General features: G+C 43.0%; 1 protein-coding gene across 1 annotated transcript; it reads right to left on the bottom strand.

Annotated features, from left to right (window-relative positions):
• Positions 1-60,175: 60,175 nt before the first annotated feature.
• PRKCH (protein kinase C eta) lies at positions 60,176-279,317 on the bottom strand. Its single transcript, XM_069465036.1, has 14 exons — positions 278,394-279,317; positions 216,671-216,734; positions 171,686-171,836; positions 168,992-169,026; positions 165,770-165,858; positions 164,118-164,247; positions 161,406-161,533; positions 157,817-157,960; positions 157,493-157,666; positions 131,782-131,936; positions 90,228-90,366; positions 89,364-89,552; positions 62,983-63,126; positions 60,176-61,479 (listed from the first exon to the last, which is right to left on the bottom strand). Exons 1-14 carry the CDS (start codon positions 278,754-278,756, stop codon positions 61,333-61,335), a joined length of 2,052 nt encoding a protein of 683 aa, XP_069321137.1. The 5' UTR covers positions 278,757-279,317; the 3' UTR covers positions 60,176-61,332.
• Between the last annotated feature and the right edge of the window lie 9,041 nt (positions 279,318-288,358).

Raw genomic sequence — 288,358 nt, 5'->3', positions numbered from 1 at the left:
CTAATTTTTCTATTTTTAACAGAGACAGGGTCTTGCCCCTGCTCAGGCTGGTCTCAAACTCCTGAGCTCAAGCAATCCTCCCACCTTGGCCTCCCAAAGTGCTAGGATTACAGGTGTGAGGCACTGCGTCTGGCCTGTTTTTTTTTTTTTTAATAATTATTTTATTATTAATGTACATACTACATAACTGAGGTCAAAATTCATATTTGATCAGTCCATTCTAACAAAATAAACAGTTTTTATTTGTCTTAGTTTAGGTTCTCTCAGGTTCACAGTGTTTTTCAACTATAAAAATATATATATTATTACCTCTCCCCCCCAGGAGCTTTTTTAGATATTTTTTCCTAAATTAGCCCCCAGGGATTTTTAGTCCCTCAGATACACTGTAAATTTGTGTACTGTATGTATGTCTGTGTTTTATATATAAAAAGTGATTTTTTTTGCCCCCTATGTAATCAATTTTAGCCCCTTGGGGAGTATATACCCCTGTTGAGAATGTATGTCCCAGAAGCAAAACAAGACAAGGCAGTAGTCTACTTAGGTGATACAGAGAACAAGGATAGGGGAGTGGGAAAGTGAGACGGAAGGAAAGGAGACCAAGACAGAGGGAATCAGAGCAAGTTGCCGCCCACCATGGGCAGCTGGAGCTCAGCCTCACAGGGGTGGGCTGGGAACCAGGGTGGACCACCCGCCTCCGGGACATCTTGCCTAAGGGGCCAAGGAGATGTGCAGCCATTTGCATCAGGTTAAGGATTAACCTTGGTTAAGGATTGCTCCCAGGAGGATATTCATTCTCTTGTCATTTTATTTTGTCCTTGCTTGGGCAGAATGGGCTATGGAGGACAGAAAGCCCTCAGGCAGAGTCATGGGACCTGGCAGCAGCCCGAGGTGTTAGTTCAGGGTACAAAAATGATAAGTGCTGGGAGACATGGGCGGAGATGGGGCACCAACATTTGCCACATTATTTTTTTATATTTCCTTTTATTGCATGTTGCCATGATATGCTATTTTTATATAGCTGTAACCACAACTATTGGAGAAATGATTCTGTACTGTGCTCTTTTCACTTGAAGCATTGATACAGTTTTCATAATTATAACTTTTAAAGGCTGCATAATTTCACCGCATATGCATATACCATAATTCCCATAACCATTTCCTCATTGCTAAACATTTAGTTTATTTCCATTTTTCCTGCTATTATAAATAAATTGCTAGAAAAAAATTGGAAGGCACAAAAACACAGCAAAGTGTTAACAGCAGTTATCTTTAAGTGATAGAATTATAGGCATTTTTTCCTATTTTCCTATAATTGCTTTCATAACAGGAAAAGTAACAGTTTTATGCACCAATTTGGCTAGGCTAAATAGTACCCAGTTCAATCAAATACTAATCTAGGTGTTGCTGCGAAGGTATTCTAAAGATATGATTAACATCTACAATCAGCTAAATTTGTATGTGAAGATTATCCTTGATAATGTGGGTGGGCTTGATCCAATCATTTGGAAGGCCTTAAGATCAGAACTGAGGTCTACTTGAAGAAGAAGAAATTCTGCCTTTGACGACAGTCTCAGATCCTGCCGGAGTTTCTAGCCTGTCTTTCCTGTTGGTCTGCTCTATGAATTTTGGACTTGCCTAGCCAGCTTCCACAGCCAAATAAGCCAATTCCTTGCAATAAATCTCTTTATATATATTCTCCAGTGGAACTCTTAATGATCCAACAACTTCTCAATGCTTCCTTCCCCCCAAGACACTGCAAAGAACATCTTAAAGCATACAGATGTTTTTTCTCTTAGTTTGTACTTTTTTTCTCTCCAGGATTAAGACTTCTGGATGTGGCATAAACAAATTTAATTAATGTGCACATTCTTTATTACGAACCCCAAACAACTGGTATAGTGAACCCAGGGCCAAATTAAAGGGTGAGCCAGATGGGCATGTAATGAGGTGTCAATCTAAAACAGGTCTTGAAACATCTCAGAAAAACGGAAGATGGAGAAAATTGTGTTCGACAGACGCCATCTCAGGGAGAGTACTGTGTGTGGTTAGAAGGGATAATTTAGTAAATTGCGTAGGTTGGGGCAATAAGACTTCCAAAAAAAAAAAAAAAAAAGCTGGTGATTTCTAAACTGCCCAACTGCCCGAATGCCCTCTAAAAGTGGTAGATCCAGTTAACTGTAGGAATTTTTGCTGGGTGAAGTGTGCCAGCCTGGGACCAAAGCTGAACTGCAAGGGACGACCAAGGAGAGGCAAAGCTCTGCTCCAATGGTCAACTTACCCCCATGAAGCCCTTTGACTCCCCGCCAAGAAAATTTACACAAATATGTAAACTAATGTCTGTTGAATGGAGTGATAAAATATGAATCTGCGTGGCTTGCCCACTTACCTAGGCCATCCCTTATGGACCTCAAGTTGATACTTGAATGAAGTTTATCAACCACATGCATATACATTTAGTGCCTTGCAACAGTAAGGGGCAAATCTTAAGACATTGTTAGGGTTTGGAGTAGAGAGAGTTTGCCTAATGGTGGGGAGAGGAAGAGCCTGAATCCCAGAAGGTCCCATAAAAAGTGTGAGGTTTCAAGAGTTGTTTTCTATTTATTCAAGCAATATATTTTGAGTATGAGGCATTATACTAAGTGCTACGGGGTAGAGAAGTGAGAGAAACAGTATGGTCTCTCCCCCTGATGGAGTCTGGGGGAAAGACAGCAGTAATTGCATAGCGATTACATACATGATTACTAAGTCGTAAGTATAGGGAAGGGAACACATGCGGCCATGAGGACATAGCATAGAATGAACAGACTGAGAAGAGTCAGGATGGTAGAGGCAGCTTTAGCAGAAGCAGGTGTTTGGGTGGAACTGATGATGAAGCCGCCTTTCCTAGGCTGCATCTGAGTTCCTGAAGTAGTGGGGGATGGGGGGTGAGAGGGGCAGGTGGGGGTGTGTGTAGGGGGGTGTGTATGTGTTGGGAGTGGGAGAGAAGGGCAGATAGGAGCTACATTGAGGAAGCTGGCACTTGTGGCTGTTCATCTTGGTATTTAGAAAAACCATATAATCACCTCTTAGCAAAATAGCAGAAGGAAGACACACCAAATAACACAAAATATGAGTAGCTTTTGAGTGCCCCAAACAGTCTTTGGTCCTCAGAAGGTGCTTACTGAAGACTAAGTGAGGGAAAAACTGCCCAGGTGTGGCACTATCTGCCAGACGCTGCATTAAAGTGCTTTACCCAAGATTTTTTACTTAATCTTCCCCTGATAATGTCACTATCCCAATAGAAATACGAGGAAACCCCAGTGGAGAGATTTGCAAGAACTGGCTCCAGGTCATAGAACCTAACACAAAAGCTAGATGTTTGCCATAGTTATACTTGGTATAAGAATGGAACCAGAAAGGATCATTTTGGAAATGAGTAGAGTTTGAATTCTTATCCTGTGGTATTTGGTAAAATTAAAGGTTTATCTGCAGATTTCAGATGAGCTTCCCATTCCTTTGATCCAAAGGCATTCAGAGCAGAGCAAACAACTAACAGAAATAAATACTTGGATGAGACATTTTCAACTTGGCTTTCAGACTTTTGTTGACAAGTTACCTTCTGTTTCTTTGTTATTTCTAATTTTCTTTTTTTTTTTTTTTGCCTTAACCACAACTCTTACTAAAGGCTTTTACATTGGTTTTTTTCCCCCTGTTAATTTATTTTAAATGGAATAAGCTCTATGAAAATTTCTCTAATCAAAGAGTTCCTTTGGTTATTGTCTTGTTGGATCTACGAAGGTCTGGCCAGGGTGCTCAAGGACGGGTTGGTGTATGAGACATGCTTTGACAAGTGAAAAGATATGCTTGACATTTCCAGTAGGGCAATGGTACTATGTTTTTAGGACTCTTGTTTGCCTACAGTACAGCTTCAGAATTCATCCTCAAAGCACTCTTCTGAATTAGGAATACCAGTAAGTGGCTGGGCGCAGTGGCTCACACCTGTAATCTCAGCACTTTGGAAGGCCAAGGCAGGAGGATCACTTGAGGCCAGGAGTTTGAGACAAGCCTAGCAACAGAGTGAGACCCCTGTCTCTACAAATGGTAATAAAAAACAAAAGGAATACATAGTAAGGGCTACTGGCTGCAAATAACACACACCAACTCTGGTTAACTAAGGCAGAGAAGAAATTCACTAGAAGGATATCTGTGAGCTTAAAGAGTCACCATCAAGCCCAGAGAAGCAGGCTTGACAAATAAACAGAAACCAAGGTGGCCAGACTTACAGCAAAAATCACAGTACAGAAAGGGTCTAATTAAACATCTCTGCTTCTGGGCACCAGTTACCAGTCCTGCCACCCTCACCACTCCCACAAGAATGGATTCCAAAATATCCTCGCATCTCTGAGTCACCGGCTCCAGATTCAAAATTCCAGGTGGAATTCTGCTAGTACCTGGTGGGCCAAGCCTAAGTCAACTGCCACTGCTCGAGCTGCTGCAGCTCAAAGAGAGTAACCATACGTATTTCTCTGGCTTCTAGAGTAGTAGGTACAGCCAGGAATAGGGTGAGGCACAAAAACTGAAGGAGGCACTCACTCTTGGGGTCTTTAGTTGTTAAACAATGAACAACTTTCATAAAGAATAAATTTTAACTTTAAAGCTATTCCAATTCAGTAAAATATTTCACGTGTGAACTAAAATTTGCACACAACAAACAAAAATATAACACCAGGCAGTTTGCAATCTGTTTCATTGTTTGAAATTTTAAACACAAATTAAAAACTCCTCGTGGTTGAATAGAACTGCAATAACTCACGTTTTGTTTCTTCTTCTAGGTAATTTCTGTGCTGTCCTTGCTTATTTCAAATCCATTTAAATGCAGGGATGTGTGGCGTCCCAGAGAGTGGAGACAAAATGCCCCAAAGGAGCTTGGATGATTCCCACCTGTTACCAACTTACTTTCAACAGGAACACCTACGGCTGAGTCCACCTGTGTCAGGGGCAATAGCAACCGCAGCAATTGATTAGAGCTTGCCAAGAAGGCTATTTTATCACTGACACCGTTTAAATTGTCGGCACTTGATGAAAATAAGCAACAGACTGACTTGGAATCAGTTTTATTACTGTTTTTAAATCCTTACCCCTTTATTGCCTGCACCTACTTGCTCCCATCGCCCTGCCCTTTGTATGTCACTGCATGGATCATTTTAGGGGAAGGTGGTAATAGGTATTGACCCAAGGATACCACACTGGCGACACAGCAAAGGGAAGGACCCCTGATATTACCTGTCCAAAAGATCAATAAAGACAAAACCGGGTGGCTTCCTAGGGGTGCCTTAGCTCTGGCTCTTTGTTATGCCAAAGCCCAGTGTTCATGGACCAGCAGGAAGGTTGTGTGCCCAGGGCTGTGTGGCCCAGTTAGCTGTCCCCAGCTCTGCCCTGGCCAGCTGCCTCAGAAATGAATGTCTTTGGCCATACTGGCAGCAGGGGCGGGAAAGTCATCAGTTCAGTTCACATGCATTGCTCCTGTGAGAAAGACAAGAAAAAATACACAGTCTGCCCATGACGTGTCCTCATCTCTGAAAGACGGGGCACTACTGATTAAAATCGGATTCCCATCCTAAACACACATCTTCCGCTAATTAGGCACATTAGCTTTGTGCAAGGTCAGGTGTAAAATAACTTTCATTTCACTCATTTCAGAAGACAGGGCTGCTGAGGGCAAGAGGATATGCCCCACATAACAAGAGCTATTGTTCAGTTCTTCGGGAAGGCATGCACTGTGCAAGGCAGTGGGATTTTCACAGCTGGACTCACCCCAAAAAGGTAATTTTATAAATAGTGTTCTTGCTTTTTACCTTTTCAACGTCATTAGAAAATACAAGATTTACCTAACCCTACCTAACCCCAACCCCCAGACGAACAGACATAACGAATTCCCAGACACATAGACTTGGCAATGACTGCTTCATCCCTGAAAGGTTGCTTTGCACTAAGCGCTTCTGACACTAATGTTCATGCTTAAGCAAACACATTACGGAGACAGAAGAATGGCTCTGTCAGCCTTCCCCGGCCACGCAGCACAATGGGAGCTGCAGCTGCCCTGGGTCTCATTAAAACAGGGGCAGGGAGAAACAGTCCTGGAGACACACGTGGGGAGCCTCAGCTTCCCAGCCCCTTGCTTACAGCTCACACGCAATCAGCATCAGACAGCCGACTTCAAGAAGTTCCTAAGGAGAAGGAGAAAACTTTACTAGTTATTATTAATAAGCCTGAAATATTTGTGTCTCAGGATTCTCTGCCATTGTTTTTCTCTTTTGTTCTTTGCTGTTTGCATGAAAATACTCAACATTTGTAAAAAAAGGGCTGTTGCAGAATCAGATGATTTCTAGAGAGAGCTATATTTGGGACCATTTCTTAATCTTTTCCACCTTAGCTGGTTCCGTGGAGGGTCTGTGTTCACATTAGCATTTCTGTCTGGGGCTATGAATTATACTGTCAAAAGGAGTTTCAAACTGGGTTTGTTACCTGGATACCCACAAATATGCATGGTCTGTTTGTATAAATCTGAAAAACCTTCCTTGTCCTTAGGAAACCAGGCCATCCTGCATATTAGGAAGGGGACAGTGAATCCAGGCTTCCGTTGGTGCTCTGGGCTCTGGTTCGGGGAACAGTGCCTGGATAAATAACAGCAGAAAGAGCCCAGAGTCCATTCTTGACTGGGGTGGTTGTATTCCATTCACAAGGAGGTAGACTCCTCTGGCAGGGGTGAGCATGCCATCAGACATCCCTAAAGGCAAGCTTAAGAGCACGTACGTCCCATCTGCCTACAATCATAGCCGTCACTATTAAAAATCTCCTCCACATGGTGCACAAAACAGTCCAGCTGTTAAAGCATAGGCCAGAAGCGGGGGCCAAGGGCAAAGCAGACGCTGGAGGGATGACAGAATTCTGGGGCTCAAATGCTGGACCATCTGCACCCAGAAAGAGCCCCCCAGATCTGCTGAGAGTTGGTTCAGCCGTTCTTCTCTCGTCAGGTCAGACTCAAGCACTTGCATCTGACCACTTCCCCCACGTGGCATTCTCACTCTTTTCATATCCCACCTCCCCCAAACCCACAGCCCAACCTGGGGAAGCCCACGGTGAGTCAGGGTGATCACAGCAAACTCAGGCCCCTGGAGGCACCATGCCCAGCAGCGTCCTCATGAAGAAGCCGCCCCTGGTGGCTTCCTGTCCACAGATGCACTCCCCAGACAGCATTGTCAATTTCCATCACCCAAACCCCTCCGGGCCAAGCCCACTGAGACTGGCTCACACAAAAGGGAGGGGAAGAAAGACAGCGGATGCTGACAGGGCCAGCTGTGCGAGCATCATTTCTTTGCTCCTGGTGCTGGGCAGATGTGCTATTGCCATCGCCCCTGCTACTCATTTCCTATCACTCTCCTGGCAGCTCGATTCTGCCTAGCGCAAGGTGTCTCGTAATGTGGCCCCTGTCCACTTACAGGAGCATTATCTGTAGAGTGCATGTTTAAAAGGCAGGTTCAGAATCTCTGGGGGGAGACCCACACATCTGTTCTTTTAATGCATATCTCAGATGATTCTCATGCACATAAAAATTTGAGAGCCCCTGGAGCTTTTGGCCACTAGTCATATGTATTTATATTTTATTTTATTTGGGCTTCAAGAGAATGGAATAGAGTAAAGCACTCAGTGCATGCACTAGTGTCATCAGCAGGATTTGGTGATCCATCCATTTTGCTATATGTAAATCTCCTTTACTACTGGCTTGACTAGTGGCCAATCTTGTTTATGTTTACTTTTAACTACAGCATTGTTTTATGAACAAACTCCAGGTTGTTTCCAAGACCTTGCACACACACACACACACACACACAGAGACACACGCCGTGATGAACACCCTTTCCGTGTATTCTTATGACCTGCACCTTAGTGTTTCTCTGGGCACATGCTCAGGGCCAAGACTGCATCCTGGATCTCTCTAGGGACTGACACATTGCTCTTCAGAATGGCTTCACTTGTTTCCACCCCACTAACAGTGTGTCTTTGCTATACTTGATATTATCTAACTTTCTGTAAAGCACTATCTCGTTGATGTTTTCATTTGCATCTCTCTGATTGCTAATAATGTTGAGCATCTCTTCATATACTGACTGGCCATTCAGAGGTGTCCCCTTAAATATTTTGCCTATTTTCCTGTTGTTTTCCCTGCCTTTTTCTTACTGTTTGCAGATTTCCTAGATCTAGATCTTTTGGTTTGGGATGTTAAGAACATCTTCTTCCAGTCCATCACCTACCAGTTGACCTTGGCTGTGGTATTTTTTGTTGGAATAAACCGTTAATTTTGTTTTGTAGACAAATTCATTGCTTTTTCCCCCTCCTTATGGTTTGTACTTTTTGGGTTGTCTTTAAGAAATAAGCCTCCACTTGAAAGTCACAGAGACAGTCATACATATTTTTTCCCATTACTGTAAAGTTTTACATTTAACATTTGGACTTTTAATTCATTTGGGGTTTCTTTTTAGATTATCTGAGGTGGAGCTGAATGGAGTCAATTTTCCCAACACTATCTGCTTGTTAATCTATTGCTTCCCCAGTGACTGGCAATGCGTCTTCCATCAAATACCAACTTCTTATCTACAGCTAGGTCTATTTCTGGGTTCTCTATTCTGTTCCTTTGGTCAACTTGACTTTATTTTTCCTTTTATTAATCATGATTTTGTGATGTACCTTAATATCTACCAAGGCAAATCTCCTTTTTTGCTTACCTTTTTAAAAATTAACTATTTGTGGATATTTATTCTTCTATATGAATTTTAAAATTGGTTTGTCAAAGTCCCAAAAATTGGGTGTGGCCATTTTACTGAACTTGCATTGGATCTATAGTTTGGGAAGAATTAATATACTTACAATGTTAAACTGTCCCACATAATCAATGTACCACTCCGTTTATGCAGGTTTATGTCCATTATTGGAATTAAAATTTTCTACAAAAAATGTCATATGCATTATTATTAGATCATTTCCTAGATAATTAAGAAATTTAAATTTTCCTTTCCCAATTCCTGTGGATCTCTCCATTGCTGACTATTTGCTTGGACTTTCCCTCCACCCTGAGTCTTGTTTTCCCCTTGAGTTTTTGTAGTCTTTTGGGTTTTTCTTGGCTTCAGCCCTCACTATTCTGTGTCTTCATCTCTGAGTCTTCATCCTACTCCCCTGACCTGCAGCTACCTGGTCCCCGGGTGTGACTATTTGGATCTTCTCTGTTCAGAGTGCTTGAGAGATGTCACCTAAAGGCATATGTGACATTAGCCCAGGATGTTAATGAGGCTTATGTCTGAGAATAGACTATAACTTATACGAGGGTAAAAATAGAACCACTGACCTGCTGACCCAGCTTTATTTAGGTCATGCAGGTGAAATTGGATTTGTTCCAAAATGTATCAGTTAGAAAAGAAATGTAGCTCCTGGAGATATTAAACGCAAATAACAGTAGCCTAAATAGTAAAGGCATTTATGATCTCACATAACAGGAAGCCTGGGGGTATAGTTCCAGGGTTGGTACAACAGCTCAATATCATTTTGGCCTTTCTTTAGTCTTTCCCTCATGGTTGCAAGATGGTTGCCATGGTTCCAAAATAACATCCTCATTTTACAAAATTTAGAAAGTGAGGGGTTGGGGAGAAAAGGCTGAAGAGAGCTCTCCTTATATTCTTTTCCTCCATCAAGGACAAAAATCTTTCCCAGAAGCCCTAGGAAGACTTTTCTTTCTAGCTAATTAGCCAGACAATATGGCATAACTACTCTGATCCATTGCTAGTGATGGGAATGGGATTACCATGATTCATTTAGACCAATTCATGATTTAGCCCCTGGGCTGGACATTTTGCCAACCAAACAAAATCAATATTCTGATAGCAAAGAACACACATGGAATGGTGTTGGGTAGAAAACCAACAAAAGTTCCTGGTGTGGATGGGAAGAGATTTGAAGCAAGATCATCTGTGTACTTAAATTTTAGGGCCTGGAAATTTGGGGATTCTCATTTATTTATTTAGCAGATTTTTTTTTTTTTTTTTTTTTTTTTTTTTTTTTTTGAGACAGGGTCTCATCTCACTCCGTTTCCCCAGCTAGAGTGAAGTGGCGTCATCATAGGTCACCGAAACCTTGAACTCCTGGGCTCAAGCGATCCTCCTGCCTCAGCCTTCTGAGTAGCTGGGACTACAGGCGTGTACCACCACGCCCAGCTAATTTTTCTATTTTTTGTAGAGACGGGGTCTCATTCTTGCTTAGGCTGGCCTCAAACTCCTGACCTCGAGCGGTCCTCCCGCCTTGGCCTCTCAAAGTGCTAGGATTATAGGGGTGAGCCACCGTGCCCGACCTTTATTTAGCAGTGTTGATTGAGCTAGGCACTGGGGACACAATGATGAGCAAAACTGAACAGGATCCCCACCACCACGAAGATTGCAATGTTGTACGGGAGAAAACATTAAATGAATGTTCCCACAAAAAAATTTAAAGTTACCCATTTAGTGACGTGTTATAACGGAAAAGAACAGGGAACTAGGGAAGTGTATAATGAGAGCCCCTGTCCTGAAGCAGTGATAATTCCTTATATCCCAGTAAGGGGCCAAGGAGGTTGGTGGCCCAGCAGAAACACAAAGCTGCCATGAAAGGGAGGGGGTCTATAGAACTAGAGGCAAGTGGCTGCAGCTCTGGAATCCAGTCCATTGAGCCCAGAGAGCCAGATGGGACCAAGTGCACATCCTGCTTCCCAGCCCTAGGGGCCAACTTGTCCAGATACTCCCCAGCAGAGATGAGAAAGGCTCCAGGGGACACTGGATGGGTTTAAGGGCCCTGTCTCTCCTCCGCTGCTGCAAGGTCATGGCTGACAGACCTTTCCTTATACACCTAGACGGCATCTTTGAGGAAAGAAGCAAAGGTCATCTTTAAGACTTAACATTTCTCTCCAAAGAACTTACATCCCTAAAGAAATATTCAGGGTATTACATCAGTTTGAAATGGGTGGATTGGGCAGAAATTAAGGTTCTTTCCACATTACTCAGTAGATGGAGTTTATGAGGGAAACGAGAGCAGATAACTAAAACTTAAATATATTTTCATTGCAACCGAACGTTGTGTGAGCATATTTGACTTCCTCAAAATAACCTTACAAGGAAAGTACTATTATTGACTCTGCACAAAGATAAACTTAGGCACATTAAAATTTTAAAGAGTCTGTTTGAACAGACAGCGACTCACAAATCGGGCAGCTCCAGGCTGCAGCCGTTTGGGGCTCCACCGAAGGGGCGCAAAGGGAAGGCATTTTTACAGGGTGAATGCAGAAGCAAGGCTAAGAAAATATTTGGTTACAATGAGGCAATAGCTTTATTCAGATCATTCCAGGGAAAAGTCCCCAGTTAGAGGTCAGTTGGCAGTTTCTGCTTGGTTGAGCTAGTTTCACTTTACCTTTACGCTGAGTTGGGTTTCAGTTTGCTTATATAGGAACCCAAGGTGCTGGAGCCGCCTCAACTTAATGGTCTCCCAATTGATTATTTTAACAACTCTATTTTATAGAGGAGGAAATTGAGGCTCAAATGAGATAAGTAACTTATCCAAGGTCACAAAGTTTACAAGTGGTTGATCTTGAATTTGAACCCAATGTGACTTTAAAATCTCCATGTTTTTAACCACTGCAAGATGTTACTTTACACAGTGGTATGTGTAGTAATAAGTACAGACATACTTTCAGGATTGTGTGGAGGAGGAAAAAATGATTTCTAGAAAGAGAGGACCAAAGAAAGCTTCCTGGAAGAGGTAGTCCATCTTTTCATCAATGTTGTTCATGTTTTGCTCTCTAACACATATTGGTAGTTAATTGTCAGTGCTTGTCAACTTCAACATCTGGATCACCTGTTTGTTTCTACTGTCTTCTTTCCCTTGTTTTTTCAGTTATGTGAACCTGTATTTTGGGGTACCTAGTAAATTTTAATTGCATACCAGACATTATCTATACAAAGTTATAGAGACTTCAGATATCTTCTCTCCGAGAGGGTATACCTTCCCCTCCTGGTGTACAGGCAGAATGGTGGCTCATCATGCTAATCCAATTAGTGATCTGCTGAGTCAAGGTCAAATTATAGCTCTTGTAAATCTCAGTCTTCCCCTGGTTCATCTCTGACCTCCTGGATTTTCAACAAAGGTCCTATTGTATTCTGCAAGACCCCTCCCCCAGCCAGTACTAAACTCTAATCTTAGTCTCACAAGACGGCTGAAAAACTGCACTCTGCTTTGCAGAGACAAGGTTTTTACTTGCATTTAAAACCCCCTGCTCTGAAGAACTGCGGTGTTTAGCAAAAGTCCTCAGGTGAAAACAGGCTGTATTTCTTGAGGCGCTCTCAAGTCTTTCACCAGAGCTTTCCCAGCCCTCACGAGCAGTCCTCTGCCAGACTGTGCACTGCCTCTTGCCCTGGGACTCTCAAAGGCTCTGGGGGTGAAGGTGGCTGCAGGTGCCAGCGCGCTCTTCTCAAGTTCCTCCCTCGCCCGTGCCTTAGCCCTTCCAGTTGTCCTGGCCTCAGCAGCTCTCAGCTTCCTTCAAGGAGATAATTTCTGTGTTTTATTTGGCTTTTCTAATTATTTTAGTTGGGGGTCCTGGTCTGCTGAGAGCAAATCCATCCACCCAGAAGAGGAAGCAATTGAGCTGGGAAGGGTGGATGGACTTGAATATGGCAAGTGACCTGTTCTAAGGAGCAGAAGTGATCTCCCTGTCACCAAATCCAATTTTTTTCCCTTATCCTCAGCCTGGATGATCTTTCTATGTCATTTGGCTTCAGGCTCTCCATTCTTCATCTTTTTTTCTTCCAGTCCTCCTTTAGTTTCCCCTGCACTTCCTCCTTCACGCTTTGCTCTGTCGGAGTAATATGAGATTCAGCCTCCATCCCTCTTCCACACATTCCTCCTTGTGACTCTGCACTGCTGGCTGTCAGCAGCCACCCCTGTATGGATAATCCTGGCTCTGAGGCTAAGAGTCAAGACACTCCAGTCTCACGCTGACAGCAGTTATGTTTGCTCACCTGGATGGCAGCAATTTGCAATCTCTTCCTGAAGAGAAAGAAGAGGCACAAAGGATCCTACAAGTGGGGATGATATCTTCCAGGGAATGCAGAAATGCTGACGCTAAGAATGTGAGGGAGGCTTAGAGGCAGCACTGGCCTGCAGAGTATTACATTTTAAAAGCAAACAAGAGAGAGAAGTAAAGGGAAGAAAATTATGAAAATGTGATTCTCCAGTGATTGTAAGAGACCTACATATACTCATCATAAGGTGTGTAAAGATTTTGAAGACAATTGTTAAAGGGGAAAAGTTTTATAAATTATAACATGTGAATACTTTAAAATATAGATATTATAAAGGTAGTATTTCAAATGAGTAAGGAAAAGAAAGATTATTTAGTAAATAGTGTTCGGGTTAATTGGTTAGCCATCTGGGAAAAATAAAATCTTATCCAAACCTAAAACTTTAAACCAAGATAAATTTTAGATAAATCATGTTTAATAGTAAAAAGTAAACCATAAATCTGTAAAGACGAAGTCATAAGATATACATTTTTTTTACAATCTTAGACCAGGAAAATCCTACTGAAAACACAGAAGACATAAAATAAAAGGATTTTTAAAATACCAATAGGAAAGTTAAAAGACAAAAAACAAACTGGGGAAAACACGCAACTAAAATCACAGATAAATGGCTAATTATCCTACTGCATACAGAACTCTTACAAATCAATAAGAAAAAGACGAATAATATACTAGGCAAAAAGGACTAAGGGTATGAACGCTTATAGGACAGAAATACAAATTGCCCTTAAATATATGAATAGATTCTTAATCTCACTCATAATATGAGCAATACAAATTAAAACTAGACTGAGATACCACATTCACCTACCATATTAATAAAGGTTAAAAAAAGGTCGCTAACACACTATATTAGCAAAGGTGTGAGGAAATAGGCACTTTCTACATTACTGAGAGGGCTTTTAGCAATTTCTGTCAAAATTAAAAATGTAGCCAGCGTTGCCCATTCTAGGACATTATTCTTGATATAAATTTGCTGATATGTGAAGTAATATATTAATTGCAGCATTGTTTGTGACAGCAAAATTTGGAACAACATAAATTTCCATCTATAAAGGAACTGATTAATTCAGGTATGCTTTATTCATACAATAGAGTATGATGCAGTTGTAACAAAGAATAAGGTAGTTCTTTATATATGAATGCAGAACACTCTGAAGATGTATTGTTAAGTAAAAATACCAAGATGCAGAACAGTGTGTGTAGTATGCTACCCTTCCTGGAAAAAGAATATCAGTGTGTACATACATATTTTAATACATCTACTATAACTCTGGGTGAGTATATAAGAAACTAGAACTTGATTTTCCCTAAAATGGGGAACTTGGTCATTGAGAGCAATGGGTGTGTGTCAGGGGAGAGTTCCCATTATATATCCTTTCGTACATCTGAATTTTAAACCATATGACTACATTTTCTAATAGAATAAATTAAACTACAAAACATCTTTAGGAAACGAAACCTATTTTTAAAGCGTCAGTGTCCTCAAATGGAAGGCTGTTTGCTAGAGAATAAAGATAAGAGAGAACTTCGATGGCTTTTAAAGAACATAGTTTGAGAGTTTTCCCAATAGAGAAAACAAAACACAAACACATGCATAGCCCTGCTCAGATTATCAGTGTTTCCCTCTGTGCCTTAGCTATAAAAAGCTTTTCTCCTTTGCTTCACTCACAGAGCCACACATTTCCTGCCTCTCAGCTGTCTGTGCTTGCTAATGTCTGACCTAAACGACCTTTACAGAGCCAACCAGGGTGAGAGTAACACTACTGAAAAATGTCCGAAACTTCCCTTTGAAAGCTCAACACTGCGCGTAAGCTGCTGCTACTGAATGCACGTGTGTACTTATGTGCTCGCTATTTAGTGTGTCTGTGCTGTTTCCTTTTTATGAGTTTTCTGAGGACTCAGTCGGTGAACATCAAAGGGCTCCTGTACATATAACTCCCCTCTCAAATTGGTGCTTATTTTCCCCAAAGTTGTTAGATCCTGGAGATCTGGAACAAAGAGGATCGTCCTTGTATTAATTCTGCTTTTGCTGTCTTTGATAAACCCTCACCATGACCATCTTCAGCCAGCATGGTTTTAGGGTATAAGGGTATAGGATTCTAGCCTCAGCTCTCCACTAGTTAGCTTTGGGTCTCGTCTTGGTTCTAGTCTCAGTTCTGTACTGCTAGCTGTGTTAACATTAAACAAGTCAATTAATATTTCTAATACTCTTCTGTAAAGTTCCCTAATTAGACTAGAAAGTCTTTAGGTTTTTCCCTGAAACTCTAGAATCCAGGGAAAAATTCTGTCCTCTACCACACCTCTAAAGTAAATAAATTGGCTTTTTTCTTTCCATTAAAAATGGCAGCCATTATTCTTTTAATAAAAGCTGAGGAGTCTATGGAATAAGAACTTTCAATTTGCATAGTTAAAGTAATAGATAGTTCTAAAATATTAACGTACATGTCTACAGGACTTCAGAAAACCACAAAAAGGCAAGTGACAGAAGAGATCAAGTATCTGTAAAAATTTAGAGTATGGTTGAAAGGCAAGTAGCTAACAGAGGAAAACTATCAAACAGAAAATTAGAGAAATAAACTCATAGCACATAATTGCCCCTTTGAAGAGAAAACTCACAGCACAACTGCCCTTTGTTCTGTTTGATTAAACACCTGGGGCTCAACATCTTCAAGCCTAACTTGTTATCTCTAAGAGTTTCCTTTTTACAGCCTTGAAGAGCCCTAAGCAGACAACAGGGGTGCGAACTCCCAACTCCAGCTCTCAGCCTCAGTTCCTGCCAAAACCAGATTCCAAGGACGTTGACAAACTTGGCCTCACAGAGAAAAGAAAAAAAAAAATCAAAAAGCACACATGGCCGGGCGCGGTGGCTCACGCCTGTAATCCTAGCACTCTGGGAGGCCTAGGCGGGTGGATCGCTCAAGGTCAGGAGTTCGAGACCAACCTGAGCAAGAGTGAGACCCCCATCTCTACTAAAAATAGAAAGAAATTATATGGACAACTAAAATATATATATACAAAAAATTAGCTGGGCATGGTGGTGCATGCCTGTAGTCCCAGCTACTCGGGAGGCTGAGGCAGTAGGATCGCTTAAGCTCAGGAGTTTGAGGTTGCTGTGAGCTAGACTGACGCCACGGCACTCACTCTAGCCTGGGCAACAAAGCGAGACTCTGTCTCAAAAAAAAAAAAAAAAAAAAAAAAAAGTAGGAAAGGAAAAAAACAAAAGGTATTTGAGTGGAGAAGAGAGGAGAGAAATAAAAACATTTGAGTTGGTCTTGACGTAAGGGGGCAAACTGAAAAAAAAAAAAAAAAGCACACATAGCAGTTTCATAGCCATTTTTGCTATCAATTGGCTGCAATCGCTTTTTTTCTCTTTCCCCCCAGATAAAAATCCCAAACCACCTATCCTCCACACTGACACTTTCCTTTCCTTCTTTCCTGTCATGCCATTCCCCCCCCTTTGGGAAGTAAAATAAACTTTCTTTCCTACTCCTGGTGTGAGAATTCTTTCTCCAACCCGTGCCGTGAGCTCCGCGTCAGTCCCCATCCTAGCAATGGTAAAGACGGTATTTCAAATCAATAGAATATGGACTATCTGGTCCAAATGTTAATGGAACAACTCATTAACAAGTTAGGGGAAAAAGTTAGATACCCTGTCTCATGTCACACATCAAATCAATTCCGGATGGCTTAAAAATATGTATGTAAAAAACAAAAAAATGATAGAAAAAGCACAGGTAAAAAATGTATAATTTTGGAATTAGGAATACCTTTCTAAGTATGATTCAATAATAGGAAACTATAGGGAAATTAATGAATATTGACCACTTAAAACAAAACTTTTACATGTCTAAACTACATACTCAAAGTTATGAAAAACTGAAAAAAGAATTCACAACATATATGACAGCTAAGGGTTAATATTTTTGAATTATGAAGTCCTCTTAGAAATCAACAAAGAGGTAAAATGCAGTTAAAACATGGTCAGACAAGTTCCACTAAAAAAGGAGAGATGCAAGCGGCCAAACGAACATGAAAAATATTTCACCTCACTAGAAAAAAATGAAATGCCAATTAAAATAAAAATGAAAATACCTTTTAACCTATAAAATTGCAAAAGTTAAAAAGAATGGTAATAACTAGTATTGAAGAGGGTGTGAGATAATAGATATTTTCATACACTTTAAAAGGAATTCAAATTGATTCAAACTTTCTAGAGGGCAATTTGGCAAATTGACAAATTTTTAAATGTGCACACTCACAATTTAAATGTTCACATCTAAGAATTTACCCTAAGGAAATAGCAGGACAAATGCACAAAAACGCCTGTACAAGAATGTTCTTTAGTGTGTCATTTATTCTAACCAACCATTGGCAAACCTAAATATTTGTTACAGGGGAAAATAAAGCTATGCAATAATTTAAAAAGATGAACAGAGATGTCCTCAGCATATTAAGTGAGGCAAGAGATTATGTAATGGAATATACAGTACTATCAGATATAAATATATTTTCTACATTTGTATTTAAAAAATATGAACATCAAATTTTAATAACTATAATTTCTGGATGTTTTGAATAACATTACTTTCTTGCTTATTTGTATTTTCTGATTATTCAAAAATAATGAGCATTTATTATTTTTATCAAGAAAATAAAACCATAACCCTCCTTCCAAAACTCACGAATGATCCTCAGGGATGAAAAGAAAACAATTGCAGATGAATGATGCAAATATTTCCATGACATGGTTTTTGTTACCATAGCAAAGTGAACATAGGAGTAATGTTTAAGACTAAACATCTGTGTCTGTCAAATGTCTCGGCAAGATTTGCTTCCTCTATTGCAGATGGAAAGCTGAATTTTCCAGCGACCCTCCCATAAAGTCGCCACTTCACCAGGTGGGTTCCAGCAATAATATTTTGAACAAGATCTGTCACGGTCTTTGGTCTCCATTTTCCATAGAGGAAAGACGTCTAAGGCAGAAGCAACCTACAGTGGTCAATCTCACTCCCTTTATCCTCTCAACCCTAATTCCCTCCCTTTCTTCCTTTACTTTTCTTTCTTCTTTTTCTCTTTTTTTTTTTTTTTTTTGTCCCTCCCCTGTTCTTCTCTCTCTCCCTTTCCTCCTTCTCAGTCCTTCTCTGATCAGACATTACCTGAGAATTTTCTGGACACCAAGCATTGTGCTGGGTCCTGACAGCAACTTTGGATCACCATGGGAGGATGGGAATGAGGACTTTTCAAGGCAAAATTGTCCAGGGATTTGGGGATTTACTTTACTTAATACTGAAATACTCGGATTGATACTGTTATTATGTTAGTAGTTTAAAATATTCTGAATTTATAAAATTTCCCACATCATGTGCAGTACTTTTCAAAAGTACACACTTACAGCACACATTACAAACCTGTTTCAAAACATGAAGCAAATATGTTCTTTTATAAAGATATAAGCATTAAACACAGTATTATGCTATGACTAATTAGCAAATTAACAATATCACATTTTAAAAAGCACTCACAAAATGCTTAATTAAATTTGAAAAAAACTATCAGTGAAATACCAGACTAGCAATATTATTTGATTTTTTTTAAAGACTGCAATTTTTAAAAGCAAAGTGCTTCAATGATATCATTGTTGAATTGCCAGTGTATTTTTATGCAAATTTTCAGCGGTTGAAAATATTCTTTCCAACTCTGTGCTAGTAAGTGAACAATGAGGAGATAATATAGATTAAATTATTTCCCTGGGACTCATTCACCCTCAAATTATGTGATTTCTTGCTTTATACCTGAGGAGTTGTGGGGATTCTCAGGAGCTGTGTAGTGTGTGTGTTGTGGGTGGTGTGTGTGTAGTGTATGGTGAGTATGTGTGGGTGGGGTGCACATGGTATATATGTGAATGTGGGTCCGTGTGTATCTGCATGTGGCATGTGTGTATTAACGTGTGTGCTGTGGCTGTGTGGTATATGTGCATATGTGTGGTATATGTGCATATGTGTGGTATATGCTGAGGGATCTGTGTATGTGTTTGTATGTGGCGTGTGTGGTGCGTGGGTGTGGATAACCGTGTGTGGTCTACATGCACAGGCGAGACGTGTGGTGTGTGTGTATCTTGGGTGGAATGCTGGCCAAGTTCTCGAATCCCGGGGTCTGACTCTGAATATCGCTATTTCTCCGCCTAATCTCAGCTGTGATCAGAAGGCTGAGTTTGGTGCTTACACAAGCAGGGCCGAACTGCCATGAGACCAGTAATACTAGCTTGGTAGGCCCAGGACTGATAGAGTGTCAGCCTCCAAGTCACACCTGCAGCTGCAGAAGACGGCTGGACACTTGCCTGACTGGAGAGAGGCCTGCGGGAGACTCCGGGCAGCCCACGGGGCGCCGGCAGACCAGGCCGGAAGGTGCCTCGGAGCATCCAGACCAGCGCTTGGCAACCTGAGGACTTTGCATTTTAGTAGGTAATAAAATCAATTTTCTTGATTTCAAAGACCTTTTTTGAAAAATGGAATGGAATACAATAGAAATAGAAACAAATAGAAATAGAATAGAATAGAATGAAAACAGTGTACAGGGTACTAGTGAGAATAACTTCTTGAAACTTTTAAGTGTGTGTATGTGTGTGTGTGCTGGGTTATGACATAAGATGAATTTGTTGTTACTGGTTGTGGCCACTGTACATATTTATTTTACAGGGAGAAAACAGAGGGTATCTGAGGTAAAGTGCTCTGCCTTCTAAGGTCGCAGTGAGTTAGCGACACGAACAGTCTTTCCATTACAGCACATGCGCTAAGAGCCAATAGTGAGTCACCACAAAAAGACCAGAATAATGACTTCTGTCTTCCTTGAGTGGAAAATAGCACTTGTAGTCTTTTTTTTTTTTAATATTATTTGCTTCTCAAAATATTCAAACTTCCTGCAATTTCCAATGGAGAGAATTGGACAAATTGACTGATATTTAAAGTCTCCTTCGATTTTGAAAATTCTAGAGTTCTAGGACTTTAAGGCGGTCAGAGAGAGAGAATGTAGGTGATTCAGTTGTGGTCTGTGGGAAGAACCATTTTTATCTAGAAACGGTGAACATGAGTTCAAGGCTTCCTCCGTCACTGCGCGCCCTGGGGCAAGTCATGGGGCAACTTCCCACTGTGACGACGCTCTGCGTCACAGCTACTTTGTGGGAGTCCAGTGTGCTCGTGTGTGTGATCCTGGGAAGGCACAAGAGTGACCTCCTACAGTACCTGGTCTGGTCTCTGCACCCCATTTAGAGCCAGTCTTCACAGGGCCAGGTATGGACACTTAAGGCCAACCCGGGCACCCTTAATTTACCTACACAGGGGGACTTAATGTGCTTCTTACTCAGGTGAGAATTACATTGACCAATTATTATGCACTTAAGGGTTTTTCAGGTTATAAACATGCAATGATAGTATTCTTCTAGGAACATTAAAATCAACAAAAAAACCTTGGACTGGGTAGAACATTCTGTCCTGACTTTGTCAGCCACTGGCTGCCCACATAATGACCCTTGTAGCCAGAACTCTCCTGCCCATCTCTCCAGTCTATATCTTGACCACTGTCCCCAACACTCTGGGTCCAGACACACTGGCCTTCTCTGAGATCTTCAGACATTACATTCATTGTCTTTGCCTTTGCACATGCTGTTCCCTCAGCCCAGAGAGCTCTTCCCTCCTCCACTTCCCTCTAAATACACTTACTCAAAGTTCAGATTTCAGCTAAATTGTCACTTTTTAGAGGCCAAGTTCCAGGCCCCATGGCAAGCTTCCGTAGCACCATGAACCTTGCCTTTGAGGAGTTCCAGTTATAATTTTACTTGCATTTGTGGATGGCTTGATTTATATTCATCTCATCAACTAGACAATAAGCCCCATGAGGGCAGAGAGTTTCCTGTCTTTACTTCCCGCTGTGTCCCCAGCACCAAGGCCAGTGTCTAGCACATAGTTCAGTGCTCAGAAACAGTATGCTGGATAACTTAATATATCCTTGGGTCTATAGCTCATACTCAGAAGGCATGTACTTCCTGTCCATTTATAATCAAGGGCTATGCATATGGCTATACAGTAGGTGCTGAATAAATGAGGCAGTGCTTGAGCAGCTTATCTGAATGTCTTAAATATGAGCAAAGATGATTCTTCCAGAAAAGGCTGGCCTCAACCTGAGCCTCTTCATTACAGGAAGATTCTGTATTAACAACAGGCATATATATATATATATATATATATATGCACATTATATATGGTATATTCTGCATTTTTCTGAATAACCAGACATTTTAGATGCTGCAGGTTCTTCCTGTTGCCCTTTGACTCCTTAGTAGCTGAGGGGAGAGGGAATGGGAGAGGCCCCCTTCCTCATTTCGTTTCTCCCTTTCATTTCTCACCCACACAGCACCCCTGCCTACGATATCTGATTTTAACCCCCGATACTATCGTAAGAAGATGGCATTTTCCAAAATTTACACACGATGAAACTCAAAGACTTTAAGTTACTCGTCCAAGGATGCACAGAAAGTATTTTTAAGAGCAGAACTCAAACCCAACTCTTTCAATTTCAGTGTTTCATATCAACACAGTGTTTCATATTAACACCTTTGGTACCATGTTTGACAGGCTTCATAATACATCATAATTATTATAATTATATTTATATTTATAATTTAAATAAATTATAAACTTATATTTTATGGTACTTCTTTTTTTTCCACATATGCTACATTAATTCATGTGATACAATAACTTCCTGAGGTAGGTGGGGCAAGTATTCATCTCAGTTTTACAGCTGGGAAAGCAAACCCCCGTTGGCTAGAGGACACGTGTAATTGGTAGAATGGCTTGAGACCAATTTCAGTTCTTTGCTGTCCACGTGGCCACATGTGGTAGACAGAATAATGGTTTCCCAAAGATGTCCAATTCCTAATCCCCCAAACCTGTCAATATGTTAATTAACATGGTAAAAGGGACTTTGCAGATGTGATTAATTTCAGAACTTTGAGACAGGGAGATTATCCTGGACTGTCTGGCTGGGCTCAGTGTAACCACATGTGTTCTTATGAGAGGGACGCAGGTGGGTCAGAGGCAGAGAATGAGACATGATGATGGAAACAAGGGTCACAGTCAGAGAGAGAAAGATGAGAAGATGCTTGTGCGGCCACCTTTGAGGGAGGAGGAAGGGTACACAGGCCAAAGAATGCAGGTGGCCCCTAGGAGCTGGGAAAGGCAAGGAAACAGACACTTCCAGTAACCTCTAGAAGGAGCAAAGCCCTGCGGACATGTTGATACTCAATTTCTGACTTCCAGAACTATAAGATAAATTTGTGCTGCTTTAAGCTGCCAAGTGGTGGTCATTTGTTACAATAGCGATAGGAAACTATTAATAATATACTTCTCTAAACGATGATTGGCCTCAGCAGGCAAGGAGCAAACCAGATGACTTCTAGTGTATCCAAATCCCCAGGGCTGGAGGGGAGGGCCAGGGCAGGCCAGGGACAGGCCTTAGGTTGCTAAGAGAGGTCAGCATGCTGCCAGCCTCTACTGTCTCATAGGGAGATGTGGGCTCTGCTGCTCTTCTAGCTAAAATCTGCCTGTGGCCCCCAAGTCCCTGACACCGCTGCCTCTCTGACCTCGTCCTAGCCCACCTCTCCCTCACCCACCACACTGCAGGTGTACTCGCCTTTCTCCTATTGCTAGTCTCCCGGGAATCTCACATGGCACCTTTTCATCACCTCCTGGGAGAGCATTTACTAGACCATCTCCCCAAATTGCCCCCCAATCATTCTCTAGTCTGACAATGATTTTAATTTTCTTTATAACACCGACCACCACCTGTGACTATATTGCTCCCTCATGTTGTCTGTGACCCTCACTGAAATGTACACTCCCGGAGAACTCCCCGGCTCCCAGCTCTTCCCAAGGGCCTGAGCACGTTGGCCATTCAGGAAATATTTGTTGAACGGATGGACAGACTGGAGGCAGCCTTAAAACTGGAGCACTTGGTTTCCCCCAGCGTCGTCTTGGGCCCTCTAAGAGAAGTTTCTGCTTAGACCATGAATGCTGAGAACCCTCAGATTCATTTCCCTGCAGGGTTCCTGGCTGCTTTCAGACACAGGCCTGGGTTCTTACTGAGAAAGGGAAAAGCAGCCTCTGGGAGCCTGCACCTAGCCTGGCACTCACGTCTGGGCCATGGCGTGCTCCTGCTGAACATAAATATTTCCATATGACACCAACATCAGACGGGGCCACTCTGACAGTGATGGAGCGAAAGAAAAACCAGCCCATCCCATAACCATGCCTGGCCCAGACAAAACTCAGAACATCATCCAAACCACAAAAATGACCAAAGATGCCCCTTTCCTCCCTAATATGAGTGACTTCTATTTCTTTACTGATTCCACCTTTAGCCTCATCTCATTCATCCTGCCTTCTAGGTAAGAATTATTAAGATCCCCAATCATATAACTACCTCTGCTTCCTGACAACATCCGATTCAGAGCAGTGTCCCACTTCCCTGAACACTCCCCAGTGTCTCCTAACCCAAGCCCAAATCCTATAGTAAGTCCTTGATCACATCCTCTTCCTGAGATGTCCCAGGGCTCCGCATGGCATGTGTAATCTCTCCTCGCAACTAGTCAAGAAGTTCCACATTGTGCGACACCAGGTGACCCAGGTGGTCTCTGGCTGGGGAGCACTGACATGATGGACCAGAAGGGAGGCCCAGCTCTTTTGCCAGCGCAGAGGGAGAAATTCTAGTTGGGCCAACGGGTCACCTAGAAAATCCTGAACTGCTTTGCCAGTGAGACAGTGATACTGGATGCACACTGGGTGCATAAGACCCAGCTTGCACAAGCCAGGGGCTGGTCAGGTTCCCGGTGGAGCTGCTTCCTTCCAGGCATGTGGCAGGGAGGGGCCCAGCAGGTGCAGCTGTGGCCTGCCTGTGCTGGCCTCAGGGATGCCCCTGCCCGAGGCAGCCTGCTCTGCACTGCCAGTCTGTCCAAGTCGGTCTCCTTGACACAGGTTCAAAAGCCTCCTCCCACTTCCACTCTTGTGCCTGCCCCATTTCCCAAGCTGCTTCTGTTTCACCTCGAACTCTTCCTCCTGCCTGAAGAGCGGCCCCTCCCGGCCCCTCCACCCCACACCCACAGCCTGCACCTTTGTCACAGGCCTGTGTGTCTGTGCCCACTGGGCTCTGGCCTCGGGGCGTCCTTCCCCTTCTCAAAGCCCTGCTTGATGATTAACTCACATTTTCCCCAAAGTCTCCTCAGTTTCGCCCCGTTGGCTGCCCAAGCTACAGCAGCTGCTCTCACCGTTTACCAAGGGAGCTCCAGCGACAGTAGCTGACGGGGTTGATTTATGGGGTTTGGCTGTGGTGGGAGTGGGGCTCACGTCCAGTTCATCTCCGCAGCTAGAGCCTAATCTCCCCCAGGCAGAGTTTTCGCTTTTAACCACTTCCTCCCCAGTCCCCAGAAGCCGAGTCAGGAATAACAAGTGCTCACACCCCAGAGGCTCCCATGCTCTACACCAGGCCAGTCAAGAGACTGTTTCCTGCGGGCTGTGGGCTGATACCTGCTCCTCAGGCCATCCCCCCACCCCACCCCAGGGCAGCCGTCAGGAAAGTGCCAGAGGGAGCCACTTTCAGGGATTCTGGAAGCACGTCCACTATCCCGACAGGCCCAAGTTGTTTGTTCGTGAGCTTCATGGCTTTGTATCCATAAAACATTGATCCTAGGATATTCTTCTCTCTAGATCTGGACATCGCCAAGCCGGTCTGACTACTCCAGGGCCCAGCTCACTCAGTCAGGGTGAGAGTTAATCTCTGATGTCCTTCTCATCAACCATCTCTGGTAAACACCGATGACTCTGCCGCGCAAGGTCAAACTTACGTTCAAACATATTTTTTTTAAGAAAAGGTAGGCATTGGGATAAAGGGTGCTCTGCCGCCTTAAATATTAATACAACAAGGTTAATCCAAATGCACAGATATGGGAAAAGTCCAAGGATGGTAAGTTGAAAAAAGCAAAGTTTGCAAAATAAATGCACATACCATGAGCTCATTCTTATAATCCTATGTTTATATGATTTTTATGTATAGAAAGAGTTAAAAGAATATTTACCAAACTGTTCTATAGCAGGAATCATGACAGGACTTTCAATATTTGACCTTCCTAAACTGTTTCAATTATTCACAAAGTTATATTTGTTATTTTTGTAATCAGTAAAAAATAGTTTTTTAAAACACAGGGATTTGAGATAGCAACTCTTACTTGCATGCCATTTAGTTATGTTTTTAATGTCTCCTACCAAAAAATTCACAATTTTGCTTCAGCATTTAAAACATACTACTTAATTAAATGAGGCTTTATGTATATCTTCTTTGTTTAAATTTTTATGTCATTTGCAATTTATTCTTTTCTTTTTTTTATATCTCAAAGCACTTCAGATTTCTCACGAGCTTCATACTGACGCCAGCCTGGGGATTTCTAAACCCCGCAGAAAAGCAGTTCCTTGGGGAAATGGTTGAGGGGCAGTTATTCGTCGTATTCATTCCACACACATTATTGAGCGCTACTGAATACCAGGCTGTGTGCTTGAAGCCAGGGCCAAACAGTTGACCAAAAGGGGATCCCAATTTTAAGGAAACACTTGGGCCATGTGGGTGCCTGGAGCCCCAGGCACGGCCCAGCAGTGCAGGGCAGTGAGGAAGAACCGGGGTTAAGGAGTCAGACTGCTCAGTTTAGATCCCAGGTCTGCTACCAGCCTCGGGGGCTTAGGCCAGTTAGGGATTGGGTCGGATGCTAATAACAATAGCCAGAAATAACACTGGCTTAAGTAGGATAGTTTATTTTTCTTTCAGTTAAACAAACAAGTCTGGAGGTAGGCTTTCTAAGGCTGCTACAGCAAGTCATGGTCACCAGGGACCCAGGCTCCCTCCGTCTTTCCACGTCCCTCTGCCCCACCATGGTTAGCTTGTGGCTTCCTTTTCTCAAGGTCACAGGCTGGTGCTGGAGCCTTAGCTGTCTGTCTGCATGTCCAGCAAGAAGCAGGAAGAAGGGGAAAGAGAGAGCAAGACAAACTCCTATACCCTTTTTGAGAAGTTTCTTTGGCAGTCTGACCCAATGACCTTTGCCTCCACGTTACGGGCCATCGCTGACTGCAAGGGAGACTTTTAGCCACCTCACCAGGTAAAGTCAGGGTGCTCTTCATAAGTCAGAAAGTGGCTTTTAGGTACTGCGTGGGCAACCAGCTGTCCCTGCCCCGGGGCGATAATATTGCCCACCTCACCAAGTACTAGGGGATTAAATAAGACTCAAATGTCACCTCTCCTTTGAAGCCTTCCTCAGGTAAAGTTAGTCATTTTTTGCTTGGAGAATCTAATAACACATTTTTCACACCTAAATCCTAACAACTGGTGGGGGGTTATTATCATTTTACACGACTGTCACCCTCACTGGACTTTGAGGACAAGGGCAAGGCCTTACTCACCTTTGTGCCAGGAGTACCGGAACACTGTAGATGCTCAATCTTTGTTGAGTAAGTGAATTTCTCTCTCTTCCTTTCTTTATGTTACTTCCTGAACTATTTTACTTCCAAATACAAATCCCTTCAGGCCCTAAGCCTTCATCTTTGAAAAGTCACCTTCAGGCTCTGAGTCTTATCAGTCTTGAGACAGAGTGAAAAGAGCAGATGGGACTGGCCTCAAATATCTGCTTTGTCCCTTCTCTGCTGTGTGACCTTAGAAAAATTGCTTCGCCCCTCTGAACTTTAGTTTCTTTCTCTGGGAAGTGGGAATAATATCGGAGACCGTGTGTGTGTGTGTGTGTGTGTGTGTGTGTGAGTGTGAGATAAAAGGACTAAATAAGTGTGTTCAGCATGTACCTGGCATGGACTAGCTCTCAGTAAACATCAGTGTCCTTAGTATTGTTTTCTAGTGATCCTTTCCCTCCTACCCTAATAGAGCTCAGGCAAGTGAAAAATTTAGCTCACACTTTTTGAGCTCTTACTATGTGCCAGGTCCTCTTCTTCACTTCGTCCTCACAATAACCCTGAGGTAGGTGCCACTGTAATGGCCCATCCTACAGATGAGGATACCAAGGCTCAGGAACCCACCCTCCCAGAGGAGAGAGGCAGAGCTATAGTAGTCTGGCCACAGAGATGGTGCTTCTAACTGCTACACCACACTGCTTTTCACGTTGCACTTGGCAACCTTTAGTTTCAGCATGTCCTCCATCACAGCTTTCGCTGTCTAGTCACTGACAATTTCTGTGGGTGTCCCAGAGCCCACATCACTCTAGGGACAGGCCAGGAGGATGCTGGGTCGGTGTACCCACGGGGATGGTTTTCTGAGCTTACGCGTCCCCGCAGAACCCCGTCAGCTGCTTACCTCCCAGAGAACATCATGCAAAGTTTAGTTTCAGAGTCTGAGAACAGCTGTGACCTCAGACCAGTTGTCATTATAGGTAAGAGGCACCCGTACCTCATGAGAATCCAGCGTCTGAAAAATTCAAACTTATTTTTAAAAAAAATCAATGTGAGTATGGGAGGATGTTGTACATTACATAAAGATAATTCACTTTATAAAGTGGGGTTACCGTGGGCTTCCTTTATTTAGCAATCTTTCCCTGTGCACTTAAAGTGATTTAATTTTTTAACAATTTCATTTATATGAAATTTTACAGGGATCCATCTATTAAGCCAAGTGAGATACACTCATAAAATTTCATGATCTTCATAGTGCAAGAAAGTTGCTGCAAACCCTGCCTAAACTGATTCTTTCCTTTGTATTTTTCTCTTCCAAATTTTCCTCTGAGGAAGAACTTTTGGAATCCTATTATACATAGGAAGAACATTACTGAAAATCATTCAATTATCACAATAGAATGAAGTTAATTTTAGCTGTGCCGGGAACTTCCACCAGTAACTACCAGCCTTTTTCGGCACTGGAAAAGTACAAACAAAGTTTCTTTTCCTAGTATTTTAAAACTTGCAGAGATCTGGGAATCAGCAGTTAAGGGTCTGGCCATCAGCCAGGGGCAGAACGCTAATGACATCATGGAACTCAGAGGCCAGTGAAGGAAAAGACCGTTTAGGGAGTTGGCCTCCCAAGCGAGGCTGGCTTTGGCTGTTCCCGGACACGTCGTCCCAGTGGATTAATGAGGTGCCTTTCTGACCAGGCTGCCAGTGATGGAGCATAAAATCATTGGCAAGAACCGGCAGAAGGCAAGAGGGAGGAGGGAAAGCAGGGTGAGAGTCTATAAAGCCTTGGAGAGAAAAGTGAAACCTATACTTTCATTACATTTTGTAGAAATTTAAAACCATGCTTAATATGAAACAGAATTGATAGGATGCCAGGGACTAGAAGTTACTCAAACATCACCAGCCTGAACTGAAAAAGAACGAGGAACCCAAGCATTTTTAAATTTTTGTGAGTGGCCTTCTAGAGGAAACTGAAGCCTGCTGAAGTTTACATTTCAGGAAAACCTGGCCTGGTGAAGCCCATCCTGACTCACACTTAGGACCCGGGGCTTGTGCTCATTGCTGGGAAATGTTGACATTTCCTTCTAAAGCAACAAAATGCTGAGAAGAGACTCAGGACTGCTCAGAAATCCCCCGTAAGCTCTTCTACACAATCCTGCACCTACCTACGTCTTTAAACAGGGCCTGACTAGGGCAAGGCTGGGCAAGTGTATGGGGTGCGAGGTTGAGAAAGGCACTCACGCTCAGGGTGAGTGAGCACCGTCTTAAATCTGGTGCCCTGTGCACCCGCCTGGCCTCACTCTCCTCCCTGCTCTGCCTTTCCAACTCCCCATTCAGTAACTCCCCATTTCTAAGTCAATTGGTTTGGGACGGGCATTTTTAAAAGCTACACATTAGAATCCTAATGTGTAGCCAGGATGGAGAATCACTGCTTTAAATGAACAAGGCTTGGTGGTAAATTGAAAGAATCCAACTGAAAGTCAAGAATTAACCTTGACTTTATCTTTTTCTAGTGTGTTCACTGGGGGGCGGGGGAGGGAGGGAAATGCTTATCAAATTCATTGTGGTTCAGTCTATTTGCTGTAAGTCACGAAGGGTCTTTGTATAGGGTTGCCAGATAAAATATAGGACACCCAGTTGAACAGAATTTCAGGTAAACAACCCATCAGACTTATCTGAAATTCAAATTGAACTGGGCATCCTGTATTTTTGTTTGCTAAATCTGGCCTTCCTAGTCCTGCATAACATGTCCAAGCACGTGGACATGATTGTGGAGGGCAGCATTTCCTAGCTTGTGTTACAGAACTACAGTTGCAGTGCATACAGTATGTACTATACCAAGAAAGTAGTCCATCGTCGAGTAAGTTTGGCAAACATTGGGTGAAATGAAACAAAATTAACCAGATTTTTTGACTGCAAAACTTCTTAGAGTCTTTAATATGCAAATGTGCAGTGATCCCTCAAGTTGGAGGCTTGTGGAGTTTCCCAACTTACATAACCGGGGAGACATGTTACAGAACGAATGTTCCAGCAAAGTTACTATGGAAAACACTACTGGGAGAGGAGGGTGGTATTGAAGGGTTTTAAACAGGCAAGTGACAAGATCAGACTAGCGACGGAGGTAGATAATTCCACGTTTAGAAGTACCAATTTGAGAGGGACAAGACTGGAAGCACAGAGCCCAGACAGAAGACTGTATTATTTTGATAGGGCTGCCATAACACAGTCCCACAGACTGGGTAGCTTAAACAACAGAAATTTATTTTCTCACAATTCTGGAGGCTAGAAGTCTGAGATCAGCGTGTCAGCAGGGTTGGTTTCACTTTGAGGCCTCTTTCCTAGGTTTGTGCATGGCTGTCTTTTCCTCGTCTTCACTGAGTCTTCCCTCTGTGTGCATCTGTGTGCTAATCTCCTCTCCTTGTGAGGCTATCAGTGACTGGATTAAAGCCCAGCCACATGACCTCATTTAACCTTAAGTACCTCTTTAAAGGCCTTATCTCCAAATATAGTCATATTCTGAGGTATGGGAGGTTGCTGAGAGGATATAATTTAGCCCATAACAGAGGCTATTACAATAATCTTACTGAAAGATGATGAGGTTGTGAATTAAGGCAGTGGGAATGCAGAGAAAGGATTAATTCCTAGAAATATTAAAGAGGCAGAACTGGAAGGACAGGGAAATTGATTAGACATGGTGAAGGAGCAAAAGCAAGGCATAGTTTCTAGCACAGAGTAGCACTCAAATTTTTTATTTCCATCTCTTTACTGTTTCCTGAGTCTAGAATAGAGTCTTCCGAGTAACACAAATTCATACACACAATGCAGTACTGGATTGAATTCATTTCTGAGACAGAAGCATGAACAACACAGTTATTAAATATTTCCTATTTATTTCCCAACATGTCCACTAGTTTTTGTACTGGGATGATTGACTCATCTCTCTACACTCTTGGAAAGAGATATTGACCATTATGGGAATGCTTGGCTTCCCTGTGCCAGATTCATTCTGCTCCAGTGGGTGGAGTTCTGGTGGTTTCCAAGGAGAACAAAGGCTTGGCGAGAAGTCTCTGACTTGGAAGCAATGGCTTAGACAGGCCTGGCTCCCTGGCGGGTAGGGCATGGTGGTTCTCCAGAACTTTAAAGGCACATTGAAGACCAGCTCTAGTCCCTGTCTTCACTCTAAGAATTTTTAGCCAGAATAGCCAATAACTTTTGGAGATGGAAATCCTAATCACAGTTTGCTAGTACTAAAAAAAACACTCGGTGGTTTAGACAAATGAAAAAGTGACCGTAAGACATTTTGTGTAGCAGCTTTCAGTTTTGCAGAATCGATGAAACAAGCTAACTACACAAGAAGAAACTTTTGGGATTGGCGGAGTTGGTACTGCAGATCCACAGGCCAACGAACCCTCCAAGCACCAGCCTATGGGCTCTTTCTGGCTTCATTTGGCCTGGGTGCTGAGAACGTCAACAACTGGATGGCCGTGGTATGAAGGGGGTATCTTGGTAATACCCTGAAAATCTGCCCAGACTACCACAAGCTAGGACCCATCTTTGCTGAAGTGGGCAAAATTCTTGTTGATACAGGTCTTCTTCCAGTTAAAGGCAATAAATTCTTTTTGGTTTAACTAGGAAAAAAAAAAAATAGTTGGGAGAACTTGGAGTCTTTTCCCTTTTGTCTCCTTAGGATTGATGTATTGCTCAGCCTTTTGGCCTCTCCAACAATTAAATAAGGATGTTGGCCAAAGTGCAACCACTGCCTATAAGCTTTGTCTCTTTTGAGATTTTAATCTTCCATGGCTTCTTCCTCTCAGCCTGCACTGGAAGTCTACCTATTTCAAAGATTTTTCCCTTGACCGGGTATCTCATAGCACTTAATATTCTGCCTTGTTGTAGAGCTGGAGGCTTGCCTGAACTCCCTATTCAAGTAATAGATCCTTGAAAGGTAGGATTTCCTCTGTGACTCTCCCATGGCACCCAGCACATACCTTGATCATGGCAGGCAGCACAGAACAGGTTCAGAAGCTGATGCAGACAGAGCCTCCGCTCCAGCTGGACCTGGTCTTAAAAACTACTTCTTGTACATACAATGCTCAAAAAGCTACTGATGTGCTTTATTTAGAGTTGACATCTTTTCTCCTTATATCTAATTTAAATTCATCCCACAACAACTTAAGTCCATTTCATACTCCACTTATAGTACATTGTTTGCAAAACATGTCTATTTGCAATGTGGCTTTCTAACTCCTCCCATCAAAGATATTTCTGCACCCCTTGAATGTGGGCTGCCCATGTGGTCTGCTTTGATCAATAAATCATAGCAGAAGTGATGTTGTGCCAGGCCCAAGCCTAGGCCTTAAGAGGCCTTGTAAGTTTCTTAGCTGACCGTAGCTGACCTGTAGCTGACCATGGATGCCTGAAAGAGCCCAGAAGACCAGAAGAATGTACAGCTGATCCACCCTAAATCGCTGATTTGCAGAATTGTGACTACATAAATGGTTGCTCTTTTAAGCCACTAAGTTTGGGGGTTGTTTGTTCTGCAGCAATAATTAACTAACACACCATCCAAGATATTCAGAAGTTTGAAGAATGTAAGAAACCCCCATTCACTCAATGTGGCTTCTCAAATTTATGCTTTAATGCAATTTTTGTGCTCCAAACGCATAGTAATAAGAGATAAAATAGAAAACAGTAACGGCACAGCCAGTTTGTGGATAAATATCTCTATGAACCAGAAACCTGCTGTGCTCCAAGGCTGAAAGCAGGGAGGAGTCTGTGGAAGCCTGGTCCCTGCAAAGGAAGGGGAATTAAAGAGTTCCACCTGAGGCAGAGTCGGAAATTACTGCATGAAGCCGAAGGTTGGTGAGAGTGGACTGCAGCCCCACTTTGGCCAGCTCAGGAAAGGAGGCTTAGAAATAATTGTCAAGTATTATCACTATAGTCAGGCATTCTCCCCTACCTCCCTCCTGATTTTGCTAAAACCAAAGGTCCGTTTTCAGTCCTCATTTTACTGAGCAGAATTTGATAGAGTTGATCTCTCAAACTTTCTTTTTTTCTGTGTGAGGTTCTAATATTTTCCTGATTTCCCTCCTACCTCATCTGCCACTTTTCTCAGTTTCCTTTTTAATGATTCTTCCTCTCCTACCCAAACTCTTAATGATGGAGAACACTTGGATTCAGTTCCTCGTCATGTTCTTTATCCATATTCACTCTTTGGTGAGCTTATCCATGCTCGTGGCTTTAAATATCACCTGCTTCCTAATTACTTCCAATTTAAACCTCTAGCTCAGACCTCTCTCCAAACTCCAAGCTTTTAATTTTTTTTTTTAAAAGAGCAAGATACAAAACAAATATGCAGAAATTAAGTAATATTGTGTGAATATGAAAATAAACAATTTGAAATCTTTGTAATAAAAATTATAGCAATTTAAATTAAAAATTCAATAGATAGAATAAACTCTAGACTGAGAACAATTATATGGGGAATTAATGAATTGGAAAGTAGTACTGAGGCATTTATCCTTACATAGCCAAAGATAGAGATGAAAAAATATGAAAAAAGACAAGGAACAATTTGAATAGCTACAATACATGTCAAATAGGATTTCTAAAGAAGAAAGCAAGGAGAAGCATAATTTGAAGAGAAAAGTCCTTAGACAAGGAGCACTCTGGGTGCTTGAGTTGAAAAAATAAAGAAAACTCACACCTACCAGACACGCTGAAATAAAACTGCAGGACATCACCATTAAAGAAAAGAGCTGAGAAATCTCCAGAGAGGAAATATATGTTATATTAATTACAAAGAAGTCACAATTGCACTGACAGCAGATTTCTTATCACAGAGTTGGAAACTCCACTACAAGAAATATCATAGGATATTATTTACTAAGAAGAAAAATAAGCTTAAGGCATGAAATATAAGAAATAATGATAAATACAGAAATTGATGACATTTAGCTGTAAATTTAATTAATTATTGACCATAAGAACAGACCGATTGACCACATGTTTAGTAACTTTTTTTTTGTATTTAAAAGAGGGTAAAATTAAAGCACTACACAGCAATAATAAGATAGGAGGAAAGGAGTGTCATCCTTCAATCTCCATGAGGCATATGCAATATTAAGAGAAGGGTAGAAATTCTGAATAACTATGGCCTTTGTTAGACAAGTTTATGACTAAGTATATATGTTAAAAAAATTAAAAGGAAGCACTGAAATCAAATAAATTTATATTTATTAAAATACTACATATGGAAACTTTATTAATGCATGAAAGGCAGAAGAGGAGAAATTTACAAAGAAAAAAATTATGGTAAGGAGAAAACCCAAAATAAGAAGGCAGAATTTCAAATATATTATGACACATACAAATGGATTATATTTATCTACTAAAAGTGGTTATCAAAGTGGATTTATTTTTTTAAAAAATCCAGCTATGTGCTTCTTATTGGAGACACAATTAAAAGAAAACCAAAGAGAAAGCTTGAATGTAAAGGAATAAAAAAAGATGCCATGTAAATAATAATAAAAAGGAACCTGGTATAGCAATATTTATATCAGATGAAATAGAATTTAAGGCAAAAAGCACTACATAATAACAAATCAAACAATGTACCAAGACATAGCATTCGTGAACTTGTATACACCTAGCAGCATAACTCTGAAAACCACAAAGCCAAAGCTGAGAGAATTATAAAGGGAAATCAACAAATCTACAATCATAGTGTAGATTAGTAAGATCAAGTAAAATGAAAGTTTAGCAAGAACAGAAAAGGTTTGAACACAAACAAATCTACTAGATAATATAGAAAAAAGTCTCTATGCCCAACAGTAGATTCAAATACATATTTACATAATCTTACCTATTAAAATCACAAAGGAAGTCTCAACAAGAGTGAAAGGATCATCACACAGACCATTGTTCTTTGATTACAGTGCAACTAAATTTGAATTCGACAATGAAAAGAAGTTAAAAACAGTAATAATTACAACATACGTTTGGAAACTAGTAAAACAACCTTCTAAATAACTCATGGATTAAAGAGGAATTCACAATGAAAATGATAAAATATTTAGTAGTAAATGACAATGAAAGTACCTCATATCACAACCTGTGAAAGCTGGTCCCAAAAAATAAAACATGCTGTTAAGGATATTTTGCGGATAACTGACAAAATTTGAGCAAGGTCTGTGGATTAGATAGTAGTCTTATATTAAATATCCTGATTTTGATAATTACACATTGTAGTGAGAGAATGTCTTTGTTCTTAGAAAATACATACTAAAATATTAAGGGATAAAGGCATATGATGCATGAAACTTATTCTCAAATGGATCTGCTGATGATGAAGAGAATGATGAAGATGACGATGATGATATCCAGGGAGAAATAAAACAAATGGGGCAAAATGTTAACCCAGAAATGGAGAATCTGGGTAAAGGGTATACAGGAGCTTTTTACATTATTTTTGTAATTTTGGGGGAGTTTGAAATTATTTAAAAATAAAAAGTTTTAAAAAAGCTGTAAGATGCAGCTAAAGCTAAAAGACTTTATTTAAAAATCTAAATAGATCTGTCTTTTACAAGGATAAGACTTGCAAGATTTAATTTCTCTTCCAAAGGTTCTCCATTTCACTGATTGGATAAAACAAAATCTGTTGCTTGAGAAAACTGCATGTTCTGCAAGTTAGCAAAGTTGACCTTGATACCTGTTGTATATGAAACAGCATCTCATGGTCGCCAGCACCATCCATTAGGAATTGCCTTGTGGATAAACACAGGCCAGTGACTAAACACTGAAGTCACATAATTGTGCTAAATAAATGAACCAAAAAGACAACTTGTGCCACATTCCAACTAGGTCATAAAACCATATTTAAGGAGCTTCTGTCCTGGGATTTCTCTAAGCCTATTATAATGCTTTGTTTTGACTTCTCTCTCCATGTGCCATAATTCAAAACAGAGAAACCCAATCTCCTTTTAAATGTTTCTTGAGAAATCTGCCTCTTGACTTCAGAAGAGTGCTGAAGTGTCAACACATTACTGAGAGATTGTTTCCAGACTTGCAGCATTATGTAGAAAGGCCCCATAATAGAGGGCAGGAGCAGAAGGACGGTGGAACACAATGGGATGTGGAGGAGGAAGAGGCAGAGTGGAGGGAGCAGTAGAGAAATGAATGAAGAGACAGAGGATCGACATGTGGTTTTGAAAAGAGCTCTAAGGATAGGTTCTGAAAAATCTACTAGCCCCTACATGTTCAGATCTCTCTGTTGCCAGATAAACCTTCTGGTGAATAAGGAGCAAGTTTTAGATTGGGGGCCTCAGAAGGGTCATAGGGTGAGAAGGAACTGCTGGAGGTAGAAGAGGAGACCACAGATTCTACATGTGTGATGTTCCTGCAATCTCAGTAGGCCATGATGAGTGGGACGGGGTAGGCCAGGTGGATTGTTTGAGGACCTTACACGTTTTGCAGCAGATTCACTGTGGGGGCCTCCTCTGGGAAACCACCCTCACCAGCCCATCAAAGTCACAATCTTGGTCCCTTGTTACTTGGCAAAGACATAGCAACCTTTGTGTCAATGGCGCTCACAGCATATTGACAGCCAGAAGGAGACTAGCAAATTATGCCATTTCTAGGAGCCAGCATAGTTTAAGTTTTTTTTGTATTTTTTTTTTGAGACAGAGTCTCGCTTTGTTGCCCAGGCTAGAGTGAGTGCCGTGGCATCAGCCTAGCTCACAGCAACCTCAAACTCCTGGGCTTAAGCAATCCTACTGCCTCAGCCTCCCGAGTAGCTGGGACCACAGGCATGCGCCACCATGCCCGGCTAATTTTTTCTATATATATTTTAGTTGGCCAGATAATTTCTTTCTATTTTTTTAGTAGAGACGGGGTCTCACTCTTGCTCAGGCTGGTCTCGAACTCCTGACCTTGAGCGATCCACCTGCCTCAGCCTCCCAGAGTGCTAGGATTACAGGCGTGAGCCACCTCGCCTGGCCTAGTTTAAGTTTTTAATGAATATTCCAGCTCTTCATTTTATGTCAGCCTATTTTAATTAAAATCACTTCTGAAGGCAGAATGTAGGACCAATCCTAGAAGCACACGTTTCATCACTGGCAAGTAGAGAGGCTCAGGAGCTACCATGTGCCTGTACTCTCTCGGGAGAAGGCCATGTGATGAGGGTTCCAGCCCTGGTTCCTATTTCACCTTCCCAAACCTCTATCACCACCTTTTCCTACAGAAAACCTTTCCAGACTAGATGGATCAAATGGAGAATTCTCAATCTCCCAGACGTCGGTGTGATTACCTCTTTCTAACCACTCTGCCCCCACAGTTATTAGCTATGAAGTAAAAAGAAGATAAATCTGGACTGGATAAATTAAGTATCTCCTACAAGCGATCAGTGAGGGCTCTGGTGAAATTTCTTGGGCAACAGAGTATTAGTGCTGGAAGATAAGCTCAAACTTTATAAAGATGCCAAAAATGCTAAATCATCATCATCATCATCATCATCTAATGATAATAGCAAAGCCCATCTTTATTCCTCCCACCCCACAAAGGGTTTCACTGAACACCATTTGAAAACCTCCAATTTAGAAAAATGAGGCCCAGAGAAATGAAGAGCCATGCCCCAGGCACACCAGCTAGTTGGTGACAGCCCTGTAACCACAGCCCTTTCCCCCATAGAAGCATTTACTCATTGTCTGGAAGTCACTGCATCATGAAAAAAGAATGGCAGGGTCTGGTTTCTGCCCCCAGTAATTTTCAGAGTAAGAAAGACGCTGTCAGAGTCAGTACACACATAAAAATGGTTTTTCAAGCCCTGTAAAAATTGGCAGCCAGGCTAAAACTCAGGAGAATGTATCTGAATATACAACAGACTATGCCTCCAGGAATTGGTGCTGACTTCTCCCCCATCCGCAGCGTGAGGCACAGGCTGCAGAGACGGGACAAGAAAGCAAACACAAGGCAGAGATGCAGTGTGTGTGTTCTTAGGAACCCATGGATGGATCCCACAACAGCACCAGCTTCTCCACTCTGGATAAGACTTAAATTCTGCCTGCCATCACAGAAGTGCTGATTTTGGCTTGAATTTTGTTTGTTTGTTTTTTTCCGGGGAGAATAAAGAGTAGACAAACACTATTTCACATAATAACATGGTTATCCTTTTATACTATTTTTAAACTTTGCATGGTTCACCCACGTACTGCACATCAAACATGTTTCCCAATAACTCTGTGAGAGCATAAGAGTAGTATTATCCTTTTTCTACCAACAAGGAAAGTGAGGATAGAGCGGTCAAGCAGTTTGACGAAGGCCAGTCCATCAGTTGGTGACACGTGGGATGATGAGTCAGTGACTGAGGGAGAAGCATGCCACATTGTTCCCATCAGACTCTAAACTGGATTCAGCTTCTGCATTTTGGTGGACATGTCCTTAGACCCAAACAGAGAGACAGTTCTAACTTGGAGGAACAGAACAGAGAAGACATTGCAATGGTACATGGGTCAGGAAGAAAACTGCTCAGCGAGGTGACTATAGTAAATAATAATGTGTATTTCAAAGTTGCCGAATGAATGGATTTAAAATGTTTTCACTACAAAGAAATAAGTGAAGTGATGATATGTTAATTAGTCTGATATGATCATTCTATGATACACACTTCTATCAGAACATCACATGGTCCTCCATAAATATATACAACTATTTGTCAGTTGAAAATAATATAAAATATTAAAAACCACAGAAAGATGATTATGGACATCATGGAATTGCTTTTGAATTGTGTGTTCTTCAGAATTGTTTATGGATCATTTATATCCAAACATAGATTCACATTTGGTGGATAAGTTCTGGCACCATAGATTTACATTTGGAACCTCTTTGCTGCTTGAAACTACCCTTTCTTATGAAGAATTTTAAGGCCATTTATGTCACCCCTGAAGTAAGGCTTAACAAGGTTTCAAATGGAGAGTGGACGTTGAAAGGAAAGATTCGTGGGAGTGCCAGAGTGAGCCCTGGGAATGAGAGGACTAATTTGGCAGCTGTCAGGACAGATCAGCTCACAGAGTGAGAAGTGGGTTGAAGGAAGGAGCTCCGTCTGCAAGGACGAAGCTGGGCATGTAGGTCCAATTTTTCAAGCTGCTTCTCTTCCAGGGAGCCACCCATAAAACCCCACATGCCTTGCCACCTCATCTGATGAAATTACAATGCTACCTCCGGCACAAGAGTCATTTCTCATTTCCATTGCATTACTGGGGCCTGAGACACCCAGGCTCAGAAGTTCTTAAATAACACTGGTTTTTCAGCAGCCTGTCTGAGCACTCCTGGAATTCCTTTAAAATGCAGAAGGATGAGTAACCCTGGCTCTCATTTCTGCACAGAGGGCTGAGGAAAGGCCCAGGTACAATCTGCCAAGGGTGCAAAATTTGTAAAGCAAATCAAGCGAATAAGCCATTACTTTTCAGATCAAAACCTGTTGAGGATTAAGGTATCTTTCCGGCAACCCGGGGGTTGTTCCTGTGCCTGTTTCAACTGTACCAGTAGCTTCAGGAAATAGCCAGGTGGAGCAGCCCGCAAGAAAGCGAGCATCCATCATCTGCAGAGGATGTTCACAGCTAAGGAAGAACCAAACTTGGCTGAAGATTCTTTTCAAGTAAGGAATCATTTCCCACTCAAAGAGAGTTTTTGACCACCCCAGAAGGTGATCCTGGGAACCTCTGAATCATAGAATAAACACGAATATCAACTCCAGTGTTGCGGGAACACAGAACACTTTCTTTTTTTGAGTAACCCATATTAGAAGCCCCTGACGACATTCCTGAGTAGTGCATCTGCCTTGTGTTTAGGAAATTGGAGAGCCACCCTTGATACGGCAGCTGGCTAGCCCATTGACTTTGGGTTAATCATTTAATTTGGGATTGGCAATTCATAGTCAAAACCATGATTACTGGGATCTAAGAGAAGCGAGCCTGCCTGGGCATGGGGACCCATGGGTTGTAATTTTAAGGATTTATACCTTGGGAGTGGAGGCAAAGTGCTGATGGAAATAAAACAACCCAGATTCAAATGCCTGAACAGTGAATTTCACCAGGGCCCCTACACCTTCCAACAAGCCCTCTGGGATTTTCAGGGGGCCTGGGAGGCATAATCCACTTTGGCTCAGAGGTATAAAAGCAGGACTTGGGTGGTTTGTTAGACTACACAATGGGAGAGTTGAAAGAGACCTGAGTAATGATGTTCCTGCTCATCACTGTCTCATCAGAGCAACCTTCTGGACACATAAATTTAATGTTCTTATCCTCTGCTTAAAATGGATTTCCACTGTCCCAGAATAAAAGCTAAGGTCCCCAACACTGTTTATATAATCCCATGGAATCCAGCCCCTGCCTATCTCTTTACAGCCTTGCTTCCCTCATTCCCTTTATTCCAGCCACAAGGACTTTATTCCAGTTCCTCCCATGAACTAGCTCTTTGTATCTCAAGCACTCCTTTACCCCCTTTACTTTTTAATTTCCAATCCTCTTTCAATGCTCAGCTCAAATGTCACTTCCTCCGAGAAGCCCTCCCTGTCTTCCCCTCCCCACCTCCACTGGATCAGATACAGCCTCTTGTAATATTCTCACAGAACATCCTATTCTTTTCCTTCAGAGCCTTTATCACAGATGATAATTATATACTTACTTTTACTTATTGGATTAATTCCAGTCTCTCCCACCAGATTATATGCAGTGTCTATTTCACTTGCCATTGTATCTCTAATGCCTGGCACGCAGCACACACAAATTACTGGTGAATTAATGAATGGTCTCAGTGATCCTGCAAGGATGAAGGTGATGTAAAGTGGTAGATAGCAGCTTTACTCTACAAATCCAGAACACTGCTCTGACTCAAACCTGCAGGCCCTATTGTCAGTGGTCACTGACATGCCAGCTAGCCAAACAACTGCTTTTGGAGAGGCATTAGTACTGGTGAACAAAACAAATGCATTCTTCGCATAAGTTTTAGTTCAGAACATTGGGGGAATTTGAGAAGAGATGAGCCCCCAGCCTGTCTTGGTTTCTTTTTTTAAGAATAGATGATGGTTTGAACATATCCCACCACCTGCCCCATCTCTGCCCATTGCTGGGTATTGCACAGGGAAAACCAAGGGAGTCTGTGAGGGGTTCTGGCCCAACAGTGGGATCCAACATAAGCAGATACTTAAGCAATATGCTGACGGTGGGGTTTTGTCTCCTCAGTGCACTAGAGACAAAACCCTCTGCTTTTAAAAACATCATTTGTCTAGAGCCACGAATGTCCCAGAGTCAATAGTCCTAACCCTTTCTCAGTCTGCCTGAGAGGTCCTGGGTTTCACAGGGACGTGCCAAGAACCTGCCACTGAGAGACTACTGTCCAGGTCAACCCAGCTGACATCAGTCAAGCACCTGTAGTGTATAGTAGGAGGCTGAGAGATAACAGGAGATGTAGAACATAGAAGGCACCTATCTGTGTAGACAGACAAGAATATAGCAATTGGAGAATAATTCCAGGGTTACACAAAGAGTGGTGTGATGATATGATACCAGCGATCCCCAACCTTTTTGGCACCAAGGACCGTTCTCACGGAAGACAATTTTTCAAAGGACTGGGGAGGGGAGGGGGATGGTTTTGGGATGATTCAAGCGCATTACATTTATTGAGCACTGTATTTCTATTATTATTACATTGTAATATATATAATGAAATAATTATACAAGTTAGCATAGGTTGGGGACTCCTGTGGTAGACTGTTGCTGAGCAGTGAATTTCCTCTGCGTTAAGAATGAGATCCCTATGGATCTTTCAGGAAGTCTTCCTAGAGAAGAAAAGTTTGAGCTTATAGGAAAAAAAATGTGGACCAAGAGAGCTCAGCTGTGAGTAGCAGAGCCCACAATAAGTGGCTGCTGGGACCTGAGAGTGTTAGAGGAGTTGTGATTTGGATGCCTCTAATTAACCATTTGAGGAAAATTGTAGCATCTAAAATAAACTGCCCAACAGCTAGGTGATGGGGGTAAAGTTTTATTCTTTTCAACTGAATGTTGATACGCTATGCAGCCTCAGCGTCTCTCTGATTCTCTCACTAATCCAGGATTCCAAGTATTATAATAATCACTCTGTTCCACCGGCTGAATCTAGCCCCCCCCCCCAATCTTGTAAAATTTTGCTTACACTTGTCTTTTCTGAATCAATCTCCATGGAAACACAAGTCCCACTGAATTTTAAGCACCTGTGTCCACTTAGCTACTGTTCACCTAGGTAAAGATGCAAGAATAAAAGGCACAAGGCACACATACCACAGCAGCAATTACTTCCCACAAGGAATCAGAGATTGGAAGTGAAACTAAAATATCTTTGACTGTAATAGCATCTCTTTTAGGGCAAGCCATTTCCCCAGGGAGAATTTGCAGCTCTGAGCAAAGGCAGAACACTAAAACATCAAGGATGACTTTCTAAGGCTGCCAACAGAGCCGCTGACACCTTGAAGTTAGTCTGCTTTTGACCCCTTTAAAAGCCAGGACAGCAACAAAGTGCCCACACTCCATTTTCTACAAGCTGGCCAAGCATCTCTTTTCCTAAACCACAAAACCCTCAGCATTTGTAGAAAACGGGCAGGAAGGGATGTCCAGGGAGATCAGGCCCTTGTCCCAGCAGGCATCACTCCAGCCTGTTTTCCTGAATGGTTTTCTGCACTTTTCCATCATTCCCCATCTGTCCCACTCTGGAAGTAACTAGTCTGTGCTCTCCTCACCTCCAGTGGTTTCTGCTCCTTCATTTCCAAAGGCAAGTGAAAATACTGCTGTAAATGTGGGCAACTCCAGGGACCTATCCTCCTGCCATTTCCCCTAGAGCATTTGATAGTTAGACCTTGGGACTGACTCCAAGGTCAGAGAAACTTGCTGAAGCTAAAGCCCAACTGGATTCTATTCAGGAGGCGGTCTCTTGTCATTTTCATCTCCAGATAGAAGACCTCTGTCTCCCCAGAAGGTAAAATAACAGAAAAGAAGTAGCCCAAGGTGGGTGACTCTGCAAACAGGTGGGCGAGGTCTCTGGTTGAATGAGGGGGTGTCTGTGGGTAATGAGTCCTGCTGTGAGCATGGCCATCATCTCCTGCAAGCAGGGCTTGGAGGAATTTGGTCTACCTGTTGTGGTTTTCTCAGCGGGGAGAAAGGGGTGACTGGGACTCTAATGATCATTATCAGCAAATTTTGGATTAGGCCTCTCAAACTTTAACATGTACATAGATCCTCTTGCAATTATGTTAAAATGCGGGTCTCCTTTCAATAGGTCTGGGGCAGAGCTTGCATACCTATCAAGCTTCTGGTGATGTTGATGCCTCTGGTCCCATTCACATTTTGAGTAGCAAGATGTTAGGTTTCTATGTCCTGCCTTCCTATCCCCAGCTGGGCTTTGTCATTTTATCAAAACATGTGGTAGGAGTGAGAGTCCTTACTGGCTTCCTGAATTATCCATTGTTAGAGCTGTTTCTTGCAGGTACATTTAAGAGGCCCCTTCTTGCAGTTCTCATTTGCAAGGAGATGCCTTGGGCAAACAAGACGCTATGCAAAAACTGCTTGGGTGCTTTCTGTCTGCAGCCAGGAGGCAACTGGCTGATGTTGGAGTGGGACGGTTTATGTGACAGTGATGAGACTGTGCTGATTCCGAAACACACTGAAGAGTCTGATGGGAGCACTTGGCTGCAGCAGCTTCGCCTCCCATTTTTGTCCCCCAGGCTCGTGGGGAGGATGAGGAAGAAGCTGAGAGAGAAGTAGCAGGCAGAATGGGGGGTGCTATTTTTCACTTGCTCTGCTACAAGGACGTCCCATGCCTTTTACAGATATTCATAGGACAATTTCCCTCTTGAGAGGGCCCAGGTGTGGGGGATGGTGGGGAGGGTGGTTGAAGGGAGAAAAGACAGAAGAGGTAGTGCTCATCTGAGGACTAGAAGGTAGGGGAAACCCCGAAGGCCTGTCTCAGCCTACAAGAAAGAGGAGGAGTCGGACCAGATTGCCAATGTTAAACCAGGGGTCTGTTGGTTAAACCCGTAAATCTCTGCACTTGTTAGCAGCGTTTGGCCGCGTGTTAATTTTTTCTAGGGCGAGAGCCCCTAGATTGCAACGGACTCTCACAGGATTACAAAGGGCCAATCAGCACCATTTTCCATCAGGATCATCTGCAAGTCTCTCCCAGAGTGCATATGTGGAGCGCTAGGCTTCCAGAAGCAGCAGACATCAAGTTCAGGCCACGGGATTCGAGCGGACAGGGCAGCCACTTGGAATCATTTTCTAGCAGAGGCGGAAGGGGCTGGACCATAAGCAGCCCCATTTTATGGAGGAGAAGCCGAGCTGTGCTCAATTCAAATGATTTCTCCTAAACTTAGAAGTTGAGCCCGGACTAGAACTCAATCTTCCTGACACACAGAGTGTAGGTCTGCACTGGGGAAAAGCCCCTTAGGACTGGCAGTTGCCTGCAAAGAACAAGACATTTGCGGCCAGAGCGCCAGGAGCCCAGCTGGTTATTTCTAGCTTGCTGAATGTCAAAAATCCAGGCCGCTTCTCACAGCAGCCTCCACTTGTCAGACCAAATCAACGCATCAGCGCGTCAAGCAGGGGACTCGGCTGCCCCCGGCACCGCCTCGCGGCGCACGCCCTGTCGCTCCCGCCCCGCGGTGCACCTGACCCTGTCCCCGCGAACCAGCCCGAGCTCCGCCCACGCGCCCCGGGGTCGCCCCTAAACGCAATCTGTAGCCGTCGCCCGCGGCGGGCTGCCTAGGCTTTGTCACAGTGTTGGCGCCAGCTCTGCAAGCCCCCCTTGGCCGAGTGTGAGCACGAGAGCTGGTCTCCCACGCCAGCCTCTGACCTCAGAGACAGATTGGGCATGACGTGCTGGCTTCTCTCTGGTCTTTTCTGGAATTTCCCACCTTCACGTACTTTTCTCCTTAACACAACCCGATCCCCAGTTCCTCTCTAGGAGGATTCCAAATCGATGGGCTTGTGTCTCTGCAGAATCCAATTTTACAGGGACAAAAGCAAACCTTGGTCCTGTTGGTTTCTTGTCCCAACTTCCGTTCATTCAACAAATATTGGAGCACTTACTGGCTAGGCCTTGGGCACAACGGACTGATCTCGACCCTCAGGGAGCTGACCCCGGGGGAAGAGAAGCTGATGTTTGTAGACTGTAATTTGGTGGTTGCCTAGGAGTTTTTAGATGAGAGGGCGGCGTGGGGCTGGGAGTGAGCATTGCAGGCAGAGGGTGGTGAGAGAGAACAAGGCAGGTTGTGGGCCGTGGGAGAAGGAAGGGTGGCCGCTGCACACAGATGAGGGCGGGTAGCCTGTGATGGGCTGAGGAGGAAGCAGGAAGGAACATCCTGAGCCAGAGAAAGGAGTGTAGACTTTATCTTGTGGACAGTGCAGGGCTTTGGAGGGTTTAAACAGGGAAGTGACTGATCATATTTGCTTTCTTAGGTGGGACCGGAGACCAAACTCCTGTAAGTCCCAACACAGGGGCAGCCCCAATGATTAAACATAGTAGCAATTCAAGGGCAGGAGCCATGTTCTTCCTCTTGGCTCAAATAACCCAGTTTTCTTGTCACCTTCTCCCCCACCCTACTGCCTTATTGCTATTCCTGGCCCCACTGTGACTGGTTTGGCCTTCTGCATCCGCTGGCCCTTGCCTAGCCCTTAGGCGAGATGCTAGGTTGCCTGTACTCCCAATCCCCCCACCTCCCACCCCTACTCCCATTTTCAATCATTCGTTTGCTCCACTCAATAAAGATTTATTAAGTGGTTGCTGGGTGTGAGGTGTTGAGTTAGTCACTGGGGGATACAGAATGGAAGATTCACATGTTTCCTGATCTCAAAGTGCTTAGAATTTGTCCAGTGGTTCCCAAACTTGCCCATGCATCAGAATCATCTGTAAAGTTTTAAAAAATACAGCCAGCTGAGCTTCACCTCAGGCTGACTGAATCAGAATGTTTGGGGTAGGTTCCAGGAAGCCGTATTATTAAAACCCTCCTCCAGGTAATTTTGCTGAGCGGTCAGAGCCTCTGATCCTTGGAGGAATGCTGAACTGGAATTTCTCCGGTAACTTTTTCTCTGCATGGTTAATGGGGAGAACAAACCCAGCCCCTGGCTCCCAGCCACAAGACAGAAGTCACCAGAGAGAAAGACAGGGACAAGCTCCATGCAGCTGGGCTGTAAGCCTGGGACCTGCTCACTTGCCTTCAAAGGAGCAGAGGGGCAGATGGAACAGGTGAAGGGAAGGGTGGAGTAGAGTGTATTGGGATGGCAGGGTGGGCTGTGCCTGCCTGGTGTGAAAGTATCTCTTTCTCTACCTAAATTATATAAATTGTCCAGTTAGAAAGCAGGAGATCAGCTCTCTGGCTTGTTGAAACAAATACTCCTCCTTTCTCAGCCACTACGGTTGAGCAGGGATGATTGTGTCGGGCAGTTTCAAATGGTGGCCATGATGAATAAAAACAGAAAATCACCAAACATGTTATATATAAACCCATAAATCTCCACCAGTTAAGTCTGAGTACTGGGGCGAACTGAAGCAAGAGGGTTTCAGAGGGGGATAGTTCGCTGTCCCCAGAAATAGCTCCTCCACATGCCTATGGCCACCCTCTGAGTGACCCCAGGAAGCAATGGTTCTATTGGATCATGCCTGGAATCTCATGGGTCATCGTGGAGTTTGAGAGGATTAAATTTCCAGTTCCAGTTAACTTTATGTCTCTTGATAAGGACTGTTCCCAGAATTCTGTTAAGTATTTATTTGTTGACAGCTAAATATGAACCAGCTACTGTGAAGCCTCAAACAGAAATGTCTTTACAATCTACCTGGGAAGACAGGACACAGTTATGTGTCGAAGCAAATTGACACAAGACTTAGATATTTCCAGGCAACACTAGAAGAAATGGTTTTGTGGCTACTGAGGTTTGTATCCTGGAAGCTTATCTAAGCAGCATGTATTTGAGAGCAAAGTACTGTGATGACACACAGCCTTTGTCCTCAAGAAGTTTATAACCTGATAGAAAAGAAAGGACATATAAGTATAAAATATAATAGAAATAGTACAGGCTAGGACATGTGAATGATTTGGTGTCAGCTTTAGCATTAATAGGATTTGTACAACTTTTTTTCTCACAGCTCTGGACAACTTTCAGGAAGAAAGTTCTGGTCTGTAGCAATTAATACATGGTTATCTTCAGAAAAGGGGTACGGACAGTGCCACTTAACAGTAACAGAGTCTTATGTGTCAATAATGTGAGCTCCTGATGGGAGTTTGTACTTCGTCCTCTCCATGATTTCCCAGAGATAGCCATGGATTGAGATGGCAGGATCCAAGAGATTTGAGCCTAGACATTTGGATGGAAAGTGATTTCCACCTGGAGAAAGTCCCTTTGTCTCTTGCAGAGGCAGGTGCCCTGATACTTGCCTGGAAGCTGGAGGAGGTGGCCCAGAAGAGGCAGGTGGGAAAAGAGGCCACATAGTGTCTCCCTGGAAGGGGAAGGAGTCCGGCTTCTGGTTAGAAACCTGTGTGTGATTTTTCGTGCCTGACCGCAGGCAATGACAAAGGCTTTGCCTGGCAGGCTCATGAGGCAAGCTGCCCTCCCCGCCCCAGACCTGGGGCACAGCCAGTGCGTGGCAGTCTCTGGAAGGAGCTGCAATCAAGGTCTCAGGCCCTTCTGGCTGGTCCATGCTTATCACATATTTACACTTCTGTCCCCTGAGTCTTCATTCCTAGGTCTTTTTATCTGAGGCCTTGGGCAGAGCCCTTCTTGGGTGGGGCAAGGAAAGAGGAGGAAACCCTGAAGACATTTGGCCCCACTCTGACTCAGCACCCAGTACTTCCACCCCAGAGCCCCCCCCTCCCCCTGACCTAGACCCCAAGGTCCATAAAACTGCCAGAGCCTTTTGTTAGGGCTCCCTCAACAGTGAGACGACCCCACACGTCCACTGGGCCAGCTGACCCCGGACCCCTGTGCATTCCATGGCAGAAAATGGAACGGGGGAGTCGGTGCTTTCTCTGTTTTCAGACACTTGCTTACACGGTTGCAGTAAGTGACGAGAGGCTTAACTCTTTCGTTTTGGACTTGTTGCCTTAATTGGCTGCGCTGACACCTGGCAGCTTGGCTCTCCCTCTCCCAGTTCAGCTGAGGTCCTGGCAGAGGGACTCTGCCTTCAACCTGCTGGGGGCAAACACTCCTAGGAGTGGCCTCATTTCTGTTTGGAGGCCATGGCTTCTTCCACATGTGTTTCCATTTCATTTCTAGATTCTGACATATCTCTTTCTTTCTCGCTCTTTCTCTGTCACACACACAGTAACTGACTGAGGACCAGGAGAAGCACAGCGTTGCCAATGGGGCTGGGCAGACAGTCAGCAAGACGGAGAAGAATAAGGAGGCAGGTGCTGGCTGGCCCAGACTTATGGATGTGAGAACTACCCAAGCTCAGAGGAACCAAGAGTCACCCAACTAGAACCCAGGTCCTGACCCTTGGGTTCAAGCTCTGATCATTGCTAGGCTGCCTCCTCGAATCTTCTTTCTACTTTCCTGGGACAGTTTCTATACAGAGCTGTGCCTCTGGGGGCCCAGGAGTGCACGAAGCCCTTGTGAGTCAGTACGTCCGGGAGCCTGAAGCCTGACTGGGGGCAGAGAGGGCAGCAGGGGTGCCCAGACTTGAGCATGCATTAGAATCTCCTGGAGGGCCGGTTAAAACACAGATTTGCTGTCCCCTCAGCGTTTCTGATTCAGTAGGCTTAGGTGGGGTCTGAGAATTTGTAGTTCTGACACTTTCCAGGTGTGGCTGATGGGAACTACTGGACTAGACTATAAACACCCAAAAAGCAACAGAGAGAGAAGGAACGGAAACTGAGCAAAGGCAGGTGGGAAGACGGACAGGGGTGAGGGTAACATGGTTTATTAGGGCAGGAAATGAACTCCAGGGGCTGGTCCTTGGGAGCTTCTCCTCTTCCTTCTACCTTCATCTACCCTGATCTTGGACTTTTCTAGAAGATGCACAGTAGCATATAAATGCCCCTCTGCTGGGGGCTCTGGCCAACAGATGAAGCCCAAACCATCGCTTGTAGGCAGTTCCTGAGAGCTGGGTCCTCTCCCAACACCTTCCTCTAGGCTTCCCTATTCAGACTGCTGTGGGCTGCATAGCTGCCTGCCTTCCATGGGACCTGGGGGCTCCTGTCCTCAAGGCCTTGAGGACAGAGAGTCTTGGAGGGTGGTTGTAGTAATTTCACCCACTTCTGTCTTGCTTCCTCTGTGTACTCACTCAGGCCCTGGAAGGCCAAGTACAGGGACACCCAAAGAGAGCAAAGGGAGGGGGTGCATTGCAACAGGATGGGGGCAGGGTAAAAACGCCAAGTTCACATTCATTGACTCAGCTCATCTTTCAAGGCCCTGGTTCTTCTGAGTCATCCATGAGCATGGACTTGCTTTTACAGTCATTAGGGCTGTATGTGGGTCACTGAGGTCTAAACTGGTATTTAAATGTAACAGCATAGAGGTGAGTCAGATGTACACAGAGAAAAAGGGAGAGCAAGAGAGAGAAGAAAGAAGTTTAGCTCTCTCAAGTGAGGGTGAAAACCTAGGAGCTAATCTGAAACGACCCACCTCTCCAAATCCACTTACTGTTTAACTGGCTCCAAGTGGCTATCGGATAATTGAGACACACATGCTACGTCCACTAGCCCAAAGCTGCTCCAGAGTAGCAGTAACCTCGGGAGGAGGCCAGAGGATGGCCAGTGAAGAGGCAGAAAGCAGCAACTCTCACTAGGGTGGAGGCAGCTGGAGCTAGGGCCCCACAGTCTTTTCCCAAGACTTTTCCCACTGCTTAGTGACCCATGGAGGCCACCCCTTGACCTTAAGTACAAATGGCCCTCATGCCCAAACAGCAGCCGACCACAGAGCCAACCAACAACTTTCTGAGAGCTTCTCAGACCCTGGCTGGCTTTGCAGGTAAGAGACTGACATCATGTTAAAGCAAATGCAAACTATGCCATCCAGTGTGTAGAGATTTCTACCTAGGTTTATTTTTGTGAACTCCAGACAAGACACTTCGAAACTGTGCATGATTTTCTACATCTATAGTAGTCTATGGTTTGTGTATTAAAAAAAAAAAAAAAGCCTGAGTCTGGGGCCTAAAGGTCTCTGATCTCATCCCTGTCCTCCACCCTGGGGATGGGTGGCATAGAGAATCTGCTGTCCCCCCTCCCCCCACCCCGTTGCCCCCCGCTTCAGTCCCTCCTGGGAGAACTCGTATGTGGCTGGTGGTATTTCTCTCCCTGGAGAGGAGGTGGGTGAGGCCCTGGACATGCTTCCTGAAGCCACAAGGAAAGAGAAGGCTGCTGATTCACAACCAGCTGCTTCCTGGAACTGCAGCGCCAGGCTGGCAGCTGAATGGTATTTTTCCAAGGTGATCCAGACCTGTTACAACATTCCTGTCAGACCTTCCTGTAAGTCAAACCAGAAAATTACCCAAACCACACATTCCCGAGCAGTCAGGCACAAGATTCCAGACACGATGTTTCCAACATGCCTTAACATCCCCCTTCGAACCTGGGTCCAGTCATCCCCACAGCCTCTGTACTTCCTTAGCCGTGGCCGTGCATTTGTCCGCTGGCCACGGAGTCATGTGGAAGCCGACGTGTGGCTCCAAGTCAGCTGGGAAGTGCAGGCCTGACCTGACTTCCCTGATGGGATGGTCAGCTGAGAAAGGCGTGGAGCCTTAAGCTTGTTTTGTCCCTGCATGTCACAAAGACATTTTCTCTGGTCCTGCCCAGCTCTCCAGCTGATCTGAGACGGAAAGCTACCATGTCCCATGCTGAGTCAGTCTTGGCTGGTTTGGGAGTGCCCCTGCTTGCCCCTCGCATTTGGTTCTCTCCTTCACATTCCAGAGACATAAAGGAGCTCCCACCTCTGCTGCCTCTGAAGTATAGTGGCTTTCATGTGGCATGGACATTCTCATGGGTGGCAGTGCCCTGGGGATGTGCAGAGAGGGGTAAGGAGACATTCAGGATTTTTCATGTTCTGCCTCTGAGATGGATTATGATAGGAAACACACAAAAAAATAACAACCCTCGGTTCCACTTTCTTCATCTCTTCTGGCAAGTGGGAAGCTAATGAGGGTGCGGGTGTCTGGGGAATAACACAGATGGAGCTAAGAAGTAGGGGGCTGTGCTGAGAAGCAGCGACTAAACTTCAGCCTCCTCTGGGATGAACTGCAAAGAGCTTCTTCCCTCCTTCCCTGACTGATGGCTTATGGCGCCTTTAGATGGGACATGCTGACCACTCTTAACCCACTCCTAAACCAAATTCTTTAGTTTAAATATTCTTCAACTACAAATAATTACAATTTGTATTGAGAAGTAAGAGTTTACAAGATGTATCCTTTCATATCCTCATCAGTCTTGGGAGTTGAGTATTATTATTGCCATTTAATAGATGAAGCCCAACAGATCAGGTGGGCTTAACAGCCAGCCCAGGAGGAATGCATAGTCAAGTTTCAAATCCACGTCTCCTGACTCCAAAGTCCATTTTCTTCAGAATCCACAGTCTATACTCAGCAAATGCTGTTGACAGGCTCTTGGAAACCAGGAGACAGCTCTGAGCCTCAGGAAGTAAGTTGCTAGAATCCCAGTTAGGGTCCCAACATTCTAAGAAGATAGAGACCAGGGAGAAGTTTGCTGTGTCTGTGGCTCTGTCGCAAGGTTTGTCTACAGTAAGCTCATGGTGGTCCTGCCAGGGCTTAGCCCACTGCCGTAACAGGAGGTGCAGAACGAACAGGACCGTCCTCTTCAGTGAGGACTGTTGGCCATGTCTTACCCTCTGGGATAAGTTGCAGAAGCTTTCTTAGCTCTCTCGTTCCCATTCTTTATTATAGAACCATTTTTTCAAAGCTTAATCCATTTCTTTTTTTCAAATGGTTGCAGGTCTTACCTCGAAGAATAACTATTTTTAATGCCTCTGGTTTTCCTCACTGAGTTCTTCACCCCAAGATTGTCCAGTAGCTAAAAATGGAGACTGAACCAACACTGCTGCTTACCTGGTAAACAGCCCCCTTCCTTTTCCACCCCTTCCCACACGCCCAGAACCCTGACCTTGCTCTCCATCCTTGTCTTTCAGGGAGAATGAACCCCTCTCCAGCCCTAGGGGGCCAAGTCATAATTTGTCTAAGACTTAGACTCTAAACCACTGGTTCTATATTCTGACTGCATGTAGGAACCATCTGGAAAGCTTTACAAATCCCACCAGCGTCAACGGGGTCTCCAGGGCACCCTCAAGAGCTGTGGCCTGACTCCCATGTCCCTTGTCAAGTGATCGGTGTTAGGTGTGGTCATGTGATGCTAAACGGGCCAATGGGATGCGAAGCTGGGAAGCTTCTGGGAAGATTTTCCACATTAAAAAAAAAAGCCGTAATTCAGGGGTGTTCTGTTTTTCTGTCCCTGGAAGTTGGTGTGTATATGTGCCCCAAGGGAAAGAGCTTAGTTTAGTAAGTGATCTGTGGACATTATCTCATTTGATGCTCACACTACGCTCTAAGGTAATGAATATTTTGATTTTCATTATTATCCCCATTTTATAGGCAAGGAAACTAAGGTTCACAGAAGCTTCATTATCCCCCTTCCCCCAATGACAACAGCTAGTAGAGCAGAGCCAGGGGGAACTTGGTTCTGCCTGACTACAAAGACCATGATTTTCTCACTATTTCCCTATTCCCAGGGTTGTGCTGGTGAGCTGTCTAAAAATAATAATAAAAGCCCTGATTCTTAGCACTTGCCAATTTCCATGGTGTAAGTATTCCCACGACAACCAATTTTAAGCTACCACTGTGAGTTCGCTGAACACTAACTGGGGAAGAGATGTGCGCAATTGGCTCAAACGAGCCAGTGTGAGCCAGCTCCAGCAAACCACTAGAAAATAGGGCAAGTGCTCACATCCAGCCTTTGCTACTAAAACACGTTTTCCTCCAACTCCCCCAACAGAGCTTTCTCTGAACACACATCTCTCTCCAGAACAGATCCTTACACTGGAATGCTGCACTGTCAGGAAGAATGCTTAGCTCTTGTTCCTAGAAGGCAGAATATGCATGATGAGGGAGAAACCAAGAGGGGTGAACTCCAGAGGTTTCCTAATGCTTCCAGGATGCTAATGAAGCAAACAGGAATCTCCGAGGACTATTTATCATTCTGCACGGTGGCGGGCCAAGAGACCCTTTGCCATTTGTTTGATCTTTTTGCCATCTGAGCTGCTGTGCATTTTGTACACACTTGCTGAGCCCCCTCCCAATGCTGAGCACAGATTCATGACTCTGTGGTACAGTGAAAGCAGCAGGGGCCTGGGCATGTGGCCAGGGGAAACATTACAGTGGGCCAACTCCAGGCCTGCCCCAGTGGGCCCCCTGGGGTAGGCAGCACAATGAGAGTGTGCTTGCTAAGCCCATTCCAGATCCGGCTACGCTAGCCTCTCAGGGTTGGAAGAGACCTCTGTCCATCATCCCCACCCAGGGTTGTAGACTGAAGATGTCCAGTGATGGTGAACTCCTTCCCTCCAAAAGAAGTCTATCACACATTTGGGGACCTCGGTGAAAAAGTCCATTTTTGCACTAAAACAAATTCCGTGACCTCGGTTGCATCCTGACATGCTCCTAATTCTAACCCTGGGGGCCACTTATTATCAGACTAGTCTGTCTGCACATTGCAGGCACATTAGTCTGAATAGACTAGGTCATGCTGCAAGGACAAGCAATGGCCACTATCTCAGCAGCACTAAACAACGGTAATAAAAATAACAATTATTTCTTGCTCATTCAAAATGTCCATTAAGGGTTGTCCGGGGACTCTGCTCATGTTAATCACTCAGGGACCCAGGCTGTCAGAGCTCAGCTGCCTTCTCTTATCATTGCCATTCACTGGAGGAAAATGAGTTTCTCATCAGCACTGAAATGTTCTGGCCTGCTGGTATTGTACACCATTCTGCTCTTAACTTGATGGCTAGAACTATTCACGTTGCTTCACTTGTCAGTGACAAGGCCCCAAAGTAGCTCTTACTATGTGCTCAGGAGGCAGAGAGCTGGAAATATTTGGAGAGCAGAATCAGTGACCGCCGCATTAGCTTTTCATCTATTTGAAGGTGGTTTTGGTGTCTGCCTGCCTCTTCTCCCAAGGCTAACTCCCAGTTACCTCCTCACTTGCTGTGCTGTGATTCTTGCTCTCTCCATCCATCTGTTCTCTCTCCTCTAAACATGATCAAGCTTCCTCTGTCTCCGTGGTGATGTCTAGGGCGGAGTTTAGTTTTCTAAGCATAATCTAACCACAGCAAAGCTCAGTGGAGCTCACCCTTCCCCTCGTCCGAGATACCACATTGTCACCCTGGAGTGTAAGAGAGCATTTTTATTTTTTTGGCAGCCACAGCACCCTGTTGTATATTCACTAGACTCTAAGTGCCAGGATGTGGGGACTAGGACAGTCTTGCTCATTGTTACATCCCTATTACTTGGAAATAGTTCTGAGAAATCCTAATAAATATTTGTTGGATGACCATATTGAATTTATTCTCTTTGATTCTGCCTAATTTTCTACTCATGCTGTTGAGACCTATTATTAATACTTCCATCTTGTCCTGATATATAATAATTAGCTTTTTCAGACCCAAGTACAGGTTCTGTTAATTTCTTAAATTTGTTCCAGCACAGAGCTGTGAAAGAGTATCATCTTTGGAGTTGAAAAGTGTGTGTTTGACACCCATGTCTGATTGTATCATTGAAGAACACCTATGTCTTAAGCACGTACAACATGCCAGGTGCCATGGATACAGTTATGAGGAAGACAGACCACAGGGCTGCCTTACTATTAAGTTAATTTGGGTAAACAATACAACATCTCTAGATTGGAATGGAAATTCCACAAATGCAGGGATTTCTTTCTTTTTTTTTTTTTTTTTTCAGTTTAGTTTTTCCAGCAACCAAAACATGCCTGGAATATGGTAGGTGATCAATAAATATAAATGAAGTGAGTGAATGACGTGAATCTCTAAATTCGTTTGTTATTTTGTATAGAATCTCCAGAGAGGGCATGTGCAGTCTGAAAACAAAGTAGCACTTTGTCCCATTGTTTTATTTGTGTGTAGTCATGATGTTGAAGGTTTGAAATCTCAAATAAGATTAAAGGGAGATTTGGAATTTATCTATTAATCTAAGGGGAGCAGAGGTTACCGAAGGTTGCAGAACCACTATTCCAGATTGATACTAATCTATTAATCATCACATTTTGGGTACCATTGTTTCTTGACTCCAGCTTGGCCACAAGGAAATGAGGTGAGGTTTTGTCACGTATGCTGAAGTTCAGCTATGGAAAAGCTATCACCTATTCTTGATCAACCAGTCTAGGAACCATCAAAGAAGAAAACGAGAGTGGACTTTCAGGACTTGTTCTTTATGAACCAAACCCCCGCACAGTCCTAGTGATCAGCACCACTGCCAGTGCACAGAAATTCCTCCTTTCATTCTGTTCTGAAATTTTGCCTATATGCATCTGAATGCTTTCTATAAATCTATCTACCTTGGGCTATATAATTCATTTTATCAATGAGTATTTACTATTTTCATCTTGGAAATCATCCTCTTTTAGAAAAACACAGAGCAGAGTTGAGGAATCCTGCTTTCTTCTTCATCCACAAGTACTGATAGGTGGCTAGAAGTGGGCTTAGATTTCTTACGATCTCCTTGTGCTCATTTTAAATTTAGAAAGCTTTTTCTTTTCCATGTATGAACAAGCATGAGAAATGTGAAAGGCAACCAGGTGTGAGATATTGTTGAGTATGTGGCTTTAGGGACAAGTGATCTGTGTGAGCCTATGGGGAAACTGGGGGTTGAGGGAGCACACAGAGAGGATGTGTAGGTGGGATAGGGCGTGAAGGTTGCACAGAGATGAACACGGAAATTTGGGTGATAGAGGTTTTGTATATGGTGGGAATAGTGTGGAGTTGGCAACTACCCATGGGAGCCCCTTGACCATATCCCTCTGCCCAAGTTTAGCCAAGGGAGTAAGTGCAAGGCTGGAAGAATCTGAGAGGTCATCTAGGTTATTTCTGGCACTTTCAGGTCAAATGACTACTAAACTATCCCTGGTTTCTAATTTGAAATGTCTCCAAAGAAGATTCCTGTCTCACCCTCTGCAGCCTACTTGAATATTTGACCACACTCGGTGCCTACACAGTCTTCACTTTGTCTAGCCTAGATTCTTCTAGCTGTGGTCCAAGCCCTTAGAAGAATGACACCTCTGTGGGGTAAAAACTGCCTTGGTGGCATGCAAAAGACAGCCCTGGGTGATCTGGAAAGGCTATTGCATCGGGACAGAGGTGCTGTGGCCCAGTTTCCAGTAAGAATACACAGGACTATGGAGACTCTTGTTTTACTAGAAATTCTCTTCCAAGATACCAAGATACCTTAATCTAGGAAGAAAGCTCTTGGTTCTATTATTGGCTTCAAACTCTCAGGCATGGCAGGACTTATTGAACACCTTGAGTTCTTTCTCCTCTGAACCGGTCCACCAATAAGTTGCGTGTCCAGAGGGTGCCCAGCAGGCACTGATGCTGGGATGTGGTCTCTGTGTTATTTGATCAGAAGTCAATTAAAAGTATCTTTGTATTAAATCTGGCAGGACATATCAATTTCTGAATGGATGGAGAGAAAAGCCATTTAGGAAAATCATAAATATTTTTGGCCTCTATTTTAGGGTGAGCAGCAGAGTTTCAAATTTAAGACTGATCCCGTATTCCAGTCAGAGCAGGATGGACTCAAAACCTCCTAGAAGTGTTTGAAAGATCTCCCCAAGAAGGCTCTGCAGCCTCCTCTGCAGCAGTTAGAAAAGTGAAATCCCTCCAACTTGGAGCATCTGTATCCGATGGGACGGGCAGCATGGGTGTCCCACTCTGTCCATTTTCTGGTGCACATCACAAGCCACCTTCCCTTAGTCCTCTGTCGAAGAGCTGACAGTAATAGCAGCTAACATCGACTGAGCAGTTCTATGTCCCAGCCCTGTGGCAAAAGCTTGACATATACCATCACTGTTAATCCCCACAGTATTAATAGAAGGCAGGCAGGAGCTATTCTCACTCCCATTTCACAAATGAGGAAGGTGAACGTGGGGAAATGACTACCTTTCCTCAAGAACACACAGTGAGTGAGGATTCAGCAGACAGGTCTGCCCTCTACCCGAGTCAATGCTCTTAACCCATGTGGCATGTCACCTCCCAGACCGTGTGGGCAGGGTAGGGCAGGGTTGCTCTCTTAGGCAGCCTGTGCCAGGGCAAGAGCTGACAGAGGTTGATGCCAAACATGCAGAAATACGTGAAAAAGGTGGCTGCCACTGTAGGGCTCTAAAAGAGCCTATGCAATAAATATGCAAATCAAAATTTTATGTCATCTTAGTAGTTGGAAAACTGGCTATATAGCATTTTGGCTCTGCAAATCAAGTGATGGGGGAGAGAGAGCACAGAATCAACTTAGCTCATTGGGGAATGAAGAGAGAGGAAGCAGGAGGAGGAGGGAAAGAACAAGTGACCAGGGAGCGGACCTGGGGGGAGTGGGGCGGGGACAGGATGAAGCTGAGGGTGGCCCCTTAGCCTTGGTTCTAATTCAACACAGGAACAAAGGGAGACGGCAAAACTCTGTTTACAGCTGCTTGCTGGCCCGCTCTGTCCAACCTGCAACTCAGAGCAGAGGAACATGTGACCACAGGGCTCATTCCCAATGCAAATGTCTACGGTTGTGTCAGAGCCTTATCTTCAGATGACGTAAAATGAGAAGTTACAGGACCCAGTGTGACCCTGAGCCAGGGGCAATCGCTATGGGCTGTCTAGTCGTTTTAAGTCAACATTACCAGATTAAGCAACCAGGATGACCAAGCCTAGGAAAAAAGAGGACATAAAGCTTTATGATGTTGGCCCGTGAAATGCTCAAGGCCAAATCCGAGGCTGGAATATTTTCAGGGCAACGTGCACCCAATTAAGATCAAAACCTGACAAATGGGATGTTTTTATTTTTGGTCTGGTCTTTGCTACCAAGCTCCCTCAGCTCTGTATCTGTAAACATGCAGCTGCCAAGGTAGGCTCCAGGCTGCACGAGCCAGCAGGCAGGGTGGCGAGGAGTTACTGAAGCATGAAGAAGCTCTTCTGTGAGGGGAGAAAGGACTGGAAACTCCACCAAGCCTCAGAAGTTACCGTAGGGGTTCAGATGGAGTTCACAGGATTCAGCGAGACCCAGACTGTTTCCTCTTTTTCTTCCTCAGGGAGGTCTAAGTCCCAGTTGCATCACCCCGGCCTGCCCCAGTTCCTTTAAGAACTGGGGTCAGGCGCTCCAGGCCCTTCGTATGCAAATCACAGCCTCACTGCTGGTAAATCATTCTACCGAGGGGAAGAGGGGACGGCTAATGCTGTCCTCCCCTGTTGGCAGTTCATCTTGGGCTTCCTGCCAACCCCAATTTACACCTTTTTTATTGTTCTCAAAAACTCACATAAGTAGAAAAAATAAAATTGGCTTTAAGAGAAGAAACTTACTGAATTGGGCTAAAAGTAGGGACCCTGGAGTTAAACCACCTGAGCCAAATCCTGGCCCTACAGCTTTAGTTGTGTGACTTTGAACAGGTTATGACATAATCTCTTTGTGCTTCAGTTTCTCCCATCTGTACAAAGATGGGAGTACCCGTGGGGTATTGAGTAAGTACATACATTAAACGTATTTGGAATAAGGTCTCTCATATGAGAAACACGCGAAAAAGATTAAACATTAAGTGAAAACATCTTTTGCAGTCAAAGGCTGATCCACATCTCAAAGCAAATGCTTGAAGTTACTCTCCTTTCAAATACTCAAGCCCACGAATCTAATTTCGTTAGGTCCGTGTGGGATAGCTGGGAGAGTGGGGACCCACGGGTGTGGGGTGAGGACAGGCAGGGATGGGGAGTGGGAGGATACGGATGACACGGCCCGAGGATGGCTCCAAACTCCTCACCCGAGAGGCAAGATGATCCTGAGGGCATGGAGGGGCCTGGTGTGACCTTCATGCTGCCCACTGAGCTCAGGGAACCTGGCAGCCCCAGCAGACTCAGCCCTGCTGACTGAGTGGCCTGCTGCCCGCTCTAGGAAGCCTGGGCAAGGTAGCCTTGTGATCCCTCAGAAGGGGATGCAAGGTCTAGAAGAACCGAAGAAAGATGTGAAGTAGAAGTCTAACCAGGAATTGGAGACTCTTGGAGTTTTAGGTAAGTATCTGGGATATCCTCTCTCTCTTCATATATAAAGGTGGGATGAGGAAGTTCCAGAAATCCCATGGTAGCAGAATCCTTAGCTGTTGGATAATAACCTGTCTGATAGGTCTGGAATGATCTCAAAAGAATGGACTTAACCCAAACTGGGGGGCCCAGGTAGTGGGCTTGAGAAAAGATTGTGAAGTGGGAGGGAAGCTGCCAAGTGGTTTATTCCACAGATTCATCAAAGAGAATGTTTTGGACCCTTTGCATGGCTGATGAATTTTGTTAACAAAACAGGAGACATGCTTTATTTTCCATGGTTCTTTACCATGAGTAAACCATACCAAGAAGCTAATCAACCCCACAGAGCAATAGAAGCCGGAGCTGCACAGTAGCTATGAAAGCCAAAAAAGTCCCAAAGTCAAAATGATCCCTCCCTTTCCCAGAAGCCTGTTGGATCAGAACATCAAAGATTTAGACTCTAGACCTGGATCCACTCCTGACCAAGTTTGAAACGTATGGATAAACCAACCAGCTCAACTTCTCTAAGCCTCTCTTTTCTTCTCATTTGTAAAATATACCTTGGTGTTCACACTGTCAGTAGTGGAAATAGTGGGGGAATGACCTGCCTATCTCACAAGGATGCCATGAAGATGGAGTGAAATTATGTAGGCGCGAGTGCCCATGAACTGCTAAGTGCTACGTGCATTTAAAGGGAAGCTCCTAGTTTCTCTATTCATTCAAAAGTAATTTTTTTTTACCTTGGAATGCAAAGAAAGAACCTAGGACAGAGAAGAGATTGTCAGTACTAGCCAGATTCTCCTCAGCTGCTCTGCAATTCCCTAGTCCCATCTGTAGTTAGAGGAAAGAAAGCCACGTTTTAGTCAATGTGAGAAGCGATTCGTGTCTCTCTCAAGAGAGGTAGTCACGCAGTGAGCACCTCCCCCGTCTCGCTCTTCCCTTGGGAGGCCACATTTTCCAGATGGCATAGTTATGAGATGGAGGAGGGCTGCTGCATTCATACTCTACATTATCTGAATGAGAAATAAACACTGAGATTTCAAGGGCTGATCTGTCGCAGCTAAGCTTTTCTGACTCAGAACAGAAGTTTTGGTTAGTAAGAGGCCACATCCATTTCAGGGAATCACAGAGGCTTATCAACCTCTCCAATCAGGAATTTGCTTTAGGCCAAGGGTTCTGTCCATTCTGCTCAGAGCTTTTATTTTGACTGGAAATCTACTCTCAAGTGGGGAGGGAACAAATCCTTCTAGACAAAAAAATTTCCTTTTGCTACAAAATGCGTTTATTTCCACCCAGACAAAATTCTCTGACTGCATATACGGGTACATATAAGGTCTGCCTTTGATATACATCCTGTGTACAAGATCCATTTCTCATTATTAAAGTGTGTATGAAACATCTTTGCCTCTTAAAACATAACTTAAATAAACTGCTAATGTGTAAGCCATAAATGTGGTCCCTGACGCGCGTGGCCTGCAGTTCTTCTTCGCCGATGAGCCCAGAGTGATAGAGACATGATCAGATCCCCCGGGTCGGCAGGCAGCAAGCACCTGCAGCTCACCTGCTGCTCAGCTGCTGATTGTGCTGCTGTGGCGGTGACCTTTCTATGAAAAAAGAGTTACGTGTAGACAAAGAAATGTGACATATGCAATGTGGAGAGGCATTTCACAGAATGCAAACACTATTCAGGTCAATTAGTAGACTCCAGAATGAATGAAAGCTTCATGAATGTAAATCTAGTGTCTACAATACTGGGTATTGTGGCCCCTTTTCCTGGAAACTCAATAAATATCTATTAAAGAAAGTAAGGATAACAGAATAGGCTGTGGCAGTTGTCTTGGTGCCCAACATCTGTTTTCAAGGTTAGGCTTTAAGTTGTGGTTTTAGGAATACCATTTTTTTGTTTCTTCAGCATAAATCTCCTATTTGGAAAGCCACTTATTTCCTTTAATAGACCTTTAAATTCTTCATTGGCATTTAGAGGCTTCTTACAGACAGCCGGTATTAGGGTTTCATTGGCTTAAAGAAGAGCGCAGCGAGGTCCACAGAAAGTCTTGATCTGTCTCTCGAAGTAAAAAGCCTGTTTGGCTCAGAATTTCTAGGATCTAGTTTATTCTTCATGCCTTCACTTGTTTTGGCTCCTGTTACTATCCCAAGCCTGACACAGCCACAGAAACACATAGGTTGAGCAGTACAATTCCTCATAAAATGTCCTTTCAGTATCAACTATTTCCAATATCATGGATCCCTTTGAAATAGTTGATCTCTTGAAGTTCCATCCTTCACAGAGTTCTCTACTTGCTCCTTGGAGGTAAGGCTCTTGTTCTAAGGCTGATGCTGGGGAGTTCCCACGAAGGAAATTCCTGGAAAAACCTCTATTCCCTTTTGCGTCTCCTGCCATCTCTCTCATTCCCCACGAGGCTATGGTTGCAATTCTGGAGACACATAGGAAAAGTTTCTAAACTCATCCTGGTTAATCATAGGAAGATGTCCCTCATCAATTGGAGTTAAAATTGGCTCTTCCTTTATGAAGTCAGGGTCAAAATTACTGACATCTTCTCGGGATTTCTGCCAAAAAAGGAAACAAGGGTCAGATTTTATGCACTTAAGGCTTACTCGTCTGGCATGGGACTTGGCCCATTCCGATGAACTCAGAGAACCGCTCTGTAGCTCGTTCAGTAGCATTATTTACAGTTATGGTCATTATGATTAAACAGTGCTTTACAGCAATTCTACTGCATTGTGTATTATTACGGCATTTGGCAACCACCAATTCACTAATCCCATGAAAATCTTGCTGAGCAGGCCAGCCTCGCTGGGAGGCTAAGGAATTAATTTGGCCACCCAAACCAGCTGGCTTGCTCACCCTTTGTTCTCACTTCACTGAGGCGGCACTTCCAACAGGGCTCGCCGAGAGATGCACAGCTCATATTTGTCAACAGAGGCTGTGGAAGGTCACACTTGTCCCACCTGTTTGTACACAGTTCTATATGCTTGAAGAGATGTTCCTGAAAGACTTTTTGGAACTGCTGAGCTTAGGGAACAACTGCCAGTCAATTTACTCACTCGGTGCATTATGCTCTGGGGGACCAGCTGTGCGTTGGGACTCCAGGCTCCAGCCTCTGAAGGCAATGCTGTCCCTAATCCCAGGGGAGCTGGCGGGGGTATGCCCATTGAAGAAAATGGCTTTGCCGCTGGGTGCCTGGTGTCCAGCAGCCTAGCAGACTGTTACTGATTAAGCTCGCTGTAGGTCTGAAGAAGTTTTATACCTTTATAACTGAATGCTGGAAAGATCATTTCTACCAGCATTAGACCTTTCACTTCTCTTACCTGACTCAATGATATTTCTCTCTCCGCCTCTGGACCACCTCTCTTCCCCGTAACTCTGGATCTTTCGCAAGCCCGGCTCCTCTGCCTTCCCGCTGCAGAGCTCCTGACCCATGGAAGAGCGAGAGCTCTGCTCTCAGACCATAAGCTGGACCACCCGTGGGAATGCCACGGTACCCAGCTGCACGGCGTGGACAGGAGCCCTTGGTGCTCCCTGAATTTCTCCAGTCAAAGGGAGCCTGGCCTGAGCTCTGTGCCCAAGCAGCTAGACAGTCCCAGGCTCCCCAAGCTAAGGAGCCAGGCTGAGTGAAGGAAGCAACATCTCACGGCCTCTCTGCTTTCTTGGGGCCTTGGGAAAGTCACAAAAGGTGCCCTGACTGAGGAGCACGAGGAAATTGGCTGGGAACAATGACACTTTCAATTAGCCAAGTTCTTTTGAGGAAACCTGGAAAGTTTCAGGCCTCTTAGACCCTATGCGATTTCAATTTAGGTTAAGGGAGGATGGAGCCAGGGCAAGTGAGAGGTGAAAACTTTGGGAGAAGTAACTGGGGCACACGGAGAGATGTTGTCTCGGGGGCAAGGAGCTCAGCCTCCCCCTCCAGGCGAGGCCACCCTATATAGTGTCAGGCTGAACTTCCAGTCTGTCACTCCACAGGGGCCATCTGGCTGTCTGGTGGACTCAGGTGGAACACTGTGACATCTGAAGAAAGAGGAAAGTCTACTATAATGGCCTCTGACACTTACGATTCTGGGTCTGAAAGGTGGCTCTAGTTGGCGGTGGTTCAGCTGGGCCCAGTCGATTTCTTTAAAGAAAGGATGTCTCAAGATAGCATGTTCTCCTCCCTGGGTCAGGCTGCCCAACCGCATGGTGGGGTTCTTGGTCATGAACTGAGAGAAACGGGGGGATGGGGAGAGAGAGAGTGAGTCAATCATTCATTCACACACACACACAGCAAGCATGTCATAAGACGGCAGGCAGCAGGTCTGGCAGAGGAGCTGTGTGAGGCTTTCTGGCTGATCTTGCTTAACTAGCTGGGTTTTCCATCACAGGCAGCACAGTCAGTATGAATCATGCCTTAAAGGCGCAAGTGCTGGTGTAGATTTATGGCCTTCCCCACTTCCATTTCAGACATGGCCACTAAAAGAAAGCAGAAGGGTCCAGTTTTCTTTTCTGTAAATATCATGTATTTTTCTTTCCTCTTTAAAGAAAAGCAGCTCTTTGTGAAATAGTGTGCCTTTCTCCAACACTGCAGTTGTAGACAGCAGGCATCTTATGAATGGGGCTACTTTCAGAAACAGCTGTGCCATTTTTCTGAGAGACCTGACCCGCTGGCCAGGACTCCTGCGCTGACAAGACCACAGAGAGAAGAGTGAGAGTCGTTATTTTTGAAGATCTGTGGGAAGATGCAGCAAGGGTGAAAAACTAAAAAGTTCTGTGTTCCCGATCTAGAAAAAACAAAGGTGGCTACTTTTTTTAGGCAGCAAAGATATCATAGTTCTAGAAGGAAAGTTTTTCCTTCAAGACCCCTCCCCATTGTTTTGAAATAGGTTTAATGACTGAGATTCCATTGCTACATAGACCAAAAACCAAAATGAGCATTGCCACACATTCAAGCAATGTGTATATATAAATCCTCTGTATTTATATCAGTTGGTAGAATTCCTTGGTGCTGAGCTCCTATTGAAATGTTTTGGGCTAAATCTGCTTTCACAAAATAGCCAGTAAAGGTGTTTTGATTGCTTCTTAAACGAGGACAAGTACAGGATAATCCACTTTTCATGGCCAGAATGTGGTTCTCAATTTCTAAGACACTTAAGCTAATTTCCCATTTCAAAAGAAAATTGCCTTGGAAGCAAAAGCTTTGGTTTTGTTTTTATTTAAATCAAGTCATCTTTAAACAGACATATGACAATTTAGGACAGCCCCCAAGCATCCCTTTCCAAGTTTGATTTGTAAACATAAAACAAAAGCAATGCTGTCTCATAGAAATGGCTTTGGAGCTCAGTTTACAGAGCAAAAGAAAAGAAAATCTTGTTGAAGGTGCAGGCATGAAAAGGCAGCGTTTGGAGGTGCCCACTCTGCCACGCCAGATGGCCAAAGCTGTAAAGCCTCCAGTGTTGGTTCAAATGAAAATGATCATGTTGAAGGAGGAGGCTGCAGAAGTTCCTAAGCAATCTGACAGGATACACCTTGTAAAATGCTTTTAAAAAAGCTTCAAAGGGGAACTAATAAAAAATGAAGACACTGACAGGGTTTAATGGCTTCTCCTCTGTCCTAGTGACAAGGATTAAAGGCCACAGGTGGTGCTGGGATGGAGGAGGGACTCAAGAATAAAAGAAGCATTCAGGGCTACAGAGGCCCAGTCAGAGCAGTTACCACTTGAGGCACTGACAGTGGTCAACGTGAATTTAGGAAATGCATATCTTGCAGATAACTCAGTTGTGCAAGAGCTAGGAGTTCACACTGCCTGGGTTCCCCCTGGATAAAGCTGTACAACTCAGGAAGGAAGGGAAAAATACTTACAAAAAAGAAATGAGTAGATTCTCTCCTTAGAAAGTCAATGAGATACAATTCCTGATGGAAAAGCAGTTCCTATTCTAAGAGCTACTTAACAAAAATCAATGCTGCAAAATGCTCCTGAGCAGGAGACAAGAATGGCAGAGCAAGCCCAGATGGCTTGTGGGAAATTCCCAGGCCTGCCAATGATGTGCACGGAGGACATCGTGTAAATGTGTGGGTATGGCTTGTTCTTCTGGGCAAGAGGAACAGTGCAGGACTCTACATGCCGGGGTGGCAGAAGCCCCAGTGTCCCAGAGACTTTGCCCATTCTTCCCTGCCCCGGCACTGAATCCAAGCTTCCGTGGGACACTGTGGAAAAGGCCTTGCCTGAGGACAAGATGACCGAATCACAGCTGTTCCTCCTCTAAAAACTGCATCCCTGGAACTGGGGACAGGCAGAATAATAACCCTTCCTCTAGCTTGACACTTTCTCTTGGGGTCCTGACAAATCCTTTTGAATAAGCAAGCGGTTTTGTTTTGATTTTTAGTATCTTGGCTTGAGCCCTTCAGCATCCATCCTCTGCTTAAACATAAACCTCAGTTCAATTCACAAAATTCACAGGGTGTCTACTGGGTGTAAGGCAGTGCCCTAGGCTTCATGGGAATATGCAGATGACAAAGAGAGTGCCCCGCTGGCCAGGAGCTAATCAGGAGAAGGGGGAAGAGGCACCCAAACTCTGTGAGACACAGCTGGACGACATGAGCTCAGAAGAGGCACCAGCCGAACAGCACTGGGGCTGGTGGTGAGAAGGCAAGTGACAGTCTCCCGGAAGAGGTGGCATTTGATGGGAGAAGGATGAATAAAGTTAATGCAGGCATGAAGGAAGACACAGTCGTGTCCGAGGACACAGCCAGCACAACGTTCAGAGGCACACAAGCGCCCGGCGCGTCGGAAGAGGAGCATATTGCCTGGCACAGCTGGCACGCGAGGCAGCCAGAAGGATCCGTCAGAGGCGCGGGAAGAGGTGAGTGGCCAGAGCTGCCCTGAGATTCAGCCACAGTGTGATGCATGAATCTCAAATGGAGAGGTAAGGGGTGGGGGTGGGGGAACCAGTGATGAGGCTAAGACGGTAGCTGAGAAGACAGAAGTTCAGAAACGAGGGGAGTTTCTAGTTAACGGGAGGGAAGGGTTGGAAGCAAGTGCCAGAGGGCTGTGGAAGAAGAATGAGAATAAACACAATCCACCAACTTCCTGGAGCAGGTGAAGGGGAGAGTCCAAGATCATGGGGTCCTCCCCAGCTGGCTGGTGGAGCAGTGGTGCTGAGAAACAGGAACGGACAAAAGAGGAGCAAGAGATTATTATTTGCAGTATTAGCATTAATAGCAGTAGCAGTAGTAGTTATATTTTTGTCAGGGAATAAAGTAAAACCACTATTACTCCCTTAAAAGCTTGTAGTCTACCAAATCTGGGTGGTTGATGAGCCCAGCCTTGCACTTGAGGTGTGCAGGTACCCACATGGAGCTGATTAGCTGTATAAATCTGAGGTGCAGGTCATGGGAGAGATCTAACTCAGAGACATTGACACGGGGTGAGAGCTGCAGCTGCGGGGGCAGGCTAGATTGTGGGGGTGGGAAGGAGGGGGAGAGAGGGGGGGAGACAGAGAGAAAGAGAGAAAGAGAGGGAGAGAGAGACTAGAACTGAGACTAGCCCCAGGTCTCAGACATACTTTATTTAGTCCACACCGTATGCTTTAAAATAATTTCAATTCCTTGTCAAACATTTAAAAGCTAGGAAATGTCACATCACATCAAAGTCAGGTTTTCCAACTTCTCTTGGAAAATGGGATATTCTGGAACCCTGGGCCTGCACTGGAGTTGGGCAGTGGCCGCTGCTTTGATGGGGAGTCCGACCCCCAGGAGGCCACATGCCCTGTGCACCCCAACAGCTGGCTGGTGTGACTCAGTGACTTTCACAGCTCCCGACCCCCGGCGTAGCAAGATAAGGCCGGGGAAGGGGGGCAGCTGGCAGAGCTCATGAGGAAGCCAGAGGAGGACGAATACCATGAAACAGTAACCAGGACAGGACCCATTCCAAAGGGTGGGGGAAAGGGTGATGCTAAGAGGGTGGAAGTTTTACATGGGGGGGGGGTAGGTTGTGACCCCCTCTATGCCACCCCCCTCCAAAGATGCAGAGATAGGAAGCCAAAGGAACACAGCCTTTCACGGCACACATTGGTGCAGGTGTGTAGAGCTGGAGGCAGAAGGGGCTTGTCACCCTCAGCTGGGCACAACACTGTCCCTAAATACCCTGTTCCTCCTACTGTGAACTGGGACAGCATGATTCTTGTGCAGGAAACTTCCTCCATTTGCTTATGTCTCTTATGGGACCCAAATGCCAAAGAAGTTAACAACAATGTTGTTTAGAGCAATCCCTTTCATCTGTGTCTAAGGTCATACTTAAAACTTGCCTCACCTCAACTGACCTCCTCCCTGACTGGTGCAAAAGGGGAAGTCGGCCAAAAAGGAAAATATTGTGACTTCATGAAAGATTCTGGACACATTTGCTAAAGGAAGCAGAAAGTTTTCTAGGGCCAATAAAAGCACTTAATGAGCTGCAGAGAGTGAGTGAGGGGCCAGTGTGGAAAATCTGATTCTACCCCAAATGTAAGTCTCAAACTAACTGAAGAGCAGGGGAAGGAGAAAGGTCAAGAGCTCACAGCCTCACTTTGTGTCCCTCTTCCTTCTGTGGCCCTCATTAGAGTGGAATTTAACCAGAGGATACTAAAGGAATCAGAGGCACACCTGGCCCTGAGAATGAGAAACCTAAGTTTCTTCCAGGAGCCAGAGGAGGTAAGACTCCAGGGAAAATCCCCAGCCATGCTCCCTCCAGAGGGTAGCTCTAAGGGGGGTGTGAGAGATTTAGGCCAGGTTTGTGTGAAGATGTCCTGGGAACCTCCTGAAAAGCAGGTGAGGACATATAAAGGATCTAGGATCCTCTCTGACATGGAGGACTCAGAGGTTAACTGGTCGGGCTCCGCAGTTTGACTACCTGTGTTTGTATGCTAGTTCAACCACTGAGGAGCTGTGTGACCTTGGACAAATTTCTTAACTTCTCTGGGCCTCGGATTCCTCAACTATAAAATGAAGATTTTCCTGTAGTTCATAAGGTTATGATGAGTAAATGAGATAATGAATGTAAAGTGCCAGGCACAAAGAAAGCCCTCAGACAATGATAGTGTTAGCTGAGTATCTTGTTAAAACACGTGTAGGGCCATTCTGTTCTACGTATCGGCAGGGGCTGGAACTGAAAGCCTCCGAACTCTGAGGTCAGCCTTTGGGCGAGAGTTGGCTCTGCCTGTAACTCTACTTTGTAGCCAGGAAAGATAAACCAAGACCTGTTCTGCTTTCACAGTCCTGGGCTTTAACAATGGGGTGGCAGGAATGGTCTTTGGAAAACAGTTTTTCAAGACAATCTTAAAAGAAGAACACAAGTACTACTCAGGTTTTAATGTGCAATTGTGTCTGTGTCAACAACAGAATGGAGACACTGACTGCAGGAAGATGGGCGCCGTGGAGCAACTGCTTTGTAAATCTGGCATCAGGTACGGGACTAATCGTGTCTGGTGGACTCCGATACACTTGAGGCAGCTTTGGCTGATTTTTGAGTTGTCGGATATTCCAGATGATGGAGTTTAAACTAATCCTGTGTAATTATGAGCCCTGAGATAACAGGATCCAAATGTACTTTGAAACTCATTAAAATGAAAGCAATGGCTGAAAGTATTTTTTCTTCTTTCAAAATCTGTCTGATTTCATAGGAAGAGGACTAGTTACATAAACAGAGCAATCAGTCTAATAAGATTTTCTTCCAGGAGCCGGAGAATACTGCATTTTCTACCTAATAGTTGGACTTGGCTGCTGAGCATACAGAATGACCTTCTCCTTTCATTCAATTTCAGGCTTGAAACACAGGGCAGAGGGAGCAGGCAGCTAGGGCTGGCAAGCCAGAGGGAAGGAAACCAGGGAGCCTCAATATTGCAGGGAGACCCTCCTAAATGGGAAGAGGACACTCCGAGCTTGGCTCTAAAGAGAGTCCTGGGGATGGAGGGCAGAGCAAGCATAAAGGACACAGAACAGAGTGTGGCCCGTGGCCATGATGGCCAGCCTTGCCGAGGGTGCAGAGCCTAATGGGGAAGACAAGCAGCACAGCACGTGTGTGTGCTGCAGGCATGTACGTCTGTCTGCCGCTGCTGGCACAGGTAGCGTCTGACCCAGTTATGAAGACCAGTCACCAACCTTCTCCTCTCACACTCCCCTGCTGGCTGCACTGGGGAAGCCCGACCTGTGCCAGCAGCACCCCTGGCTCAGGGCAGTGGTAACGGGGGACAGGCTGGGCATGTGAGCCAGCTGGTGGGGCAGCACGGGAGGGGAGAGACAGCAGAAGGCACAGGCAGACATTTAAACTTAAGGTGAGGCTGACGACGATCCACTGGGGGTGGGATGGGGCTTGGCAGGGTAGAAAGGGGACACAGGGATTTTCTGAATCGCTCTGGGGAAACAAACTGTAATCTTCCCACGCACTGTTCTCATGTGGGATGGTGCTGCTCTGGAGTACTGCACAGGCCAGGAGAAGGGGAGTTGCTCTGGCTTGCTCAGATTGGGTCTGCATGGAATTCACTAGGCAGGGCTGGAACTAATAACCTGCACACTCACGGCAATGGACCTCCCTGCCAGGTATCCAGACTGGTGTGGGAAGGGGCAGCTGCAGGAGTGGAGCAAGTGGAGAAAAGAACGGTACAGTTTTTATAAACGTTATAGACTAGCAAGTGGCAGCCATCACTACTGTACATGTATGTTACATGTGCTTGTGTTGTACCAGGAACTGAAATTGTTTCAAATTCATTATACATAATTCTTACAGCAACTGTAATTATTATTCCCATTTTACAGATTAGGAAACTGAGGAATAGACGCATCTATAACCTGCCCAAGGCTACACAGTTTGGGAATGTGGAGCTGGGGTTTGAACTCAGGCCTGACACTAGAAGTCCTTGCTTTGGTCACTATGCTAAGCTTCCTTGAGGCTAACCTATCTTCTCATTTGGATTCTGGATTAAAGATCAGTGTGGACAGTACTTGGACTGACAGGTTAGGAGGAATCCTGGTGTGACACTCAGGACTTCACCTGGGTGAGAGTCCACAGCACTCTGTGTGTTGACTGACATTGCACTTCCTCTGCTGGCTCATGTCACGCTCTGCTTCCTCTGATTCTACAGAGGGAGAGTGGCTGAGAAGTGCGTGCAGGGCAGGCGTACGAGAAGGGAGAGGAAAGTCCCAGACTTGGAAAGAACCCGAGGCGTCCTTCAGCCTGACCACCTGGTTTTACCTCCAACAACTGAGGCTCCTGACGTTGGAGAAGAAAAGATAAGACACCATTAACATTTTCAAATACCTGAAAAGCTGTCGGCCAGAGAGGGATGAGGCAGCTCCAAATGGGAGAAATAATAAGTCCAGGGAGTAGAAGTTAAAAGAGATGTATAAGGTATATCATAAAAAAAACCTGTTTTGTTTTCATTGTTCTTTACTATCAAGTGATGGAAGGGGCTTTCTAGGGAGGAACAGGACTGTCTTGGCAAGAACACTTGAAGCAAAACCTGACTGACCTGTTTGGGTCAGCTGGGTGGTGACACCAGTGTCCTCCACAGTCTATGCCCATGACAAGAGTCTATAATCTTATCCTTTCTTTCTTCTCTTTTCAGATTTATTATTAAATCTCTAGGAGAAAAAAGCTGACCTTTTGAAGATGACTACACCTCCCTCAGCCACAGACGCCATATTCTCCTTGGGCCTGAAATGGACTTTTCCTTATGAAAAATAAAATGATATAAAACTTGCTCACACTGATCTCCCTGAGCCAGTTATAGTGAAGGAGCGGGCGTGTGAGTGTGTGCGTATGTTCAGAAACACCAGTGGGCCGGTGCCTTAACTGACCTACATCAGAATATCCTGTGAGATGTCTCCAGACACACGCCACCCAGTGTACTCCATATCCCCCTCATGACACTCAGTACAGTAAATGCCCTGTGGTGTTCCAATTCCTGCAGCAGGGCAGGAACAGTGCTAAAACCCCGCAGCTAAAATCCATAGCGGGTTTGCTGGCTGCATTTTCCACCCTGTCTGTGATTGGAATCCAGAAGCCTTTTCATAGGCATATGCTCAATTCCTTCTCGATGCTCCCAACATTCTGCTTTGCCTGTGTTTTATAACCGTTATTGCTTCCCATGAATCCCAAGCCATCTCAGTGGCTTCATGCAGGTCATGTGATAATGTTGGTTAAAAATAGGTAAAGGTCACAGGCAAGTCTCATAGACAGAAACCCAAGGTCAAGCACTTGTACCAATGCCAATGTTGTCAGCCAGTGTGCTTTTATTCCTGGCAAACCAGCCCAAGCAGCTCTGACTGATGGGGCAGATTTCATTACTCTCCAATGATTTCCAATTAAAGGAAAAGGAAGGTCCACCCACTGCTGCTACCCCACGTGCCCAAGCTACACAAACTACTTGTTTCCAGGTATTATCCCCTAAATGTAGCTATTGAAGAGAAGTGAGGGCTAAAGACTATCCAGAGGCACATTATACAATGTCCTTTATTTCCTTCTGAAGAAACCCCAAGTCAATACCCTTCTTTATGTTGGACACACGTTATCTTTGGTATACAAACCAAACCTAACGCTCAACCTTTAAAAGTTATTAATCTTCAATAGTTTGTAAGAACAAACAAAAAACAAAGTATACCACTTCTATTCACAAGAGAGTTTTTTCTAACTCAAAACAAAAAAGGTTTGCTGACCCACAGACATTGGTTAGCAAATCTCCACATAGGAAAAGTTTCCATGCTCACTTTACAAAAAGCTTTGCCATCTTTATCCTTTTTGCTGAGTTGGGGATTAAAGAGACGTATGGTATTAGTACTGCATTAAAAACAAGAAAAAAAATCCTTCACACTGCTACCTACAAATAAAATGTTAGGACCTCCTTTGTTAGGAAATTTAAAATCTAATGAGGGGGAAGGAAGTTGAGAACAATAACTTTGATTATATAATTAAAAAAAAACTCAAAATACAAAGTCTTTGGGAAGATCAGTGATTTTCTGTTTTCTGCAGACACCAGCCTTGATCTGTGAGTAAACGGTTCATTTCTGAAAGGTGTTAACCACACTAGGGGTTTCAGTCAGGGGCTTGTGGGGCAGCTCCATTTCCTCATATGGGAATTCCAGTCCCAGCAAAGCACTGCCAGGCTGCATGCTAACCACCCCTCTTATTAAAGGATCTTTTGATAACTTTCTTTTGGACTTCCCCCATAGCAGTATTTGAAAAACTGGCTCCAATGATCTGGAGTTGGAGCCTCTGCATTGCTCTGGTCCCATTTTTTCCTCCTCTTCCTCAGCCTTCTCCTGGCTGACCACTTTTTGGCCACTCCCTTGAGCATTCCAACTGGGGGAGCAGGGATATGGAGAGGTGACAGTCAATGCCCCTCGAATCAGCTGCCTGGTGATAGACGTGGGGCACACACCCAGCTAAAATAGGGTCTCTGCATTAACTGTGCCCCCTCCTCCGTGCGCAGAGGCAGGCAGGGCGCCTGCAGACAATGCGCGGATGATGCAATCGATGGGCTGGATGACAGACAAACCCACACGCGTACACATACTTCAATTTCTGTAAAGCTGAGAAACAAAAGCACTTTATGATCTCCTTCTGATGCCAAGTTTACGATGCCTCCAGAACCGACAAGAGTGACTCAGGAAAATCCACCAAACCCCTTTCAGCACTTACTTAACCCAGCTACCTGTGTGAGCGCAGAGACAGGGGTGTTGACTTCACCTGAGTCAGCACTGAGCCACGTGATTTCTTGCTGGAAGATGATTCAGCAAAGGAGCACTGACCTCTGAGACAGGGCTGTGGACCCTAGGACCTCCCTGCGCCTTTCTGGGCCTCCACAAGGGCAAAACTCAGGGAACCTCCGAAGCCCTAAGCAAATTATGTATTTTCTTTGGTCTCATGATTATCAGCATTTTGGGATAATTTAGTGCCAGCCTAAAAAACTTGGTAACGTGGTGACAATAGAACATATGCAGCATTTATTACCAAACCAAGTTGAAAAAAATGTAAAAAATAACTGCATTTAAGGTCAGCAATCTGGAAAGCCTATAACTATTCTTTACACAAATGTGTGTATCTTCATGTATCTTTTTTGTGTTAACTTCTGAGGATATTGCCGGTCCTGATAATCTATTCCCTGAGAGCTGGGGGTGGGGCTGTCTGCTCCTGGAGCATGCACCTGTGAGTATTTAAATATTGAAAGAGAGGATAAGACAAAAGGGGAAACAAGGAAAATGGGTCTTTTTTGGGTGCACACAATGGTTATTTTTAGTTGTCAGGATCATTGGTTAATGATTTGGGAATGTTTTAAGTAGAAGTCCTGGGCTAAGAGCTGCACGTGTGCTCTAACTACCCCTCTGTCCACTGACTCTGTGCTCCACGGGAAATGTTCTTGCAAGCAAGTCCTTTCTTTGTCCTTTACCTATGTCTGTATGAAATTTTTGGATAGCCACACACAACTCAAAAGTCCATAATCAATCAAAACGAGTCCATAATCATGGCGGTGGCAGCGGTGGAGAGGGGGATGGCAAAGGTGACGATGGGAAGGGCCAGTGCAGGACAGTGGTATTAGATCAGGGGTCAGAGGATCCGGGAGACTACTCTGCCAACCACGCACTCTCAGAGGAATGCTAGTGAAGGACACCCCCCCTGCCCAATTCAGGGGCTCAGTGACACCATCACACCAGATGAAGCCCTGAGGTCTTTAACATCTATACCTCTACGGTACATTATATAAATGGGTGTCTGAACAGTTTCCACAGATACAGATAATAATACCTGCCATTTTAAAAGGTAAGAGGGAATTCAAAAAGCTTTTTATTTTGAAAGAAAAAAGAAGACAACCAAAATATCCAGTAGACACTAATTTGAGGAACAGTTCCAAGCATATATTCAAACAAGAAAGATCATTAGAAAATCTCTGGAAGCCATGTAAGGATGGCCCACCACAGCGAGATGGCGGCGAGAGGGGTGGGAAAGGCTGGTCTGGAGATCTTGCCTCTTTCTGCCTCTCTGGTGGGAAAGAGAAGACCCAGCCCGTCAGAAAAGGACCCCACAGGGTCCCAAGGCAGCAGCTTGGGGCAGTGTTCACCAATGAGGACTCTCTTCTTCTCTGATCCCTTTTGTTAAAAATGCTTCTTTGGGGTACTCTTAGCTACTGACTTGGGGGTTGAAGGACATTTCTAGAGGAGGCATAGAAACTTTTCAGGGATGCTGAAGAAGTAACTGTGCTAAAAAACACTGGTTAATTTTGTATGTAGCACAAAAATGATCAGAGTGATGTAGACGGCCAGTCCAGGAACTGGAGACTCTTACTTGGACTCAAAAGAGGTAGCTGGGATCCATGGAGAAACTCGTATGTGGATCACATCATTTGCTCTTTCCATATGTTTGTATTGTAAACGTTCATGAAAGTGGAGTTCACTTTTTCTACACAGGCTAGAAATGTTTCTTCCTACACACATGCTGAGCTTGTATAAGATATCCATTCACATGTTGGCTTGTAAAATTTTTCTACTGTGGACATTTTAGAGAGGATTGTTAAATGGACCCTATGCACCCACCACTCAGCCTTGACAGTTACTGACACATGGCCAGTCTTGTTTCATTTGTTCCCTCTCCCAACTCCTGGATTATTTGGAAAGAAATCCCAGCAACCATTTCATTGGCGGATACTTCAGTCTGTTGGTCTACTCTTTATACAATAGCCAGCGCAATTTTTAAACATGAAATAGTGATTTTATGGCTCATGTTTGCTTGAAATCCTTCAAGGACTTACCCTGGCACTTCAGATAAAGTCCAAACTCCTTTCAGTGACCTATGCTGTCTTTCTGGCTCTTGCCGCTTCTTCAGCCTCATCTCCACCCGCCACTGCCTCACCCTTTTGCTCACAACACCCCAGCCAACCCGCCATGGAGTTAGTTAAATGGACCTCTCCTTACGCAAGACCTTTACATACTTCCAAGCCTAATTTCCCTTCAGCCTTTATTCTCACCTTAAATGACATCTCTTCTGCATAGCCTCCTTTAATGGCCCAGAGCAGTCTCTGCCTGTTCCATGCTTTCAAAGCACCTTGGACTTTCTTCTTATTAAATGGTAAATATATAGTTATTGTATAATTGCTTCTTTTAAACCTCTTTCTCCTTCCCCACCCCAACTAGACTATAAATTCCACAAGGGCAGGGATCCTGTCTGCCCTCCTCATGACTGGATGCTTGCACAATACCAGAATGTAGCAGAACCTATGCCTGCCATGCCTACACGCATTGATATAAGCCTGTTACATGAACATATGGGTCAATATCTATTAATATTTGGCTATTTATATACCACCCATGTGTCTTTGGTTAAAATTAAAAGCTCTTGGAGAAAGAAAATACAATTCTCTCAGGAATAAAAATCTACCATAGCCTCGTGTACAATTAAGCACTTCTTAATCCTGATGATGTTGCTGAAGTGTTCAAGGAGAGGATCAGGAAAATAACATCTCCAAGTGTGTTGTAAAATTACTACTCATAAGTTAACAACACTAATAACTTACTCTTGTATTGTGCATTCCACTTTGAAAGTGCTTTCATCTACAATGCCTTATTTGAAGTAGGTACTGTAGGTGTTACCATCACAGTGCTACAAAGGTAAAGACTAAAAATGAGCGGCAGAAGTGGAATGAGGTCTTGTGTACTCTAAGATTAGTGTGTGCTCTTTCCATTCTAACGTGAAGTCCCTTCACCTCTCTGGGCCGCAGTTTCCTCATCTGTAAAGCAGGGATTTAGACAAGATGTTTCTAAGGACTTCCAGCCCTGTAATTCTGTGTTTATGTTACTAATAATCAAAAAAGCTCTATGAAATTAAAGGCAGACAAGTGATTACAGTTTAAAACGTAGCACTCAAGACCTCCCTACTGTTTTTAGAACTATGCAAGGCACCATCCCAATGGATTCAACCATCCAACATTAGGAACTCTAGTGATCACCAAGCTCCCAGAATGCCTGATGATAGGTTGTCACAGAATTCTGGGTAAAGGGCTCAAGTCTGTATGAGTTAAGGAAGACAGTTTGCCTTTATGTGGCATTGTGCAACAAAATGAAAGCTTGTTCAGAATCCTTCAAAATGTCTCATCTTACCTAACTTCTGACATGATTCATTTCCTAAGCCTTAGCTTATCTGACCTAGGAATGTTACTCCCACCTAGCCAGCACTACTCAAAAGTTACTGCAAGCATCGGTTTCTTTTCTTTTTAAAATTGTTATGAGTACAAAACAGTTGTATATCTTTTTTTTTCTTTTGAGACAGCGTCTTGCTTTGTCGCCGGGGCTAGAGTGCAGGGCCTCCATCACAGCTCACTGCAAACTCAAACGCTGGGGCTCAAGTGATTCTCCTGCCTCAGCTTCACAGGCAGCTGGGACTACAGGCGCATGGCACCACAGCTGGCTAACTTTTCTATTTTTTGTGGAGATGGGGTCTAGCTCTTGCTCACGCTGGTTTTGAACTCCTGGCCTCAAGCAATCCTCCAGACTCAGCCTCTCAGAATGCTAGGATTATAGGCGTCAGCTACCATGCCTGGCCCATAATAGCTGTATATCTTAATAGGGTACATATGATGCTTTGATACAGGCATACAATGTGAATTAATCAAATCAGAGTAATTAGGGTATCCATCACCTCAAGCATTTAACATTTGTGTTAGGAACATTCCAATTCCACTCTTTTAGTTATTTTAAAGTGTACCCTACCTCAGTGTTGATTATATTCATTCACTTTGTTGTGTAATCAAATAATGTTCATTCTACATAATTTTCTAACTATATTTTTGTACCCATAACCATCCCCAATTTATGCCCACCTCCCCACTACCCTTCCCAGCCTCTGGTAACCAGTATTCTACTTTCTGTCTCCATGAGATCAATTGTTTTTAATATTCAGCTCCCACATATGAGTGAGAACATATGAGATTTGTCTTTCTGTGCTTGGCTTATTTCACTTAACATAATGTTCTCCAGTTTCAGTTTCTTTGTTGTTGCAAATGGAAGGGTTTTATTCTTTTTGTGGCCGTATAATATTTCATTGTATATCACAATTTCTTTACCCATTCACCATTGACGGACACATAGGTTGATTCCATGTCTTGGCTATTGTGAATGCTGCTGCAATAAACATGGGAGCACAATTCAATATACTGAATTCCCATACTTTGGAAATATACCCAGCAGTGGGATTGCTGGATCACATAGTAGTTCTATTTTTAGTTTTTTGGGGAACCTCCATATTGTTCTCTATACTCGTTGTGCTAATTTACATTCCCACCAACAGTATATGAGGGTTCCCCTTTCTCCACATCCTTGCCAGCATTTTTTTTTTTTTAATAAAAGCCATTTTAGCAGGGCGGTAAGATGATATCTCGTTGTAGTTTTGATCTTCATTTCTCTGATGACTAATGATGTTAGGCATTTTTTCATATATCTGTTGGCCATCTGTGTATATCTTCTTTTTAAACAACTATGCAAGCTTGGAATATGTCTTCTTTTGAGAAATGTCTATTCAGATACTTTGCCTATTTTTAAATTGGATTATTTGATTTTTTTCCTATTGAGTTGTTGAAGTTCCTTGAATATTCTATTTCTTAATCACTTCTCAGATGCGTAGCTTGCAAATATTTTCTCCCATTCCATGGATTGTCTCTTCACTTTGTTGATTATTTCCTTTTCTGTGCAGAAGATTTTTAGCTGTGTGATCTCATTTATCCAATTTTGCTTTTGTTGCCTGTGCTTTGGGGGTATTACTCAAGAAGTCCTTGCCCAGACCAATGTCCTGAAGCATTTCCCCAATGTTTTCTTTTAGTAGTTTCATAGTTTCAGGTCTTAGATTTAAGTCTTTAATCCCTTTTGTGTTCATTTTTTATATGGTGAGACATAAGGGTCTAGTTTCATTCCTCTGCATATGGATATCCAGTTTTCTCAGCACCATTTATTGAAGAGACTGTCCTTTCTCCACTGTATGTTCCTGGCACCTTTGTCAAAGACAAGTTCACTACAGATGTATGGATTTATTTCTGGGTTCTCTGTTATGTTCTATTGGTCTATGTGTCTATTTTTATGCTAGTGCCATGCTGTTTTCATTACTACAGATCTGTGGTATAATGTGAAGTCAGGTAATGCGATTCCTCCAGTGCTGTTCTTTTTGCTCAGGATGGCTTTGTCTATTCTAGGTCTTTTGTGGTTCCATATAAATTTTAGGATTATTTTATCTGTTTCTGTGAAGAATGTCATGGGTATTTTGATGGGGGTTGCATTGAATCTGTAGATTACTTTTGGTAGTATGGACATTTTAACAATATTGATTCTTCTAATCCAGGAGCATGGAATATCTTTCTATTTGTTTGTGTCTTCTTCAACTTCTTTCACCAATGTTTTATTAGTTTTCATTATAGAGATCTTTCATTTCTTTGGTTAAGTTTATTACTTGGTATTTTATTTGTAGCTATTGTAAATGGGATACTTTTCTGGTTTCTTTTTCAAATTGTTTGCTGTTGGCATATAGAAATGCTACTGATTTTTTATGTTGATTTTGTATCCCGCAACTTTACTAACTTTGTTTATCAGTTCTAATACTTTTTGGGTGGAGTTTTTGGGTTTCTCTAGATATAAGATCATATCCTCTGCAAACGAGGATAATTTGACTTCTTCCTTTCCCACTTAGAAGCCTATTAATTTCTTTCTCTTGTCTGATTGCTCTAGTTAGAACTTCCAATACTATGTTGAATAATAATGGTGAGAGTGGGCATCCTTGTCTTGTTCCAGATCTTAGAGGAAAGGCTTTCAATTTTTCCCCATTCAGTATGATACTAGCTATGGGTCTGTCATATATGGGTTTTACTATGTTGAGGTAAGTTCCTTCTACACCCAGCTTTTTGAGAGTTTTTATCATGAACGGATGTTGAATTTTATTGAATGCTTTTTCAGCATCAATTGAAATGATCATGTGGTTTTTGTCCTTCATTCTGTTGATATGATGTATCACATTGATTGATTTGCATATGTTGAACCATCCTTACATCCCTGGGATGAATCCTACTTGATCATGATAAATAATCTTTTGAATGTGTTGTTGAATTTAGTTTGCTAGTATTCTGTTGAGGATTTTTTCATCTATCTTCATTAGTAATATTGGCCTATAGTTTTCTTTTTTTGTTGTGTCTTTGTTTGGTTTTGTCATCAGGGTGATACAGGCCTCATAGAATAAGTTTGGGAGTATCCCTTCCTCTTTGATTTTTTTTGGAATAGTTTAGGTAGGATTGCTGTTAGTTCTTTGAATGCTTGGTAGAATTCAGCAGTGAATCCACTGGGTTTCAGGCTTTTCTTTGATGGGAAACTTTTTATTACTGCTTCTATCTAGTTACTTATTATTGGTTTATTCAGGTTTTGGATTTCTTCTTGGTTCAATCTTGGTAGGTTGCACGTATCTAGGAATTTATCCATTTCTTCTAGGTTTGCCAATTTATTGGCATATAGTTGCTCATAGTAGTCCCTAATGATCCTTTGGATTTCTGCAGTATCAGTTGTAATGTCTCCTTTTTCATCTCTGATTTTATTTATTTAGCTCTTCTCTCTTTTTATCTTAGTCTAACTAAAAGGGTATCTATTTTGTTTATCTTTTCAAAAAACTTTTTGTTTCATTGAGCTTTTATATTGTTTTTTTTGGTTTTAATTTCATTTATTTCTGCTCTGATCTTTATTCTTTTCTTCTCCTAATTTTAGATTTGTTTTGTTCTTATTGAGATGAACCATTGGGTTATTTATTTGAAGCTTTTCTACCTTTTCTACCTTATTGCTATAAACTTTCCTCTTATTATTGCTTTTACTGTATCCCATAGGTTGTTTTTGTTTTTGTTTTTTGAGACAGAGTTTCACTGTGTTGCCTGGGCTGGAGTGCAGTGGCATCCTCATAATTTACTGTAACCTCAAACTCCTGGGCTCAAGCAATCCTCCTGCCTCAGCCTCCCAAGTAGCTGGGACTACAGGCATGCACCACACCTGGCTAATTTTTCTATTTTTTTGTAGAAACAGGGTCTCTCTCTTGCTCAGGCTGGTTTGGAACTCCTGACTTCAAGCAATCCTCCTGCCTTGGCCTCCCAGAGTGCTAGGATTACAGGTGTAAGCCCCACACCTGGCCTACCATAGGTTTTGTGGTGGTTTTTTTTTTTTTTTTTTTTGAGATGGAGTCTCACTCTGGTGCCTGGGCTAGAGTGCCATGGCATCAGCCTAGCTCACAGCAACCTCAAACTCCTGGGCTCAAGCAATCCTCCTGCCTCAGCCTCCCAAGTAGCTGGGACTACAGGCATGCGCCACCATGCCTGGATAATTTTTCTATATATATTTTTAGCTGTCTGTATAATTTCTTTCTATTTTTAGTAGAGACGGGGTCTCGCTCTTGCTCAGGCTGGTCTCAAACTCCTGAGCTCAAACAATCCGCCTGCCTCGGCCTCCCAGAGTGCTAGATTTACAGGCCTATAGGTTTTGATATGTTGTGTTTTCAGTTTCATTTACTTCTAGAAATTTTTAAATTTCCTTCTTAATCTCTTCATTGACTCACTGGTCATTTGGGAACTTACTGTTTAATTTCCATGCATTTGTATATTTTCCAATGTTTCTCTTGTTATTGGTTCCTAGTTTTATTCCAGGTGGACAGAGAAAATACTTGGCATGATTTCAATTTTTTTTTTTTTTTCAATTTTTTGAGACTTGTTTTGTGGCCTAACAAATGGTCTATCCCTGAGAATGATCCATGAGCTGAGGAGAATAATGTGTACTCTGCAGCTGTTGGGAGAAACGTTCTGTAAATATCTATTAGGTTCATTTGGTTTACAGTGCAGACTAATACAACATTTTATTGTTGATTTTCTGTCTGGGTGATCTGTCCAATGCTCAGAGTGGAGTGTTGAGGTCTCCAACAGCACCGGAGTCTCTCTCTCTTTTTAGCTCTGATCATATTTGCTTTATATATCTGGGTGCTCCATGTTGGGTACATATATATTTAGAATTGTTATTAATACAGCCTTGTGCTGAACTGACTCCTTTATCATTATATAATGACCTTATCTATTTTTATAGTTTTTGTCTTGAAATCTATGTTACCTCATAGAAATATAGCTACTTCTGCTCTTTTTTCATTTCTATTTACTTAGACTATCTCTTTCCATCACTTTATTTTCAGTCTATGTGTGTTTTTGTATGTGACGTGTGTTTTTTGCAGACAACATATAGCTGGTTCTTGTTTTTTTAAAATCCATTCATGTACTCTGGGTCTTCTGATTGGAGAGTTTAGTCTATTCACATTCAACGTTGTTATCAATAAGTAAGGATTTACTACTGCAATGTTTATATTTGATTTCTAGTTGTTTTGTGGTCCTTTCTTCCTCTTTTCCTCCCCCTCTCCCTCCCTTACTGTCTTCCTTTATTAAAAGTGAGATTTTATCTGGTAGTGAGTTTTAACTTCTTACTTTTAATTTTTTGTGTATCTGTTGCAGATTTTTTTTTAAAATTTTTAATATTTTTTTTAGCTGTCCATATAATTTCTTTCTATTTTTAGTAGAGACTGGGGTCTCACTCTTGCTCAGGCTGGTCTCGAACTCCTGAGCTCAAACAATCCACCTGCCTCAGCCTCTCAGAGTGCTAGGATTACAGGCGTGAGCCACCACGCCCGGCCAGTTGTAGATTTTTTGATTTGAGGTTGCCAGAAGGCTTACAGAAACCATCTTATAACCAATTATTTTAAACATATGACAACTCTGCTTACAAACAAAGAGAAATCTAACAAAAATTCTACTCTTTAACTCCACCCCCTCCACTTTTTAACTTGTTTCCATCAATATCTTTTTATATTATCTCTCAAAACGTTGCTTGTTATTTTTGATAGGTTTGTGTTTTAGTCTTCCTACTCAAGATGTAAGTGGTTTATACACTGCAATAACAGCAACAGGGTACTCTGTATTTGTGTCCTTACTGTAACCAATGAGTTGTGTACCTTCAGAAGAGTTCTTATTATTCATCAATGTCCTTTTCTTTCAGATTGAAGAACGCCTTTTAGCATTTCTTGTATGACAGGTCTGGTGTTGATGAAATCCCACAGCTTTTGTTCATCTGGGAAAGTCTTTAGTTCTCCTTCATGTTTGAAGGACATTTTTACAGGATATAATATTCTAGGGTTAAGGTTCTTTCTTTTAACACTTTGACTATGTCATGCCACTCTCTCTTGGCCTGTAAGGTTTCCACTGAGAAGTCTGCTGCCAGATGTATGAGAACTCCTTTAAATATTTTTTTCTCTTTTCTTGCTTCCTTTAGGACCTTTATCTGTGACTTCTTGGAGCTTTATTATTAAATGTCTCAAGGTAGCTCTGTTTGGGTGAAATCTTCCTGGTGTTCTCTGACCCTCATATCTGAATATTGATCTCTTTCTCTAAGTCTGGAAAGTTCTCCGTTATTATTTCTTTGAATAAACTTTCTACCCCAATCTCTACCTCCTCTTTAAAACCAATAACTCTTAGATTTGCTCTTTTAAGGCTATTTTCAAGATCTTGTAGGCATGTTTCATTCTTATTTATTCTTTTTTCTATTCTGTGTATTTTCAAATAGCCTGTCCTCAAGCTCATGAATTCTTTCTTCTGTTTGGTTAATTCTGCTGTTTAGAGACTCTGATGCAAATCTCAGTTTTTCAACTGAATCCTTAAGTTCTAGAATTTCTGCTTGATGTTTAAAAAATATTTTCAGTCTGTTTGCTAAATTTGTCTGATAGACTTCTGAATTTCTTCTCTGTGTTGTCTTGAAGTTCACTGAGCTTCTTTAGGACGGCTATTTTGAATTCTTTGTCTGAAAGGTCACCTATCTCTAACACTCTGGGATTGGTCACTGGTACCTTATTTAGTCTGTTTGGTGATGTCATGTTTTCCTGTATGTTCTTGATACTTGTGGATGTCTGTCAATGTCTGGGCATTGAAGAGTTAGGTATTTTTTTAAATCTTTGCAGTCTGGGCTTGTTTGAACTCTTCTTTCCTGAGAAGACTTTCCAGATATTCAAAGGAAATTGAATGTTGTGATCTAAGTCTTTGGTCAGCCATAGCAGCACTGGGGGTGCCCCAAGCCCAATAATGCTGTGAATCTTGGAGACTCCTGGGGGTACCTCCTTGGTGAGCTTGGGTAAGACACAAGAGAATTCCCTGGATTACCAGTAAAATTTCTCACTCTCTTCCCTCACTCTCTGTGCTGGCCTGCTGGAGTTGGGGGAAGAGTGACATGGGCCTTTCCTCACAGCCACCAGAGGCAGGTCACCCCTGAAACCAGCTGAGTCTCCCCAAAGCCAGTTGTGACTGTTGCCTGGCGACCTCTGATGTTGACTCAAAGTCCAAGGGCTCTTCAGTCAGCAGGTGGTGAATCCTGCCAGGACTGTGTCCTCCTCTTCAGGGCAGCTTCCTTCTGGCCCAGGGTGGGTCCATAAATGCCATCCAGGAACTAAGGCCTGAAGTCAGGGGCTTGGTGCTTTATTTTACTGTGGCTGAGCTGGTACCCAAGTTGCAAAACAAGGTCCTCTGAGCTCTTCCTTTTCCTTAAGTGGAAGACTTTCCCTGAGCTGTACTGCCTGTAGTTGGGGGAGGGGTGACACAGGCACTGGCTTGGTCGCAGCTGCTGGTGTCTCACTGGGTCATGTGTACTCCAAGTCCACTGTCTCCGAGCTGGCACAGGCACAAGAATTGCCCAAGGACTGCAGCCCTTGTGGCCTGACTCCCTAACGAATTTAGTCCAGGCCCCAGGCTGCTCTTTGTCAGCCGGTGGTGGGGCTGGCCGGAACTTAGGCTGGTCAAAATGCTCCCTGCTGGGCACCAGCAAGATTCTGCCCTGTGCTGTGCTCCCCTGTGCCAGGGCGGCCCTGAGTTTCAATTCAAAGCTCCACAATCACTTCACTCTCCCTTCCCTGGGCACACGTTCTTTCTCCACTTGGGTGCTGGTGGGGCACTGCCAGGGAGGGCAGGGGTGGCATAGGCAATGCAAGTCTGTCTTTTCTGCCCTCTTTAGTGCCTCTTTCTTTGATATAATGTTAAAACCAGGTGCCATGATTGCTCACCTGATTTCTGATTCTTCTGAAAGTGCTTGCTTCCGTGGATAGTTGTTGAATTAGGTGTCTGTGCAGAGGGACGATCACTGCAGGTTTCTATTTGGGGTCATCTTGCTCTGCCCCCACTCACCCCCCATCAGTCTCTGAGTACATCACATTATATAAACACTGGTCTATTTCACTGGAAGTAAAATCAGTACACATAATTTGGATTTAGATGTTTCTACAACCTGAAGCCTTTCCTTCTTGGCTTTCCTACTGAATCCTCTTCCACTGCCCCAGGTCCCACCCCATCCTCCACCCTCTCTTTACTCTCCACCCTCTCCCCTAGTCAACATCTCCTCCCATGGTTCACAGCAATAACCTCCAAGCCTCCCTCTATCATGGGTTACAGACCCACATGATCAACTGCCAAGTATATACCACTTTCTGATTGTCTCCCTGGACCATCAAAGCAAATGCCATAAACTCATCTTTCACTGTTCCCCTCTGAACCTAACACTCCAATGGTATAGAAGTAGGAACTGCAGTTCTTGGAACATGTATGCTACTTGCTGCCTCTGAGGCTTTGCACAAATTATTTCCTCTGCCTAGAATACCCTTATTCCTCTTGTCTACCCCACTGAACCCGTATGTATCCCTTAGCACCCATTTTAAATGCCTCTTCCTTCATCTTGTCCTTATGTCACATTCCCTGTCCTTGCCCCCCAAAGAAAGAAACCCTCAGAAAAATCATTCCTCCATGGCAGTGTGCTCAGTATTCATGTTCTCATTCCTACTAGTCTGTAAGCAGCAGCAGAAGGCCGTGTCCTTTCATCTTGCATTCCCGGCCCTCAGCACAGGCCAAGCAAAGGAAGACACCTGACAAGTATTTACTGAGCTGAATTGAACATGGATTCTGATTTCCTAAGATATTGGCTTCTCCTTCCAGAGTTACAGGCCCTCTTCTCAGGTCAGCAGAATAATAATTACTTCTGACATATGACATTATTCAAATGCACAATATTTAAATAACACAACAATTATTACCATAAACATTATACCTTACTTTACTGAAAGTTAAATAGGTGAGAGAGTCATGCTATGTGGGCAGTAAACACAGCACCCTGGTAGCTTCCTCCTGTGGCTAATGTTCCAGGGAAAAGAATGACATCAGGGAATAATTTGGATGCTAGAAACGTGGAGCTCCAAGGGTAAAAACACACTCATTAATGGAAAGTAGGAAAAAAAATGGGGACTGGCCAGATGTAATCCATCTTAGAACCTTGGACTATAAGTCAGGAAAATTTGGAATCTGATCCCATGTTATTCCCACCCCGCTTTTTTTTATTGTGGCAAAACATATATAAGATTTATCATTTTAACCATTTGCAGTGTACAGTACAGGGGCATAAGTGCATTCACACTGTACAACCATCACCCTATCCATTTCTAGAAACTTTTCATCTTCCAAAATTGAAACTCCATACCCACTGAACACTAACTTTCCCTTCCCACCTTCCCTCAGCCCCTGGTGACTACCAGTCTACTTTCCGTCTCTATAAATCGATCACTTTAAGTACCTCATGTAAGTGAAATCATATGTTTGTCCTTTTGTGTCTGGCTTATTTCACTTAGCATAATGCCTTCAAGGTTCATCCATGTTGTGACATGTGTCAGAATTTACTTGCTTTTTAAGGCTGAGTAATATTCCATCCTGTGTATTACCACATTTTATTTATCCACCTGTTGACGGACACTTGGGCTGCCTCCACCTTTTGGCTATTGTGAATGATGCTGCTGTGAACAGTGGTTACAAATATCTGCGTCAGTTCCTGCTTTCAATTTTGGGGGGCATATATCCAGAAGTAGAAGTGCTAGATAATGCGGTAATTCTATGTTTAATTTTTTGAAGGCCTGCCCACCATACCGTCTTCTACAGAGGCTGTATCATTTTACACGCTCTTCAGCAATGCACAAAGGTTCCAACATATTTGTTAAAGTAATATGCTGCATGGCCTTCCATGAGTCACAATTTCTCTGTGCCTTATAGTTTCATCATCTATAAAATGAGGGGGCTGGAATGAACAATCTCAAGTTTTATTCTAGTAATAAAAGAACTATATTGGCCTAATTAAATCAAGTTGCAATTAGAGCCAGAAAGCAGTCTGAATGTGTTGTGTTGCCTGACTTGGTATCTTGAACCCTCCTCCTAATATGACAAAGTAATAATTTTTCAGAGACAAAGAGTCTCACTGGTAATGGTGGAGGACACTTCCTGAACACGCACCCTGCGCCGAGCATTGCTCCAAACATCCCACACGCTCTCATTCCATCCATATAGTAGCCCGTGGGGTGAGTACCCAAACTGCACAGGAGAGGAAACTGAGGCATGGCAGAATTATGCCACTTGCCCAAGGTCCACAGCCAGTGAGTGTAGGAGCCAAGATGTGTCCTCGGACAGCTCTGCTCAGGAGGCAGTTTCCGAAGCAGCCCAACTCTGTGTTTCCCTTTCCCTCCTCAGTGTTTCTCCTGGGTCTTCAGTGCTCTGAACTGTTTTCCTTCTTTTCCTCGATCACACTTTCATTTACAGGTTTCAGCCCTCTGCAAACACTAGCTGAATGTCCTTCCTCATCTACAGCATTTAAACTTCCTGTTTTTAGGCAAGGAGGCTGAAATTGTACGAAACTGTACCAGAAATCCTCTCGGCAAATTTTTTTTTAGTAATTTTATCTGACAACTTTCAAATGTTTTCCAGAAAGTTACTTTGAAGGCACATTCCTCGAAGGAGGAAGAAACAGGTGCTTATTGTGTGCCCAGGAAGTGTGTCTGTAATATTTAATTTAATCCTGACAATAGCCCTATGGCGTGGCTCTTTTCCCCTCTATTTTACAAGCAAGGACACTGAGGTTCAGAGGGCATAGTGGCTCCCCAAGGTCACCCTGCTGGATGGTAACAGGGCTGGGAGGCAGACCTGGCGCTGGGAGCCCAGAGCCTCGGCTCCCGGCTGTGGGGAAGACACCCCAGAGAGCACGTGGAGTGCCATTTAGGAAAATGAGTGCTAGATAAATGACACGTAATGAACCAAATGGCGCAGCTGGCATCAGAAAGGAGCTGAAATAAAGGGAAGTGAGGGATTCGCGGCTTCCCAGAAGTGAGCCCATGAGGAGAGGGAACAACTGAGTCTCCACTGCAGATGACACTCTCTTTAGGCACCACACGCTGTTTTCTCTCAGAGCAACGATCATGGGGAATATTACTGGGTAACATGTGCTTGTTACCAAAAATACTTGTATTTGCATAAAAGATAAAGCTTAAAGTAATTGAGTTTATCTGGTTAGGATTTAACAGTCTTAATAATTCTATATGAATCTTAACCTTGCTTAGTACCTGTCCTAGGCTCTACAAAGGCTGGCTGAGGGAGTGATACCTAGCCTCAGATTTAGTTGGAAAGAACTCTCTCAGGAAGACTCTGAAACAATGAGGTTGAGGACTTCTAAAAATATGAAGGGAAAAATTAAGAGAAGCAGATGTTAGTGACGTCCACCCCAAATAGTGATGTGGCCTCTTAGGATTTCTGCTAGACCTAGATTCGAAAGGTATGAGGGATGTTTCAGAGAAACACTGATCTGGATTGTTAATCCTCAAATAGAGAACACTAAAGTTTCCTGAGGCATAGACTGACTTTTGATTCCTACCCTTCATGGTTATCAAGCATAGCAAGCTTTATATACCAAGGCTATAAACGCACATTTCTTAATGGCTTAAATTAGCATTTTCATTCGAATTACGAACTCTGGGATCTTTCCTCTAAATACGAAAAATGCTAAATCAGCTACAGTAATTGGACTGACTAGGTGTGCCGTGAAAAACCATTGGTATGATGATGGTGGCTGTTGCAGGCCATGGGGGCTGGCATGTCTTGCCAATCACAGAGCCAGATTCCAGGTCAGGGAAGTGGGAAAGGCATCAGTCTGTGTCAGCCCATGTTTGCAGCACGCTGAGACTGTGTTACCATAGTTTACCTTATCAAGGTTGGCTGGGCCAACATAGGAGAGTACATTTCCCTTCAGGAAGTTAAGAGACTTCATGGCACAAATCCACAAAGACAGGCCCTTTTCCATGCTGTTTTACTCATAAAACTACAAAAGCCACATTCTTGGTTTCCCCAGTCTAAAATTCCTACTACATATACAAATGAATTGTTGTTATGAAAACATGCTAGATAGGAGACGTTTGGTAGACCCCCAAAGCACTCTGCTGTTATTTCCAGATGAGATTAGTGCTTTCTCAATTTCAGGAGGGTGCTGCCACCTGAGCTTCAGAATCAAACTATAAATCATGTATGAGTCACTTTGGCAATATTTGCCTGAGAAGGATTCCTGTGATTATTTCTCTTTTAGTGATGTGGAGAATTCTCGGGGACAGTCACGCCTTCGGCTCCAGTACACAGTGGCCCACATACAAACTGTTCTTGAAATGGCACTGATTATGAGGCCGGAGATTTCTAAAGAGGGAATTCTGTCAACAAGATATCTCATATTTCCCAAATTTAGCTTTTTCTCTCAAATTATTGAAAGACTATAACCTGAGGAAAGTAATTCTTATCCCATTGATACTACCCAACAGAAAATGGGTTGCTCTGATTCCCTACTTGAAGAATAGATCTTTTGTCTTTTATCCCTTTTGCAAATAGTAGGTGAAAATACACGATTTTTGAACTCAACTAATGTGGTTACAGAACTGACCCAAATTACATATACTTTATTTTCAACATAAAGGTGTCAAATCCATTTTTCTTCCTCACTTCAAAGTAAGGCATCCAGCAACTAAGCACACGAAAAAAGACTTTCTTAACATAATACATTACCACATTGCACCTGAAGCCTGGGCTTGGCACCTGGCTTACATAAGGGTAAGATGGAGGCAAAAAGAGATCTACAGAGGTTTGGAAAATCTCCCTTCTTCTCTCCGGGCACTAAGGGAAAGGCCCCTTCATCCTGCTCTTTGGACGTTGCCAACAGAAACACATGATGTCACAGCAGACTGGGAATGGTGTTCACTTGAGACAACAACCTGGTGTGGCCTGAATGCGTGAAGGGGGAGCATTACTGCACCTACACTAAAGTCATGAGTGCTAGAAATACTTGATATTTGGCAAACAAAGCCATCAAAGGCCATTGCAATTAGGCCAGAAATATGGATAACTATTGCATAAGAGAGAAAAACGGCCTGAGAGGACTCTGGTTCTTTGATTCTTTAGAGTAGAACACAAATTTTAGTTAGAGCTGGTGGCTCACTGGTGGGAGGTATTAAAAAAAAGACACGAGAAGCACACAGAGCAAGCTGGTTTGCTGGTCAGGAGCTGGCCGGACAAGCCACACTTACAGATTTTAGGATCCCTGTGGCATCTTCATGGAGCCAGGTCGGGTAGACCACTTCATCATTCAGTATGGCCTCAAAGAGGTCATCTTCATTCTCCGCCTCAAAGGGTGCGTGACCGCAGAGCATCTCATAGAGCAACACGCCCATCGCCCACCAGTCTACTGCAGGCCCGTACAGCATCTCCTGGAGGATCTGTGCAAAGCGGGCAGTGTGAGAAGGGCTTCGCAATCTGATCAACAAATGTGTTCTTCAAGACTAACTAGGGAGAGTGATGGATTAGGAAATATCAAAGTAAAAAAATGAAGCCTCCCAGGCTGGCATGCATATTTCATTCCATCTCTGTAGAGTGGTTTTCCCTGTGGTCAACTCAGTGACACCTTCTCGTCTAGGTGAGCCAATACTTATGGTCTGCCCAGGCCAAGGTGAGGACATGTGCAGATCCGAAACAGAAGGAGCTCTGGAAATATATCAGTGTAGAAGGAAGAGGACAATGGGTTCACTCACTCACTCAAGATTCAAGAGCTTTTCTTTAGTTCTGCTAAATGAGGCTGGGATTAAATCACCGAGCAAAGACAAAGAGGAAAATCAATTAAATAGCCATGAGCAGAGCACACTTTGTCTTCATTTAGGGCTAGAGCCTAAAGCAGCTGCAAAGTTTACAAAAACATTTTTAATTCAAATTCTTTTTTAGAGGGACCTAGGACATTTTCAGTTGTTATTCACCCAATGAACCATAGATGAGTCTGGAGGTGTCAGCTTTTAATGCTGCCCAAAAAGCTGCAGTACACAAAAGCAGCTGGTGGCATTTCTGGTCAGGGTCATGGGACAGCTCAGATTTCAGAAGCCGCACCAAGCAGCTGCACTCACCTCTGGAGCAATATAGTCGGGCGTGCCACAGAACGTGGCCGTGGTGACTCCATTACAAATCCCCTCCTTGCACATTCCGAAGTCCGCCAGTTTACAGTGACCCTCGTGGTCCAACAGCACATTGTCCAGTTTCAGATCTCTGAAAGAAACAAGAGCAGCATGGGATAGAGCAGCTGGGCCCCAAACCATCCACCTGGAACTTGCTCGCCGGACAGGTGCTCGGACCACAGTGTGGCCACGTGTGGCTGTGTGAGCTTCTTGCATGTACTTCAAAAGGAACAAACTTCTCCAGGCTATCTGGATAAACATTTAGATCAAGTCCCAGTACTTGCCTCATGGTCCCTAGATGATGGGTCCACACGAATGTACTAATCACATATAAAAACACAGGCTTCCCTGTAGAAACTTAGGGCAGAATGTGACTTTTCCACGCCTTCTACTTACCTTATACCCAAAAGGAATCCACCCAGCCACCCCCTCCCCTACTCGAGCATCCATCTCTGCCTATTAGAGTTCACTGAGTGGACATCCACGGAGCAAGTGGCCGCTATGTGCCAGAATGGTGACAGGCAGCAAGAGCACAGATGACCTTTGTCTATAAGGAACTCACAGTACAGTGAGGAGACAAATATTTGCTAGACTCTAAGTTCCATGAAGGTAGATCAGGTTGATTTGGTTCACAATTATGCCTGGCATAGTGTACTCAAGAAATACTTGTTTTACACACACACACACACACACACACACACGGGGTGGGGGAGAAAACACACCACCTGCTGTATAATCCAAGTGGCGTGATGGACATATGAACCAAGCTCTGCGAGAGAAACATAAGAGGGAACAATTAATTCCTTTCAGTGGGAGGAGAGCGGGACAGCCTCACAGCAGAAGCAGAAATCGAGCCGGGTCTGGAAGTATGAGTCAGAGTCTCACAGGCAGGGAAGGGGGGTGTGAGGCGTGGGCAGGCGGCGGATGGAGCAGGTGCCGGGAGCAGGCACGGGGCACGGCTGTGCAGGTGGGCTTGGAGGGCCCCAGGTGGTGGCGTGACGCTGGGTCGGGGAGCACGGGAGCGCTGGGCTAGGGCCATGAAACACCTCAGGGCTCGAGAGCAAAGCTACGTCCTTCAAACTGTGAAGGGTCTGGAATGCGACACTAAGGAATTTTGATATTAGGCAAAAAGGACCCATTGAAGCTTCGGGAGTAACAGATTCTGGCTGAATGAGAAAAGATCAGCTAAGTGCAGCTGAGATGGCCCAGGGAAGAGACCTGAACCAGGACATGACAAAAGGAATGGAAAATAAGGGGTCCGTGAGGGGAAGGCAAGCTCTGGTGAAAGCAAAATCAGTAATAAGTCTTGCTAACCACTCAGAGGCGGACCAGAGAGAAGCCACAGAAATGGTGACTCCTGGGTTTCTGTCTTAGATCCAGTGGGTTCGTGGGGATGTTAACCAGGAAAGGGAGGAACAGGAGTGAGGACAGGGTTGTTTGCCTGTGCCCCAGGTACACAAGAGGCCTCGTAGATGAGGGGGAGCCCGGGACAAAGGCATTCCCCACCCCTCTCTCAGTTCCTAAGAGCAGAATCTGCTTGAGGGAAGTGAATTTTCAGCAGCGGAACTACTTGGTAAAAAGCCCTTACTGTAGGAAGGAACATGGTTGCATGTGGATAAAACTGTCTGCAAACAGAAGGCAGTGTTTTCCTAAAACAAGCCCCGGCCCCCAGAACAGGATTCTGGCACCTGGTTCTCCCGTCACCAGCCACATCCCAGGCACTGTTACAGAGGCAGGACGGTAACTATGGCAGGCTGGGAAAGTTCCACAGGCCGACACCATCGCCAGCCCCCCAGCCGAGAGAGGGCATGAGCAGCAGATCGGTCTATGGGGCGAGACGTTCATGCTTTGTTCTTTAAAGGAATGGCGTGTTCAGAGGCAAACCACACGGGGCTTATCAGTGAGGAGGAGGCTATGCGTTAAATGGGGCACGTGGGTGACCTGGAGATCTGAGGTTAATTGCCAGTGTGTGGTCGCCCTGGCTTTGGGCCGCCTTGTGTCCCCCTAGTGTCCCCTCACTGTGGCTGGAGCAGACTGTTCTGGAGCTTCACATTCACAGCGGGCTGTGTCGGGCACTCATGGTTCTGTTTTCCTAGCCCCGGTCTGAGAGTACAAAGACTGCCGGCCTGCACTGCCCCAGGGAAAAGGCTGGTCTCTGTCCAGCCCGGATCACATTGCGGCCTTGGAGGAGGCAGGTGATGACAGAACTGGCGCGACTGGTTCCCACACTGCGTCCTGTGAGCTGATACAGCCCGGCCATGCAGGTCTTACAGACAGTGGTCACTGGAAATCGCCCAGGAATGGAAACGAAGTCCTGTTTTCCAGGAATCCCTGATAAGTGTGGTTAAGGCGGCAGAGCTCTCTTGGCCGGGATCAATGGGGACACAGACGGACCTTCTCTCTGCTCTTCTGCTCCTGGCAGCAGCCTCCCTGGGTGTCGGCGGTGTGAGGCAAAGCCGTGCTGACCACCTGTGCATCCACTTCAGCAAAGCGAGGCTCCTCAGCCTGCAACCCAAACCTGCCCTGGCCCCCAAATCAGCACCCGCTTCTCCACGTAGAATCCTACTTCCCACGCGAGCAGCTGTTTTCAGTGGGCTGATCTGTAGAAGCTGTGTCCTCCTTGCCCCAGCACAAACACACAAGAAATTTAACCCACGTGAAGTGGGAATCACAGGAGCGTGGGGCGGGGGCAGAATTGAGGGTGACAGGGGTCATGTCCCGTGAGGGAGGCCACTGCCAGGAGCACAGGCTCTCCCAGTCATTCTTCCACATGCGGTTTCTGACTCAGGAGGCCCATCAGGCCTGGCCACCCGGCTCCTCTGGGCCCGACGGCACACATGCGCGAGGTGGCTGGCTGAGGCTAGACACGCTAGTCTGCAGCCCCAGGAGAGAGCAAGGCCGTGGGGGAAGGAACCCAGTTTCATCGACACTGTGTCCTAGCTCAGCGGGCCAGGCCCGTGTGGACCTGAGCCCAGGGCACCCTCCCTCACATTTCCAAACAAAGTGACTAAATTTCTGAATTCTTCTGAAGCCGTTATGCCTGCTGAGGTCTCAGAAAGGATCTTGTTGGGCACCAGAAACAAGTGCTAACACAAACCCGCAACGGTCTCAAGCGCTGACTTATAATTGCTCAAGAGCGTGTGACTAACGTCCAGCTAAGAGGTCTGACTGCTTGTTACTCAGCTGCTGTCACGGGCAGCAGCGATTGCACAGGGAGAGGAAAGTGCTTGGCAATCAGTTCTGTCAGTCACCAATCACAAACCAGCCCCTCTGCACAGGGCAGTCCTGCACGCAGCTCTCAGAAGACACACCTGGGCAGCGCCGGGGATGCGACTGTCCTGGTCATAGGGTGCTCAAGGCCACAAGGGCAGGTGAGACACCTTAATCCTGATTTTCAGTCTAATTTTAGGCATTCTCAGAACTGTACGAGCCCTGAGGGAAACACCACAGCTGGTTCCAAACCAGGTGCCATCTACTAGGACAGAACTCTCAAAGTGGGATCCCAAGAGGGTTCTATTATCCCAGGCCACTGGTTCTGCCCTGAGTCCAAATATCTCATACCTCCACTGTGAAGTCTGTCCTGATGTCCCCAGACATGTCAACTCTGTCCCTAGAGTGCCCAGTTCACGCCTCTATGATGGCACACCCTGCACGACATTCCAGCAGGCTCTGTCTGTGCACCTGTTTTCCCCCTCAGCAGGGGCTGAGCCTTGTTCCTTCCTCGCTCTAGTGTGGTCCTGGCAGAAGGTGCTCCCCAAAGAGATAAATAGAAGCATTTCAGAGGGACACCAGTGGAGCTGCCCTGGCCAATCCAGAGCCTATTTTATTTTTAGGGGAAGGAAGGAAGTTTCATAAACCTTACTGGGACCTTTGGCCCAAAGTAATCAGAGTGATAAAAAGCCATGTGCTTTACCCCTTAGGGATAGATTCTATAGGGAAAGGAGGATGATGCTGATTTAGGAGGGGTAGTGATAAAGCAAAGACAATTAAGCAGGACACCATCCCTGTGCTGGCTTCCATCCAAATGCAAGTGCAGAACATGGATAGGGTTGGTCAAACAGATCCAAAAGTTACAGAGCCATTTATGGTGACAGTCAGTTTCCACTCTAAGGGTAAATCATGTCTTTATTTAACAACAACAATAACAACCAAAAACCAAGAAAAGTCACCCTAAGACTCCTGACTTCAGTGTGAAATATGGAGAGGTCAGTTTTTAGCTTTGGAGTTCCTTAGCCTCTTTTGCCAACATGTAACTCAGCAGCTAAACTTAACAAGGCCACACAGTGAAGAATACAAGTTCATACAGGGCAGAGGCTCAGATCCCAGGATGCCAAAAACACAATTACCAGCTCACCATCCATTAGCTCATTGAGCACCGGTATTTAACAGCTATAGCTTTTGTCATGCAAGCATAGAAGGGCAGAAAGAGTTATTTTATCCTCTCTGCTTGTCTGAAAGGTACATTGTTCTTGCTGGGTAATCAGGGTTACTTAAAATGCCCACAGTAGTTTCAGAGACAATTCCCAAGTGGTTAAAAACAAAGGAGATTCAGAAATTGGATTTATTTTGCTTCTGCCACGAGCTATCCTGAGAGTAATAAAACAGAATGGCATGAATCTTACTGCTTAGATCACCAGAATCAGTTACCCCTCTAAAGAAATAAAGGAAAGCCAGTTGAGAGCTGGCCCCTTGAATAAGAATAAACTTAAGAGACTAGTCACATTCATTAATATTTTTGACATATTTTTCAACTTTTTATCATGGAAAATTTCAAACACAGACAAAAGCACAGAGAATAATACAACTCTCATACTGTTCACACAGCATCAGCCATCAATGTGTGCTCAATCTTGTTTCTTCTATACATCTATTTGCTCCCTGCCTGATCCATCTATCTTCAGATTATTTTGAAGCAAACCCAAGACATGAAATCATCTCATCTATAAATATTTTAGTATCTGAATCTAAAAGACAATGATTCTTTAATAAAGTACAACTTTGATATCAGTTATCAAAAAAATATATACAGTCAATTTTTAGTATACTGCTTTTTGTCTGTTGCTCTTTTGGGGGTATGTGTATGTCCAGAAAACCTGAAAAAAAAAAGGTTTTATGGATAAGAAGAATAATGTCATCAGTGGCTAACATATATTGAATGTTCATCAAATGCTAAATGCTTTATTCATATTATCTTATTTTATCCTCAAAATAATCCTATGAAGTAGGCTCTACCCGAAGATCGTATCTAGCAAGGAGTAAAGTCAAGATTCAACTCAGTTCTGCTCACCTCCAAGGCCTGGGCTCATAACCTACTAAACCAGGCACAATCCCTTCCATGTAGTGGTGTCACTGGACGATATCCTGGTGGACTCGTTTCCTACAAGGATTTGACTAATAAAACAAGAACCATCTTAAAGAATCAATAAAAATCCTGAGATAGCACTATGACAGAGGGATGTTTTATGCATATTACTATGAAATGCATGATCAAAATTCTGCAAAGAAACCTTTTTTTTTTTTTGGCTTTGGTTCTTAGCTTGTGCATGAAGAAATAATTCAATAGATTTTACACAATCTTTAAGGATACGGGGAAAACAGGCATGCATAGCAAGTTACCTCCTAAGTGGTCAGATATTCAGAAAATTTGCTGCCTTCTAAGGAGGAAAAGCTGGCATGTGGGCAAACGTTAAGAGGTAGCATTTGCCAAGAGAATAAATTTGGATTATGATCTTGATTTCAAAACAAAACCATTTAGGTCTGGCTTGTGTTTTGAGTGTCTGGCTTTATACTTAAAATTTTTCCAGAGCAATGCTGATTGTGTTAAATTGGTAAAAGAATTTTGAAAAGTCACTAAAATAGCGAAAGCCTAAAATTTGGTTTCATGGAGAGTTAGATAGTAGTGCCATTCGTGTATCACCTGACACAATATATTTATCCCTTCACCCACCCAACAAATCTCTGAGTATCATCCATGAGTCGGGCAATATGCAAGGGGCTCAGGACACAACTGTAACCAAAGGGAGCACCATCCCTACCGTCAAGGAGATTAATTTCTGGTGGGAGAGGCAGACAGATCATTACACAACTAAATTTACGATTATGAACTGTGATGACTGCAATGAAGAGAAAACATGGGAATACATAATCGGCTGGCTGGACCTAGCCCTGAGGGAAGATTTCCCAGGAAAGTGACATTTGCGCTGATCTGTGAAGATCACTGGCCAAGTGAAGAGAGAGAAAGATGGGGAAGTGGGGTGAGGAGGAGAACTCCAGGCAGAAGGAACAGAGCTGAGGGGGAGGACAGGGCTATGAAGGAGGTAGGAGATGGCAGGGCCAGATGAGGCAGGGTCCAGCGAGGATTTCGGTCTTTGGCCTAAGAGAAAAGAGAAACCATAGGAAAATCTTACAGAGGAGAGGAAGGGCATTAGATTTGACAACAAGACTCCAGTTAGACATGGAGAATAGATTGGAGGGGTTAAGAGTAGACACGTGGGAAGCTACCAGAGTATCCAGAAGATGAGTGATGGTGGCCCACATTAGGGGGAGGGCAGTAGGGTAAAGAGAACTGGATGGATAGAGAACTATGGGGGAAAATAATGGAATTTCGTAATTGAAAGGTACAGAAGATAAAGGGAAAAAGGGATCAACAGGTTCTGGATCGTAGAATTTATTTTGGACATATTGAGCTACTTTTCAGATTCAAGTAGAGATGTTTAATAGGCAGCTGGAGACATATGGCTGGAAGTCAAAGGAAAGGCTGGGCCAGAGCTATAAATTTCAGAGTCATTACCTGGGCATGGATGAGTTCACCTGGGGAGAGGCAATGAAATAAGGAGAGGACCTGGGACTGAGCCTTGGGAGGAAGGTCTCCTGAGGATAAGATCCTCGGTCTTTTTACACCGAGACTGCAAACACCAGTGATAAATTATCCTGAGTTGGGTGGCAGAGCTGAGTGCCCAGGAGAGTGGGACCAAATCGTCCGCCTCTGTGTGGGCCAACTATAGTCCTGTTAAGGTTTTAAAATTCTACAAAACATCAACCTTGTACATTTAAAATCATCCAATGGATTCATTCTCGGTTAAATTCTCAATCTCTTCTATGGGCTGTGATGCTCTTGTAAGTGTAAACTTAAATATCGTATTTTACGAAAGAGGTTTGTTGCTGCATCATACATCAACAAAATTTGGAGACAAGCTAAATTATGTATTAACAGTGGAATGGCTAAATAAATTATGGTTTTTCTACAATAGAATTTTATGAAAACTACCAAAATTTTATGAAGGACTAAAAATGTAAGGAAATGTTTATAACAGAATTTTTATGTCTTTTGAAAAAGATTTCTTTTCTCATTATAAGACTAATATTTTCATTATATAAAATTCAATCATTCCTGAAAAAATTTTAGAGAAGATGATGATAGATTCATAGTCTTATAATCTTTTCTTTTCAATGCTACGTTAACACAATATTATAGTAACTTATTTTTCTCACTTAAGAAATGTCTTGGACATATTTATACATCCTATATATCTGGTTCATTCTCTGTAATGGTTACATAAAATCCCATTATAAAAATGTACCATAATTTAATCAGTTCCTCTCCATGAACATTGAGGTTGTTTCTAATTTTTCGCAACTTCAAACAATGGAATAATGAACACTATATGCACACTTGTAGGAGTGTTCACTTAGCATAAATTTTTTAGAAGTGGAAATTCTGTGTCAGAGGGCATAAATGTTTGAAATTTAAATAGACATGGAGAAACCATCCTCCAAAAAGGTTGCACCAATTTATACTCCCACCTATTGAGAGTATGGATGTGTCTATTTTTCTGGCTTCCTTATTCAGACAGACATAATCATCCTCATAATCCTCCCCAATCTGCTACTCAAAAATGATGTCATTGTTTCACCTTCATTTTCTGATTACTAAAGAGATTAAGCTTTAAGCAAAATATATGTTTAAAGGCCATTTGTATTTTTTCTTGCCTATTCACATTTTACCCATTTTAAAACTTGAGTTGTTTACCTTTTTGATTATTTTTAAAAAGTTCATTACATGTTATGAGTAGCAATAATTTATTACATTGGTTGTAATTATTATTGCCTAGTTTGTTCTTAAGTTTTGTTTAGGTAACTTTCATATTTTTATATCATCAAATCTATTAACCTATCAATCTTTCCTTTATAGCTTCTAAGTTTCATGACTTGTTTATAGGCTGATAAATATCACAAGAGAAAGAACAGGATACAAAAACTTGTATTTTCAATATTCTCCTAATGTTGTAATAATTGCTAGGGAGAGGGATAAGGGGAAGGAAGACAGGAGGGAAAAGGAGAGGATGGAAAAGAAAAAAGTCTATTTCTGGATGACATGTTTATGAGTGATTTTTATTTCTGTTTTGGATTTTCTAAATTTCTTATAGGAATCATGTATTACTTTTATAACCAGAAAAAAAAGTCATTAAAATATATGTTTACATGTGCTGGTTTAATCTTTTTCTTTGGTTTCTGTACCATTTAAGGCCGCAATTCCCAAGGATGATGTGTAGGGAAAACGACCCCCTGGTCAGAACGGAAAGGATATCTTTTTGAACCCAGGCTGCAAGGGAATGCTGAAAAAATCATCTTACTTGCTTAGAGAAACTACACATTTGTGGACTCAGAATTCTGAACCTGCTGCCACAAGCTCATTTTTCACCACTGAAATTAAAGTGTCTACTGTATACATAATTGTTGTGGACGGCATTTATATTTCCAGTAGCCCCACTATGTGTCCCTGCTGTCTGAATGAACTTAAGTATTAGGCAACAATGAGGCCTGTGCTAGAAGCAGCACCGTTCCTCATTGCTAAATGAGGTCCCCGTGCCGTTTCTCCTCACAAAGAGACACTTTATCTGGTGTTTGTGAGGCTGATGTATTGGAACATCCGCTGAAGAGCAAGTATATAAGATATGAACAGTCATCATCATGAGGCTGAATGCAAAGTAACTCATTTTATAATGAATGAAGTCAGTTAAACAATTTCCAACCCAGACAGTGTTACCAGGGTTCCTGTGAGGCTCTTGGCCCCCTGCCCCCTCATACTTTCTCCCAACAGCTACTCAGGATGAGATGTGATGAAACTGAACCCTGCGTAAGTCTGGTTATCTGACCCCCTTTAAAATGGGGCCAGGGACTCACCAACGAATCCCCACAGACCACATGTGGGTCTCCACCCAGTTCTGAATGCGTGATGCCTTTGACATGCGGCATGTTCCCACCTTCACCACTGTGTATACACACAACCAACTTCACCTGAGCAAAGGGACTGAGAGATTTCCCTTCACCTTGTCTCACCGTAGGAAACAATGTGCAAAGAAAACATTCTGGACTCTGGACAAATACAGAAGGAAAGGAGTTTGATTAACATCCACGGTATACATATCATACATCTCCTAAGGACCATCAAACAAATGAGCCATCCAGCTGACAGTTGAGCCTTATAATTTCTTTTTTATTCTATGCCCCCCACCACTATCCCCCCAGAAGGGCCAAAATTCCCTGGCTGCAGCATGAATTGATTTAGTAGCTCCTACAGTACTTTTATTTTATGGTTGCCAAGAAAACCTCTCTCACTGACTCTCCTTGCCAAAATCCTTCTTACACGATACCTGGCAGTGGTCAGCTTACAGATGCACTCGGCAACAAAAAGCAGGGAGGCCGGAGGACTTCGGAAAAAGACACCAGGAGATGACAGATCCTCAGTGTCTTTACTGGCTACTGGGCTTTGCTCCGGTAACACAGATGGGATGCTGGGGCCAACAGTGCACTTGGACCTGACAGTCCAGGGAGGATAAAGTGATCAACAAGCCAAATCTCTTCCCCAGTGCAGACAGCCAAGTGCAGCTGACCCAAAGAAACCACCTGCTGTGGCGGCTTTGCTCGCTGGCCGAAGAAGCCAACAAGAAAGTGGAGGTTTTCTCACGGCTAGTCACTCAAGGACAAGAGTACAAGCAGGATGGAAGAGCCATGGGGGACTCTGAGAGCCTGTGAGCTAGGAACAGGACAGGTGTGAAGGACCCCCTTGCTGGTGGGCTGCCTGCAGGGCATGAGCATGAAGATGACAGGAAGAACGATTTCTGTCAGGAGGAATCAGAACTTGGTTCCCTCTTTAGCGATAAGACCTTCATCACAACGAGGGGTGGCTGTGGAGTGGAGTGGGGACAGACAGGGGCAGCTGGGTCCTACTTGGTTATGTTGGACATGTGACACCAATACACCACAGGTTCACAGAGCGAAACTACCGAACACCGGAGGGGACACAGTGCTGAGAAAGTGCCAGCCATGACCAGCACTGCCACTGCTGCTGTGAAGTGCGTGAACGCTGTGGCTCTCACCCTCAGGGCAAACCAGATACTGGAGCCGTCAATACAGATGCGCAGAGTGAAGGGTAACGAGACATCTTTGCCTGTCGACCCACGCTTCAAGGTCAGACCTGGAACGTTCCTCATATCATCTCTAGAATACGATCACGGCCTGGACACATGACAGCAACGTGCATTTGAATCCCTTATCAGGGAACTTTACTGATTTCCTACTAATGCAGAGCTCAGACCTCTCTAACAAAAAAACAGGGCTGTCCCCACCAGAGGAACACAGATCCTGTTAGCACTGAGGCCCGTTCCCTGAAGACATTCGATTGACAGAAAATAGTAATGTCCTTGCTTTGCCTGGCTTAGAACCTCTCTTTGGCTTGGGAAAAATAAGCAGTGAAAGTCACAGCCATTTGCTGTCCAGGCATGAGGCCTGGCACACAGTGTGAACAGGGACATGAGGACCGTTGGGAAGGGGGATGAGGAAAGCTTTACAACAGGAAGGACCAGCCTCAAGAGGGGATGTGCAGGCTGCTTTTGGCAATTGGCTAAACACAAACCTTTCACCAGCATTAGTCATGTCTTATGTAATATCGGAGGGGAGGGGAAGGGAGGGGAGGGGTGGGGAGGGGAGGGGGGGCAGCCTTTGACCTGGATCAGATCTGTGGCCATTCAGCAGGTCTCATCTGGTTACCTGCTATCCCCATCAAAGATTAAACCTGAGCCATCTAAACAAAATCTCTGAAAAACCCAAGCAGATACTTGCAGTTCAGAACCACTCCCAGGCCCTTGGAACTAAATGCACACCTCACATTTCACTTCGGGATTGTAGTCAGTATTGCCTTGTTCTCTAATTATGTTTTGCACGAAAAGCCTAGCTTCTCCCAACTGGATTACAAACTCCAAGGCCAGGCCTGGAAAATTCCTCATATCATCTCTATAATACGATCCAGGCTGGACACATGACAGCAACACATACCTAAGTCCCTTTTCAGGGAACTTTACTGATTTCCTGCTAATGCTGAGATCATATCATAGCAAAACATGCAAAAGACATCACATTTTCCCCCAAGAAATTCCCTTTGGAATTCTGTTACTTCCTGAACACTCACTCTGTCCTCAGCACTTGGTTTTGCAATCAAAGGGCCCAGTTTTTCCCAAAAAGTTAGTTAGTTGTTCATTCTTTAAATATTTGAGTACTTATTTATGAAGTCCAAAGAATGTCTCCAATTTTATGTCATATTATTCTTAATAAAATTAATCCATTAAATGTATGAGTCATCATAACTTCTTAAGATCTTAAAAGTAAACAGAATTCACAAATCAGAGCAAAATTTATTTTTTAGCTAATGTGTCTTTAGTGTAGAAAGTATCATCATACCTGTTAGCAACAGTGGCACAGGAAGGGATGTTTTGAGAGATGACTAACATACTTCTTGTCTGAACGCTGAACTCATCTTGACCAATAAAAAATGGCTTTTTCAGTTTAGTCAATTTCTGAAGACCTCAATTTCTCTGTTAAAACACCAAGGTCGCAAGGTGATAATAGATCTTAATCTAAATAGTCACTAACTCTGGATTTCATTCCATAAGTAACCTGTCCAGCAAAATTATATGTCCATATATACATCAGAGCTGCAATTAAAGACCTTTCACAAATATAAGGTTTAATATAACAATGAGAATGGGGCATATTTTATGTTTGCCAGGAAACTGGAGTCCACACTGGTGACCTTATCTAGTAACAAATCCAGAGTGACTGATCATGGAGACAGCAAATCCAGACGTATGGCCGAAAGTGGAGTCTGGGCTCCATAGACAGACAAGCCAAGGGCAACTTCCCAACTATGCTCTGATGGAGCAAAAAGCTCCTGTGGGCGCCCCAATCTGCTCCCTTCTCCCACCCCCAATGACCCTGGGGTGGTCACTCAACAACTTCTGTCTGTCGGATGTTAACAGGCAGCATAGAGTGAGCTTGAGGGCACAGATTCTGGAGCCAGACTGGCCGAGTTTTAGTCGTGGCCTGTTATTTACTAGCTGTGTGATCTGGGGCAAGTTACTTAACCGCTCTATGCCTGTTTTTGCATCAACAAATGTAGATAACAACAGTTCCCATCTCATAGCAATTATGAGTTATTTAGTGTGAATTGCTTAGAATAGTGCCCGGAACACACTAAGTGCTATCAGATGGCCTCGCCATTATTTCTTCATCAACAAAAAACCAGATAACATCTGCATGACTTACTGCCATGATTTTTATAAAAATCAAAATTGATAAAGAGTAAAAACAAACTTTGTAAATTCTGTATAACTATCGTAAGCTTCTGAGTTTGGGGCAGGCAGGCCGGCCTATTATTAAGTGACACATCTGGCTTATAAATGCTGTCTGGGTAACAGAGCCAGGAGCCAAAGTGGGTTGGTCACATATTATCCTGCTCTGGCACCAGTGCCTCTGGCAATGAGCAAAATGTCTCCAGAACGAGTTAACCCCCTTCGGCCACACCCCCTTTGTCTGCTTCATCATCTTTGCTAAGACCAAATTCTGAAGCATTAAGATATAGGAATTAAGACCTCTGTTCGGTACCAGCAGCACAGATCGGTACAAAGAGAAAAGGCTGGTTTAAGTTGAGGTTTGCCTAGTTTCATCCCGGACTCTCAAATGCCAGTGAGTTCACTACAGCCGGCTCATTCTTTTAGGCAGAGTAAATTGAAGGAGGATGTGGGAAGTCACTGAATCATGTGGCTACTCATAACCCTCCTGTGGCTGAAGAACTTTATTTCCATTCTAGAGAACTAAAATTCTCTAGAAATAAAACACAAATTTCCCAGGAAGTGAAGCAGTATCTGTATTTCATAATACAATCAAATAAAATTCACTTGTATAGGGCAGTCCTCATTCTCCATCTTCCCCCTGCCTGATTATTTAGGACACAGACCCAATAGCTGGCTTGATACGCTCAGTGGTGTGATAAAACCCAGACCTTGCAAGGCCACCTGCAGATGCTTTTTCCATTTTTCACTGTTATAAACAACGCTGTGATGAATGAAGGTACTTCTCAACATGTCCAAATCTATTAGTGTTCTCTATCCTGTGTTTTCACAAGTAAGCAATCACCTCCACGGACCACATTCACATTTAAGGATTTCTATCGGTGCCCTGCACTGGTGTTTGCCTTCCTTTATCACAGGAAGTCATGGGGATCAAAGGAGCAGGGAGGTGGAGAACACAGATCCTCAAATCCTGTCTTGGGCTATTATTATATGACTCTTATTTCCCCAGCTAAAATGCAATCTCCATGAGGAGAGGTGTCTTATTGTTTTGATTTCTGTATTTTTATATTTTGGGATTCCCTTTGGGGCCTAACACAGTGCTTTGCACATAGTAGGCCCCTAATAACGGCTGGTAATCTGAACGGCAATTCCCCTCTCAATTGGTTTGGTTCTGAGACCCCAGTGAGGCTGGCACAGGGAAGACACTGTGGGAGACTATTAGGAAGCTGGGTGGATCCTGGTTTGTGCTGGGACCGTCGCATCTGTGACCTCTGGAGCCAACATGAAGGTGCCACTGCCTGCTGAGGCCCTCTGTGTTAGGGTTGATCTAACACCGGGACAGCACCCCAGGAACATCTGTGGCCCTGAACATGCTCTCAAGGCCACCCCAGTCCAGACACCAATCCTTCAAGACCAGTCTAGAAACAAAGCAGTATCAAAAGATACCGTAAAGGAAAATATGCCCTGGTGACTGCCTGTTCGTGTTTGGCTCATAGGCGAGAACCACCTTTGTTCCCATAAAAGAAAGGTGTTAAACATTCCACTGACCGCTTCAACAGGATTTACATGCATTTGGCTACTACAGGACACAGTGAACTCTGGAATGGCTTCTGTCATTAAGACAGTGACCATGAGCAGAGAGCACAGAGGGATCAGCCAGGCTGGTGTCTTGGTGCACCCTGTGCTTTCTGACGGACACAGGCCCTTCCCTTTCTTCAGAGGCAGCGAGGGTAGGGAGGGTGTTGGGGGGAGGGATTGGCATGCTGGAATGCTAGTATTATCTGGTTCAGTCAAGGGGCAAGAAAACTTGTCCTTGGCCAGAAGGCAGGGTGTCTGGCCTCATCTGTGTCACCTCTCTGGGCCTCAGTTTCTGCATCTGTAAAATGATGGGATGGGATGGGATGACATCCCCTCCCCATTTCTTAATTCCAGTCAATCACTGTATCTTCACACATGTCCTTCTCTGCCTGGGGCAGTAGTACTTAAAGTGTGGTCTGCAAACTAGTACTGACCTGCAGCACGGTAAGTAGAAAAACTGAGCGTGTTTAGAAACGTTTATAACTACTCCAGAGTAATTTTATGTCTGTTGAATCTAACAATAAAAATTTGGGCTTCTATTTTACATATCTTTTGACATTTCATTTTTCTAGTAATTTACTTTTATTATATTTTATAAAAGTATTGGTCCTAAATGGATTAGAAAACATTGGTCTACTACCACAGACAGTTGGAGGAGCTCTGGTTAGTACCTTTCTTCCTCTTTCCCTCCTGGGTTGACTATTTCACTCTCAGCTGAAGCTTCTCTGTCTCCAAAACCTTCTGCATCCCTTCCTAGGCCAAGTTTGGTGTCTCTCCTCTGTGCTCCAATGGTGTTTGCTGCGTACTTCTAGAGACAGCATTTCTCGCACTGACTGCAATTGCTGGGCTCCCTGTGGGTCTTTCCCATGCTCGTTTCAGTTCTCTAACCCCAGAACAAGATGCCTGGCACAGTGCTGAATAGCCAGTTAAGCACTGATGGAACTGAACAAGCTCTGGGTTTCTTACTCTGAACTTTGGTTGCATTCCCTTTATTCACACACCCCTTGAATACAAAATCCTTTTGCCTTTGTAGCTCCCTCCAATACCTAGGTAGTGTTCAGTGCTGAGGGAAGGAGGAAACAATGGTAAAAACTGTTTTCTGCATTTTATATATCACCAACCCCATTGTACTGTTCCTTCGCCAGCTCTCAATAGGGTCCTACGGTTGCTATAAGAAAATTGGGCTTGTAGGTACAACAACCAGTGACTAATGTGTATGCCTGGTGATTAACCATCCTTACAACAGTGTGGTTTTATAAATCAGACAAGAAAAATCACTCCTGTACATCTTGCATAAAATTGAAAGGTCAGACCAGGAAGAAAAGGACTAATGAAATTTGTTAAATCCTCATCAAGTTGAAAAGCTCATTTAATGTTTTGGGCTGTTTTTTTTTTTTTTTTTTAAAGGTTTTCATGGAAAACTCCAAAGCCAGAAGGGATGGAATATTAAACAGGAAACAATTTAAAAGCTCAAAAAATCTTTAAGCCCAAATCAAAGAACACTATTCCCATCATATGGAACTAATTTCTTTTTGAAAGTCAATAAATCAAAAATTTCACCAGGAATCGGCTGGTTTCCTCTGCATTTTCCATAGAAGGGAGTTTGGGAACACAGTTCGAGAACCTCAGCCTCTTGGGTTCAACTTCTGGATTTTTCCCTCCGAGGTCATGGAAAACTTTTCTCCCCCTCTCTCTGCTTCAGAGCCTTGTTTGTTTTTTTGTTTTTTTTTTAAGAGGCCATGCGATCACCTGGCTGTTTTCAGGATGTAATGTATAAAATCCCATCCCAAGAGCTCCCTTAAGGCTTCTGACCCACAGAGTCAGAGGGCCTATGCTCACTTAAGGTTTGAAAAAAACAAGCCAGCCCCAGAGTCAGGACAAGTGATATTTTTTCCCTGTAGAAAAGGGACTCTATTCATCATTCAAGTTAAGAAGCAGACAATCAACTGATGAAAAAAAGTTACCAACATCCAAGATCGAAAAAAGAAATGAATTATTTTGAAAGCAGAACATTTTGACTGTCTGATCTACTTAATGTACAAGCAATAGAGTTCCATCCACTCAGATAAACCACAGTTTCACTCTGAGTTTTACGGCCTTTCCACGCAATGTTAGAGCCTGTATCCCAATGACACAAAAGTGAACTTGGAATTTTTGATCTGGGTTGCACGACACACTCCTGGTCAGAAAGGTGTTGCTCTCTCTCCTCCTGTAACTTTCCACTGATGCAAACGAGGTCACAAGTGCCAGGAAGCAGCAACGACAAGTCTGCGTGGGCAGAGAACCATGTGCCAAGGTGGGGCACATGCTTTCTCTTCTGCAACATTTATACATCTTATTGGCACATGTCCGTGGAGCCTGTGAGCCTTTGTAGTTTGTGCCACAAAGGAGCCAAGACAGCCTCCGAGCTACTGTTCTGGGGATGTCTTTTCTTTCTGACGTGGTTCAGGAGGCAAGACGCTTCCTCCAAGCTGCCAGGCCCTCAGAGATCAGAACTCAGGGCCATCCCAGATGGTCTGGTGGTGCTGGGTAGGGAGTTGCCCCAGCCTGACTCCTGGCTGGTCAGAGCCAGGTGTGACAAGGTGAGTGACCTACGGGGGTTCCCTTTCCTTGGGACAGGGAACATGACCTACCCTCCTGGGAGCCCCCAAGGCAGGCTCTGGAGTGGGCACCTATTCGCCCTGGAAGACAGTCACCTGCCTGGCACTGGTTCTCAGGAGCAGAGCCACAGACTTGATAGTTCTACATCTTAACCAAATGGAGACAGTTAACTACCCCATTTGCTTGTGTCAAGGAAAATTCACCAGGCATGCAAAAAGGGAGAAGATACCAGAGCTGAGTCATTACACCAAAGCAAGATGAGAGTTCACTGTGTGATGGATGACTCTGTCTTCAGGCAAATTCAAGGCAACTAACCACAAGCCTACTTAAGTCTCTCGCCACTCCTAAGTGTCTCCTTTGTAGGCTCCTCCTCCCCGCCCTCCCTTAAAGGGTAGGTGATTCCCCAAGGTTCTGTTCTTGGCTCTTGCCTAGGTTTACTTCCAGCATTGCTGCTAGACCATATGGCGCCTTTGTGCAAATTAGGAAAAGGCGCCCCTTTCTCAAGACATGTAACTGCCACTTGCCAGAAAATTCACAGTCATTACACAAATCTACGACGATGACGGTGATGCAGTGGCCCTCCCTAGGGCCGTTGAGAGTGCGATCCGCCCAGTTGTGCACAGTTGTCCTGCCCGGTTCTCCACCTGTGTCACTGAATCCCCTGGGTCCAAGTATTCCCCTACACAGATGGCTCCCAAATCCAAATTATCCGGACACCTCTCTCTCCAGAGACCCAGACCTGCATTTCTAACTGCTTTTCCGGGTATAACTCCTAGGGGTGTTTCAATCCTGCAAACACAAGACGACGAAAAGTAAAATTTACCCAACTGCTGTCTTCACTCTTTAGGGTTCTCCTTCACTGGAAATCGTGGGATCACCTTTAACCTACTCCCTGGTCCTCGCACCACCCCTCTGCAGCATCCTCTTGGCCTTTCCTCTGCTGTATCCCCCCCACTCTTCTTTTCCTTTCTCTTCCCACCGTCATTGGCTTGTTTCAAGCTGTGACTGTGTCTCGCCTGAGATGACAAGACGCCCTACTTGCACTCCTGGCTTCCAGGTTCGCTCCTCTGCACGCCGCCGATGCACTACATTTATTTCCTGTTTGTCTCTTTCTCAAAAGCCTCTGACGGCTGCCACTGACAGGCAAATAACGCCCAAACTTCCTAGCCTGACGTTCAAAGCCTTCCAAGGTTCTCACCCCAACCTACCTCAACTGCCACCTCGGCCCTGCCCCTTTCCAGACTTTGGTCCCCGGGCCACACTGATTCCTCACGACCCCTTGGCACAGGATGCTTTTCTGCCTCCATGCCTCTGTCCCTATTGTTCTGTCTACCTGGCATGGATTCCCTAATTCACTGTCAACTGGAAACTTACACATCCTTGAGGCAGGCGCAGATGCCACCTTTTCTCTAGAGCTCTCCAGCCCTCTCCATCAGCATTAGTAGCTGCCTCTTCTGTGCTCTCTGCACTCTGTCTGCATCTTACTTTGGGCACATATGGTACCAGGTCTTCTATTGCCAAATTACGTGTGTTTGGAACCCCCAACAGACTTAATCCTGAGGGCAAGGATCCTCTTTTATTTTCTTTTGATCTTCAGGGGCAAGCACAGTACAAAGCAGGCACCCAGGACCCGTTGAACGTGGAAACTGAACGGTGGAGAAGTCTCCTCCCCGGTCAAACAAACCTCATGGATGACTTAACGACGGCCGGCTGAGCCCGCATGCTTTTACAGCACCAGCCAAGCAAGGGCAAAGCAGGGCACTGCAGTCTGCCAGGCAGGGGGTGAAGGGCACTGTCCAAACAAAAAGAAGTTATTTATAAAACAAACATATTTATGCCACAACTCACAACCTGCATTAAACATAATTCCTGAAACCATAAGCTCTGGTACCTTGGATGGAGGTTAGCAAAATCCAGAGGCCTCTTTCTGGAGCTCATTTCTGCCTCTGTGTAGCTCTCCAGACCCTGGACTGGCCCAGACCCCCCAGGCAAGGCTAATAATGCATTGCAGGAATCTGAACATTAATCAGAAGAATGTTCACCTTGGGGAAGGCGAGAATATGAGTAAGAATCAAGTGAGGACAAATGGGATCCCATTAGTAATGCTGTGTTGAGAGAATAACAACAACAAAAAAGCTTCACTCTAAATTCTGACTGAGTAAAATATTAATAGTGTCTTCAAGCTTCACCCTTCAAGATACATTTACAGAGAAAAGAAAGCCAGCAAATAAAGAACATGTACAACACAGGGCCTCATCTGCAAGATAGACTCAACCACCTTAGCAGCATTTTTCAGCTTTATCCCGTGTAATACGGAGACCTCCAAACCCACTCTTATCTGAGACTGGATTCCCCAGTTCTGGAAAAGAAATGACCAAGAGCACAAAGCTGCCGAGATGGTACTTGGGTGGGGCAGACTGACTTTGCTTTCCTGACACAGGGGAAAATGCTGGTGCCTGCAGATCCCGCTGTATTTACACACCCGCCTCCTGCAGATGACTGACCAGAACCTCAAAAGGGGAAGCATTTGCAAATCCAGCTGGTCACACATTTTACCAACCATCTAGGCTTTGTCTTGTTTCCTTCTCGCTGTCACCAGGATGACCTTAATGACACTGTTAACCAAGCCACTCTCTATCACTATGCCTAGAGAGGAAAAAATTCCTCCATTGCTAAAGAGGAACACAACTCCAACTTCTGCACGGCCTTGATTCTAAGGTCTGGGCCTGCTCCCTCCCTTGTAATGCTCCTGAAACAGGGATGTTCCTTAAAACTGATGACCAAAAAACAACTTGCCACCCGCCAGTACTATTGTTTTCATCAAATGAATAATCATGGGCTTTGTGATCTGTGGTTTTTTGGAATCAAGGAAATACAGTAACTTTCAATATTTATTCTCCATGTCGATTGCTATGGGAAAGGTTGGGGGACCAAAAGAAAGGAGGGTTTTTTGGTTGTTGTTGTTAACTGCTTTATTTATGTATAATTAACAAAAAGCTGTAGTTATTTAGTGTCTACAACTTGCTGTGGTTGGAGCTAAGTATAGATCTGTGAAATCATCACTACAATCCATGCAATACACTTGTCCATTACCTTCAAAGATTTCCTCCTGTCTCCTTTGGTTTTTTCCCTTTGTGGTAAGAGCACTTAGCCTAAGATGTACTCTTTTAGCAAAATTTGAAATATACAATACAGTATTGTTAATCACAGGTCCTATGGTGTACAATAGGTTTCCAGAAGTTATTCATCTTGCATAACTAAAACTTTATACCCCTTGATCAACACCTTCCCATTTCCCCCTCCTATACCCTCTGGCAACTACCATTCTATCCTCTACTTCTATGAGTTTGACTATTTTATTTTTTGTTTTGAGACAGAACTGTCTCACTCTGTCATCTGGGCTAGAGCACAGTGGCACAATCATAACTCACTGCAACCTCAAACTCCTGGGCTCAAGTGATCCTCCCGGCTCAGCTTCTTAAGTAGCTAGAACTACAGGCACACACCACGATGTCCAGCTAATATATAAATATATATATATATTTTTTAGAGATGGGGGTCTCACTACATTGCCCAGGCTGGACTCGAACTCCTGGCCTCAACTGATCCTTCTGCCTCAGTCTCCCAAAGTGCTAGGATCACAGGCATGAGCCACTGTGCCCAGTCCAAGTTTGACTATTTTAGAGTCCATATATTGGTGAGATCATGCAGTGTATTTGTCTTTCTGTGTCTGGCTTATTTCACTTAGCATAATGTCCTCCAGGCCCTTCCACATTGTCTTGAATGACATGATTTCCTTCTTTTATAAGGCTGGATAATATCACATAGCAAATTTTCTTTATCCATTTGTCTCTTGATGGACATTTAGGTTGTTTCTATGTCTAGGCTATTGTGAATAATGCCGCAATGAACATGGGAGTGCAGATATCCCTTCAAGATCCAGATTCCAATTCCTGTAGAACAGAACCAGAAGTGGGATTTCTGGATCATATGATACTCCTACTTTTAATTTCTTGAGGAATTGTCATATTGTTTTGTTTAGTGGCTGCACCAATTTATATTTCTACCAACAGTACATAAGGGTTCCCTTTTTTCCACGTCCTCACCAAATCTTGTTGTCTTTTGGTCTTTGGATAAACATCCTAATAGTTGTGAGATGGTATCTCATTGTGCTTTTGATTTACACTTCCCTGATGATTACTGATGTTAAGCACATTTTCATATACCTGTTGGCCATTTGTATGTCTTTGGAGAAATGTCTATTCAGGTCCTTTACTTGCTCATTTTATTTTAATTAGGCTACTTGTTTTTTTGCTATTCAGTTGTGGGAGTTCCTTATATATTTTAGATATTAACCCCTTATCAGATATATGATCTGCAAATATTTTCTCCCATTCTGTAGGTTGCCTTTTCATTTTGTTGACTGTTTCCTATGCAGAAGCTTTTCAGTTTGATACACTCCCTCCCACTGGTTTATTTCTGCTTTTGTCGCCTGTGCCTTTGGCATTTTAGGGAAGAAGATTTTAACAGGAAAATTTAGAGCTTAGACAGATGCATTCACCTTCAAAGAAAACAGTCTTTGGTAATTCCATTTGAAGATACTGGTGCTTTAGAAGAGGCTTCACAGAAGGCCACTGCCTGTAGGAACTTTCTTACTATATTAAGAGCAAACTATCATCTTTCATTAAATGCCTGTTTGGGAAGAGCCACTCTGTGACCAGAGGGAAGAAGAGGCAGCCAGGTTCTCCCTACGTAGGCTTTCTTTCCTCTCTTCTTTTTAGTCTGAGAATAAGGAGGAGGCCTCTTTTATCCTTCATGGAAGTCTGAAGAGAAGTTTTCTGGGAGAGTGGCAGGGGCAGGGGTTGGCTAAAGAAGAAAGGAAGATGAGTTTCCCCAGGGCGTTCATGCAAGAGTCCAGGGAGTGCAAACTTGGTTCAGGAGGGTCAGCACTGCTGCTAGAAGGAGCCCACAGCCCTGGACTGGCTTGGGCAGTGACACCATCTACCCCGCCCCCCTCCATCCCATCAGGGCTGGGACACTGCCACAGCCCCAGCTATCTGAGGCTTGGGGCGGTGGCATGATGAAGTTCCTCCGGCTCACACTGGAGGACGACAGCAGTGTGCAGAAATTCCATGATGAAAGACAATATTCCTGACATTTCTCCCAGCACTCAGACTTTCCAGTGGATTTCCTTGAGCACAGTATTTCTGTCATCCAAACTGCAGAGGAATACTCAATGTTTCCTAAGTGAGGTGGGAAAACTCACTGTGGTTGTAAAATTCTAATACTGCCCTCTTTTTCTCTGAGAGACCCACACGTCCACGTCCTACTGAAGTGTAGGACTGAACCAGGCCTGGCAGGCACTGAGGTAGTGCTAAGGGACACCCAGGAACTTCAGAGGAAGTGATTTAGCGGCCAGAACCAAATGTAACCTATGAACACTTCCTGCTGGTCTGGTCCTGGGCTCCACATCTTTCTTAACTGAACTTTACTGGAACAGACAAGTGAGTCCTAGCTTGGTCAGAACCACGTGACTGGGGTGTTGCTATCAGCCCCTTGACCCTAAAGGTATTTGAGTTTGAGACTCCAGAAAAAATAATGCTATGGACTGAATGTTTATGTACTCCTAAAATTCATATGCTGAAACATAACCCCCAGTGTGATATTTGGAGGTAGGGGCCTTTGGGAGGTCATTAGGTCATGAGGGTGGGGCCCTCGTGAATGGGATTAGTGCCCTTATAAAAGAGGCCCCAGAGAGCTGCTTCGCTGCTTTTACCATCTGAGGACTCAGAGAGAAGACACCAGGACACAGGCCCTCACCAGACACCAAACCTGCTGGCACTGACTTTGGACTTTCCAGCCTCTAGGTAGATGAGAAATAAATTTCTGCTGTTTACAAGCCACCCAGTCTATGGTATATTCTGTTATAGTAGCCCAAGAACTATAAAATATTTTAGACATTTAACAGTAACAGGAGTGGAGACGGAGGTGTCTGTCTCTCTTCATTTTCCTCAGCTCTATGAAGTAGAACTACAAATGAAAAACTCACTTATTTCCTTCCAAGTAAGTTTCATAACTGGTAATTACATTTACTTGTTTATAGGCTTACATTAGAATACATGCTTCCTGTAGTCAATGAGTGGGCCTATCTTAGGCACCATTATGTCCCCAGGTACAAAGTAGGTCTCCATGAATATTTGTTGAATGAATAAATGAATGACTGGATAGATGGATAAAAAAATGAATATGGACCCATAAAGTTATGATTACAGACAAATTTATACCTCATGTAAATATATTAAAGACTTATAAAGGACATAAAATGTGGGATGTAGAGGAAAGGCAATTTCCTCCATTGTGTCTTTGAAACCAAAGTAGAGACTGATGATGAAAAAAATATCTATAAATGGTTTAATAACTAATTTCCAGTTCATGGACTCGGGGAGAATAGTCCATGAAAGGACTGGGGGAATTCCTCTCCTACACAGGATCCCTCTCAACTTATAAAAACACCCTTTTTTCCTGCAGTTCTATCACTGCACAGAGAAAAGGAGAATGCAGACAACTCTTTGTAAGATGATCGTGCAATGTACTGTCCAAAATGGGACTCTAGGAGAGTACAAGGAACTGTCAGGGGATCACAGGAGCAAACTGGGACTTCTCTGCGCCAATGACGATACAAGTTCTGACCTACCTCCTCGCCAGGTAAGTTCATCTAAGCTTATTCAAGGTTAAAGTGATTTCTAAAATAATTCTTCTGTTGAAAGTGTTCTTTATCAAATTCTTCTCATCTTGAACTCTGATGAGTTTTTATCTTGAGAATTAATTCTTACACCAAGTAAATTATCTTGAGCTGCTCCAGTAAATTTTCAGTTCTAGAATCAATTCTTAAAATCACAAAATGTAACACAGGTCACTCTTCCTGGATAATAACATCAAGTGAGATATTGTGAAAATACTCTGCCATGGTAAGACCTCGACTCTACCTCTTTCTCTTTATGAAAACAGAATATAAACATATTTAATAGCTGCAGCAAATGGAACAAAGCATAGCGGCCCCTGAGACGTACTTCAGAGGAAAAGCGCTTTGTAACAGATTCACTACCTTTGGTCGTGCCACAGCACAAAGATTATACTCAGCTTTCCTGGCCATAAAAAAATTCAGTTTTTCCCATTCTTGCTGCCAAAGCTGAAATTGCCAAGAAATGCTGGGAACCTGGCCTGTGATTATACACACTTCATATTTTACATTCTGAAACCCCAAGGAATACGCTGCAGAGAACAGAGTCCTGTTTCTCAAATGGCAGTTGAACAGATACAGCACTCAAGCTCCGTCGAGCATGGCCGAGTATTTGCATAGGCAGAACCAGACAAAGACCTCACAGAGCCTTCCAGTCTGTGGGCACCTTCCTGGCACAGCGGGCAGACCTCAGCTAACTTCTCTCACTTATTTCTGCTTTGTTATTTTTTAACCTTCTGAATTACTCAACCAGATTCTTACAGGAAAAAAAAAAAAAATCACCAGTACACACATAAATCAGTCACAAGGAAACTCAGTTACAGCCTCTGACGGGTTTGAACCTGTCTGTTCGCAGATGGGAAAACAAAACTTCAGTGTTCTTTCTGCCAAAATTGTATCCGCCTGCTTATGCAGCAATGTAATGGGCAGTCCCACAGCATTCAGATTTCGGGGTTGCCTTTGTTAAAATCTTCCTCCCCAGCTCTGTCAGTTCATTTCACCACCATAGTGTATTTTTTTTCAATTCCATCCAGTGTGTAGGAGTTTAAAAAAAAAAAAAAAAAAAGCTCTGCTTCCCTTCTTCTCCATCCTTCACCCCGTCCCTTCTTTCCTTCCTCCCCTTCCTTCCTTCAAGAATCAACACAAGAGCCACGGGCGGGTCCCTCAGGAAGGGCTCATCATGGCCTTCCTCTAAAGGGTGAACTCCATGACTCAGTGTCACCTGCTGTCTTCTACTGCTCAACTCCATTTCTTTGTCAGAGGGGTGTTAAAATCCTCACTGGGTGAACTTGGGAGGTTGCAAGCTTCTCACTGCTTGGATTAAACCAAGATTTAGTACCCCCCTCCTGCTTCCTTTGCAGGATTTGGGGTTGGTGGTGCTGTTCTTAGAGGACAGGAGCTCACTTTGGATTGTTTCGCCCTTGCCAGTAGTTGGTGCAATGCCTATACAGAAAGGAGTTTGAAAAGTCACTGGTGAATGAGTGAGCCATTTCTGCGAGGCAGAGGACACTACACGACCACGTGGAAGTATGTGCTTCTGCTATTTAGTCTAGTGGTAAATAATGGCTGACACAACTGCTCTACATGTAGTGCTGGAAAGAAATCTCTCTTTGTAGCTATGTGACCACAACAAACTTTTAAAAGTCTGTTGCATGCTCTGAAAAAACACGCAGAGTTTCTCCAAAGAGATAGCTGAATTCTTTACAGGGCTTGAACCCTCACCCACAGATCCTTCCAAGAAGAGAAAAAGTGGCTGAACTACTACCTTGATTTAAGGGTTTAGATCTTATCTCTCTAAAGACTTAGGAAAAAATCTCTGTTCTTCAAGTATATACCACCAGTTGTTTTTCAGCAGGAAACACACTCTAACACAGAGCTTGCGTATACACAGACCATTTCTGGAAGAACATACAAGGACATGCTTTGAGGAAAAGGAATTGGGAGGCAGGGGATAGGAGTACGAAGAAGATTTAGCGTTCACTGTCATCATTTTAGAACAGCTAAAGACTGCTCTTTTTTTATGTGCATACATTAACTTATATTTTAACATTAAATTAAAATGACATTGCTTTTTTGCCAACGAATGATACCGTGCTTCTGCCCAACTTCCTATCACTTATCACTTCCTATCACCGGGCCAGGGTTGGCTCTGTTGCTAGAAATAAAACAGAAATGAAGAAGTAAGAAATATCGCTTTTCTCTGTGCCAGAAATTGAGGGACACCAAATGAAAATGAATAAGAAAAGCTCAAGATGCAAACTCTCCTGTAGCCATGACAGATAATGAAAGGAGAGGTATGAGTCTCTGGGGTTTTAACGACGCACTCCCCGTCCTCCCCGCCTGCCCTGCCTACTGCCTCTCACGCCTTGCTGGCTGATTTCCCTTTTACCACCCATCCCCCACTCCTTTGGCTTCTTTTTTTTTTTTTTTTTCTAATTATTTCAAAATATTAAGGGGGCACAAATGTTTCTGATGAACGGCTTGAGTCAGGGCTGTTAGTGTTCACTGTCCCTGTTAGGTGGGTTTTTGCCCCTCCCCTCCTTCCCCTTCCACTGCTTGATTTCTCACGACTTTGACTTCTCTCTGTGCACTTGTATCTCTGTGAAGAATTTATCCTTGAAAACCACAAAAGTAACACACTCTCATCATAATCAGTGAGACAATATAAAAATACATAATGAAAAATTAATAACCATTCACCCCATTCCAAACTGTTTTGTTTCTCTTCTTCTACCACTTTCTCCGTGCAAATATCTATGTACAGATGGCTTTTGCTACTGTTTTTGTTTTTTAATGGGATTAAAATGAACACACATACTACTCTTTAACTTCATTTTTCATTTCTTTAGCAGAGACTAACCACCCAGGTCAATAAATGTAGAGCTAACTCATTCTCTCAATAGCTGCATTATATTCTATGGTATGAGTGTACCATAATTCATTCTACCATTTCCTTATTGGATCTGTCCATCTCTTAAATGGACTCATTGTTGAAGTTTCTTCCCTGGATCACTTTTCTTCTTAATAACTGATAATGTGTATAGAGTATTAACTGATGCCAGATGCTGGGAAAAACAAGCCACGTGAATTAATTCTCAAAATAACTCCATGAAACAGGTAGTACTGTTATCCCCAGGTTGTAGATGAGGAAACCAAGACTTAAAGAAACGAAGAGTTTATCTAATATCACAGCCTTATTTCATGCTGTCCCATGCAATAAACCTACAGTACACGGCCTGGCATTTCCAACCTTGAGATGGATCATTTGACTAGGAGTGCCACAGGTACCTCTAATTCAATGTGATCAAAAGTGACTTCCTGGTCTCCCCATCCCCACACCTATGTCCATCCTGTACTCCACCTTTGGCAATTCACCCTTCAGAAAGTCACTGACTGACCTGAGTGGAAAACATCTACCTTTTCAGAGCGGACTGTGCACAGAAACCCCTGGTTCTGGAACATATGGCTACTTTCTGTGTTTTCATGTGCACACTGAGGCTAAAGCTATACTCACAAAAGTATGCAGGGATTAAATTCCTCTAAGATCACACAAAAGAAAACTTTGAACACCCTATTCTGAGATCATCACACCAATACTTAACTTCCCACCATGCTTGCTACCCTATACTCAGCATCAACAATATGCAATTAAAGACTAAATCTTACCCAGGACAGGCAGCATGAGCTAAAAGCACAACTCGTGCTAGTTTAGTTAACCAACTACAAGTTAAGATAGTTCTGACTTTATAAGAGAAGAATGTGACAAATCAACTGGATATTGACCCAGCTACCTAGAGTGAATACTGACATGATAGCTTATGATTGCTCAGAAATCGGCCATCATGAAGAGACAGCCAGAATGAGCAATATCCGGCTAATGGCACTTCCTGCTTTGACAGATGAACTAGGTTGGGAGACCCAGATTGCCTTCAAAAATCTGCATGGCTTTCTTGTAAAACATTTGCATTTTTTTTTTCAGTCTATCCCTTATGGGTGGTTCAGAACCAGCAAATGGAAGGCTACTGAAAAACACTGAGTCAACACAAAGGTGAAATTTCCAATAGTCATAGAAACCTAAAAGTGGAAGACATAAGTTCCTTTTTGCATGAAGGTGTCTGAGTATAGAAGAAATGACTCTTCAGAAGATGTTAGATATTCATGTTTTGAAAGAGGAGGGGTATACTACGTTAAACTCCCTTCCAACCATGAGATTCTAGAATTTTATCAGTGGACAAAGTAAATTTTGATGCAAGTGTCAAGAATGGTGTAGAACAGTGACTCTGCAGGGGAAAGAGCAGGTCTGGATGGGTACACTGGAGGTTGGAGAAGCAGTACCAGGGGAGGAAAGAGATAGAAAAGGCCAGGCAGTCAAACTGCCACCTTCCTATTGTTGCACCACCCACACACGTCTGGAACCAGATCTCCCCCCAACGACTTTATTCTCCAGGGTGTGGGGCATCGTGCCCGGCAGGTTTCACTAAATCCTCTTTGCAACTGAACCAAGACATTCATCATATACGATCATTTTTGCCAAACAGTAACAGGGCACTTGCACCAATTTATATTTCCACTTAGGAAGTTTACAGAAAAGGAAAATTCATTTGCAAGACAAACGGAAAGATTTCACTTTCAGACACACACTGCAGACTAGTTATCAAAAGGTAAACTATACTGCTGCATTCCATTCAGCTATTTATCCTGCCAGGTTCAAGTACTTGGATCCAGAAGGACTTGGTCTCAACACACCTGACAAACACAGCTCCAAGACTAACATACATGGCTTAGTAAGTCAAAAGAATGATAACACCTTGGACTAATCCTCTACTGTTCTCTCGTGCCAGTCTACTGTGTGCTCAATTCCAGCAGGTTCTGATTTCCTTAGGACTGAAATCATTTTCAGGTAGATTGTGCACTATCAAACTAAAATAGCTGCAAAGCACCTTGCTTAACGTAACAGACATTTTATAAAACTGAATATATGTATGAATGAATGACTGTTATGGACTGTTTGTATACCACCAAAATTCATATGTTGGATCACTAAGCCCTAATGTGATGGAATTTGGAGGTGGAGCCCTTGGGAGATAATTAGAAGTCAGATGAGGTCATGAAGCTGGGGCCCTCGTGATAACATTTGTGACCTTACAAGAAAAGACATCAGGGAGTTGGTGCTTTTCTCTTTCTCTGCCCCCACCATATGAGGACACAGCAAGAAGGCAGCCACCTGCAAGCCAGGAAGAGAGCCCACATGAGAAACCACATCAGTCAGCACCTAGGTCTTGGACTTCCCAGCCTCCGGAGCTGTCAGACATGAATTTCTGTTTAAGGCACCTAGTCTGTGGTGTTTGTTAGGGCAGCCTGAGCAAACTTTGGGATTTCTGTAGAACTGGGATTCAGACAGGGAATGCTCACAGCCTCAAGGTCAAGGCTTTACAGAACTTAACTGGTACAGCAGCAGGTTGCCTATTTGCGACATCAGCACGTCAAAAAACACCACATCACATATGATACCCCTTTCTAAAACAGCATTTTTAATGATCAAAAAAGATAACATTTGTTCAATACAGGACGTTTGAAAGGCATTACAAAGAAAATAAAAACCACCTATACCATCTCAGATCCGCAGATACCCACTGTTGTGCTGCTATTTATCCTCCTGGAACTATTTTCCCTGAGAGGATGGGGTCTTCTTTTTCGGTGGTTTCTTCTGACCACAACCACCATTAAACTCATACATGGTCAACTGAAAGATCCTCAACCTCTTGGTTTTTTGGGGTGTGACATTCAGCTGACCGTTCAGGGCAACGGACTTTCCGTCTAAGCACCGTGGCTCATTTTGTCCATAACCTCGAAAAGAAGCCTTGGCACTGGCGAACACTGCTGTGACTTACTCAAAGCCTCGACTGGCCACATTTTGGTACTTCCCCAAGACTGAGCTGGTTCCTCCAACCTCAGCTGAGATCCCTAGAGCTTTTCAGAGCCTGAAAAAAATAGTCGATAGTGCGCAAACTGGTAGCTTCAAACAGCTCACAGTTAAGGAAGCCGTGCTGAATGGTTTGGTGGCCACTGAGGGTGTGGATGTGGTTTTATATGGGAGAGATCATAGGCAAGCACGGTATCATTGGCTATAACGTTTGAAGACCAATCTTCAACATCTGATTACATCTGACTTGTTATTTGAGTGTTCTTGGACCATGTGTGATCAGACTGCTAGCTGAATAAAATAAGATGTATAAAAAAAAATCTATCCTCTTACACTGACAAGGATACATTAGCTCTATATTGCTACTGTCTTCTCTGCTGAGAAGCAATTCCACTTTGAGGACTCTCTAGAGTTTCAACTTGGACATCCATAGCCTATAATACCAATACAGAATCACAGGTTGCCTGTGGAGTGGTTGAGGATTAGCTGAAAGGGGCACCAGGAAATTTTCTGGGATGATGGAAATATTCTATATATTATTTGGAGTATCGATTACATGGTGTGTACACATGTCAAAATTTATCAAATTGTGTACTTAAGATCTATGAGGGGAAGAACTGGAAAGATAACACCAATACCATTGTTTTTTTTTTTTTTTTTTTTTGGAGACAGAGTCTCACTCTTTTGCCCAAGCTAGAGTGCTGTGGCGTCAGCCCAGCTCACAGCAACCTCAAACTCCTGGGCTCAAGCAATCCTTCTGCCTCAGCCTCCCAAGTAGCTGGGACTATAGGCATGCGCCACCATGCCCGGCTAACTTTTTCTATATAGTTTTAGTTGTCCAGATAATTTATTTCTATTTATAGTAGAGACAGGGTCTTGCTCTTGCTCAGGCTGGTCTCGAACTCCTGACCTTGAGCGATCCTCCTGCCTCGGCCTCGCAGAGTGCTAGGATTACAGGTGTGAGCCACTGCGCCCGGCAAATACCACTGTTAGAATATGTTTTTTGATGCTTTTTCTGAGAGTGGTAGCAGACAGAATGTTCAAAAGTGAACATTACTGAGTATGTAGTACATACCAAGCCCTGGGCTAAAGGCTTTACATCCCCTCCCCCCAATTTAATTCTAACAAATACCCTCAGGTGTGCATTGCTAGTATCTCCATTTTATCAATGAAGAAACTGAGGCTTAGAGAGGGTAAGTAATTTGCTCAGGATCCCACAAATGGAAGAGGCAGAACCAAGGCTGGAAACAGGTTCATTCAACTCTGGAGCCCTGGCTCTTAGTCACAATACCTGCCTTAAAGTCGTACGAGTGTGCCTTTTAACTCAGCAGTAATACCTCCAGGAGTCTTTCTAGGGAAAGAATCAAAGACTGATCCAAATAGATAGGTATAAGGATATAAACACATAAATAATAGTAAATCAACTTAAATGTACTACAACTTAAGTAGGTTCATATGACAGACCACTCTTCATCATTTAATGTTAGGTTCAAAAGACAATGTAAACGCTTTCATGAAAACGGTCATGGATTATTATGTGAAAAAAATTAGGTTAAATATATACATATATGACCTCACTTGTTTTCCTTTTTAAAGTAAATATTGTATATTAAAAGACTTTAAGGAAATATATCTAAAGAAAAATGGTTACCTTTCAGTGGTAAGATTATAGCTTATTTCATTTTTACTTTTAATACTTTAAATTTCAAAAATCACTATGTGTTACATTTGTAACTACAGAACCAAAAATAAATTTTATTTTAAAATTAAGAAAACACAGTGAAAAACCATTGCCCTCATAATGAATATATACTGAAATGAAGACTATATATACACACTTTTATGAGCAGAATATTTTTGCATAGCTTACTTTGAAGACACAGCCCCTTAATAACTTTAGGGTGTTACTAATGTAGAGATGGGGTAGAAGAATCACGGCAGAGTCCATCCCTGCTTCTCAAAACCCAACTAGTATATGGCTCATTTTTAATGAACATTTGAGGAAACACTAAGTCTTTTCCTATGCAATACCTTCACTTGAGACTACAATTACACATCTTTATAATGGGTGAAAGAATTATTTCTATCATCAAAATAAAAATCTAAAACTTTAAAATTATTGAAGAATTTGAACTATAATTTAAAAAACACTACTATGGATACACAACATTTCTTTCACTAAATCAGAGAAAATTCTCAGCAGACTTTCATTTATTAGAAAAAACAAATACTACCTTGAATTCTAAGAAAAGCATAGGTTTAGACCCGTATAAGCTGATAACTGGGCTGCTCTTCCCGAGCTGAGCATCATCTCACTATGTGGTCGTGAGGAGTAGATGGGTTAATACAGAGGAGCTTAGAATAGAGCCTGGCTTGTAGAAGATGCTCAATAAATGGTGGTGACCATAATATAGTCTCAGACGTGATCTGTCATCTTAAAATAGAAAGAACACTTAAGAACATCTGCCATTCCTGTCCCTGTCCTAGGTGCTGGGATTAGACAGCCACGGTCCCTGCCCTCAGAAGGCAGCCCATATGCTGAGGGGCACAGCCCATAAAAAGCACTAAGGGAAGGGTATTATAGGTTGCCCTAGGAGCAGAGGAAGGGCACCTTACCTAGATGGAGTTTGGAGGGCAGGAGAGTCAGGAAACGTTTCTCAGAGGAGGTGACAACTGAGCCGAGACTGCAAGGATTAGTAGCAGGAAACTTGGCAAAGAGAGGGGGAAAGCATTCTAGGCAAAGGGAAATGTGTGTGTAAGGGCCTGTAGGGTGAGGGAACTCAGCACCTGCATGGATTTGAAGGATATCACCGAGGTGGACTGCAGAGTTCCACCATATAAATGTTCAATACACGTGGCTAGTATTCTATATGGCAGAATCCAAGCAAGAGGGCTTGGGTCATCTCCCCCCAGGCTCGCCCAGTCCACCCTGCTCCAGCCCACTGGTAGCTTTGCTGCTCCTGGACCATGCTGTGCACGTTCCCTCCCAAAGGGTTGGCCTGGAATGCTCTTTGCCCAGACATTCACATGGAGCTGCCTCCTCCCATTCTTAGGTCTCTGCTCATCTGCTCAAATGGCCCTTATCAGAGAAGCCTTTCTTAATTCTCTATGTAAAAAAGTAAACCTTTGTTCCTAAGTTTTATCTTAGTTTTACTAAGCTTTTTATTGATAAAACTTATCACCCCAACATGCAATATATTTACTTTTTCTGTTTGTCTGACTACTTGTACCAGAATTTAAGCAACCTAAAGGTAGGAGTTTTTGTCTGTTTTATTTCCTGTATTTTCCCAGAGCTTAGCACAGTGCTATGGTACACAGTAGGTGATCAACAAATATTTATTAAAGGAAAGAACAAACACCCCAAGCTTGAGGCAGGGCCTGTCTTGATTCTCCTTTTACTCTGCAGGAGCCTGACATTAAAGCTTTGCATTTGATAGGCATTTCATAACCATTTCTTGAACTGTACAATTCAATCACTTTTTACATATGGCAGTCTTCATCTAAGGCATAAAGATCAAATAACTGTATTTTTATTGCTTAGGAAATAAACCCAACATTGTCTGTAATTATAATGAAGCAGTAAGTTGCTTGGTCAGTTTGGTGGGAAAAAGAGAAAAACTGGTGGTCTGATTTCATTACCCAGTGAAATCCATTAACATATTTATCAATTAGTTCCAAATAACCACAGCCTTCATTGATGAAAAGGCCAAACGCTGATGAGCTAGGCCAAGATCAGTGTTCTGATTTAATATGTCAAGTACAGAAAAACAATCAGAGTGTTCCAGAGCTTAAGTTTCTTTCTGCTATTAAGTTAAATCCTGTAAGAAACTGCATTACTGGGATTACACCCCCAGGATATTCACTCCACTAATGGTCTGAAAAAGTTCGTGAATCTTCTCTCAAATTAACCACCAAAAATTTGCTTCAATACTAGAAGAGGTAAACAAACTCAAAACGAGTTCAACTGCTTCTCCCAAACATTAGAGACTCGAAATTTAAGCAAAATGCAAGCATGTATGTCCCATATGCTCCAGGGCTTCCTAAGAAAATCATCTTCAGTGTTTATGATAAGTACATAGTATGTTAATCACATAAAATTTCAAAATATTGTTGAAATACAGAGAAAATGATTTGGTTTGAAAGAGTTTAAATTTACATAAACTTAAGCTCTTTCAAATTTCAAATTTACTTTACCATAAAGATACTGGTCTTCAAAGGGTTGATTTTTACAAGCTAAAACTCCAATTTCTGTGATGAAATTCCTTATTACTGAGGCAGTGGTCTTGAGGATAATTTCAGCCTAAGCCTACGCTACAAAGAAAACCCTAAACAGCTGGTAGCATGCATGCAAAGAATAATCTCTTAGGTTGACATTGACACAGCACGTTTCAAAGAGCTTTCACACTTTCACTTCCATGTGATTTGGGCTTGACCAACACCCTACAGGAAAGCTATGTCAATGGCAACCCCCATTGTACAGAGGGACAAACAGGACCAGAGTATTCAGCAACCTACCCACATCCCCAGAACCAGAGCTGGGTCTAGCTTCTGAAAACCATGCCCAGCATTCTTTCAACAGAAAGAATATATGCTGCCTCACAAATTTATTTCAAAATAAGTGATCTTTTTCTACTCTTTTATTATATTTTTAATGGACTTGTACTTTGGGGATACTTACTCTAAATGATGTGGTGTATTGATTTTTTTTTTTAACCCTGGAGCCAAATTTAGGCAGATTTCTAATGGGGCTTGGTTCCTCAGGGTTCTGTCCTTGACTCACTGTTCCGTTTTAAGACATTCTTATCGGGTGATCTCATCCATTCTCATGATCTGAACTAACAGCCATGTCCTGACGATGTCCAAATATTTACTTCTAGCTCATGCTCTTCACTGGGCTTCAGACTCACATGCACCTGCCTATCGAGCATCTCCACTGGAATGTGTCTCAGGTACCTGACATACAACATATCTGAAACTCCTCATCTTCCTCTTCTGCCTAGACCACTTCCTGGGCTCATTCTCTCCCCTGTTAGTGGTACCACCATCCATTTAACCTTCTAGCTAAACACCTGGGAATGACTCCTGATTTCTTTTTCAAACCTGGACCCACTCAATCACTAAGTCCTGTCTGTTCTACTTGTTAATATCTCCTAAACCTATGCCTTTCTCTTCAGCCCAGCCATCACTGTCTCAGTCCAGGTCCTCATCATCTTCTTACCTGCAACACTGCAACTGCCTCCAATTGAACCTCCCTGCCCTGGCCACTGCCCACCATGCACATGTCCCCAATAAATGTGAACTCCAAATCCACTCATGTCATGAGACCTGCTGAAGATTCTTCCAAGATTCTCCTTTATCTACTACATAAAACCCAAACTCCCTGGCATGGAATTTGTGTCTGATACTGTGAGTTTCCTATTTAAATAACTATTCTTCCCCTTATTAATAATGAGAGTCTGATTTCTAGCTGGAACATGGCCACTTGTAAAACCGTATTTCCTAGTCTTCACTGCAGCTAGGTGCAGTCGTGTGACCAAGTTCTGGCCAATTCATTCCATGGCCAAAATTGTGTAGAATTTCAGGAAGCCCCTCAAAAGGAAGAGTGCCCTCCTGTCCTTCTTATTGCCTAGAACAGGAATACAGGGATGATTCCTGGAGCTTCAGCAAACATTTTAGACCAGGAGGTGACCCTGAAGATGGCAGAACAGAAAACACAGAAATTTGGGTCCCAGATGACTCCATGGAGCTTCCACAGCAGAGCTGGACCACCTACCTCCAGGCTTTTTATATGAGAGAGATAAATATTTCTATCTGATTAGAGCCACTGCCATTTTTACATTTCCTGTGATAGGCAATGGTGCCAAATCCTAAGTGACACAGAATTCAAACATTGCAAGAACAATACGCCCTTCACAGCTTCCTTTCTGCTATCCCTCTAGCCTCTTCTTCCACCATACCTCAAATTTTAGGCTCTCTAGTCTACCAAAATGCTTGCAGTTTTCCATTCTACCCACACATTCACCACAACCTTTCATACTTCTCTGCTTTGCGCAAACTTGCCCCCCCCCATCTAAACACCCTCCTGATCTTTGTTCACCTTTTAACTTTTCACACTCAGCTCAGGCATCACTTCTTCCAGGAAGCTGCCTGAACACCCATCTTAGTTAGGCTAAGTGGCCATCCTCACGTTCCAAAAATACCCCGGGCATACTCCAATTCTGGAATCCATCTGCCATTGCTTGTTTACAGACCATCTCTCTTCCCGCACAGAAAAAGCCTGGAAGGGCAGACAGCCCATCTACTCCTTTTGTATCTATACCTCTGAACATAATGCCCGGTACAAAGTGGCAGCTCAGTCATTATGTTTTGATCTCAACCGGATTTCCCCCACTGAAATGGAGCAAATGTTGCTGAATGCCTCCAAATGTCTTGATTAGCTCTTCATGTCAGCAGTACCATGAAGATTGAAACAAAATTTTCTAATTGTATTTTTAGTTTTCTGGAGATGGAAAACAAATTGCAGATCAGCCACTCTAAGAGAACATCCACTATGAGAAGCAATTTACTGTTTGGATGTTTCAGACCTGAATTCCCTCATCTGTAAAAGGGAACTTGGCACTAGATGATCTTTGAGTTCTCATCTGGCTCTAATATTTTATAACTCCATTGTTGAGTATAAACACAAAGACCTAGACACAAGGAACACACTGTCAATGGATGGCTCCTCCAGGGATTGGCAATGTGACCAGCCTTACCTAACTTTTAAATAAATTATTTACAAGGAGTGTCTAATACAATCTTGAAGTCATCAGCTGACGGAAGCCTCTAGGATAATGAAATGCCAACTGTGGGAATAAATGCCTCCTAACTCCAGCCACAATGGCCTTCTTTAAAAGCCTTTGAAATTGTCATGCTTCCTCCTGCTACTGGGCAGCTGCACTTGCTGTTCCTTCTGTCTTGAATGCTCCTTACTTCTCTCTTCACTGTGGCCTCAGCTCAAGGGTCACTTTCTTAGGAAAATATTTCATCTTCTCCTAACCAGACCAAACCACTCTATTCAAGGTTCTCATTCATTGCATTGCATTTTGTTTCTTCATAGCACTGATCACAGTTGCAATTTTATATTAGTATGATCATTTGATTGATATCTTTCTGCCTCACTAGACCATACCCTGAACCAGGGAGCATTTTAGTTTTGCTCATTGTTGTACCCATATCCTTGGCAGACAGCTGACGTGCAATAAATACTTGTTAAATGATCTCTGAAGGCTGTGCAAGGGTGCAGAAAGGTGGCCAATGAGTTTCACTGTGGGAAAGGGGAAGCCTACATTAGGGGGAAATGTCAAGCTCCTATAATAAGCTGGAAAGATCAGAGCTCTCCCTCACAACCCTGTAAAACGATCTTAGGAGTCAGGGATGGCAGACCCTTTCTGGTGACAGTGGAAGAGTAGTCACTGAATGAGGCCACCATTTGGCAGAACAAGGCATGACCATCTATGAGAGATGACTAAAAGTTCAGAGTTCAATATTAGTTCTGGGTGAGAGCTTGCAGCCAAAATCTGCTGTGAAAGCTAGTAATGTATTGAGAATTCCCGTGGTCGGCACATCCTGAACAAACAAGGACTATAAAAATAACAAATGACAATCTATAGCTGTCTTTGCAGAAAGCAGATCAAGAAAGTGTCGACCTACTTCTTAGAGCAGAAGGAATGATGCCATCATGTGACAAAGGGAAAACAGAGCTGTTAAATTTGACTTTCATCTTTATCTAAAAAGAAGGTTTTTCTCACTAGAATGAGCAGAATAAATATAAATATGGAACTGAATTCCAGTATAAGTGAGGTAAGAGTAAGAATCCAAAATTCCAGGCTCAAATGAAAGGTATCTGGGGACTCTGAAAGTCTGCTGATGAGAAATACTGAGGAGTAAGAGAGGTTCCAGAAGAAGGGAATCAGAGAGCTGTTGCCACAGTTTTCCGGAAGGAGAGAACCGCAGAGACCACTGACTCAGGCACGTAATATCCATCACTGACCCAAAACACAAACTGATTTGGAAACACATCACTTGCGAATTCTCAGCTGAGCACAGCTTTGCTTGGAAGCCATGCTCACGGAGGAGACCGCTCACCAAGCAAAGGTTCGCCCAGCTAAGTTCAGGTGCACGGGCATCTGGAGTCAGCGAAGCGCCTGCGACCACCCACGATATCCTGGAGAAACAAGAGTTAGATGATGGTAGAGACTGTTCTATTCACACAGACCCAACAACTGTGTTCAGAGACCAGCTTAACAGAGCTTATCCCAGAGGGAGATTGCTAGTCTTCCCAAATTCTGATTTACAAAAAAAAAAAGTAAACTTAAGTAGAGATTTTTCTCTCAATTTGAGGAGAAATCAAAGGTGATCCTCTTTAAAAGTTAATGTGCTTTTCTTGTAAATCTGTAGTTGGATTTAAAAAAGAAAGAAGAAAGAAAGAAAGAAATGTGCTACATAAGCATCGGGGTAGAAGACTGCACGTCAGACCCGGCAGGCAGCCTCTGTGGGGCAAGAGCTTCCTTCCTCTATGGGCCAGGTCCACATCTGGATAATGGGATCACGAAATACCACAGGAAGTGCTCGGAGCTTTAAGAGAAAACGCCAATTGCCACATACCCAGCATGCCAAGAACTGCACAAGGTATAAAGTGGTCAGCCTCATGCGTTGGAAACTGGGTGTTGAAAGAAAAGTGCTGTGTGTTCAAGTGTAACATGGTAAGGAGGAACTGAAATTTAAGCTGTGCCCTTCTATAAACTCTTCCTCACCCAACGTATTTCAGATATAATATTCCATGCTCTCGTCAAAAACAGCACATCCAACGTGTGCTGGCTGGCTTTAGGAGTTTGGGGTTGGAATTGTCAATGATGGCTGAATTCCCCTTCAATACAGTTTATGAAACACAATGGAAAATGGTGCCTGTCATGCTGGTCAATGGGATGTATGCCCCTTTGTTTCCCTAAGTTTTCTGTAGGGCTTGACTCTGGAAAAAAGTCAATGCCATGTGTAAATTATTCATGAGCACTGTCTGGGCTCCCAGTCCGCCAGCAAGCCCCAGACAAACGGATGAATAGTCTTTTTCCCCCTTGGCAAAGCCGACTCAATGACTGCCTACTTCCCAGCCTACTCTTCCTGGCTTCTGGGCCATGGCAGGTTCCAGACCTTCCAACCAAAGGCAAAGGGGTAGGCCCTTCTGGCTGACTCTCCCAGGAACTGGGTTCTGCTCCTCCACGAAATACAAGTGAGTGTGTCTGAGAATCAGGGTCACAACACAAGCTGAAAAGCTCGTACATGAAACTGGCCTGTGTCCTCTCACACAGGCAGTCAGCTGAGAGAGAGAAGGAATTCCTATCAGAGGGGGGAGGCTATGGCACTACCTTCTAAAGTCCTCTTTGACAGCGACTGGCAGATGGTACCACCTCTGTAACTTACTGGAAAAAGAACCCTCCCCCACCAAAAATAAAAATTCAAAATAAATAACAACTCTATAGATAGGTCAGAGGCATCTTCTGGGGAGATCATTTTAGCTCTGATAAGGCTGTCCCGGGACATGTATGATAAACGAGGCTGTCTGATGCTCCCAAGTTTCTCACTAGGCTCCTGTATCAAAGCCACACCCTCTGTGACCCAAATGTGCCCTTTACTACGTGTGAATTCCAAGGACTTGGCTTTCAAAGGCTTATCCTTAAGACTCTGCTCCCAGCCAGTACACTGAATGGAATTAAATTATCCTGTGAAATAAATCCACAGGATAAAAATAGCATTTGAATCTATCCTAATTAAATGTGCTCCCTTCAAAGTCAACCATATCAGTTAGACCCTGAATATGGGACTCAAGCCCAAGAGTAAATTAAAATCAATGCTCAGAATTGAATCACAGATACCATGCATTAAAATAAAACTTCTCAAGATGTGGGTTGACATTGCTTCACCAGAGACTACATTAGGTTCCAGTGTCCATCCACCATGTTTTAAGACAAATGGAACACCCAGACCAAGAGGTAGTAACATCTGACACAAGAAAACAAACTTGCTGCCTTGCATCAATACTGATAGCTGCAGCTGGGTGCAGTGGCCCACACCTGTAATCCCACACTTTGGGAGGCTGAGGCAGGAGGATTGCTTGAGGCCAGGAGTTTGAGAACAGCCTGGGCAACAGGGTGAGACCCCACCTCAACAAAAAATTAAAAAAAAAAAATTATACAGGTGTGGTGGCACAGGCCCATAGTCCCAGCTATTTTGGAGGCTGAGATGGGAAGATTGCTTGAGCCCAGGAATTTGAGGCTGCAGTGAGATATGATTGTGCCACCGCACTCCAGCCTGGATGACAGAGTGAGAGCTTGTCACAAACAAACAAAACCTTAAAGCCTCTAAACATTCAAGAAAACTTGAGTTTAGACCATACTGCTTTCCCCCTGCTGCCTGATTTTCATGAATTAAAGTTGTCCTATCACTGAAAGGGGAACAAGAAGCCAAGAATCTCCACAGGAGAGACTTGAAGACGTACAGTACCGTACCACCACGGGGAAGGACTCTTAACTCCCCTCACCATCAGAGATGGGACCAGCAACCTCCATAAATCATACACTGGGCAGAAAGCAGAGAGAGGAAAAGTTCTGTGATAGAGCCACCAGGGGAACACCACAGCCTGGGCAAGAAAGCCCCAAACACAGGCTGCCTAAAGCAACCTGTGGCAGCCCCGGGACTTAAGAATGAGCGGAAATTCTAGATCACCTTCAAGCAGGTGACTCCTGCTGCCGTTCTCCAGGCCTGGCAACCAGCTCTGCACCCCTTCTCTGCTGCACAGGGTCTTGGGTCTACAAGAAAAGGGCTGCGTCTAGTTGAGGCTTTGGGACTCTGCACTGAGAATTAATTAGAAGACATTTCCACAGAGTGCTTGTTCTACCTTATTTGCTTTCCCACTTCTTTCTGGCATCGTCTACTGGTCCTACTGCATTCTTTATGGTCTCACTACTTGCTCTCTTCTTATTTTGACACCCAGGGTATTTAAGAATATTCACTGTTTTTAAAGCTCTCTCATACTTTAATAATGATGTTAATACTGTCATGAGTTCACAAAAAGAATAAGCATGAACAAGGCTAATAAATAGCAAATTTCAATCATTAAATTCTTTCCTTTGGCATTCATGCTCCTCATATAAAAGAGTTTTTCTCAAAGGAAAGCAACAATTGCATCTCAACAGGAAAAAGAGTCTATAAGGCAACTAGGTTCTAATGTGATTTAAAGAGTAGGAGGACACTGACAATAGGGACAAAAGGAAAATTTAAGAGTAAAAATTGTCTAACATGCACTCATATATCTCTCACCCTCCCAACATTCTCTCTGACTACAGTTTCATTTGCTATCCACTGAGTTCTGAGATCTAACACCATCAACCAGATTTTGAGCCCATCCAAAGTATGGTATATCATGATCAAAAGATTGTGTGTCACGAAATGGAATCAAATAATAAATATTTGGGAGGGGGCTACAAATGACAAGTATCAGGCAGGACACTGTTCATTGGCAGTTCACCTCTTAGCTTCTGACAGGGGAACAATACCCCATTCTGACCAGGATTCTTATTACAGAAACTTAGGGCAACAGTTATCCACATTCTTCAGGTGAGGTGGTGTGGATTCTTAAAACTGAATGGATCCATGATCAACTGATTCACTTCAAATGTTAAAATGGGAAAAAGAGAACAACGAGGTGTTTAGCGCCTTGGAGGGCTTGGCTATAATCGGCCCTTAGCAAACGATGGTTAGACCAATTCATGAGTAGTCTTTTCAAGTCTCTGAGGTCCATTTTATGGATACTAAATAGGGCACGTTTTAGTTTAGAGGCAGCGTTTATCACTACGTTGTTCATTTATCCTAATGGACACATCGAACTTTTGTGTATTTAATTCTAAAAAGATTTCAATTGATTATCATGAGAGGTGGAAATGGATTAAGCCAGGAGAGGGGGCAGGGGAATTAGGAGAGAAGGTACCAGCCACCAAAACTCACCTGTAGATGATTCCTTTCTCATGGAGGAACATGAGCGCGGAAATGATTTCTGCGGCGTAGAAACGAGCTCGTGCTTCATCAAAACGACGGGACTTCTGAATGTGGAACATCAAGTCGCCTCCGTTTACAAACTCCATCACAAAAAACAGGCGATCCTGGATAAAAGCACAAGAGAGGCTCCAATGTGGTGTAGCAATTAGCCTAGAGTTCAATCAGCGACGTATTACCAGGGCTGTGGTCTGGAGAGGAGAGACTGTCAAATGGAGATATTCAGCAAAACATCCCAACAAGAGGTCAGGGGGCAGCAGGATGGGGCTGGTGGGATCAGATCCCTCTGGAAGAGTAGCACCTGGATCTCCTGTAGGTAATTCTGCACAACCTTGAATTCCTACATGAAATCAAAAGTAGAGACGGCATCAGAAGCCTGTGGTTCTAGTTCTAGCTCTGCACCTGGAAGGCCAGGGAACTGGCGAGAGGAATGTAAATCAAAAGGTAAAATGCCTTCTAACAGGTGCTTTCATCCTCACAAGTGGGCAGAGCATGATCGCAGAAAAACCCTTTAGACAAGTCAGCCAAACAGAAGTCGAAGGGCAGCTTCAGAGTGGCCTCCACATTGGAAATTCCATCCAGCCTATCAGAATTACAACTCCGAACCCGGAACACAGAAATGAGTGGGACGCCACTCCACCTGAAGGGACCCCTAACCCAGCAGGTGACATGCAGTGTAATAAGCAGTAGGCAAGTGGCGTGAATAGAGTGCTGTGGAAATTAAGACTGCTTAATGAAAGGAATGTGTAAGTCTTCATTACAAAGTGATACCTTTAAGATACACAGTGTAAAATACTTTGTTTCAAGAACCTTAAAGATCAAGGGGTTTCCTCACTCCCACTAACATTTATGAAGTCCCTCAATGGTTGATAGTCAGTACTGAATTAGGTGCTGGGGACCTGACAGAAAGAAAACAGAGCAGACACAGCCTCTCCCCATGCAGAGTCTGGTGTGAGAAACACATTGCTTTAAAAGACAAATCAGGCTGGACACGGTGGCTCACGCCTGTAATTCTAGCACTCTGGGAGGCTGAGGCGGGAGGATCGCTTGAGGTCAGGAGTTCGAGACCAGCCTGAGCAAGAGCGAGATCCCCGTCTCTACTAAAAATAGAAAGAAATTATCTGGCCAACTAAAAATATATATAGAAAAAATTAGCTGGGCATGGTGGCGCATGCCTGTAGTCCCAGCTACTCGGGAGGCTGAGGCAGGAGGATCGCTTGAACCCAGGAGTTTGAGGTTGCTGTGAGCTAGGCTGACACCAGAGCACTCACTCTAGCCCAGGCAACAAAGTGAGACTCTGTCTCAAAAAATAAATAAATAAAAATAAAAAATAAAAAAAATCACATGAACAAGCAAATCTACAAATTCTGATAAGCTGTGAAGGAAAAGCAGAGGAAGCGTAGTATCTGCTCACAAGCCTGGGGGTCGAGAGGTCTCGGAGCGGGTGAAACGTGAGCCCAGGCTGCAAGAGGACTGTGTCCACACAGGGCCAGGGACATCCTTCGTGGGGGCTGGAGGTCACTTTGTGAGGAAATTGGTATTTTACCAAAGGATGTGGATACACAGAGCCCATCTGTACTTGGGGTTTTAAGTGCCACCGACTTTGCCCAGAGGGTTTCCACACAGTGGCAGCTGAACCCGGGCCGAGCACCACGCCTGCGCCTGCTCAGCTCCCACCGCGTCACTGGTGTCATTAAGCAGATCCCTATCGTGAGACAGCTCAACTTAGGACCTCCTAGTCCCTATTTTAAGTAATACCTTAATTAGAAGGAAAAAAAATCCCCCATATCTATTAGACATCTCTCTCTGCTGACGAGAAGCAAGAATGTAAGAGTGAAGAGGGACCGGCAAGATTCACAAAAACAAAAGCCGCCACCACCACAGCTCTTCAGGTTGGCCGACATACGCCACCAGGAAAGCTTCGTAAACCCGGCAAGCCATCTGACTAAGCTGCTGGCCTCCACCCGAGGGTGACTGACACGGGGAGAGGCAGAACTGGGTGGGACGAGCTTGGATGAGCAATGGCTGTCCTGTATTTTCTAAATGGGAAGGACCCAGATGGATTAGCAGGTTAGCAACCACGTGGGGTAGAGAAGTGTGTGCAAGAGACGCCTCAAAAAGCCCCAAATGCAAAGTAAGTTTTTATGCTGATGCTGTGTCCAGTGGAGAGGCAGCCACGGCAGGGAGGGGGTGAGGAAGACTAAGGTGGTAAAAGCCACGATGAACCAGCGCTCGGCAAGGTCAGTCTTATGCATTTGTGTTAACCACACTACTCCCCTTCTTCATGCGTCTCACTGGCAGTCACACAAATTCCAATGGCCCTGAACACCTGATTACTGGAACTGGGTCAGTAGGTAAGTGGCCATTCCTTAGGCTGCTGTAAGTTAGTGCACTTGGCAAGAGCTTCTAAGGCAGCTGGCATCAAAAGGATAAGGGTGTTCCCCAGGAAACTTCATCCATTTCTAGCTCTCTCATTCATACACACACACACACACACACACACTCCCATATTCAACATCTAAAAAGCCAGATCGTGGGCTAAACTCCAGATCTCAGGGGAGAAAATACTGCCCCCCAGTCTTGCTCCGTCTCTCCCATCTCGGCCCCTCGCACAGCCCTGGAGGCAGATTCTCAGATAACACACAGCCCCCCACCCCCTGGGCTGCACAGCAAGGGGAGCCTGAGCTTTAGAACTGCAAAAAGATGGCTTCTGCTGTACTTTGCTTCTTTCCAGTAAGTATCATGTCTAACCTCCTGTCTGGCACCACCCAGAACACAGAGTTCAACTCACAGCCCTCGGGCGACAAGTAACTCTTGGAGATACAACAAGGACTTAATAAAAAGTAATGGCCCATCCTACCAAAGACCTCAAATGATGTCACCAGGTAGAAAACACAAACATGTTTATCCACGAGCAGAATGTTTTTGCTGTGAGGAAACCCTCTGTTTCCCTGTACTTCTGTCCACTCTATTTTAAAATTTCTGCTGCAGAGGCAGGTAAAGATTTGGCAGCAATTTCCCCAAGATGACTTTTGCAGAGAAGGAGATAAATGACAAAAATCTCCAGCGTTTAGAAAAGAAGATCCATTCATCCTTAGCTGGGGGGGCAGGGAGTGAGTGAGGAGCCACCATCAGAAATGAAATTGCAATAAGCGTGTCCTCAGGTCCCTTTGGCAAGTGTGCAATAAACAGTAGCTGCTGCCGAAGCTACAGATGCCAGTGGCTCTAATGAAGATATTTCCAGTTTTAAAAAAGGCCATAAATGTGAATGTGTAGAATAAGTTCAGCTGTAGCCAAAAATGCAGATATACACAGAAAGAACAAAAAAATATCTTCAGCATGACAGAAGCCAGCTCTTCGTTGTGAGATCTGGGAAGACATTTATGTCTTCTTTATACTTTTTAGTATCTCTCCAGGTTTCTATGATGAGTGTGTACTACTCTTATCACTAGAAGCAAACTAAAGTCACATGTCCTTCTCCCATATTTTTCTTATTTTCATCTGAAAGGTGGGAGATTGGACATTGGAAACATGCAGTTGTGAGGCTGAGAGAGCAGTTATTCAGGCAATGGGAGTTGGAAAGCAGAGATGGAAAGAGGGCCCTTCTTATCTTTGCTACCCATTATTAAGGAACACTGATAAGCAGCTTCTCCCCTAAGGGCCTTTCTGCTGCCTGACCTAACCAGGCCATCAGGCTTTTTGGAATGACATCCAAAACAAGAATCAGTTGGCTCTGGTTTGGGTCCCGGGGGTCTGAGTTCTGGTACATAGGCTTTAGAGCATCTACTGCAGCTTTCAGAGATCTTTTAAGCTTCCTTTAAGGTTCACAACAAAAATAAATGTTTACTAAATACACATAGTATGCCAGGGCCCTGGGCAGGGACCAAATCTCCTAAAACAAATGAGAGCTCACAGCTGTTCTCAGGAAGCTCACAGACACATAGCACACGTCACCCAGTGTTCTAAGTGCACTGGAGGAATACAGGCGGCGTACGACGACGTACAAGTATAGATGATGCCATGGGGACGTCGAGCATGGCGCCTGGGCAGCCTGGAGGCGGGGGTGGGATCTGAGGAAGCTTCTAAGAGGACCTGATTCCCCAGCCTTGAAGGATGCAGACCCATAAGCAGGCTAGAGTGGGGATAGAGAGGGCAGGAGCCAGGGCGCATGTCGGCTATCAGGAGAGGAAGACGGGCTGTCACGTGCTGGGGTTGCTGAGTGTGAGGCTTCGCTGTAATCCAACTGCTGTTTTCACAATCAAGTGTCTGTAGAAAAAGCAAAAGGCTTTTTCTTAGAGGTGCTTTGTTGTACCCCATCTGAGGTCAACCACAACTGAGAACTGCAGGGCCTCATATCCTAGTAATAAACACGGCCACTCACCTCCTGGTCTCTATCAGAATTATGAGCCCAGTGCCTGGGGCAAAACAGGTGGCAGCTCCGGGGCTTGGCTTGAAAAAGACTCCAGGAAATGTTGGAACATGTCACATATAATAAAATATCAGCTATGAAAACAAATCATACCAGAGGAATTTAAACTCCTTTGGAATTAATTCCATCAACCTGCAGAAACCTTCCATATTCAGGGAATGTCCTCTGCAAAGCAGAGACCTTATGTGAAGTTTTGAAAGGAGGCAGAAGATAAGCTCTCACCTACCACTCTGCTCTCCATCTGTGCTATTTAAAAACTAGTATCAGTGATTACTTGACAGACGCTAACTCACGCTTCACAAACTCAACTAGATGAAGCGTATTTTGGGAAGCCTGCATTTAGGGAGGTGCTGCATGAAGGATTACGGTTGCCGCTGAGTCACTCCTGGGGCAGGGAGGGGTTTCCAAATCCCACCCGAGGCAGAGATGGTTGTTTCTGTATTTAAACCTATACCTATAGCCATTTCAGTTTTTCTAAAGTTCAATTTCCTAGAAACTGAGCCTGCAAATCTGCACAGCTTTACCTGAGGCTTTGGCTCCTCTGAGGTAAACTCTACCCTGATCTGTGTGGTAGGAAACCTAAGGTCCAGGAGATAGGTTTAACCTCAGTTCTCAAACCAAGTGGCTTAGCTTTGTCTAAACCTTGCTCCGCTCTTTTGTCCCTGCCCCAGCCAACCACGAATGCAAGTCATTAACATGGGGCGATGAACACCTGGGGGAATAAAAGCAACTCAGAAATCCCTTTGTCCCACGCCCAGTGTGAGTTACAGGTGCTTGGTAATAATAGGATTCCTGTTGTCACTTGCTCTGCTTCCATTAACCCGCTGAAGCCCGGGCCAACTCTCTGTTCCTGCTCTTAGTTCAGAATCGTCACTTCTCCAGGCCCAAGAGGAGGCTGTGAGTATAACTAGTCTGCATTCCCTACAGCCCTCCATTAAAAATTGTTCTTTAGGAGTTAAAACCGTGTGCAGAAACAAGGAAGTAGGAATTAGGGAGCTGAGGCTGCCTTTGTGGCTTGAACTTGTGAAACGCCTTGCTATGACAGAGTGGCGAATGCCTGGATGGATGGTTGGATGGATGGACAGACAGACGGATAGATGAGGGAGAAGAATGAAACCGAAGCACAGAGTGAGGCAGAGACAAGAGATCAGGGAAGATGAATGAGCCAAGAAGGAAACTACCAGGGCTCCTAATGTCTTTCCTGTTTTGGATCCTCTGATAGTCCTGGCCAATTCCTGCCCTTGGGTTTTGTGAGACACCACTTGCACCTCCAATCTTTATGTTTAGTTCTCTTTTTTACATTTACTTTTTAATTTCAGAATATTATGGGGGTACAAACACTTTGGTTACATATAATGCCTTTGCACTGCCCGAGTCAGAGCTACAAGCGTGCCCATCTCCCAGACAGTGTGCCCCATACCAATCAGGTGTGAATTTACCCATCCTCTCCTGCCCCTTCCCACCTGCCCAACAGCCAGTGAATGTCACTTCCCATATGTGCACATTAGTGTTGATCAATTAGTACCAATTTAATGGTGAGTCCATGTGGTGTTTATTTTTCCATTCTTGTGATACTTCACCTAGAAGAAGGGGCTCCAGCTCCACCCAGGTTGTTACAAAACATGCTAGATCATCATTTTTTATGGCTGAGTAGTACTTCATGGTAAACATATACCACATTTTATTAATCCACTCATGTACTGATGGGCACTTGGGATGTTTCCACATCTTTGCAATTGTGAATTGTGCTATTAATATAAACATTCCAGTGTAGATGTCTTTTTTATAGAATGTCTTTTTTTCCTTTGGGTTGATACCCAGTAAAGGGATTGCTAGATCAAATGGTAGTTCTACTTTTAGTTCTTTGAGGTATCTCCATATTACTTTCTACAGAGGTTATACTAATTTGCAATCCCACCAGCAGTGTATGAGTGTTCCTATCTCTCTGTGCCAACATTTGTTTTGGGATTTTTTGATAAAAGCCAATCTCATTAGAGTTAAGTGATATCTCATTGTGGTTTTGATTTCATTTCCCTGATGATTAGCGATGTTGAGCAATTTTTCATACGTTTGTTGGCCATTAGTCTGTCTTCTTTTGAAAAGTTTCTGTTCATGTCCTTTGCTACCTTTTTAATGGGGTTGTTTGATTTTTTTCTTATTGATTTTCCTAAGTTCTATATAGATTCTAGTTATCAGCCCTTTATAGGATGTAGTTCTTTTTTTTTTTTTTTTTTTTTTTTACATAGATAAGTTTTCTGTTGCTACCAGGACAATTTTAACTAAAACGCATGCCAATTTTTAAGGGGCAAGAAGTTTCCTGATTTATAAATCTTGGATAATATTAATAACACCCATAACTACAGGGATCGTGTAAGCATTAAGCCAGAAACAAACTGCCTCGCACAGTGCAGGCCCAGAAAAGAATCTCAACCAATAGAAGCTATTGGTATAACTACATCGCACAAAAAGGAGACCTTGTGCCCAGTGCCAGAGTCCCTGGTACTACACTAAGAGGAAGGCCAGTGTAGTGGTGATGACTGAACTCACACATTTGTGAAGATTAGATGATATAAGCTAAGTTTCAAGTGATGTCTGGCATACAGTGAGTGCTCAAAAAATGTTAGCAACTGTTATAATTATTATCCTCATCCCCATTAGCACATCTACTGCAGCTTCAGCCACTGTGGCCGTCTGCTCCCGGGGCTCTGGACGGCCAGCTGCAGGGCAGACACGAAGGCCCCTCAGCTGCAGCTGCAGCAGATGTGGTAGGAGTGAGCTGCGTGCCGTGGGTCCAGAGGTGGCGCCTCCCTCATGGCCCTCCCAGACTCAGGTAGGTGTGCATGAGAGTGCACACCACACACGCGCGCGCGTGCACACACACACACACGTGAACAAGAACTAAACAGCAGCCGAAACAGCAGCTGCAGCAGTTCCTTCGACCCTCAGTGTGGGACAGAAATCTGGAGGGTCCAAGGAATGGGAAGGACTCAGCCGAGCTGCTGGGGCACAGGGACATTTCCTGATGCCATAAGTTAATGGCCTTAACCTCATAAAGACCTTTCTTCCTGGGAAATTCTTGCTAAGCAAGGGGTTACAGAACTAAATGTGATAACCAAAACATATTAACCAAGGCTTCAGTTCCAGTAAGTTTTCTAATTTTCTAATACTCAATGATAATTCATATTCTCTATGTTAAAGCCTTTGTAATTATAATTACTAATATTGCAAAACAAATGTCCTTCTCTATGGACTGAAAACATATTACAGTAAGCAAGAATTTCTATACTATCTCTTCTCTCCTTCTATAAAGTTGATTCATTCTTATAACCAGAGTGAGAAAGATTTTTCAGTGTTTAAAATGGGAATGTCGAGCCTGAGCAACATAGCAAGACCCTATCTCTACAAAAATATTGAAAAATTAGCCAGGTGTGGTGACACATGCCTGTAGTGCCAGCTACTCAGGAGGCTGAGGCAAGAGGATCCCTTGAGCCCAGGAGTTGAAGGTTGCAGTGAGCTATGATCATGCCACTGCACTCTAGCCAGGGCAACAGAGCTCAAAAAACCAAAACAAAAACAAAGAACAAAAAATAAAAAAGCAAGAATCTATAGTCCCTATGACCTAAAGATATAAATCTCATTTGACGATGTATCATTTTGGAAATCAAGGCAGAGGAAACTGTCACGATATTACAGTGAGCGTGCAGATTACATTTTGGAAATAATGCAAAAAATAGAAATAACACTAAAAGTTATGAATAATTTAGTTATTGCTTTAAGGCAATGTTAAGTGGGGAGCCACATTTGTACTTACTTGCCCAAATTCTAAGAATTGTTGCAGAATATTTCTACATGAACAAAAACCCGCCCTGTATCAAAAGCCGCAGAGTGCTGCTGACAGCTGTAGGCAAGGAGAGCGACATCTCCCGTACCAGACAGCACCGTGTTGAACTTTTCCTAAGTGCCACAGCTTCATTATTTTTCTCAGCCAAAGTCATCTAAAAGGTAAAGAGGTAGTTCAAATCAACAGGAAACAGTTACTGACGTCAAAGAGGTCACAGTGGAAAAGCACCCTCATGAGGAAATCTGATTGCACCATGTTTGAACTGGAAACAACTTGAATTTAACCACATTAAGAAAGATTACAAAACCTTCACGGAAGAAACAATGAGAGGGAGTCTAATAGCTTCATTTTTTTTTTCACTTATCATTTTGCACAGCCCATAAGATGTCAGAAGTTAATCCAATCACCCAGCAACCCCCCCCCCCCCCCCCCCCCGTCAGGCCCACAGGCAAGATACCTCCTGTCTGAGCTCAGACACTAGTCTTTGGGAAGGTGAAATATGTCTTCAATATAACAAATTCTGAGGGACTTGCATTTCAAACCTGGAGGGACACACAGCTCTTTTCAGAGATCAAGTGTTTTCCTGGTAATCTGGACATGTTAGAACCATCTCTCATAATGAAAGGTGACAGGGCTTACTGGCATATATACCAGACTAGGGAAACAAAAATGAGATCTCGCTTGCAGTTTAACATACTTTGAAACATCCAGGCCAGGATGTTCTTTAAAGCATAAATAAGCGGTAAACACACGGTCAGGGATATGGCAAAGTCAGAGCACACGTCCTCCCTTTCTGATGGGGCCTCCTTGGCATGTCTCGTCCACACACATCTTGCCTGGTATCCCTGTGCGGGGCTGTACAGGCTTTGTGCACTTGGTCTTGTTTTCCATGGAGGACCCAAGACCTTGGAAGGCAGCGCCCAGATGCTAAGTGATGTATCTTTAACAGCATCAAGCACAGTGCCTGGACCACAGTGGGGGTTAATGAATGCTTAGGCAACTAACATAGCAGGAGGCCATTTTTGTTTTCTGATAAAATTTAAATTAGAACTCTAGAAAAGCTGGAACAAACTTCCAAGATTAGTTTTACTCAACCATTTTATGTAAGTAAAGTGCAAAGAACTGAAAGGCCTTGTCCATAGTTTAAAAAGTTTACGGAAGAGTTAAGTAAGAGAATCAGGTGTGCTGATGCCACATTTCCTCTGACAAAGTTTTCGTTTTTCTGTTTATAAAAGTAATTACCTGTCCATAGTGCAAATGTAATTACAAAGTAAATACATGGAAAATTGAGAGGAAAATAAAGAAAATGAAAATAAAATCACCCATAATCCTGACGTCTAGAGATAGAAGTCTAAATGCAAAGAGAAACAACTTCCAAACAACCGGAGATTTTAGGGTGAATAAGAAATTCACAAGGTAATTTTAACTAGATTTCATTTCCCCCTTATGTCTTAATTATACTTAACATTCTATAGCATGTTTAAAGAAATAAAAAGAAGAAAATGAAATTTAAATCCTTCTGTTTTTAAATTATATTACGTATTTCCTGGTATAATTAGTTATCAAGACCATGGCTTTTTAACAGTTGCATACTATTCCTGATGCCATTTCTATTATGTCCTACAATTAGCTGGACTTCTAATTAAGTTAATGAAAATAAGAGGACATGGTATTAGTAGTATAGTCTCTATACCATGATAAAGATCATATTTATTAGCGTGGTGAAGCAGGCATCTCTGGGTGTAGCTGATTGCTAACCAGGCATAGTGTTTTAATTTTAATCGGCTAATCATTAAGACATCACTACCTTTGGAGCACCCCCTAGTGGTTGAGAGGAGTTGTGAATATCTCCTGATCAAAAATATCAAAATACATTAAAGCTTCAATTCACAAAGAAGATACCTTGGATGATTATTAACTTTAAAAAAAAAAATGTTTAGTCACTTCACAAAAGCATCCACAAAAGGATTTCTTTAAGATGTTATTTCACATAGTGAGATCTCTTTTTAAAGATTTTGGTTTAATTACCAAATAAGAGTAGGTCTACCAAAGATATGTATAGACTTAGCTTGTATAGGGCTATAGAATAAAGAGGACAAATACCATTTCACTTATTTAGATCAATTTTCATGACAGAGATTCCTAAACTCTGCCAGCTTTTAAAACAGTCAAGATGTCATCTCTCCCTCTCATCTGTGTATGAATTAGACATTTTTGCGTTATGGGAGATTTGTAGTTATAGTTGTCTGATTAGACATTTTGCCCAGCTAGCGAAGTAGAGAATATGGCCAAGCATATCCCACATCCGCCTCGAGGTGATGCCTGGGGATGCATTGGCTGAGAGTCTGTTTCAGTGGTGATGAACTGGGTGAAGTGTCCTTTGGAATATGCATCCCACATGCGATTGTGAGTTTGGTTTCACCATTTCAGCCATGATGAGCTCTTCTCTGGCCCTCTGGCTGGGGAACAAGATCTGTTCAAGAAAACGACTCACCCACAATCTCATCCCAAACCATTTTTGCAATCTGGGCTAAATATTGATCTCCACTGTCCATTGAGGAAGATGCAGATCTTATTCTAAAGGTATGGAGATTAACACATTAACTGCCATGTGAGTTGTATTTAACTCACAATAGTTTTGAGCCCAGGGCCTCGTGAAGCAAAACTTGGGCAAAACCCTGCAGTTGGTTTGTGAAAATCTTACTTGTTGATGTTCTTATTATTACAACTAATATTGACAAATTAATTATAAAAGCATGGATTAAATGAATAGAAGTCAATAAATTTCATTTTTCATTAAATTAGAAAGGATCATTTTTGATGTTTTTATTCTATTTTCATAATAAAACACCATGACCCCAAAGAAAAAAATTCTTTTTCTAGTGTGGCAGTCAACATGTCAAAGCAAAAGATGCATAGCTCTAACAAGATGAGGGGTAGTCAGAGACAGATGAAAAGGTCTACACAAGGGAGAAGACATTGTGTTAACTTTGTAAGGAAGCTTTGGTTGGCTAAATGGAGTTCAGATGGGCATTTAAAACCCCAAAGATAAGAGCAAATACAAAGATGGCGACACCAACAACCTCATGCTGGATCCAACATGTAGCTTTGAGTCTTCTGGTGGACTGACTTCATCTCAGCACTTGATTTCTCCTCCTATGAAACCATTTCCTTCTGATTCTTCTTCTGTTTCTCCCACCCTTCTCTACCCCTACTTAGAATTCCTTCTTCAGCTCTCCTCTCTTATCCCTCTATAAACACCTACTGAAAGATTTTGTGTTATAGTTTCCACTATAGCAAAAGGACACTGACAACACTGAAATCTAATCTTCCATCTGAACAGCAAAGCACCTGCCAAGCAATCGTCTTTCCACCGAATTTCCCCCAAACTGAACTCACTACATTCTATTCTCCTCAAGCTTCCAATTGGGCAGAACCTTGGCCACTCCTCCTAAAAAGTCTTATTGCATCTACCTCCTTAGTGTTTCCTTGACTCCACTCCCAAGGTCGCGGCCTTGGGGCAGGCAGGTCAAGAGGTCAGCGGCTCAGCATCCTTGCCAGACCTGCCACTGCTAGTGTCCCATAGAGAGCCACCAGACAGCCTTCTAAAACGCAACTCTTACGTTGCTCCCTGACTTAAAAGCTTCTGCTGGTTCCTTTCACCTGCACAATGAAGTCTAAGCTCCTTGCAAAGGACATCAGACCCATTTATGACTCTGCTGCTTCATCATCCCCTCCTCTCCAATTTCCTCTCTTATAATCCTGCCTCAGCTAGACATTTGGGGTTTCCTGTGAATATCATGCAATTTTAGGCCTCTGTGCCTTGCCACTGCTGTTAACCTCTGCCTGGGAGGCTGCCCCCCTCCTGTAACTGCAGGGCTCCTATTCATCCTCCAAACACAGCTTGGACAGCGCCCCCTCTGGGAAGCCCTTCCAATCTCCTCAAGGATCAGTTATGATCTCCTCTCTACCACATGGTGTCAGGATGACTTTTGACTATAAGCAATTAAACGGCAGGTCCACATTTTGTTCTTTCTTATGTCTTTAGCCCCTGGCACATAATGTGTGCTTCACAAACAGTTATGGACCTGAATTATAATAAAAAGGCAAGATAGGTACAATGTTACCATTCAAAATAAAATAACCAATGTCTCTGGTGGCTAGGGTCTACTTTCAATATTTAGAGGCTAATCAGTTCTGAAGATAGCACTTCAGGTATCTGTATTTTAAGTTGAAATGACATTTCCATGTAAGGAAAACAAAAGAAAAAAGGCCAGCCAGTTGCTCTCCCCCAAAGCACATTCATAATGCTACCAGCTCGTTTTTCCCCACTGGTTGGGAAATATTTCTTAAAGTCCTGATTGTCCCCGTTTGTAAAATCCAACCATATGTACCCCACACAGGATGGAAGCCCTGACTCACAGGCACCCCTCTAAGTTCTGGGTGGAGAGGATGGTTTTCATAAAATGCCACTGACTCGAAGCCTTGGTGGTAAAGTGAAAGTATGATTATTAAATGCCAAACAAAAGCTGCAGTTTTTCTACTGCTGCTTTTTCACATAACCCATTTTAAAAATATGCTCAGTGAGCTAATCTTTTGCTCCCTGCTAGGTGCCCCCAGGCTCTGATAATTCTGCCTTATCGAGCAGCGGGCTTCGCTGCCCAGAACTGCCAGCGGCCTGCTAGCCTTTGCTCACATTAAACAGACCCTGCGGGCTTCCGCTGTCCCTGCCAGCTCAGGGGCCCTGTCCCCACAAGTGCCACAGTGTAGCCACTGACAGCTGTAATGAACCCTCAACAGAAACTCTGCCTTTCTACAAACTCAGGGAAAAAAATGATAACGTTTACGTTTTTATAAAGAAGGTTTGACACACATTGCTTTGGCCCCCATAAAAAGAAAAGTGATCTTCTAGCCCCTGAGACGTCTTATATCTAGGACAGATCACCTGACAGTCACATAAGGCCACGATTTTCAGCCAGGGGAGATTCCTCTCCTCAGGGAACTTTGCCCAATGTCTGCAGACATTTTTGGTTGTCATAACTGGGGAGGTGCTACTAGTGTTTAGTGAGCTGAGGCCAGGGATGCTGTTAACATCCTACAATGCATAGGACAGTCCCCCATAACAAAGGATTATTCAGCCCCAATGTTAGTAGTGGGCAAACGATATGGCACTATGCAAATAAGTGAATTTTTTTATGCAAAAGGTAAAAATTCACCAGCCACTAGATTATTAAAACTATCTGGACTGCTGGTGAGGGTCAAGGTGGTGGGGTAAGGCTCCGAGCAATGTGGAAGGGCCCTTTCTGCTGCAGATCTGTCCTGGAGCCCAACTAAGGACAAATCAAGTGAATGAGCAGGTCCTACGGGTTTCCAGAAGAGAAGCTTTACAGTCTTCAGGGCAATTCTGCCATATTTGCTCCCCATTTTTCTTGGTTATGTCCAACTCATCTTGAACAGCTGTTCACCATCGGCAGCCATTAATGCAGAAGGTCTGGGTTTGTTACAGGCACAGGCTAGGTCCTCTTCACGTTCCATCAGAGAACACCAAGGCATTGGTGGCCCAGTGATCCCTGGGGAGTGAGGAGCCTCAGAAGGACAAGGAAGCAGATAGAAGCGCTTCCCAGGCATGGGCCACTGCACAGAAATGGGAAAATGTACGTGAAGAGGAGGGGAGGAGTTTGGCTGGAAGGGCTCTCCTCTTTTGTTTTGGTTGGGAATCATATATTACATCATTTTAATGTTTAACATGTCACAGACCACAAGAATGGAATTAAGAGACTCTGGGAAGAGTTCCAAGATTCCCTTCACAACACTTAAGTGATAAATCACAACAGACCAGAAGTGGGCAGGAGTGAGCTCTTTTGCTGTGCAAATATACTAAGAATTGGAAGCCTCCCATGGAAACGAAACAGGAACTCCGTGGGTGGCCCCAGAGAAAAGACAGGGCAAGCCAAAGCCCTCCTGCAGAAAGGGGAGGGTCTGCTGGTTCCACTGAGCAGAGGTACTAGCTTGCAGGGAGGACGGGAAAAGGAACCTTGCAAAGAAGGAATACAGTCAGTGTTGATGGAGCATGGGTTAGTAAGAGGGTGGGGACAGGAGGCCGACAGGGTGAGCTCGCAGCCTGAGCCAGGGCTGCTGGTGCACAGTCCACTCTACCCCGCGGGATGGGGAAGATGGGGCAAATGGCAATGGTCGAGCAAAAGCAGCACGCTGGGGCTGCCGGTCTTCCTGTGCTGCCTCCTGTTTTGCCCCTTCAACTCCTATGGCGATACAGAACCCACCACCAACCAGAGACAGCACCAAGGGCTTGAGCTACCCCTCTCCTGATAATCTCTACCAAGTCCCAAATTCACTACATCCTACATAAAAACAAGGGAGCACATGATATGCAAATGCAGCTTTAAGACCAGCCACCACGGACTCTTCCAAGCAGATGGCTACCCCAAGCCCGTCCTAAATGACAATCCAGGAACTGCCACTGGGACCAGACCACCACGGAGGGTCACCAGCTGAGTCTACGTTAGGAACAGCCTGTTCACAGGCTTCAGGGCCATAAGTCCCCCACGAGAACATCAGCTTCATGAGGGTGGAGATTCGTCTCTGTTTTGTTCACTGCCGTGTCTCAGTCTGCCTGGTTGGGGGGACTCCCTGTGCCCCCAGTTGCTAACTCTACACTGACAGGGCTGTTCTGGTCATGATATGCCCTGGATTATTCTGGGCCAAGAGATGGACACAGCTGGGTTCTTACTAGTGATGAAATAATTATGGAAAACTCAAGTATTTCAAAACTAGAACATATTATAGGCTATGATGTTACGTATTACAAGTATACTGCATGATTCTGTCTCCTGGGAAGGGTGGACCCAATTCAGCCACTCGCAGGTGTAGCTTAAGGTCCTGCGAGGACTTTCCAGTCAGTCACAGCGGAGTCAACCCAACTTCCCAGGGAGCCACCTGCAGGCCACTCCCGAGGTGCCTCTTAAAGCTGTTAGTTGGTTTTTCGGCTTATAGCCACTCCGGTTGCACTTCCGAGGAAATACTGGCACACAGGTGAGAGCTCCCCCCAGAACCCGGGGTTCATTTGTCCCTGCCTTTCCTTGTGTAGTGTAAGAACTGCACTTACAACATGCTGTCTACTGTACACTGCGATTTCACGTGTATTAATCTTTTCTTCTCAACTAGACTGAGGTTTAAAACAACTATTTCTTTTGCACGGCGCTCAGTGTGATCCTGGACTGACTGATTTTTCACTAAACTCTGTGGCAGAAAGCCCAACTCATTCTCATTCCTGGAGCCAGTGTCGGCACTTGGTGTTTCAACAACGAGGCCAGAGTGCCTATAGCTTGGCAGGCTCTAAGGCTCCCCAGTCGTGGTCAGGGGAAACCATACCAAGCAATCACCACCCCAAGAGCTTTCAGTCATCACGAAACACAGGGGCAAAGTTGGATGCTGGCTGAATCCTGGTTATGTGAAAGGAAATTACACCCCACTCCACAAACTATCTTACCAAACGCGGAGGTGGCAGTCTACTCAATCTCTAGGTCGTCAATGATAGCGACAGCTAGTAACAACAAGGCCAGTTATAACTGAACAATCTCAATCTGAAAAACAAGCCAAGTGTTTCAAACCCTTTTGTCCCACCAAAAATCTTGGCAGTCCTATCCAAACAGACAGAGCCAAAGGAACAGCTTGAACTTTGGGTTCTCTTATTTCCCATTCATTTTCATGGCCAGAAAGTCAGAAAGCCTGTTAGCCTGAGAGGACAAAGCAAAGGTCTCAATACTGTCCCCCAAATTCAGATCCTGGAGATGGCCAACGCACATTTTGTCCCCAGAGGATCTGCAGCTGAGAAGGAGGTGGGTCAAACATGTGCTTGCCCCAGAGAGTCAGATCCAGCCTGTGAATATATATCCACAATTGATAACCTAAAAGAAAGATGGAACACCATTAATAAGGTGGGGACATGCAGAGATGGGAAACACCATGTTCTGGCTCATTTTCTATTTTGATCAGAGCCAAGGGCAAACTACAGCAAATGACCCATAGCAGACTAAGTTGTATTTGTAGCAGTCATTGCTCAGGGAAAAGAGAAAACCTAGTTCTAAACAGATAAGAGAATATCCTTAGGGATTTCATAAAAGGCCAAAAACTACACATTGTGAAAAACTGCCTTTATTCCTGTCTAATGACACTATTCTTCTCAGCTGTACATACTGCAGAGAGAAAAAACTTCTATTTATGATATAATGGGAATGGCAAATACATCATTGAGTGGGACGACCTGGTCTTCAAGAATTCTTGTGTTGGCTCTTCCTTGCTGTGTGATCTGGGGCAAGTTGTTTAACCTCTCTGGACCTCAGTTTCCAGACCTTTAAAATGAGGACAATAGTATCTATACTTTCCTGGAGTGTTTGGGTATTAACTAAGATATTATGTTCAACATATATTTATGGAATGTCAGTGTGCAGCTTTATAGACATTGGTAATGAACAGAAGCACCCAGAACATACACCAGGGTCTCAAGGAACTGCTCTTTCCTTCTTCGTCCCTCCCTTCTACGAAGCTGGCACCATTCAGGCTCCAAGCATCAACCAGGTCTCCTGATCTCTGCAGAGAGAAAAGTCTTCCAGCTTGTGGGCTGCATTTCCCCTTCCCCCATCTAATCGGCAGTCACGAGGCCTCCTCCCCTCGCCCTGGATGTCAGAGCAGCTCAGAGCACGGCCGGCAATGCTGCCGCTCGCTCGGGGCCAGTGTGCTCCTCCTCCCCCATCCGGCCGCTGGCAGCAGCTCGGCAGACAAACGGGCAGCGCCGCCAGATGCTCAGCGCGCACGCGGGAGAGGCGAGGGGAGCCCAAGGGGGCTGGGGGCGCCTGGGCCGACGGGGCTGGCTGCGGCCTCCCACGTCCCCCACCCCGCCCACCGTGCCCGATCCAGCCCGAGAGGCATCGCCCAGAGGTGCTGCTCCCAACAGGTCTGAGAGGGAAGACCCCAGATTTAGGCGGAGGTGGAAAAACTAAAAGGCAGGAGACTTTGTTACAGACAAGTGGGCTGTTAGCTGGGCCAGAACGAGAACTCGGAGCTCTTGACGGCAGGTTCCAGCGCAGTCACCCGCCTCAGCTGGTTAATTCTGAAAGATGAATTCCAGGGCCGCATGACTGCCCTGCTGCCTGTGTCCTCTGTCCCCTGCCTCCCCACCCCATACACACTGTTCTTTGCGAATATTTAATGTCACGGTAATGGAGAAAATAACAGAGAAAACAATGTTCCCTTGTACTCATGTTGCCAGGCGATTTTCCTCGCGTATTTGAAGGAGACTGAAAGCATTTGACACCGGCGTGTGCACTGACGGCATTTATTTCACAGGATTCCAAGACACTCTGACCTTCAGAAATAGGATTTCTGCTTTGTTGGCCAACTTTGAGGAGTGGCTTCTTATGGAAAGCTACGGCCCTGCCTGGAACTCCACCCTTGCGGGCTGACACCACGAGGACACCCATCAGGAGCCCGGATGTCCTGGGAAGACAGGGATGGGTGGAGGTGACAGCACAGGGCCTCCGTCCCTGCAAGGGGGATCTGAGCAGTCTGCCGCCCACCTGAAGGCAGCAGATTCTGACTCAAACTTCAGCCATTCCCAAAAGAATGAGGCGCTACCTCGGCTCAGCTCACTGGCCTGGGCCCGGGTCCTGCTGGCAAGAGGCAGGTTTGGGGCACTGGGCACAGTGTGTCTTGTGTTTTCCAAACGGAAACCTCTGCTTCAATAAACTGGGTCTCTGAACAAAGACTGAAGCATCTGACCAATATTTACTTTGCCACTCCCCCTTCCTGCTACTGCCCCGTCTTGTGTCTTTGTTCCCCTCTTTCTCTCTCCCCTCTCTCTCTAGGAGGAGAACCAAAGTGGAGGCCCCTGGGAGCTGGGGGACAGGAGACCTGAATTCCAGGCCATAAATGCCAAGAGGCTCAGCTGCTGACACCACTGTCACTGATTAAGATAAAAGGAGCGTGAAGTGAATCTAGCCTGAAAAGAGTCAGAGAGGCAGCATTTACTAGGGCTGCACCCCAGGTCCTGAGACACCAAGGGCCCTCCCTGACTTAATAATAGCTTATTCCTCCCATCCCTGTTGTTAAAGAAATATAATCATATTATTAAATTTGGTAAACAGAACGAAGGAAAAAAAAAACTCATACTGCTACTACCTTAGTTCCTGAGAGTATGTTGGCATAATTTCCTGCCAGTCTTTTTTTGGGGGGGGGGGCGGGTAGGAGGCAGGTTTGCCAATTCACTGTATTGGGCAGAACCTGATATGGATACATACTGCTATCATCAAAAATTCTGTATTATTTCCTAGGCTCTAACTTCTAGTTTAATCATTTTCTGTGTTAGATTTTGGGCAAATGACTTAATTTCTCAGAGTTTTACTTCACCACTTGACAAAATGAAGATAATAATTGTACCTATCTTATAAGGCTGTTATAAGAATTGTATGCAATAAAAAATACATATTAGGTGTTCACAACTGTGTCTGACATACTTTAACTCTTTAATATACTCCTTACTGGCCGAAAACTCTTTAATAACCCTTTACTGGCTGAAAATCCTCATCAAATAGTATATTATTTAAATATACTCCTATTGCTGAATGCTGAAGTTGTTTCTAATATATTCCTATTCTAAATAGTGCAAAAGCCAAAGCAATCTTGACCAAAAATAACAAAACTGGTGGCATCACTATACCTGATTTCAAAATGTACTACAAAGTGATAGTAATTAAAACAGTATAGTTCTGGCACAAAAACAGACACATAGACCAATGGAATAGAACATAGAGCTCAGAAATAAATATACACATTTATAATCAATTGATTTTTGACAAAGATGCCAAGAGCACATAATGGAGAAAGGACAATCTCTTCAGTAAATGGTGTTGAGAAAAGTAGGTATCCACATGTCGAAGAATGAAATTAGACCCTCATCTCACACCAGATAAAAAAATCACCTCAAAATGGATTAAAGACATAAAGGTAATACCTGAAACTGTAAAACTACTAGAAAAAAACTTAGGAGAAAAGCTCTATGACATTTCAGCAATGATTTTTTTTTAATACTGTAATTATTGAATATAGTCTCTGTTGTGCTATCTAACTATCTTTTTTTGATATGACCTCCAAAGAACAGGCAACAAAAGCAAAAATAGATAAATGAAATTATATCAAACTAAAAAGCTTCTGCACAACAAAGGAAACTATCAAAACAGTGAAGAGAAAAACCTATGGAATGGGAAAAAATATTTGCAAACCATACATCTGGATAAGGTTTTAATATCCAAAATATATAAGAAACTCAAACTACTCAGTAGTAAGAAAACAAATAACCCAACTTAAAAATGGTCAAAGGACCTGAACATACATTTCTCAAAAAAAGACATACAAACGGCCAACAGATATAGGAAAAAAACACTCAACACCACTAATCATCAGAGAAATGCAAATTAAAACCACAATGAAATTTCACCTTACACCTGTCAGAATGACTATTATCACAAAGATGAAAGATAACAAGTGTTGATGAGGTTGTAGTAAAAGAGAACTCTTGCACACTGTTAATGGGAATGTAAACTAGTACAGCCATTTTGGAACAGTATGGATGTTCCTCAAAAAATTAAAAATATAACTACCATATGATTGAGCAACTCCAACAGAAATGAAATCAGTACGTTGAAGAGGTATCTGTACTCTCATGATCATTGCATCATTGTTCACAATAGCCAAGATATAGAATCAACCTAAGTACTCATCAATGGATGAATGGACAAAGAAAATGTGGAACATATACATAATAGAATACTATTCAGCCTTAAAAACAAAAAGGAAATCCTGTCATTTGCAACATGGATGAACCTGGAGAACATTATGTTATGTGAAATAAGCCAGGCACAGAAAGACAAATACTGCATGATCTCACTCATATGTGGAATCTAAAAAAGTTGAACTCGTAAAAGCAGAGCGTAGAATGGTGGCTAGCAGAGGCTGGAGGGGAGGGGGAGAAGATTAAAGAGATGTTGGTCAAAAAAATAAGTATAAATAAATAAATAATGCACTAAAAATTAAACGTCTTTATGCACAGCATTTATGTTATTCTTTTTTTTTCCACTTATAGTCCCTCAACAGAATATGTTATTCTTTATATTATTTTCATAGGCTAGATCATAAGAAATAAAATCAACAGATCCAAGAGCATGAACGTTTTTATAAATTTTGATACAGATTATCAAATTATTCACAAACTATTAGGATTTGCAATGCTATCAGAAATGTATGAGAATGCCATTTAACTATATACTTGGGAGCAATTTTTATGACAAAAATCAGGGGGAACAATTTATAGGGTTCATAAACCTACATAGCAAACTTGATAAATTAACTAATATTTGAAATTTGCTTATTGTTTTCTGTTTGCCAAGAACAAAAGGAGCTCCAAAATTCCTACTTTTTGAGTATTTACTATCCCCTCCATGTGGGGGTTTATGATGGCCACTGGAAGCCCCAGGACATGTTTCTTTGGTGTGGGGAGGAAGGGGCTCAGCACCACAGTGAATTTACTCACTTTTGAGCAGTGCTGCTCAGTGTATAAAGTATTCTGCAGTCTTTTATTTGACTCTCACAGAGATCCTGTTTTCATTTCAATGATGAGAATTTTAAGGCTCAAAGGAATTTTAGGACTGGCTCACACCATCTAGATGGAGGAAAACAAAGCTAAAACAAAACTCAGGGCATTTGTTCCCAAGGGCAATGCTGTGTCCCTATCAGCAGGTTGGAGGGAGCCCAGGACAAAGAGAGGTGGCTAAGAAGATGCTGAAGCAACTACCTAAATGTGGAGCATGACAACATAAGGACTGATGGGCCAGAGTCAGCCCCACCTAAACTTGAACCTTGTCTCCCTCCAGCGCTTACAGTCTCAGGAGTCCTCAGCTAGCTACTGCCTTGCTCTGGTCTTCAGAGAGAGCGATTCCATGGGGCTGGATGTGAGGGAAGCCCCATTTCTTCAGGGGCCTTCACACCGAACTCACTTCACAGACAGCAGGGGAGTGACTCCAACACCTCACCTCGGCTCACTCCTAAATTCTTTAGGGGAGACTGTTACAGCTCAGCCCTACACACTCATTGGTATCTCATTTGAGAGGTCGTGGCCTGCAAACTGGGTAGCTAAAAAGTAGTAACATCTGCTGTAATTTTCCATAGCAACTAACATTTTCTGTTCTTCAGGGTTAATTTTACAACGATACATGGGGATAGTCACTGAGGATTTGTGACAGAGGAATGCACAGTGAGCAATGCTATGCACATTGTGGGGTGTGATACCTTACAAACTTGAAACTAGGCATAAACTACAGCAAAATGAAACTTGTATGCCTCTATCTCAGCACGAGAAAAACTCACTTGATTTTTTTAAGTTGGTTCCCACCACTTCATTTATCGTTGAGACCTAAAGCAGGGGAAAATTCCCTTTATCATTTGCTTTGCATGTATCCACTACAATACACACATTTAAACCCTAATGGCAGTTTCCAAGTGTTTCATTTCTCTGGTAGAGAAATAATAGTAACTTTGCAGTAACGACTGCCACCTTGTGGCCAAACATAAAACTTTCACTAGGAAAAGATTTTCACGAATGAAGGCTTCAGCTGCCAAACACTGGGAAGACCATGTGGCCACTAAAATTTTTGGTGTATTGTACAATTTACATATTGTTCTGGAAAATTACGTTATTATATGGTATATTCACTGGGCTCTCAATCTGTTAAAAGTTAATTTTTTGTCCTCTACCACAACACAATCTAATTGCTGATGAGACCTTTGCTTATGTAGAATCACAGGAATTTAAAAGTTAATTTTTTGTCCTCTACCACAACACAATCTAATTGCTGATGAGACCTTTGCTTATGTAGAATCACAGGAATTTCCTTTTATAGGAGAAATTTCCCTGGACTTGGTACAAGATACTTCTCTATTTGCTTCATCAGTAGCAACTTGGAATGACAGCTGCTGCACGCCCAGATAGGCCTCACTAAATATGATACCAGTCTTGACTCAAAGGTTACCAGCTGGTTAAGGTTATCTGACCTAATGTCATAGGAAACCATCCGATCTTTGGCTCAGGCCAAGGAAGGCAATCTGAGCAGTAACCTGGCTTGCTATTTGACTCATGGTGTTCACGGTGGTATTGATATTTAGGAGGCTGGAGCTTGAAACCCAGGTGGGCAACCAGTATCCTCTCAAGCCCTGAGCTGTAACCCCACTCCTCTCCCAAGGAAACAGCTGGATGAGGGGGTGAGGGCAGGGCAAGGGCTTTACGTTGGCAAAGTGTAGGGGAAAGGGCAGGAAATAGTTTCAAGGCTGCTGCAGGCAGCAGTGTAGGATAGGAAGAACCAGAGCTCCAGGGGAACCAAGGCCCCGCAGATGGAAAGCAGAGAATCGGGGCAAGGCGGCAGGGCTCCACGGCTGTCAGGACCCCCTGGGGATGGATAAGGAGGAAGGGTAGTCACAAACAGTCCAGACCATGAGGGGAAGGCAGGAGGAATGCAGAGAGAGAGGCCCTAGGAGTCACTGGCTGCCTCCCCAGTTCCCTCCGATATGCACGGGCAGTGTGGGAGTCCACACTGTGCACCTCTTCAACACACCCTCCTGTCTCCCGGCCTCAGTCTTCCCTGCTCCGCCCATCCCCCAGGCTGCCACGTGTGCTTCCCAACACAGATCTGAACACAAACACGAGAATGCTCAGCTTCTCTCACAGTCGGGGAAATGCAAATTCGAACTTCAAAGATAGCATTTTTAAATCTTACAGATTATTGAAATGATAGATAGCATGCCATGATAATAGCGTGGAGGAAACACGCCTCCTCACTGAAGCTTTGGGAGTGTGGATGGAGAAAACGTGGCACGGCCAGTGGTTAAGAGCCTGCTTGGACTCCGCAGTCAGACTGCCTGGCTTCAAAACCTGCTCTGACACTTCGGAGCTAACCTTCTTTGTGCCTCAGTTTTCTCATCTGTAAAATGGGGTGATGATTAACAGGACTTACTTCATAGGGGTATAGTAAGGATTAAATGAGGTAACAAACACAAAGCACTTAGAACAATGCCTGGCATACAGGCAATAAAATATTAGCTATCTTTAAACACAATAGGGGTGAGGGGCAATTGGACTCAATCAAAATGTGAAATGCACACAGTCTTTGACCAAGCAATACTACTTCTAATAATGTATCATATAGAAATACCAGCGCAAGCAGACAAAGATAAAAGTACAAGGGGACTCACTACAACACTGACTGAAATAAAAGACTAGGTACACTAAATATGTAACAATAGAGAACAAGTTAAATTTATTGTGGCATGTTCTTAAAATGGAAAACTATGAAGCTATTAAAAATGAGGCATCTAAGTGTGCACAAATATGAAACACTTCCCAAGATATGCTATTATGTTAATTTTTTAATAAGATATAGAATCATGGGCAAAGTACCCTTACCATTGTTTTTTAAGATAAATATGTATGCATATATATGGTGTGTAAAAAAATTCTCTGAAAGGTTACAAACGAAATTAGTAATAACTATTTCTTTCAGAGAAAGGATATGGATATTTGGAGGATGCTTATATTATCTATTACAAAAAATTAGTTTTTTATAGTCAAAAAATGCAATCTGATATGTCACTCCTCTGCTTCAATTTCTTCCATGACTTTCCATTGCTCTTAGGACTAAAATCCCAAACCCCTTAACACAGCCCACAAAGCTCTTCACAGCCCAGACCTGGTCCACCTCTCAGCCTCTGTCTCACCAGGCCCCTCTACACACCACACGTGCTGAGCTGTCTTCACACCTTATGTTCCATCTCACCACCAGACCTACGCATGTGCTGTTGACCCCATATGGCATATTCACCTTCGTTCTCTTTGCCTAACTAATTCTAACTCAGCCTTCTGGTTCCAGCTTAGCTGTTACTTTCCCTAGAAATGTACTGCCAGCATCCCTGACCAGGTCAGATGCCCTGACGCTGCCCCCCTGAAACCCTCTACTTCCCTAATGCTGGCAGAGCCCAGGGTCGTGCCCAGAATGCCTGCTGACAGCAAGAAGATCCTGACACATCTGCGACAGACCTTCTTGGTGTCTTCTCAGAAACCATTTTCCCTCTTCACTGATACCAAAGCCCAACTTTGGTCTAAATGGGCAGCAGAATGCCCTGTCCCAGGACATGAATCAAAGATGGTGCAAGGCAATCATGGTACGCCAGCTTATCCTGGCTAGATACTTGTTCTTCCAGCCTCCCCTGCTGCTAAGAGCAGTTGACCCCAGTCCAGGAAAGACCTTTTCTCCCTGACAAAAGGAGAGTGGCCCATGGAGCCCTCGGGCCTCTGAGCCTGTGCTTGCTTTGGATGCTGTCTTGTCAATGTGTGACACCTAGGACTGCAGCAAATACCCTGAGACCCCAAGGGAAAGACATGCCCATTATCACTGAGCAAGGAATCGATCCTAGCATTGTTACCGCCAGACTTCTCATTATGTGAAACAAGAAAAAAGTTTGTACCAGTCCTTTCTGTTTATTGTTTAAAACGGGAGTCCCCAAACTTTTTAGGGACTGGTTTCATGGAAGACAGTTTTTCCACAGATGGGGTGGGGGACATGGGGACAAGGCGGGGTGGGGAGGTAGAGTTCAGGCAGTGATGTGTGGCCCTGTTTTCTCAACAGGCCATGGACCAGAACTGGGCCATGGCCCAGGGGTTGGGGAACATAGGTTTAAACCACTGTTGGTCAAGTTTTCCACTAACTGCAATCAGACAGATTCCTAAATGCACACCATTACAAGGAAGACAGATTCAAATCCCAAGACCAGTCCGTAGTATCCAGCAGAGGGTCTTCAATTAAGGCCAAGAACAATGTCTTGGGATGTTTCAAATCAAGGTGCCCTCTCTGGGTCCTCTCAGACCCCTCTTCTGAACTCTTGTGTCCAGATCAGAACCAGTCCAGAATTTAGGAGCACAGTCCTGGCCAAATTTACCAAGATAATCAGCCCATGACACTTCCTCTGTTCTTTGATTTCTGTAACTTTCACTCACCTTCACTTCACCTAAGGAAGACTCACGTGTCAAGACCTTTTCAAGCCTAGGACACACAACCCTCAAGGTGATCCTTCCCCAGGATAGCATGAAGGAAGGCGTGAATTCATTAGCTTCCATTTTTCCCCAGAGATGGTGAGAAATCGCCAGTACCTTTATAGCCCTACCTTGGAGGCCCATCCCAAAAGTCTCTGCTATTTGACTTTATGACGTCTTCAACATCTTGGGGTCTCAACTCTTTAAGAAAGAGGGCATTGAGGTGGTGAGTATAAGTCACACTTACAGGGGTCTGAAAGCAGCAGAACAACTGAGTGAGGAAGGGGTGATTGCGGGCCAGAGACAGGATCCTCTTCTCGGTCATTGTACATTCCACATCGTCATCCTGCAGGATCACGTCCTTCTTTAGAATCTTCACGGCATAGAGGTCTCCCGTTTCTTTTATTCTTGCAAGCATCACCTGTGGCAGAGCAAAAGGAGGGAGTGTGAGGGCATTCTCTTGGGTGCTTAAGGCGTGGGCACACAGGGGAAGAGAGAGACCAGCACGTGAGACACGCGACATACACGTAACATGCTTCCTTCAACCCCAACAGTTAAAGCCCCGACTCACCTTCCCAAAACTCCCCTTCCCCAGCACTCGGATGAACTCAAAGTTGTCAATACCAAGTCGGTTGGAAGAATTCACCCCGATCCCATTTCCTTCTTTGCAGCTCTCCTTTCCCTGTCGCCTCAGGGTCGATCTGGAAACAAGTTTCTGCAAAGAACAGGAATACATTTTGTCAGAAATCATAGCGTGAGCATGAAGCCTCCGAGGACGAAGAAGACCCTTCCTAGCTGGGGGCAGTCTCAACCCTCAATATAACACGAGGGGAAAGATCCATTCGGCTTGACAGATTACCAGGCTCTGCAACTCAGAACGACCTCAGTATCGACTTCTGGTCTGTGCTTACTGCTAGTGGACAAAAATCATTTAAAAAGACATCTAAAGTCATGGAGTTACAGTTTGCGCGCAAATGGAAGTGTACGGAAACACAAATGCCTTCCTCTGGCCGCGCCGGTGACTTTGCGCAGGGCAGTCAGAGTCCAAGAGCGCCACCTAGTGTTCACTTCTTACAAAGCGGTTCATTCAGCACCACGACAGGAATGAATGAAGCAACATTTTTTATACAATAATTTAAATTATATAAAAGAAATAAAAATTCAATGTAAAAATTGAAGCAATGACCAAAAGTATAAAGGATAATATTTAAAATACCTAAAATATCATCCATCCGTCCTTAAAATATTATATAACACATTAACTGCCACACTAGGAAAAAAAAAAGTTTTCCCCTGGGGCCACAGTGTTTTATTATGAAAATAGAATAAAAACTTCGAAAACAAAACGATCCTTTCTAATTTAATGAAAAATTTATTTTTTATTGTTTTCTGTGTATGAGTTATATGCAACTTGAAAAATAGTTCACAAGGGTAAAGGTGAGCTACATATGCTTCACGAGGCCCCAGGCTCAAAACCAGCGCAAGTCAAATACAACTCACATGGCAGTTAAGGTGTTAAATAACACACATACACATGTTTTTATACTTGGTTAATTTTTAAAAATGTAATCAAATTGTTATTTCATAACACACATTTTTATTTAAAATTTTATCTTTAAATATTTTTCAAGAACATGAGTTTTAATGGCTGTTCAATATTCCATTTTATGGTAATATCACAATTTATTCCCTTGCTATTAGATATACAAGTCATCTTCTATTTTTCACTATAATAAATAACCCCATAGTGAACATATTTGCACACAAATCTTCAAAACAGGATGATTAAGAGTTCAGGCTCTGGCCTGGGCACAGTGGCTCATAGCTGTAATCCTAGCACTTTAGCAGGCAAGGCAGGAGAATCACTTGAGGCCAGGAGTTTGAGATCAGCCTGAGCAACATAGCGAGACTCCATCTCTACAAAAAAATTTGTAAAAATTAGCTGGGCATCATGGCTTGAGCCTGTAGTCCCAGCTACTCAGGGGGCCAAGGCAGAAGGATCACTTGAGCCCAAAAGCTTGAGGTTGAAGTGAGCTATGACCATGCCACTGTACTCTAACCCAGGTGACAGAGCGAGACCCTGTCTCAAAAGAAAAAAGAAAAGAGAAGAGTTCAGGCTCTGAAGCAAGCTGCCTGGATTCAAGTAACAGCTCTGTAACCTAGCCTGTGACTTTGAGCAAGTTACCTACCCAGCCTCTCCCTGCCTCAGTTTCCTCTTCTGACAACAGAGAGGTTTATAGGATCTGCCACATGAGTTACTATGAGGAGTAAATGAACAAATGCACAAAAAGCACTTAGATTGGTTCCTGGTACATTCGATATACTTAATCTGTGTTGTCATTATCATCATCTGTTTCCTTAAGATAACTTCCTGCAAATGGGATTCCTTGTGCCAAAGTATTAATTTTGAAGACTTCTGATACACAGCCAACTTGCCCTCTATGAAGACTGACCAATTTACACTCCCACCAGCATAGTGAGAGTTCCAGTTTCACCACAGCAAATGGGAAGTATGTGTGGCCGCCTCAATCAGCTATCCAATCCCATCCACTGGGTATGTCACCCAAAGGCAAGGTGATTTTTGCAGATGTCCACATCGAGACATTTATAGCACAAGCTCCCACTAGACAACAGATCAAAAGTCTAACATCCTGGAGCTTTTGACCTATTTAGCCAGAAAAAAAAAAAAAAAAAAAAAAAAAAAGCTTATCTAGGGCAATGTTTGCAATAAACCAACCATGCAGCAGCCTGAAACTGCAAGGATCTTAACCCAATAAAAGAGCAATAGCAAGATATAAAATGGATCATCTTAAAAATTCAAAGGTTTTAACAGTTTTTCTTCTAGATCTCTCATCATAAATCTTTGAAGGACAGAAAAGTTGTGCCAACTTGAATTTCACTTCCTCCACTTAAATACTTCCCCTGGTCAGGCTGGAACTGGCTAGAAAACTCTAAGCCAGTTTCTCATTTTCTTTTCACCTATTCTTCTGTTTTGGCAGACTTAAAATTCTCTTTTTCTAGGTATTATACTGCCAAGTAGCAGATAATTTTGGCTTTCCTACTATTAAATGTCATAATACTAAAGATACTTGGTGCAAATGACAAGTGGCATTGCTCATTCTTAAAGATCGTGCCACATGGCCCATCCTGCTCCCACTGTATCTTAAGAGGCCCCGGCTCAGGCTGAAATCCGTAATCTCTGCTCTTCAGGAACAGCCGTCCCATGTGTTAGGAATCCCCTTCACTGTACTAGCACCTGCCTGCCCACCCTCAAGGCACACCTGACGGATTTCTCCAGTGCCTTCCTGAAATCAAGAAACACAATTTCAGGAAAAGTCCCCAATCTACCACGCAGGAAAACTTTCGGTAAAAAGGAAATGAAGTGGCTGGTGCTGACATTTTCTGAATTAAATAAGAACCTCACACTGATTGCACTTCCCTTCCTCAGTACCCAGAGATTATTTAACAGTTAAGTCTAGAATTTTCCAACCCCGACAACAAGCTGTACCTTTCAGATCCCACAGCCACAGTCAGGGCCACTCCCAGCTCTCTGCAGATCCTGGCTGGGGAGGCAACAATCAGACATGGGCCTGGGAAGTGACCAGGACCCTAAGGGACAACAGCAGGTAGAGGTCACTCAGGGAGGGCGCATGACAAAAACATATCCATGGCAACTGCCACAACTCCACCCACTCCTGAGAGGCCAGAGGAAGGAACTCCTGTCCTTGCCGAATGGAAGAGATAAATTCACAATCCATAAACAAAAACTGCAGAACTGTTAGATTCCAAGGCCACGGAGAAGCTCAGAGATCTCCAGGTTGAACCCCTTTAGAGACGAGAGAGCTGAGGCCCAAAGTTACTGGTCAACTGTCCTGCCTGGTCCCCAGCCAAGAGCATCATCCAGGCCTCTGACACCAGACCACACTGACAGGAAGCTGATTAAGGAAAAAAAGCCAAAATATTCTTCTCCTGCTTCCTGCTTATTTCTTGTACTATAACTGTACATAGAATCTTATTTGTGGAAGAAAATGCTCTTAAAAATGCAATCAATCTGTTTATTGTATTGGCTGAGATTAGGAACTTGGATGATGCTCTCATTTGGGCTCACCACATCCGAACAACCTCTAAATTATGACATACAAAGGAAAGCGAAGTCTCACCGAGGTTGGAGAAATATTTCCGGGCTGGAGACCCATCCCTGCCAGGGTCTTCGCTAGCTCCACTGCATTTACCCCGCAGTTAGGGGCCACGTTTGCTTGACATCGAATGTGCACGTTCATTTTACATACTAGAAGGGAGAGGAAAACAGAGTCCATGTTCAGAAAGGATCCAAGCCAACATGTGCTGCAACAGAGAACATTAATAACCCACAAGATTATGAAAGAGGAATGATACAGGCTGAACAATGTCATTTTCTCATAAAATTAAACTCACACTAATAAGAACTCCTGGTATTTTATCTATTTCTGTTTTTCACAGAAGCAGAAAGCTTGGCATATGAAAGAATAATAGATTTCAAATGCATTTTTTTCACCGTGACTTGATGAAACATATTCATCTAAATCACATGTAACAGCCATTGCTTAGTATGATCCAATATAAAGATTAAAACGTTCATCACAGTGACAATTCACAGGCAATTAAATAACAAAGAATCTTGTCAAGCGACTGTATTCTTTCCCTTCTATCTTTCAACAGTGGAATAAAAGGTAGCAGTCTAAATGCCATATATAGATCACTGTTCGAGCAGGATGGAAATGGCATTTCTAAGAGAAAAACCTCTCCATGAAGCTTTCTTTCTGAGTATTGTTGTGGTTGGGCAGCCCTCCCAGCACAGAGACAGGCATCCTGTGGGGCTGTGGTTCTCAGCATTTGCAGCCTGTGGTTCTAACTGCTTCATGGAGGGGAGGTGGGGGGAGAGAAGGCAACTTTTAAAGCTTTTTGAAGGTCAGAGTAAAAGGCAGTTGGAAGAAGTGAGCAAAGCAAGCCAAGCTCCTGGCACAGAGGGAGCTGACTTGGGACAGTGAGGGATCTGAGGTGTCATCAGCAGAAATAAATTTGGGGGCAGTTTCTTGACACGGCCCTGCTGATACAAAGTAAAAATGAAACGGTGAGCAACAAATTCCTGCTTTATGGAGTCAGTCCATCTTTGGAAGCTCACGCAGATCCAGGTTTTGTGGATCTGTGTTTATGAACTTATGTAATTTAGGAGGCCCTCTTTCAGAAAAAGAATACCAAATCAATTAGAAAGCACTGGAAGGCGCCCTTGAGAGAGAGAAGCCCTGAGACTTAAGCTTCATTAGTTTCACAGGAGTCTGCCTCTCTCAGGAAGACAGGCACTGAGACACACAAGCCTCCAGTGGCCATTCAAAACCACCACATGTGGACAGGCATGCTTGACGCCTGTAATCCTAGCACTTTGGGAGGCTGAGGTGGGAGGACTGCTTGAGACCAGGAGTTTGAGACCAGCCTGAGCATGAGTGAGACCCCTGTCACTACAAAAAATAGAAAAATTAGCCAGGCGTGGTGGTGCAGGCCTGTAGTCCCAGCTACTCTGGAGGCTGAGGCAGGAGGATCACTTGAGCCCAGGAGTTGGAGGTTGCAATGAGCTCTGATGATGCCATTTCACTCTAGCCTGGGCAAAAGAGCAAGACCCTGTCTCAAAAATAAAAACAAACAACAAAACCACCACATGACAGTAAGAGCAAAAGTTGTAAGAGCTGGATCACTACTCAGCCACCAGGGACAAGAACAGTCCAGATGAGCCCTACGCACAGCTCTGCACATCAGCAACAACTGTACAAGAGCAGAAAGGGACTTTCACGCTGGAAACCCACACCCAGTGACAAGCTAAGGCTGAGCGCACCTGCACCAAAGCCCTAAAGGCTACACATGAGCTGGCTGCTGATTTGGTTGTATGGAAAAAGAATTAGTAAGTGGTGTTCTGTAGGGAGAAGAGAATTTGCCCTTCTTATGACAAGTGACTGATCCCTTTTAGTTGCAGAAGCAGGCTTGGTAAGTCCAGGCAGTCAACGGAAGGGGTCCCGTTGCACTCACGCCGACTCTCCCTTCCCCATCCTCCTCCTCCCTGGAGACTCAGGATGTGTCTGCTAAGGCTTCGGGCGCACCCCACAGCAGCCAGAGTGTTCCCTCTCAATGGAAGGTGACTCAAGGCCAACAGCAACCACTCCTAACAGGACAGGGATCAGCCCTCACCCCCTCAGACTTTGCTAAGGCAAAAGTTCCAAAGTCTGGTCCCACGGGGCACAGTTAGCGAGATGCAAGCCCACAACCAGAGCTTCAGTGTCCTTCCCTCCACCTATGCCTCCAGTCTCCATCACAGCACTCTTTCAGGAGACCCAGGGACGTTCTCTTCATGCTGTGACAATTCAATCCTGCTTAATTCTGGTGAGGGTCATCAGACCTATGCTCCCGCCAGTTCTTACTGATAATCCAATCTTCTCGTTGGGCCATCTCACCTCCTTCTATTCCAGCTATCAAGTACAGATCAGGCAGTGTGTATTTTAATGCATATTTTACATTATATTAAATATTTTAATGCACAATTTAAATTTAATGCATATTTTAATTCGCATTAAAGTACACACTGCCTGATCTGTACTTGGTAGCTGGCTAGCTAGATGGATCACTGAACTTAACATTTGACTTAATACTCTATGGTTAAGCAATCTGGAGACCAGACATAGTTCTCCTTACATGCCTGACATAAAAATATAACACTACTGAGAAACTAATTTACACCATATCTAAAGCTATCAATCCCAGGTCAGATTCTGAGAATCCAGAATTCCAACAGCGTGTGGCACGGTGTTCCCATGACGAAGTGGGTACCCAGCACCTCAGCATCTCACTTTTACACTGAAGTCCTTGTCGCATAATCCCCCAGAGCAGGGAGCCACAGTGGTCACAGAATGTTGGCACTTTGTAGTTGTGAATGCTGAACTTGTGGGGGATGTTGATTCCGAACCTTTGTTCGGCAACCTGTGAAAAGGAAGCAAGAGGATAAGAGCTAAAATTTCATAGCAACGTCTTTTGTAAAAAACCGTAATAGGAACCCACCAAATGCAGAGTGGCACTATGACACCTGAGCTGGGTATATTATTTTACTGGACTCAGCCATGATTAATTACCGAGGTCTTACTAACCAGGCTGAAGCACATTCTCTAATGGAAAAGACAAGACAAGACAGAAATGTGGGGTGCACATTAGATCACTCACCCTTTTGGGAGATAAATGAAATCAAGATTTTCATTTCATCTCTTACATTCAGGCCATATATCTCTCTTTGCCACTCACCTCATGTCTATTTCCTAGAACCTTTGACTTCAGGATTAAATGGCTCTTTTATACGCTATATACACTTGCTACCATGACAAGTTCTTCTACACATCATGTCATGGGGGGGGAGGGGGAAGAAAGCACTCAGAGGACATGGAACCACAGAAGGAGTTCATTCCAAAGTGACAATAAAGTGGCTAATTATTTGGCCCTTTCAGCCTTTGCCTGGCATTTATTTGCATTCTGATAATCTGAGTGCAAAGATGCTGCTTCAGTCTCACACAGTTTCCAGAAAATAATTATCCTAGGCATGTGCTCTACAGTCTGTGTCACGATTTCAAGCCATAAAACAGACCCACATATGACAAGGAGTAGGGCAGTTTTTACTGCTCTTGCAACTTTTCTGGACTCTTTCTCATAAAAATTGTGGGTCATACCTCTATGCATAGCTCTATTATTCTTTAGCGAGCTGTATATAAACTGTAAAGAACCACTGAGTTCCACAGTCAGACTTTCCAATGCATCTGCAAATCCACTGCTGATTGTCAGCAATATTCCATCTGCTTTCCACCTCCAGAATCTAAAACGTATGCCTATCGCAGCTGAACACAATGCGAGTGGCAAGAATGAAGTTCAAGCTCGTACTTGCAGATAAACATCCTCCCTGAAATTTCTTAAGGGGCTGGAGAAGGCCAACAGCCTCTTTACTTAGGAAGCACAATTTACACTTAACAACACACTTGTCCCATCGATTCTGTCTTGTTTAACCCCCACAAAAACTGTGAGGGAAGTATTGATCCTGTTTTAAGACTGAGACAAAGACAGATATGGGCCTTGCCTGAGCTCAGAGAGCAGAAAGATAATGGAGGCTGGATTGGACATTCGAATCCAGGCTGTCAGATGCCAACCTCAGGGCTCTTTATATTCCACCAAAGCTCTTCCCCAGTTTGTAGAACTGATCCACATAGCTTATCCCCACCTGACTGCTAATGGGGTCCTCGCAAGGAGAGGTCATGCTACACAAGTGCAAAAATACACATGCCATAACACAAAAAAGGAGAGAAATTTCAATTCTGTAATAATACCACCATGCACCATGGGATTCAAGGAACGTGGGAGGGAAGTTGGGGGGGGCAATGAGGAGGGAGGCAGAGGTGGGCGAGGGAGGGAAAGCACCTATACAAATACACACACACACTTAATTAGCAAACTGCTATCTTCTTACCTTTGAATCCACTTTGTTAATATTGTTTTGGCAAGTACAGGCTGTAACAATTAGATGATGGCAACGTTTATGGACGACACAGGTGCACACTAGGAAATTAAATCCAACAATTATACGTTTATCAGAGGCTTGCAGTCCAGCCAGTTACAGCAGAGTCAACAGGGCTGCGCCATGCCACCGTGACTGGCCATGGATGTCTGGCCCACACGATGGCAACCAGCCCTCCCATCCTTCCTATTTTCTTTGCTACCACAGACCTTTGCTCAGGCTCCAACTATCCGTCATAAAGTCCTGAGCTTATTTCCTCCCTCCTGGCTTTATTCCATCCTGCACCCATAACCAGAGGACTTTTCCTACAGTATGATTTGGTCAATTCTGCCTCCTGATCAAAAACCTTCAATGGCATCTCACTGACAATCAATAGATTTCAAATTTCCCAAGCAGGTTTCAGGTCCTCCAGAGGCTACCCCAAGTTGTCACCTTTCTTCTCTGGGATCTACTTGTTCCAATAAAAACTGCACTAGTTGCTTTTCCTGGAACAAGTATTCACCCTCCCTACACACCATCGATTCCCTTTCCTATCCCTGGGATACTCTCTTTGCCTATCAACTAACTAAATCTTAAGTTTATGATAAGACACAACTCAAAAAAATGTCTCTTCCATGAAAATACCCGTCCCCAGCCCCTTCTAGATTGAAACCATCTGTCCCTCCTCTGATCTCCCACACCCTTAGCCCTGCCCCCGCTTCAAACCTTCCTGCAGTGCCCTCAGAATTCCCACATGATGCCTTGAGCAGAAGAGGCATTCAAAAGATATTTGCTCATCTGAATAACATTTTTTTTTCGTTTTTATCTAGACAACTGACAGCACAGATAAGAGTTGAACTTGTCAGTCATTAAAGGATAAATGTATGCAATGAAGCAGTATTAAAATATACATCATTTTAAGATCTTTCAAGACATGTGGAAGGTTTCAGGATTAAGTACATAAAGACAGGTGACATGTCAGCAAACAGCACTATATCTGAAAACCACATCTAGCTTTCATCAGGTTGAATTCTCAGGAGAATCAAAAGGAAAGTGCCCAGAGAACTCTTTTTGTATGAGAGGATTTCAAAACCATCCTTCACACAGAAAGACCTTATGTTTTGAGGCACTGAGTTTTTTCTCAGCCTGGCTAGAGGCTTATCCATTAATTTTGGATTTTTCTTCTTTCCTTATATATAAATTTAATGCTATAAATTTCCATCTGAGCACTGCTTTTGCTGCATCCTACATATTTTTATAAATTATATTTTCATTCCCATTTGGTTCAAAATGTTTTGCATATTCTCATGAGTCTTCCTCTTTGACCCAGGTGTTACTTAGACTGTGTTTTTTAATCTCCAAATATTTGGAGGTTTTCCCACTATCTTTCTGTTATTAATTTCTAGTTTAATGTCTCTGTGGTCTAAGAAGAAAGTTTTTATGATTTCTATTCTTTTAAATTTGTTAAGATGTGTTTTATGGTCTAGAATGTGGTCTATGTTGGTAAACGTTTCTTGTGAGCTTGAAAAGAAATGTAATCTACTATTGTGGGATGGAATCATCTATAAACGTCAATTTGAACTAGTTGTGATAATGCTGCTTAAGTCAACCATGTCCCTGCTGATTTTCTGCCTGCTGGATCTATCCGTTACCGAGACACTGAAGTCTCCAACTAAAAGAGTGGGTTTGTCTGTTTCTCCTTGTAGTTCCATCAGTTTATCTCACATATTCTGATGCTTGCTGTTAGGTACATACATGCTAAGGATCATTATGTCTTCTTGGAAAACTGGTGCCTTGATTATTGCCCCTCTTTATCCCTGATACTTTCCTTACTCTGAAGTCTGCTTTGTCTGAAATATCTACTCTAGTTTGCTTTTGATCAGTGTTAGCAAGGTGTACCTCTCCCCAACCAGGCATTTGGTTTATATCCCTTAGGAAGATGTCAACAGCGAGGTGTTTTCCTATCTCCTAATAGTCTGCTCTTTGAAAAACAGGCAACCAATTGAAATCAGGCCATCAAATACCCTGGCAGTACAGGCCAAAGAGCAAAAGAAATAAAATAACAGAGATATATCTAAATCGCATATTTTAAACTCAAAACTGTAATCTTGCCATTCCAACGCTGAGTTTCTCAACGTTTCCTGGTGTGCGTACGACGGGGCGGAGTGCACTGCAGGGCACAGCGCCGTGCTGGAGAGGCCCAGGCCAAAAAGTGACATTGATCCTGGCTTGTGAACCATCTCCTCATTTGGGGCTGAGATTAATAGCATACAGGTCAATTACTGCTATCCTCTTGATTATATATTTATTTTTCTAACTTTGAGAACTCAGTGGAATTGTTCATACACATTAAAGTCAAAATTAGATCTAAGAGTATGTCTCATTCAGTTCTTCCTCCTCCAAAGAGAAGGTGAGATTCCTTATTTGTGTGCAGGCTACCACACTAGGACATGTAGTCCCATTGTGTCCATCGACTACAGAGGGAAAACCAAGAAGACAGGTACTGTCTGTATAGACTATGTGACATGCTCAAGCCAGAGAGTAGGGGGCCCAATAAAGGCAAGCCCCACCCGGTCTGCCTGAACCACCTGCGTAAGGGGTCTCCTTTCACTCCTTCCATTGTACTTCATCCCCACCCTGCCATAACACAAGTAAAGGCGTCTCATCTTAGAATTATGAAAATTATGATAAATTTAATATGTAATAACTTACAAGATCATTAACAGCTTAACTTTGAACATTTCTCACTTTTTTTGAAATAAGAAAATTTTAAAAAATACTTGGATAATAGCTTCTATTCCCTAAGCAGGTACAGAAAACAGCATTGTGCTACTTTTCACACCTGCTAACAATGGGATTGTAAACAAAGAAAATTTATCTTCAACATTTAAGGGTACGTTCACAAAATGGCATTACCTTTCAGTACCTTCATGCTATTGCAGAGACAAAACTTCAAACAATGAAAACTTTTATTAGGTATCCTGGCTTTAGAAATAAAAACATCCCCTTTACACTGTCTAAGATATAGCCAAGATCGAACCAAAACTAAAGAATTGTAACTATGTGAGGATCTCCTCTGACCTATAGAGTTATTTATCATACTATTAATGGAATGTGTCTTGTTTTCTCTTGGTCTGATCATTTTTTTTAAACATAGGAACAAGATTAAACACAGTTTTCACAGTGTTTTCTTACCTTGGCATTGATAACCTTGTTTCCCAAATACTCCCCTGTTGAAGACAATAGAGAATAAAACGACCATCAGTCAAGTATTTCAGCAATAACCCTCCTACAGTCCCTTAAGGAAAACAAACTTCATCCTCTACTCCTTTATGAAAGACACAATTTCAGGGTAGAAGCGGAGATGATATGCCTTTCGAGCCCTTGTTTGTCACCATGAGACACAAAGAAAACCATCGGATGGATCAGACTGCTCCAGGTGATGGAAGCGGGTGGGCTGTGATGACTCCCATCCCACCTACTGCTAGGGCAATGGCCTAAGTCCTTAGTGGAAATAAGCTTCTGCCTGAAGTTACTCTACCACCTTATTCTGTCTCTCACACACACACAGATGTACAAACGTTAAACAGATACAGACACAGGTACAGAAGCACATGGATGAGTCTACACAGGACCTGCCCTTGTCCCTATGCCCACATCACCCCCAGAGTCCACAGCGGGGCAGAGGTGCGGCCACAAGATGCTCCTCGGGCCCTCAGCTGCCACCTCTGTCTCTCCCGCGTGTCTTCTAAGGGCTATAGTAATATCATTCTCATTCTCTTTAACAAAGACCACATTAACTACGCCCATAGGATGTGTCAGGCGCTGGGCCAAGTGGCTGATCCAAACTATCTCATTTAATCCTTGCAAAAAGCCCTGGCAGGCAGCACACACAGTACCATGGTTAAGAGCACCGACTCTGAAGCCAGAGGGCCTGAGGCTTTGAGCTATAGTTTCCTTATCTATAAAAGGGAATAACAGTAACAGTATCTACACTTCACAAAGTGATCATGAAGATAAAGAATAGCTGATACTGTAAAATGTTTAGAATGATGCTTGGCACTTTAAATGCATATAAAGGTTTATTATATACGTAAAATAAAATTGTTGTCTCTATTTGGCAAATGAGGAGGCACTGACAGATTATATAACACCACTAAGTCATACACCCAGCTGGTGATGAGACTGAATGCCTGAGTCCATACTCTTAACTATATACATGATCCATACATCAATATTTTAAGTGAGAGGGAGTGTGAGTATCAGGATTCAAGGCTGGCGGGATGGGGCTATGTTTCCTTGCTGGGAAAAACTCAGTGAAATTATCAAATGAGTTTCATTATGGGTGTTAGTTGAGGTCAGAGGTTGTCACTACACATGCCTACAGGGGCCAGGCAGGTCCCATAGAGGAAGGAAGCAGAATGGTGTGACACGAAATAAAGTGCAGCAGGCAGGTATGAGCACCCCAAGTCACGCAAACCAGCCGAGGTGGGACTGTGGCTAACTGGAGAGTGCAGACTGCTGCACAGAGGGAACGTGGGCTCAAAGATGCCAGAGCTGCTCATGTTTTCAAAAAGAAAGTAACAGGAATTTTTTCCTACAGACTATAAATATTATCACATATATCAACAGTCAGTTTAGGGCCTCAAGTCTCTCTTCATAATAGAAAATGCCAGAAACACTAACCCTAGGTCCTGACTGCTAAAAAGCACAAAATCAGCCGGGCACGGTAACTCACTACCATAATCCTAGCACTTTGGGAGGCCAAGGTGGGAGGATCTCTTGAGCTCAGGAGCTGGAGATCAGCCTGAGCAAAAGAAAGACCTCGTCTCTTCTAAAAATAGGAAAATTAGCTGGTGCAGCGATGTGCACCCATAGTCCCAGCTACTCGGGAGGCTGAGGCAGGAGGATCGCTTGAGCCCAGGAGTTTGAGGTTGCTGTGAGCTATGATGATGCCACTGTACTCTACCCCAGGCAACAGAGTGAAATTCTGTCTCAAAAAAAGCAAAAAAAATAAAAGAAGGCATAAAACCCAAAGCAAACACAGAAAACAAAATATAAAGTAATTGATCAATACTCAGAAATTACTTTGAATCAAGGGCTCTGCCTTCATTAAACAAAATGGGTAAAGTCTGCTACAAAAACATAGATCTCTTTTCATGCTACTAAATATTTTTCTCCAAGATGGGTGTATGAACATGTGTGTGTGAAGGGATATTTCTTTCTTCTCTTTCCAAACAATTATGCTTAATGTTGCCTTGAATTCAAGATAACTGTTGCTTAAATTTATTTTACATTTTAGATTTGCCACTGAGACGTAAGCTTTAGTTGTATGTCTAGTAAGATATTGTCCCAAATCTCTAGAATTTCTCAACTTTTAATTATCTTAGTTCCTAATTGCCAGGAATTATAGTATATGATCACTGAAGGCTGTTACCTTCCTGCATCCATCAGGCTGAAGACTACTATGTGCTTAGTTCCTTGTAACAACTAATTTCCATAAGTTATGTGATTCATGCCTTCGTAAAACAATACTGTTGATTTTTCTTTCATCCTCAGGGGCTGATTACCCAATTTATTATTTATTGACAGATGAGCTTCTTTCTCTGATTTATGTTATGCTTTTTGATCAGTCATGATTCATTAGCACCATTACCAAAATGATTAGAAAAAAAATAGTATCTAAAACTTGGATCTGTAAATTATTTAGATTTTCTTTTTTGGCAACATGGATTAAAATTAATGGGTCAACATATTAGAATAAGAGGGAAAAAGATAGATCCTAAAATAATTCTTAATAATCATGCTTTCTCCTGAGGTCACACATAACCAGAGGAGGCCCCAATTAGAGAGAAGCTCTAGGAGGAGAGAAGGCAGGGACCCTCTTACCAGATGAACTCTCTGCAGTGAGAGCAGTAGGTGGGCTGCCTCAGGTACGTGGCCATGAACTTGTGTCCATTGATCTGGTGGACTCGCCTTCGCATAGCCCTTTGGCGCTTCCTGGTAAAATGTTTGAAGATTCGGTCTCTCTGAAGAGTAGCTGTATATGAAAAGGAAGAAAAAAAACAATAATATGTAATGAATCTAGCTGCACCTAATGTATTAGAAAGTTTGGTAGTTCAAATACTCCCCAAATTATTTTTTCTTTCTTCAAGATACAAATCACCTCCCCCAAATCATCATGCTTTCCTTCCTAATGACCTTATTAGGACTCTTACTTTGTGGGTTTGTGTTTTTGTTTTTCGAGACAGAGTCTTGCTGTGTCACCTGGGCTGGAGTGCAGTGACGTCATTACCATAGCTCCCTGCAACCTCAAATTCCTGGGCTCAAGTGATGCTCCTGCATCAGCCTCCCTTGTAGCTGGGACTATGAGTCTCACTATGTTGCTCAGGCTGGTCTTGAACTCCTGGCCTCAAGCGATCCTCCCATCTCAGCCTCCCAAAGTGCTGGAATTACAGGTGTGAGTCAACACGCCCAGCCTAGGACTCTTACTTTTTAAGGTTAGACCTATGTAAACCCCTGAGATGCTCACTGCCATGGTAGCAATTGGCTATCATAGGCCAATCTCTGCAGTACAGACCATGGGTGTCCCAGGGTTCTGATGCTCTAGGATGTGACATCAGTGTGACCTCCCTGTCTAGGACCTCAGGTCCATCTATGGGCTATAACCGCTGGACAGCATTTCTCATTATTCTCCTTTAATTCCGGTGTCCCAAAAACTAGATGAGGGAACTGCCTACAGCACAGACTGTGAGAGCCCTGCCCAAAACCAATCAGTACAGAACCACTTCTGTTAACCTGGAATAGGTAGAAATTAACCCGAAATAGGTGCAAAGTTCCTTTTCTAACCTCACATTTTTAAAACAGTGTCTCCTAATCTGAAAACCCTGAAAGTTGCACCATTATGTCTTCCAAATAATTATACTAGAATTTCTCCAATGTATGTAGAGACTTGTGGTTAATAAAAATAAAGCTTACTTCCTCAATAATGCTTTAAATTAATCACTGATACCAAGGAAATTTAAGAAATCATGCAAGAATAATTTGCTAATAAATTTCAAAACTTGCAAGAAACAGATTTATAAGATCATCTCAGATACATGTTAAGGAGGAAATTATAGAAAAATAAGAAAACACAGAAAAATATTATACTCCTAGGATAGGATGAGGTAATAACACTCTCAAGCTCTAAAATGCTCACAGATTTGCAACTTAAGAAACTTATAGTTGGCAAAAGTCATGAAGCAGAAAGTTTAAACAAACAAACTGGAGGAAAAAAGGATTTGCAACACGTGACAAAGGGCGACTATGTAGAAATCAATAAGGAAACAAGGATGAACAATCCAGTAAAAATGGGGCAGAGGATGTGAATAGGCAATTTGTAAAACTGTAGGTGCAAACAGCCAATAAACGTGCCAAGACGTCCAATTCTATCCAAGATGAACACATAAGAACCAGAAGCTACATCACATTTTACCTCTTAAATTGGCAAATATTTAAGAGGATTTCTAAAGTGCCCATTTCGATGGGGTGAAACAGGCATCCCCATCCTGTTGATATAAACAGAGCTCCAGTCCTGGCCTGCCACCCCGGCTGTTTTTCTTGCAAAGCCTAGGGGTTTCCATCTAGAAACCAGGTGGTGCCTCTCTCCTAGGGTTTTTCCAAGGACTGGATCAGGCAACACATTCCAAGTACTTAGCACAAAGCTAAGCACACTGCAGCATTCAAAAGAAAAATGTAGCTATTTCAAGAATACTTTTTTGGAGACCAAATGACAATACCTGTCAAAGTTTTAAATGTGTATGCCCTTTTCAGCAGCAATTCAACTTCTAGAAATTTTTTTTCTGAAAAAATACCAGTAAGCAAGAATGTAGGCTATAGAGATACCAACCGCTACATTCTTTTTAACAGTAAAAATTAGAGTCTACATAAGAAATCCCAAAGAACGAAACGCAGAAATAGCCAAAATGAATTTGGCTAAGGCACCAATGTCTTCAGAGGCTCTAGCACTGGTTAAAATTGTACCTGCTGCAGTTTTTGTTTTGGAGTGTGCGTAATCTTTGGCAAGCAGCCTAATTACTTTCACTCTCAGGTGTCCCATCTGTCTCAAGAAGATAAAATACACCCCTGTCCTCAGCCCTATGAGGCTAGTATCGATAGTCAATATTTCTGACAAGTTCTTAAAATTTTGGATAAGGATTGCATAAGAACAGAAGTTACTATACTACACCATTCTCTTCCACCATACTTTCAGAGGTCATTTGGTAACCACAAAGTGAACAGATTTTAATGTTCCTTTGTTAGGAGATGATAAAATTAGGCTCATGGAATCACCCTATACTTAGCCTAAGTTATCACCAGCCTGAGACCCAGCTTAATACTGGCCAAAGCAAAACTCATATTGAATTACTTAACACTTATCATACCTAGATGCAAATTAAATTCTCCCTAAGGATTTAATTACCAAGAACTTACTTATTTAATCTCTTAATACTATAAAGATTGGTTAAAAGGCCAGCTCACTTGCATTTTTAATATTTCATGAATTGAATCCTGTTTTTTTTTCCTCAATAGCTATTGCCACACCAGTAGCAGGACCTGTGAATTTTCCAGTTGATTCCTCATAACCAGAGGATTTAAGCAAAAGCTGCTCGTAGTTGTCCACCATGTCAGGCGTATCGTGCCAACTTTGTTCTTGCCTTTGGCCATTTCTGCAACACCCTTCCCTCTTTTCCTTCAACTAGTAATTTAGACTTAGTCTATCTGCCTCAGAACCTCAGTGGCCTCCCCCAAATCCTGACATCAGGTGAAATGCTTGTCCCTTCTGGTCCCACAGCAGCCTGGGAGGGCACCTCAGTCACGACCTGGGGGGCTGTGTCTCTTCCACTTCTGGCCCACGTGCCTCCCATGCATCTCATACATGGTCATGGACAAACTTCAATTTTCCCTTTTCTGTATTCTTCTACATGTGTGTCTCTTTCTTTAAAAAAAAAAAAAAAAAAGCAAACACAGACACTCATGCACACACATAAACCTGGGAATGTACAAGACATGGGATCACATAAGAAAACTGGGGCCCCCATGGCTTGCAATGGCTTTCACCATCACCATTCTCTGGACTGATGCCATGAAAAGGAAGAAAGAGCTCTCCAACTGCACTGCTCACCTGCCTACAGAACCCCACTTCACAATCCGCAGAAGGAGCTTCCTCATTGTTTGCACCCGCCTCCTGTTTACTTAAGACTGATTCAAAAGGACACACACACACACAAAAAAAAAATTCTTGAATCCTGTTGTGCCTTAAACCAACCAGGGCTTTGAGAAATCTCTCAGATCGTACTTTTGTCAGACATGTCAGGCAACTCTAACTTGCTTTGCAGCCAAACTTGCATCACAACTTCTGTCTGGCTGCGGAGGTGCCCAATGCCTCTAACTAAATAGGAAGCTGGCTCTGTGCCCCCGGCACGAAAATCCACATTCCATTCTCCAGAGCTGGGGGCAGGCCTGAAGCTCGCATCTGTCTCACCAAGAGTTGGCTTTGAAAAGCCATCCCATGGACAGGGTGCAGAGTAATTATGTCAAATATGATGAAGATGAACTATTCTGAACTAAAATTCTATCTCCTCAAACCTGATTGCCATCCCACATGCTCATTTTGAGAACTTTAGAATGCGCAAGTGAGTAGGAGTCACCAAACAACCCCAGGGGAAGTTTTCATTTGCAGAAAGTCACGCTGGCCTGAAACCTGTGTTGGTCACATGAGGCTTTTGCAGAGGAGGAGTATATCTCAGAAGCTTCTGTAAAATTGTCTTAACTTTATCTCAAAGATAGTAAATACTTCATCCTCTTTAGTTTTTTGCTCTATCTGCCTGAATTTTAAAGTTTTATACTGCAACAGCAGAAATATGTATTTGAAAGTGCTTCTGAAACATTCCAATGTGGAGCAAAAGCATGGATCCTACCTCCTAATTTTCAAATGATTGTAAGCAAATTAAATAAGATAGAAAAAAATTTATGGTATGGTACTTTTTAGTTTCCAGAATTATTGATATAAAATTCTTAAAGGAAATAACTTTGATTCAATATAAAATATGACTTAACTCTTAAGTTGAATTTGCCTAATAATAAAGGTACTGTGATTTACTAAGACCTGTGATTGTCTTTAAGGGGCTGTGCTGAGGAGGTTGAACCACTTTGCTACACAACGACGGGCAGGAGAGTGTGGCTGCTGAGGGTGTGAATGCTGCTTGTCCCCTTTATAAGCTGGGTGACCTTGGGTGAGCTGTTTAACATCCTATTCCTCAGTTTCCTCATCCATAGAACCTAAAGAGTATGTTCCTCACCGGGCCATTTTGATGACTCGATGAATTAAGATGAGTCAATAAAGATGACATAATTAGAAAAGTACCTGGCAGGTAGTAACTGTTACCTATTATATTAATAATTGTTGTTAAAGCCCTTACTTCACACTACCATAGCATTTTTAGGAATAGGAAGGATTTTCAATTGTCTAATTGTCTAGAAGAGGAATGAATACCTAGGAAGTCAATACCTAGAGAAACTAACACACCCAAAATTCATCTAGCTAGCTTGTGCCAGAACTCACACTAGAACCTTCCACTCGATTTTATCCCAGGGCTCTACGGATGACACCACACTGCACTGTGTCCTTTACTAACAGTGGGTCTCCTGGTATCCCTGGAAAGTAATACATTTTCTGATGAGGAAAAAGAAACTAACAGGAAGGTTAAGTGAGGTCAAGCGGCCAATGCCAGAAGGGAGGATGCCAGACTTTGTTTACCATTGTTGAACCACCAATACTATCAAACGTCTTTTTGCTTCTTCCTGAGATATTTACTTTATCATTTGTGCACATGGGAGGGAAAAACTGTGAGAAAAACAGGAAAACCTTAGAGTTAACCAAAAGTTACTAGTCAAGAAAGAATCAGAAAATATTATGCTGTTTATATCTCCAAAATATATCCCTGGAAGGTAATGAGATAAGGTAGCAAGAGAATTTTGCTCAATGTTATCAAACACTGAATAAGCAACTTTCGGCTCAGCAAACTATTTGCATAAAGAATGAGGCATAAAAATGTAAACATAGATGATCCCTGTCTCAGATAATAATGACCGAAACAGAAAGACTAGGACATGAATTAAGCAAACACATAACTTAAATGAGTATTTACAACAAATACGCATCACCAGTGGGTGAGAGTGAAGGGGGCATGGAGTGAAAAGGGAATCCCAGGAGTTCCATATCTAGTCCTCTGGTTAATTAAGGAAGATTTCGAGATGAGCAGATGTTTGGAAAAGAGGAAGGAGAATGTGGTGAACCAGGATGGGAAGACGGTTCCGGGGAATTTGTGCCAATACCAGTGACAAAGGCTGCAACAAAAGGTTTTGGTCTTTTAAAATGGCAGCAAAAGCCCCTAAATGGCACTAAGTAGTGCAGAATCTTCTGCGTTTCTTGAAAAGAGCTTAACTACATGACTCACAGGTATTTCCAAACTCACTGTATTGTAAGACCCAATTCTGTAGGAGCTATACACAGGTGTTTCTAGGGTTCTGGCTCCCTCTGAGGAAGCTCAGCCTACACAAACCTCTACCATCCTGCAAGCTAATGGGATGGCAAAAGAAGGAGAGGAAAAGAATTTGTTACTAGACTGACGCTCTTGAGTAGGACTCATGGCTCAGAGCACTCAGGAAAGCTGAGCCGTTTGTCACCCATCACTCAAGCCTCCTCTGCCAGCAAAGAGGTGATCAGAACTCCTGGATGTGACCACCTGAAACAAAGTTCCATTAACAGCCATGGGAAAAGCATCTTACCACATCATTAGGAGAGAGTCCTGATCTCCCATCTTCCTCCCATCAGCTTCTTCCCTTTTCCACGTCTGGAATCTATACAAACTCTCCCCTTCTCACGTCCTTGGAAGAAAGGGGCCTTGGCCCCAACAGCAGCATCTGGTTCCTCTCTCTACAATTCTCTTTCTTAGTCTCCTTCACCGACTCCTCTCTTCCTCCCAATCTCTAAAAATGTGCATGTCCCAAAGCTCACTACACACCATCCTCTCGTCTTTCTGGATGTTCGTTCACCTCCTCAGAGACAGCATACAATTCCCTGTATTCTGAGGACTCCCAAAAATACAGCTCTAGCTTTGGCTTCTTGCTACTAAATTTATTTCTAAGTAGCTTCTCAGTATCTCTTCAAGATATCCACAAACCACCTAAAAAGTGACATTTGTTGAGCTAACCCCCCTTCCCCACCTTTTCAATCCATTCTTCCTCTTAAATAATAGTGCCACTATCCTTGGAGCCATACAAACAGCCTTAGAGATGTCTTCAGATCCTTCTTCTCTTGCTTTGCTTACCCTTGCTCTATTCTCTCTATACCTGTCTTCATTTGGATTCCCCTAGAAGCAGAGTTTGAGACAAGGACTTCAGCTGCAAGTAGCATATTTGGGAAGTAATCCCCGGAAGCACCAGGGGATTAGAGAAGTGAGACAGGGATGGAAGGAAATCCACAAAAAGTGTATTACTGAGCAGTTTTCCAGTGTGGGCAACCCAGGCTCAATCCCTTTGGGGGATTTCAAGGAGTTGGTAGAACATCCTAGGGGGTGAGGAAACTGGTGTCTATATCCTCTGGCACTGCTGATGGCTGCTTTAGGAGGAAGGAGGGTATTAATTCCCAGCATTTCCAGCTTCCTTTTGTGGGCCGAGAGGAAGTATGGCCAGAGTGTCCACAGTATCTGCTATCGTAATGTATTTATACTTACCCTGGTCCTGATTTCTTATTGATATTTTACTACCATATATATTTTCTGTAAGCTTCTTCAAGCTCTTTGTAGAATGAGGTGAAGTATAATTAGAAAGTTTTTACAATAATAACCTTCAGCTATTATTGTGGCTACTCCTTTCTGCATACATAATTTCATAATGTAAATTTCATCCTGTCTTCTGTTATCAATCTCAAGAGTCCTATAGTTCCCTTCTGCAAAAATGTTAAGAATCCCTCCTCTCTTGCTATGATTCTACAGATATTTCATTTTCCTCCATTGATTTCATCCATAAACAGACTTCCAGCTGCCATGTCTTCATTCTTTTTCTTTCTTTTTTTTTTTTTTTTTTAAGACAGAGTCTCTGTCACCCCGGCTAGAATGCAGTGGTGTCATCATAGCTCACTGCAACCTCAAACTCCTGGGTTCAAGCGATCCTCCTGCCTCAATGCCTGGCTAATTTTTCTATTTTTAGTATAGACAGGGTCTCACTCCTGCTCAGGCTGGTCTCAAACTCTTAAGCTCAAGTGATCCTCCTGCCTCAGCCTCCCAGAGTGCTAAGGACTACAGGCATGAGCCACCGACCCCAGCCCATTCTTAATTATTTGAAGAGGGAAAATCAAACATTCCTCAGTGGATCATCACCGCTAGGTTTCAGGATGATGAGGAAACGTGTTTCTGTTCTATCAGCTTTGGTTTGGGTCACTTGGAGGTGCATTCCTATCATTACTCTGTTATCCTACCTGAGAAAATATCTCAAAACGGTTATTATCATCAGCTCCAAGCTTAAGTTAGATTATGCATCTTGGTTTTATAAGCTTGAAAATGTAAGCATTTTCCAATTATTTGTTCTTTTATCCTTCATGACTAAATTTACCTGGGGAGAAAACGTTCCATTCATGAGCCCCTTTCCTTTATGATAAATGTAATATAGGTGTAACATAAGGAAACAACGTTGCCTGAACACAGCCTCAGCTGCCAGAGCACAGGCAACATGTAAGATCTCTCTTTTTGCTCGTTTGTTGTCCTTGTTCATAAAGATAATACGATGATCACTTTGCAAAATGTAAATGACACATTACATAGACATGCAGTCTTAAAATAATGGTGCCATACTGTATGCGTTGCTTTGCCAACTACTTTTCACCCAAAACATCTTTCCATGGCTTTTTAAAAGTTGCTGTTTCTGTTCTTATAGTGATTAATACTAAAGTTCCCGTTTAACTGCTATATTTTATAAAATGAGTATACATCTCAACTTAAAAGTAAGCTAATAGCATAAGCAGATCATCCCTGTGAAAGTACGGCTTCTCTGTTTGAAATATGTGTATTTTTCTCATTCACTTGAAGCTAAGGGACCGCCCTTTCCACCCCCGACCCCAGCCTGTAACAAGCCCAGGTTGGTCTTCCTTCCTCACAAAAAAGATTCTTATACAAACAACCCGTCCAACCAAAATCTTTTCCAGATAAACATGTGTTTCCTGCTGAGAACTAAAAGAATCCTGCCCTTTAGTTTGCTTTATTCCATTTCCCTTTCAATTTTTTTCCCCTTTATCCACTAGTAGATTTCTAAGGTCCTTTCCAAGTTTTGGTTTCATGATCTTAGGAAAACCTTAAAGGATATTAACCACTAGGAGTATGACGCCTAATCATTTCCTTCTCCAACTACGTGGCTAGAATGAAAGCAATGCTGCCGCCCTCATGTTGCTAATTCAACACGATTTTTAAAACTGCTGTACTGTTGCTCATTGTAAACAGACTAATTCAAAACCCAACACTGAAGGTAAACTACCTTTATCACGCAGCCAAATTTCCTGCAACATTATTGGGAGAGCTTTGAACTTCAGCCACCTTTTTTTTTTTTTTTTTGACAATTCAAAAAAAAAAAAAAAAGTCAAGGAGACAGCTGCTTTAATCAAACGTCATTTACATCATATGGTCACTCCCTGTCAGAGGCTAACAACTTCGAAGCTTATTATCTTGGCTGCCAGGTTGGTTTTGTTTGTTTTCTGACAAATGCATTATGCCTTAAACAAACAAAGTAAAATTTAAAAGAGATGAAGAAATTAAACTTGTTCGTTTATTTAAAAAAAAAAAGCCAAACCTTTGTTTATAAACAGTTGGTTTATAGAAGTTTGTTTAAAAATAGTATAAACAAAGGTTTGGTAGTGATGGGGATTAACCTCTAAGGAAAGCAGAATTTTGCATCTGCAATAAATTCCCTCCTCTAGGATCTACTGTTGTTATCCCTTTCTTACCAAAAAGAGAACATTCCACTAGTCAAGGACAAATGGATTCTTTTTTCTTAAAATCCATTGAAAGGGTTCTTACTCTGTTACCATAGTAACCCAGTCTTATCTTTAAGTAAGAGTCTATATACTTTTAGGAAAAGTAGAGCTGTATATAAGAATATCCCAAATATACTGGCAAGAAGTGAAAAATGCCTTCATTTTTTGGAGATCTGGGTACCAGCTCAACACACCATATTAACTATAAGTCTGGCTATTTTAATTTTAACTCAGAGGTTTATCGTAATCTAGTAAACACATAGTCTAGAGACACCACACAGTTAACAAACTGCAAGGGTTCCCGCTGAAAAGCAAAGAGCAACAGGCCTCTCAGCCCTAAGCTGTCACTTGATTTACAAATCACTTCTGGGGCAATGAGGTATTTTGCCCCATTTTTGGCACCAGAGAAGATCATTTTTTGTTATGACCTTGGTCCCAGAATAGGTTCTAAGGACACTTAACCACTTTCTTCCTTCTCCATCATATGCTTATTCGATTGACAGAGTTTGAACATTTAGTAAATTCTGGACACTGTGATGGGAAGGAGGGTTAGGGTGGTGAACAGGATACAGCCATGCCTTCAACAAATGAGCATCTAGTGCCAGAGACAGACTCTGCATGGCTGTTACCACATGCACAAAAAGTTCCACGGGAGCATGGAAGGGCAGGAGCCTTAACCAGATGCGGGAGATTGAGGGTGGCTTCTCTGAAGAATGACGATACAGCTAGGAGCTAGTGAAGGCTTCAGAACAAGTGAAAGAGAGATGGAGCAGGAAACACGGACAAGAGCGTTGCAAGAAGAATAAACAGTATATACCAATGCCCAGAGTTGACGGAAAATAACGTTCAAGGAATTCCTGACATTCACCTTCTGACCTGGTCACCTTAACACCTAGTACCTGCATCATTATCAAACATTTCCCAACTATCTACTATTTAATAGGGATAAAAACAGCAAGCAGTAGGGGAACAGCACTCAAATCAGTACGCTGGGGTACAGGAAGAAACCACTGGACCTTGCGTTTATTTGTTTCTCATCTTCATTTCAATTCTGTGGATATTTTATAGTGTTTATAACATATATATAGTACTATATCTATATAATTTATAAGGAAATATACATTTATTTGGAGTGTATACTCAACAATCGCTCACTGAGAGCTGCATGATCAAAAAGGTTTGGAGATCACTGATCTAATGTGCTACATTCTAGTTAGAGAAACAAGCTGTAAAGAGATAAAAAGTGCCAAGCACCAAATCTAAGTGCCATCTACAGGTGTAAGAAGGGTAAGGGACAGGAAAAGATCCCCAAGGGCTGGGGCAGTCAGGAAAAGCTCCATGGTGGAAGAGTAGAACTTAGACCAAAATAAGTAGAGAAGTTCAGGAAGGACACTCTACCTGGGAAGAATGACATAAGCCCAGGCATATCAGTGCTAGGGAACAACTAGAAAACCAACTTCTCTAATGCAAAGGGTTCCCATAGGATAACAGGACAGGTGCTGGGGAGACGTTTTCAGGGTAACAGGACAGGTACTGGCTTGGAGACAAAAGGGAGCAGGACAAAGGGGCATCTTTAGTATCAGGCTAAGAAACTGTCACCTTGTGGGCAGCAGGGACTCTGGGAAAGTCCTGTATTCCTTCTGTGCCTAGAGGCGGTCTTTCATGGAAACGGGCAGAAAAAGCTGAGCCAAGTGGTGGTCAGTGAGGTTCCTTCTAACTCTTAAGGATCTATGTGCCCAGTGAAGCCAGCTTTTGAGAATGAGGGCAAAATAAAGATATTTCAGAAAACTGAGATAGTTCACCACCAAATACCTTCACTAAGTAAACTTAAAGGATGTACTTTAAGAAGGAGGAAAGTAATCCTCAAAGGAAGGTTTGAGTAACATAAGAAAACAGTGAGTTAAAAGAATTATAAACATGCAGGTAAATATAAATAAACAATGATGGAATAAGTACATGTGTCTAGTTAGTGGAGTTCCAAAAGAAAAACGTAAAAACTCAAATATCAAACAATATAAGCCAAGAGGAAGGGAAGTGGCGTGAAAAGCATTCTATAACATGATCCTTACGTTGCTCGGTAGGAGGGTAAAGTGGTAGCTAACCTTAGATTTCATTACATAAACATGTTAAAATTCCAAGTATAACCACTTAAAAAAAAAAAGAAGTTATATCTTCCAAACCCGTAGAGGTGGGAAAAATGGAATTGGTAGAGACAGTGGTAGGGAGAATCTCAACCAACATTTTAAAAAAGAAATCTAACTACTTGCTGTTTTATAAGACACAAACCTAACACATAGGTAGGAAAAAAGTAGAAAGTAAATGAAGGAAAGAAGATGCAAGGCAATACTAACCAAAAGAGATGCAATGAAGCCACATTAATGTCAGATAAAATGTACTGTAGGAGAAACAGTATTACTAGACATATAAAGAAGTGACCATGTAATGAAAGGTTTGTTTTGCCAGAAGAATATAACAGTATTGTATTTGTATATATTTAATAGTACAGCTTTAAAATAAACTAATAAACAGTATTTACTCATTATGTAAATATTGTCCACTGCAAAGCTGACTAGTATAAGATTACATTTCCTTCTCTAGGTGTCCAGTCTGGGCCACTCTAAAGAAGATATTCCAAATGGCAAGCTCAAATACGTTCTCTATTCTTTCATTCCATCAGTTGTTCTAAACTATTACCATACCATGGCTGGCATCTGCTTTCCATTCATGGAGATGTGCTTTCATTTCTCTTGGGGAAATGCTTATGAGAAGAATTACTGGGTCACAGGGTAGATGTATGGTTAGGTCTGTAAGAAACTGCCAGACCATTTTTCAAAGTGGTTGTACCATTCTGCACTCTCACCAATTTTATGAAAACTTCTAGCACTCCATAGTCTCACCGACATTGAGCGTTCTTGCTCTTTTTCCTTCTAACCATTTTAGAGGTATCTCATTGTGATCTTAATTTGCATTTCCCTAATGCCTAAAATTGCTGAGCATGTTTTCATGTGCTTATTGGCCACTCACATTTCTTCTTTTGAGAAAATGTCTGTTCAAATACTTTGTGCATATTTTTAAAAAACTGGGTTGCCTTTCATTTGAACTATGACTTTCTTGTGTAGCTATTTATTTGAGGGGACACAGCTACTGTTTTTCCTGTTGTGGTAAAAAAAAAAAAGTATGCTTCTACTACTGATTCCATGGAATTTACCTGAAAACTTTACAGGTGGTGAGGGGAATAAAACCTACAAAAACCTTGTGTTTTTGAAATCCCATGTATATAGTATTATTCTGGCCAGAAGATGGAGAAAAATCACACTTCCACCAAGTTTTTATACCATATCTAGCTGATTAAGATTATCTAGTTAAATTTTAATATCTTTAAATTTTAATAAGATAATCCAAGTAATGCTTATTCTACTTCCTCTCTATTTACAATTCCTAGTCCACACAGACTTTTCATTTTCCTGGCTTCTTTAAAATAAGTCCCATTAACCTCATTGCCCAGCTCTTCATTAACTGAAACAGATTTGATTTTAGCTGCTGTGACTAGTCCACTATGGCATCGTCCCCAGGACACACATCTTAGGATTCCCCGAGGCTCTGAAAACAATGGGTGTGAATGCTCCCTTTCTTTATTTGAAAGTAGTGAACTTACTGTACAGGCTGATTTTTTTAAAAAATTCCTCAAATCCATCTTTGATCACAAAGATCAAAAACAGTGGACGGCACTCTAACTGCAAAGCACGTGTAAACGTTCACCATTGTCCTTGAGAAACAGAGGTTGACTCAGTCTACACAGGTTTCTATTTGAGCTGTTGCCCAAAGCTTACAAATTGGTTCCTTAACAGGAACACAGAGATCCTGATGAAAGAGGACTAACAATCTGCGCTCTTCCAGGCCTTCCAGTCTGCTTTCCCTCAGTTCCGTGCTTGTATTAAATGAGGGGCAGCAGCCAGTTTCACTTGCCTGTAAGGAACGAAGCCCTTCATGTTTCCCTCTATTCCCCGGATCAACAGAAACTCAGGTAAAAGTGTAGGAGACTCTAAAACAATTAGGAGATAATCCCCTCTTGCTTTAATTTCACTTCCTTTAAGAACTTATTTTTAACCTTTGGCCTTGAACATGAAACACAGGGTAATGGTGAAACGTGTACTATGGCATTCAGAATTCCTTAAACCACCTAAGCAAAAAACGAAAAAACTATAGTTATTGAAAATTTGTTCTACCTCCTCCTCGAAAAAGGGTGTTTTAGAGACACAAAAAAAAACCTAGCTAGGAAAAAAAAAATATTTTTTAAGTTTGATAGGCAATGACTGAAACACAATCTGTGATTGACAGACACACAGATTTTTCATCTTCCCAAAATAGGAGCTCCCACTGAAGAATTTTTGGTGTTTAAAGGCCAGGTTTATTCAGGCATAGAAGTTAAAGTGGATCAATTATCAAAAAACCTACTTTGGTTAGGGCCTTCAACAAACATCCCAGGCTCAACTCAGAGAACAAGGAGTTTTAGCTATTCTCAGCCCCTGGTGCAGACTGGGGAGGAGGGGACTTAGAAAGGAAGCTCCTTCGCTGCGTTTAATGAGTACATACATCTCCCCTTTACAAACTGTTTCTAATCCACTTTGGTAAACTGCATTCCTGAAGCCATAACTCATGAGAGATGATAGAGTCGAATTTCCTCAGACAAAACTTTTCACATTTTCTTGTAGTTGTACGAGAAAATTCCTCCGTGAACACAAGGACAGGGTACTTAGCTGCACACTGTAATTGCAGGTAAAAAATTCTAAACAGGAACTATTTTCAAACAGCCTGTAGCCTTCTACTTAAAACTATATAAATAACAGAAAACTTTCTTCTTCCAGTATTTGTGGCAAACTCTAAACAAAACACAAGCCTTCAAATGAAACTTCTTGGACTTCCTTGGGGCAAACTTACCATCCAAGACTAAAAAGAAATTATCCTGGATCAAAGGGTTATGAAGAAGTGACACTTCTGATGAACACATTCTTACCAAGGCTGTTTGTACAGACTTGTGAAACAGCTAAGAGTCTTGCTTCAGCAACGGCAGGGTCAGTGTGAACTGAAAGGTTTATTCTAGATCATGTGTCCGGTGGCTTGAACGCTGTGTTTTGGATTAAATTAAGGAAATCACAGTTCTGATTTTTTAAAAATTGTTTTCATCGAAGGTGCTGGCAAAAGCATTGCACAAGAGGGCAATGTGACAGCTTGGAGGTGTGTGTGGGCCGTGGGCACACGGAACAGGCAGGGACGTGTAAACATTCCTCCGTATGAAAAAGCCAAATGCAACTGTCGCAGGTCGCACCTTGAGCTGCTTTCCACTGAAAATCAAGCGTGGCGGGGGCTCTCCAGAAAGAGGAATGCATGGTTATTATCGTAGATTAAAAACCCATGCCCATGAACACTAGTGGATTAATAAAATGTAGTATATTTCTATACCATGGATTATTACTCAGCCATAAAAAAAATGGTGAGCTAATACCTTTTGTAACAACCTGGATGGAACTGGAGACCATCCTTTTAAGCGAAGTATCACAAGAATGGAAGAAAAACAACCATATGTACTCACTACCAAATTGAAACTTACAGATCAACACTCATGTGCACAAAATTCAATGGAAATCAAGCATGTGGGAGGGGTAAAGAGGGGACGGGTAAACTCACACCTAACAGGTACAATGCATATGGGTAGTTGGACACACTTATAACTTTGACTCAAACCATACAAAAGCAATTCATGTAACCAAAATGTGTGTACCCCCATAATATTCTGAAATAAAAAATAAAAAATTCATGACCTTTACTAACAAGGTAAATCTGAGATAAGAGGACAGCAAACTTTTAAATTGCTGAATGTGCCACACATCCCCAACTGTATTATATACCCACTTTTCATTTAATGCCCTCCCAAACCTGGACCGGCATCCCCTTCCAGATATCAACCATCACGCCCCTACACAAACCTGTGTGCTGGTCAAACTGGCATCCTTGTGTCTCCTCCCAGGACTCTGCTCACGTCACTCCCCCCACCAGCAATGCCTTCTCACCTTCCCAAAGCCTCATGACAGTGCTTCCTCATCCAAAGGCATCTCAGAGTGTCCAGCTAACGACGCTCTCCCCTTTTCTTCCTCAATCGCTGCACAGTTCTATTGCACTTCTGCGCTCAGTACCCCAGGCAACATTTACACTCTTGGACAGTCATTCCATTGCCTGTGTATTTTTGCCTCTTACCCTCAAGTAGCCCAACAATTTCTTAGAGGTCAGGGATAGATTGTATAGTTTTGTACACTCCCAGGATCTGTCATAAATGAGTGTCTCTCTCTCTCTCATTAGTGGTATTCTGGCAGATTATACTGATGTGACATGGAAAATTATAAAATGCAAGTTGAGGACCTCTTGTTCCCATTTCTGGGACTCTAGGATGCTGTGGGTCAATGGGACTCCCTGCTTCCTTCTCAAAGGCCATCTCGACGCGGCCACTGTGGTACAACGGATGCTGTGAAAGGGCTGGGCCTTGGGATCACCTACGAGCTTTAACTCAGGCTCTGACACACTTTCACATGTATGTTTGAACAACTGCATTCATTCATTCAATCAAACCTTTGTAGCATATCAGATATGTACCAGGCACTCTGTAAGAATACAGATAAAGTGTGAATAAGAGAAAGTGTGTGGGTGTCTGCATGTGCTCGCTCTTTGTGCACACCTACACATATGTAAAACCTGGGCCCTCGGTAAGCTCACAGTCTACTGCAATGTTTCTGCTTGTTAAAAACTGGAGAGTCCCAGACTTTATGCCAAACTGAATCAGAATATCTGAGGTAAGAACCAGGAATCTGCATTTTAAACCCCGAGAACCAGTGGTCTAGGAGGAAGAACACACAAGAAAACAGACAGTTAAAATACAAAAGCAATTGTTACATTATCTCTAGTACCTTATCTCCTGTCCAGGGACTATGGAACAGAGGAGGGATCCCCCATGGTGACCCCCAACCCCAACCCAGCCCAGGAACCTGGAGCGCAGGCAGAAGTGGTGATGCCTGAATTGAAGCTAAAGCCTGAGCAGCAGAGTACGGGGTGGAGGTTGGGGGGAAAAGTGGGGGGACAGGGACTGCCCCAGACAGGTCCTTTGCAGCAATCTGCACCCAGCCATGGCTCCCTTCAGGCCTCAGGGTAAAGTCCTTTAAACTGCACACTTGCATCTGGTGCTGCCACCACCAAAACCTTATTGCTCATCCACCCCTGAGTGGTCTGGGGTCCACACCCGTCCTCTCCTCCCCTAATTCTCCCACCTCACCTCCCACTAAAATGACTGACTTCAGAGTTGCCTCATCAGAGAAGCCTCCCTACGCCCTGCAAGTCAGCATTGACTGCCCTCCTCACAGCTCCCACAGCACCGAGACCCAAGTGCTTAGCACACAGCATCACCTTTGCCTGCCTAGACTGAGAACCAAAGGGGTGGGAAGTGGGTCCCCAGTGCCTAGCATGCAAGTAGCAGTGAACGAACGAATGGATTCATGCTTGCAAGAACTACCAACCGGAAGTATAAAAGAGCCTGCCACATTTGGGTACCTACAAATGGTTTACTATTGCTAGAACTACAGTGAGTAGGAAGGACTGGTGGGAGATAAGATTTAAAAAGCAGGTCAGCATCAGCCCAGGAAAGGAAGAAGTGTGGGCTTCCAGAGATCACTGGAAGGCACTGAGAAGTTTCCTACAGGGCTGCAACACTATCAGATTCTCTAAGTTCTCTCAAGATAAGGCCAAGAGAGAGCCTGGGTCACACAGCTGATCTGTGATAATTAAGCAAGAGGATACACGTGAGAACAAATTATCCGTTATAAAGTTATATATAAATGTAGGAATATTTTCTGCAACTGCTAGCTATCACACCCATTCAATCTTACACAGTGTTTAGTTTTCCATCACTATCAGTATTACCCAAAACTGGTTGCATATTTTGATGATAAAAGGAGACAAAGGTACAGAGCTCAGGAAATATAGTCACTTATAAGGGAACCATGGGGGACAGAAGCATCCTGGAGACCCCACTCCTCTTTCAAAACAAACCAATCATATATCTGGGTCACTCATAAAACCACTACTAGATAATGTCTACCATAAACTAATATTATCAGTGCTAACCTTTGTTGAGCCTCTGTTTCCAGTTCAATGGTTTGTGTACTTAACTGATAGCAATAATCCACACCAGAGATTTAAGTAAATCAAGGTGATTTCAAATCTTAAGCAAAATTTTGTTTTATTCTTATAGCAATCCTCCCCATCACAGGCCGGGGGGACGGGGCTTCTGGTTCCCACCACCTCAGCCACCTGAGCTCCCCTTGTCCAGCCATGGTGGTGGCAGTGGGAGAGAGGAAGGCCACGGAGGGATGTTGCAACTGGCTCTTAGCCTCCTCTGGGAATTTGAAACAAACCTCTAAGAGACGCCTGAAGCATTGGTGGAAGTGGGTTTCTCAGTAGGGTTGGAAATCTACAGATGGACAAACAGGTAAAATGAGTTTTGCTCACTCCTTTGTTCCCAAGGCTAACTGTAGTGGTCACATGATCTTTTGGGAAAATAAGACATTGTTGTATGTGCCCAGAGACCTTCACAAGCAGCCAAACAAATCATTAGGATGCGGGGAGAGTACTTAAGCTAGACATAGGCTATCCATTGATTCAATGCTGCACTTAAGCTGTCAAGCGGGGTTAGAATGATTTTCTGGGGAGGCAGACGGAAGCGGAGGCCCTCTAGGCAGCCCATTCGCTCCCATCCTGAGCCTGTATGTCTCCCCACTAAGATTGGCTCACTTAGTGGTACTGTTCTTGTTCATACTAATGCCCACATAACTGAGGCACCGTTTCTGCCTGTGGGACAGGCTCCACCAACACTTCCATCATGCTGAGCTAGGAAGGAAAAATTGAGAGTGGTGGCACGTGCCATGCTCCCAGAGTCCCTACACAACCCATGCTCAGAGTGGCAGGGCAGAGGGGACAGCACTGGGCTTCTGGGAAGAAAGGAGTGCTCACTCACACACATAAAGAAGCACATGTTACTTAGTACGAAGGGCAGAAGCACAAAAACCCCTCTAACGATTTTGGAACCACCATGGCCCAACTGGGATCCAGCTACAGTCTAGCTGGATCCCCACCCACCCGTAGGGCCCCCCATGAGCAGGGCCGGTTCTGCTGAGTCTCATGGGAGCTGGGGTTTTCTGTGCAGCAAGGGTGACTCTATCACAGCGCTGCAAGCCACAGGCCTTCAGCTGGCAAAACAGGGCAAACTGTGGCAGCCAAACCCCAATGCAGAAGGAGTTAGGCAGACATCCCCCAGCCATTCTCTTGTCCCTTATTCTACACACCCGAGTAGACATTGTAAACATACATACATGCTTAGTGCACATATGGGGTTCAAAGTACCTATGGGTTTGTCTAATTATAGCTGTTTTGCTTTGTTTACAACAGATGCTCCACAACCAGGGTTTTAAAAGTTACAACCTACCCCTCTGGGACAGTGCATCTGTGTAGCCCAGAGCTGCATAGCTGTTCCTCAGACACTGCCGCTCAGGAGCCCTGGGCAGAGTTCTGAGGGAGGGCAGGGCTGGGCTCTTTTTTTTTTTATAAAATCAGTTTTATAGACTGTATTGCACTGATTCTCAACAGAGGGTGATCTTGCTCCCCAGGAAGCATTTTGCAATGTCACAGCTGGAGGGGGAGGTGCTACTGGTGTCTAAAGGGTAGAGGCCACAGAGATGCTGCTAAACACCCCACAATGCACACAAAAGCTCCCTGCAACAGAGAATTATCTGGCCCAAAATACCAAGCATGCTGAGGTTGAGAAACTCTGCAGTGTTTGGATTCTGTAGGAGATTTCATTTGGAAAAAAAGTATTTTGTTGCTTAAAAATAAGTGAAAACTTCTGCTCTAGGACACCTGCCTGGACCCAAACTATTCAAAAAGTGCTATTCTTTTCTGTTGTGCTTCAAAGTCCTAAAATCAGACATTTGCTTTGCTTTTTTTTTTTTTTTTTTTTTTTGAACAACTCATGATATGTGACAGACATTTGCTTTTAAATTCCTATAATAGGTCTTTTGGCAAACCACCAGCTGCCATAAAGAGCTCAGACTTTACCTTTTATTTCTATTAAACATAGGGTGGGCACCAAGGGCCCAAGAGCCGCCCAGCAGGACATACAGGCAAGCCTCCTACGGAGCCAGTGCACAATCTAAATAACTTCAACCAGAGGGGGAAAATCGGATGGAGGCAGAGTGTTTATCCTGATGGGAAGCCACGGGTGTTGGCTTCAGAGAGATCAACTCTCCATCAGTCAGGCAAAGAGCCAGAAGTTAAATATATTGCTCCTTTTAGGAAGGAAAGTGAACAATGGCCTCTTCATTTGAAACCACAATGGGAATTTAGGAAGGGGCAGAGCATAATTCCCAGGATGGAAAATGGCCCAGGCTTCACAGCTAACATCTTTGCTCTCATGGGATTGACTCCAGGAGATTTTTTAATCATTGCTGGTGAGCTCTCCATTTACTAATTCCAATGCAAAATCCAGGGTCTAACTGGTACCTTTTGATGCCAAAGGGTCAAGGGAACAAAAACAGCTGGCCAACCTACCACGAAGGCTTCCTGCTGCTCTGAGGTTGTCTGGGACAATTCTCAGCAAAAGAAACTGATACCGCACCACCCCGCATGCTTTGGCTAATACTTCAGGTATCAAGGCACACACATAGCACACATCTGTCTAACAAGCCCTGTTTCATCCTCCATCCCCATCCTCTATCCAGAGGTTGTCAGGCCTTCTTTCCAGAGATCCCCCAAACTCCTTGTGCATTAATCATTACACATCTAAATATATGTTAAATGTATTTAGATGATGATCTTCTTCGCCAGACTGTGAACTTTTTGAAAATAGGAAGACTGTCATATTCACCTCTTTATCACCAGGACACAGGCTAGTGCCTGTCCCACACAGGACTTAATATTGACTGAATGGCCTTGACCTGTCAAACACAAAACATGCTTCCAAATATTAATACGATCTACCAAAACTCTCCATGGCAGGTACACTCACATCCTACGTGCAGTTTGCAGTGTGTGAACGTAAGCGCAGAACTCACCACAGTAAACACGGCAGAAGAACAGGACAGACCTGTGCAGATGTTAGGTCTTTCTCCAGGAGCCATTCCACACGTAAAACAATGACAGGGTGGAGAAATTCAATAAACAGCTGGCCTTTGAGGTGGCAAAAGACACACTCTCCCTTTTCAAGTTTAATTAGTGGGTCAGATGACCTGGCCTCTACCCTTTCGGCAGAGAAATAACCCTGGTGTGGCTTCCTCATCTTCAGTCCTTAAAGCACTGACAGAAAACCCTCATACGCAAATAAATGGTGCACACAAACACACTTTCAACCTAGACGCTTTCATTTGGACCATCAAGTCTTGTAAGACAGAGATTCAATCACGCTATATGCTCTTTTCTTTCCTATTTTTTTTTTTTTTAAGAAAACATGCTACTTGGACCATTCCCAAGCCATGGTTCCAGAACTTGCAGAGCAGAGGGAGGGCTCCTCATAAGCGACCACGGGTCACAGTGCACCGACCACCGGCTCAGACTGAAGAAACACGAGTCTAAAATACGCACAACTAGTGTTGTCACATTTCTGCAAATTAAATAAAGTCCAATTAAATGCTTTACTGAATTTAGTCATTAAGTATATTACTAGTCAAAAGAAACACAAAGCACAGTTATGTGAGGCTCTGGGAAATTCAGTAATGGCCTTCATAATCAAAAGGGTTAGAGTTAGAAACTACTAAACCAGCCCATTTAAAGTTTCCTCTGCTGTGCTGTACTAACAGCCCTAGAAACAAGGCACTTGCGGTTCAACTGATGAGAGATCAGGAGAGACCGCCCAAAAGGGGGAAATTAATATGGGTTCTACTGGGTAAAGCAATCTGAGGTCCAGACAAGCGGAAGGAAGCCCTTTCAAAGAAGTCTACCCCTCAGGAGCTGTCTCGTCTCTGGAGAGGATGAAGTCACATTCAGTGAGTAACACAGGGGCTTGGAAATCCCACCCTGTTCTGGACCCCAGCCCTCCTTTTCAAGAATGATGCATAATAAAGAAGCAAAGAAGACAGAATGTCAGGGCTTCTATGTTCAGCTTTTATAAATGTCATATAGAACTAGGTCCTGTTTAATTTTCTAAGTGTAACAGGATGTTGGGTGGGAATTTTCCTGTTGTCTTGAAATTTTAGCTGAGGACAAAAGGTACTAAGCACCCTACAATCTGAGTTCTGAGAGCCCCCTCCCACCCACGCTTCCTGCAGACAGGACCACTAACCCCCCCACCATCACTCTGAACATGTCCTCAAAGTCAACACAAGTCCGAGAAAGGAAGGGGGTGTCAGTCTCAGAGGGGGTGCAGTGTTTTGGGATCTGATAGACTGTTCTCTCCCCAATCCGACACTATGGAGGGAGGCTCTAAAAGAATCACTCATGAGATTGTTTTCAAACTGAAGGTGAGTAACCCAAGCATCTATGACGGAAAGCAAAGTGTGGTCTGCACAGACAATGGAATATTATTCAGCCTTAAAAAGGAAGGAAATTCTGACACATGCTACAGCACAGATGAACCTTGAAGACACTATGCTGAGTGAAATAAGCCAGTCACAAAAGGACAAGTACTATTTGTTCCATTTATAAGAGGTACTTAGAGTAGTTAAATCCATGCAGGCAGAAAGTAGAATGGTTGTTGCCAGGGGCTGGAGGGAGAGGGAATGGGGGGGGGGGTTAGCATTTAATGGGTGCACAGTTGAGTTCTGCAGTATGAAAAGAATGCTGGAGATGGGGGTGGCGATGGCTGTATAACAATGCAAGGGTACTTGAGACCACTAAACGATGCAAATGGTTAAGATGGCAAATTTTTGTATTATGTGCATTTTGTCACAATTAAAAATAATTTTTTTAAAAAACTGAAGGTGACAGGAAAGTTATGGAGCCAGCCTGATATAATGTTAACAGATCCACTACCCAAAGGGAAAGGAAGATCCCACATAATATAAAGTAAATGTTATTTAAAAATTCCTGTGAACATGCCCAGTGAGAGTCCTCATTAAACTGATTACATATTCTCATCCTTCAACAGCCAACCCTCTTCCTCAGCTCTCCTTTGAGCTGGAGATGGAAGTCTGGATGGAACCTCTTCCAAAAATGCCACCTCTGAAGTGACTGTTTAAGTCAAAGCAGGCAGGGCCTCGGCAGCCGCCCGTTAAATCGGGAAGCGGCAGGAACCGCCTGTCCTCCCTGCCTTCCCTCTGCCTCCCCTTACACCTTCGCATGTCACCCTGTGAGGGAGGAGCGGTACAGACGGCCACGCAGAACACTAACTTCAAACTGGTTTTAATTTGGTGGAAGAAGACAAAACGCACAGGTAGGGAAGACGTGTGAGTTCACGCTTGGTGTTCGGAAGAAAGCAGTGACAGGAGTGAGGAGGAGTTGCTATGGGAGGAAACTGACCACGGGCGTCTGAGTAGTCCGAGGTGTCTGAAAGATACCACAGAACCAGGGCGCCCAGGAAAAACCGGGGCTGAAGGTAACCACTGAGAGTGCCCCGAAGCTGGAAGGCCCTATGAGGCCGCGCTCACTTAAGATACAGAAGGAGGAACAGAGGCCCGTGGAGGAAACGGAGGAGGGACGGGCAAAGAGACGGAAGCAGGGTCACAACAGTAAAGGGCCTCGCAGAGGGGGACGCTTTCCTCATCACACCCGACAGAGCCTGGGGACAGAAGAGGCACGATCGCTAATGGAAAGAATGAATGAACGCCCGTTGGGAGTGTCCAGCTTGTCACTGGACACAGGAAGCTGGAACTCAGGGGAGAGATCTGGGATGTGGGCAGAGACGTGGAGAGCTGCAGGCAGAGTGAAATCCCAGACTGAAACAGACCACCAGGGATGCAAGTGGGAAAAGCAGTGGGTTGAAGACCGATCCCTGGAGAATACGAACTTCAGGGGGAGGTAGAGAAGCCCAAAGAAAGGAGGAAGAGTCAGGGAGGGACAAGGATGATCGGCAGACTTCAGAGCTGGGGCAGTGAAAAGTGTAGGGCTGTGAGGTGGACAGAGTGATGAGCACTGTCAAACGCAACAGAGACGTCCAGTAAGATGGGCACGGAAAACTGCTTCCTGGATTTGGCAATGCACGTGCCCTCGGTGACCTTTTTAAGAGCTACTAGAGCAGAATGGTGGTGAGAGAAGGAGGAGAGCCTGAGTAGTGGCTGGAGGAGAAAACAGGGCGAAGAAGTAGAGAGAGTGTGTGCAGGCTATGCTCTTACGACATCTGGTTGAAAAAGAGGAATGAAGTTAGAAAGTACCCAAGGGGTGCTGGAAAGGTTTTTGGGATAAGGAGGCTTGGCCATGTTTACAGAATGGAGGAAGAAAGCAAGAGAGAAGGAAATGGAGAAGTTAAAGAAAAGGAAGCAAAGTTCTTGAAGAAGCATGGGTCTTTAGCAAAAGCAAGGACAGCTCTGCTCTGGGACAGAGAGTAAGGACTAAGGATGGGGGATGTAGATAAAGTCAGGAGCAGGATGGAGTTGAGGGAAGGCAACCCGATGCAATTTTCTTGATCAAGTAGGAAGGAAAGCCACCTGCTCAGAATGAAGGCATGGGGTAAATGGGGGTCTTGAAGAGAACAATGATGGTCGAGCCATCACTGAAGGGAACAGGAAAGGGGGCTGGGCTGTTCAAGACCACCACTTCAGAATAAAGATTGCTACAGTGGCCACTTGAGGCTCTCAAAGGAAGAACAGGAAACAGCCAAATGCAGCAGCAAGGTCATGGCAAAAGACTGCTGAGAAAGGAGAGCTACATCTTGTAATTAGGGGGTGTCTGGGCAAGAGAGGAGCAGAGGCCAAGGAGAAAGTGGGTGGTGAGAAACAGTAAGAACATATGTCAAGACAGTTGGCTGTAAAGTCCAGGGAAGTAGGATATCAGGATCAGGTGAAGAATGTTTTTTCCTTCTAAATCACCACCCACAGGAGAAGCAACTAAAGGAGCAAAGGACTGACCAAAGTGTGGTCAGACCAGATAAATGAACAAGCAAGAATGTGTTCAGAGACCAGAGAGGCCAGATCTTCCCAGGAAGAGGTGTTGCTTCTGTGAGAAGAGAAGCTTCCCTGGCAACTGCAGAAAGGAAGCAAAGAGATGGCCATACAGAGGGACAGTGGGTACAGAGATGGAAGGCATTGTCAGATTTTCTCAGGAAAGTAATAGAATCAGAAAGTGGGTAGAAAAGGGGGGCGGGGGCTGCAGATGTAAAAGTTTAGGTATTACTGAGAAACCAACACAGGCAGCACATTTCAATTTTTGCTGGGTATCTGGTTAACATCAAGAATTTATACACCACGGGTCCTGCAGCCTCTTTGTCCCAGGAGCAGCACTATGGGATGATTGCTCAGGTGAGGCACTAGCATGAAGAATAGAGGGTCAGGTGAAGCCTGGGCATCACTAAGCTAGCACTGCAGTGGTGACCCACAGTGTGGGCTAGAAAGAGCACTGAGTGGACCAGAAGGAACTTATGCATCAGATAAATTAATAGGAGCCAGGTTCGGGTCACATGGATTTAGTTAATGAAAGTAACATAAGAACTGAGCCACAAAAAAGTATCCTATGTTTGAGATCCATTTTTTTTTAAATCTTCCATGTTTGTACTTAACTTTTTGAACATGTGGAATGCAGTTATCTTAACTTTTAATATCCTCATCTGCTAATTCTAACATCTATGTTAGTTCTGGGTCAGTTTCAATTGATTGATTTGCCCCCATTATGGGCCATGTTTTCTTGCTTCTTTGCATGCCTGGTAATTTTTGGTTGGATGCCAGACATTGTTAATTTTGCCTATCGAGTGCTAAATAGTTTTGTATTGCTATAAATATTCTTCAGCTTTGATCTAGGACACAGTTCAGTTACTTAGAAATAGTTCAATCCTATCAGAACTTGCTTTTCAGATTTGTTACATGGACTACAGCAGTGCTCAGTCTGGGCTAGTTACTTCCCATTAGGGAGGCAAGACCCTTCCATGTACTCTATTCTACCCAATGCTCCATGACTCTTAAAGTTTGCCAGGATGGTTGGAAGGAACAGACATTGTTCCTGGCCCTGTGTGAGCACCAGACATAGTTCTCTCTGATCCTTTTCAATGGTTCTTTCCCCAGCCTCAGGTAGTTTCTTTACACTGACCAGTAATCAGTTGAATATTCAAGGGGAATAATTTGCAAATCTCCAGTGTTATCTCCCTGGGCAGCTATCTTCTCTCTGGTACTCTCTCCCATGATCTCTAGTGGCCTTTAGTCTCCCTGGAGATTCCACCTGTTTCCCTTCTTGTTCTCTGACTTAGAAATTCTCCCAAGGCAGTTTCAGAAGACCCACAGGTCTCACCTCATTTGTTTCCCATCTCTCAGCAATCACTGGCCTTTGTCGTCTGCTGTCCAGTGTCTTACAAATCAGTGTTTCATTAATTTTGTCCATATTTTTTCAGGTGGGAGAGTAAATCCAATCCTTGTTATGGCATCTTGACCAAAAGTGAAGTCCCTCTACAGGTTTTAAGCTGAGGAATCTCAGAACTATCCCACCAGCTTAAAGGCCTGATAGACATACATGCAGCTGAGTGGAAAGGGGGCCCTGAAGTGTTAACTGCCTGCCTTGTCTACTGTTTTTGTGAAGACTTACTCTAGGTCATGCCGTATATATCCGTTAACACCATTACTATCTTGGCCACTGACGGCAACAAGGGACTGGTACATGAGCCAAAGAGGTATGAAAGTCTGGTCATATCAAATATGAAGGGAGGTGGTGGCCTCCAAGGTGGCCCAAGGCTATGCACAGCAGAAGACATCCTCTGTTGCACAGTGATTGTCTCTTGGAAGTCACTGGGGCTGAGTCCTTGCTGAGTTCTGATGCACTTTCTCCAGAGGCCTACTGGATACTCAGGCTTGGAAGTCCTGACATCCAAATGACTGAAGAGCTAAGGACAAGATAGTACCTGTGATATCTCACAGCCTCTGTACCTTTGCAATCACTCTCATCCCCAAAATACATCTGGGCACAGCTCTTCCTGGCCAGGCTTCATGAGCCCAAGGGATACAGCAGTTCATGTGGTTTGGAATTAGCCAGGCACATTGGTCAGTATCATAAGTACAAAGTAATCAGAATAGGAAGAAGTGTGACCACCCAAGGGAGCTGGCCCTGATAGCTGTGTTTATCTATACCTACCATAGCCAGGCAAAAAGTCAGGCACATTGCCCATAGGTAACTTTATCTTTGCAATGACCAAGGGACGCTCTGGGAGAGGGGAAAGGAAAGCATCCAAGAACTCAAGAACGTGGTGGGGACTGCAGAACGAGTAATTTAGCCACACCAATCCCTTCTGTCACACTCCACGGGCCACAAATGGTACTAGAAGCAAGAAGCCAGTACCTGGAGTTAGACTCCCTTCACCATCACAGGCAGAATGTCCCCAACACTCCTAAATGAAAAGAGGCTTTAACAGGATGAAGCCTGTCAGACTCCCCAGAAGCAGCTGAGCCTAGCATCAGCCCACCGGATTTCTATTACCCTGCAGGCAGGCAGCATGGAGCAGAGTAAAGAGATTAACCCAAATCCACTGAAAAGTTAATCATTGTTTGTCGACACATGTTCCCCCTTCACGTGCAACAAAATGATAATTTTGCCTCCAAAATGCATAAGAGATGCTTTAATTAATAATCAAGTACTAGATTTAAAATGGATTTTCACTCAACATAGCACCATCTTTAATTTAAGACGAAACTGGGCAGTAGGTAAGCCCTAAACAAAACAAGCCAGCAAGCAAACAAAACCTGCTCACAGACTCAAGCAAGAGATGCCATCTGGTAATTCAAGGACAACTGAGCCTGTAAAATTAAAACCACAAAAGTCAACACACACTTTAAAGTATAAATGAGAAACTAATTTAATAAATGAAGGTAAATATTTGGGAAAAGACTAAAGGCTATAAAGATATCCACATGGAGTGAACCAACTCCATGGATTTGTGAATAGATAACAAAATAAACAATCATGACCACTCCAAGTTGATGGGCAGCACATGATCAGGTCAGCAGGCTGGGGACTAAATCTAGAAAGATTCTAGTACAGGTGGAAAAGGTAGGGGCAGGGATCAATGTTTCCTGACAATGCACAATGTTGGCCTTGGCACTTAACATTCAAACCTTTAGAGACAAGAAATTAATATCAAGGTGCATATACAATCTGCTTTTAAAATATGCCTTCTTCCTGAGACCTAGACCTAGAAATGTCTTGTAAACATTAAGTCATTCTTCTTAACAGAGTTATATGGAAATGGTACTCATTGCATTTCTGTACATGTGTTAGAAGAACCAACCAGCATGGGAGCTGGTTTTCAAAGAGACCCAAAAAGCAGTTCCCCAGGCCCATGGCTCCCTGGGTCATGCTAGCCAGGGAATTAGGACCTCTAATCCTGTTCTGCTTCCCTGTCAACTGGATGCCCATGAATAGGGTTTGTCTACACACACACACACACACCACCAACCCCATGGCACAGTGAGTCCTCACCAGGAGATGCAGTGCAAGCGGCGGCAATTAGCTGGACCCTCAAGCAGTGACTTGGGAAAAGGCGTGACATGGCTGTGGTGGGCAGATTTAGAAACAGGGGCAACATACGTTCCCCGTGGCCCAGAGTAGGAAACTGGCAAAGCAATGAGAGCTCTTCTCACAGGCAATGAATCCTTCCTGTACCTTCACTTGCTGTCTAGGATTTGAAACCAGGGCTGAGAAAGGGGGCCTGTGTAACCATATTTTTGCCAGTGTCTTTGAGGGGATTCACCACCAAGTACATGGAAGTAAATGGGGTCCAGATTTCCTTCCCAAGTGGGTGGGCACATCATCTGCACCAGGCCCCAACACAACACTTTGTATGTGGCTCTGTGCTTGTGTGCACAATCTCATGTAACCTTCACAGCAATCCTGGGGTGGACATCATTAGCCCCGAATTTTACACATAAGGCAACCACTGCTCAAGGTCACTCAGCTGCTAAGTACGAGCAGCAGAACTGGGTCCATCTGGTCTAAAGCTGACGGCCTTCCCAACCGCCCCCCACCCCCACCATCTCCAGCACAGCAAGAGATCTCCAGCAATTCCCAGCGGATACTGACTGTGAGGTCCTGTTAAGGAAAGGACTAACACTGACACCAGAAATTAACTCCTTGGAGCATTCAGGGAGCTCTGACATCACTAAACATTGATTTATCATCTGGAAGCTGCCTTATTTTCTGATTCAAACAAATACACAAATGAAGAGAGATTTCTCTCCCCACGCTTCCCCCAAAGCTCCCCCAGAAGAGTGAGACTGTGCTACCCCAAACCCGAGGGGGAGTGTGGCTGAGTAGGATGGCATGCCGCGTGGTGCGGGAGAGAAGCCCTCACGGGATTCAGGGAAGGGAAGGTATTTTCAGTTTGGACTCAGGAAAGATACGATCCTTCCCACTAAAAGATGTTTAAAAGTGCCCCCTCAGCCACTGCCCACTGCCCACTGCCCAGTAAACACACGGAACAAATGCTCAGACTCGGGATTTCAAACGAAGGCCAGTGATGCAGGCCTGGAGGTGTGAAGTCACAGGAGATTCAGAACACAGGGGATGTGGAGCACCAGAGAACCCGGCCCTGTCAAGAGTTCAAGTTGGAAAACTTCAGAAGCATTGGACTAGGCCACACACCACACAGAACGGGTCTGTGGGCCGATTCCAGCCCACGGGCAGTTTGTGATCCCTGATGAGAGGGAGACACGGGGCCAAGCTGACACAGCCAGCAGAGTCAGGATTCCGCACATCAGACAGAAGGCCCCACAACGGCAGTCCTTAGGAGTGGCCTTCAGGCATCCTGAGGCAAAGACCAAGAACGCAGGAATTAGGGTCTCAAATGAGGAAGTGCAACAGCTGAGGAAGAGGAGTGGAAAAGATGTGACAGGTCAAAGACACGCTTGAGCAGGACCTTGAAGCTGTTTCCTCCACACCCTGGTTCAGTCTTCCCCACTGAGGAGAGGCTGGAAGGAGATAAGAGTACTACTGCATTGTCATTTATTAATATGTTTAACAAAATCAATACCAGAGTTAAGCTTTAGAAAGAAACCTTCCAAGTACTGTGATGCGCTCCTGTGCCCGGGTGGGTCCCAAGTCACCATTAGATAAGACAGTGGTACCCAGACATGCAGTCCATCCTTCAGAATGGCATCTGGACCCAGTAAGAGTTATTATACCTTTCATAATAAATACCTTACTCATTTTACAGAGACACCTGAACTCATCATCTGGGTAGTCATTACTAAAATCCCTATAATAGTGAAATTTAGGCCAGGTGTGGTAGCTCACACTTGTAAGCCTCGCACTTTGGGAGGCCGAGGTATGAGGATCATTTCAGGCCAAGAGTTCGAGACCAGCGTATCTACAAAAAAAAAAAAAACAGCCAGATATGGTTGTGCGCACCTATAGTCCCAGCTACTCAGGAGGCTGAGGCAGGAGGACTCCTTGAGCCCAGGAGTTTGAAGTTGCAGTGAGCTATGATGACACCACTGCACTCTAGCCCTGGGTGACAGAGTGAGAGGCTGGCTCTAAAAAAAAAAAAAAAAAAATGTGAGATTTAGATAGGTAAACTAAATGGTGAAAGCATGAGAATAGTCCCTGATGAACAGAATGATCACTTTTAAACCAGTCCCTTAACTTCCCTCCTGCTTAAAGCTAGGCTATCCCTGTCTACCACGAAAATGACTGTTGTTCGCCCTTTCTGAGTATCAGATACATCTCACAATACAACCTACACAATAAAAATCAACTCCAGATCACAAAGTGAGATACTGTGGTCACTGCAGGCAGACATGAAATTGACCAGTACACTGTTCCAATCACAGCAAAGGCCTGACAAGGTAAATACCGGTCGTGGGTCCATCACCAATGAAGAGAAGGAGATCAATGCTGATGGAGCCATGCCTGGCTATTGGAAAAATTGATGATGTCTTCAAATATTTTTGCAAAAATAACCCTCTGGCCAGTGCTGAGAAAGTCAGTGTGAACTGGAAGATGTTACCACACTTTCAAATCAGTCAGAACAACACATACTGAGTTAGGTGATCCACCCTTCGTTCTAAGAATTAGCACACAAGTGCCATTGTAACCCCAAAACTGATAAAGATGAAAGAAATTTACTTTCACAATTTTTGTCATGGCTTTTAGAAACAGAGTCCCTCCTTTAGAATGGTATTTGGACTTAAACATGACCAAAGCAAATCTTTTAACTAGAATCACTTTAAATTGACTTTTCCTGGTCCCAGTTACCCTAAGAACAGGGAAATGCCTGTAACTTGTCTCCAGGCTAACAGCTGATGGGCAGCAAAGCCAACATTCCCATCCCGATTTTATCACTTCCAAGCTGAGTCTCCGCATTAGCACTGAGTGTTTGCAGACATTAGCAAGGCCCTTAGCCTCTGAGTCTCATTTTCCCCCCCTAGTAATGCAAAACTACCTGATCCTTGTCACGGCATTTTTTAAGGTTCTTCAAAGAAAACATTAGGACTTTTACCAACTTTAAAGACTATACCAAACAATACACACTCCCCTACACATTTTTTAGGACTATACCAAAGCAGTACACTCCCCTATATATTTTCCTCTTATGTGCTTTTTCAACTAGCAAAGTTCCCATCACCAAAACTCTATCTTAATCAAATTAAATGTAGTTTCGGACACAGCATGAGTGTCCAAACTTGGCCAACCATTACAATCATCCAAGGTGCTTATCAGGAACCTGTTTCCTTGGTCTCTTCCCCAGAGATTCTGTCTGTGTCCTGGGAATCTCTAATTTTTCAAAATTCTCAAGTGATTCCATTGCTCTAGAACAGATCCTCTGTTGCCATTTCATATTTTTAAAAGCCCCTAGTCTCAGTATTTGGTAAATCCCAAATCTAAGGACTCAGATAATGGAAGCACGGCATTTACATGAAACAAGTATTCAAATTCAACAAGAATTAACCCCCCAAAAGGGATATACTAAATTCCTACAACGTACCCAGAATGAGTGCCAGCGTATTTACTCTTTACATCTCCAGATGTTTAGTAGAGATGTGTCACTAACATTTATTACACAACAAATGATAGTTCGCAACAGAAGACTCCAGCTGAGCCTAAATTTTCTGTGCTTAAGATGGGTGAGGTGTACAAGTAAGAGTAATTTCCTAATAACACATAACCAGAACTGAATTACAGCTAATTATATTTAGCAGTGTATGGACTTGTTATACATCTCCAGACAGTCAATTTGAACTTTTAATGCTTATTAAGCTGCACAATGGCTCCTACTTTAGCTTAGAACAGTAAGAAACCATGATGGAATGCACACAACTGGAGAAAGTCTTCATGATGGACCCAGAATAGTTTTTGCTGTAACAAAGTATATCAAGTCATTATAAATGGATGCCATGTTGTGCTCTACAAGCCCCTAGCCAAAGAGGAAAAGGTATGTTCAATCAGCCAAACGGCAAGCCAGCACCAAACGTAAGTGAATGTCACTTAGGTGACAAAAGCATATTCTTGAAAAGGGAAGTGACATTAGCAGGGTGCCAACCTTGTGGCAGCCCAGGCACATCCACATTCCTCAGGGCTCAGCCACATTCCCCTCCTGGTCACTGACTGCCTAGGCTGTCCTTCAGGGTCTTTGTACTTTCTCTTCCCTCTCCCCACAGACAGCCTCGAGGTCCACTCCTTCCCTTTCTTCAGACCTGTGGCTCAAATGGCACCTCATCAGAAGGGCCTGCCCTGACCACCTGATTTGAACAGACCAGCATATACAAAAGCCCCATCTCTGCCCTCTTACTCTGCCTTATTTTTTCCATAGCATGCACCAGCTGGCATGTAATATTAACTTGTCTAATTGTTTGTGTCTCCACCCACACAGCAAATTTTGAATTCTGGTGAGAATAAAGAAGTGTCATTAGTAAGTCATGCATACACATATGTGTGAATATATACATCCATTATATAATTTTATACATAAATACTCTGGATGGATGGATCTCTTGATCCACTGGTCCTAAGTGGTGATAATTTATAAGTATTGCTCAACCCAGTATATTTTGTAACCAAATGTAAATTCATAGAGGTAGCAGCTCATTTTCTCCAAAATAACGTGAGAACTAAGTTGCCATTTAAAAAAAATCTAAGGCAATCCCTGACATACATAAAGAATGTGTCTGTAACCCTAGGCCACTATCGACCCCCTACCCCCAGCTTCATGCAGCACCAGCACTGACTTGAGACTCAAAACAGAAATCTCAGACACTAGGATGAAATAATGATGCTGAAGTTTCAGGGGGAAGAAGGGAAGAAATAGGTCTTCCTACCTGTCCACTGACATGGGGTGCTACTGGGGAATACTTAAGAAAAGGGTTACCAATGTCAGTGCCCTGGAAAACAGAAACTTTGCTGTCTTGTTCACTTGAAACAAAAAGAGCAGAGAGATAAACGTTGCTAGAAATAAAATTGAAGTATAATGGAAATTAACATTGGAGCAATTAATTTTCCTATCAAAAAATTAAATCAAGAATGGAAAAACAAACACCACATGTACTCACTGTTAAATTGGAACTAACCGATCAGCACTCACGTGCACACATGGAAGTAAAACTCAATGGAAATCATGCAGGTGGGAGGGGAGGAGGAGACGGGTGAAATCATACCTAACAGATACAATGTACACTATCTGGGTGATGGGCACACTTATAACTTTGACTCAAGCAGTACAAAAACAATCCATGTAACCAAAACATTTATACCCCCATAATATTCTGAAATTTCAGAAAAACTAAATCAGTTCTGTTTACTCAAATCTTGGTTCCACTGAGAAAATACTGCATCAGTATAATGGAAAAAAAAAAAAAATGACGCTTGAGAAAAATTAAGAAACTAGTCAGACTCTGTTTTGCAAGAACCTTGATCACAAAAGCAGCATGCTAGTTAATATGCGAGTTCCACAGAAGTGAGTCTCCAGATGCGTCCATCCATAGTCCTTGAGGTTCAGCTCTTAGCGCTTGCAGCACTGACCACTTGCTCAGAAGTATCACTGTTCTGCTTGCATCAAGCAAAGGTTTAGCATGAAGCTACCCTGTAACAGGCAACTGGAAAGTTAGAAACCACCATAGGCTTCTGGGTTGTTTTGGTGTCACTTCCTGACCTTATTTTTGTGAGAACAGGTTTGTAATAAAAAATGGCAGAAAAAGTACACTGCATAGTAAAAAATAATTAGAAAAAGAATTACAGTTTCAAAAAATGACTGAATTAATTCTGTCATTTATAGCACCTAATTGTCACCTATCATCAGTCCCCAATATAACACAAAAATATGTCAGTTCCTTCTCCCTGTGGTCACTAAAATTTAAAGTGCTTAGCTTTTGAAAAAAAGGGGAAAAGTTCACCCAGAAATTATAAAATATTTTAGTCCCAGGACCCCTTTATAGTCTCAAAAATTATTATGACTCAAAGAGTCTTCGTTTATATGGATTCTATAGATACTTGTCAAATTAGAAATTTAAATGGAATCTGAAAATATTTATTCATTTATTTAAAACAATAACAAATCCACTACATGTTAACATAAACATCTTTATGAACGATAACTATGTTGTCCAAAACCCAAACAAAATAGAAGAACGTCATTGTTTTACAATTTGCAAATCTCTTTAATGTCTAACTTAAAAGACGACAGCTAGATTCTTAAATCTACTTCTGTATTCAATCTGTTGCAATGCTGTTCTAGTTGAAGTACATGAGTAGAGTCCAGCCTCACACAGAGATTAGTTTAAAAAAATTATTTTAATAGCTTTTTCAGATAATTGTGAATATTCTTTGATACTATATCAAAACTTAATAAGTGGTAGTTTCTTAAAAGTTGGCTGCAAGGGGTATATAAAAGCATGTAAATGAATTTTTCATACTTCTACATAAAAATCCACTAGTCTATCCTATGCTCCCAATAGATCCTTGACCCATACATGGTTTTATAAGATCTTGTATTGGCCATTTTGAAAATATATATTCACAAGTCATGTAGATCTTCTAAACACTAACAAATCTCATTCCATAATTTTTAAAAAATCACAATTGTTAATACCAACAACAAACTCATGAGAAAAGACTAAATATTGAGAAGCTGTCAAGCTCACAATGAGGGATATAAACTTTTCAAAATTCTAATTATGGTTTGAAGGCTCTAATTTCATCACTGGTACCAAATACTTGTAGGTGTTTTCCTTGAAGTAACAGGCTCAATTCATTCATTTTTAAGAAAATATCTGACAAATTCGCAAATTCCAAAACTATAGTTTGTCATTCTTTCAAAGTAAAAAATGGTGCTCCACACATAAAGTGGCTAGCTCAGCTAAAACTCAATCACATAAGTGCTTTTCCTTGAGACATGACAGTATTTCAGTATGTAACAGAAGTGCTTTATGCATACTTCTCATATTGTCACACAGAATGTTATAAAGATGTATGGCTGAGGGTTGAGATTTAATAACATTAATAATGCTTACTGTTTCATCAAAGACATTCTTAAGTGAAACTTCAACTTTTTCCTGCAATTGTGTGGCCAATTGTGTGAAGAATACCATGATGACTGTACAGTCTGGTGCCACAGTTTTATCCACCATTTCTTTTGCACCATTAGGGTAAATGTGAAAACAGTAAAAAAGGCAAATAAAATCTCAATATTATAACAAAAGTTTTGAACTGCAGACCTCTTGAAAATGTGTCTGGAACTTTCAGAAGTCTCCAGGATCACACTTTGAGAATCAATTTAAAAATTCTCAACAAAAAAATCATTTAGTTTTTTTTTTCCCATCAATAGTCAGTGAAAGTATAAGAAGTAGGTAGGGTGAAATCAATGATAACTGAGGTATCACTAGGCAAACATAGTGATCAACCTAAACTGAGCTTGTTGATTTTATTTTTATCTTCTGAGTTCTAGCTTAAGATCCACATTAAGAGAACCTACTGATAGCAATAAAACTTAAGCAAATCTTAAACTCCATCTGCCCATTGCTCTCTGACCTGTGTGTGATGTCTGAGAAAGCTTCACCTTCCCCAGGTGAATGTAGACCTTTAGGTTTAAGAGGAAGAACCCAAGGGAAGCCTTGCAAAAAGACATTATTCCAAAAGAAGATAAGTCTCTAGGGAGGGAATGATTGTATTACCCAGAGGACAATTTTCCTCCAATGTGGAATAATAAAGAGAAAACACTAAGATGCCTCACCAGATAACTGGCTGCTGTAGAAAGATCTTGGACCTCAGCATTGCAATCTGAGCTTGGGTCTGGGCTCTGCCACTTTCTATCCAGGAAAGACTACAGCAAATCTCTGAGACTGATTCACAATTTGCATACGGAGAATCATACCAGCCTCAGAAGTTTGAAGCAAAATAATGTATTTCCATACATTATGGCAAAAACACATAGGGCACTCAATTACTGGGTAAAAGGCCATTCTACTACCAGAAAGAAGAAAAAAGGGCTGCTGCTGTTACTTGCTAAATTACAAGCATAGCAGAATGTCTGGTCCTCAGAGGCTGTTTAATAAATGAGCTGGATATTATGGAGAAGAGGAGCAAGAAACAATGACAAGGAACAATTAGTCTCAATCCTTTAAAAATATCATTTCTTCCTTTTCCAGTTTCTCTCCTTTTCCCATCCCTTTAATTCTTCTTTCTTTCTTTCCTACCCTGTCTTCAACCTGGTAGTCATTTCCAATGGTAGCCACAAGAACTGCTTGGACTAGCAAAAAATATATAAATAAATAAAAACCTAAGTGGTCACTCATTCCTCAGGCTAATATACCAAAAGGATAATTTAAAAGCTAAGTATTAAAAAAATTGACAAGTTGTCACTGGGCTTGAAACATGAGAAAGGAATGCTATAAGTTAACTACCAGCAGAGGTAACTTTTTCCCTTTAAAAATGACATGCATGAGAGGTGTCAGATATAGTGGGAAACTGTGGGTTGCAGCTTCAAAGCAGTAACACACACTTCATCTGCTTTGTTGGTCCCTGCGGCCACGATGATTTAGCCGAGAACATAATTATTTGTAAACCAGTGGGCTTGACACAGGAAATTTGAGCTAAAAACTGAGGCAATGGTACAAAAAGAAAAAGATCTGTATCTTACTCTGCACCATTGTGCTGCCTCAGTAGAGAGAAGAAGCAGATGTCAAAATTCAAGTGCCTTTCCATATTCTCCCCGGGAGACGTGCGTATCCGTTCCAAGTAACATATGTAATAAGTGTCTAAAAGAAGGGAGCAATTCGAGGTTTGAGCAAAAGGTCTTTTTTCTAAACAAGTTTCAAATTCATAAATAACAAGTGCTTTGTCAGGATTTTGTTTTTTGTTTATTTTTTAAGAAGTGGTTCCCTCCTCCTACTCCAAACTAGTATAGAATAGAATAGCTTCAAGTTTGCTTTGGGAACCCTAGGGAAGAAACATGTGCTTCCAGAACCTTTGTCTTAGTATCTTTATAAAGATACCTGTACCGTCAATTCTTCTGATTTACTTTATTATTTTAGGAAACTACCTTGAAATTAAGCTTTGCAAATGCAAAAACTGTTATGTAATTGTTAGTAGGAGATTATCTACTTGTCATTCATTATGAGTGAGAACTTTATGACGGAACGAAGGGAATTATCTTACTCACCTCTTCCTACCTGCAGTTTTTGACTCACAGCTTAGTATTTATTTAGCACTTTAAAAAATCTTTCTGAAGCACAGTACTTTAGTCATTTAAGATTTTAAACTTACCTTTTCATAATACATAAAAATTGAGAAATAAAGATAAAACATACACATTTAAAAAAAAACAGCTTTAACTTATAAATGAGAAGAGGTACCATGTTAAAAGTTCAAGCATCATTTTGATGTCATAGAGGCCACTCACATTTGGTTTTTAAGAAATATTCTTAAAATTTGTCATTTTACCTTTTAACTTTTTATTAAGGAAAATTTCGAACACATGTATAAGTAGACAGAATAGTGTAATAAACCCCCATGCAACATGTAACCACCACCCAGCTTCAATGATCAAGTCATGGCTAATCTGGTTTCAGCTCTATCCCAGCCCCTCTGCCCACCTCCAGATTATTCTGAAGTAAATCCCAGGTATCATATCATTTCATCAGTATCGTTTCTTTGTATTTCTAAGAATATTAGATGCTCTTTTTGTTTCAAACCACAATACCATAATCCTACCTAACTAACATTACTAATTCCTTAATGTTATCACATATCCAACCACTATTTCCATTTCTTCACTTGTCTCCTGAGTTGTTTCTTTTACAATTTTTGTCTGAATTGGGATAAAACATGGTCCACATATGGCAACTGATTAATGTGTTTCTCTCATTATTTTGTCTCTCTTCCCGTTTTTCTTCCAATTTTTTGTGGAAGAAGCCAAATCTCTTTTCCTGTAAAATTTTTCTACAGTTTGGATTTTGCTGATTACATCCCATGGTGTCATTTAAAATGTCCCCTAACCCGTATTTCCTCTAAATTGGGGGTTGGATCTGAAAGCCTGACTGGACTCATGCTTGATTTTTTGGTAAGACAACCTCAATTTTTTGGCAAGACAACAATGGTGTGGTCTGCTTCCATTAGGAGGCACCTTGTGTCTGGCTTTTGTTCGGTGGGCCAACCATTTAAGTTTCGGGGACCCTGAGTCCAGGCAAACTTCACTTATTGCAAACTACATTCTCTTCAAATCTTAAAATCTTATGCCATATTTCTTAATAGCATAACAATACAGCTATGTCTTTCTGACCTGTTTTCACATGAGGAGATAACATACTTTAATTCAATTTTTTTCTGTGGTTTATCTTCCAATTATAGCAGTTATGCATTTAGTTTATTGCATTTTTATCAGTTTCCTTTAACTTTTTTTTTCCCATATCACTCTTCCAGGTAAAAACTAGTCCAACATAGTGACAATCATAGACGTGACCACAATGACAGCATCTAAAGGCTGCATTAAAAATCCAGGTCTGTTTCATCACTATAATAAATTTCAGTCTGATTACACTATAGATCCAGGGCTTAGTCAGAATGGAATAAAGATTGACATTAGAGAGCTTTTTCAAAACAATCACTTCAATTCTGTCTACTTCTGCCTCAGCGTTTAGGGGAATTCTGCATCTGATCAAGAGTGATGATACCTTTCTCAAGATGAACAGTGGTGAGGGGTTTCTGATCCAGTACACAATCTTATGCCTTGGGCTGAGAGACTTCCACAAAGTGATGATTGTCAATGAGCTTTTCTTGCTCCATCTCAATTCAGTGAAGAGCCCTCGTTGTAGGTTTTGAGCACTTCATCTGTTCTTCTTACCCCAGCATTAAGCATAAACCTGCACACAGCATACTGTTGCATCGAACTCTGAAGACACTACTGTTACCACCAATTCAAACATTACTTTTCAAAGCCTTTTATGTTCTATTCTTTCTTCAGACTTCATTATTAAACATTTTGGTGCCAATTTGGAAGATGGTAAATCATCTGGTGAAAGGTCCCTGGCATACTTGAGCAAGCACGCAAATATTACTACATGAGTAATATATTAACAAATATATTAGCAAATGAGTAAACCTTCAGCATAGTTTGAGTTGGTTTGACAAATTATAATCTATGAGCCAAAGTGCTTAAACATTGGTGTTCCACAGTTTTGTTGTTGGTCAGCCTTGGTTTTCTCCCTAAATCTTTTCACTGGGCCCCATTTATCTACATGCCTGTCTTCCACCTGGCACCGATAGCTATATCTCAAGCCCAGGCATCTTGCCAAATTCCAGAATCTTATTTCCCATTCCTCCTAGACATCTCCACTTGGATTCTCCACAAGCACTCCGAACTCCACTTGCCCAAAACTGAATTAATTCATCATCTTCCTCTACACGTTTCTACCCTGGTAAATGACTCCACAACACCCACCGAGCATCATCTGAGACTCTTCCTTCTTCATCCCTGGCATCCAACAGATTGCCAATTCCTGTGGATTTCACTACCTAGACATTTCTCAAAGCTGTTCCATCCTCTCCATCCCCACATATTTCAACTTAACTCAAGCCTGATCATCTTTCCCTTAGACAACTCTTATAGTCTCCTAATGGCTCTCCACACCCTCATCTTCTCGTATGATCCAACATCCCTCCCCCACCCTTGAACCTACTGCCACCAAATCAAGTCTTGTTTCTCTCTGCTTAAAACCCTTCACTGGCACTGCATCATTTCTACTAGCCTAGAAGTGGCATGACCATGCAATTTATTGTCTAACCTGGAACCCTTTTTAAAGTGAAAGGTGGCACTATTATACAGTTATACTGGTACAACTGACAACCTGGGACTATCCCAGCCAAACCTACGCATAAGGCAGTCCCAAATCTCTGGCCACATCTCCCATCGCACTCCCTCACCTTCAGCACCTACACATTACTTTTGGTTTCCAAAACCTGCCAATGTTCTCTCATCTCTGTGCCTGGTACAAATGGTCTTCTCTTATAGAACTGTCTTATCTTCTCCTCCGGGCACATTTCTATTTGCTACTCAGGCTTGCTTTAAACATCACCTCCCCTGCAAAGCTTTCTCTAAAAACTCCTGGTCAGTTTGATTACATATTCCCTTGTGCCAACACTATGCCTTGGACTTATTCCTGCCATGGGACCTGGCTCCCTGCAGTGCACACATGGGATGCATCTGCCCTCCCTCCTCTGAGCTCCTTCGGGAGAGTATCTATGTCTTGTTCACCTTTATCTCCCCAGAGATTACAGGTCTGCATGCAGCAGGTTATTTCTCATGTCATTTCTCAATCATGTCTTACACTTATTAAAATTTTTTTGCTTGAGCTGCTAATTCAGCATATTTAATGAAAGATAAAAAAATGAGATAAGTAGCAGTCAGTAGCCCTAACACCAGTTCTGTATATCACAGACCACAGCCCCATTTAAGCAATTTTTTTTTAAAAAAAGGAGAGCTTTGAGATGATAGAATCTGAGCTAATGGCAGGACTATAGGAGGCTGTGAAAAGAAACATGCATGCAGATAAACCAACATTACGCTAGTAAGTGTCCACTAAATCCCTGAGGCGTTTAGTATAAAATACAGTCAGTGTTGAGATAAAACAAACCTGCTGAGTGTACAAGAGAAGAACGACTGCGATCTCACTGCTGTGACGACAGGAATTCAGAGACGAGAATCCCATCAGCATACCTCCATACAGTGCTGCATAGCTTGCAAAGCACTCCCCTACATATTGTTAAGTAGGAAACGTCCAATTAACGTTAAGTACTAAGTTGTACAGTTGTTCATTTCTGACATTTCACTTTGACACTTCTCGTTTTATTTCTATTGTAAAGGTACCTCCTCAGTCTTTCAAACACATGTTTTGGCTTGTGATTATTGTTCACATTTTTTTTAGAGCAATTTTTGTGAAACCATGAATAAGTCAAAAATTCATGTTATTTTCGAATATGAGTTCCATCATGGAAACAATGCAGCACTGATAGCTCGAAATATCAACAGTGTTTGGGAAGGATGTGGCTTAATGAACACACAGTACGTCGATGGTTTGAGAAGTCCCATTTTGGTGATTTTAATCTTGAAAATGAGGCACGTGGGCAACCTGAGACCAAGGTGGGAAACAATGAGCTAAAAGCTGTAGTGGAAGCAAATCCTTCTCAATCTATGCATGAATTAGCAGCAAGATTTGATGTTACTATTCCAACAATATCAGACCATTTGAAACAAATGGGCAAGGTAAAGTGGCTGGATAGATGGGTTCCACATGAATTAAACGAGAGTCAGAAGAAAAAGTCTTGAAGCTTGCTTTTCTTTGCTGTCATGACATAAAGGTGAACCATTTCTACACCATATTGTTACATGTGATGAAAAATGGATTCTTTTTGACAATCGCAAGCATTCGGCACAATGGCTGCATAAAGATGAAGTGCGAAACACATTCCAAAACTGAATATTCATCATAAAAAGCTAATGGTGTCTGTTTGGTGGTCCAGCACTGGTATCATCCACTACGGCTTCATGAAACCTGGCCAATCGATTACAGCAGATATCTACTGCAACCAAGTGGATGAAATGATGAGAATGCTTGTGATTAAGCAGCTGAGATTGGTCACTAGAGACAGGCCAAGCCTCTTGCAAGACAACACTCAACCACAAGTCCCACAAACAATGCTGCTCAAACTACAGCAGTTGGACTTGGAAACTCTGTCATCCACTGTATACACCAGACCTTGTACCAACTGACTGCCACTTCTTCCAGGCTTTGGCCCACTTCTTGCAAGGAAAAAATATTCAATTCTCAACAAGCTGTGGAAAACGCCTTTCGTGATTTCATTGCCACTCACTCTCCAGGCTTCTTCGCTGCTGGCATAAATAAGCTACCATTAAGATGGCAAAACTGTGTCAATAGCTTAGGAGCATACTTTGATTATTTGTACTGCTTATTATTTGAGATATAATAAACTACACTTCTGATGCAAAATCAGGCATTTCATATTTAATAACATGACCTAATTATCATCTGACCTTCAAGACAACGCTGCTAGACATACTCAGGCTCAGCCAACATTTCTTGAGCTTTGATAATCCCTCCAGTATCCCAGGCCAAGGCCCCTTTCTTAGGCCAAGATACACACAGGGCAGGGCTTACCTTCCACTGCTTCTTTCTATGAAGCCTTCAGCATCCAAGATGGGAACCAGAGCTCCAAATGTTCCACCAGCCAAGCTGTCGTTTTATGGCTGGGGATGATCTAAGGTGGCTGCCAGGGATGAGGCCACGCCAGGGACAGACTCACAGTGCCAGGCCCAGGCTGCTGCCACAGCTGCAACAGATACATGGGAGGGGGCTCCATCTCCTTGTGTAGCACATGCAGAGAGGCAGCCATCATGTCCTCTGTATTTGACAAGGAGCTGTGCTCTATGGCAGTGGCAACATGTAATCTTAAGCTAAGTCTCAGACTAGGAGCCAAACTGAAAAGACAATGCTCCCACAGAGAGACAGACAACAGATCTGGGGTTCCTAAATATATCCCAAGCATACATGCCATAGCTCCTAAAATTTTAACATGAAAAGTCTATTTCTCAAGGGTAAAATAGCTGTTCTAGCATCTTTTAAAATATGCAAACGTACTTAAGAGTGGTACTCAGACATCGATCACTATCACTTTAGTGTGAATTAGCCCATGAATTCACTGTCTTCCTTGTCATCAACTGTTCCTACACAAAGGTTACTGGGCTTGTTACTGGAATAAGAGACGGCTGAAGGCAGAGAGAAAGAACTGGCCTAAAGGGAAGGTGGAATTAGCAAAGATGAACTCAGCCAATCTCACAATTTTACCCAGGGTCAGCTCTGAGAGGAATACAACCACAATGACCTAGTAAGAACTCACTTCCCAATATGATTTACCATTTTGTTGTTCTTATCGCTGAAACTAAGAAATAAATACAATGAGAACATCCAGATGTATTCCAGTGTCATTGTTCTGATGTTTCTAAAGTACAATTAAGGAAGATACAAACTTAGTAGCATTTAGTCCTAGAGAGCTGGCATAGGTCTAAAAAAGTCATGTAATGATTGTGGCACAGTCAGACTGTGGTCTAACACGCACAGCCTTACTTCACTGCAAATTAACACAGAAAGGTGATTCAGCACATTCAGAATCTCGCCCACTCCTCATTCTGGCATCTTTTCTCACTGCTGCATTTCTTTCCACTATAGCTGACCCGCATTCCATGTGCATTATGAGAATGTTCTATCAACAATGTTCTGTAATATTGCATTCATTTTATTTAAGTTTAGAGCAGACTCATTTTGCTCAATCATCCTGTATGTCCAAGATACCAAGCAAAATAAAAAGACCTGAGAGCAGGCAGAAGACCTCCAAACTGTAACCTGGACAGTTTTTTTTTTATGTCCAAATTATCACAAGTGTCTGCTAATTTCAATATGGAGAAAAAAGGCAAGATCTAACAACTGAGACAACATATCAAAAAATTTTAACATTAAAACAATTCACTCTCAGGAATGGGAACGGTTGGCTGAGAGGAAAGGAGAGAACTATTTCTTAAAGAAAGTATTAATATAATCAGTTTACAAAATGCCAACACCAAACATACAAACCATTAAGCCACATATTTCAAAACTGCACGGGATTTTAGTAACGGTGTAGTGGCTTGTAATGGATCAACTCTCCCGCTAAACAATTAAAATATCTGGAAAATATATTTAAAAACAACTAGTTGAAGATGCAGGAGAACAACCAAAAACAGGCACAAACTAGAGGGAATTTGACACTTGAGAGAAGGGAATTGCATTGGCTGAGATCTATATTTATAGGGCTTGTCTCCGGATTATTCCCCAAGCTGCACAAGGTTGGGTTAATAGAACTCGAGAAGGAAGCCACAGTTTTATTGGCTTGAGGAAGGAAATGGCAAAATTCAGGACTGGATATTGAGGAGAGAAATCCTGGAACAAATGGGGCCACAGAGAGGAAAACCTGCAAATATGTAAACTCCTTAAATCCTTGCTTCTTCCTAAACTGTGCATGTGCAAGGGAGACTCTAAGTGGTCTATACTAAAAATTATATTACATTGATAATATTGATGAGCAACATTAAAGACCATAATAAATGAAAAGATATACCATGTTTATGGATTTGAAGGTGCTCACAATTAAGATGTCAATTCTCCTCAAACTGACTTATAGATTCAACGCAATTTGAATTCAAAATCCAGCAGGCTTTTGTGCACAGATATATAAGCTGACTCTAAAATGGACATTAAAATGCAAAATACTGAGAACAGCTAAAATAACCTTAAACAAGCAAGAACAAAGTTGCAGGGCTCATGCTATTTAACTGTAACACTCACTACGTAGCAACCATAACGAAGACAGTGTGGTACTGGCATTAACGACAGACAAATAGCTGGATAGAACCACACAGATAATCTGTAAATAGACCCACATTATATGGTCAATTGATTTTCAACAAAGGTTCCAGGGTGATTCAATGGGGAAAAAAGAAAGTCTTTTCAATAAATGGTGCTAGAACAACTGGGTTAATGTACAGGGAAAAAAAAAAAAATTCCAACTCCCCTATCACAACCAAACACAAGTATTAGTTTAAGAAGCCACGCAGACCTCAACATAAAAGCTAAAATGATAATCTTCTAAAAGAAATCAGAATATATTTGTGATCCTATGACAGATTTCTTAGAGAAGACAGAAAATGTACAAACTATGAAAGAACAGACAGACCAACTGGACTTCATAGAAATTTAACACTTCTGCTCAAAGACAGCATCAATCAAGAAAAGGAAAAACCAAACCACAGACTGGGAGAAAGTACTCACGATACTTATTTCTCACAAAGGACTCATGAAAACAAAAAGAACTCCTAAAAATCAATAATAAAAACTTAGGATGCTACAAAACATGAGACTGCCAGAGTTAGCAAATATATTTAACATGGCAACCTGAACCAATACACCGTCGGGCAACAAAACACCAGCCAGTTCAATTTAAGATGGTGATTTTTTTTTAAACATCTTTTACAAAATGCTCTTATAATTTCCAAAATAGAAGTTTTCACTGAATATGAACTCATATTACACATATACTAGAAACCACACAAAACTTATTCTTACCTTCAGTGAAACTCCCTGTTAGGGTTATTACCACAAATACTTTCCCCTCTGGCTCCAGATCCACCTAGAAAGAGAAAAAAAAATTGAATATTGTATTTTATTATTAAAGTACTATTTGTAGACTTTAAATAATTCATCGGAGAGAGACCTAATTGTGTAAACCACAGCCACAAATCAAATCTAAGTCTTCATTAAATAGTAGAGGGGCAAGGAAACAAGTGAAAAACCCAATAAATTTTAAAAGTTGAAAAGCAAATATAAAACTATATTTTTTCAGTTTCCTTCATCTTGAATTTTATTCTCTGCCATTTTTGGCTCTTCATGATACAGAGAAGCACTCACATACTTGGTAATTATTTTTGAGACCTCCATACCCTATGCGTACTGCTTGTTAGAGCATTTCACTAAACCATGTGGCAAGAATACGAAATAGAGCAATAATGGCAGTATATAGCATAATGAACAAATGTGGCACAGTCAACTGAAAATCTTTAGTTTTAGAGAGTACAGTCTCTGCCTATACATTTCCACCAAAGTCTAATCTTAAAGAAGTACTAGGGAAGGAAGTTTGGGAGCTTTGCATTCACTACTACTCTTAACTATCCATGGGAGTATCAACAACCCTTAAAGTTATCTGTCAGCTGAACTATCAAGACGTTAGGAGGCAGCTGGACGTCTTCATCATTTGGTCCCATTCTCTGCATACACTCCAGTTTCCAGAGAAGACCTCATGCGGCATGGCGCCCAGGATGGAACGGCGCCTTCCAGATCTGCTCTGATCACCACTGGCACAGGTGGGCAGACTCTGCCCTCTTCCTGCTGGGTGCTAACCTCACTATCCAGGAACACCTCTAGGCCTTGCAATGTGAGGTTCTTGTAAACTCAGATACGTGAATTTACAATTGTCCTTAAATAAATATTGCCAGATTCAGTGCATGGCTCCATTCTTGCCTTTGACCTTTCATCTGAAAGAGGAAAGTCAAGAGAAGCTTTGACCTATAGATAGAGAAGCTTGAGTATGGATATAGATTGTCGCTTTTTAGTAAGACTACTAAGTTTAAATAAGCTGCCAATCATCTGGTACCATAGAAAGAGCCACGTGTGCGCCGCCCCCCACCCCCCCAGCCAACACACACACCATAGACTCCAGTCTGACTCTGCCACAGCTGTCTCTAGACTCTGGGCAAGGTCCTTCGCCGCCTGAGCCTCGTTCTCATCTGAACGTCGATGGCATCATTGTCCAGCATTTCTAACATGGCCTCCATCACATGACCTCAAAGAATCTTAATGGTACTATTTGCTTTTTTTTTAATTATTACATCTACAGGTGAACAAAAGCCCTCCACGAAGACATTGGTCTTACCCGAGATCACCACCACATATTTTTAACACCACACCCTGATTATATGCTTTTTCAAAATACAAGACACCTATTTTGTACAGACTCTGAAATCTTTACCTATATAACAAACTATTCTTACAACCTTCCCTTTCTCTGCATAAAATCGGTTACCAATGCAGTTAGCACACTGTAAGTCACCCCCGTGTTCAAATCAGCTACTTGTATCACAACTACCGCTAACTTAACAATATCCCCTAACTATCTTAACACCACCTGTGAACCTTTATAGAACAGTTCTGAAAATAGAGCTCTCCAGAGAGATGACTAAACAGGATGTCAGTCTCTAATTGTCTCCACTCTCTGCCTTGACTTGTTTCAAGTCAAAAATATGTTATTTTTAAAAGCCACTCCCTCACCTTCAATATAAAGGCCTGGCAGAGAACACACACTTACGCACACATTCGACCTCACAGCATGCCCTGCTGCTGGCATAGGAGCGCTGCTGCCAGCCCGGACAGACAGGCTGCCGGGCTGCCTCCGCCATCCTGCAGCCCACGGCCAGCCCATAATCTCCCTCCAACACTGCCCCGAGGGCCCGCAAAGAAGGCCACACCACCCCGAAGACAGGTCAGGAGCTGCTCTGACAGAGAGCAGAGGATTCCACCACTTAGAATCAGGAGCTCTCACAGGCAGAACAGGTTTGCTTCCTCATTTGTGACCCGTGCCACCATCATGGTGGAAAAGCCAGGTTCAAACATCATCTTCGAGTCTTGTTCATTTAGGAGAGATGTGCTAAGACATCAGCCCTTAGAACGGGGTTTTACAAACTGCGGGTTGAGACTCATTAGGGGGACATGAGAGCAATTTAGTGGGTTGCACAAAACAGAGATTTTTTTTTAAGTAGAATAAAACAAAAGAAAACAAGAACACACCACAGGGGCAGGCACAGTGGGTCACACCTATAATCCTGGCACTCTAGGAGGCCGAGGCGGGAAGATCCCTTGAGGTCAGGAGTTCGAGACCAGCCTGAGCAAGAGCAAGACCCCATCTCTACTAAAAATAGAAAAAATTAGCCCAGTGTCGTGGTGCACGTCTGTAGTTCTAGCTACTCGGGAGGTTGAGGCAGGAGGATCACTTGAGCCCAGGTGTTTGCGGTTGCTGTGAGCTAGGCTGACACCACGGCACTCTAGCCCTTTGTATCGTCCTACTGTCAAACCCAAAGATTGTCTTTCTCTCCGTGGATCTCTCTGCAGCATCTAATCTTCCTGACAGCTTCCTTCTTCACGACTCTCCCTCACTCCTTGCCTCCAAGAAACCGCTCTTTCCTGCTCTTCCTCTTACTCTGGACCCCAGCATTTACCCAGCAGCCCAGGCTCCTCCCCATGTACATATAACTGTGGCCAGACGCCCTCAAGTCCACTTTCTGTCTCTCCTAAATCTACCATTCCCTCGCCTCTCTTACTGCTGTCTCATCTGTCCTCCTGCAATGCCTCCTAGCTGGCTTCTGTCTTCACACCACTGTCCTCTAGCTGCTACCAGTGACGTGTTTCAAAATGTAAAATCTGGCCATGTGATTTCCTAACTTAGAAACCTTCAATATTTCCTCTTCCTTCCATGATAAGGTCCAAACTCCTCAGCACAGCACAAAGCCCTAGACACTATGCCTCTTCCTATTTTTCACCCTCAGCTCTCCCCACCAATACAACCATATACAACCTCTATCCCATCCACTTAATTCTTATACACTTTCTGGGAGGCACATTATTTCATTTACCCTAAGAGAGTGATCAAACGTCTTATGTGTCAGGCAGCAGACTGGGGAATGTAGTCAGAATTACCTGTCTGTAGCTTATTGCCTAGTGATTTTGGGCATCTGATCTTTCTAGCTGGAAAACATTTTCTTCCCTTTTTTACTTGCCAGACTCCGATTTGTCCAACAAGACCCAAATCAGGACTCATCTTTATAGGGAGACCTTCCCAGACCTCTTTTAGACAACTGGACAACTCCATACCCATTATGGAGACCTGTTCTGGAACCCACAGCAAGTTGTCATTATTCCCTGTTCCTGAAGCCCTGCCTTGCATATAAGGGGATAGAAAATGGTTTGTGGAACAAATCAGTAAATAAAGTAGCAAACATGTATATCCAAGCTCCTTTAGTCACTTCACAGAGGACATGATTTTCTCCTCCTTCGCCATTCTGGTCAGTTTCCTCCCAACATGCCCCAGTTTCTCAGACAAAGAATGAACACCAGCCTGAGGGTGTGACCTGACCCTCACAGGGGAGAAACAAGATTATCACAACCATGATCTTGACAGTGCCCTTGGCTGACGCAGCTAGGCTGCACCGGCGAAACCCCAGTGACCCAGCCTGAGTTTGCCATCAACCAAAACCTCTGCATCTTTTCTATGTGCTCTATAAGGCTTTGCCGCCCACATCCTGTGCTTGTGCAGTGGTTAGACCCAAAACCCTGACAAAAACCTAAGCACTTCGTATTTTTTCTATAGAATTTCAGCTAGTTGTTTCAAGCCCCAAGGTTCACTGGATCCCAAACCCAGTCGGTTCATCCACCCTCCTTCTCAGCATTCTAGCTCCCCAAATCGGGGCCTCCGACTAGCTATGCCATGGTTTGAGGCATTGACAGAATGTCCAACAGAACAGAGTGAGACCAGAGTCTGGGACCACCCCACACAGAAATGGATGCATTTATCATTCTTACTGTAACAGTCATTCCAGGGGTAATAAATACACTGACCCCTCTCTCCTACAGACCTCTGCTGATAAGAAGGACAACCCCTGGGTGCTTGTTGAAACACAGAAAGCAGTGGCCTTTTAAAAAATGGCATTCTTATGCACAAACAGATAAATAAACAAAAGCATAAAAACTCAGTGTCAACAAGTGGTGCTGGAACAATTAGATATCCATATGTAAAATAATGAACTTCTGCCCACATATTGTAACTTATAAGTAAATTAACTCAAAATGGATCATAGACCTAAACATAAAACCTAAAACTTTAAAACTTCTAGGGCTGGGCGCGGTGGCTCACGCCTGTAATCCTAGCACTCTGGGAGACCAAGGCGGGTGGATTGTTTGAGCTCAGGAGTTCGAGACCAGCCTGAGCAAGAGTGAGACCTCGTCTCTACTAAAAATAGAAAGAAATTATATGGACAGCTAAAATATATATAGAAAAAAATTAGCCAGGCATGGTGGCACATGCCTGTAGTCCCAGCTACCTGGGAGGCTGAGGCAGAAGGATTGCTTGAGCCCCAGGAGTTTGAGGTTGCTGTGAGCTAGGCTGATGCCACGGCACTCTAGCCCAGGCACAAGAGTGAGACTCTGTCTCAAAACAAACAAACAAAAAAAAACCTTTAGGACCTTGGGTTAGGCAAATATTTCTTAGATAAGACCAAAAGCACAATCTATAAAAGAATAAATTGCTAAATTGGACTTCATCAAAATTTAAATTTCCACTCTTTGAAAGACACTGTCAAGAGAATGAAAGATATGCCAAAGATTGGGAGAAAATATTTATACACTGTATATTGGATAAACTATTTGTGTCCAGAATACATAAAGAACTAGTAAAACTCAATAATAATTTAAAAAATCCAATTTTTAAAAAATGAATTTCATTACTTCACTTCACCCAAGAAGATACAGATGGCAAATAAGTATATAAACACAAATTCAACATCACCAGTCATTAGAGAAATGCAAATTAAATGTAGAGTTAGAATACAGTGACACTATATCCCTATTAGGATGGCTAAAATTAAAAAGTCTAACTATATACTAAGTGTCTGTGAGGATGTGGAGCAACTAGACCTTCAACACATTGTTGATGCCACCATCACAGTTGGATATTTTTCTAAAAAGTTACACATACACCTACCATTTGATCCAGCCATTCCACTTCTAGGTATTTACTCAAGAATAAATATGCCTTCTATAATATGTCACAGGCCAAAAAAAAAAAAAAAAGGAATGAAGCATATGCCCATACAAAGATTTTTGTACACAAATGTTCACAAGAACTTTATCTACAATAGCTAAAAAGCAGAAATGAACTGTCTATCATCTACTGATTAACATTCTTTTAAATGTAGCATATCCATACAATGGAATAGTATTCATCAATAAAAAGGAATGAACTATTGATGCATAAAACAATATGGAAGAATCCCAAATACCAAATGAAAGAAGCCAGACAAAAAAAGAATACATTCTCTATGATTCTATTTATATAAAACTATACAAAAAGCAACTAATCTATAGTGACAGGAAACATATCAGTGTTTATCTGGAGACCGGTAAGGAAAACTAGAAGAAAAAAATTTTAAAAGGGTATGAAGACAAACAAATAAAGAATACTCTTTTTAACAAATGGTGCTAAGACAACTGAATATTCACACGCAAAGTAATGAAGTTGGACCCCTGTCTCATAAGATTATGTAAACATTAACTCAAAATGGATCATAGACCTAACTTAAGAGCTAAAATTATAAAACTCTTAGAAAGAAACAGAAGTTTTCCTGATCTTGAGTTAGGCAATGGTTTCTTAGATACAAAAGTACAAGTGACCAAAAAAATTGACAAATTGAACTACATCAAAATTAAAAACTTTTGTGCTATAAATGATACTATTAACAGAGTGAAAAGAAAATACATAGAATGGGAAAAACATTTATTAATCACATAAAGGATCTGTATCCAGAATACATAAAGAACTCTTCCAACTCAATAATAAAAAGACACATGACCCAATATTTAAAACAGGCAAAGGATTTGAATAGACATTTCTCCAAAGAAGATATACAAATGACCAATAAGCACATGAAAAAATGTTCAACATCATCAGCCACAAGAGAAATGCAAATCAAAACCACAATAAGATAGCCCTTCACATCCATCAATGGCTATGATCAGAAAGGCAAACAATAATGAATGTAGGCAAGGATGTAGAGACATGGAAACCTTGTATGTTGTTGACTGGAACATAATATGGGCAATCACTTTGGACAATAGTTTGGCAGTTCCTCAAGAAATTAAACAAAGTTAGCATATGACCCAGCAATTCCATTCTACATAAACCCAAGAGAACTGAAAATACATGTTCACATAGAAACTTATACAAAAATGTTCATAGCAGCATTATTGTTAATAGCCAAAAGGTGGAAACAATCCAAATATCCATCCATTGATGAAAGCATAAATTATGATATATCCATATAATGAAATATTACTCAGCAATAAAAATAAATTACAGGCACATGCTACAACATATACATCTTGAAAACATTACGCTAAGTGAAAGAACTCACTCTCAAAAGACCACATATTGTATGATTCCCTTTTCATGAAATGTTCAAATTAGGCAAATCTATATAGATTAGTGGTTGCTTAAGGCTGGAAGGAGAAAGGGGAATGTAGATTAATTGCTAATGGGATTCCTTTACAGGGGTATGAAAATGTTCTAAAAATTCATTTTTAAATGTGTGTCAGTTATTTTAATAATACCTCAATTCAAAAAAAGAAAGAAAGAAGGAAAAAAAACCTCTCCGTGATCTGCATAATAGAAGTAACTTGCCTTTGTCTTTCCCCTAACCAAAATATTAATAATTCCCCCAAAAGTAGTCCTTTTGCCTCGTGCTCTTCAGTAGAATCTAACAATCAGAAAATCTGCCTATTCGCATGGCTTCAGCCCTCTGGGTTCTTTCGATTGTTTCTACTATTCTATACTTTGAGTCCCTGAAGATCTAGCCTGTGCCTGGGTCACAGCAGAAGCATTTCTTGGCTGAGTGACTTCCAATGTGCACCTTCAGAGTGACCTCTCCCTTGCGTTCTCGTCCCAAGTAGCCTCCTCCTCAAATAGGAATCAATGCTGTACCCACATGAATCACTGTTGCCCCAAATACTACACCTCCTCATCTGAACTTCTCCCCCAATCCCCCTCCCTGTGGCCAAGTAACAGTAATGCCAGAGAAGACAGAGGTTCTGGTGCTAACTCTGTCCTCACTGGTCTGTGACATCAGGCAACCCATTCAACGTCTCTGCACTATAGAATCACAGGGTGGGGAGATATATAAATATCTATATAAATAGATAGGTACCCAGGCCCACCAGTGGTCTACTGACATTGCATTTTTTGGGGAAAGGGAAAAGGGTCCAGGAATCTGCTGTTCTTAAAAGTTCCATGGGTAACTCTGACATAGCCTGACCATGAACCACCATCTGGGAACCCTGAGCTAGATATTCTCTGAGCAGCTGATTCCAGCTTTCAACAGCTCTAATTCCATGTTTCCTCCTAAAGCTTCCAGTTGTCAGCATTGAGGAGCCACCAAAGCTAAAAATCCTGGAGCCGCCCTGGCTCAAGGCACCACGACAGTCTGTATCTCTCCTTTCCATTCTTTCCATCACTCTAGGATTCCTGTCACTGCAGGACCCCTCATTCATGCTTTTTCCTGCAGTCATGTGACACCCCCAGCAAAAACAAAGTGTCCTTTCTGAAGTGCCACTCTTGTCAACCTCTCCCCTTCGAAGCCTCTGCTGGCTTCCCAGAGCCCTCAGAATAAAACTCACCCTGCCCCTCTGGGCTTTCAGGGCTACCTGGGCTTCCCCTTCGCTGGCTCCCCACTAATCTATCCAAACCTCTTTTTCAAAATTCCCTTCTCTGAACCTGCTATTCCGGTTCTGTCACTCAGCCACACCTTCACTCTTGCTGTTTTCTCTGCTTGGAAAGTCTGTCTCTCTTCACTTCACCTGCCTGTTCATTCATTCAAACCTTTACTGAATTGCTCCCAGGGTCAGGACCATTGCCAGGTGCTCAGGGTTTCCCTGAGCCGCTCCCCAGGGCTGCAGGTGGGATGGGTCACGGAGCACTGCTGGGGAGGATGACAGCTGCAGGAGCAGAGGGAAGGGACTGCTGCCAGGAAGGTCTTGACGTTCACATCGATCCCTCCCATCTCAAAACTCCCATCTCAACTAGTATCTTAACACTTATCTATACCCATGAACAATTACTTAAAATTTCATACACCTATATCTCATCCCTTGTGGTAAGTCTGTAAGCTCCATTCCAGCAGGAACTGACACTGTGTTCAGCGAGGGGCCTAGCAGAGCTCCTAGAACCAGCACTCAGTACAGATCTGTTGATTGGATCTAATGAGCTGAACAAGGTCATGTGACCACCTCAATCTCCTCACCTATAAAATAGGAATGATAATAATTACTATAGAATAGAATACCATGTGACAGCACTTTGTGAAAAATAAAAGCATGCCAAGCTGGCTCTAAGGAATGCCCATGGTATACGGACTTCAAGGGCCCACTGCTTAGAAATTACCCTCTGTTAGCTCAATGTACCCACCAGACCTGCAGCGCCCTGCCCCCGCCCCCTTGGCCAATGTCTGCTTTTCCTGGGCACCACTTTGCGGAAGCTGGGCAAGTCACTTATCTCCCTGGCTTAGTCTCCTTGTCCATGAAACGAGAGGGCTGTCTAAAAATTTTCTGTTTCTAATGTTCTATGATTCTAAACAGGCTTGGATAAAAGCCTGCACACAGGACTCAAGGGAAACACTCATTTAATTAACTGGTAATAATTTACAACCATTTCCCTTCACAAAAGGCATTAGAATTGATCAGAGACAGGAAACTTCTAGCTACACAACACTCATCTCAGCCTGGAATAAAGAGAGGGATCTAGCATATTATTAATAAAAGAGAAAAAAAAAAAAGCCTTTGGGGACAAAGGTAGGAGGTTTACCTAGACTCTTTGGGCCTTAAGCAAACTTCTGTAATAGAGAAGTTGACAAAATTCAAATTCTTGTCTAGCTGGCTTTTTTATAGCTTTTCTAAGTCTTACTCTAGGGATAAATAACAAAGGAACCTAAAAACATAATAAAATATTTCATGATTCTCTTCCAGCTGAAACTGTCAGGTTTAAAAATGAGAGTTCAAATTCCTACAGGAAAAAAAAAAATTCTTACAGGACTGTACCAATAACCTGTAAGGAGATGTGCAGCTGTGTTCTTTAACAACAAAAATAACAGCTACGTCTTGCACTTGGCCAATGTACCCAGCCCTGCTAAGGGCCTGACCTACATTATCTCTCACCTTCACCACTTGCAAGGTAAGTATTACCATCACCATTATATAGATGGAAAAACGGAGGCTCAGTGAGGCTACAGAATTGTCTGAGGTCACACAAGCAGTGAGGGCCAAGCCAAGGTTTGGATGCTGGCAGATCCCACGTGGGTGCTGCACCCAGCCTCTGGGAGCTGCTGTGACCGCATGTGCCTGCAGGTCTGTCTGCTGCCCTCTGCTCAACCCGAAGCCAGCCTGCCCTGGCTTCTGGCACATGAGGTCACCACATCACCCGTGTCCCTGGGAGCCCAGGCAAGACTCATGCCCTCAGCACCTGAGGCTGCTCCAGCCTCGCCTCCTTACTGCCAAGACCAGTGGGAGTGGCAGGAGCCTGACGGTGTCGCCGGATGGGGGCACAAGGCAGGAGCCACTAAGCGAGGCTACCAGGGGCCGGGGAAATGCAGCAGCCATCGCAGGGCCCATTAGTCAGCTGCCTGGAGAGCCCAAGTCAGTGTCATGTGCTGCAGACACACGACACGTCCTCCCCACGTGAGAAAGGTTTTAAAGGAAAAGAGGGCGAATGAGGCAAATACTACATCCCTGCTGACTTTCTACATTCATCTCTATAATAATCAGACTAAGTTTTATGTGTGAAAAGCACACTAGGAAGTATCACAGATTAGAAACTACCAGAAAATGATGATGGCAAAAACTGAACAGAAAAGTGGGGCTTCTCAAATCTGACTGGTTTAAAATGAAGGAAAGCAGTATCATTATTCTAGTGATTAAGTCCTTGGTCCATCCTTTAGACCGCTAACTCTGGACCCCGTGTGAGGCTGGACGGGGCGCGGGGGAGCCGGCTGCGATCACACCTCTGGCACTGCCCACCTGCGCAGGTTACCTGGTTCTGCACTTTGAAAATGCAGAGCAGCCTAAGCCTGTAAGTCCTTTTCTATCTGATATTCTAAGATTCCAAGTCATAAACAGTTTCTGAACTCCACAGAGCAAGTAAAGACGCCTGAAGACTGCTAAAGAAACTGTCTCTAAAGTTGTCTCTAAAATCTACACTTTAAAAGGCTCACAATAACTCTCCCCCACTCCCAGCTAAACATACCCACAAAAGTCGCTATAAATTTAAATTTAGAATTATTTCAACTCAGAACCCATTAGCCCAAATGCTTTAGCATATAAAGGATATCTTCTGGTAACAGTTTACATTAAAATTAATTTTTCAAAATTTCTCTGCCCATAATGAAAACTCTGGAATAAATAGTCAAGATTGGATGCCTCTGAGGACTAAAATATTTCTTCTCTGCCAAGAAGATGGCTAAAGGTAAAAATGGAGAGGCCCAGAGGAGTTTATGGAGAGGAAATTTCCTCTCCTTTTGCAGAGAACATGACAAGCCAGCAATATCGAGTCCGAGGTTCCTAGCTCCTCTCGGGAACGTAACAGACCTGACAATAACCAGCGTTCCCTCCACCATCCCCGGGTCAGCTTTCGCTAGCTGGGCTGGGATCACTGGATCATCGCTCCCCAACTTTACACCCCGAACTACTGTAAGGGAGCCTGCACTTGGGTCTCAATTCCCCCAATCATGCTATCATCCAGAACCTTGTGAATGAGCTGGTGGACCGGAGTGTCCCTCAGCCCTCTCCTGACCCTTGTAAATCTGTCCCCATTAGCATCCTGCTGATTGAGGCAAATGGGAGTATTTTGTACAAGGAGTAAGAGGGTGTGATTGCTCGGTCTTGCACATGCAGGTGACAGCAAAGGTACAGCTAGCTCAGGGTTCCCAAGAAACTGGGTAAGGGTTTAAAATAAATATCCACATTAAAGCTGCAAGTCTTCCTCTGCCCAATCTGTAAGTTGTATTCCTTGCCTTAAGCAGCATTACTTAAGTATCATCCCCCACTTGTGAAGCACTACTCACTTTATAAACACAGTCCTAACACCAGTCTCCTTGCACGAATCAGTATAGTTTGACTTCCAGTCAGAGCCCTTAATGTTTGGGTAAGATGCTCCTTCAGAGATGCGCTCTCTTATTTTTTACTGGGATTTCATCAGAAGTCACCAGTCCATGGCGGTAGGACTTTAGAAATTGTCCCACCAAGGTCTGGGAAAGGTGGACTCTTCCTATGTCTGTCTTCTGGAACTCTAGAATATTTGGGGTGGTGAAAGTAGCTTGAAATTTTATACTCTTCTTGCCTCTTATAGCCTAGAAACCACTAGTACCTAATTAGATAAACTGCCTACCTCTGAGCTTGCACTGCCTTCTAAATCTAAATCCCTAGAAAGACTAGAAAACTTTCAGGTAAGTCTTTACAGAAATCTTTGGAGAGGACATAAAGAAGGAAATCTTTTTCCGAGGTAGCAGAGCTTTTCATCTCAGCCTCTGAATCTGGGAAAAGTACCTGGGATTCCTTGCTCCTGCGGTAAGGACAGCAGCCTTTAATGAAGCCCATAGGGAAACCGGAGTCTGGAGCCCTCTGAGATGGCATCTACTTCAAAACCAGCGTTTTCGTAAAGAGAAGAGCTGTCATTGCTGATTAGTGTTATGCATGGGGGAGTTACTTTACGTTTTCTATGGAACAATAGAGTTCACATTTTCTTATTTTATATAACAACACATTAACTGCCAGGTGAGTTGTATTTAAGTCACGCTAGTTTTGAGCCTGGGGCCTTGCGAAGCATATGTAACTCACATGTCTTTTTACCTTGGGAGCCACGTGGTGCACAGGCAACTCACGCTGCCATGTTCTAGCACACATGTTATGTGCTGGGTGGCCCCCCTGACCAAAACCCTGCAGTTGGTTCCTGAAAATCTTACTTGTTCATGTTCTTGTTGTTATAATTAATATTGACAGTTTAACTACATATAACTCACACATAGAAAACAATAAAAAATAACAAATTTTTCATTAAATTAGAATGGATCATTTTGTTTTTGAAGTTTTTATTCTATTTTCATAATAAAACACTGTGGCCCCAAGGAAAAAAGTGTTTTTTATAGCGTGGCAGTCAATGTGTTAAACTCCTGTTAATTACCCCACAAAGAAAGCTCCCTGACGGCTCAGAGGCTAGGACTGGCCTGACTGGGGCGGTGGGGAGTAGAGGGCCATGGGAAAGGATGAAACATGCCAAGTCCTGATGTCGACTTCGTTCTGGGCTTGCCTGTTGCATGTGTTCACTTTGGCTCTGGGCATGGGTCTCTGAGGGAGATGGGCTTGCTGTCTTTGGGAAACATGGAACTCTGTCCTGGACTAAATGATGCTTGCAATGTGACTCTTCTATTCCTATGTTGTGTTTAAGTGATGAGACTGGGCTGTGTTGCAAATAAATCAATTTTTTGTTACTATTGAAAAAAAATAAATAAAAAATAAAGGCAGAAATGGTCTACTATATGCTATGGGTGTGTGTGTGTGTGTGTACATGTGTGTGTACATGTGTGTGTGTGTGTATGTGTGTTCCCAGCTTTGACTCCCATATCTGAGCAATTGAAAACATAATTAAGCTTCCTTGTTAGTACAGTAGTGAGAAAAAATGGGGGAAAAAATGAAGGACGCCTTACACTCTTTTAAACACTCCACTACAATTCCTCCCTCTTAACGCCCCAGGTAATTTAATTCGGTGGAAGGCCTACCTGACACCTCCTCTGTGAATGAGAACATGGGCTCTGAAGGGGTGTGCCCAGCCCCTCAGGAGGTCCAGAGCTTCCGGTGCTCCTGGTGGACCAAAAAGAGTGGGCTGAGTTCTCCTGCAGAAGCCAACCGCCCACCCTGGAAAGCAGCAGAGGACTCTAGAACAGCACCGGGCTGCCGGGCAAGACCACCCCCCAGAACGAAGGCGGCACTTTCCTTCTCCAATAAGGCATCCCTAACGATCTCCTGCCAGAGCAGACCCTGCAGTGAGAGAGGGGAACCACAGAACAGAGCACTCCCCATACTCTGTGTCCCTCACATCAAAGAACACTCCAAAAAGGCACTGGAAAGTCCCTTCTCTTTTCTCCTACGTAGACTCTTTCTGTGCTAGGAAGAGGTATTCAACAGAAAGGACAGGGGTGACCTTGGCTGGAGTTGAGGAATGTACAGCCTCACAGCCCCCTTCCTTTTTCTCCACCTTTGTGGAGCCTGTGAGCTCTGTGAGGCCCCTTACCTGTGGGGACCCCCTACAAGACAGGAGAAATATTAGGAGGTGGAGAATCTAGTAAGTTTTGCCACCGACGCTAAAAAATAGGGGTTTCTCAAGTACGTGCAATGAAGTAATTGGTCCTTCCTGTCTTGCCCCCACCTTAGCAGATTTTAAACTGAATAAGCCAGGTTAAAAAAAAAAAAAAAAGATATAAATAAACCCAGAATAATTCTACACTGTTGATTCTCATCATCCACTGTAATGGAGGAAGAAGGCAAAGGCTCTAGCAAAACCAAAGCAAAAGTATTTTGCTGGAGGCAAACCTGTAGAAAGAGATGCACCCTGAGAATTTTAACCTTATGATGCAGGCCAAGGGGAGTCACTAGAGATTTCTGCATTATGTAAAATTATAAAGATTAACATGTAAAGGGGGTATTTTGTCCACTAGACCAATGAATAAAGAGGAAAGAGGGATGGTCTAGAAATATGAAAGGTTTTGTGAGGGTGAAATCAGTGAAAATTGAAAGCCATATGAAGAGAGCAAAAAAAGTAGTGGAAAGGCCAAAGGAGTATGGAGCTATCAGGGGCAGCAAACTGTGGCCCCAAGGCCCATTTCAGCCCACTGCCCACATTTGTAAGCAAAGTCTTATGGAACCGCAGTCACACCCCTTTATTTGCATATTATCTATGGCTGCTTTAGTTTTGCAAAGGCAGAGATGAGTAGTTGTGACAGACCTTATTGCCCACAGAGACTAAAATATTCACTCTCTGGCCCTTTATAGAGAAGATCTGCCAACCTCTGTTGCTATTCATCAGCCTGGGAACTGGGGGTGGTGGGGGGAAGGAAGGAAATGAGTTTAAATTTAGACACAAAGGTACCTAAATAGAAACATCTGGCAAGAAGTTGGAACTAAATAAAGACAAACTGTGGAGTAAAGACAGGGCTGGGGTTATCTGGGAATCTTTTTCAAAAGGTGATCACTAAGAGCCATGAGTGAAACTTTTCAAGAAGTATCACAGGAAAGGGAGAAAAGAAAAAGCAAATTAACTTAGGAGGTGAAAGAAAGAAGAACCAGAGAAGATGCAAACCAAGAGGTGGGAGGAATCACCCACATTTAGTGTCTTGGGACACAGGAGCGAGCAGCTTCAAAAAAGAGAGGCCAAATATTGCAGAGGTGGAGGAAGACGAGGACTTTAAAGACGTCCCCAGGCTTGCAAACCGGGAGGTAACAGATGGACTCCTTCCATGAGACCCAGCCCATCTTCAGCAGCTCTGCTGGAAAGGGCCTCCTTATACTAAGCTCAAGCCCACCCATATCCCCGTAACTACCACCTGCAAATTTAATTCCGCCTCTAGAATTTACCCTGCCAAGATGGGGAAAGAGAGAGATATAGAGAACAGCACAGAAGCAGCAAGGAATATGCAGTTTAATTGAATTCGAAGGTAAAGCTAGAAATGCAAGCTGGGCAGGTTTTCGATGCCAAGATAAAAATCGAAATTTAATTTCAAAGAAGTAGACTAGTAACAGTTCTAAAACAACAGGCTGGAGGACAAGCTCGAGGGAGGTAGACTGGCCTGCATGTGGTGGACGTGATGAAGAGTACCTATCTCAAAGGTACACATGTGTGGTAGAGAAGGCAGGACAGAAATATTATAAAGGAAGCTCAGTAGGATGAGTTGGCTAGGGGTTAGGGATGATGAGAAGTCCAAACGGGGTGCCAGTATCTGGAAGACTTACCCTAGAAGAAGGAAGGTAATCTAGAAGGTCAGTTGGCTTAGAATGACTCTCATTTTTAAAATTCTGATTGTGTAGGGGGACATTCAGGTAGAAATGTTTGACAAAAAGACAGATCGGACCTGAAACTTAAAAGGGCTGGGCTGAAGGCAGAGTTGCGGGAGTCATCCAAACAAGGATAACTGAACCACAAAACAGTTGACCCGCAAGGAGAGACTACACAGACCAGAGAGCAAAGAGTCAAGGACCAAAGCCATGTTTAGAGAATGAGAGAAAGCAGAACCATCGAAAGGGAAAGAAGAGTGTCTGGAAAGGCACTCTATCTATCTTGGCCATCTCGAGCACTGTCACACATTTTTTTCCATTTATCTTCACAACCACCTCTGAGGAAGGACTGGTATAGCACCACTCCCCACACTGTATGGCATAGTCATCCAGAGATGTGACTTAATAAGTTGGTGGCAGGTGAACTCGGTTTCGATTTTATGGTCTCAAGTACCATTCCCACCACACTGTGAATAGAATACTAATGCACTCATGACTTTTTAATGAACCTGTTTAATATTTGCCACACAAGAGGGTTTCATGAAGTTCACCTGTCTCATTCTCTCACTTCTTACAAAATCACCTTTGAACTAGTTTCACAACCACAGCTGCAACCCAACTAGTGCTTCAGCCAGGTGACGGCCTGACAGCAGACCAGGTTCTGAACATCAGTTGGAATTGAAACCAGACTGGTTTCAGATGCAACTGCCTGGTAGGACAATCAACAGGACAGTTAAACCAAATGAGGAGTTGAAGCCCAACAGGGGTTTTTTTTGGGGGGGACGGGAGCGCTACACAGTGAAACTGTTCTGTATGATTATATAATGGTAGATATAGGACACTAAGCATTTGTCAAAACTTATTGAACTTTATAGCACATTGAACTTAAATTTTTGCAATTAAAAAAATTGGCGTGTCAAGAGATCCTGGAATGGAATATGGGATATAGACTGCAACCTGAGAATCAACTGTATTAAAATATATGAAATAACCTCAATGAAAGGAGGGACAAGATGCTGGCCTAACCAACTTTGGAAATGAGTGGAGACTCTAGAACTAACTAAAGGCAAAAGGAACTTCACATCAACGCTGATCCCTAGTTGATAAACCTGTTTCTCACGGAAGTTACAAGTTCACAATTCTGAAACCACTATACATGTAAGTGGGCAGTTTTTCACTGTTGGAGTGGGAATTTTCAGACAAGCAAAGGAGAAGGGGTAGAATGATCCTTGTAGTACTGTATGGGAGTTGGAAACATTAGTATGAACTCATGTTTAACTTAATATAGACATAGATGAATACCTAGAGAATAGTTATATATGTGTGTATATACAAGGGTTAGTATACATACATCTATTTCCCTGTTCCATCAGGTGAGAGGAACTAAAAGCAATGACACCCCAGCAACAACAAGGACATCCAGTGCCAAGAACTTGGTTTCTAATACCATTCTCTCAGGGAAGGAACCAAGGCTCTTTGGAGAAATGGCTGCTTCTAGGGATGGGGCAAAGAAGATACAAAGTGAGCCAGGTGCATCTTGTAGTGCCAGAAAGAATGAGTGATCCAGAAAAAAAAAAAAGAAAAGAAAAAAACCACAACAGCCACAAAAAAACAAAATACCCCACAATGATGGGAGATATGTCACAAAGGGACAACTGAAAGAGCTCCCAAAGGCCAAATCTGAAAGTTTGAAGAATGAAATAATATGGTATTGGATTATAACCTAAAGCATAAAATAAATATCCATGATATAAACAAACAGAATAAATGAGGAAAAGAGACAAATCTCCCAAGCAGATTTCCAAATAATTTATATACACACCCCCCCACCCATGAGAAGGTGGAACATAATTCCCCACAGCTTACACTGCGCATAGGGACTTCCCTCCAAAGAGTACACAGTATGAAAAGAGGAGGAAGAGTAACTTTATGGGAGACACTTGACAAACATTAATATAGCCACATGATCAAGGTTCACATCAGCAGTGGTGAGTCATGTTGATATCATGTATGTATATAAAAGGTAATGATGTAATTGATCATGTAATGAAATATGGTACTTTACCTACGTTTTGGTCTTCTTCCCAAAACCCTGTAACCCCTGTCTAACTACAAGAGAAACATCAGACAAACACAAATTGAAGGACATTCTACAAAATACCTGACTAGTGCCCCTCAAGCTGTCAAGCTCACCAAACCAAGGAAAGTCAGAGAAACTGTTACAAACTAGAGTAGCCTAAGGAGACACGTAACATCAATATAATGTGGTATTCTAGATAGGATCCTGACACAGAAAAGGGATATTAGGTAAAAACTAAGGAAATCAGATAAACTACAGAGTTTAATTAGTACTAATGCATCATTATTGGTTAAGTAGCTGTGACAAATATACTATTAATAATATAAAACATTAATAATAGAGGAAGCAAGTGTTCCCAACAATATGGGAACTCTGCACTAGCTTCACAATTTTTCAGTAACTCTAAAATTATTCTAAAATAAAAATGTTTATTTAAGAAAAATGCCTTTTAAATAAAAACGTCCTCCACTGAGCTGTAAATCCAGGTAATTCTTAGAGCAATTAAAATCTGAGTTAGCAACTGATAACTACAGGTGATAAATTTGATTCTCTCACTAAATGGATGAAAAAAGCAAGCCAGAGGCAGCAGTGCAAAAGAATACCCGACCTTTTTACATTGTGTGTGTGACATTACCATGTCAATGCTAAGTGTCCCCTGTCCCAACTGTCCCCAGCTGGCCAGCATCACAGCACATCCCACTCTGAGCCAATTTTTATACTGCAGTGTTTCGTGTCACTCCACACTCCTGGGGAAGACCAGAGTGTGGACCCCAAGATTTTTTTTTAGCAAGTATCCCTTCCTATTAATACAAACTGTTTTCAGACAAGCTGTTGGTAAAGTGTCATCCCTCAAGCTAAAAACAGAAGTAGAAGAGAGATAAACTGAGACACAGAGAGATAATGTGTGTGTGTGAGAGAGAGAGAGAGGAAGGAATGAGCTACAAACTACTGCCAACAAACACCTAACGTAATGAGTACTTTTTGGAGCTAAGGCTGAGTAATATGAATGATATCATGCCCATTACACTTATCTGATTTCAGGAAAAGTTGCAGATAATCTGAACAGGAACTCCTTATCCAAATATGGATAAAGATTTGGAGCAGTTTTTCAAGATGGCCCCAGCCATTCATTTTTCTCCCAATGCTAAGGGAGTAAGAACTGCCAGAACTTCCAGCTCTGCTGGGCCAGAGTCTCCTGACACGTGGTGTGCTGCAAATGCAGGCCCCACCCCAGGCCAAGTGAACCAGCATCCCATTTAAGGAACTCTGCAGGGGACTCTCATGTCCCTTGAAGGTCGGCAACCAATGTAATTAGTTCTTTCTACTGTTCTCACTACCACCCCATCCCTTCTCTTTCCCTCCAAGCAAAGAAAGTATATAGTTTGCCTTTATATATTAGGGTTCTCAGTTTAAAAAACATATATACACATACACATATATATATATATATACGTACATACTACTGCTTGCAGATACTATCTATGCAACAGTGTTTTGTTTTTTTTTAAAAAAAGGTCTCTATGTTCTTTACTGAGAACTTTATCTCTCACCTTCTTCCCAATTTTTTCTTTTCAATTATTTGGTTAGTTGCTATTTATAATACAACTCTTCTAGGGAAACTACTGCCATAGCTAATGCATTAAATAGTCAAAACATGTAATATTTTAGAGTTGATTTGAAAGCTGCATGCCCAAGAAAAGAACACTGACTGCAATCATATCTATCAGTACATGCTATGTCCTACAAAGCAGTCGTATACAGGAACTTATGTAATAAAAATGCAATATACAAACATGTAAAAACCAGAATGGGGAAATGAATAGGAGATAAAGGCTAGGGCAAAGTTAAAATATAAACAGTTTAAATTTTATTAAAGTTGACCTACAAATTTGAATCTAAATTTCTGAATTACAGAAAAAAGGGAACCAGAAGCACAAAGATGATTCACATTAACCATACAAAACCACATTGATTTCTCAGGCAAAGAGATTCCAAAGCCCTGAGGTCTAAAGAAAGGTCTCTAATGCAGCGGTTCTCAAGTGTGACCCCCAGACCAGTAGCATCGGTATGGGAACCCAGTAGCACCAGTAGCACCTGGGAACTTGATAGACATGCCATCAGGCACCTAAAGCAGAAACCAGGCGTGAGGCCCAGCAATCTGTGTCTTAACAAACCATCCAGGTGATCTCCATGCAGGGATCACCTTGAGAACCATGCCTGAGTGCATCTACACATAGTGTGCACCTTAGAAGTGGTTACAAACCTGCTCAGAAGTATCCCGACAACCAGCCAATGGTGAGTTTCACACAGCAAATTCTAGTCGCATTCCTCAAGGCAAAAAGGGGAAAGCAGATTTCCCAAGCCTGAGACCACATGACTGAGTACACGGAGTGTGTGGAACAGAAACACGGGCTGCAGGATCAGTGTTTCTCAGCACGTGGCACATACGAGACAGACTTGTATACATTTCTGAACAAATAATGAATAAATGCATGCATGAATGAACATCCTTCAAACAATTCCCCCTAAATACCAATTATTGTCAAATGTGCTGTGGGTGCTTATAATTAAATATGGCCTTTCTAAAGGCTGTAAAAATTTTAAATGATTTTAGGGGGAAAAATCATCATTTATAATCAAACATTTTTCTACTTCAAATTCAGAGGAAAAAAAACAAAATTTGCACAAACATTCAAACTTCCCTAGCACACTCGGGCTATCAGCCCATGTCAGCTCAACAGTCTGGGAAGAAAGGAGGTAGTTAGCGTCAGCCCTGTGTTTTTTTACCAATGGGAAATTCCTACAGAAGAGTTACATGAGTTGCCACAGGACACACAGCGGTTAAGTCCTCTGACCCCAGCCTATTGAGCAGCAACATATAGAGTAGGTTCTGCCTTTAAAGACTTTCCTTCAATTCAGTCTGGAGGAGTCTCCTTGTTTCAGCTATTAGACAGAGGATGCCATTTCTCTGTCACGTCAAAGGCAAGATCATCTTGAAAGCATGTTTCTTTTTTTCATAACTAGGCATAATTCGGGTAAGTGCTGGTAATAGGCAAGGAAGAGGCTCAGGCAGGCTGTGAGTGTCAGAAACCTGTAGCAGATGTTGGGATTAGAGGCTGCTGTAATGCCCAGAGGCCTGGCAGCAACATGGGGGGATTAACCTGGGTTAAGTTAATGCTTCTCAGTCTATTTGGAGTCAGATACCTCTGACTTTCTCCCTAGAAATTCCTAAATTTGCATCCCATTTTATGAGGCTCTCAGACACCTGGAAACTCCTCCCAGGACCCCAGATTAATTCCCAGATTAAGAGCTCCCCCGAGCTACCCCAGGGAAGCATATTATTTGCAGTTGTTACCAAGAAAGTCACAAGCAGGACACAAATCAACTCTGGGCAGTCTCGTTCCTTTGAGAATGATTCCATGTCACAGAACCTCTAACAGGGACTAGAGTTAGGGGGTTGGCCCCAGCACCTGTTCATCCAGTTATCCATCCAACAAACATTTATTAAGCACCGCCCTACTGGGTGCTGAAAATAGGGAAATCACGGGAGGAGAACAGCACCAAAGGGCAGCTCAGGTGTGCCTCCTGCACAGTGACACCGCCCACAGGACTTCTTCGGTGGCAGTTACATCAGGGCTGACCTCTGACATACACACACACATTTGTAATACCCGAGCAGCATCGTATCATGTTCGTTTTCAGGGTACGTGTCCTCTGAGTCAGACGTTTAGACTGGGGTAAGGGCCGACGTAGATCCCTTTGAGAATTCCTAGCTGACTCTTCCCCTTCTCTGTGGTTGTAATTCAGGCTTTCTTCGTCTTCCTGTTTCTCTCCTCACTTCCTGTTGTTCTCTGTCACACCTTCTGCGGTCTCTTGGCTCTGGGTCTCCAGTCTACCCAAGCAGGAAACCTACGTCCTGTTTGTGACCCTTGGGTCACCACTTCCAGAAGCAAAGGCACATATAGGAAAGTGGGCATATTCAGGAAAATAGATTTCCCTGCTGATCGAAATATTTGTTTCAGAAATCTCACGTTTCATGCATCTTACTGCCACCTTAGAGAAGAGAAGCAGCCAGCAAAGGGGCCACCTCCCTAGACAGAGAGGTGCTCTCACTGCATTTAAAGCTGGAGAGTTCTAAAGTTCTAGGGTCCAATTTTTATCACCAATAAGGGCCCCAGAAGTCCCGAAAGCCTCAAAGCTCTTGGCAATTGATATAGAAATAAACACATATACAGAGATGCCGAAGGGCCTGTGGTTGTATAAAAAGGGTTCATGTTAATTACAGAGCTGGCACAAGCTTCCTTGCCTAATGAATACCACTCATATTCCCAAACCAATTAAAACTCAGGTTGAAATGACTGACACCCATTTCCTTATACCCAGCAAACCCCATGAACTCTGAGGTCGTTGTCTCAAAAATGCTGGGTGCCAGGCTGAGTTCGCCCAAAGTGGACATCAGCCAACCTGCAATTTCCACTGAACTTCCTCAAGGAGGCCTCGTTAACAGGTGAAGTTACAAAACATTTTCCTCCTAAATTTGGATCTGGCTCCTATCCTGTTTTGCTTCTTTATTAATCATTATCTTTTTTCTTTTTCTTTTTTTTTTTTTTTTTTTTGAGACAGAGTCTCGCTCTGTTGCCCGGGCTAGAGTGAGTGCCGTGGCGTCAGCCTAGCTCACAGTAACCTCAAACTCCTGGGCTTAAGCGATCCTACTGCCTCAGCCTCCCAAGTAGCTGGGACTACAGGCATGCAGCACCATGCCCGGCTCATTTTTTCTATATATATTTTTAGTTGTCCATATAATTTCTTTCTATTTTTAGTAGAGACGGGGGTCTCGCTCTTGCTCAGGCTGGTCTCGAACTCCTGACCTCCAGTGATCCACCCGCCTTGGCCTCCCAGAGTGCTAGGATTACAGGCGTGAGCCACCGCGCCCAGCCCATTATCTTTTTTCAAAGAAAATAAAGAAAGGATGGATGGCCACGAAAACAATTTTCCCAAAGTAGAAATTTGCCTAACAATTTGCTTAAAATTTCTTTAGAGTGTTATGAATCTCTCCTTGGCGGGGAGAGGGGAACAAGCCAAACTTTTGGCAATATGCTAATTCTTTTCATCTTACTTGGTAAACTTGAACAACAGAAATGATACCTAGTAAGCTAAAATGTCACATACTTTCAAAAGGTGTGCAATTTTTACCTCCCACACATTACGGAAGGACCAGGCCTTATTTACAAAGACCTTTGCAATCACTGTCTCATCTTCTGACAATCTGGGAGGTAACACATCATCATTGCCTGATACTGATTGGGAAATTGAGGTAAAAGTTGTAGAACAAGGCTTCAGTAATTCCCAAGTTTCAGTTACTCTACATAAGCCTTTTCTCTTTTGCTTTTTTTTTTTAAAAAAATCATTATGTCATACCCTTCCTTTACCACTACAGCCTAAAATGACCTCTATCTCCTGAATTCCTGTAGGAATCACTGCCTAAACAATGCATCTGTCCATTAGTCATGTCAAGCCTTGCTATTTAAATCCTGCATAATTATCTAACTTTTCCTGTGTTTATGTCTTGTTTCTTCAACTAAATTGGAAGCTCTCCGGGGGCAACGATCAAGTCTTATGCATCTTTGTGTCGTCCCACCACTTGGCACATTGTAGGAAATCAGAGAGTATGTGTTGACATGATTTGTTTTAATTTTTTCTCATCTTAGAAGACATAGATGCCCGAAATTTAAAAAAAAAAAAAAAAAATGAAATACAGAAACATGTAAAGTTGCAAGTGAAATTTTAGATGGAAATGCATAAAAGTGCATATAATTCAGCATAAATCTACTGCTTCCCTAAGGACTAGAAAATGCTTAAATTTACTTCAGAGTTTTCAATTCTTCTTGTTAATAATCCATTCTCTTACCCACTGAAATGCGTGGAACACAGATTCCCTCCTACAGTTTCTACAGAAACCAACAAACTGAAAATTGACTTTAAAGAGATTCCCCAGAGCCACCAAACTTAACTGAATAGCAAACACAATGAAATGACTTTGAAGAGTTAAGTACAAATTTATAAAGCATTATCATAAATTATATCCATTGTCAAAGCTTCCCCTTAGCGAGATACAAACTCAGCCTTCTTTCCAGACCTAAATAAATGACAGCAGAATCACAATAGCAGGCTAAGTGCGGTGGCTCACACCTGTAATCCTAGCACTCTGGGAGGCCGAGGCAGGAGGATGGCTTGAGCCCAGGAGTTTGAGGTTGCAGTGAGCTATGATGACGCCACGGCACTCTAGCCTGGATGCGACAGAGCCAGACTCTATCTCAAAAACAAAGAATCACAACAGCAGTCCTCGGAGATACTGTCCTATACCTGCCCCTGCATCTAGGAAGAGCACTCAAAACATCGAGGACACATGCCTATCTACTATATTCTTAAATACCCAAATAAAGCTTTTTATTCTACACATCCAGTGCCATAATTCAGTATGAATTCTACAAGTGGAATAAAAGTCCCATTTCTACAAAGTTTTCCCTGTGGGCTGCCTTCCACCCTCCTGACCTCCACTGCCAGGCCACTTCTGCCACCTACTCCCACAGCCACACCCTGGAACTGCTCAGTCCTTGAAATCTACATCACTGCAGCCTCCTGCCCTTCTCCATCTGCTTCTTGACCACGCAGAGCTCTCCAGATCCATACTGGCTTCCTCCCAGCCTCTTAGGTCCCTGCTGGCCTCATTTCCCTCCTTGCTCTTACCAGTACCCCCGACATACACACACACCCTCACACTGTGCTTTCTGCTACATCTGCCTGGTAAAACCCCACCCTGGATCAATCTCATCATCTACCGCTTCCAACATGCAGGCTGAGGAGCCCATATGCTGGGGCCACTGTAAATTCAGTTTCTAATCCGGGCTGCGCTTCAGCATCTCTTCTCATTTCTTTTACTTTTCCTTGATGATCTTGTCTCCCATTTCCTTCAGGGACTGAGATATTCCAAATAGTCTCCATTCTCTTCGAGCTCCCAACCCCTCTCTACCTCTCCTGCTACTTCGTCAGATACTAAGGGTGACCACAAACCTCTGAAAAGCCTCCCCTCCCAGCTCCTGTGACACCACAGAGTCCACCTGCAGACCCATTCTTCTGGGTCTTTTCTAGGAATGTGTTCTTGCATCCATCTCTCCCCTTCTGTCTAATGTTCCCTAGGACTCCATCCTCTATCCGCTGCCATCCTCATTCTCAGACCTCTCCTTGGGCATCAAACCACTCACATAGTTCTAAATACCACCTCCATGTGGATGACTCCCAGTTCACATCTCCACCCACCCATCTTTTCAGAGCATCAGACTCACATTCAGTCACCTGATGGATGCTTCAAAATCAGCACAACACCTTGGCCCCTACATCCATTCTTCTTCCTACTGTTCCCTGGTCCATAATGGAATCAGAACATCAATTCTGGCCTCTTCCATTCCATCCATTCCCCATAGCCAATTAATCAAAGTCATATCAACTTCATATCCTGGGCACTTTGCAAATCTGTCTTTTCCTCTCCAGCCCTTGACTTTCACTGCTTTCTTGCACATGTGCATCCTCTGACATCAGGCCTTTCATGATAGCTTCCTGTCATCCGGCCTCAAATCTATGACCCACTAAGCTGCCATAGCAACCCATCCAAAAGGCAAATCTGACCATTTACACCCCCGGTTACAATTTTTCAACGGCTCCCATCAACCACACATATCCTCTAAGCCCTCATAAAGTACACCTGGCTCTTCATGGCGGGCCCCCAACTACATCACTCCCCTCTATGGTTCCTGACTCCCGACCTGATGCTTTACACTGTTGACACTGAAAGGCTTACACAAGGCAACCACACACAGACTGCTTAATGCACTGACACACATACTGTTCTCCCTTTAGCCTACAATTCCCTTCTCCTCCTCTCTCACCCATTCATCATCTGAGTACATCCTACTCATCATTCAAGACTCAGTCCGGGTGACTGCTCCAGGAAGCCTTGCCCTGACCTCCCTCCTTCTCACACAGGTAAGAGACTGTCATCTATGCTCTCCCAGCTCCTGTCACGACACCCATTATTTGACACTGACATCACCTGCGCTCATGTCCATCTCCCCTTCTGGATGATCCGCGTCTCCAAGGCTGATGCCATCCCTTCAACCCTGTACCTGTGGGGATTAACCCAGTCTCAGATGCAAAGAGGGTCATCATCACATTACGCAGCTTCAACAGAACACACATCTGCAGGAATGCTGGCCCAAGCAACACAGGCATTAAGGAAAAAGGAACTTCATTTCCTTTTGTTATGATCACTGCATAGCGTTCCGGAGAGGAACATTTGATTATTCCACCTCCTCTGTGTCAGAGTCACATGAAATCTGACTTTTACAAATCTGTAATAATGTACGTGAACAGTCAAAACTGAGCGGTCTATTCTCAAAAATCTCTGGATGACGGATTTCTTATTTCTCTTAGGCTGGACTGAAATCAGTAAACGATGATATTTACTCAAAACAGCAAAACGTTCAAATAATCAAGCGTTCTGTGGTTTGCTAATAAATAATCCTCTGAATTTCCTAGTTTCCTCATTTCCCTTGGCCCCTTTGTTTTCTTTCAGATAATTTGATTTGTCTTAAAAAGGAATTTGCTATTAAAACAGATCCTTTTGATCAGATTTAATTTTATTTTCTGATTAATTCCCTAATAGCAGATTCTGAGACTGTCTCACTAATTTCATCAAGAGCCTTTCCTCCTTATAGTTTTATAACACTAAGTAGAGATGCATGGCAATATTAAATACTTAACGTATGACCAAATGTAATCATAAAAATGATCAAGGAATAATGCATGTTTATTATCTTCAAAGGTCTTTCTGAAAATGAGTTAGCTTGCCTTAGTTTTTTATTCCACCCATGGAAATTGTCCTCTTATCTGTGAGGTGAGCATTATATTCCCATTTTACAGGTTATAAAATTAAGGTTCAGAAATTTAAACAACTTGTCCATGCAGTGGGTATGGGTTTCCATTCCCAGTCTATCTGCTCCCAAGCCCAAGTTCCTAACACTACACTACACTGTCTCTTCTCAAAAGAGGGCAATAAAGGGTATAAAGTGAGCCTCATTATAACTAAAACAGAGTTGAAAGTTTTAGAAAGACCATGAACAAAGTCCACAAATAATTAACTCTCTGAAATCCCAATATTTCACTGGTAAATAAAAGATTCCACTAACAAAATAAACTTGTAATGTTGGTCAGGAACCCGCTGTGCCTACACTATTACAACCATTGTGATTATTATCTAGGATAAACACCCTTTGTTCTTCACTCTCACAAACTTTTCCACACTGTTCTCCAACTTGCACAGCCTCTATTTTTTTTCCCTCAGCATCCTGCAAAGAAAGAGAAACAGGAAGGAGAAAGTAGGATGCTCCCCCACCCTCAAGCTCACATCCCTCCCCTCAAAAAAGGTTAAAACCTAAGAACCTCCCCGGGCACTGTTCTGAACAGGCTGGGGGAAGAACTTTCTGATATGAGATCCATCAGCTCTGCAAAAAAGATCCCGCCTGCTGCAGCCTCTGACCTGGGTTTCAGAGCCATGCAGGTGGGAGTCATCGGTGCCTCCTGGGGTTGCTAATCGTGGAAGGACTCATGGCTTCTCGGCCTTTTGGCTAAAATCAAGTGGAGGGACCCATGCCATTCTTCCTGTGCACAGCAATCACAGGTAACCCTGAGTACCTGCTATGGACTGCACAGGTCCGTCACTCTTGTTCTTTCTCAACGATTATTCCAACCCCTCCCATCGCTATAGGGTCCTGGCATCCAAGGTATTCAGTGTAAAAAGTAGCCACTCCACCATGAAAGATGCTAGTGAGTTCCGTGGCATTACCAGATAGCTAGAGCTTCCTAGCATTGTTCCAGCTGAACTAAACCTGTGCTTCTATCTTCAATCCCTCGGGCTGCTGGAAGCCAAGTGGGTAAGTCCACTGGAGAGGAAAATAAAGGAAAGTAGAAGATCTTGCCTTTCTTATTTTAATTTTTTAAAAGTGTTTTTATATTATCCAACAATATAAATCTTTTGTGTTTCTTTCATCCAAATAAAACACACATGGATTTCTTTAAGAAATGTAAATATTTAGTTCCAGGATACATTTTAGCCTCTTTGAGTTTTTATGATAATGTGAAGCAGAGAAAAATAATTCCATTTACTCACCCAATACTCTTCCCTTTCCCCTTTTGTGTTGTATCAAGAAAATATTTCCAGACAGACATTGTTTGCTGTATGACTGGTGTTGTCCCTAAAGATACAGACATGCTCAAATAGGTGATAGAATGCTATATACACCATATAAAATGATATAGAAATTACACGGTGTTCCCAGTAAGAATTCTTATTTGATAGCTCTACAAAGTTCCCTCCGTGGTAAGCAGGCTTTGATACTGCCCATCATTCTGCATTCTAAACAGCACTACCCAGCAGCACACTCTGCAATGATGGAAATGTTCTATAGCTGAGAAGTCCATTATGATAGGAAGTCACTAGCCACATGTGGCTCTTGAGGACCTGAAATGTGGCTAATGCGAAGAGGAAATGAATTTTTCATTTCATTTCATTTAAATTCAATTTAAACTGAAGTAGCCACATATGGCTAGTGGCCACTGTACTGGGCAGCACAGTTCTAAAATGTCCTCAGCTTTTCAGGGTTTGGCCATCATCTTCTTAAAATAGAAAAATAAGCTTCAGGCAGCCTCTAAAGTAGGTCAGGCTGCTTTATATCTCCAAGAAGTTCTGTCTCAGATTATGCATGTTCTCTACCTCCATATCTATGGAAAGTGGTTCCACAGTGGTGTGACACTCCTCAGAAAACTTACACCTACAGTATCTCCCATCAGTAAATAGATAGTGTTAACATTGGTATAGGTTCTAAAATATTCAAGTGGTCTCTGGGAAAAAAAATAAGAATTCAGCCACAATGTGAAATACTTTATTTTATTCTTCACGGGAATAACTTTCAAGCATACTCTGACACTCCAGAGTTGACAGCTCCACTCCAGAATCTAGAACTAGGGGTTCACTGGAAAGGGTATTAGGATGTCTACTTCAGTAGTGGCTGCCCTGGCTATGGCTTGAACTGCTGACACCCAGCCCTGCCCCCAAACACCATGGTCCTCAGAAATAGAAAACCAAGGTCATCCAGAGGGCCACTTATTCTTGAATTCAGTCATTCATTTAACAAACATTTCATAAGCATCTACAACATGTCAAGCATTAAGCTAGGCACAAAAATATGAAGTTGGATGACACACAGTTTCTGTCCTTCAGGGAGGAAAGACACATGAATAAATTGTGATCCAACGTGGCAAGTGCATGATGGGCACAGAAAATGACAGGACTCTAAGGGGTCAAGGAAGGCTTCCCAGAGGAGGTGACACTTGAGCTGAGTCCTCAGGATGAGAAGGAGTTAGTAAGACAAAAGCAAGGAAGGGAGCATTCCAAGCAGCGTGGCTAACAAAGGTGGGTGGGAAAGAGCCTAAAGAGCATGGCATGCACAGGTGACAGCAAGACAGGGTTATTCAAGTATAAAGTTGGAGTCCAAGAGTGGTGAGAAAAGAGGCTAAAATCCCACTAAGGGCCAAGAGGAGAGCCAGGAATTCCATGTTAAGGAGCTTGGTCTTTGCTTTGCATGTAATGGGGAGCCAGAGGGCTTCAACCCAGGGCAGAGACCCTGTTAGACACAGAGAAGCTGCCTGGTAGCACAGTGGAGGGTAGATTTGCAGAAAGGCAGTAGACTGAGGCTTTCTTTATCTTAGAGAGAAATGATAAGGGCCTGCACACAGGCAGTGGTAATGGGAATCAAGAGAAGGAAAAACTCAGAAATTCCCAGAACTAGGAAATATGCAGTAATTAGCAATTAGCCACACTGGGTGACTGGCTGGATATAGAGCTAGAGAAAACCAGTATTAAGGATGACTCCCAGGGTTCTGGCTTGGATGACTCAACATATGAAGGCAACTCACAGACATAACACCAGTAGCGGCTAATATTTATTCCACTTTGATTCTGAGCCAGGCCCTGTAAGAATGCATATGGCCTACCTCACAAGAACCTTCTGAGATGGGTACAATTTTTTAGTACCCATTTTTAAAAGGAAGACACTAAGGCTTGGGGAATTAAATGACTTGTTCAAGATCAAACACCCAAAAAGTACCAGAGCCATAATTCAAATCCAGTTCTCTCTGATTCCAGAGCCCAAATCCTAACCGCTGAGCGATAGGGTCCCTAACTATAGGAGAAAGGGGAGGCTTAGCAGAATGATGGTGCATTCAGCCTCTGGAGAATTTAAGAAGCCTTTCAGATACACACATGATACCCAGCAGAAGGCCAGACACCAGGCTGCAGTGCAAGGCAGAGACACAGGGATCACTGTCACATAGAGGGTGATGAAAATCCAGGGAGTAGACGAAGTCCCAATGCCAGAATACATAAAAAGAGAAAAGCAATACTCCAAGCACCAACCTCCAACAGTAACAGGGGGGCAAAGGAAGAGAAGGCCACCAAGGAGATATAAGACAAAGAGGCAGCAAAAAAACAGAAGCATGGACCTTATCCCAGAAGCCAAAGACTCTTCAAGAGAAGAGAGTAGATAAACTGCATTGAATGCAACAAGGAGCTCCAGAAAAAGGGGGACTGTGGCACATCTGTTGGATTTGAGAAGTAGGTAGTTTATTAGTAGGTACTAGAAATGCAAACATGGGAGAAACAGAACATTTCACGGCCAAGGGGAAAGAGACAGTAAAGACACAAAGGTTGGAAATTAGAAAGAAAGAGAGGAAGGAACAGTGACTAATAGAGCAAGGCCTAGGAGGCAGCAGGAGCAGATGGGATACACCTGGAGAAAACCAGGTGCCAATAACTGTGGCTACACATAAGTTTGCAGACATCAGGACAGATCATTCTAGGAAGTCTCAAGTTTCCTAACCAAGTCAGAGGGACAAAAGTTATCTGTTAAGAGTGAGGGGGGTGGAGAGGCCTTATGGAGAACAGTAACTGAACATGGAGGAATTGTTCAACGAATCAACAGAGAAATGGACAGCACCAACCTGCTCAGTATGGTTGGCAGCCCAGGCAAAGGCATGGAGAAGGCAGTCCTGGCTTGGGCCTGGGCCTGGAGAGCTGGTGACCAAAGATGATGCAGATATGCCACAGAATTGGGAGTATGACCAGTGTTCAGATGACCCACCACTCTAGAAAGTCAACCACCACAGGTTGTCCACTGAAGTCTTCACTCTGCTTGTTGGAGGGGTCTAGCCATAGGAGCAAAGAACTAAACAAGGTAACTCTCTTTTCCCCAAAGATCTCCCAAGACAACACTTAATAAATTATCAAAATTACCCTACTGCTGTAGCTAAAGCCCTTTACTCTTTACCATTTAAACCAATAAAATGAGACAAAAATCAACTGACATTCAAAATATGTCAGTGGAAAAGCCAGAAATAGCCTGTGAAAAGACTTCAGTCTGTTGGCTCTCAGATTTCACAGAAATTTGGCATAGAAGAATCCCAATTCTTAAAATGATACTAGAATTACAATCGGTGGAGTCCAAGGCTAAGTGTGAGGGAAATAGCAGGAGTCACAAACAATCTGGATTGTTATAAAGCAACACAGGATAAAATGGGTACGAGTTGCTCTCCTTGACAACATAGCACAGGACATCCACTTTGGACGGCGACAATAGAAGTACACGATTTCAATCCCCACCCTCCCGCCAGCCCCAAACAACCCACTGACTGCACTAGACCAAGCAGCCTGCAAAACAATGGAAATGTAAGGTCACCCTTCTGTTCCCTGCCACCCCCCTCCCCCAGCTGCCCTCTCACTTCCTCTTTCACCCTGGATGAGTTGTCATCTTTCCATGAAAGAATGCCAAGCGCTCAGTCAGTCCGACTGGCAGTTCCTGCTCTTCAGGTTCTCTGGATGCTTCAAAAGGGTGGCAACGTGGTAACAGAAAGACTACCCTCCTCGGCAGGCTGTTTTCCAGGCTTCCACCCCTGGTGAGTCACTTGCCAGTTTCTACCATGTATAAGAGGATCCATGATTCAAGGAGACTTCACTGAGTCTCATGGGCCTGAGGTTGCCCCTGGCACGTGACACCTGTAAATTCAGACTGGATTATATGAGTGTTTTGGTGGAGATCTGCCAGATTCCAGGTTGGCTAGAATGTGGAAGTGGCCAAAAAATTAAATCACGACATAGCAATACTAACAGCATTGGCCCTGAGTAATAACATTCCAAGAAATGAATTCAGAAGCCACCATGAGGCAACTGATAAGTCAAGGCAATAGTAGTTAAGAGATTTCAATCTTTAACACCAGACTACAAAATCTTCCCTTAAAATTATTGTTATGTTTTTAGTAAAAAGGTAAGAAGGTAAATTTTGGTCAAATTACTTAAATATTTATTTGATGATCATCCTTTGGGGGAAAATCATTCATTTGATCCAAGGGATACACAAAAACATACATAAGAAAATGGATCTTCTAAAGTCTCCTACGAAGAAATGACAGCATCTCTTCCCTCAAGGAACTAGCATTTTTTAAAAGGTTATAAAGAGCAGAACAGACACGGCTATCGGATAAGACCAGCAAACGGAGGTGCTGAAGTAGCAGAGATTTTTTAATAATAAGAGAAAAATCAGAAAACTGAGATAGCAAAAAAGGTGAAAAGGTGAACATTAATGGTGTTCGATGCAACGACAGATAAAGTAGGATCTGTAGAGAAAAGCAAAAGCTTTAGCAGAAAAGAAGTTGAGACCATTTCTCCTGCAAACTATGCGTGAAAGTTAGGTTGTAAGAAGTTAAAAGGACATGTTGGAATTGAGTCCTCCTCCAGGAAATTCATTGCAAACGGGGAAAAGAGAATAGCTAGAAAAAAAGTTTATTTCTATTTTCTATAAAGCACTTATACATCATTGAAACTATTGATTCAAACCATTGTTCACTTCTAAATCTCTCAAAGCAGGAAGTAGTCAAATATTTGTTCACATCATTCGTTTATGCAAGCACTCATTTGTATTTGTGTGCCCAAGTATAATGTCCTAGGTACTGAGGGTACCAAGGGGAACAAATCAGACCTGTTCTCAGAGTTTATAGTCTAACGAGGAAGGCAGAAGTGAAGTAATCTCAGAATAACTATGTATTTACACCGTGATTAAATGAGAAGGAAAAGTACAGCAAAACCTAAAATACTTTGCGGGACACACAAAAGCCTCACTGGTGAAGTGGAATTTAAGCAGAGAACTCACCAAGTGAAAGGGAGAGGAAGAGAGAGAATTCCAGGAAATTAACATAGCTTGTGCATAGGTCATAAAAGTCATCTCTGTATCTCCAGATCCTTGCACATAGTAGGTGCTCAATAAATGCTTATAGACTGAACTTTAAGTTCCAGCTGTAGTCAGACAATCTTTGCTAAGAAAACAACCCCTAAATCCAGGAAAAAAAGGAAAGAAAAACAAAGAGCTACAGGTACAGAGAGGTGTTATTTGTAACATATATACAAAAAAATAGAAACAGCAATAGGAAGACAGCAAATTAAGTGAACCAGTGAAATGTTATGCAGCTATTACACAGTAACATACAAAACTATACAATTAATTGGAAGAAAGTAACAAATGGGTGTACGATGATTAGAAATATGGAACGTATGGGAGGCCAAGGGGGAGGATTGCTTGAGCTCAGGAGTTTGAGACCAGCCTGAGCAAGAGCAAGACCCTGTCTCTACTAAAAATAGAAAAATTAGCCAGGTATACTGGTGCACACCTGTAGTCCCAGCTACTTGGGAGGCTGCAACAGGAAGATCGCTTGAGCCCAGGAGTTTGAGGTTACACTGACCTACAATGACACCACTGCACTCTACCCGAGGTGACAGAGCAAGACTTTGTCTCAAAAGAAAAAAAAAAAAAAGCAATAGAGAAAGTAGAAAATTCAGAATAATATAGATCCTTTAGCTTGCAAGTAGGGTAAAAATAAAAATTTCAAAAAAGAACAGGATAGGTCCTTATATATTGACTGATAAAATTAAACAATCAACTACCAGCCATCTCATTTACATTCCATAAACGAAATTCAAGTTCCTTCTGTTGAAAGGAATTATTCCAGCCAATTTTCCAACAAAGCCCATTTAGACCAACTCCATTCATTCCCAGACCCTTAAGAATTATAATACAATGTTACGGCCGGGCGTGGTGGCTCACGCCTGTAATCCTAGCACTCTGGGAGGCCGAGGTGGGCGGATCGTTTGAGCTCAGGAGTTCGAGACCAGCCTGAGCAAGAGCGAGACCCCATCTCTACTAAAAAAATAGAAAGAAATTATATGGACAGCTAAAAATATATATAGAAAAAATTAGCCGGGCATGGTGGTGCATGCCTGTAGTCCCAGCTACTCGGGAGGCTGAGGCAGGAGGATCGCTTGAGCTCAGGAGTTTGAGGTTGCTGTGAGCTAGGCTGACGCCACGGCACTCACTCTAGCCTGGGCAACAGAGTGAGACTCTGTCTCAAAAAAAAAAAAAAATACAATGTTACTTCAGTAACACCTTAAATTGCTGTATAGCCTTACATCTTCATAAAGTGATCTCCTATAGATTATATTTTGGCTATCATCATTTCCTTCATCCACGTGATTATGATTATTAATATTTAACAGGTCAGAATAATGTGCTGTATGAGGTATCAAGGAACGAGTGGCTCTTGATTTCCCAGTGGTACTCCAAGGGCCTTATTTTTATCCACTGACATTTTTATTACTGTCACATATTCCTTTTTGTATTTTTCCTAATACTACCATCTAAAAAAAATTAAGTGTATGTGAAATATAATCACATCACAAAAGTTCAAAAAACTGAGGAAAAAACCTCAATGTCCCAATATAAACACTGCTACAGATTTGTTAAAGGTATTTCCAGCTATTTATGGAAATATGCATATCTTTAATCTTTTTTTGGATTATAAAATTATACATGCTTACAGGAAAAAAATATAACTTGGAAAATATAAAGTCCCTATAATCCCACCCCACCTCTCCACCCAAAAAAAACCATTGCTCAGGATTCGATGTATAATTTTCCAGATTTTTTTCCCTTTGGATATATAGGTCCACAATCTCCTATCCACGATCCTGATACTCAAAAACTTCAAAACCCAAACAAATTTCATAACATCGGTTGTCAAAATCCTACCTGAATTGACATAGGCAACTGTAATCTTTATCCTGTTTGATGTGAATATCCAGTTTCACCACAGAAGCATTAATGTTTTTGATTACAGGTACCACTCCTTCCCCTCTGGAGGTGTTAATTAATAGTTAATGTACTTAACACACAGCCCTGTGCAAAACTGAAAAAAGCCTGAATTCAGAAACACAAGGCTCCAAGGATTTCAAAAAAAAGATGCAAACTCGTACTAATATTACTATTATCATAATTATTTTAGAAACTGATCAGACCATGCATATTTATCTGCAAGTAGATATTTTAGTCCAAAATATATCAAGGACATTTTTCTACACCAATCCACTGAGTTCCTTAACAACCATGTGGGTGTGGGTCTGGAAGTAAAAGAGCCAGAAAAATAAGAACAACCCTGATTTTAAGGAAAGAATAAATAAGGTAAATAAGTCACAAAGCAGACCCATGACGATGATTAGGGAGGAAGTCTTCAAGTGAAAAGTAAACATCACAGAATTCAGAGCTGGAAAAGACCTCCGAGATTCATGGCCTGAGTCTTTTGTCAAAAGACCATCTCACTATAGACATATGTGATGATTTCCTTGAGTTCACACAGCAGTCAGCAGCTGACCTGGAACTGGAACCCAGGGGTCCAAATCCCCGACCCTTTGTAACACACTCTGCGCTGCTGCTCTGAGATCCCACACTCCCAACGGTGAGGGCCATCAGGTTGTGAAAAATGCGTAAGCAACCTTCTCTGTGAGGAAGCACAGACTCTGTTCCCAAGGTTAGCCCAAGCTGTTAATGTAAAAGTCTGTTCACCAGCACTGTGAGTAGTAGCCTTCCAAACTAAACAGCAAGCATTTTATAGTTTTATAGCTAAACAGAAAGAGTAATGAGAAGCCATTACCAATTACTAAGAATTCCAGTTGGATGTTCAAATTGGGGTCCTTTTTCCTCAATACAAGCCACAGCATGCCAAGTAAGTGCATGTCACTGTGTTTACTAATCTCAGCTTGTCTTTTTTTTTTTTTTTTTTTTTTTTTGAGACAGTGTTTCACTTTGTCACCCAGGCTAGAGTGCAGTGGTGCAATCAAAGCTCCCTGCAGCCTTGAACTCCTGGGCTCAAGCAATCCTCCTGCCTCAGCCTCCCAAGTAGCTGCGACTACAGGTGTGCAGCACCATGCCTGGCTAGTTTTTATAAAATTTTGTTTTAGAGAGAGGGTCTTGCTATGTTGCTCAGGCTGGTCTCCAGCAATCCTCCCAAAATGCTGGCGCTCCAAAGAGCTAAACCTATATTGAAGAAGAGAAGGATGGCACTATGCTACCAACTGGAAACCACCAACACCCAATGGGTCTTCCCCAGAATCTCCCCAACCTCACTGTGCCTCCAAGCACCACTTAGTTCACTCAAATATGTCCCTCCAACAAGCAAATATGCTTTCATGTGGGTAGAGCAAATCTTAAATATACATGTGTATCCAAATCCTAAAGTTCAGAATACAGAAAAGCAGAGGAGAGAGCAAAGACTGACGCTGCCGAAAGCCAGTCTGCCTTTCCTTGCCCTCCTCCCTGACGTCCTCCTCCCCCAGTCTTTCAGGCTCAGAGCGGGAAGGGTGGCAGAATGCCACTCTGCAGGACCATAACTAGAAGTGCCATTAGGGAGAATGAAGCCTTATAGAATCCTGTGTTCTCTGTCCCCTCAAGACAATAGTGGAAATAAATCAGTGATGCAGCCCTGTATCAACACACCTGATGCTACAACCCAAGGGGAATCATGGCTATCTTAAAGCTTTTTAATAAGAGTATCATCTCATGAAAACTTCCGCAATTCCCTAAATGACCACTGCTTACACTGTGTGGATTGATTGGTAGATTAACAAAACACGTGTACCCAAGAACCCTGGGATCCTAACATGCAAAACAGGTGGTTCTTCATCAAAAGGATGATGTGAACAGAAAGCAGCAGTAGCCATTTCCTTGGCTGATGCCGCATGAGACAGACTGGTTCTTACTGGGAAAGTCAGCAAATAACCTACAATCTCTCAATAGAAATGTTTGCTATCCACCAATATTAAAGGGCCAATCTGGGAGCACTGTAAGATCTATTTCAGCAAGATTATTTGGGGAATTTTTATTATCAGTCTGGGTTAGATGAGGGTCTAAGCTAAGAGAAGGCCTTTTAAAGAATTGGCACCATCAACACCTCCATGCCCTACCTTGCCCCATGGAGGAGCACTGGCAATGCTCCCTTCTCCCTTCCCCAGGATGCAATTAATAGGTAAAGTGTTGTGAAGCACTCTGGGCTCCCTGGTACAGACACCAAGTGTGGTTACCCCTCCATGGGGGAGAAAGGACATTCTTTCTGAGACTTGAAGAGGCATGGAACGCTGATGAAGAGGTGAGGGGGAAGAGAGAGAGTGTCTCTGCTGTGGTTTCTAGTCTCCATTTCAGAAATGATTCTGAGAGGCAGTGAGATGTTCTGAGTCCCCAGAAGAGTACGGAGCAAGCAGATGAGGCATAAATGCTGACCTTATGTAAGAAAAGTAATTCTTATATTTTGTAAAAGCCCATAGATCTAAATATCTGTCAGCTCTCTTCTCTCTGTTTTGTGCTATTTGTGTACAAAAAAGAACAGGCTGAGCAAGTACACATGCTGGTGTTCTTCTGGGACCCAGTGGCCAAGAAGCAGCCTTTGGACAGGCCACTGTCTCCACCTCAGCCCTCAGGAGGGGAGAAGGGAGAGAGAGAACACAAAGAGGAGTGAATGTGAACACAAGAGACAACATTTAAAGTACTCTACAAACGTTGGTTATTTTCCCAACTCTACATTTCTGCAGCACCTTCCATCAACCTTCTCTTGAGCATTTAAAACATACTCTTTTGTCACAGTTCTCCGCATGTATGTATCTTACTCATCTTTGCATCCCAAGCACAGACCTGGCATAACTTGTCAATGGGCACCTGTTAAATATTTTTGTGAAACAACCATGAACATAAGAGTGGACATATACTTGGACATCAACCAAAAATTTCTAAGGTGACAAGGATCCTTCCTCATTCCCTACCAAAAGATTCAAAAAGGTTTCAGCTGTCATTCTCTGCAGGCAACAGCTGTACCGCTCAGCACTGAAGGATTGGGTATGAACCTCAACTCTTTCCCTTTTATCAGCTGTGCATTCTTGGAAGTCACCTAATCTCTCAGAGCCTCCATTTCCTCATCTGCGAAATGGGGATAACAATACCTACCTCAACAGGACTGATGGAGACAAACTAGGATAACAAAAGCTAAGGACTGGTACATAGTAGATGCTCAATAAATGTGAGGAAGGCAGCATAAGATGGCAAAGGATCCATCATCAAGTCCCTGACATGCCTTACTGGCTGTGTAACCTCCTGTGTTTCCTCAACTGAAATGAAATGATCTACCTGCCTCAGAAAATTACTGTGAGAGTCAAAGTAGAAAATGCCTATGAAAGGAAAACAGGATTAACACGTGAACCCTGTAAAGGGCTGAGCAAACAAACTTCTACTTAGAGGTCTCAAGTGCACACTTTTAAGAGCATAAACTGATATCCTTCATCATTTTAGCAAATTCTGAGAATAATTCTATTTAACCTGAATCCTTGTTCTAGCAGGGAACATTTCTGTGTCAGTCAGTCAAGCAACAAACGCTAACTAGGTGCCTACCATGTGCAAAGTGCCATGCTGGTTGCTGAGGCTGCTGATGGAATGTGGCCCTTGTCCTCGTGGTGCTTTCTGGCCGGGGGGGACGACTGACTGATTAATTCTGTGCAACTGCTACAAGACAGAGTGCCAGTTTCTACGGAAGCATAACATAGCGGGGTAGAAGGATGGAGAGGTGACCCTGAGCCTGGAGGACTCCTAAGAAAAGTGCTATTAATGAAAACGGCTCAGGAAAGTGGCTTTTTGTGACTGCGACAGGAGGAAAAAGAGGAAAGGTGAACCACAGAAGTTACATACCAACGCCAGTGGACAACCCAGCTCAGCGTGACTAACTAAAATTATGAACACAAATAATAAAAGTTCTGCCCTTTTATTGCAACCAGTAAAGAAATAAAGAAGCTTCTCTCCATCCTCACACAGTCAAGTAGAAAAGTGGCTCACTCCACCCGAAGCCCAAACATCAGAGGTGGAAGCAAAGCTTTTGTTTCCCCAGCAAACCCGGTCAGACACCCGCCCCTCCAGACACCACACCTGGTGCACGTGGCTCATGTTTTTCATGTGCCAGCCCTTTCCTTCCACCCATTCAAAATCCACTTCATGCCCACACGCCCCCAGAGCATTTTAAAGCGGGCTGAGCCACTGACGACTCATCAGAACATCCGGGCAGTCAGTCCTCTCTATGGCCCCCTGCTCTGGCTGCCACAAACCGCGGGAAAAGCACCCTCCCCAGGAAACACCAACCGCACCGGCTGTCATTTAGGAGGGCGCAAGAAGAGACTGGTGCTGATCAAACTGGAAGGCTTGCCACTACATAAATCGGCCTAAAACCTAACCCGAAAGAGGGATGGGAAGGAACCGGGCATTCCCCTGTGGGTTTCTACAGCATTTGGGGAACCCGAATGAATCAGCTTTGAGAAACCAGTGAGGTTTTCTCCACCCTAGTCCTATTAACCTCCTCTCCTCACCCCAGTGCCTCAGCCAAGCTCATTAAAGTGCTACTTAATCCCATTCCCTGAAAAATCTGTGTCCTCTCTCCCTTTCTCCTTTGGCAAAGGTGGTTGCATCCTCCCTCACTAACTGAATGAACTTAATACTCATGGTGTAAAACAGTTTGAGTATCTAACACCTCAGATCTGTCAATACAAATTACTGATGAGGTCTATCACTAGTTATTTTAGGCTTCTGGTGTACAGAACAGAGAGGGGCATTATTAGCCAAATGCGGGTGAAAAGGACCCAGCACCTCCAAGGGGACTAGGTTAGGTATCTTACCTCCCAGGGCCTCCAGTTTGGCCATTACTTAGGAGTAACTGAATCTAAGCCAGAGCACAAACCCCCACAGAACTGGGATCTGGGGAATAAACTACGGGTGCTCCAACCGCATTTGGCCCGGAAACACCGTGTTAAGCCCAGCAAAGGCATGAGTTACTTGGGCTGATAACCAGTTGGATGCCGGCACCAACGCCTGGAGAAAGCTGACCAACGCAGGTAAAGGAGGAACGGAAGCATGAACAGACCTACGGTGACACTGTCCGCAGAGCCTTGAAAATGGTCACAAGAAAATTACCAACACAACGAAATCGCTTTAAACCGCAACAGCTCATCTCCACAACTCTAAGGAAAACAATTCAATAAAAAGTAATTGCATTTTTAAAAAGTAATTCAATCAGGACTCCCTCCTTTAGCTTGGTACAAACCAAACTGCCTTAGACAAGCAGTGATAGGACAATCTCTCCTGAATTTTTACCAAAACCCTTCATAGTTTTAGGAAGACCTATTTATTCTTGGTTTCTCTCCCCAAGAGTCCCCACCTCTCATCACCTAACTTCAAAGGGACTCAAAGAAACTACGGAATCCCTGGTGAGCAGTCTGTAAGGGCAGCAGGGGCAGACCAGCCAAAGTAAACACATGGCAAAATTCCTAAGCCATTCCTAAACAATACTTAAAAATGGCTTGTGAGGACGTCAACATCATGCACTAATGAGGGAATGGAAAGATGAATGGGAGAAACTACAATGCTTAGTGAAAATAACTCACTTCAATGTTCATTCGTATAATGGCTGTTTGGGTGAAGTCCAGGACAGCAGGCAGGCTTTAAATCAAGCCCACGTTAACAAAATGGGTTCGCAAAACACAGGCAGAAAGATGGGAAATGCTTGCTTTATCATGAAAGCTTTACTCCTTTACAGAATTCTGCATTAAGGCCACATCATACATACAAATGAAGATCTCTGTGCCATAAAAGTGTTTGTGTGTCTTTTCCCCCTATAAGACCAGCTTCTTGAGGGTAGAGAAGCTTTCTTTTTATTTCTGCACATCCCATGTCTAGCATAACTTCAGACACACAACAATTGTTCCACTAAAGTGTTAAATTTATTGGCAAAGTAACAGTTAATTTTGAAATACATCTCAAAAGGGAAATAAAAGCCATTGGTGTAGGCTACAGCCTTAAGCACTGGGAAATTCCACACTACCTCAAGTTACTGTTTGTAGAATGTACCCAACACTTCACGCAGTGTGCTTGTGCTGATAAATTCAATCATGACTTTACCTAGCAATTCACTGTTTGATTAGAGACGATAAAATCAAAGGTAGAAACGGATAATGTAGCCAAGTGCAGCATTTAAGGGGAGCTAAATCCCTGAGAAGGTCAATCAAATTTGTGATATGTGATCATTTGATACCTCACTCACTAAGTTGTCAAGAAAAACCAGTGCCACCCTGACAAGCCTTTCTTGAACAGGGGAGGCGTGTCAATTTGGGGGCTTGTCATCTGCTGCAGAGGCACACGCAGCACACAGAAGATGTCCTTCCTACCAGGGTCTTAAAAAATTCTGAAGGCTTTAATAATTTCTCTGCCACTTTATCAGAATGAAGAAGCATCTATCCTTAAAAGGCAAATACCCAGGAGACTGTCTCAAAATTTTTCATTTGGCCTCCTAGCAACCACCTGAGGAAGGTGTCATGCAGCCAGCCCAGTGGCTCCATGCAGGTGCTCAAACTCTGGCTCCACCACTTACCTGGGGCAAGTCTCTTAACCTCCCTGGGCTCACAAAGAGGGGATAATAAGAGGATCTATCTCTCAAAGGTAAAAGGAGTTAGTGCATGAGAAGCACTTAGCCTGACACCTAATTAATCCTTACTGCGCACCTACTATTATCGTGCATGAGCCCCCCACCCTCCCCTATTCTCCGCTCCCTCCCCACACTGCAGCAGAGCTCTAAGATAGAAGGAACAAGCTGAGACTCCTGGTGGAGGGGCATTTATCCTCTTCCATATGCACAGTTCACAGTGACTTCAACCACCATCAAATGACTGCCGTGGCTCTGTCGGTCTGGTCTCTACACACAAACACTGAAAGTTGTAGTCCCTGGATGGAGAAAGAATATAAATTATGCATTTCCCTTTTTACCTGAAGTCTAAGACCTACATAGTCTGGAAAAACTAAGCATGCCTATGAATGTGGAGATGTTCGCAAAAGACTTGAAGACACCCTGCTCCTTCTAGCCTCAAAGGGGCCACAGTAGCAGAAGACTGTGGTAAGACACTGTTCTCCCAAAACATGCTTACTAGAAAAGGGCCCGAGAAGGGAGGTGATCTATTTATGACTATCTTAGGACTTGCTACCCCTAAAAATAGTATCGAGAGGGAAATTATTTGTTAGGAAATATACTAGAAAAGGGAACCGAGGGCAAATGAGTATGCAGCCTCGCATGGTGACAGGAACAGAAAGCAGCCCTAATAGCAGGCCTAATGATAAGGTCATTCTCCCAAAGTGGAAACTGAAAAACTAGCATGTGAGGTAGGGCACATTCAAGACTAGCCTCAATCATTCAACAGGAAGTGCAAGATGGTCACTGAATTAAAAAAAAAAAAAAAAAAATCTTTTGTTCGAAATGACCTTAAGGTTCCTTTAGCCTAAGGAGCTAGCAGTCTGGGTCTGGTGAAAACACAAGGTCGCATGGGCAGGCCTTGGGAGGAACTTCTAGAAATAGCACACAAACAAAAGTCACCCAAGCAAAGGTTCAGTGCAAGTGACCACCCTGCCTCATTCACAAGCAGCCCTGCTGGATACAGACCCCAGTGCTGCCCAAGCAGGGCCTGCAGCTGCCGGACGGTCCCACAGCTGGCCCCACAGGCCTGAGAACAGGACTGGTCACCAGGCAGCCGCCCAGCACTCTCCACAGCCTGCCTTGTGCCTCTTTTTCTCCCAAGTAAGTTACCTACACACATTAAGCACTTCATTCAGCAAATCACCAAAACAGAAGAAAGGGAAAAAAAATCAAATTTTGTCATCAAAGTCCCTATTTGCAGCGTGCTACACCTGGCACTCAAAAAGCTTATTTTCTTGGGAACACCTGGTGCACACTAGACCCTCTGGCCTGCCTCAGTTTGCATCACAGAACATTTCTGTGTAGGCGTGGCTGGGAAATGCACGTACGTACCACCTAACTCAACTCTGGACCCTACTTCCCACGGGCTCAGTGGAGCTAGTCTCTTACACTTCTCTTTCTTCTCACACATCCAATGTCATGAAGCAGCAGTTCTGGCAGCGGAAGTGGATGACAACAGAACTCTCAGAGAAAAGGGAACTTTCAGAGATCACTTGGTTCATCGCCTGCCTGAAACCAAGCTATACCTCTTCTTTCCTAAGCACACAAGCGAGCTGTGTCCCTCAAATGACAGACTTCATGGTGTTCTCACGGTATGCTGATATCATTTCAGGATGATGGGGGAACAACGGAAGTTTCACCACTGAGGAAGTCCCTATCCAAAAGAGCCACAAAATACAGGCCGTATGCGACATAAAGATGAGGTTTTGGAGGTAGAGGGCTCACACCTGAGAACTGACAGGATCCCAGATGGGGGAAAAGTCAAAGAGTCAGGCCATGCTTCCACACAGAAGAATCAAATCTGGAAAACATCTGTTCTAAATAATCCAGATCAGTTTCCTGATGCCAAATGTTATCCCTCCCATTCCAGCCTAACAAAGTTATGGACAAAATCCTTTTGAAATGTCTTTGTACTTATATTTTTAAACCAATTTTTACTCTTTCACAGTGCGTCACAGGCTCTTACGCAATGAATATTACTCAAAATGTTGCTTGATTACAAAAAGGCCAGGTCTTACTTTTGCACATTAGATATACGTGTGATGTTTAAGATGAAAGTACTGTATAAAGAAATCTGTCATCCTGCCCTGCATTCTCTAATCCTTGTTCTATCACAGCTCCAGAACTAATGGAAATATCACCAAGAAAATTTAAGATACTTGTTTCCTTATAGAGACTGATCCTTTTATAATTCTGTAAGAGAAATCAACCAGTCTCAACACATCCAGTCCAGAGTCTTAGTTTCCAGTGAGCTGGTCACTGTCTCTCCAAAGGGACCATTCTTTTGGAGAATCTCTCACTTGGATTATAATCATTTGAAATTCATTAATTTCTTAACTGAAGTTACATTAAGCCCATTCTCTCAACAGGACACTAGCCTCCAACCAGTCCTTTTATTTATCAATCTAAAAAATAGATCACTTTGGCAACTGCTACACTGTAAACGCCAACAAGGCAGTGAATGTGAAGTCCAGTGAAGAGCCGACTATATTCCAGGCCACCCTGTAAGCAGTCAGAAAAAAGTAAAAGCAAGACATCTGTGCCAGAGCAATCAGTGAAACCACCTCCCTTGGAACAGTATCTGTTGATCCGCGGAGAAACAGAGAGGGACAGGACTGCCTTCTCCAGGCTTGAAGCTTCCCTGGCTGTCTTAAGAATGAGGGGTACAGTTCTCAGACCTTAACACAGCTTCTGCAAGGCACTGTCTAACCTTAGCTGGGAGAGAAACACACTTCAACAATCCTTCCAGATGCTAATCTTCAAGGGATCATTTAAGACACCCCACTGTCAGTTCTCACGTAGTAATCAGTGAACCTGGTTTTCAGATGCCACAGTGGACCAGAACACACTGGAAATTTTGCAGCAAGAGATGGAAAGATCTGTTGCATTTTCAATGAGGGCTAAAACACCTCCGCCCTGTGGGTTCTGCCGTACAGCCACAACAGTGACGCTGGCAAAGGGCAGAGTTCCTGTGGAAACACTTAACAGTGCGACTCTCTGGTGCAAGTGGGTCTCTGAGAAAACAAAGGCTTCACACCCAGAGTTCGCAGCGATGAAGCCCAGTGCAACGGCAGGTCTGGGGCAGACAATTCAGAGTCCAGACTAAGTCAGTCATTAACTCCACATATGGGGCGGAAAAAAATCTATACTTAATTAAAAGATCAAGCCTACAGATACGACATATTCTGGTATTTTCATGTCTTCAAGAAGCTGCTCACTGACTAACTCCTAATCAAGGGCAGCTCTCCAAGCCTTTTCTGTAGCTAGGAAAAGACAAACCACAATAATCTACATTTATAGGAGTTAGGCTGATCGTATTGTATGCTAATAAATGAGTTAGCTCCACCTTCACCACCCTCCTGCTTGAATTTAATTACTAGTTTAGGCTTTACAAGGGCACTCCCTTCACCTCCAAATGAGGTTGGCAGTCCTGTCAGAACAGAGTTGGACATCTAGCCTGGGCTCTGCCCCTCCCACGAGACAGCCCAGTTACACCACACACGCAGGTCACCAGGCTTAGGACCTCACAGGGCCACCCCCATGCAAGTCTCAACTGTCACACTGACTTTTGCCACCTCTGGGGAAAGGAGAGAATCCTTTCTCACGCCTCACCTCAAGGTGTCTAATTCAACCAACATTTTTTTCAGCACCTACCAGGGACCATGTGCTGAGAATATGACAGGGACCAAGGAAAAAACCTGTGCCCTCATGAAGCGAGTTCCCACCAGTGGTATGAACTGGGTATAGTCTGCTTTTAAAAAGCACTTGAGTGTTGTTAGTCCAGCATAAAATGACCCCTAAAGGTAAAATTCCATGGGAAAAACACAAATCCCTAAGAGGAAAAATGGATAAAAGAGTTTACACCACCTTAAACCTGGCTGTTACTGACTCTCGATGCATACTGAACTTGACATCACCTCTTGCAAGAGTCCGCCCTCAATCCTCAGGCTCGCAACCCTCTACCATCCCGCACACATTTCTATTCCTGAACTCAACTGCCATACAATGAAATCACAGGTTTACACTGTCTCCCCGACTACAGGGCGCGCTCCTTGAGCTTTCCACCGCCAGCATCTACCGTGGTCTCTGGCCACAGCAGGTGCTCGGCGGATGCTGGGACGTGAAGCATGGACGTGCATGCTGATATGGGCACGTGCGTGCTCAGGCCTGTCTGCGGTTGTCTTTGTAGCAAAGTGGAGAGTGAAACTTTTTTTACATGACTTCTTCACTCCTCCTATCTTTTCTAATGTTAAATAACAAGTCCTTCTGCACAAATTACAAAGAAATACTCTCCCTCCTCCTCCAATATTTATTGAAAAATGAAGTGAATTAGACATAAGCAGAGGCAAGAAAACCTAATCTGCTCATTAGCGAAGCACATGAGCTGGGGGGCAAGGAGAGGTGGGAAACAGAATGGGGGAGGTAGGCAAGGGCCAGCGTACTGGAATCTTCCCGAGGAGTTCAACTTTACAGGGGATGGGAAGCCTTTAAAAGATTTCTAGCAGGAGAGAGGTTAGGGTTGAGTCTTAGCTCACTCTGGCAGCTCTGTGGAGGATGGATTCGAGGGGGTAAGACTAGACTCATGGAGACCAGTTCCAAGGCTTTCACAGTAATCCACACATACGATAGGGGCTTACACAAGTGTGGCACTGAGGGGAAAAAAAAAAAAAGATACTGACTCAAGGAGTATTTAGCAAGCCAACTGGCAATTAACTGAACTGGGGAAAGAGGTGAAGGAGAAAGAAAAGTCCACAGTGATGCCTGGGTGACTGAATGATGGGGAGACCAGTTCTGGCTGGTAAAATGGGATGGGGAGCAGGTTAGGGGACAGATAGGGTATTTACTGCTTGTGGACATGTTGACTTGGAGGTGCCTAAAGGATTTCCAAGTAGGTCCTTGCAGCAAGCATGTTAGACGTGGGACCTGTGCTTGGGCCTGTCTAAGCCACAGTGTCCTCAGGTGGGAAATGCAGGTATCATGGTGCCCCCTCCTCCCTCACAGTTAGTTGTGAGAATTAAAGGAGACAGAGCATGAGGCCCTTTGTCTTGAGCCCGCCCCAGTTCCAGAAGCACTCGTCAGGCTCAGGGGGAAAGACAGAAGGCAGAGCTTCGGAAGTCCCTGGCATATGGGCAATATGGTTAAGACCATAAAAGTAGATGAGACCATTTGCCGTGAGAAAGACAGCAATGTAAAGCCAAAACCCCAGGGAACACCAATATTGAAGGAGGTTGAGAGATGATGAAAGGTACAAAGAGAAACTGTGGGGTAAGGATCCCAGTAAAGCACTGGAGAAACGCAGAACCAGGGCAGCAAAGAATCTCAAGGAGAACATAGCAGCCAACAAGACAAATAAGAACACGACTACACGGTCATTCCTGGGCTTTGCCAAAACAGCATCCTCAGAGTGGGCACCAGGAGAATGAACAGGGCAGGGCGGGGCGAGCGGCTGAGAAGGAAGGGGAGGGGAGATACTGTGCCCCTCCCTCAAAGGGAAGCAAGCAAGGCCAAGGGGGGGTTGCTCTGCTGGGGCTGGGGAGGCTGGGTGCTTAGAGAGATTTGGGTGTGTTTTTAAAAGGCAGGTGGGGGGGGCAGGAGAGGGTGAAGATCCAGAAAGGGACGGCCTGGCCCACGAAGAACACAGAGGGGACACACGGAGCCAGGGGAGGGCTGGGCCTGAAGTTGGCTTGTCCCAAGACTGCTGGCAACATGAAAGCAGAGCTGCAGAAGGGGACACAACTCGGAAGGGAGCAGGAAGTTGGGAGAGTTCACACCTGTGGGCCTCATCTTTCTTGGAATGCAAGTACACTTACCTTCAGAGAATCTGGGTGCCCGGAAAGGAACAGGTTCTTCCTGATTACTACTCTCACTCTAGCCTGAGACCTTCCAAAACAATGGCCCAAGCAGAAGAAAAGCAGGGAAGTAAAGGGTCCCACCTAAGACTGAGGGGAGGGGAGAGTCAGAGATAGGTGAGGGGTTTACAAAGGTGAGTGGGGGAGACGTCCTTATCTTCCAATTCTCTGCTTCTTCCTTTTAGCGTAAGCTTCATGAAGCAGAACTGTCATGATGTAATCTGACTTCAAAATATTAATGGAAGGACTCATTTAATATCTTGGCAGGAGTGATTTTTCAGCGTCATTTTTCCTGTTTTAAAACAGAATTCTACACACACAAGTTCTATAGGACCATATTGCAGCAGGAGTCAACAGGGACCCATCAGAAACTCAGTTCAGACAGAAAAATGCATACTGGAGCCCTAATGAGGCAACTTCAGGAGTCGCTTGTTTATTTGGCCAGAACAGAGCGTTTTAAGGAAAATGAATTTAAATGGCAACTATCCCTTCAAGGTCACAGCTGGTTACCGATCTCGTTTATGCACCTTGTAGGTGTCCTGTTCTTACCAAGTGCAGGCTGTCATTCATATATTACTGACATATGGTGTGCCAGATGATGGCTTATGTCTCTCAGTTTTTCCTATTTTGAAATCCTTCTCTTATCACCCAAAAGAAAGTTGTTAACATTTTATTTGGGGAGCCTGGGATTCGGCTAATCCTTTCACACACCTTTTATATTTATTTAAATAATCAAGGGAATAAAAACCATACTGACATATTCATTCTCTCTAAACTACTCCTGAGGCTGCTCTTAAACACACCAAAAAAAGAAAAGTATTCATGTCTATATCTGAAATATAAATTTTTAAAGGGAAAATCTTGTAGCTAAAGTAATACAGATGAACAGTGTTTGAATCATGATTCAGGCTCAAGGCATGAGAATGGTGAGGGAGTTCTTCATTCTACAAATGTTTCCTGAATCCCTTGCATGTAGAGGGCTCTTTGCCAGGTGCAGGGGAGAGGCTGAGGGTCCCCAGTGTTCACATGGATAGCAGTATTTCGGGGCTGAAAGTAACAGGTCAGTGGCCAAAGTGAGGGCAGACACCCACAAACACATTATCATTCACCCCCAGACATCTGCAACAACAGCGCCCCAGCAAATCAATGCAACCACAACCCAGGTACAGGATGTGCATGACAAGAAGGCAAGGAGGCCCTGCAGGGAGACTCAGAAACAATATATTCTCTGCACAGCCAAAGAGCTAACAAAGGCTTCTGCACAACCAAAACCAAGGCTGTGCTAAACATCAAACGCAAACACTGTTGTGTCTTACTATGGAGCAAAGGAAACTTTTGTTCTGAAAAATTAAATGTGCACAGTTTAGAAACCTCTAACTTAAAATCAACTGTGAAAGATTTAGGACCCAAAACGAGTGCCCAGTCAACAGATAGAAATAGGGGTAATCACCTTCAAAATAAGTCCATATAAGAAAAAAAGTACTTCACATTTTCTCCAAACTAAATTTAAATTGTTGGTGCCCTTGATTTCATCCATAAATTCACATTCAAATGATGCACTTTTAAAAGTGGAGTTTTCCTCCTTGAAAGCATGACAGAACAATTCATATCCAAGACCAGTATTAGATATCTAAACTTAAATCATGGGGAAACAACTTTTAATGCCCATTGAAAGAGGCCGTTTACCATCATTTCTCTTAATTGCAGCAATAGAAGTGCTCATGTCAGCTTTTCAAAGGGCTCCTTCAGTCCTTTGCAACTAAATACTGTAACTTTAATTCTTTGCGGTTTGTTGGTTCACACTAACTTGGAACCCTATCTGTCCAATATGCAGTGAGCAAACCAACAGATTCAAAGTTTTCTATGAAGTAACTTTGTCCAACATTCTAACTATTTCTATTCCAACTATTCTAACTAATTCCAGCTTCATATTCCCATATTCCCTGCAAAATCTTCCAGAGTGAATATACATACAGAATTTACCCCAAATCCCTGTGATTCCAGGATAAGGAAGCCATCTTCTCTTCCACCAGTACCTAGAAATCTACTGTTTACATCTCAGAATCTTAAATGAAAAAAGCAAAAATAGTGAGAGGGCTGCACTCAAAAATCCTAACTCTAAAATTCTATATAAATAAATATCTTACTTCTTTCAAAGTTACCTTCAGAAAAGGGCTGGGCCCATGGCTTCATATTTAAGTGCTGAGGGTAGAGCAGTGGTGGTGACGGTGACATTGACAATAATAATTTTTCTGTGGTCGTATATGTCATGCACTGTGCTAGATGGTCTACATAAGTCCTCACCGTGTTCTCAAGTCACCCTGTGAGGGAGGTACTGAGTTACAGATCAGAAAAATGAGGCTGGCAGGGGTTAAATGATCTCTAATAATATAAGAGGCAGAACTAATGGCTGAACCCTAATCTGGCTGACACCCAACCATCACACCATGGTGCACTGATAATTATGGTAGTTGTTCAATAAATATCCCGCAAAGCCTATATTTGTGTATTACTAGTCCATAATTGTAGATTCTGCATCCTAATGTATGTGACTTAGGCAAATGCTAATGTGTCTTTTTACATCAAACACAGACCAAATAAATGTTGAAGGGAAGGCCAGAAATATTCAGGGAGATGCCAAAATAGGCTTATCCAAAACTATAAATGAGCAAAATTATCAAGAGTTAATCCACAAAATTATAATCAACAAAGTGAATGAGCTTTCAGAAGGAAGCAACAATCAATTACATCTAGTTATAACTTCACAACGGTTGAGTTTCTATTTCCTTTACTATTACTGGCACTACATTTATGAATTCTCAGCTATAATGTATAGTTTTGTAAAAAATAAAACACTTTGGGGACCTATCAATTGTATCACTGCAATATAATTATTCTATCCCTTCAATTATTGAAAATTTCCATTAGTATTTGTGAGTCCATAGAAAAATTCATGTTTCAAAATTGAAAAATCTGAAATAAATATCAGTCTTTCCCCAATCTCTTTAGAAAACATGGTACTGAGGCGAGTGGAGACAAAGATCCTTCCATGATGTCATTTGAGGGCACCAACAAGATTATCTCTCCTACCCCATCCCTAAGAAATTTTTATATCGCAACCCCCACTGTATAAAATGCAACCCTCTGAATGTCTTTCCTTGGCCAATATGATTCTTTTCAGAAGGATTTTGTCAACATATTAATTGCCTTGGGAGATTAAAAGCAACCAAAGCCACCATTTCTTGAAGGCCTGTTTTGTGCGGGGCATGTTTAATGGATGAAATCTAATCTTCACACCAAGCCTATGAGGAGCTCACATTAGCACCATTTTCCAGAAGAGAAAACTAATAGTGAGAGATGAAGGGACTTGCTCACTGTTCACACTGCTGATAAGCAGCAGAGCTGGGATGACACCAGGTCTACCCTTTTTCCACCACCCTCTGTTGTTCTTCCACCTGCCAAGCTTATTGCCCCTGAAGGTCTTTGCCTGAGCTGTTCCCTCTGTCTGAAATGCTCTTTCTCAAATCTTCACATGGCTGCTTGCTTCTTGTCACTCAGCTGAAATGTCACCCTCTTTGTGCTGTCTTCTCTGACCACTCTAGGTAAAGCAGCCACCTTGTCACACTCCATACCATCACCCTGCTTTATTTCTCCACTTAGCACCTACTCAGAATTTGTTATTTTCTTGATCATTTGTTTGCTCTGTAAGAGCTGAGATTCTGGGTCTTGTGTTCTCTGCCCTGTCTGTAACACCCAGAATGGTGCTGAGCACCCACAATAAACACCTATGAATGACTGGCTGGCTTTCCCACTGCCTCCGTCACACACTGACGTGGAGTCTGGAAGAACCTTGGCCTGAAGTCCAGAGTGCTGGGCTGGACTCTGGCTGTACCTCTAATTAGCTAGGGGACTGCTCTCTGGACCACCTCCATTCAGCTCCATGTCCACCACCATCAGGTTGTCTTCAAGATGTCAGCGAAGTAAACTGATATTCAGGAGAAGAACAGAAAACTTGTTGGGCCAGAGGGACTCAGGGTATAGGAGCCTAGAGCTCAAAGGGCAAAAGGGGCAGACAGGCCTCACCGATCTCATCGTTGTATCTTGGACTAACACAGCGGTGCACCATAATGCCTGTTACAGCTCAAAAAGAGGGTAAATGTTTTAAGAAAAAGTTTACAAAACAGCTAAATTCTACCTCTTTTTACAGGGGAAAAGTTTATATTAACAAAAGTTACCAAGCCAGGGTCACTCAAACTGTCCTACTTTTTGTTTTTCAAGTTTTCATCCACTGCAAACCTCAAAGAAACCCCTTCAAAAAATAGAGGCTTCATGTAGTTAGGTTTTGTAGTTAAAAAAAAAAACAAACTAAAAAGAGGCTTTTGAAAATACCTAAATACAACTAAATAGGTCCTAAAATGGGTCATCATCTAGTATATTTCACCAGGAGCCAGAAGTAAGTGAGAACATATTTTTCTCTAAAATGTATAGCTCCTATTTTCTTCTAATTGTCTTCTATAATTAAATGAGAATGTCCTCAAATATAAGGGGAGAATGTTAGAACTACACCCTGAGAGGAATTAATAAAAATAAATTTAATACATTTAAAAATAAAATTAATAAATTTTTGACACCTTTCAATTGGGGTTTCTTAGCCTAAGGCCCTGAGTCCATGGTCAGGTTTCAGGGACCACTAACCTGATGACATTGTTTCCAGAACAGTGTCAATATGCACACACGTACATTTTCTAGAAATAGGGTCCATAGCTTTCATCATCACCAAAAGAGTCTAAGGCTCACCAACATTTTCAGAAGCAATGCTTTAGATGGAATCTGCTCTCAACTCTTCCGTACCATAATAAAACAATAGTGATATATATAAGAACATCTAAGAGGTCCATAACTTGCAAACAAATAAAGGCACTCCATTTAGGGAATTATGCTAATACATGTATGACTTTTGGGTGCTCTTCCAAAAATAATTTCAGAACCCAGAACAAATCTGAGTATCAGTAAAGGTGTCCAGATGATATTTCAGAAAGGTGCAGAATTTTCTATTGTCCAATGGAACCATTACCAGAACCACAAACTCTGACACTGGAAGGGACTGCAAAGCTCAAACTGTCCGGCTCTCTGACATCACAGATGAGAAAACCAAAGCCCAATGTGGGGGCAGAGACCACAACATCATATTTAAGTGTTATGAATGTGACACAGAGACAGTGCTATGCAAGTTCAAGAGACAAATACAACTTACAAATAAAAATGCAGTTTGTGACTTTTGTTTTAAGCGCTTGGAGAATAGGGACCAGGTCTGAAATTGTGTATAAAAGGCCAGGAATAGAACATGCTCACACTGGTCCCATGTGACTTATTTTATTAAGGCAATTATGACAGGGTTCATGTTGACCGTGGCTATATCCTCTGGCAAATTTCTTAATTTTTTTACCACAAGCACAATCTAAACATCTTTGGTAACCTTTTAAGCGTTTTTCTCCCTATGAGATAAAAGGTATGCAAGGGTAAAACTTATATAAAATCAAAGGAATTTCTGGGAAGGCAGCATATAATAAAAGCATTGCTGGTGAGTTCCCTATTAAGTGGTCTTTCTACTACAAAAGTCCTATGTGCTTTGACATAACTTCTCTAATTTACTGGTGCTACAGAAATACACTAACATAATAATACTGATAAATCTCTCCAGATAGTACTATGATTCTCAAGAAAAATTTCCTTTCTCATAAAATGCTTCAGCATAGCACTTAAACACTACCATAGCCAATACCCTTGGGCTCATTCCTCCATCTAATTAAAATGTCTGTGTTACAATGATTTACAGTATTTGTCATCACCTAGGGTGGATATATAGACTAGTGGCTACAGACACTTTGGGACTACAAAGCTGTAATTACCATGCTAGTGAGAATGGCCTCTAGCAAAAACAGTGGGGTTCTCAGTCTCTCTCTGACACTAGGTAACAGGGACATAACTTACAACCATCCCATAGAACAAGGGGCACATTAGTGTAAATCAAGAAATACAACTGCATGGTTTGAAATGAAGACCCACTGTATTTCCTTAAGGCTGATTCCAAGCCAAGAAAAGAATACCAACATCGTATCAATGCTACACAAGTCACTTGGACGTGAACTTAATCATTCTTCTCCAAGCCGGAGTCATTTAGATTCAGACCGATTTAGTTTTTTGGAATTACTAACTTTGATAAGACATAATTCATTTTGACTGCTTAAAACCAAACCAATTATTCCAAAAGGGAAGAAATGATGTAATTGCCTGATACATGGAAGTAGAGGCTTTAGAGATGGAAAGGTTTTCAAGAGATAGTTTAGTGCAACCCTCTCATAACATTAATACAAACTAGGAAATTTGGACCCTGATAAGTAGAGGTTTGCCTAAGGTCACAGCTGACAGGTGAAAAGTCACACCTTCAAGTTTGTATTTAAAATACAAAGAGTTATTTTTTTATTGGATAGTTAATACAATACTAATTTGCAGTAAAAGTTAACTTCTCATATATTTACTAATAAGCCAGCTTTCTCTTAAACCCTAGGATACAAATATATATATAAATAAATATCTAAATAAACATACATCTAAATTAATATATTATAAATCAATACATACCTTAATAAATCTAACTAAGGATATCTCTTTCTTATAGACATATGTGTAGATATTAAATGTGTGTGTCTATGTATCACACTTCCTGTGAGCTGGGGCAACAGCAATGCTTTGGCTGGAGCTTTGCTTCCATATTCTGAACACAAAGCTTTGAGCTATGGTGTCACAAACGCAAAAACCTCCCAGGACGAAGCAGGTAATGAGTCAAGAAGGCTGGTTTCATAATAGGGAGTGGTGGGGTCTGTGGAAAACTGGAGCAACACACACTAAATGCCTTCCGTTTCAATGTCAAAAAATATCTGTGCCAAATGAATACACCTGCAGAATGTCTGTGGGCCTAAGAGCTATCAGGCTTTCTGCTGCTGTTGTTCTGAACTAGTTGATCCTCCTGCTTCAACATCTGTGATTCTGTTATGCTGTACACAAAACTTAAGGGATTTGATGGTTCAAATGCAGCGTTACTGCCTTCTGCCTTTGGGAGTCAAAAGTTCCTGCAGGTCATCGGTTCACAGGCATCAAAACTTAGTTCCTTCCCAAACTTTCCAAAGATGGAAACATTCCTGTGGGTCAGGAACATTTACCTTTCAAAAGGACATCTATGATGTCTCTCCAGGAAACATCATCAGGTCAAAAGTTCCTTTTCTCCTTTTGAGGAAAGACTTTCCACAGTTATGTACCTGTAGCAGGCTGTGGCTATCTGTGCTGGGTCCTTAAAAGTCAGCTCTCTGTTTTTCCCCCAGGAAGATGATCCTGATCTACCCAAACCAGGTGCTTACCTGCATTTGAGTACTTCTGTAATTTCCTGGCTGTTTTGGTTTGTTTTTTTATCCCCAACCTATCTCCCCTTTCGGAGCTACAAGACCTACGAAGGCATGGGACATGTCTGTCTTGTTCAGCTGACTTTCCAGGGTAGAGCACACTGCCTGGTACGTAGTACATGCTCAGTGGTGAATGAGCACTCACCTAGGGCTCACACTAGGTCTGTTAGAGTAGCTACCGCAAGTGCGAAGGGGATGAATCCCAGTCAATCACCTATACTATATACACACTGCACTTCCTTTGACGAATATCCCACACTTCCATTCACACATACATTCTGTCAGCATGGAGGGGAGGCTAGCAATGGAGGTGTCAGGATGCTGAGAGGCCACTGAGGACAAGGACCAAACCTAGACTGGGCAAGTCGGGGAACGATGTCTCGGTAAGTGATGTCTACAATGAGACTTAAAGCACGGGCAGGAATTAGCAAAGTCAAGTGTGGCCTTTGAGGAACTGAAAGATGCTCACTGTGACTGCAGCACAGAACAGGGACTGGGGAAAGGTGAGAAAAGGCCAGATCATGGAGAGTTTCCCAAACCATTTAAAGACTTTGGGCTTTTATCTTAGAGCAACGGGAAATGACCAAAGAGTTTCAAGTAAAGGAATCAGTTTAGCAACTGAGAAAGACCATTTTGGATACAGTAATGATAAGAGTGGGAAGCAGTGGTCAGGGCCTGAGTTTCCATACAGGCTTCATTCTTATCACATTCTAATAAAACAGAGCCAAGAAGTCAGCTCGAAGGGGGACAAAATTGACTGTATAAAATTAAAAAAAGAAGACTACCAAAAATCCAAGACATCCCTCTTATTCTAAGTCAATGTTACCCACCTCATAAAAACACACTGCACTTTTACCATTACCACTAATCACCACTCTAAACACTTGCTAGATACCAAAACTGCACTAAGAGTTGCATAAGATAAAATGATTCATGCTCCACCCACCAACCTCATTCCTCTCCGAGGCTGACATACAACCTTTTAAATGCTTATTTCTTGCTTCTGCCCTGAGTTTCACATGTTGGGCTTGAAACTTACAAGTGAAGGAAGATGTAACATATTACAGGTTTAAAAATCATAGTCTTTTCAAATGAAGCAAAAGCAGGGAACTTTCCATACACAAAGTTTTCAATCCATTACCACATTGAAAGGGCATAAAAACCTGGCCCAGTCTTTCAGGCACATATTGGTATGTCACTGACTGATTTAAAAGAAGAGGGGGGCAAGGGCAATATATGTAACCTAAACTTTTGTACCCCCATAATATGCTGAAATTAAAAAAAAAAAAAGAATTAGAATCTGGTGTACCTGGCCCCTTTAGATCACTCAGGTCAATAAAGGCCTAAAAAAATATTTTATTTTTTCATTAAATGAATAAATAAATAAAAGAGGAATACTACTCATCTAGTCACTCTTCAATTATTTCATTTATTTCTTTTGGAAAGATGAGTATTTAAGGAAAGATGTTCTCCAAGTACTTACACTTTACTTGCCTCCAAATCACATAAAATTTCATTCTTTTGATAAATATTTAGTGCCTACTATATACCAGACATTGGTCAAGGTGCTGGGATTAAAACAGTGAATATCGGTCTCAAGCCATTTATACTCTACAGGAGGAAAGGATAATAAGCAAGCTGATTAAAAAATGATCTCAGAGAACGATGAGTACAATGAAGGATAACAAGATAATAATGTAGCCAGGAAAATGCTGAGGGAAGAAACCTGAGCCACAACCAGCATGATGAGAAGCAGTCAGTCTCACTGCACCAAAATTCTTCCTACCATGAAATTGAAGACACCAGATAGCCAATACAATTCACGTGCACCGAAATAAACCTCCCTAGGGATTCTAAAGTATATTTTTCCCCTAAAATACTTTGAGTTCATCAGTCAGTGTTAGATAATCCTTACCAATTGGTTCAAGAAAAAAAAGTCAATCATGACAAATAAACAACTGCACTACAAAGTACAAAAGAGAATGAACCACTAGATAGAGCATCTGAAAGAATTTTGGCACGGTGTACATTCATGCACCTGGATCCAGGAATCAGGGGAAAAGATAATCAATGACTGCCCAGTGGTGACCTGGCTGCTTGATGGGACTACAAAACAGGGACCCCGCTGAGAAATACTGCAAGCAGCCCTCCAGGGCTACAGAGACCAGAATGCCTTCAGGAGGGCTGAACCAGGAAAACAGCTTGGGACCCCGCCAAGCAGGTCCTTCCTTCCTGAGGGGCGCCAAGGTCTTTCCATGACGCAGCCTCCAGCTTCTCCAGCATCCCTCCTGTCCCCAGCGCTCTGCATTAAGTGTTAAATGCTGGTCCCCCATGTGGAAAGTTGGCAAAGCAAGAGCAAATATATGAAAGAAAAAACAGAGTTTTAACTTAGGCAAACCTTCAGTTTTAAGGAACCCAAGAAATTATGTGAAATAAACAAGTTCTAGAAGAAGCAGAAAAAAACTGACAGTGATAATTTAGAAAATAGGATTGTGTCCAAAAATCTGAAACTAATTTGTTTTATTGTGATTTTGTGTTTTTTCAAGAGTCAGATTGGGTCAACTCTAATTCTGTCATTTACTAGCATCTTATTTAACACCTTCAGTAAAATAAGGATGATAAATCCTTACTGATTTTTTCTACAGTTTTATAGGTATAATTGCCAATATAATAACATGCATATACTTAAAGTGAACTATTTGATAAGCTTTGACATATGTACTATATATAACTGTGAAACTATCATCACAATCAAAGTTATGAATATATTCATCTCCCCCAAAAGTTTCCTTGTGCCTCCGTGGTAATCCATCCCTCTCCCTCACCTCCACTCCCCATATCCAAGCAACCACTCATCTGCTTCCTGTCACTATAGACTAGTTTTCATTTTCAGAATTTTGCATAAATGGAATCAAACAGTATGGACTCTTTTCTTGTCCGGCTTCTTTCACTCAGCAGAATTATTTTGAGATTCATCTATGTTTTTGCATGTATTAATAGTTCATCTCTTTATATTGTTGAGTAGTATTCCTTTGTATGGATAAGTCACAATTTATCCAAACATTCTTCTGTTGATTGACATTGAGTTGTTTCCAGTTTGGGAGCTACTGCAAATAAAGCTGCTGTGAACATCCTGGATAAGCCTTTGTATGAATGGTTTCATTTCTCTTGGTAAATACTTAAGAGTAGATAGGTCACATGGCAGCTATGCGTTTAATATTTTAAGAAACTGCCAAACTGTTTTCCAACATGACTCTACCATTTTACATACCTAACAGTAGTAGTGTATGAGAGTTCCAGTTGCTCCACTTCCTTGCCAACACTTGGTATGGTCAGTCTTATTAACTTTAGCCTTTCCAGTGGGAGCATACTGATATCTCATTTTAATTTTAATTTGCACTTCCTTAATTACTAATGATTTTGAGCATCTTTTAATGTGCTATTTGCCATAAAGGCACCTATTCAAATATTTGACCGATTTTTAAATTGAGTATTTTTCTCATTATTATTGGGTTATAAGAGTTATTTTATGTATTCGTGTTGTAAGTTCATTGCCTGATTTGCATGTTGCAGGTATTTTCTCCTAGTGTGTGGCTTGTGTTTTCACTTTCTTAAGCATTCTTTGAGAAACAAAAGGAGGTTTTTAGTTCATAAAGTCCAATTTCTTAATCTTCATAGTTGAAGCTTTTTGTGTCCTATCTAAAAAAATTTTGCTGAACCCAAGGTCACTAAAATTTTCTTCTATGTTTTCTTATAGAACTTTTACAGTTAAACTTTTACATTTAGGTCTATAATTCATTTTGAATTAATTTTTTTGTATGGTGTGAGGTAAGGGTCAAGGCTTTTTTCTTTTATTTATTTATTTTTGAGACAGAGTCTTGCTCTGTTGCCTGGGCTAGAGTGCCGTGGCATCAGCCTAGCTCACAGCAACCTCAAACTCCCGGGCTCAAGCAATCCTTCTGCCTCAGCCTCTCAAGTAGCTGGGACTACAGGCATGTGCCACCATGCCCGGCTAACTTTTTCTATATATTTTTAGTTGTCCAGTTAATTTCTTTCTATTTTTTAGTAGAGACGGGGTCTCACTCTTGCTCAGGCTGGTCTCAAACTCCTGACCTTGAGCGATCCTCCTGCCTCAGCCTCCCAGAGTGCTAGGATTACAGGCATGAGCCACCAATTTCATATTTTTGATGCTCTTATAAATTGTATTTTTAAATTTCAGTTTTAAATTGTTCACTGCTAGTATATAAAAACATAATTTATTTTTATACATTGATTTGGATTCTGCAACCTAGCTAAACTCACTTGTTGGTTCTAAAAGTCTTTTTGTAGGCATCTTAGAATTTTCTAGAACATTTGTCTGCAAATAAAGACAATTTTACTTCTTCCTTTGTAATCTGTATGCAGTTTATTTCTTGAAATTGCCTTATTGCACTGACCAGGACCTCCACAGTGTTGAACTGAAATGGGAAGAGCAGACATCCTCACCTTGTTCCTCATCTTAGGGGAATATTATTCATTCCTTCAACACTAGGATGGCAACTAGGTTTTCCATAAAACTTTCTGTTTTATTCTTATGGTAAAAGTATCTTCTGTTTTACAGCTAGATCTTCCTCTCATGATCTAGCAAAAACTAAGTTGCTAGGTTTTCTAAAAGTCAACCATCTGTAGTTCCACTTGCAACACACATAAATTTATTATGGAGTAAATTCAATTACTCTACTTACAACTGTCTGAATACACATTTCAATTTAATATATCAAAGATAAATAAGTATTTCCGTAATCCTGAATTTCAAAGGCATCTTTGGATCTATAAAGGATAATTTAAAAAATAAGCATTCCATATAATCCCAAATATTTGCTCTACAATTTTCTTAACAGAAAGAAAAAAGAAAAGAAATAACACTCTGCCAATTCTATCTACTCTATCTACCCTCACAGTTTCAAAATACCCAGAACCTTATTAAAAAAAAAAAACTCTGCCTTGTAATTGAATATAAAGGCATGACAAATCACTGGTTTCAAGGTCATTTAAACGCTCACCATATCCTACTGAAAACTCATGTTTTCCAAAACACCATCAGTGAGTTATATTAAACATTTAAGTATAATTATGTCAGATAATTATAAATATATAAATACAGAAATTTAATTTACATATATTTATCCAGTGGAATAGGCAGCTCTGTTTCACTTCACTTAGGTAACCTGGATCTTCCTACACTTAATGCTTCTTGGACACCAAGTAGTCCTCATCTCTTGATTTTCATTTAGGCCACAGGTTCCTAACCTTGACTGTACATTGGAATCACCTGGGGAGCCTCAAAGTATGATGATGAAGTCCCATAGCCAGAGATTCCTATCTAGAGTCTTTAAAAGTGGGGATTATTAAAAACTCTTCAGGTAATTCAAATGTGCAGACTAGGGGTGAGAAGGACCAGTCTAGGCTTTCTGCAGGGAGAGATGCTTCTCATGGTCACTGCCAATCTGCAGCACCATACTTCAGAACCCAGTTCCTCTGGAGCTTTGCCCAACCTAACTCCTAATCAGACACTGATGGAATTCAATAATTCTATTCAGATTCCTACGTTCATTTCTATTTCATATCCAGAAATTCACAGGATAAATGTAAATCTCTAACTGTATTTTAGTCATTCCTCTCTAATCCACTTCTAAGTTCTACAAAGTAAGTTAGGCTGAAGGGAAATTAACTCAATATAATTTGATGTTTAAGGTTAAACAGTCACTATGGTTTTTTACTTCTATTTAAAAGAAAGGGATACATCCACAAGCTGTCTGTAATTTTAGAGACTACATGGTAAAATCACCAATTTCCCAAATATAAATACCTAAATGAGTCTTCATTGTTATCCATATGATTCACCACCACTTGTAAATTTCAAATAGATTTTCAATTCCCATTCACATTCTGGGTTCAAAACTGACTCCCTCTAGACTTCAAGCCCTTAAACTCCTGAGAGTCTTCAACCAGCATACTCCATTTTGTCAAACCAAACCACTTGATTATAATTATCATTTCATCATCTCGAAGTGGGAACAACACCTGTATCACAAAGACCGTGTAAGGATTAAGCAGGAAAAGCTTTTTAGCACTGTGGAGTGCTCTACAATTTTTAATTTATTTACAGCTGAAATTCTGCCTCATGGGCACTATGTGAGAGGCAGAGGCAAGTGAGAAGAGTAGCTATGCTATATGCCAATCCACAGCAACACCAGCAGGTGCTTGGGGGAGGGAGGGCAGTAAACAACCTACTGAGGAGCTCTCGCAGCCTCTTCACAGATCAATAGCAGCAAAAACGTCTATTGCAGGACTCACGCATCTCAGATTGGTTACTTGCAAACACATGTAAATTTCATCTCCTTGGAAAACTGCTAAATAATACAACTTTGCCAACATGCAGACCCAGACACTCTGATCCCTGCCAATGGAGCTCATGTACCTCTGGGATGTAATGGATGTGCAAGCCGAAACACGTGTGCACGTCTGAAAGGCTGAACCAACCCGTATCCATAAATATTATGAATAATACTCGCGAGAATGTACGGCTTTCTCCTAAGCAGCGCTTGAAGCACTTTACTCAAAAAATCACTTTCACATCACCCCTTCCTTGCCTTTCCTGAGTATTACGCGCGTGCTGAGTTGGGGTGCCTCACGCAAAGTCTGGGCGGAGTGGGGAGACGGCCCTGGACCCCTGCCCGCCTTCCCGTTAGCCTGAGCCGCCGTCCCGAAAGGGGATCATGTCCAGGCCAGGTTCCTGGAGACACACCTGCGCCAGCACACACCCACCGCGGTCACGTCACTGGTTCCGCGGACACCTGGGCGAGGACCAAAGTCTGGAGGGAATTCCCTCAGTCATGAGCGATGGGAAAGCGGGACCAGGGCAAGTTTTGAACACTGGAAGGGGAGAAGGGGTTAAGTGGACACAAAGGGGAGGGATCGTTGCTACTTACCCAGCCCTCGAAGGTGTCCGAGGTGGCGGCCGTGCGCAGCAGCTCCTGGAATTGCAGGGTGCAGTTGGCCACGAAGTGGTCGTAGCCCAGGGGCGTCTCGTGGAAAACGGCCAGCTCAAGGTGGCCGCCGTCGGTGACGTTAGCGCAGAACTCCTCATTGTAGGTGGGTTTGTTGGTCTTCTGCTTGGTGCTGGTCTGACCCACGCGCACCTGGTCCACGCTCACCGTCAGGTAGGGGTCCAGCAGCTGGTGGCCCTTCTTGAAGAGCGAGTGGCGCAGGGACCAGCGTGTGGGCTGCAGCCCCACGGCCTCGCCGATGCGGACCCTCAAATAGCCATTGAACTTCATAGTGCCAGACGACATGCCGGCGCCGCTGCCCCGGCCCTGGGGGGCCGCGCTGACTCGCAGCGGGAGAGCGGGGAGTCCCGGCTCAGGCCAGCCCTCGCGGGAGCCGCAGGAGCCGAGGCCGCTCTGGGGAAAAGCAGCGTCCAAGCCCCCCTCGACTAGCCATTCTGCCTCCTCTGTGGGACCTTCCCCTCCCCTCCTTCCCTTCCTCCCTAGGTGGAAAGGAGGGGAGCCCGGCGCCGAGCCCTCTGCGGGCCGGGGAAGCCTGATCGTCCCTTTGGAGCGCGCGGCGCTTCCCGGGGGCTCGCGCGGGACTCGCCCCTTCTCCAGGGCCAGGTAGCTCCTCTCCCCGGAGAGCCGGAGCGACCCGTCCGGTTAGCTCCAGCCCCGAGCGTCTCTTCCCCCGCCTCCTCCTGCCTCTCCTCCTGCCCCCGCCTCCACGGGCTCACGCTCTCCCCCCGTCGGCGAGCTTCAAACCAGGAAGCAGCTGCCGCCGCATCCCCGGCGAGAACCTCGCGCCGCCAGGCTCCAAGTTCTCAGAACCCTGCGCCGGCTCCCGCGCCTTCCGGACCCCGGGGCGTGGCGCGCGGCCCCAGGCCGGCCCTGCGGGGGTTGGGTGCCCGCGCGCCCTCCGCCTGCACCGCCCTGCCCTGGGGGTCTGGCCGTGAGCTATCCCAGGCGCTGTCAATAAAGAGAAGGGTTCGTGGCCCAGCCCTAGCAAACACCTGAGGCATGGGAAATTGGCCTAGGGGGCTGGAGGCGGGGGTGCTGGAAGGAGGGGAGGATGCTGAGGAGGAAGAGCAGCAAAGAACCTGTGCAAAGAGTCGCCCCGCACCTTCTCTCCCAGCCTCCGCGGTGGGCTGGTGACCCTGCCTGGACGTCTGGGAGAGGCCCTGGCTGGAGGCGGGCGCGCGGCGGGGAGGTTCTTTTTCCTAATCTTTACAGGGATGGCTCATCCCGGGGTCAGTTCGAGCGCATCCTGTTTGTGTGCCTTTCCTGCAGAGGGTAATTACACAGCTGAGTGTGTGTGTGTGTGTGTGTGTGTGTGGTTTTATTAATAATAGGGCACCACTACTGATGGAAATCCTGTCCACCTCCTTCCTCAGAGAGGTGTGTCTTGTTGCATAAAGAGCAGGAAAGGTCGGTTCTTCACGGGACAGACATGGCCAAGACGTAATAAGTCTCTTCCTCTGCGGGTGGTTCCTGGTCCACCCAGCCTTGCATGGCAAGGGCAGAAAATGTGCACACACAAGCACTGTCCCCGACACTCATACGGGGAAGAAATCGCCTCTTCTAGGAACACTCCAGGTTGTTGTGTTTGCGAGTCAGAGTGGGCAGCCTTCTGATGCCTCCCACCCCGTGGCTCCTACAGTTTTTGTGCCCTGAGAGGACCTTTCAGTCTACTGTGTTCTATGGCAAAGCTTGCTCCCTGAGGGCCAGCCACAACCAATTTGCTTCCCATAAAGCCTAGGCCAGTTCTTAAGATACTTAATTACTTCTGCCTTGCTATACAGGTTCCCTTGGAGCGGGCTCATCTTTCTAGGCCCTTCCTCCAGGGCCCTGTTCAGGGCTTTCTTACTGAGTTCTCAACAATTGCACGTGCGTTGAGTGGAGGCCTCTCTAGTAACAACTGCACACAGTAGAATGAAAACAAGAACAATGGGCAGGGTGGGAAAGAGCCTGTCTTAAAAACTCCAAAACTTCCTTAGAGACCAGAACAGGATAGGGATGCAGCTCCCCACTCTAATGACACCCTAGCTTTAGGCAGGGCTTGTAAAACATGCTCCCAAACATCCAGAGGGCTCTGGCCTGGCCCTAGTGCTCCAGGGGCAGAGGTCAAATTGACCATTTGGGTCAACTCTGTCGCCCTCTCCTCCAAAGAGCTGAGCTCTGGATTTACGAACCACTAAAGGATTTGCTGCTGTTGGGCTCTGGCACTAAAAGAAGACAGTCCCCAAATGGTGGGTGGCTACACAGTTGCCCTGGGATTGGGATGTGAGGGACACCAGACACTCCATCTTTACCCTATCAGTCAGGCTGGTCAGGCCCCAGGGTGGGCAGTGGTGACAGAGCAGTGGGCAGGACAGCAGGGTGCCAGCTCTCCTGGGGCTCACAGCCCCAGAGGGAAAAGAAATGACAAACAGAAAGTGACACATGCAGAGGGTGCAGTGAAGGAAAAGCCCAGGGTGCTAGGGGATGATGCAACCTGGGTGGGAGGTTGGGGAAGCGTCCCCCAAAGAAGCAAAGAGCAAAGGGATCTGTGATTCAGGGTTCCTGAGAAAAGGGATGGTTTGACCTGTCTGGGAACAGAAAGGACCCTCTGTGGCTACAGCCAAGGAGGGTGAGAGGAGAGTGGCTGAAATGAGCCTGAAAAGTTGGTCACATTGACCAGACTGGTAGGTCATGGGGAAGTCCTTTGTTACTATCTAGGGTCTACTGGAAGCTTCTAAAGGTTGTTAAGCAGAGCCAGGACACGAGATTTGTGTTTTAAAATATCTCTCTGGAGCTGTACAGAGAATGGATGGGAGGAACAGCATGAGTGTGGGGAGACCAGTTTAGAAGCTGCTGCCAAAGTCCAGAGGAGAGAAGATGGTGGCTGAGATTTGGGTGGTGGTGGAGATGAAGATAAGTAGGTTAATTTGAGCAGTGTTTAGGAGGTAGAATTGGCAGGTCTTGGTGATGGTTTGGAGGGAATGAGGAAGAGGAAAGTATCAAGGATGACTTGCAGAATCTGGGTGAGCAACTGTATGGATTGGGGAGCCATTAGGAAGTTAAGAAACATGGGAAAAGGACATTTGTGGAGGTTGATGAAGAGTTCAAAACTTGTCAAGTTTGATACACCTTTAACACATAAGTAGAAATCTGAAATAGGCAATTGGCTATGTGATTGTGACCCTCAGAGGGGCCATCTGAGCTAAAGACACAAATTTAGGAGCCATTGGTGTACAGAGAGTAATCAAAGCTAGAAGAGTGGATGAGACCCTGTTGTGGGAAAAGATAGGAGGAGAGTGTAGCTTGAGAAGAGAGCCTAGGATAGAGCCCTCCAGCAACTGCAACATTTATGGGTGGAGGAGAAGCAGGCAAGAGGATTCAGAGGCAGCAGCCAGGGAGGTAAGAGAAAATCCAGGTATTGTGGAAACCAACCAAAAGTTTTCAAGCACAGAGGAATCATCAGCTAAGTGCTAAGAGATTAAGTAGGCAAGGACTAACGAATGCCATGTGGAATTGGCAGTAGTCCTTAGTAACCTTTGGGCAGTTTCAATAGTGGGGTGGGGGTGGAAGCCTGTTGGAGTAGGTTAGGGTGAAAACTAAAGCAGTAGAGAGAATAAATATAGACACTCTTTCAAGAGGTTTGGCTGGGATGGGAAGGAGAGAGAGCTGAGGAGGAAGATGGAATCACCAGAAAGAGGGTTCGTTTAGCACAGGCGAGCAACACCCAGGAGAGAGACTGTATGTGGTTCTGAGAATGCAGGAGGGAATGCCATCCAAGACACGGGGGAAGGCATGGACCTTAGTTCAAAAAGAAACATCTATGTTTGTGTCGTGGCTCTCAGCCTGTTGTCCAAAATTGCCTGATTAAAGCCACACAAGTAAAGTGAGACATTTTGTACAGACCAAGTACAGGCTCCCTACGGTATTAGTCAAGCTATTTTCTCACTGTCACACTTACATACTTTTTCTCTCCTCCTTCCCCCCATCATCATCTGTTTGTTTTGCTTTCTTCTCTTTGTTCCTCATTTTCTCTTCCTGCAACTGGCTCCTTCCATACAGCTGGGAAGATGGTCACCAGCAGCCCCAACTTCCCAGCTTTCCAGCTTAGCAGCCCCCGTAGAACAAGGATTGTCACTACCCAGCATCTTGATTGTCTCCAGCTTATGTCATGTGATATGAGGTGGCTTCTGGGGGACACAAGAGGTAGTAGGCAGCACACAGTACAAGGTCTCTGTAGGAAGGAACTGGCTACCATGCAAACCTCTCCTATGTAAAACTTTTATCCAAGATTGGCCCTGACTTTTAAAGAAGACAAGGGAGCAAGAAGTCCCCTCTCTCCACACATCCCACCCTGCTCACTAGAGTCTTGTGGGTAAATGCAACTGTTGCAATGCAGAGAGATCTGTATGGACTGTTTTAAAATCTGTATTATAGGTCCTTTTATAAGACGAGAGAGGGTTTCTTTTTCATTGTCACTGTTACTGTTTCTTAGTCACACTATAACTTTGGACTTTTCTTATATACAATTCCTAGTCCATTATCTAAATGCTTTTTTAATTGATTGGTTGCTTGACTGACTGAATCACTGCCATTTACTGCCATTTTTCTAATTTCTTAAGGAACATTTCATGCAACCCCCATTCCATTAAATAGAATTAGAGAATTTAGAGAATACACAGCCAGGTCAAAAATTACCCTGTATTACAATAAAATGGCACAGGATTTGGAGGGCAATTTGACCGTATACATCAAGAGCTTCAAAGTAAAATAGATTCTATGCCTGAATATGTCCAGCCATAGTCAAATAGTTAAATAAATTATAGAATAGAAACTAAATGGAATGTTATATGGTTATTAAAATTATATATGATAAACAACATAGAAAAACAATAGTAAATAACATGTAAAAACCAGATAAGAAATAATGCATATGCTAATAAGTAGGTAAAATATGTATACCCAAGGATAAAGATAGAAGTACAACATGGGTAAATGAAAGCAGTTCTTAGGGCATTACACAAATAATAAATATACTTACTGTAAAGGGCTCTGAAGATAAAATAATTCACATAGGGCAATCATATATTGCTGGGTACATGGTACATTTCAGCTGTTACCTTGGCTTCCATATTATAATTTATTGAGCATCCACAGCATTGTAACAAGGTGCTTGATGAACATTATTCATTTGATCCTCATGCCAGGTATATGAAGTAAGCATTATTAGTATCTCTATTTCACAAATAAGGAAACCAAGGGTCAGAAAGGTTAAGTGAATTGGATCACATATTTAATACATGATAGAGCTGAAATTTGACCCATTTTTTGAAAAATGCACACCTAAGCCCCATCCCAGAATGATCCTAATACATAGCAGGATTAAAAACAACTGCTGTGCACTGAGAACAAGAGGAAAGAAGAGGGACATTCTCAGGGGACAGGAGAGAGTGGTATGCAGAGCAGGGGTCCTAGCAGTGCCATTCCATATCCATTTCTACACATGCAAAGGTACATCTAAATAAGGGGGCCATGATGTCCTACATATGGGACAAAAAAAAACAAAAAAGATAAGGTATTTCACAGATAGGGTAAGATTTCCCAGAATAGAAGAAACACACTAGACTCATATTGAAAAGGATGCAGTATCGTAGGCAGAGTGAGTAAGCAAAACAAAACACCTAGATACATCATCGTGAAGTTTCTGGACTTCACAATGGATAAAGGGAAGATCTTCACTGACTTAGAGGAACAAACAGAGGCATAGTGAGGGGGTGGGGGGATGAGATCAGACTAGTAAGGACTTCAGTTAGCCAAAGGGTCCTGACATCCTGACACGCCAGTCCGTTAGGGTGTCAGTGGCTGAACAGCTCATAATGGGAGAGGAAATCAAGGAAAGGAAGTCCAAGGGGGAACAGTCCTAACGGGGCAGGCAGATCCAATAAACGGGCAGGGCTTCCCCCTCTTCCTCGAGCTGTTTCAAAAGAAGGGCCTTAAATTGCTATTTGCCTGAAAAATGCACTTCAGTAAGACAGAGTCCAGGGACTGAGATCAGAACAAAGGAGCAGGCATAAAAGTAATGCCCCCATAAAAAGCAGTCAAGTTAGTAACACTTTGTACTGACAAGTGCCTAGACATAGCCTGGCGATCAACAGCAATGAGGCCATAAAATGTCTCTGCCACTGTCTTCTAACAGGAAAATTGAGTGAGGGTAAATATTCCATGTGCATAAAGAGAACAAACACAAATCTCTCCCATGGCTAATTTATTTTTTGACATAACTCACCTAGTTGAATCCACTCATTAGAATATTTTTATTTGAAATCTTTTACATTACTTCAGTGTCTTTCTAGCAGTAGTGTGGAACAGCCATTCTGTTAAGAAACAGATTTATAAAAGCCCAATTATAGTTTTGTGGATTAAAAAATATATACAATAAAAAGAAAGAGATAAATTGTTTAGGGGAGCCAAAACTGATTGCATGTAGTCACCTCAGACATTTCTTTGTATCCAGTTCTGTAATAAAAACTTGCGTGTCAGCAAATGAAGGAAAAATACCTTTCCAAACTAAAATAGTTTAACATTTTTAAATTCTGAATGCAGAACCTACTCTCATTCCTCATATTAAATATTTTTTCTTGACATTTTGAAAAAGCATTAGTTAGAGAAGCATGTGAATATGGTTTCAAATAGTAATCATTTTCTCTAAACCTATTACTAGTATTGCTAATGGTCAGGTGGTTCCATTTTAACCTTTCTCGTTTGGTTCTGGTCCATTAACAAACCAAGTGGTTATTAACTACAAGTTTTTAGATTGTATGGCTTGTAGAAGAAACCTGTGAAAGGAAAATGACTATTTTATTCTAATAGCATCTTTCTCCTCACCCTTTATTGGGTATTCCCCACGTCTTGATGGCATTCTCTGGGTCACTCGGTTCAATCAGTAATTCTATTCTGGCCATTGGGCATCATACTTGGACTTTTCAAAGTCCTCTGGAATTGCCTTTAGGTCATTTATAAAATCCTCTACACGCTCTTTCAGTCTTTGAATTGAATAGTTTTATAATGATGAAATTTAATACACAAAATGGTTTTTGTCAATTCAAATGATCTTAAATATTACAATCACTCAGGCCTTCTTGGCTATGTTTTTCCATAGCTGTCGGGGGTGGGGAAAGCTTCACTTTAAACTGAATATTTTAACACTTACTATAATTGCCATTATAGATTTTCATGATGTATTTGTTAGTGAAAAAAGCAGGCTATCAAACTGTAATTCCAACAGGATCCTATCTGGCATGAAATGTGCATGTGTATGTTGTGTATGAGTATAAATTTGGAAGGATGTTAACAGTGGTTGTCGCAGGTCATAGATTCTAGATTACATGGTCATAGTCCGTGTAGTGTTGAAAACAGCAACTCTGGAGCCAGGCTGCCTCTGCCCAAATCCTGTCTCTGCCCCATATTAACTGTATGAACTTAGTCTCTCTCTACCCTTCCTGTGCCTTAGTCTTCTTATCTGTAAAGTGGTTTGCTGTGACTTTTATAAAAGTTATTATATGTAAAGCACTTGGCACAGAGTAAGCAACTTCATAAGTGTCCATTATTGTAGGTGACTTTTTCTTCTTTTTGTTTATCTGTGCTTTTTTATTTTTCTATAATGAAAGTTTTAGCAAGGTTTTTCAGCTAATATTATATTTGTAAAAGGTTGACTTTAACCCTTTCAAATTTTAATCATTTCCTGTTGTCACTCTGGTGAAGCTTGAAAGTTTTCTGGTCTTGGCAATAAAAAAGCGGTTTGGCTCCTGTTCCTAGGAGCTTATAGTTCATAATAATAAGGCATAAAAGACCTTTTGTCCTTGGAATCCTGGTAAAGTGTAAAATTTTCACATGAACTCCAATCATCTTTCTCATGAAAGGACAAAAATTTTACTTTTTGCAAAACTGGTCAAGACATATTTCTACATTAAAATCTCCCAAATTCCCTGCCCCCACCCCCACTTCTAGAACTCTTAGTTGAAGCATTTGTTTTGAACACAGAAAGTTAGCAAATGTTTCTTTTAGATACTAGAAGAGCAAAATAGGTAAATCAAGGTACTGCTTCTTTTCAATACTAATTTAATGAAATCCCACTATGCAGTCAACATAATTTTAGCTCGAGAAGCCAACTAGCGATAGCAAGGCAATTCAGACCTTCCAACCATGACCTTATGGGGGGACACAGGGAGTTAGATGGCCCAGAAATTGGCTTTTTTTTGAGACGGGGTCTCATTCTGTTGCCCAGGTTGGAGTGCAGTGGCATCATCACAGGTCATTGCAACCTCAAACTCCTGGGCTCAAGCAATCCTCCTGCCTCAGCCTCCCAAGTAGCTGGGACTATAGGCATGCACCACCATGTCCACCTAATTTTTCTATATTTTGTAGAGACAGGTCTCGCTATGTTGCTCAGGCTGGTCTCAAACTCCTGGCCTCAAGTGATGCTCCCTCCTCTGCCTCCCAAAGTGCTAGGATTACAGGCATAAGCCACTGTGCCCCGACAATTGGCATTTTCTACAATCCTTAACAAGCCCAGGAGATTCTTCTGTACTCTTGTTTAACCCCAGGCATAGCAGAAAATAGCATTCAAAGACTTCGGTTTCCATCTCCAAAATTGCTAGATGACCTTGGACAAGTCATACAATTGCACAGAATTAAATGAGAAGCCATATTTAAAGCACATGGCAAAATCCTACAGCATTTTATAAATGTTATTAGTTCTGCCTCACCCTGCTGCTCACCTTCCCTTCCACCTGTCTCATCCTTGCTCCCTCATGTTCAATGCCACGTGGCCCTCTGGGATGAGGAAGACCAGGTGCAGACCCACAGCCATGCAGGGGGCTCAACCTTGCCGCCTGCAGACATCCTTCGAATCAGAGGCAGTTTGTCACACATTCTCTTAGTCCAAATGTAATTGCTTAAACTGAGATTCAGAATATGGAGGAACACTTGAAAACTAACACAAGGAACAAGAAGGACAAAAGAGAGCTCTGGTGAGTATGACAAAAAGAAAGGAAAAAGATAAGCTCATGGGTGAAATGGGTGTGGAAGTATAAAAATCACATTGAGTACTAAGATGAAACTTGGGCTTGCTACAGGAGAAAGGAAGCCAACAAAGGAATTTTACACATTTCCCTGAGTTACTCATTTCAAGAGTCCGAACAACTGAAATCAGGAAACACCTGTGCTTGTTCACATTAGTTAGGAAATGACTTTAAAAACTTGGACTCAGTTTGAGATAACTGATGGCAGGCAGTGATATCATTCCAGCATCTATATTTCCATGTAAATGCACAAGCTATTTCTCTTAGTTTGGGTCTATTTTCGTAATAGCAATCACAGACTCAATGTATTATATTTATGGGGTGATTGTTATATTTTGAGTTTTAAAATTGCCTGACATTTAGCTGCATTGTTTGTTTTTTGTTCCCATTTATAATTATTGGAAGATTGTTATAATCACCCGGAAATATAATCATCATTACTTTGAGATGAAAATAAAAGTGTGAAATAAACATTTTAAGATAAAAAACAAAAATACAGTATTATAATAAGAAGATGAGCCAGAAAGTAAACATAAAAACAAGGATGAGTCTGTTTGAAGATACGCTGGAGAACTCTAGACCAAACCTTTTTTCTATAAATGAGACGCCAGAATCAGAAGTTCAGCACTTGCCAGGTTGTTTATTACATATTCTCTGAGTCTTAACAAGGTGGGGCCAGAGCTCCCCAAAGCAGGACTTACTCTCAAGTAAACTTCTGATTCAACAGGGCTTATCACTGATCAATGTACATAAACAGCATTATCATTTATATAGCTCTGAGATGCTTTGTTAAACAATAAAGTAAAACACATAAATTATGGTGCAGTTGAT

The sequence above is a fragment of the Eulemur rufifrons genome, chromosome 2 (genome assembly GCF_041146395.1).
Source record: "Eulemur rufifrons isolate Redbay chromosome 2, OSU_ERuf_1, whole genome shotgun sequence".
Lineage (NCBI taxonomy): Eukaryota > Metazoa > Chordata > Mammalia > Primates > Lemuridae > Eulemur > Eulemur rufifrons.
The sequence above is the reverse complement of the archived record's forward strand: the minus strand, read 5'-3'. Positions and strand labels throughout refer to the sequence as shown.

What these genes read in the sequence shown, in the direction of transcription:
- PRKCH (XM_069465036.1), bottom strand. Translation starts at nt 278,756, where the DNA reads ATGTCGTCTGGCACTATGAAGTTCAATGGCTATTTGAGGGTCCGCATC. An exon ending in CGGACACCTTCGAGGGCTGG is followed by an intron (nt 216,735 to 278,393) that starts GTAAGTAGCAAC and finishes TTCTCTTTCTAG; the next exon opens with GTGGATCTGGAGCCAGAGGG. An exon ending in AACAGGGAGTTTCACTGAAG is followed by an intron (nt 171,837 to 216,670) that starts GTAAGAATAAGT and finishes TTTCATATACAG; the next exon opens with CTACTCTTCAGAGAGACCGA.